This window comes from Artemia sp. Qi Xiang Cuo, unplaced genomic scaffold, assembly GCF_049724085.1.
Source record: "Artemia sp. Qi Xiang Cuo unplaced genomic scaffold, ASM4972408v1 HiC_scaffold_2954, whole genome shotgun sequence".
Lineage (NCBI taxonomy): Eukaryota > Metazoa > Arthropoda > Branchiopoda > Anostraca > Artemiidae > Artemia > Artemia sp. Qi Xiang Cuo.
Genome location: NW_028300808.1, coordinates 2521834 through 2810191, shown reverse-complemented (window position 1 = coordinate 2810191; position 288358 = coordinate 2521834). Strand labels below are relative to the sequence as shown.

Sequence of the window (288358 nt, the reverse complement as noted above, 5' to 3'; positions counted from 1 at the left end):
AAATGAGCCCCATCTGAAGTTTATGCGACTACCAATTCCATAAAAGCTTATATACCCCCAGGGCATGACATACAACCCCATCCCCAGGGCACTGGGGGGTTGCGTCAACCTAGAGGTATTGTTTTAGTTCTTTGGACGATTTGGTGCAAAATCGCTATCTCACAATTTTAATAAGATTATTTTGGTGAAGAGGGTTTGTCGGAAGAAGGAGGTAGCTAGCTGCCCTCCATCACTTTTGACTCTTAAAAGGGAACTAGAAATTCCGATTTTTAATCAAATGAGCCTCCTCTAAAGTTATTACAACCATGCCTTCCACAAAAACCTTAAACACCCCATAAGCATAACTTACAACCCTTGCCCCTAGACTCTGGGGTTTATTTCAACCCCAGAAGCCTTATTATATGATATTTAGACTGTTTTGAATAAAATGACTATCTCAAAATATCTATTAGATGCATTCCGGGACAATAAGACGTGTGTGTGCGTGTGGGGGGGGTAGCTTCCCTTCGATCCCTTTGACTCTTAAAAAGAGAACTAGAACTTCTGATTATCAATCCAATGAACCCCTCTGAAGTTTCTATGACAACGCTTTCTATAAAAAAAACTTATATACCCCCAGGGCATAACTCACAATCCTTGTCTTGAGGGCTGGGGGGGGGGATTTGTTATCCTCAAAGACATAATTTCCGGTCCTTTCAAATACGTATTTCAAAATTTTGATTGCAAGTGTTTGGGAAAAGGGTGGGCGTGGGAGGGGGGTAGTTGCTCTCTAATCACTTTCGACCATTGAAAAGGGCACTAGCCCTTTCAATTTCCAATCCAATGAGCCCTTTTTGAAGTTTCTACGACAACGGCCTTTCCAGACCTTTCAACTATGTTAAACAAAATGGCTATATCAAATTGTTGATCGGAATTGTTTGGGGAAATGATGGGCGGGAGGGGGGGCATTCGCCCTCCCATCACCTTCGACTATTAATAAGGGCACTAGTCCTCTAAATTTCCAATCCAGTGAGCCCTTTTGAAGTTTCTACAACAACACTTTCTATAAAAGCCTTATTTGCCCCCAGGCCATCACTTGCGGCCCTTGCCCTGAGGGCTCTAGGGGGATTTTCATCCTCAAAAACCTAATTTTCGGATCTTTCAACTACGTTGAACAAAATGGCTATCTGAAATTTTTGATTGAATTTGTTTGGGAAAATGGTGGGTGTCGGAGGGGTGTTAGTTTTTCCAATCCTTTCGACTGTTAAAAAGGGCACTAGCCCTTTCAACTTCCAATCGAATGAGTACTTTTTGAAGTTTCTAAAACAACTACTTCGATACGAAGTGGATGTCTTAACAAATAAATAACACATTGTGCCAACATCGTTCTTTGCTTAGGCAGCGCTATTGCGCTGCCTATAATTTAGGTTTCATTGAAGATAGATACGTGGGCAAAAGCTGCTGAGACTAGTAAATCAAGAATCATTGCCTAAGTATTATCTCAAATGTTGAAATAATATTGTATCTCTCTTGTAATATGTGACAAAACTATTCCGCCGAGTCGTAGTTAGTATTTTATGAAATGTAAGAAATGTATGTTTCATTCATATAAGTTACGTCACATAATTTACGTGGTAACTAAGTCTTAATACAACTTTTTTTATCATCAGAATTTTAATACAATCCTTTTTTTGGTTCCTCTAGTTTTAATAATATTGTCTATTTTTTCTCGCTAACTAAATTTTAAGTTTATTTTTGTTCACAATGTTTTAATAAAGCTTTTTTTTAAATAATTAAATTTTAATATATCTTCTTTTTTCTTTGGTAACTAAATTTTAATAATTTTTTTTCTTAACTTAATTTTAAGGCTAGTTTTCTTATTGATATCTAAATGTTAAGATATTTTTTTAATACAAGGTATTTTCTTACTAACTTAATTTTAATACAACTTGTTTTGTTCCCTAATTAAATTCTATTACATGTTCCTTTTTTTGTTAAGTAAGTTTTACTGAAACTTTTTTTTTCGCTAACTAAATTTGTATACGACTTCTTGTGTTCTCTAGGTTTAACTATATTTTGTTAGTAACTAAATTTTAAAACAACTTTTTCCTTTTATTTCCTTTTATTATTTCCTTTTGTCTTTTTCCTTTTATTATTTGGATGGAGGAGGAGCGTGCTTAACTGTGTTGGCCTCAGGCGGCTTGGTGCTGCGGTGAGTTGTTAGTAGTAGTAGTAGTTTTTCTTTTACTATCCTCGGGGGTGATCGTATCGAACCAACGGTCCTATAATATCTTATCCTATATATCTTAACGAATCCATTGGTAAAATTATTAAAAAGGCTAAATTTACTAAATTTAATTTTTATTTATGTAGAAAAAGCATTTGACCTTGCTAATCACAATGTATTTGTTGAGAAATTTGTCAATGAATTTGATATTGAATTTATTCTGGTGAAATTAGTTGCCTCATTTCTTTATCAAATAGATCAAAAGTAGTCAAATATCTGGATCCTTATTTCAATCCTCCCCTTGTTCATGATTGAGTACCCCATGATACTCTCCTAAGTCCCCTCCCTTTTTCGGTTACGGTCAATAGGCTCACTAAAAACTTTTTCATTAGATATAACTTTGTTAAAAAGACCTTATGTGACGCTGAACCCCATGTTTGTGGCCAGAGAGCAAGAAAAATGCTACCAATAGGTTTGTTTTATCACTTGTTTTGGAGAGGTGACTCTCCACTCTCCAGCAGACAAACGACATTCAATATGTATGCCTCTATCTCTCTAAGGACAATCTCCAGTTTTTCTGGTTTGGCAAGCTGACGGGTATAATTTGCCAAAGTAAACAGCGCTTTTTATTGAGACGGAAAACCTGAGAGGATTTTTGCTTCAGATTGAGGTCATTCTAGGGCTAGGATCGTTGGCTGACATGAACGAGGTAACATGTAAAATTGCATCATCTATATCATGATCATCATTAAAACTATGCTGTATGTCGTTTACCCCAGACTTGGTGGTAGAAAGTCGCCCTAAACTGAGCCCTTTCTTCGTGATTTTAGTAATTTCTTGGGTGAACGAGTGCTGCTGGCAAGCCATTCCTCTCCACCACCTTACAGAGTCTGTTGTCAATGCTTCTAGATTTTCTGCTCTTCTTCAGTTTTCCCTCTATAGAAAATCCTCTCACAATGATGTTCTGCTGAACCATGCCATTTAGCCCATTACCTTGCAATGAGCACCATACAAACTAAGCAGATTCAGATTATATAAGCATGTTCTAAAATAGTTTATTTTTCAAAAGTCAAAAAGATCCTAAGGCGCTTTCTGTTTACACTCTAAAAAATTATGAATTGTTTTGTGTTTCCAGTAAAGTGCTAATTTTTGAAGTTCTATGAATTTAGAGAAATATCATGTATCCGTTTACATGAGGTGTTTTCTATATTCATCAGACTGCGAAGCGATAGGCTAATTTTTGTTACTTTTTGTGTTTTAAGTTTGCTCTTAATTTCCTTCAGAAAAACTGATGGAGATTGACTGGTTTTGTTTTGTGGCACAATACTTCAAAACTGTAAAACCTAACCACCAAAAAAAGAATAGGAAAAAAAAAAGAAAAGACAAAGAGAAATCGCTGATCATTTTAAGGGAAATTAGATAAGCTTAAGTCTCATAGCTAGTGTTTGTACATATCAGTTTCTTGTTTTTCAAATAAAACCGTAAAGCTTAAATAAGGTAGCCTAAAAGATAGCGAAAATGAGAATTAGTCTAAAAAAGACCTTAGAGTGAAAATAGGCTTCCAATATAACCTATCTCATAAAATGATACTCATTTCAGCTCTAGAAATGTTTGTCCAATTGTTTAAATCTGTTTTGTATATAGAAAATTCTGCTGTCGAAAAAGAGTGATATACTCTGTGGCGATTCCCCTTAAAGTGGCTGATTTCTACCACTGTTAAAGCATTTTTCAGTGTAATGATCCTCCAGAAAACTGGCTGGAAAAAGCTTATGAAACCACTGAGCTCTCAAAATTAAGAAGTAACATATATCATGTAAAGCCTGACACACTTTACCTAAAGCACACTTTACAGAAGGTTTGTTAAAACTTTGAACAAACTAAAAACTAAACTGAACAACTCCGTGAATAGGTTGACACTGAGCTTAACCTTAAAGGGCTATGGAATTGCGTGTCCAGTAAAAATCTCGAGATACAAGTAGTTCTTAGAGAAAAATGAGGAGTCAGAGGTGAAAAATTCTTTTAATCTTGCCAAAGTTCTCTATTCCCAATTTTCATCTGTTCTTACAACATGACCGGTCGACGCTTTTGCACCTCTACCCGTTTACGCTGTTGAAAAGTCCTCGGCAAAAATAAGGATATCCCATTAAATTTTTTCAAAGGGACTTGAGAGATTAAATATAAATAAATTAGCCGACCCAGATCCCCTGCTACCCTAACTGCTTAACGAAGTTACTTCCCGCATAAGCCCCGGCCACTACAAAACGCATTGGTAGTCTTTTGACACAAAGTAACTATTTGAAGAGGAGAAAACCTTGTGAAATCCATAATAAGTAACTATAAGAAGGGGAAAAGCCGCATATCCATCAGCATCATCTTGAATGTTGCCAAACTGCTTGAACGTATTATTATAGGTATCTTGCTTACATATTATTCAGCCAACCAAATCTCATTATGAAACCAACTGGGATCGTACCCTTTCCGGCTAGGTTGAAAACAACCATTACGTGTCTTCACTCGACGAAGGGCTCTTAGTCGACCTTGTACTGATAGATCTTACCAAAAGATCCCTCACAAGCGTCTTCAGCTGAAACTTATGGCAACTGGTTTGCATTCATTTTTTTTAAAGTGGGCTATGCACTTTGTGTGGACATGTTAGGGGCAGCTTTTTTCTCCTATACACAAACAGCACTGTCATATCCGTAAAAAAGATTATTGTATTTGTAGATGACGCTGATATGTTTGGTATTGCCAATGACCAAGCTTGGGTTTTGTGCAATTCAGTTTTGTCTAAAGAATGGCATCTCCCACTAAACGTTTTCAAATATTCAGTCCTACGTTTGTGCAGTACTGTTTATTTTTTTTATTCTTAACTGGAAACATCTCTTATAAAATGACACGATCAGATGAATGAAGGCACTCTGGCCATTGCCCCTGAGATGAGTGAAGGCAAACTGGAATGTCATTGCCTGTCAGCCGTTGCAATTTCTTGTGCCAACAGTTTTCGTGAGGTTCTGTCAAAGCCATAATGAATAAATCTCGTCAAATCTTTGTTGAGTTATATGAATTTCCTGTTCTTCCCATCCGGAATTTTGCTTACAGTGTTTGAGTCTCTTATATTCAAGGGCTAATTATAATCATGATGTGCAGAGACAAGCCACTAACCGTGTTACGACTTACGAAGCTCTATTATACTCCACAATGTAAAAGACTTACTGCTTTAAAGCATTCATAATTTTTCTAACGCCATAAACCTACCAATGAGCTTTTGTTCCAAAGATATACTAATGATTAGGATCCCAGCCACAGGTCCAGATGGGTGAACTCGTTTCCTTAGCTCGGATGGAGTTCACTTTTAAACTTTTCACTTGCATTTATACTAGTGTCTTGAGCAAAAGAGTATGAAAATAACAACCCACAACTCTGGTTTCAGCTAGGTCCTGTTGCAATGTATGCATCAAACGAGATTTCTTGCTCTTTATGTAGCTAGTGACTGGGATTAAATGCCAGACAGTGCAAGCAGTGCTAAATTCTGTCTTCAAGAACCGTCTGAACAAAGAACTGAACAACACGCTTCGCTTCAACGTAAATCTTGGTACTTCAACAGACATCTAGAAGATTCTCTCTCTTCCTCTTGTTAATATTTTTATTGTCGTTATGATTTTTGTGTGTGTGTTTTAATGTGTATATTTAGTGTTTACGTCAGTAATTTTGTACACTTGGTGTTGCGGTTTTTGGTGTCTCGATTGTCTGCCCTTTTATGTCCTTGACATTTAACCATAAGCGGGCCACTTTCAGTTTGTTTTTTTGTTTAATTTTTCTTTGTTGTTTATAATTTAGATTTAATTGAGTTTGAAGTTGAAGTTTCTATCAACAAGAGCATAAACATATCCTAAAAAGAACGTATTTGGTCTAAGACTTAATTAAGTAAATTAAGGTATCGTAAAGTGTTCTGGAACAAAAACATAAATAAACGTCTATAGTTTAAAAAGTAGACACCTCATATTGTACTAGTTTATATGCTCCTTTTGAAATTGAAGTTTAAATGCAGAGCCATTGCAGTACTCTTTTTTTGTAGCTAAATTCAAAAACATAAATAAACGTCTATAGTTTAAAAAGTAGACACCTCATATTGTACTAGTTTATATGCTCCTTTTGAAATTGAAGTGTAAATGCAGAGCCATTGCAGTACTCTTTTTTTGTAGCTAAATTCAAAAACATAAATAAACGTCTATAGTTTAAAAAGTAGACACCTCATATTGTACTAGTTTATATGCTCCTTTTGAAATTGAAGTTTAAATGCAGAGCCATTGCAGTACTCTTTTTTGTAGCTAAATTCAAAAACATAAATAAACGTCTATAGTTTAAAAAGTAGACACCTCATATTGTACTAGTTTATATGCTCCTTTTGAAATTGAAGTGTAAATGCAGAGCCATTGCAGTACTCTTTTTTTGTAGCTAAATTCAAAAACATAAATAAACGTCTATAGTTTAAAAAGTAGACACCTCATATTGTACTAGTTTATATGCTCCTTTTGAAATTGAAGTTTAAATGCAGAGCCATTGCAGTACTCTTTTTTTGTAGCTAAATTCAAAAACATAAATAAACGTCTATAGTTTAAAAAGTAGACACCTCATATTGTACTACTTTATATGCTCCTTTTGAAATTGAAGTTTAAATGCAGAGCCATTGCAGTACTCTTTTTTTGTAGCTAAATTCAAAAACATAAATAAACGTCTATAGTTTAAAAAGTAGACACCTCATATTGTACTACTTTATATGCTCCTTTTGAAATTGAAGTTTAAATGCAGAGCCATTGCAGTACTCTTTTTTTGTAGCTAAATTAAAAAACATAAATAAACGTCTATAGTTTAAAAAGTAGACACCTCATATTGTACTAGTTTATATGCTCCTTTTGAAATTGAAGTTTAAATGCAGAGCCATTGCAGTACTCTTTTTTTGTAGGTAAATTCAAAAACATAAATAAACGTCTATAGTTTAAAAAGTAGACACCTCATATTGTACTAGTTTATATGCTCCTTTTGAAATTGAAGTGTAAATGCAGAGCCATTGTAGTACTCTTTTTTTGTAGCTAAATTCAATTCTAGGGAAAATATTGAAAAATTGTCCTTGGGGCCATCTTAAATAATACTTTCGCAAGTTTTGAAGGAAAGAATATGCTTTGTAGGCAAAAAGGCAATTTGGACAAGTCAAGGTCTCTTTGAGTGATAAGTCCGGTGAGAATAAGGTCAGCACCTCATAAATGACTCTCTTCCAGCATTGTTTTATTATTCTCCTGGGAATTAGTAAATGATTGAAAACTGACAACAAGGAATATTGATCTTGACCAATAGAAAGTCTCTTACATTGTTACGCAAAAGATATATCTTAGCCCCCCCCCCCCCAAAAAAAAGAAACAAAAACAACAACATTGATTTGAACGTTGCGCTGTCCAATCGAAATAAGGTCACATTTGGAAGGGCCAAGAGGCAAATTATTATTGAGACAGATCGTTCGGATATGTGAAAGAGGGGAAAGGGGTGTAAAAGTTCCCAGTGTTTTCTCATAAATATAATGTTTTCTTCTCGATTTATGTGATCCTAAATTTCTATCTTTTTTGTTCACAATTTCAACTTTTTATCATACCATCAATAGTTGACTGAGGATACGTTTTCACCCAAATATGGCACGGATATGTCTCTGGTGAATGTATCTAATGGCTATGAATGATTGCTTTTGGTAGGTTGTCTTTAGATCTCAATTTTTGAATTCAGGTTTCATGTGAGGTACACTATTAACTAACTATTTCTTGGTTAAAAATTTCTCTAAGTGTCAACTGGACCAAAGGGTTTTTAATAATGTGGGAGTTTCTAGGTTCAGGTACTATAGAAGAGCAGCCACTTTTGTGTTAATTTAAATAAAATAGGCTCTATCTGATCTTTGCACTGTCATTCTATCACTGCCAGGTTTTTACTGAAAAAAGCCAGAAAGAAAATTGACAACAACCTGCAGCCTTCCTGGATCAGCTTGAGGCTAAAATTTAAAAACTTTGCTTTTTATTGTCGTATTGAAAATTTTAGTTTTGGTTTCTTAAATAATTCATTTTGTACGAGCTAATGTCAGTTTACTCTTATTATGATTTAAGTAAAAAGGCTTCAATATATTTAACTGAACAAGGCCTCTCATGAGGTAAGCCGAGACCTGTTCAAGGCTCAAACTGTTTTGGATGGTTTTTCCATAACTGTGTCTATTCGTTATTCAAGAACTTTTTCAAACATATTTTATCTCCCAAATTTTGTTCATCCATTCACAATCTGAGATAGAAAGAAGATATACTGGCAAGCTTATAATGTTAATCTTCCCCTTTTTTTCTCTTTTTTTCAATGATGATTCAATAAGGCAATGAACCTGAAATTAATGAATTTAAAAGGGAACATCTCCTTTTGAATACAGAATCTCGGGGCTTTAACTTGGCAAGGTTGAACAAATTTTGGCTCCTGAAATATTTAAATTATGTTCCAAGTTTTGACAGTTACATTCAGCCAACTTTTTTTTTAAGGTGAACGTCCTCATATCTTTTCTTAACCTCATAGTATAAGGACAGTGAAGTATACTCTTTCAGTGGGGATTGCTCTTGCTTGTCATTTTAAATATTAACTTTGATTCAAAATAATGAAACTCTTTTGGCAAAAATAGCCTATGAAACCATAAAGAATAAACGACATATTACCATAGGATAGGTTAGTAAAAACACGTTTTTAGATATAATAAAAAAATGTACAGTTTTTTCATAGAAAATAAAGAGTGAGATTAAAACTTAAAAGGAGCAAAAATTGTCCTGTATTTGATGGGACTGTTGTGCTATAGTTTGACTAGGCCTTTTAGTGAAAGCATGTGATATTTGCCGCAATTTGGCGGGTTGGTAATTCGAGTTTTTTATATGCCAGTTTTCTTTCAAAACATTTTAAATGAGAATTTTATTGCTTAAAATCAACTCGAATAAACAAGCCCTTTGGTACTTGAGGCATTGTAATAAGGAAATAAGACTTTTCATCACATTGCTCATGAGATAGATGTTTTGTTTTTGAAGCATTGGAAAAATAACTCAAACCTTAGCGTAAAGACCAAGGTGCTGAAAGGGTAATAGTTTCCTTCATTTTGGTTCATTTTCTTTAGTGTCGCTTTTTATCTCCATTGAAAAAAAATTTCATTTAATTTTTGTTCGTTTTTAATATCACAGTCAAGGATCTTCTAAATATAAACAAGGTAACTAGGCCCCTTCATCCCTTCACTCATTATTACCCAAATAATTTTTTTTTTTAAATGCTCTGAAAAAGAGAGTTAATTTAAGTCTATTTGATTTTAAATTCAATTGTATTTTTTCTAATTAAGAGTATAACTGTTTCCCTTATTAAATTAATTTTTTTTATCACTACGCTTATATATTTAAAAATCAATGTTCTAAGACAAGAGAGGGCAGTTGCTCCCTCAGTACCAATTTTGCAGCTTTGCCCGAGTATATTCACCCAAATGAAGGAAAGTCAAGGCAAGAACGGCATCCACATTTTGTCTTAAGCACCTCTCAAAAGTAATTTGAAATTTTGCCTAGTAGTGTACTTTTGAGGATTTAGATACCCCTTCTCTATTGAATTATCCAGTATCCCCTAGTTAAGTTGGTGTTCTACTATGTAATATCTGCATTAGTCCCAGACCTGCACTGGTGGGTCCTATCATTTTTCTTGAAGATCCAACAATTTTGATGAATTAAATAATAAGAAAACACTACTTGGAATGTTGCAACATTGAAAAACAACTATTCTATTGACATTTTGACTGACGAAGTCAGGAGTTTCAAAAACTCATTTCTCAGGATTTGGAAACATGAAATAAGGCGGTATAGAATTTAATTATTCAGGAGGAAAGCAGGGTTGGAGTAGAGTTCATGATGAATATGGAAGCTTTTACATATTGCTTTGGCTGGGAAAGGATTACTAATAGAATTCTAGTTACTCATTTTATGACCAAAAAGTTTCAGGTAAAAGTCATAGTGGTATATGCCCCTGTAGGACCGTCTGATGAGATAGTAATGACTCAGATGGATTTTGCATGCATCTGCAGGAACAAATATAATTGGTCTTGGGTAGAAATATGGTATTTTTACTTGGGTATTTTAATGCCCAGGCTTGTAGAAATAGGGATAGATTGTATCCTAGCCTGGTTAAATTTGGTACAGCAAAGGAAAACATCAACTCTTATAGACTGCTGCAATTTTTGTAGGCATAAAAATTTAGTTACAACCAATATGATATTTCGTCATAAAATGGCTCATAAGTAACATGACCCTCAAATAATGGTAAGATTACCGACTTATTGATTATGCTATTATAAATCAAAGACCGGCAAGTTCGATACAAGAATATAAGACTGCCGTAATTGATGTTAAAAATAATGATCACCGTCTAGTAACGTCGAGAGTTAATTTAAAGCTGAAATTTAGCAAGGGTAGCTGCCTCCCGAGATGCTATGACGTTGATAGACTCCAGCATGAGAATTTGAGAGGAACTTTCCAGAAAAAGTTGAACGTGAATTTGGAATGTTTAAAATTTGACAGTGTAAAAGAATAATGAAGTAATTTTAGGAAAATAGTTTGTGAAGTAGCAGAAAGTGTCTTAGGGAGGAAAGTTAGAAACACAGCTGGGAATATTAACGAAAACACTTTAAGATTGGTAGAAAAGAGGAGGGGTTTATACAAAAAGCTTTTGAATGGTAAATCATATGACAGAAAGAGGAGGGAAGTAAAGGTGGTATTAAAGAATGAATTGAAGAGGCGTGAAATAGAGTTATGGGTACAATTGCCTGGGATCTGGAAGGTGCAGCCAGACGGTATAATAGTAAAATTTTGTAATGGGATGTTAAGAAACTGAGAGGAAATATTCACTCTGGACTTGTTTCAGTTAAAGATAGGAACAGGGTCTCAATTATTAATAAAGAAAGTGTTAAAGAGAGATAGGCAGAACATTTTTTGAATGTTTTAAACGGTAATAAAATTGTAGGAAGTGACATAGAAACAAATGAAAAAAATCCGTGGTGATCTGGAAGAGAAGGAAGATTTCAGAGGCAACGCTGTAGCGTTGCCTATAGTAAAGGTCATACGGCTCCAATGTTTTATTATTATTTATTGTTATTTTTTCCCAGAGGCACTTCATATGGAAGGGGTCATTGTATAAACTTCAAAGGGGGCTCATTCGATTGGAAATCGAGAGTTCTAGTGCCCTTTTTGATAGTCAAAAATGATTGGAGGGCAACAAGCCCCCCCCCACGCCCATCATTCCCCCAAACACATCCAATCAAAATTTTGCGATAGCCATTTTGTTCAGCGTATTTGTTTTCCAGACACAAAATATATTTTTGAGGAGGACACTCCCCCAAAACCCTCAGGGCCAGGGTTTTAAGTTATGCCCTAGGGGCGTATATGGTTTTTATAGAAGGCGTTGCCGTAGAAACTTCAAAACAAGCTCAATCGATTGGAAATTAAAGGGCTACTGCCCTGTTTAAGAGTTGAAAGTGATTGGAGTGTAACTAGCCCCCCTCCCCCTCCCCACGTCAATCATTTCCCCAAACACAACTCCAAGCAAAATTTTCAGATAGCCATTTTGTTCAGTGTAGTGGATTTCCATATAGAAAATGTATTTTTGAGGAGGACACTCCCCCATAACCCTCAGGGCAAGGGTGTTAATTTCTGCCTCGGGGGAAGATAAGGTTTTTATAGAGGGCGTTGTCGTGGAAACTTCAAAACATGCACATTCGATTGGAAATTAACGGGCGAGGGCCCTGGTCAATATTTGACAGTGATCGGAGGGCAACTAGCCCCCCCCAAGCCCCTCATTCCCTCAAACACATCCAATCAAAATTTTGAGACAGCCATTTTGTTCAGCGTAGTTGATTTCCAGATAGAAAATATATTTTTGAGGAGGATACTCCCCCACAACTCTCAGGGCAAGAGTTTTAAGTTATGCCCTGGGGGCATATAAGGTTTTTATAGAAGGCGTTGTCGTAGAAACTTCAAATCAGTCTCCTTAGTGGAAATTCAAAGGACTTGCGTACTTTTTAACAGTCGAAAGTAACTTGGGGGCAATTAACCCTCCTCTCACGCCCACATAGCCCCTAAACATATCCAAACAAAATTTTGATATACCCATTTTCTTAAGGTGAGTGTTTAGTTTTAGACGTTTGGTCCTGAAAGATGACAACTCTCCAAGAACCGCCAGGGCATGTATTGTAATTTAAGGATTCTCCGAATCCTTCATCTTATTTCTTATGGAAGGGATGCTCGTATAAACTTTAGAGAGGGCTCATTTGATTGAAAATTGACAGTTCTTGTTCACTTTTTAAGAGTTAAAAGAGATTGAAGGGCAACTAGCCCCTCTCCCTCCTCCACGCCCTAAATGCATCAGATAAAAATTTTGAGATAGACATTTTGTTAAAATAGTTCAAAGTTCCAAAAAACTCCGGTGTCGACACAGCCCACCAGGGCCCAGGGTTAGGTGTTGTGAGTTATGCCCTGGGGTATAACTTATTAAGGGGGGTTTATAAATTATGGGAAGGGTTTTTGTATGGGAAGAACACATAGGAAATCTATTATAATTATCCAATTATAAGGTTAAAATACATATTCTGGTATAGATGCAAAATTGCTTTGGCACACAAATTCCTATTAAGGTCAATTCCAAACAGTCGTGATCCCTTTGTTTCAGCAAGTGAAATGGTCTAAACCCCCTTATTGGAGCTATTTTTTAATCCATTCATTGTTGTCAATCGCTGTCCACAAGTTATGCAAGCTGTCTATTGTTCATATATAAGTGTTATTTATCAAAGAGGTAATCGTATAGACTTTGAAAAAAGCCTAAATAAGCGATACCCAAACTCTTGTTTGTAGTTATTTTTATTCGATTCAAACTTTATTTGCATATTCAATTTAAATTTCACTCGTTTTAAGATTTATTTATTCATTTACATTAATATATATTGAATGTTTGTTCGCATTAATTGTTATTTAATTTCTGTTCGTTTTAAGTTTCATTTATACTCTAATAGCAAAATATTTGTTTTCGTTTTAAGCTTGATTTTCATATTCAATCTAAGCATTACTCGCTTTAAGATCTATTTATTCATTTATATTATTACTTGTTGTATGTTTTTTGCTATGATTGTTTATTTAATTTCTGTTCGTTTTGGGTTTCATTTATTCTTTAATAGTAATTTCTGGTCGTTTTGAGTTTGAATTTTAACAGGTATTTGTATCTCCTGAACTTACGTTTAAAATTGCCTTTACTTTTCTTTGAAAAAATCATTCTTCGGAAAGTTTTTTTAATTAATATTTTACAAAGAGCAGTTAGAGACAGTACTTATAGGCAACTAATAATAAACAAAAAGGTCTCATATGCTGTTAGAGCGTTAAATGAGCTTCTAAAATGTTGTGATCGTGAAGTTAGAGATAAATTACTTAAGGTTATGAATGTAATTTTAGAAAACGATTACCGTCGTAATGATTCCAGGAAGAGTTTAATTAAAACCTTTTATAAAAAAAAGGTGATAAAAGTGAGTGCTTAATTAAAGAATTAATGTAATTACGATACTTATCAAACAAATCGTGGTAACGAGCTGTAAGTAAGGAGCGATCCGGCTCAATAGTAACCGAAACTTTAAAAAACGGAATTTTGATACCAACAGATACGTCAAAAGAATTGGATTTTTATGCTGATTTTAAATGTATAAGTTCTATCGAGTTTAGTCCAACCTATCAAAAGTTACGAACCTGAGAAAATTTGCCTTATTTTCGAAAAAGAGGGATACCTAAAAGCCATAGAATCTTAATGAAAATCGCACCATCAGATTCAGCGTATCAGAGTATCACACTGTAGACGTTTCAAGCTCCTGTCTGCAAGCTCCTTACATGGGAGGATCTTTTGATGGATAAATTTTTTATTGGGGAAGATAATTCCATGAAGGGGGTGCTGGATTTCTCAGCATAACCTGCATTAATTCAAAAAAATTCAGAAATTAAATAAAAAAATAAGTTTTTTTTTAACTGGAAGTAAGGAGCGACGTTAAAACTTAAAACGAACAGAAATTATTCTGTATATGAAAGGGGCTGTCTCCTCCACAACACCCCGCTCTTTACGCTAAAGTTTGACTCTTTCTCACAACTCTACTTTTTAAAACAATAAAAATTTTAGCGTAACGAGTGGGGTGTTGAGGAGGGGACAGCCCCTTACATATACGGAATAATTTCTGTTTATTTTAAGTTTTAACGTCGCTCCTTACTTTCAGTTAAAAAAATAATTTTTTTTTTATTTAATCAGACAAAGCGATGCAATGGACAAAGTTTTAAGAAAAGAACAGCGTGGTTTTAGAAAGGGGAGAGGATGCACTGACTAAATTTCCACTTTCAGATCAATAATTGAGAAGTGCCTGAATAAACAAACCCCTTTAGTCCTCAATTTTGCGGATTACAAACAGAAATTTGATTCAGGCAATAGAAGAGCTTTTGTAAAGGTCATATCCTTGAAGCGCACTAAAGTGATTAGTTCTATGTGCGGGAACAATATTAGTGCATTTAGGAAGTGAGGTTAGACGCTGATTTGTCGGCGAATCAGGTGTTAAGCAGTGTTGTGTCCTACACCCGTTTATATGGATTATTTTAGTGGACTTTCCTAAGGAAGGCAATGAGAGAGCATGGAATAAAATAAAAAAAGTAGTACTATCCTAGATTTTTTTTTTTTGCAGATGATTTGAGTATCCTAGGTAAAAATTATTTAGCATGATAATACTTATTAAACTATTAGATACTATAGATAAAGTTTCAAGGAGAGATCAGTGTGGTTTTTTCAAGGGGAGAGGATGCGTTGATCAAATATCCACTAGTAGATTATTAATTGAGAAGGGTCTGAATTATCATCATCAGACCCTTTTAGTCTTTTTTTTTTTATAGATTATGAACAGGCATTTGATTCAGCCGATAGAAGAGCTTTAGTTAAGGATTTTTTAATTGTAAGGTATACCAGAAAAACCAATTAAAGTGATTAGTAACATTTGTGAGGACAATATTGCTGCGGTTAAGCTAGGAAGTGAGGTTAGTAGCTGATTTGGTGTCGAATCAGAAGTTAAGCAGGGTCGTGTCCCATCCCCGTTCATATGGATTATTTGATGAGCTGTGTCTGCAGGAACACGGTAAAGGCTTTGGGAGAGCACGGAATTAAATGGAAAAATAATACTCTCCTAGACTTAATTTTGCAGATGATTTGAGTATCTTAGATAAAAATATTAGCAAAATGATTGAATTTTCGGAGATTTTATGAGTTCTGTGTGCAAAAAAAGGTTTAAAAATTAATGTTAAGAAGACTAAGTCACTAAGACTAGGAATAAATCAAAGTGAAGAAGCGTAAGACCGATCGACTGGATAGCCTCATTTACCCGGGTACTACTATTAATAAAGACGTGGATGCAGACGATGTAAAAATAGAATATTCAGGATTTTCCCCCCAGTTAAAACAAGTTTGCAAGAACAAAAAGACGAGTCTCCGAACCAAGACTAGAATATTGGAAGCTAAAATGGCGCCAGTGGTCGAGCATGGCTCTAAAACGTAGGCGCTTTGGATGAAAGAGTAAGATTTGTTAGATATTTTCCAGAGGAATTGTCTACGGATATGTTTAGGTACCCGCTTTACTTACCGTATAACAAATAACAAGTTTTACGAACAATATGATTCTATCCCAATTTATAAGGCTATGATGAAAGACAGGCTTAGATAGCTAGGAAACATTTTATTAGCCCAAGATGGCAGGCTCTCAAAGATTTTTCTTTTGAACCATCCATATGGGGCCAAACGAAAAGCAGGCGCCCCCCAATAGGGTGAAAAGAGGACATAAGACGGCTTCAAAGGAAATTGGAACTTCTTGGGAGGAGCAAAGGGTGAATCTTTGAAGATTTTTGAGATGGGGTCAAACGAAAAGCAGGTCGTCCCCCAATAGGGTGAAAAGAGGATATAGGACGGCTTTAAATGAAATTGGAACTTTTTGGGAGGGGCAACGGGTGAATCTTTTAAGAGATTTAGATTGAGGGGAGCGTGTGCAGCTGTTTTGGTTTCTGGTGGCTTGGTGGTGCAGTGAGTTGTTAGTAGTAGTGGTATGCGATACTGTATGACCGTAAATATTGCTGGATAAACGGTCTTTAATAACAGTTGGGTTTTATGGGCAGCATACACGTTTGATTACAGATGTGCTGACGTGAATCAGCATATCTGCTTTTCTTTCGCCCAATTATTTTCGCCCAATTCGAACAAAATATGCTGTTTTACGGCGCAAAATGGCTGGAATCAATTATTTTTATTGTGGCTTGACCTTTACTGTTGTCTAAAGGGGTACTAAAACTTTACATTCCCATTTGAATATGCTCTCATCCACTATTCTTCTGCCTTACATGTGCAACCACCGGTTAAAGCCAATCATGCAGGAATAATTGTGAATGCCTGGATGAATGAATAAGCGTTGTTTCTAGTTTATTTGTGTAGCTCTATTTGCAAAGATAAAAGACATTATCAAAGGTAATTTATGCCTATAATGAAGGGCTTTGTTGTTTTGAGACATCTTGAAATAAAGTACCCCATCTACTTTACCTAATAATAGATGCTTTTACAATAGATATTTACTGCAAGTAGTGAAATAATTTTTTCCCCCATATTTTCTGCAATATGATCGATAAGCTGGTTTTCAGCCCGATTTTAAATTTTGTAAAGAGATCGATTACTGATGTTCTGAAAATGGAAATAATAGTAAAAATAGCGGGTGCTTACAATAATCGAAGCGTAATTTTGTAAGCTAAAATCTACTAAATGCTGAACTGAATATTTCAAGCCGCCTGGTAGCACGCTTGAAAGATGAGGACAATATATTTGACATGTGCAAAACTTTGCGTAGATTCGAAGCAAAATGTTCCCATTCCTAAATTTGTTTAAAGTTTTGACCCTAGGAGAGGGTGTGTACGCTGCGGCTGAATCCAAAGTGAAAGAGCTGTCGCGGAAGCTCGACAGCGTTATTGGAAATTTCTATTTTACTTCTAAACTGCATCAAGCCGAACCGCAAGAACAGTCAAATCAGTCAAATTCTGCCACCAAAGTGTCTTATGTGGTGGTTCTCAAGAACCTTTCCAAATATTTGAAATCCATCAGAGAGAAAAACCTTTATCGGTAGTTTGTGTCCCAGTGCTGATGGAGGGATAAGTGAACTCTACCGAAGAAAAGTGGGATGGAAGCTTGTCGTATCTAATAAACACATTGATTGTTGATTTAGGGTTCTGAACTCTCTCATGAGGTATCAGTTAGAAATTAATTAAACCGTTTTATGAAAAAGGTGATAAAAGTGAGTGTGTATTTATAGAAGTATGTAATCAGGATGCGTATTAGACAGAAAAGTGCTATAGGTAAAGTTTTAAGATATAGAACTTTTATGACCTTTGGCAAATTCCTACGTGTAGGTGATCACTGCACCTACCTGAACAGGAGAATTTCTGTCTTTGTTGCAGCTGCTAAGCAGGTTCCAGACCATCTGGACGACTCCAAACTTAAAGAACTTGCACTAAATTGCATCAATATCATAGGCAGCGCAATCGTGTTGCTTAAGCAAAGAACGAAGTTGCCACGATGTGTTATTTTTTTTCCTTTAGACCAGGGCACTTCGTATCAAAGGAGTTGCCATAGAAACTTGGAAAAGGGCTCATTCGATTGGATATTGGAATGGCTAGTTCCGTTTTTAATAGTCGAATGTGATTGGAAGGCAACTAACACCCCTTCCACGCCCATCATTTCCCCAAACACATCCAATAAAAATTTTCAGATAGCCATTTTCTTCAGCGTAGCTGATTTCCAGATAGAAATTATGTTTTTGAATAGGACACTCCCCCACAGCCCTCAGGGAAAGGGTTGTAAGTTATATCCTGGGGGCATATAAGGTTTTTATAGAAAGCTTTTCCGTAGAAACTTCAAAAATGGCTCATTCGATTGGAAATTCAAAGGGCTGGTGCCCTTTTTAATAGTCGAAAGTGATTCGAGGGCAACTAACCCCCCTCTCACTCCCACCTTTTTCCCAAGCACATCCAATCAACATTTTCAGATAGCCATTTTGTTCAGCGTAGTTGAAATTTCTGTAAATTAGGTCTTTGAGGATGATCACCCCCCCCCCACAGGCCTCAGGGAAAGGGTTGTAAGCTATGCCCTGGGGTTATATAAGGTTATTATAGAAAGCGTTGTCGTAGAAACTTCAAAAAGGGCTCATTTGATTGTAAATAGAAATGGCTAGTGCCCTTTTTAATAGTCAAACGTGATTGGAAGGCAACTAACACCCCTTCCAAGCCCACCATTTATCCAGACACAACAAATCAAAATTTTGAGAAAGCCATTTTGTTCAAAGTAGTTGAAAGGTCCGGAAATTATATCTTTGAGGATGAAACCCCCCACAGCCCTCAGGGGAAGGGTTTTAAGTTATGCCCTCGGGGAATATAAGGTTGTGTTGAAAGCTTTGTCGTAGAAATTTGAAAAGGGCTCATTTGATTGGAAATACAAATGGCTAGTGCTCTATCTGATAGTTGAAAGTGATTGGAAGGAAACTAACACCCCTTCTACGCCCACCATTTCTCCAGACACATCCAATCAAAATTTTGAGATAGCATTTTGTTCGACGTATTTGAAAGGTTGGGAAATTATATCTTTGAGGATGACACCCCCCACATCCCTCAGGGGAAGGGTTGTCAGTTATACCCTGGGGGCATATGTGGTTTTTATTGGAAGCTTTGTCGTAGAAACTTGAAAAGGGCTCATTTGATTGGAAATTCAAAGGGCTAGTGCCCTTTTTAATAGTTAAAAGTAATTGGAGGGCAACTAACCCCCCTCTCATGCCGACCTTTTTCCCCAACACATATCAAGAGTTGTCCTAGGAACTTCAAAAAGGGCTCATTCGATTGAAAATAGAAAGGACTAATGCCCTTTTTAATATTCGAAAGTGATTGAAGGGCAAATAATTCCCCTCCCTCGCTCACCCTCCCATCCACCCATTATGTTTAAAAACTAAATGTTGCCTTAAGATTAAATCAAAATGTTGCCTTAAAAGGCTGTATGTGTTAAAAATTGCTGAAAATTTTTCTCCAGCGTGCAAATAGCAGGCCAAACTATAAAGCTTTAAAAAAACGAAAATATTTAAAGAACTATTTTCTTTTTCCCTGAGAAGGCTGTCAATATAAAACGAACAGAAATTAATTTAAAAAACTTTTTCCACAAAATAAGTTTTTCAAAGAAAAGTAAAGAACTCCACTAATCAAAAAATGAGCAAAAATAAAATCAAATAATCTACCGACCGTTGAAACTACCACAAATTAGCATCGATAGATAAATGAAACCCAAAACGAACAGAAATTACAATAAATAACCGAGTCAGATTTAAAACGAGCAGAAATTAACCTGAGTAGGGCTCAAAACCCCCAAGCTTTCCCAAGGCCAGAACATAATTTGCACTTTACTGAAAAAATTACAAATGAATGTGTATTATCAGTTTAATATACATATACTGATATTTAGTAATCAAAATGTTAATATTAGTTGATTTAGTAAAGTTAGAAAAGTAAAAACATTTATATTTTTTCAGTAAAGTGCAAATTTTGTTCTGGTTTTGGGAAGGCATAGGGGTTTTGAGCCCTACTCATGTTAAGTTCTGTTCGTTTTCGGTTTCATTTATTTATCGATGCTGATTTGTGGTAGTTTCACGCTTGGTAGATTATTTTATTTTATTTTTGCTCATTTTTGGTTCAATGGAGTTCTTTACTTTTCTTTGAAAACATTATTTTGTGTAAAATTTTTTTTTTTTAAATTAATTTGTTTAAAGAACCAAATTGCACCAAAACAGTGCAGTGTGAAAAATAACGAGCATTGAAGGTCTACTTCCAATCTTGAAATGAGCTTGTCAGATCCCTAAAGGATAATCGAAGTTGGATACGAGCACCTTCCTGTACCAGACTTTTCTCGCTGGTGCTTTAATTACCATATTAATGACTAAGTACCTATGAACTGTACGAAGCCTATCTTATGTTCAAAGTATAGATTGGGTGACCACAAGTCGACCTCCGGTCACCCGTGCAAGAAAACTGCAACTTGTGTTAATTGTAAAATGGAGGGTCATGCGTGCTTAAGTGTTAACGGCCCCGAAAATTGTAAACCGCTAAAAGTGAGATCATGATACTGAGCTTTTTGTTTTGGAATATTATTGGAGCCTTTTTGTGTGAACTACCAGTGCTAAGTGACCTTATTTCTAGTTATTCACATTATTTTTATTTAAGAGCATTTTATTACTAAGCTTAGTGTGAATTTACTTAAGTTAAAAGGTGCTTAACCATTCTGTGTACCCACCAGACTTTTCTCGCTGGTGCTTTAATTACCATATTAATGACTAAGTGCCTGTGAACTGTACGAAGCCTATCTTATGTTCAAAGTATAGATTGGGTGACCACAAGTCGACCTCCGGTCACCCGTGCAAGAAAACTGCAACTTGTGTTAATTGTAAAATGGAGGGTCATGCGTGCTTAAGTGTTAACGGCCCCGAAAATTGTAAACCGCTAAAAGTGAGATCATGATACTGAGCTTTTTGTTTTGGAATATTATTGGAGCCTTTTTGTGTGAACTACCAGTGCTAAGTGACCTTATTTCTAGTTATTCACATTATTTTTATTCAAGAGCATTTTATTACTAAGCTTAGTGTGAATTTACTTAAGTTAAAAGGTGCTTAACCATTCTGTGTACCCTCTAGTTAAGTAAGTTAGGTAGGCCATCGGCAGATCTAGCATCATTCGTACTTTCCGACGTTCTTTCTAGTTCATTTGAAACAAATGATTGTTTTCTTGCAACTTGGGTTGTGAATCGTACTTTATTAATGTGTATCTACCAACAGATTACGGCAATGACCAATCTGATCAATTATTCGCACTTGCTGTTCAAAAGCTTGGTTCATATTTTGATAAAGTAAAGTGAATAGGTTTGCCCTGCGTAATTGCTGGTGATTTTAATTGTAACCTGTAGAAAATTGAGATTCATCAATCAGCTCGTACGTCAATAATGTTAGTGTTCTTGCCAAGAATGGGTATTTTACATTTATACACAATTTTGATCGGAATTCTAAACTAGAGCAAGCCGCTGTGTCCCACAATCTCTCTGCTGAACTAGTGAAGGTTATCTATGACATTCTGACTACCAATTATCTGACCATCTGCCTATTACATTCGCTTTCCAACTCCACGGTTTCAAAGAACAGAATAATTATCCGATTCCTCCTAGGTTAAAAACACGTCGTGATTGGGCTAGAATCAATTCTGATTTGTTTGTTTGTTGCATACGTTTTATTCTGAGTAAAGTTTGAACTCCTTTCCAGCTTTGCAAAGATTAACCAAATTGCCAAAATATGACGCGAGACTTTGCCTGGATATGTATGTAGCCAAAATCAGTCATGCTCTTCGTTTTGCTGAAAAAAAGCTCTCCCGATTCGGAAAATCCGTAAGGGTATCATTCCAGGCTGGTCTTTGAACCCTGGTAGTAGAGTCTTAGGTTCCATTTTGCTTGCCCCAATAGCAATTCCCATGCTATTTGCTTGCCCCTATAGGAAAAACATTTCCAGAGTATGTACCTATGGATTCAGCATGAGCATGTTCCTTCCTGTGCTATTTGGGGCCTTTACGTTCCTTCCTGTGCTATTCTGGGCCTTTACGTTCCTTCCTGTGCTATTTGGGGCCTTTACGTTTCTTCCTGTGCTATTCTGGGCCTTTATGTTCCTTCCTGTGCTATTTGGGGCCTTTACGTTCCTTAGCACCTTTCCAAGGCAGATTACCAGACTGGTTATTGCTATTGTTGTCAACTGCACATGGAATTACACTTCAGCTTCACGTGCACATTTTTTTTTTTTTTTTTTTTTTTTTTTTTTAAGTTGGCAAGGTATAATGTGGTCAAACATGTTTTGAGAGTCATGTTTACTAACATGTTTACTTCTTCGATGTGTTCCATATAATACATAAGTGGTGTGGTGATGGCAGAAGGATCTCCAATTACGAGCAGGGATTCCCCGCTGGTTCCTGAATTGCCTTACGTTTCTTGGTACCTTTCCAGAGCATGTACTTGACGATGGAGAAAAAGGGCTAAAGTGATTAGCAATTACGAGCGGGGATTCCCCGCTGGTTCCTGAATTGCCTTACGTTCCTTGGTACCTTTCCAGAGCATGTACTTGACGATGGCGAAAAAGGGTTAAAGTGATTAGCAATTATGAGCGGGGATTCCCCGCTGGTTCCTGAATTGCCTTATGTTCCTTGACACCTTTCCAAAGTATGTACTTGACGATGGAGAAAAAGGGCTAAAGTGATTAGCAATTACGAGCGGGGATTCCCCGCTGGTTCCTCAATTGCCTTACGTTCCTTGGTACCTTTCCAGAGCATGTACTTGACGATGGAGAAAAAGGGTTAAAGTGATTAGCAGTTATGAGCGGGAATTCCCCACTGGTTTCTGAATTGCCTTATGTTCCTTGGTACCTTTCCAGAGCATGTACTTGACGATAGAGAAAAAGGGTTAAAGTGATTAGCAGTTAAGGTAACCTCAATGGTGTTTGAACAGTGTTGTCAATTTAAAATAGAGTTTAACATTATAGTATACTAAAAACTTGATACTAAGAGAGATGTAGATGACAAGAAAAGAATTTTAATAATGTTTAGCTTTACTTCTTCGATGTGTTCTGTATAATACACAAGTGGCGTTTGAACAGTGTTGTCAGTTTAAAATATGGTCTAACGTTATAGTATACTAAAAAGTTGATACTAAGAGAGATATATATGGCAAGAAAAGAATTTTAGTAAAGAAATTCAGAACAATCCTTAGAAATCCTTACAGATCAAGTAGTGAGGTATACATGAGTATGAACCATCATGGATCATAAGCACCAACGACCCTAACCATCAGGGACTTCAACCCTCCATAGGTCCCCTATCCCCAAACTCGGAGGGCACCCCCCTCCCTCTAACTTTTTGGCCCCCCCTCCCCTCCTCATTTTTTTTTTGGTTTTTTTTTAACATGATATATTTTTTTCAACTTTTTTTTTTTACATGTCTTCGAATGAGATGAAACATACTTAAATTCAGTAGTGTTTTGTCGTGGTTTACCTTGTCACAGTTACATTCTCTTGATTTTTCAAAGTTCATTTTGGATTTCTTTCCTTGAAATTCAAGAGTTGGAATATTTCAGTAGTGTTTTGTCGTGGTTTACCATGTCACAGTTACATTCTCCTGATTTTTCAAAGTACATTTTGAATTTATTTCGTGAAATGCAAGAGTTGGAATATTTCAATAGTGTTTTGTCGTGGTTTATCTTGTCACTGTTACATTCTCTTAATTTTTCACAGTTCACTTTGGATTTGTTTCCTTGAAATGCAAGAGTTGGAATATTTCAATAGTTTTTTGTGATTGTTTACCTTGTCACAGTTAAATTCTTTTAATTTTTAGAATTTCATTTTTGATTTCTTTCCTTGAAATGCAAGAGTTAGAATATTTCAATAGTGTTTTGTCGTGGTTTACCTTGTCACAGTTACATTCTCTTGATTTTTTAAAAGTTAATTTTTTGGATTTCTTTCGTTGAAATGCATGAGTTGGAATATTTCAGTAGTGTTTTGTTATGGTTTACCTTTTCACAGTTACATTCTCTTGATGTTTCAAAGTTCATTTTGGATTTCTTTCCTTACAACTTTACAAAAATCGAAAAAAGATTACTAGAAGCTTCAGATGTGTTGCAATTTTTTAATGTCAGACAGAAAAGAAAAACTGAATAAAGGTGTATTTTATTTTTTCACTTAGTTTTTTTTTTTTTTGGGGGGGGGGTATCCCAACTTGTGGTAATTTATGTTCGTTTGTTTCTACGTTTTGTTACAATTTCTGTAAGGTGTATATCTCATTTTTTTTTACTCAGAGTAATTTCCACCTCTTTTTAAATATACATTTTATATGAGCAAGTTTCTGGTCGTTTTAAGCTTCAATTTTGCTCTTTACTGTCTATAAAATTACTTCTTTTTTTTTATTACTGTTCATTTTTCAATTAACTTGATTTTTGTATAAATCATTAGCAGCTATGTTGGATAGTTAAACAGTTCGTGATAACGAACAGTAAGTAAATAGCGACGCGGCTCAATAGTAGCCGAAACTCTAAAAAACGGAATTTTGATATCAATAGATATAAAAAAAGAGTTGACTATTATGATGATTCCAAATTTATAAGATTCATTAAGCTTAGTCTTAACCATCAAAAGCTACGAGCCTGAGAAAATTTGTCACATTTTTGGAAAAAGGGAGAGAGACCCCATAAAAGTCATTGAATTTTAATGAAAATCACACCATCAGATTCAGCGTATCAACGAACCCTATTTTAAAGGTTTCAAGCTCCTATGTGCAAAAATGTGGAATTTTGTAATTTTTGCCCGAAGAAAGATCACGGATGCATGTTTATTTATTTATTTTTTTCCCAGCGGTGATCGTATTAACCCGGTGGGCCTAGAACTTCGGGAAAGGCTCATTATAACAAAAATGAAAAGTTCTAGTGCTCTTTTTAAATGACCAAAGAACTGGAGGGCAACTAGGCTCCCACCGACGCCATTTTATCCCAAAATCGTCCGATCAAAATTTTGAGATAGCTATTTTTTTTCAGCATAGTGGAAAGGCACAATAACTATGTCTTTGGAGATAACATGATCCCCCAGAGCCCCTGGAGAAATGTCTAAGCTATAAAAATTGCCCATTGTTTGCGTATAGTATTTGTTGTTGGGAAGTATGCATACATTTTTTCGGGTGGGGAGGGGAAGACGAATGTGTGTGTGTGTGTGTGTGTGTGTGTGTGTGGTGTGTTTGTGTTTGTGGTTTATTTGGGTTGTGTTTTTGTGTCTGTTTTTGTGTGTGTTGGTGTGTGGTTGTGTTTTTGTGTGTGTATATGTGTGTTTGTGTGTGTGTATGTGTGTGTGTGTGTGTGTGTTTGTGTGTGTTTGTGTCTCTGTGTGTGTTTGTTTGTCTGTTTGCTTTTGGGTGTGTGTTTGTGTTTTTGTTTTTGTTTCTGTGTTATTGAGTGAAAGTGTGAGTGAGTGTCAGTGTCTGTCTCTATGTGTATCTCTCTGAGTGTGTATTTGTGTCTCTCTCAGTCTGTGTGTCTGTGTGTGTGTGTGTGTGTGTGTGTGTGTGTTTGTGTGTGTATCTGTGTTTACCCTAATCCATTCTTTTTTTTACTAAGATTCACTAAGCCTAGAGACTTTTAGATATAAGTTTAGATTGGTTTGAAAAAAAAAAGTTTTTTTTGTCCTTTTCCATGCCCTTTTTTCGGGCGACTTAGAATTGTTTTCGATGCCTTTTTTATGCGTCAATTTTTTCTTCGTCCAAGGCCGCAACTGCCTTGATGCAATGATTATAGGTAGATAATTTCGGAGACCACACTGCCTTTCCATGACGATAAAATAAAAGTTCAAAATAGGGATAAAATCCTTTTTAATAGACAGTGTATAGAAAATTCACAAAAAATACCAGATATTTTGGTCACATATACAGTGACCGTATATGTGACCGAAATATCTGGTATTTTTTGTGAATTTTCTATACACTGTCTATTGAAAAGGATTTTATCCCTATTTTGAACTTTTATTTTGTGATTATAGGTTCTTATGTTCTTTCTTATTTTTTTTTCGGAAAATATGTAACTAACCGTAGTCATCATGAAAAGCCATTGAAAAAAAAAGAAAAAAAAAGAAGCAAATGATAATTCTACTTTTTGGTGTGTCTGGATAGTCAGCAAGTGAAACAAAGCTATTTTCTTTATTTCACTCAGTTTGTCAGGCGAGACTAGCATTATAATCTCACCTGAGATTAACACTGTCAAGCGTTAAGCTTGACGGCGTCAATATATCCTAATCGTCCTTTTAGCAAAAGAGTGGCTTCTACAAGAAAATGCTACCGATTTATTAAAAACACCTGGTTTTTGTTCCAAACCTATTGTTTTTTTTGGTGAAATCAACCATCTGTTAGACAACTTCAGTTAATGGCTTTTTAGTCCCCCCAAATGCGATCCTACATGTTTTCCTTTCGAAGCAGGAATATCTTGACACAGTCCTTATTCAAAGTGTGTTCATTTGCAAATGAATATAATTAATCAAGTTTTAATCAGATAAGATGCTTTTAGCTGTCATTAATGCTATTAAACACAAGGGAAGTAGATTCAATATGAAAGCAAGGGGGCCTATAGAACGTTCTGGAAGATTGTTGTTCGAAAATTTCATTTTTCTCTTTTGCAAAAACTTATTATTTGAAAGTTTAATTTTTTTTTCTTTGAAATGTATATTTTTCAAATTACCTTTATTATAGTTAACGAGCGTAAATAATTTTCTTTGTATTAGGTTTTCAGATATATTGTTCAACCTCTGTATGCCATTGAGTGATTCAAAATTAATGAATATTTTCTGTATTAAAAGTCCTATGAAGTGAAGGATCAATTTTGTTGTTGTTACAGTATCGGTAAAACTATAAAATTCTGTCAAGCTATCTTAGAGAGAGAGGGCCTTCCTCCTTTAATTAATATTGGAACGTAGAAACAACCCTTGGCATTCACATATATTTTGCTAATATAATAAGTAGTGGTGGGCCCTAGGAACTGTCTTAGGGGGATCTGGGTTTCCCCTTTTTTGTCTAGCTAAACATATTTTCTTGTTTGAGTTTATTTTTGTGTGTCGCTTCGTCTTTGATAAAACTTATTTTGATGCACTTTCAAGCTCATAAAACCCAAACTTTCCATTTTCAATTTAGATCATCAGAATTAGTAACAAAATTTTCCAATTAGTATAAATTTTCCAATATCCAAGAATTTCTCGTTTTTTTTGGGTAGAGTAATCCTCAAAACAACAAAACAACAATATTTCTATTAAAAATTAAAAAACAAAACAATGACAAAGTTTCAAATGTCTGGATACCTAAAAAAGAAGGCCTGCAACCCTGTACCCTGCGTACATGCCCTGCCGCGATTTTCTAATTCCAGTTCGAGTGAATGTGCACCTATATGTTCTGATTATATGTTGAGAGCCTAAACTTGACTTGATCACCTAGCTTTTCTTTTTTCCCTCACAACTTTCATCAAACAATATTAAAAGAGACAGTTATTCATCTACAACATCATCTGAAAAACACTTAGAAGGCAAATTAAATATCATTCGCTTTCCCTATATAAATCTTGATATCTATCAAATTGTAATTGAATTCACCATTATCATCGACACATTTAAGTACTGATCAGCACGACCAACCGTTTTGAGTGCGTCATACCATTATGCCTCTTGTGCTATATAGTACAGGCAAACTTGACAAAAATATGGGTCGACCCCCAACAAATTGCAACAGAAATCATTTTTATACCATATTGTAGAGAAAAAAAGCTTAACAACATATTCAAATTTGCACATTCTAGGTCGACGCAAAAATATTTTTTTTTTGCTTTTCGTGACAATTTTTCAGTTTTTTCTAAAAAACTGAACTGTCGGTAAATGCTCGTTTTGCTGTATATGAAGTACAATCCTAATGTAAAATGAAGAGCTGAGCCCGAAAAGAAAAGCAAATTTGATGTACAATGTACCAGAAAAAAGTTTCATAATAATAAATACAGGACATCACCCTTCTCATCGTTGGTACCTCTTTTTCACCATATTATCAGAAGGCAACTATTGAATAGTTGTCTGGGCTCAGGTTAATTAGGTTTTTGGGCTCAGCTGATCATTTTGTGTGAGAATAGTTACTATTCTAACACAAAATGATCAGCTGAGCCCAAAAACCTAATTAACCTGATGTAATGTCTACTAGAAAACCCGTTTCATATTCATCAATTTGCGCTTTTTTATTTCCAGTTAACGCTTAATATTAGAAGACCAGAAGGCAACTTCACCACTTTGATGACCTTCGTATGCAATAAATAATATCAAAGCTTCGTCCCACGCTTTGTCCAAGTGATTTCCCGGATAAAGCCGTAAGCTAAAAAGTCACGATTGAAAATTACCCCGAACAGTCATTTATTGAGTCACGTTAATGCCCGTGTTTGATATCTTGCCATATATAGATACAAAAGATTCGATGTATCTGACACCTAACAAGCTAAAAAGTTTCACTTTGAATGTTCTCCTTTCCCATTGACTTGATATTTAAAGGTAAGAGATCGTTTTTATTTGTGTCATCATTTCAACCAAAGATGTACAGTCTGAAATGGTAAACTAATGTATCTATCCGTACGTAGGAAAATTATCGGAAATTTATATTAAAGAACTGTTTTATCTTTTTCTTTTCTACTGAGAATATAATCGCGCCTTGAAAAGCATCTTGTGTTAACAGATGACCCTTAACGTTGCGACCCCTAGCATTGTCTCAAAACGGCTGGTGGCCTTACCGATGAAAGTGCTCTGCACTAAATCTTCTGATGGAGGGTATGGTAACTAAGAGACTGTAAAGACACCCAGATCGTCATCAATTTCCTAGAAAATGGATCACCATTTAATGGGGATCTTCATCTAAGAAACATCACCAACGGTCTGACAGCCTAAGTATCTGCCAACATTGATTCTGCTAGAGATTTAGGCCTAAAAATCATTTACTCCATGTCTGGAAAGCTGGTCGCTGATTTTGTTTTTCGACAAAAACAACAGGCAGTTCAAATAACTACAAAGCAGAATCCAGGTGAAGATTGCAAAAGACAGAACCCCACTCTCCATTTTCGGAGGTTTATCCCGCTACCAAAGAGGATCAATCTCACGGAATCTGAGTACTTTCAACACGAACTGTGTTCCTACCCAGCATCACTTTTTGACAGTTTTTGCATGCTCCGGTCTCCGAACAAGCCAGAGTTTGCCAAGGCTATAGCACAGGCTTGTAATCTTTTGGAGTACTTTAATCCCCTTCCCAAAGGCATTCGATATATCATCGACGGTGGAAGTCTTCTGCACAGAATTCCATAGGTGACAAACGTAACGGGCTACGTGACCCAAAAGAATCCATTTGCCACTTTTGTTTTCAACGGCTGCGATTGTGGAGCTACCATAAAGGATATGTTCCAGTCAAAGAGAAGTTTTATAATCGGCCGTGAGATCTTCTTCACATCAGATATGCAGCTGAAGATAAAAAAGGACGAGTTCTTGTCCAGCAAGAAAAACAAAGTCGGGTTTATCTGCGCGTTGGCTGTTTATCTCCGATCAAAGGGCTTCGTCGTAGTTCAGGCATGAAGTGATGCAGATGTCCCAATTGTGCAAGCTGCTGTTGATTCTTCCCGGTATTACGACACTGCCGTCATTGGAGATGATACTTATCATTTGGTTCTATTGTGTTATCATGGTGACCTATAAAGCAAGAAACTATTCTTTGCACCTGAGCCAAAGTCGAACAAAGCTCCCTGAATATGGGATATTCAAAAATTGAAAGAGAAGCTTGGCCAAGAGAAATGTCATCTGATTCTTTTTGCTCACGCCATCTTAGGCTATGACTCTACTTCACGGATTCACGGTGTGGGAAAAGGCCTTGCTCTGGAGAAGCTAATGGCAGATACCGATTTTCCTACATCAGCTGCAGTTTTCATGCTGAAGTCAGCTTCGAAGGAGAAAGTAAGGGTTGCTGGAGAAGACGCTCTGCTCATGATATATGGCTCATCAAAAGGGTGAAATCTGAATTAACTCCGCAGAGAAGTTTCTAAAAAGAAGGTGACTACTGCTAGCACGTTCGTCCACCCAGAACAGTTACCACCAACTTTTAATGCGGCTAAATTCCACAGTTACAGGGTTTTCCATCAAGTTCAGGCATGGAGTGAAGATCGTGATTCTGAACTTAAAGCCGAAGAATGGGGTTGGAAAAAAAAAGATGACTTCTTGTATCCATTGACTACTGATGTCCTACCAGCCCCTCGTCTGCTTCTGAGAATCGTGAAGTGCTCCTGTTAACTGGAATGTACCTCAACAAGATGTAGCTGCTTTAAAAATGGCTTAGCTTACACTACAGCGTGTAAAACGTGCAAAGGGACAGCATGTTCTAACTCTCCAAAGCTCGAAAGCTATAACGATGAGGAGACCGTCGAAGCTTAGATATCTGAATTAAAAGAATAAATTGTGAATACTAGTCGGAGTTTGATTCTGTCTTTCAAATGTTCATGAAGTTGATTCGATAATTTTATCGGTTGTGAAAACTGATCAGTGTGTTGATAATAGCTTATTCTAGGGGGGATTTTAAATGTCGGTTGCTGAAAACTATTTTCATAGATGATTTCCCTTTTCTAATATTTTAATAAACATCTTGCAATCACTTTTTTTAGGCCGACTCATCAGGTGATAGAGCCAGCGACGATCAGATTCAGGCTAACTAATTATTAGATCTCAAAACCAACATTTTAGCCAGCGAAAGATGGTCTGGTAAAAAAAAAAATGGGGGTCACGACAACGAGAAGTGTAAAAACCCATATTGATGATTATGAAACTTTTTTATACATCGTATACCAAATTTGACTCCATTTTCCCAATCATCGCATCTTTTTACATCGAAATAATAACTCAGTTCAAGACAAATGAACAATTGCCGGAATTTATTTTTTTTGGTTAGGAAAGTGAGAAAACTGACACGATACGCAAATAAAACTAGTTTGCGTCGACCTAGAATGTGCAACTTTGGATATGTCGTTCAATTTTTTCTTCTACAACAGGTGTAAAAATCATTTCTGTTGTAATTTGTTTTTACCAACAGTCGACGAATTGATGGGCAATAAGTGCTAAAAGGAACATGTCAAATGAAAATTAAAAAGAGCCTATCGATGAATATGAAGCTGGTTTTGTAGTAGACATTACATCAGCTTAATTTAATTTTTGGGCTCAGGTCATCATTTAATGTCAGAATAGTTGCCTTCTGATAGTATTGTGAGAAAGAGGTCACAACGATGAGAAGGGTAAAATCACATATTGATAATTATGAAACTTTTTTCTGGTACATTGTACATCAAATTTGCTTTCATTTTTGGCCTCAGCTCTTCGTTTTACAGCGGGATGATGCTTCATGAGGGCGTATTAGCAATAACTAAGGAACGGCAGAGGGTATTAACTTGAAAATTTCATGTGATGTTGAGGGAGATGTTGCAAACCTATTCCCCCCGGCAAATCCCCCGGTTAATATCCCCCGTAGAAAATCCCCCCCCCCCGCATGTATAATTGAGCAACCACAGAGAAAGTATGATAAATAAAAATAATAAAGAAAAGTAGGAGCTTTGGAATATTCTACCAATATTTCAAAATGTAGTCGTATAAATATAAGGTGTATATATCAAATTATACGGTGTATAATGGCATTCTTAGGGACTTATTAAAGCTGGAAGTTTTACTAAACACAGAATAGGAGAAGTTAAATGTTGTTTCCGAGATTCCTAGAAAATTGGGTGTCGGCTTTAAGTTTTCTGTCGTTCTTACGTATTCAGATATCTTATTCAAGCTTTACTGGAGTACGCAGATAAATGCTTTAAGCTTTTCACCGGAAACTCTTTTTGTTCAAAGATTTCCGTTAGAAAATTTTGTAAAACTAAATTTTGTAGCTGGATATCGTGATTACATCTTTTAATCACATATTCACTTACAACCATCTTGTAATTATTGCATCTTGTAATTACATCTTGCAATTTTTAGGTATAGGTATTGAAACAGTTTTTGTCCTCAATCCCTTTCCTCTTAAGTCGGTCTCTTTTACCTCTTATTAAATAGATACGCCTCTGCAGATACGCCATGTGGATAAGAAACATTACGCTTCCATAGGTCCTAATTTTTTTCAAACAAAAAAGTGAGATACGTGTTATGCACGTGCTATACTTTTTAGCCGTTCTGGCTAAGTGGACGCGCGCTGGGCTGAGAATCCGTGAATTCGGGTTCGATCCCTGGTGTGGTCAGTTTCTTAGTTTGGGACGCGGGTCAGTGGTGTGGTGTGACCCTCTAAGCTTAGCCAGAGTCAACCCAGCTCTAAATGGGTACCTGGAGAAATCTGGGGAAGGTAAAACAGGAAGGGTTTGCGAAAGCATAGGTTGGCTGGCCCCCAGCCCCCCATTGCACTTCCTGGCTGAAGGGCCACGAAACGGAGATCAGCACCGCCGGTTTGGACCTTAAGGGTCTAGTGCCGCATCCTTTACCTTTTTTTTACCTTTTATACTTTTTTGTGTTTTACATGATGATAAGTTAATGCAATGACGATATGTTCTCAACTGTACAGGAGATTTTGCCTATTGCGAACACCAAAGTTAGCGAAATATTTTTAAAAATTTTTAACACTTCCTTTCTTTTTCTGGATTTCCATTTGAATAGAAATAATGTGCACGAGGATTCTCCAAACAATTATTTTGTCACAAATCCGAGGGCTTTTCCAGTATTTAAGAACATCTGGAGAATCAGATATTATAGAGAAAGTCAATGAGATAATTTTGGAGAAACAAGTATTTTTCCAAGTTACCTCGAGACTTTTTGTAATTTATATAAAGCTATTAACTTTTGCTGAAAAATTAAAGCGTGTTTAGTAGATTTAAATTAACGATTTAATAGTAGATTTAATATACAATTTTGAAACAAAATTACTCCTAAAACACAGATAGGAAAACAAAATTAGTAACAAAAGACAGGGACGAATCTAGAGCAAAACCTCGGGGAAGGCCCAATGTGACAAGGGTGCCAATGAGCAAAATCTTGAGGGGGAGTACAAAATGACAAAGTTACCAATTATTGACAAATTGACAAATTTATTCTAAAAAAAGTGAAAAAAGAAAAAAAACAGGAAAAGAGGACGCTAGAAAAATCTTAGGGGTCCTGGACCCCTTCCCCTCCGGCCCCCTGGATCCGCTAGTGACAAAAGACCCACATATAAACAAAGCTTTATAGCAAGAACTGAAAAAAAATAGAATTTTGAAAAAAAACTGTCTTCATGGCAACATCATAAGCATATTGTTTTATGATTATTTAATATTAGTGTCATATTTCATACATTATAATTTAGACATATTGATTCAAATAATACATATACGAGCAACTTCTTCCACAACAAGGGAAAACGATATTCCGAAGAAAAGAATTGGAAAAACTCCACTGTAGAGCAAACACATATAAGCATATGCCACATTCAAAATGTATTTCTGGTATTTTGATTGAGACACGTACTGTAGATTTGAAACAATGGAAAATGCTGAAGATCTTTTCCACTTAGAAATTTCCTTTTAGGAATATTTGTAATCCTCTGTTCTCGTGAATCCCAGACAGAACAAATAAGTGGGCAGACAACCCCTTTTGATTACCTGAAAGAGTAAACGTCTAAGAAAGAGTGCACGGGAAATACGTTTGTTAGAGTGCATATTCATTTGGAATTGAATCCTTCGATGATATATCCTATCAACGCCATTTTCGATTCTCTTATTTGGAGATTCTTCGATTCACTCAGCTCGTTGTATAACTAGGTAAAGTAGCATCTGCATATCGAATACTTTATCGTTAACGTTTCTTGTGCTCCGAATCATGTTGTAGAAAAAATTAGTAGCTTACTGTTCTTAGACATAAGAACACTATTATAATTCTTTAGACATATTATTAAAATATTATTACAATTATACCTTCCCAGCCTAAACAAGGCTTAACACCTTCCTTATTCATCATGAACCCTACTCCTTGTCTATGTACTCCATCCTTCCTGCCTGAGTAAATTAATTCTATATCACCTATTTTCATGCTTCCAACCCCTGGGATATGAGTTTTCGAAACATTAATATGCACTCTTTTTGATATCTGACACACACCCCCCCCCCCCCGCCTACACAATGACCCACAGCCCCTCCACCTTTCTTCGTTCTTTATTTGTTTTAACTCCCCCTTGGCTGCTCAATTTTAAATATGGGGAGAATTTTACAGGGAAGAGATTGTCGGGGGAGAATTTCGCGGTGGGGGAATTTTTCGTGGGTGGATTTCTGCGGGAAGAAACTTCCAGGAGGAATAAGCCAAACCCCGTAAAAGTCACCTGAGGCTCTATCTTTGACAGCAAATATGTTTGGTTTGGAATGCTTTTGACGAAAAAATGAAGGGAGAAATATGGGGAAAGTATGTGATAAATTCAATGCCATCTGAGATTATGAAGATGAGCCCTCTGGCTGAATGCATAAATAATTCACCTAACTTACTTATTAGCTAATTACTACGTAACCCGTGGAAATTAAATTATCGGTTGAAATATTACTTTTTCTTATAAATATTATAGGTTGAATATAATTCCCTTGAAAAAACATAATTAAAATTAAGGGAAAGAATATTAGTTCATTAACATAGATTGTTAATGGCTTTAGTTCACTAAAATTTAGGTGGGGTGGGGATGGAAAAATTGATTCTTCAGAGCTTAGGTGGGGGGAGGGAGTTTTGTTTCTTTTTCAATTTCTTCAATGAAAATACAAAGCAGAATTATTTTTTAAATGAAAATACCCTCAGACAAGGATTTTTTGAAAATCTAGGTAGGGCAAAATCAAGGGGGCATTTGTCGCCACTTGATTGACGCCATTGTAGACTACGTAGTTCCACCATCCTCTCAATGCCATCCTCTTAACATAGTTCCACGATCCTCTAAACCACTATCCTCTTAAATTAGAGTGGACAAATCACCCTTGAAATTCTATTGACTTGACCTTTAATTTCGTCTTGTATATCCTAAAAACACGCTGAAATACAAATCTTTCAATACTTTGTTTTGTCGGCGTACCTTTATCGAGTTTTTCTATTTTCTTTCTAGCACATTCAAAGGGACTTGGTATGTTTACAGCAAATAGTGATTCACGTGCGTGCTACTTTACCTTCTTTTAAGCTCCCTCTTTCCTTGCTAGTATCGAGTACTATCTCGCTAGATATTCCCCTTATTTCTAAATCTTGCATTTCAACTACATCAAATAGCCCGAAATGGAGTTTCCTTGTCTATTATTATTCAGCCTGAGAGAAAATACTATTGTAGCTAGACAATGTTCCTTATAACTTGTTATTGCAATTTGGCAAACTACACAGCCCTTTACAGATAATGATAGTCTTCGATTTAATATAACATAAATTTATTACTTTCGCGTTTTCACATTTCTTTGGGGTCTGGAACATGGAAATGGGAAAAAGAATAGAGGTCAGATTCTTTGAAATTTTGCGGTCAGATCTCGCCGTCAACAGAGTCACGCCAATCTTTGCGATGGAGTCTTTAGAATGGAAAAACTGAACAAATAGCAGAAACTAGCGTGAATTTGACGTATTTTTCTTTTCTATCTCTATGGTGTCAAACCATCCTGTACATTCTCTTATGTCTAAGAAAAGTAGATTACTTTTTTCTAACACATGATTCGGAGTACAAGACACGTTAACGACGAAGTATTCGATGCGCAGATGCTGCTTTACCTAGTTATACAACAAGCTGAATAGATCGAAGAATCTCAAAATAAGAGAATCGAAATGGCGTTGATAGGATATATCTTAGGATTCATCTCCAAATGAATATGCACTCTAACAAACGTATTTCCCGTGCACTCTGTCTTAGATGTTTACTCTTTCAGGTAATCAAAAGGGGTTGTCTGCCCACTTATTTGTTCTGTCTGTGATTCACGAGAACAGAGGGTTACAAATATCCCTAAAAGGAAATTCTTAAGTGGAAAAGATCTTCAACATTTTCGATTGTTTCGAAATCTACAGTACGTGTCTCAATCAACATCCCAGAAATACATTTTGAATGTGACATATGCTTATATGTGTTTGCTCTACCAATTATATGTGTTGCTCTACGAGCTTTGTCAAATTGTTTTTTTTTTCAGAATATCATTTTCCTTTATGGTGTGAGGTAGTTGCTCGTGTATGTATTACTTGAATTAATATGTCTACTTCATGATACATGAAATATGACACTAATATTAAATAATCGTAAAATAACATGCCTATGGTATTGCCATGTCGACGGTTGTTTCAAACTGCTCTTTTCGTCACTTCTTGCTTAACTTTTGTCTGGATGTGAGTCTTTTGTCACTATTTTTTTTTTCTTGTCTGTGTTTTAATTTCCAGTCTGATAGGAGTGATTTTGTTTCAAAATTATTTATTTCATTTATTTATATATACTAAACTCGTTTTAGTTTTTCAGTAAAAGTTAATAATTTATATGAATTAAAAAAAAAGTCTCGAGGTAACTTGGAAAAAATACTTGTTTCTTCAAAATTATCACATTGACTTTCGCTATAATATCTAATTCTCCAGATGTTCTTAAATACTGGAAAAGCTCTCGGATATGTGACAAAATAGTTGTTTGGAGAATACTCGTGCGCATTATTTTTATTCAAATGGAAATCCAGAAAAAGAAAGGAAGTGTTAAGAATTGTTAAAAATATTTTGCTAACTTTGGTGTTCGCAATAGGCAAAATCTCCTGTACAGTTGAAAACATCGTCATTGCATTAACTTATCATCATGTAAAAAACAAAAAAAAGATAACACGTGCATAACACGTATCTCACTTTTTTTACTTGAAAAGGTTAGGACCTATGATTACGAGGTAAAATAGACCGACTTAAGAGGAAGAGGATTGGAGACAAAACTGTTTCAATACCTCGACCTAAAAAATTAAAAGATGTATTCTTATGCCATATACCCAAGAGGGATTCCCGATACCTTGCTATAAACTTTAGTTTGATAAAATTTTCTAACAGAAATTCTTGAAGAAAACGATGTTCCGGTGAAAAGCTTAAACTACTTATCTGCATACTCCTGTAAACTATATAATTATGAGATACCACCCTTTGGTTTTGGGTATTACAGCAGAGAAATGGAGAATTTAACTGTGAAAAGTATTTTGCTCAAAAACTCTATGTTTCTTTTATTTGCTTAAAATTTGATACAAAAGAACCAATCAGATTTTTTTTTCATTTTGTCGAAATTGGTTAGACTGGTGAGCAACAGGCAAATACAAAACGGCTAAATTTAGGCGATTGTTTGGCTTCACTTTCTGATATAAGGTTATGATCATATGATACATTAAAGGATCACCCTGTCTTGTCCATTCTAAAATTTTTCATTTTATGTGGCCAAACTATTTAGAATTAATTTTACGGTCTTGCCATGACTAGAAGATCTTGAATAAGATATCCGAATACGTAAACGACAGGAAACCTAAAGCCGACGCCTAGTTTTACGAGAAACTTGGAAAGAATATTTAAGTTCTCTCGATCTGGGCGGGAGGTAGAGATATTCAGTTTTAGTAAAGCTTACATATCGAAAAGTGCGGATCTTGTTTTTTCTATTAAATGGAGGAAAATTTTCTTTTTAAGGTTCAGGAAAGGATAGTCCCTTTAAATGTTTTAGCATACCTATTAGTAAACGCTAAAAATAAACTCGAAGCGGATATCCCCTGAGCAAGTTAGCAGCTTTGGGAGTATATCCCCTGAACGATTTAGCAACTTTGGGAGTTCCCTGTAGTGCTAGCAACTTTGATTGAGAAGCTTGACGACAAAAGGAATGAAAAATTTCATTGTCTTTTAAGACAATGTACGTAGTCAAACTTCAGACTCTCATAGGCTTTTGATGATGGCTAGTTCCCTGTGAGAATTTGACTTGTTAGTTACTTTTGCTGAAATGTTGTTATACACCCCTTGACAATCTACATGTATATAGTGTGTTTTTGTTCATTTCAACATCCTCCTCGAAATGTTCTAAAAGCTTCATCTTAATAATCGAAGTGTTTCTTAGATATAGATTATCTGCCATTTTGACTATCTGTATGTACATTCAAGTTTGGTATAGTTCAAAACCACCTCACCTTTCCCTGAAAGTTTCATCTAATACCCTTAGTATTAGCAATAGTTATAGTCGTAGTAGCAGCAGTAATGGTAGGAGCACTGGGAGCATCAGTAGTGATAGCAGTAGTAGTATTTATAGTATTAGCAACAATAGCATTCATATTGGGCCTATTTGGTCTAGTTCAATATCTGCTCCTCATGCCCTGATAGTTTCAACCTAATACATTAAGCTGTTTCTGAGATATTGCTGATGTGCCCTTTAGTAAACTTGTATGCACATAGTGTGCTTGGATTTAGTCCAAAATACTCCTTAGCAATCCTTCAGAGTTTCGCCTTAATGCCATTGGCCTTAGTAATAGAGTAGATTGTATCTATGGAATTCTACAAGACTATGTTCCTTGGCACCTTTCCAAGGCAGATTACCAGACTGGTTATTGCTATTGATATCAATTGCACAAGGAATTTCACATGGAATATGCAGTACAGTTTGACGTGCACATTGCAAAAAGCGAGCAAACCTATAAAGTGGTCGAACACGTTTTGAAACTATAGTCGAGATTGTATAACACAATCAGACTGGTTTTTTTGCTATTGATATCAATTTCACAAGAATATGCAGTACAGTTTCACGTGCACATTTTAAAAAGCTGGCAAACCTATAAAGTGGTCAACCAGGTTTTGGAAGTATAATTCCTTGTGTAATTGATATCAATAGCAATAACCAGTCTGGTTGTGTTATTTGTTGCCATTCATGGAGTTTGTATTTTTTTTCTTTTATCCATTAAGGTAAACCTATCAAAGTATTTAGTTTTGTATGGTTCAGTCACTTTGTGTGATTTTGACTTCAAGCTTTAATTGCTATGAGGTATGCCAATATGCTGTTGAATCATTTACCAAAAAAAAGGTTTAGCATTTGCGAATTGGACTCTATGAATGATATTAATTAATGTTTGAATAATAGGAGCGTGAATGATTCTAATTAGTGATTGGATCGTATGAAGATGGAGAAAAAGGGTTAAAGTGATTAGCAGTTAAGGTAACCCCGAAGAGCATGTTAACTCAGCTTATTTATTATAAATTTGGAACACTATCAATCTATGGAAATGGTTAACGATGATAAAATAGTCTTATGACTTGACCTAGCTTTACTTCTCCGATGTGTTCTGTATAATACACAAGTGGCGTTTGAACAGTGTTGTCAATTTAAAATAGAGTTTAACGTTATAGTATACTAAAAAGTTGATACTAAGAGAGATGTAGATTGCAATAACAGAGTTTTAATAATGCATATCTTTACTTTTTCGATGTGTTATGTATAATATATAAGTGGTGTTCGAACAGTGGTGTCAGTTTAAAATAGATTTTGACATTATAGTATACTAAAAAGCTGATACTAAGAGAGATGTAGATGGCAAGAAAAGAATTTTAATAATGGATAGCTTTACTTCTTCGATGTGTTCTGTATAATACACAAGTGGCGTTTGAACAGTGTTGTCAGTTTAAAATAGAGTCTAACGTTATAGTATACTAAAAAGTTGATACTAAGAGAGATATAGATGGCAAGAAAAGAATTTTAATAATGAAATCCAGAACAAACCTTAGAAATCCTTGCAAATCAATTAGTAAGGTGTATGTGAGTACGAACCATCAAGGATCATAAGCACCAACGACCCTAACCAGCAGATACATCAACCCTCCAAAGGTCCCCTACCCCCAAACTTGAAGGGCGCCCCTCCCCTCCAACTTTTTGGCCCCCTCACCCCATTTTTTTTTTTGATTTTTTTTTAATTTTTTTTATTATTTTTTTTAACATGACATATTTTTTCAACTTTTTTTTACATGTCTTCGAATGAGATGAAACACTTGAAACAAAAAAAATTACATTTAATATTTTCCAAACTCAAAATGAGAATGGGAAAGACATGTTAGTCATGACCTTTACTATTAGAAAGATAATGTTTGTAGTAACACTTTTTTATTGGACAAAATTTTTTTGGACTTCGAAATTATTCAACTTTTTTTTTACGTATTTTAAAATGACATGAAATATTCCTATAACTCTAACAATTGTACTCTATGCTTTCTCAGAGACATGATGCGGCTTTCCCACTGGTACTTTATGGCGGGTTATCGACACTACCTAGTTTATTGCATGTATTAAATTATTATTTTTCTACGCGATGGAACGATTAACACATAAGTCATATATTTAAAAAAAGTGAAGATGGAGCATTTTAATAAAGTGTGTTCACATGACAATGTTATCGTAGCATTGAATGCCGACAAGGAGAAGTATTTAAACTATGAAACAAGTACAAGTGGTAGCACTATTGGAAATGTATGTATGCATTGTCATGACAGTAAGGAATTAAATTTCTTTGGTGTACCGAAAAAATTCAACTCTTATGTTGGTGGATTGGATTTCTTTCATTGAAATGCAAGAGTTGGAATATTTCAGTAGTGATTTGTTTTGGTTTACCTTGTCACAGTTACATTCTCTTGATTTTTCAAAGTTCATTTTGGATTTCTTTCGTTGAAATGCAAGAGTTTGAATATTTCAATAGTGTTTTGTTATGGTTTACATTGTCACAGTTACATTCTATTGATTTTTCAAAGTTCATTTTTGAATTTCTTTCGTTGAAATACGAGAGTTGGAATATTTCAGTAGTGTTTTGTTATGGTTTACCTTGTCAGACTTATGTTCTTTTGATTTGTCAAAGTTCATTTTGGATTTCTTTCGTTGAAATGCAAGAGTTGGAATATTTCAGTAGTTTTTTTTGTCGTGGTTTACCTTGTCACATTTATATTTTCTTGATTTTTCAAAGTTCATTTTGGATTTCTTTTGTTGGAATGCAAGAGTTGGAATATTTCAGTAGTGTCTTGTTGTGCTATACCTTGTCACAGCTACATTTTCTTATTTTTTCAAAGTTCATTTTGGATTTAGTTTGTTGAAATGCTTGACTGGGAACAGTTAAGTAGAGTTTTGTCTTGATTTAACTTGTCCCAGTTACACTTTCTCGATTTTTCTATATTCATTTTGGAATTTCTTTTTTTCAATTGGATGAATTAGACTATATCATTAGTGTTTTGTTGTGGTTTACCTTATCAGAGTTACATTCTATTGATTTCTCGAAGTTCATTTTGGATTTCCTTCGTTGAAATGCAAGAGTTGGAAGCATCATTTGTCGGATATGTCGGACAAAATTTTTTATCAAGGAAATATCTGAATACGTTTAAGGTATAGTACGAATGGATGGCAAAAAACACTAAAATACTATCAGAATTAATAAATTCCTTATCAACATCCGTCGTTGGATATATTGTTATGAAAACAAATTGTAAGTAAGTAAGTAAGTAAGTAACAAACTCTTTCTTGAATTCACCTCTTGGATACACGATAAAGAAATTTAATTCAGGAAATTATGAAAGAAAAAATTGAACAAATTCTTTATTAACATTCATTATCGTTTGATGTCGCTTCCTAGACAGACAATACAGCAATTTCACAAAATCTAAGTATAGGAGTGATTAAATTCTATATTAACATCCATTTCTCGGATACATAGGAAAAAGTTGACAAAATCTAAGTGTTAGAGTGAATAATTTTATTTATCAACATGTTTTGTCAGACACATTGGATAAAATTGACAGAATCTAAGTGTCAGTGTGAATAACTTTTTTTATCAACATCCTTTGTCAGGTACATCAAATAAAATTGACCAAATCAAAATTTCACAATGAATAAATACTTTAACAACATCCGTTATAGGATATTTCGGATAAAATTGACAAAATCTAAGTATCAGAGTGACTAAATTCTATTTAGTCACTGAGTGACTAAAGTACAGAGTGACTAATTTATTCGATGCATCTGGCAAAGGATGTTCTTAAAAAAAAAATTATTCACTCTGATACTTAGATTTTGTCAATTTTATCTGGCATATCCGACAAAGGATGTTGAAAATGAATTTATTCACTCTCACACTTAGATTCTGTCAATTTTATCCTATGTATCCGTTAAAGGATGTTGATAAAAAAATTTATTCACTCTAACGCTTAGAATTTGTTAATTTTATCCTATGTATCTGAGAAAACGATGTTGATATAGCATTTAGTCACTCTGATACTTAGATTTTGTCAATTTTATCCGACATATCCGATAAAGGATGTTGTTAAAGTATTTATTCATTCTTAAATTTAGATTTTGTCAATTTTATTTGATGTATCTGACAAAGGATGTTGATAAAAAAAATTATTCACTCTGACACTTAGATTCTGTCAATTTTATCCGATGTATCTGACAAAAGATGTTGATAAAAAAAAAATTATTCACTCTAACACTTAGATTTTGTCAACATTTTCCTATGTATCCGAGAAATGGATGTTGATATAGAATTTAATCACTCCTATACTTAGATTTTGTGAAATTGCTGTATTGTCTGTCTAGGAAGCGACATCAATCGATAATGAATGTTAATAAAGAATTTGTTCAATTTTTTTTCATAATTTTCTGAATTAAATTTCTGTATTGTATATCCAAGAGGTGAATTCAAGAAAGAGTTTGTTACTTACTTACTTACTTACAATTTTTTCATATTGACATATCCAACAACGGATGCCGATGAAGAATTTATTCATTCTGATAATATTTTCGTGTTTTTTGCAAGCCATTCGTTCTTTACCTTAAACGCATTCAGATATTTCCTTGATAAAAAAAATTTTGTCCGACATATCCGACAAATGGTGTTTCCGACTCATGCATTTCAACGAAAGAAATCCAAAATGAACTTTGAAAAATTAATAGAATGTAACTGTGACAAGGTAAACCACGAAAAAACACTACTTAAATATTCCAACTCTTGCATTTTAACGAAAGAAATTCAAAAATGAACCTTTAAAATCAAGAGAATGTAACTGTGACAAGGTAAACCACGACAAACCACTACTGAAATATTCCAAATCATGCATTTCAACGAAAGAAATCCAAAATGAGCTTTGAAAAATCAAGAGAATGTAATTGTCATAAGGTAAACCACGACAAAACACTACTGAAATATTCCAACTCTTGCATTTCAACGAAAGAAATCCAAAATGAACTTTTAAAAATCAAGAGAATGTAAGTTTGACAAGGTTAACCATAACAAAACACTACTGAAATATTCAAACTCTCGCATTTCAACGAAAGAAATTCAAAAATGAACTTTGAAAAATCAATAGAATGTAACTGTGAAAATGTAAACCAAAACACTACTGAAATATTCAAACTCTTGCATTTCAACGAAAGAAATCCAAAATGAACTTTGAAAAATCAAGAGAATGTAACTGTGACAAGGTAAACCATAACAAAACACTACTGAAATATTCCAACTCTTGCATTTCAATGAAAGAAATCCAATTCACCAACATAAGAGTTGAATTTTTTCGGTACTCCAAAGAAATTTAATTCCTCACTGTCATGACAATGCATGCATACATTTCCAATAGTGCTACCACTTGTACTTGTTTCATAGTTTAAATACTTCTCCTTGTCGGTATTCAGTGCTACAATAACATTGTCATGTGAACACACTTCATTAAAATGCTCCATCTTCACTTTTTATTTTAAAAGATATGACTTATGTGTTTATCATTCCATCGCGTAGAAAAATAGTGATTTAATACATGCAATAAACTAGGTAGTGTCGATAACCCGCCATAAAGTACCAGTGGAAAAGCCGCATCGTGTCTCTGAGCAAGCATAGAGTAAAATTGGTAGAGCTATAAGAATGATTTATGTAATTTCAGGATACGTAAAATAAAAAGTTGAATAGTTTCAGTCAAAAAAAATTTTAGTCCAATAAAAAAAAAGTGCTACTACAAACATTATTTTTCTAATAGTAAAGGTCATGACTAACATGTCTATACCATTCTCATTTTCAGTTTGGAAAATATTAAATGTGATTTTTTTTGTTTCAAGTGTTTCATCTCATTCGAGGACATGTAAAAAAAAAAGTTGAAAAAATATATCATGTTAAAAAAAATACTAAAAAAAAAATTAAAAAGAAAATGAGGGGAGGGGACCAAAAAGTTGGAGGGGAGGGGGGCACCCTTCGAGTTTGGGGGTAGGGGACCTTTGGAGGGTTGATGTCTCTGCTGGTTAGGGTCGTTGGTGCTTATGATCCTTGATGGTTCGTACTCACATACACCTTACTACTTGATTTGCAAGGATTTCTAAGGTTTGTTCTGAATTTCATCATTAAAATTCTTTTCTTGCGATCTACATCTCTCTTAGTATCAACTTTTTAGTATACCATAACGTTAGACTGTATTTTAAACTGACAACACTGTTCAAACGCCACTTGTGTATTATACAGAACACATCGAAGAAGTAAAGCTATCCATTATTAAAATTCTTTTCTTGCCATCTACATGTCTCTTAGTATCAACTTTTAAGTATACTATAACGTTAGACTCTATTTTAAATTGACAACACTGTTCAAACGACACCTGTGTACTATACAGAGCATATCGAAGAAGTAAAGCTAGGTCATGTCACAAGACCATTTTATCCTCATTAATCATTTCCATAGATTGATAGTGTTCCAAATTTATAATAAATAAGCTGAGTTAACATGCTCTTCGGGGTTACCTTAACTGCTAATCACTTTAACCCTTTTTCTCCATCTTCATACAATCCAATCACTAATTAGAATCATTCACGCTCCTATTATTCAAACATTAATTAATATCATTCATAGAGTTCAATTCGCAAATGCTAAACCTTTTTTTTGCAAATAGAGTTATTTTTTTGGTAAATGATTATACAGCATATTGGCATACCTCATAGCAATTGACGCTTTAAGGCAAAATCACACAAAGTGACTGAACCATACAAAACTAAATAGTTTGATGGTTTACCTTAATGGATAAAAGAAAAAATACAAACTCCATAAATGGCAACAGATAACACAACCAGACTGGTTAATGCTATTGATATCAATTACACAAGGAATTATACTTCCAAAACCTGGTTGACCACTTTATAGGTTTGCCAGCTTTTTAAAATGTGCACGTGAAACTGTACTGCATATTCTTGTGAAATTGATATCAATAGCAAAAAACCAGTCTGACTGTGTTATACAATTTCGACTATACTCTCAAAACATGTTTGACCACTTTATAGGTTTGCACGCTTTTAGCAATTTGCACGTGAAACTGTAGTGTATTCCATGTGAAATTCCATGTGCCATTGATATCAATAGCAATAACCAGTCTGGTAATCTGCCTTGGAAAGGTGCCACGGAACATAGTCTTGTAGAATTCCATAGATACAATCTACTTAATAGTAATACTAATAGCAGTAGCAGTACTAGTACTACAAGTGCTATTAGTAGTACTAGTGTGCACATAGCATGTTTTTATTAGTTCAACATCCCCCCCCAACATGCCCTGAAAGTTTCAATCCAATACTTTAAGCCGTTCCTGAGATGTTTCTCATGCGGTATTTTGACAGCCTGCGTACACATAGCGTGTTTCAATTTGATTCAACGTCCTCCTCAACATTTCCCGTGAAATTTCTTTTTATTACCCTTAGCATTAATATCAGTATTAACAATAGCAGAAGAAGTAGTAGTAGTACCCTTTGATGGGTTCAACAACCCCCCTAAATTTAATAAATGTTTTAACTTAATGCTCAAAACTGTTCCTCCGATATAGCGCTTTTAATAACCTGCTTCGACATAGTGTGTTTTGATTCATTTCAACCTCCCCCTCAAAATGCTCTGAAAGCTTCATCTTAATCCTCTAAGTGTTTCTTAGATACTGCTGATGTGCCATTTTGACTACCAGCATTCACATTCTGTGTTTGTTTTAGTTCAAAACAGCCCTCACCTTTACGCCCTTTTGATAACCTGCATCGACATGGCGTGCTTTGGTTTAGTTCAACACTCCATTAAGCATTCCCTAAAAGTTTTACCTTAATACCCTTAGCTTCAGTAGTAGTAGTCGTTGTAGTAGTAGCAGTTGTAGTAGTAGGCTTAGTAGCTTTCGTAATGGCAGTAGTATGCATATAGTACCTTCGGTTTGTTAAACACCCCCCTTAACATGCCCTAAAAGCTTTAACCTTATACCCTAGGGCTTAGGTCATTCCTGGGATATTGCTGAAACGCCTTTTGATTACCTGCCTGAACATAATGTGTTTTGATTTAGTTCAAGATCCCCCTAAGCATTCCCTCAACGTTTCTTCTTAATACCCATATCCTCAGTAGTGGTGGTAGTAGCCATGGGTGCCCCTAAGCTGAATTCTTTTTTTGGGGGGGGGGATTACCTTGTCTAATCGGCACTTTCAATGTTGGATATCAACCCCGATGCCACGCTGGCGAATTCATCGAACGCCCCCAACGACAGGCCATGTTGACTGCCACCGATGAGTTGTAACGCAACCGGTGCACCGCCGGCACGCCATCACCAACGTGCCACCGTCGGCCGAAGCTGCGGCGTTCCGCTGACTTTGAATTAATTTGAGCCAATTCTTTATTGCGTCAACCGCAATGTTGGAGCTTTTCTTTTTTCGTGTGGTTAAGGATTTTGATTATCCTGCTTAGAAATCAAGTGCGGTTTGGAAATTAAACAAACAAGTGCGCGCACAAATAGTTTGCAAGAATTCCTTGTTTTATTCAGCACTAGTTCTTGTAGCACATCCATTGAATAGACAATTGTCTTTCAAAAAGACACCAGATTAAATTCCAGGTAAGAACTTGGGATTTAAGGACCTCTCTATTTCAAGACACCTTGGTATAGCAAAGAATCAATATTTCTTGAGTCCTTGCCATAGGCAGGTGCTTATAAATACTGAGGTTTTGATTCCGTGACATAGCAAGGCTACTTGAAACGGTAGGTTCTGAAAATTCTCTAGTTTCTACCTGTTAAATTCTGAATTTAACATCGAGGACAATTAATGTGTTTCCTTATTTGTCATAAAACCACTGGAGGTGTAATAATTAGGAGCAGACTAGGAGGTGTCTAATTACAGGACGGTGACCTATTTCAGACATCAACAGAAATGATTGGGAAGGAAACTACAAATGCAGGTCTCCCTAATCACCATCTCAATAGTTATCTTATATCTATTATACCAGCATGAAAATTAATTTTTCTCCTCTAAATCTGTCTAAATTTTCTTAATAAGTATTTCATTAGTTTGAATATTTCACCCATATGCAATAGTAACTATTTTAAATGCACAGACAGTTAATAGTAGAGACCTAGTTGCTATTGCAAATTTTTAGCTTGACTCTAATCATAGGCAGCGCAATAGCGCTGCCTAAGTAAACAACGATGTTAGCACAATTTATTATTTATTTTATTTTTTTCCTTTAGACCAGGGCCCTTCGTATCGAAGGAGTTGACGCAGAAACTTGAAAAAGGGATCATTCGATAGGAAATTGGAATGGCTAGTGCCCCTTCTAACAGTCGAAAGTGATTGGAAGGCAACTAACAACCCTTCCATGCTCACCATTTCCCCAAACACCCCCAATCAAAATTTTGAGATAGCCATTTTGTTCACCGTAGTTGATTTCTAGATAGAAAATATGTTTTTGGACACTCCCCCACAGGCCTCAGGGCAAGGGTTGTTATGCACTGGGGATATATAAGGTTTTTATAGAAAGCTTTGTCCTAGAAACTTGAGAAGGGCTCATTCGGTTGGAAAATCAAAGGGCTAGTGCCCTTTTTAATAGTCGAAACTGATTATTAATTTATTTTTTCCTTTAGACCAGGGCACTTCGTATCGAAGGAGTTGTCGCAGAAACTTGAAAGGGGGCTCATTGGATTGGAAATTGGAATGGCTAGTGCCCTTTTTAATAGTCGAAAGTGATTGGAAGGCAACTAACACCCCTTCTACGCTGACCATTTCTCCAAACACACCCTATCAAAATTTTGAGATAGCCATTTTGTTCACCGTAGTTGATTTCCAGATAGAAAATATGTTTTTGTACACTCCCCCACAGTCCTCAGGGCAAGGGTTAAGTTATGACCTGGGGGCATATAATGTTTTTATTGAAAGCGTTGTTGTAGAAACTTCAAAAATTGCTCATTCTATTGGAAATTGAAATGGCTAGTGACCTTTTTAAGAGTCGAAAGTGATTGGAAGGCAACTAACATCCCTTCCATGCCTACCATTTCCCCAAACACAACCAATCAAAATTGTAGATAGCCATTTTGTTCAACGCAGTTGAAAGTTTTGGAAATTATATCTTTGAGCAGGATACTCCCCCCACAGTCCTCAGGGCAAGGGTTGTAAGTTATGCCCTGGGGGTATACAAGGTTTTTATTGAAAGCTTTGTCGTAGAAGCTTAAAAAAGGGCTCATTCGATTGGAAATTCAAAGGGCTAGTGCCCCTTTTCCCCCAAACACATCCAATCACAATTTTTAGATGGCCATTTTGTTCAACGTAGTTGAAAGTTTTGTTAATTATGCCTTTAAGAATGACAACCCCACCCCCACATCCCTCAGGGCAGGGGTTGTAAGCTATGCTCTAGGGGCATATAAGGTTCTTATAGTAAGCGTTGTCGTAGAAAACTCATAAAGGGCTCATTCGATTGGAAATTGAAATGTCTAATGCCCTTTTTAATAATTGAAAATGATTGGAGGGCAACTAACCCCCTCTTACGCCCACCGTTTCCCCAAACACATACAATCAAAATTTTGAGATAGCCATTTATTTTCAACGTAGTTGAAAGTTCTTGAAATTATGTCTCTGAGGATTATACCCCCCCCCCACAGCCCTCAGGGCAAGGGGTTTAAGTTATGCCCTGGGGGCATATAAGGTTTTTATAGATAGTAATGTTGTAAAAACCTCAAAAAAGCCTCAGTCGATTGGAAATTGAAAGGGCTAGTGCCCTTTTTAATTATCGAAAGTGATCGAAGGGCAACTAACACCCTCTCACGCCCACCATTTCCCTAAACACATCCAATTAAGTTTTGAGATAACGCTTTTGTTCAACGTAGTTGAAAGTTCTGGAAATTATGTATTTGAGAATGACAAACCACCAAGAGCCCCCAGGGCAAAGGTTGTTAGTCATGCCCTGGGGGCATATAAGGTTTGTAAAGATAGTATTGTCGTACAAACTTCAAAAGTTGCTCATTCAGTTAGAAATTGAGAGAACTAATGCCCTTTTTATTGTCGAAAATAATTAGAAGGTAACTAACCCCCCTCTCACGCCTACCAACTATTTCCTAAAACACATCCAATTCAATTTTTGAAATAGCCATTTTGTTCAACGCAGTTGAAAGCTCTGGAAATTAGATCTTTGAGGATGACAACCCCCTACGGCCCTCAGGGCAAGTGTTTTAAGTTATTCCCTGGGGGCATATAAGGTTTTTTATTGAAACCGTTGTTGCAGAAACTTCAAAAAGTGCTCATTCGATTGGAAATTGAAATGGCTAGTGCCCTTTTTAATAGTCGAAAGTGATTGGAAGGCAACTAACACCCCTCCCACGCCCACCGTTTCCCGAAACACAACCAATCAAAATTGTAGATGGCCATTTTATTCAACGCAGTTGAAAGTTTTGGAAATTAAATCTTTGAGCAGGACACTCCTCCCACAGTCTTCAGGGCAAGGGTTATAAGTTATGCCCTTGGGTATATAAGGTTTTTATTGAAAGCTTTGGTAGAAGCTTAAAAAAGGGCTCACTCGATTGGAAATTCAAAGGGCTAGTGCCCCTTTTAATAGTCGAAAGTGATTGGAGGGCAGCTACCCCCCCCCCTCTCACGCCCACCTTTTCCCCAAACACATCCAATCAAAATTTTTAGATAGCTATTTTGTTCAACGTAGTTGAAAGTCTTGTTAATTATGCCTTTAAGGATGACAACCCAACCCCCCACATCCCTCAGGGCATGGGTTGTAAGCTATGCCCTGGGGGAATATAAGGTTCTTATAGAAAGCGTTTTCGTAGAAAACTCAAAGAGGGTTCATTCGATTGAAAGTTGAAATGGCTAGTGCCCTTTTCAATAGTTGAAAATGATCGGAGGGCAACCAACCCCCTCTTACACCCACCGTTTCCCCAAACACATACAATCAAACTTTTGAGATAGCCATTTTTTTAAACATAGTTGAAAGTTCTGAAATTTATGTCTTTGAGGATGAAACCCCCCCCCCCCCATACCAGCCCTCAGGGAAAGGGGTGTAAGTTATGGCCTTTGGGCATATAAGGTTTTTATAGAAAGCGATGTTGTAGAAACCTCAAAAAGGCCTGAATTGATTGGAAATTGAAAGGGCTAGTGCCCTTTTTAATAGTCGAAAGTGATTGGAAGGCAACTAACACCCCTGCCGCACGTACAATTTCCCTAAATACAAAAAATCAAAATTTGAGATATCCATTTTGTTCAACGCAGTTGAAAGTTTTGGAAGTTATATCTTTGAACAGGACACTCCCACCACAGACTTCAGGGCAAGGGTTATAAATTATGCCCTGGAGGCTTATAATGTTTTTTTTGAAAGCTTTCTCGTAGAAGCTTGAAAAAGGGCTTATTCGATTGGAAATTCAAAGGGCTTGTGCCCCTTGTAATAGTCGAAGGTGATCGGAGGGCAACTAACGCCCCTCTCACGCCAAAGTTTGCCCCAAACAAAGCCAACCAAAGTTTTAGATAGCCATTTTGCTCAACGTAGTTGAAAGTTTTTGAAATTATGTCTTTAAGGATGACACCCCCCCCCACAACCCTCAGGGCAAGGGTTGTAAATTATGCCATGGGGGCATATAAGGTTCTTATAGAAAGCGTTGTCGTGGAAACTTCAAAAAGTACTCATTCGATTGGAAATGGAAATGGCTAGTGCCTTTTTTAATAGTTGAAAATGATTGGAGGGCAACTAACCCCCTCTCACGCTCACCATTTCCCCAAACACATACAATCAAAGTTTTGAGATAGCGGTTTTTTTAACGTAGTTGAATGTTCTTGAAATTATGTCTTTGAGGATGACAAACGCCCGCCCCCCCCCAAGCCCTCAGGGCAAGGGTTGTAAGTTTTACCCTGGGGGCATATAAGGTTTTTATAGAATGCGTTGTTGTAAAGACTTCAGAAAGGCCTCATACGATTGGAAATTGAAAGGGCTAGTGCCTTTTTTAATAGTCGAAAGTGACTAAAGGGTATCTAACCCCCCTATTTCTCCCAACATGTCCCCAAACACCTTCAATCAAAGTTTTGAGATAGCCATTTTGTTCTACGTAGTTGAAAGTTCTGGAAATTATGAATTTGAGGATGACATACGGGCAAATGTTGTAAGTTATGCCCTGGGGCATATAAGGCATAGATAACGTTGTCGAAGAAACTTCAAAAGGGGCTCAATCAATTGGAAAGTGAGAGGGCTAGTGCCCTTTTTAATAGTCGAAAGTAATTGGAGGGTAACTAACCCCCCTCTCACGCCCACCACTTCCCCAAACACATCCAACCAAAATTTTGTGATAACCATTTTATTGAGCGTAGTTGAAAGTTCTGGAAATTAGGTTTTTGAGGATGGCAACCCCCCACGGCCCTCAGGGCTAAGATTTTAAGTTATGGCCTGGGGGCATATTATATTTTTATAGAAAGCGTTGTCGTAAAAGTTTCAAAAAAGGCTCATTCGATTGGAAATTGAAAGGGCTATTGCCATTTTTAATATTCGAAAGTATTTGGAGGGAAACCCCCCCCCCCCACGCCCATCATTTCCCCAAACATTTCCGATCAACATTTTGATATAGACATTTTGTTCGATATAGTTGAAAGGTCTGGAAATTATGTCTTTGAGGATGAAAATCCTCCCCCCATAGCCCCCAGGACAAGGGTCGTAAGTTATGCCCTTGGGGCATATAAAGTCTTATGGAAATTTTCTTCGTAGAAGCTTCAAAAAGGGCTCATTTGATTGGAAATTGAGAAGACTAGTGCCTTTTTTATTAGTAGAAAGTGATCAAAGGGCAAACCCCCCCCCCCAGGCCCAGGATTTCCCCAAACACTTCCCATAAAAATTTTGAGATTGCTATTTTTCAGCTTATCAGAACGAACTGGAAATTATGTCTTTGAGGATAACAAAACCCCCAGCCCTCAGGGTAAGGGTTATAAGTTATGCCCTGGGGACATAACAGATTTTATAGAAAGCATGGTCATATAAACTTTGGAGGGGGGCATTGGATTGGTAATCAGACCCTCTAATGTTCTTTTTAAGAGTCAGAGTGATCGGAGGGTATCCACCCCCCCCCTCCCACACACACACGCACACACACGTCGTATTGTCCCGAAATGCATCTAATAGAAATTTTGAGATAGCTATTCTGTCCAAAATAGTCTAAATATCATGTAACAAGGCCTTTGGGTATAAACAATCCCCAGAGATTAGGGGCAAGGGTTGTAAGCTATGCCCAGGGGGTATTTAAGGTTTTTATGGAAGGGATGTTTGTTTAACTTTACAAGAGGCTCAGTCTTTCTCCGTGAAAAAGACTATGTCAATATAAAACGAACAGAAATTAATTAAAAAAAAACCTTTTCAACAAAATAAGTTTTTACAAAAAATTAAAGAACTCCATTAAACCAAAATGAACAAAAATAGAATCAAATAATCTACCAAGAATACAACCACCACAAATCAGTATCAATTAATAAATGAAGCCCAAAACAAACAGAAATTAAAATAAATAAGAATCAAGCTCAAAACGAGCAGAAATTAATATGAGTAGGGTTCTAAACCCCGATCTTTCTAAAAGCCAGAATATAATTTGTACTTTACTGATAAAATGACTTTTGATGTTTTCACTTTTCTAACTTAAATACATCAAAATTCAAATAATATTCTAAGGAATAATTATCAGCATGTGTGTATAATAAACTGATAATATAAATTTTTTTCAGAAAATTCGTCTGAATTTTTTTGCAGTAACGTACAATTTATATTGTAGCTCTCATAAATCTTGGGGTTTAAAACCCTACTCGTATTAATTTCTGTTCGTTTTGAGTTTGACTCTTATTTATTTTAATTTCTATTTGTTTTGGGTTTCATTTATTTATTTATACTGATTTGTGGTAGTTGTATTATTGGTAGATTATTTGATTCTATTTTTGTTCATTTTAGTTTAATGGAGTTCTTTACTTTTTTTTAAGAACTTATTTTGTTGAAAAAGTTTTTTTTTTTATTAATCTTGGAAAATAGGAGTAGAGAGGGGTCAGGAGGTACAAACGGGACTCCTTATATGGGCATAGAATACTGACGGGATTCCATATATGGGCATAGCCTCCCTAGGGAGAAAGATTACGTAATGGGGTCAATGACCTGTTTTTCTAAGGTTGATTTATTTGATGTTTCTATGTGTAATAGCTCCGGGACGAAGGTTGCACATGCGCATTGAATTCTAACGGGAAACAGTGTTATTGATATAGGACTCGAAGGGGAAGTTAATTTCCGAGAACTTGATTGCGTAATAGAAGTGTGTCAAAAACAAAAACACCGACCTTGACATTCGCTGAGAGCGTGCACTTACAACAACATCGACCGTGGAACACCTGTGCAGTCGACCTCAATTCACCTATCGTGAATCAATAACTCCCCTTAGAAACAACAAATTAATTCCCATTTCTTGACAGATCAATCAATCAATGACATCATCTGTCAGACTTTAAAAATTTTCGCCCTAGAAACATTTCTCCAGGAATAGATCCAAGTCAATAATGTCTTTGCCTCGGGAACAACTCTTTTGGTCGAACTCCAAAGGATATTAATAGCCAAAGGCCATGGAAACAATTAGGCAAGAAACATCTTAGCAATGAATTGCTTTAGCGCGCGAAAAGGTTTCATATTAATTTGAAATGCGTTAGCGCAGAGATGCCAATAACAAAGGAACACGCTGAATTTACGTTTAGGGATTATTTGGGCGAAACCGTTTTAGACAGGCTATGGAACTATTTCGGCGAAACAGTTAGAGACATTTTGAAAGAAGATTTTAGGAAAGGTTTTAGAAGAGAATTTAATGGTGAAACTCTCTGGTCGTTATAATACACAAGTTTCATTTGAACAGTGTTGTGAGGTCCTCTACCCCAACCCCAAAGGGTTCCGATCCCCCTCCCCCCACCCCGAAGGCCGCCCCCGGGGCGCACAGGTGCCCCCAGCTCCCCCCGGGCCACCCGCGCCCCCCCACCCCCACCCCGACCCCCCCAGGCCCTCCCCGGGCCCCCCAAAGGCCCATCGAGCTCCCAAAGGACCACCGGCGCCCCAAAGGCCCACCCAAACCCCCAAAGGCCATCCCCGGGCCCCCCAAAGGCCCATCGAGCTCCCAAAGGACCAACGGGGTCCCAAAGGCCCTCCACCGGTCCCCAAATGTCCCCCAGGCACCCAAAGGCCCTCCCTGTGCCCCCAAAGGCCCTCCTCCGGGCCCCACAGGCCCATCGAGCTCCCAAAGGCCCACCACCGGTCCCCCAAATGTCCCTCCGGACCCCCAAAGGCCCTCCCTGTGCCCCAAAGGCCCTCCCTGTGCCCCAAATGCCCTCCCTGTGCCCCAAAGGCCCTCTCCCCGGGCCCCCCAAAGGCCCCTCGAGCTCCCAAAGGCCCAACGGGGTCCCAAAGGCCCTCCACCGGTCCCCAACAGCCCCCCAGGCACCCAAAGGCCCACCCTGTGCCCCCCACAGGTCCCCCCGAGCTCCCAAAGGACCACCGGCCCTCAAGGGACCCACAGACCCTCAAAGGCTCTCCCCGACCCCCCCGTCATTCGTTGATGTGTGTTGTCTGAAACCTATGATTTGGGATGTGTAGTTTGCTACTTCAGGCTTTTCTGAGCTAAGGTTTCCTAGTATTTCCTAGGTGAATGTTGTCTGAAACCAATAGTCTGGGATGAGTACTTTGCTTTTTCAGGCTTTTATGAGCTAGGTTTCTTAGCCTTTCGTTGGTGTGTGTTGAGTGAAACTTATGATTTGGAATATTTAGTTTGCTATTTTTGACTTTTCTGAGCTTGATTTCTTAGTCTTTCATAGGTTTTTGTTGTCTGAAACTTATGATTTGGGATGTGTAGTTTGCTATTTTAGACTTTTCTGAGCTAGGTTTCTTAGCCTTTCATAGGTATGCGTTGTCAGAAAATTATGATTTGGGATGTATAGTTTGCTATTTCAGGCTTTTCTGAGCTCTGAAACCTATAGTTTGGGATGACTAGTTTGCTATTTTTGACTTTTCTGAGCTAGATTTCTTAGCCGTTCATAGGTGAGTGTTGTCTGAAACCTTTGATTTGGGATAGGTAATTTGCTATTTCCGACTGTTCATAACCGGATTTCTTAGTCTTTCATAGGTGTGTGGTGTCTGAAACCTATGATTTGGGATGTGTGGGTTGCTATTTTTTGACTTTTCTGAACTGGATTTCTTAGCCATTCGTAGGTGTGTGTTGACTGAAACCTATGATTTGGGATGGTTAATTTGCTATTTTTGACTTTTCTGAGCTAGATTTCTTAGCCTATCATATGTGTGTCCTTTCAGAAAATTATGATTTGGGAGGTATAGTTTGCTTTTTGGTCTTTTCAGAGCTAGGATTCTTAGTCACTCATAGGTGTTTGTTGTCTGAAACTTCGAGTTTGGGATGAGTAGTTGGCTATTTCAGACTTTTCTGAGCTAAGGTTTCTTAGTATTATGTAGGTGAATGCTGTCTGAAACTTATGATTTGAGATATGTAAATTACTATTTCGGGCTTTTCTGAGTTGGATTTCTTAGTCTTTTCCTAGGTGTGTAGTGTCCGAAACCTATGATTTGGGGTGTGTAGTTTGCTAATTCTTGCATTTCTTAGCTCGGTTTCTTAGCATTTAATAGGTCTGTTATGTCAGAAAAATATGATTTGGGATGTGTAGTTTGCTATTTCAGGCTTTTCTGAGCTATGGTTTTCTAGTATTTCGTAGGTGAATGTTGTCTGAAACCAATAGTTTGGGATGAGTAGTTTGCTATTTTTGACTTTTTCTGAGCTAGGTTTCTTAGTCTTTCGTTGGTGTGTGTTGTCTGAAACCGATGATTTGGGATATGTAATTTGCTATTTTTGACTTTTCTGAGCTAGATTTCTTAGCCGTTCATAGATGTGGGTTGTATGAAACCTATGATTTGGGATGGGTGGATTATTACTTTTGACTTTTTTGAGCTGGATTTCTTAGCCTTTCATAGGTGTTTGTTGTCTGAAACATATAGTTTGGGATGACTAGTTTGCTATTTTTGACTTTTCTGACCTAGGTTTCTTAGCCATTCATAGGTGAGTGTTGTCTGAAACCTATGATTTGGGATATGTAATATGCTATTTCTGACTTTTCATAACCGGATTTCTTAGTCTTTTGTAGGTGTGTGATGTCTGAAACCTATGATTTGGAGGTGTGTGGGTTGCTATTTTTTTACTTTTCTGAGCAGGATTTCATAGCCATTCGTAGGTGTGTGTTGACTGAAACCTATGATTTGGGATGGTTAATTTGCTATTTTTGACTTTTCTGAGCTAGATTTCTTAGCCTTTCATAGGTGTGACCTTTCAGAAAATTATGATTTGGGAGGTGTAGTTTGCTTTTTGGACTTTTCAGATCTAGGATTCTTAGTCACTCATAGGTGTTTGTTGTCTGAAACTTCGAGTTTGGGATGAGTAGTTGGCTATTTCAGACTTTTCTGAGCTAAGGTTTCTTAGTATTTCGTAGGTGAATGCTGTCTGAAACTAATGATTTGGGATATAGTATTTCGTAGGTGAATGCTGTCTGAAACTTATGATATGGGATATGTAAATTACTATTTCAGGCTTTTCTGAGTTGGATTTCTTAGTCTTTCGTAGGTGTGTGATGTCTGAAACCTATGATTTGTGATGTGTAGTTTGCTATTTTCGACTTTTCTGAGCTAGTTTTCTTAGCCTTTCATAGGTATGTGTTGTCAGAAAATTATGATTTGGGATGTTTTTTTTGCTATTTCAGGCTTTTCTGAGCTAAAGTTTCCTAGTATTTCGTAGGTGAATGTTGTCTGAAACCAATAGTTTGGGATGAGTAGTTTGTTATTTTTGACTTTTCTGATCTAGGTTTCTTAGTCTTTCGTTGGTGTGTGTTGACTGAAACCTATGATTTGGGATATGTAATTTGTTATTTTTGACTTTTCTGAGCTGGATTTATTAGCCTTTAATAGGTGTGTGTTGACTGAAACCTATGATTGGGATGAGTGGTTTGCTATTTTTGTCTTTTCTGAGCTAGATTTCTTAGCCATTCATAGGTGTGTGTTGTCTGAAACTTATGATTTGGGATGTGTAGTTTGCTATTTGAACTTTTCAGAGCTAAGATTCCTAGTCCGTCATAGGCGTTTGTTGTCTGAAATTTCTAGTTTGGGATGAGTAGTTTTACTATTTCAGGCTTTTCTGAGCTAAGGTTTCTTAGTCTCTCATAGGTGAATGATGTCTGAAATCTATGATTTGGGATATGTAAATTACTATTTTGGGCTTTTCTGAGTGGGATTTCTTAGTCTTTCATAGGTGTTTGTTGTCTGAAACCTATGATTTGTGATGGGTGGATTGCTACTTTTTACTTTTCTGAGCTGGATTTCTTAGCCTGTCATAGGTGTTTGTTGTCTTAAACCTATAGTTTGGGATGACTAGTTTGGTATTTTTGACTTTTCTGAGATAGGTTTCTTAGCCGTTTATAGGTGAGTGTTGTCTGAAACCTATGATTTGTGATCTGTAAATTACTATTTCGGGCTTTTCTGAGTTGGATTTCTAAGTCTTTCCTAGGTGTGTGTTGTCTGAAAACTATGATTTGTGATGGATGGATGGCTAATTTTGACTTTTCTGAGCTGGATTTCTTAGCCTTTCATAGGTGTTTGTTGTCTGAAACCTATAGTTTGGGATGACTAGTTTGCTATTTTTGACTTTTCTGAGCTAGATTTCTTAGCCTTTCATAGGTGTGTCCTTTCAGAAAATTATTATTTGGGATATGTAAATTACTATTTCGAGCTGTTCTGAGTTGGATTTCTTAGTCTTTCATAGGTTTTTGTTGTCTGAAACCAGTGATTTGGATTAGGTGGTTGGCTGTTTTTTTACTTTTCCAAACTATATTTCTTAGCCGTTCATAGGTGAGTGTTGTCTGAAACCTTATGATTTGGGATGGTTAAATTTGCTATTTCAGGCTGTTATTAGCTAGGTTTCATAGACTTTCATAGGTGTATGTTGTCAGAAAATTACGATTTGGGATGTGTAGTTTGCTTTTTGAACTTTTCAGAGCTAGGATTCTTAGTCCATCATAGGTGTTTGTTGTCTTAAACCAATAGTTTGGGATGACTAGTTTGCTATTTCAGACTTTTCTGAGCTAGATTTCTTAGCTGCTCATAGGAGTGTGTTGTCTGAAACTTATGATTTGGGATATGTAAATTACGTTTTCGGGCTTTTCTGAGTTGGACACTTCTAAATTTTTCCACACACGAAAACTTACACACACACACGTCAAAACTAACACACACAAAAGCTTAGACACACAAAAACTTACACACACACACACACAAAAACTTACACCCACACGCAAAAACTTACACCCACACGAAAAAAACTTACATGCACACAAAAACTTACATGTACAGAAAAACTTACACACACACTAAAACTTACACACACGCACAAAAACTTACACACACACACAAAAACTTACACAAACACACACTCAAACTAACTCACACATACACACACACACACACATAAAAACAAAAAACTTACACATGCACACAAAAACTTACATTCACAAAAAAAAATAAATGCACAAACAAAATTACACAAACTCAGACAATCTGACACTCACACAAAAAAACTTACACACAGACACTAAAACTTACACACACACACTACAACTTACACAGACACACACAAAAACTTACACACACACACACACATGAAAACTTACAAACACACGCATGAAAACTCACACACACACACGCCAAAACTTACACACACAAAAACTTACACACACACTCAAAATCTTACACACACACACACAAAAAACTTACACACACACACACACACACAAAAAATCACACATGCACACGGAAACTTACCTGCACACAAAAACTTACATGCACACAAAAACTAACACACACACACACACACACATACACACACACACACACAAAACTCTCACACACACACACACACACAAAAACTAACAAACACACCCAAAAACTAACACAAACACACAAAAAAACACACACACACACACACACACACATACAAACACTAACATATTCACAAGAATAATAAAATTAAAAATAAAAATTTCATTCACAAAAAAAATTACACACACACACACACACAAAAACAACACAAACACACACACACACACACGCGAAAACTTACACACACACCCCAAAACTTACACACACAAAAACTTACGCACACACAAAAACACACACAAACAAAAAAAACTTACACATGAACACAACAAAAAACTCACACACACACGCACAAAAACTTACACACACACACACACACACACACACAAAAATCAAACACACACACACAAAAAATCACACACACACACAAAAACTTACACAAACAAAAAATAACACACACACACACACACACACAAACATAAACAAACAAAAAAAAAAAAAAACAAGACCAAAAAATCAAAATAAAAAAAAAACAAAAAAAAAAAAAAAAACACATAAAAAAAAACACAAAAAAACTTACTCACACACTCAAAAGCTAAGACAAACAAAAACTTACACAAACACACACACACAAACTTACACAAACATTCAAAAACTAACAATAACAAAAAATCTAAAAATAACACACAAACTTACAAACACACACAAAAAATAAAACACACGCAAAGAAAATTACACACACACAAAAACTTACACACACACAAACACTAACAAAAACAAATACACACACAAACACACATAAAAAAAAAAACAAAAAAAAACAAACAAACAAAACCAAACACAAAAACACACAAAAACACACCAACCAACAAAAACACACCAAAAAAAAAACAAAAACACACACACACACACACACACACACACACACACAAAAACAACCACACACACACACCCAAACACAACCAAAATAACAATCCAACAAAATAACAAACAAACACATAAAAAAAAAAACAAATAAACACTCACACTAAATATCAAAGTCACACAAAAAATTAAACACACACACACAAACACACACACACACACACTAGCAAACACATACATTAACGTAATAACTTACACACACACAAAAGATTATACACAAAAAAAATTACACACACACACACAAAAAAATACGACCACACTCGAAAACTTACATGCAAACAAAAACTTACATGCACACAAAAACTTACACACACAAAAACTTACACACACTTACCATATCACAGTTATATTGTCTTAATTTTTCAAATTTCATTTTGAATTTCTGTCGTGAAATGCAAGAGTTGGAATATTTCAGTAGTGACATGTTGTGCTTTACCTTCTCACAGTTACATTCTCTTGATTTTTCGAAGTTCATTTTGAATTTCTGTCATGAAATGCAAGATTTGGAAAATTGGGGTCTTAGTCCACCAACCCGAATGGTGGAAATCCACTAGCTCAGTATTGGGGTCCCAGTCCACCAGCCTGAACGGTGGAAATTCACTAGCTCAGAATTGGGGTCTTAGTCCACCAGCCTGAATGGTGGAAATCCACTAGCTCAATATTGGGGTCTCAGTCCACCAGTCTGAATGGTGGAAATTCACTGTTTAAGTTAGGTTAGGTTAACTTATCATGAGCGCTCATGATAAGTTAACCTAACCTTTTCCGGCGAGTATGGTTAGGTTAGGCTAGATTAAGTTAGGTTAGGTTAAGTTAGGTTAGGTTAGCCCATGTACGCTTCACATAGGTTAGCCTAGGTTAGGTGAGAGACAGGCAAAAAGTTAGGTGTATGATTAGGTTAGCATAGGTTAGATTAAGTTAGGTTAGGTTAAGTTAGGTTAGGCTAGGTTAGCCTACGTACGCGCGCATACGTAGAATTTGAATTTTTCAAATTCAAAATGAAATTTGAAAAATTAAGACAATGTAACTGATATGGTAAGTGTGTGTAAGTTTTTGTGTGTGTGTAAGTTTTTGTGTGCATGTAAGTTTTTGTGTGCATGTAAGTTTTTGCGTGTGGGTGTAAGTTTTTGTGTGTGTGTGTTTAAGTTTTTGTGTGTCTAATCTATTGTATGTGATATATATTTAGTGTGTGTATGTTAGTTTTCGTGTGTGTGTGTGTGTGTGTAAGTTTTTGTGTGAATGTTAGTTTTCGTGTGCATGTGTAAGTATTTTTGTGTGTTTGTTTTTGTTTGTGTGTGTTTAAGTTTTTGTGTGTGTGTGAGTTTTTGTGTGTGTGTAATTTTTTGTTTGTGTGTGCTAGTTTTGTGTGTGTGTAAGTTTTTGTGTGCATGTAAGTTTTTGTGTGCGTGTAAGTTTTTGCGTGTGGGTGTAAGTTTTTGTGTGTGTGTGTGTAAGTTTTTGTGTGTCTAAGCTTTTGTGTGTGTGTTTTAGTTTTTGTGTGTGTGTTTGTTAGTGTTTTTTTTGGTTTTTTTTTTTTTTTTGTTTTTTGAGTTTTTTTTGTTGTTTTAGTAATTTTGTGTGTGTTTGTTTGTGTTTTTTTGTTAGTTTTTGTGTGTGTATTTTTTTGCGTGTGTGTGTGATTTGTCGTGTTTTTGTGTTTAAGTTTTGTGTGTGTGTGTGTGTGTGTGTGTTTGTTTTTTTGTTTGTGTTTTTGTGTGAGTGTTGTTTTGTTTTTTTTTTTATGGTTTTTGTGTTTTTTTTTTTTTTTTTGTTTGTGTGTTTTGGTGAAAGTTTTTGTTATTTCATTTTTGTGCGTTAGTTTTTATTTGGTCGTGTGTGTGTGTGTGTGTGAGGTTTTTGGGTTTGTGTGTGTGTGTGCGTCTCATTTTTTGTGTGAATGTATTTTTGCGTTTGCTTTTTATTTTTCGTGTTCTTGTTTTATTTTTTGTGTGTGTTTGTTTGTGTGTGTGTGTAATTTTTTTTGTGTGTGTAATTTTTTTAGTGTTTTTGTAATTTATATTTTGCATTTTTTTTTTTTTTTTAGTTTTGTGTGTGTTTTTTTTTTTTTGTTTGTTATTTTTTGTGTTTTTTTTATTTTTTTTGTGATTTTTAGATTTAGTGTGAATGTGTTAGTTTGTGTGTGTGTGTGTGTGTGTAAGTTTTTGTGTGTGTAAGTTTTTGCGTGTGTGTGTTAGTTTTCGTGTGTGTGTGTGTAAGTTTTCAAGTGTTTGTGTGTGTAAGTTTTTGTGTGTGTGTGTGTGTAAGTTTTAGTGTGTGTGTGTAAGTTTTCGTGTGTGTGTGTAATTTTTTGTTTTTGCGTTTAAGTTTTTGTGAGTGTGTGTCAGTTTTTGGGTGCATTTGTTTTTATGTGCATGTAAGTTTTTGTGTGCATGTTTAAGTTTTGTGTTTGTATGTGTGTGTGTGTGTGTGTGTGTGCGTAAGTTTTCGTGTGTGTGTGTGTAAGTTTTTGTGTGTGTGTGTAATTTTTTGTGAGTGTGTGTAATTTTTTGTGTGTGTGTAAGTTTTTTTGTAAATGTAATTTTTTGTGTAAATGTTTTTTTGGTAATGTGTGTTTTTGTTTTTGCGGTCGGGTGGAAGTTTTTGTGTGTGTGTGTGTGTAAGTGTTTGTGTGTCGATTATCGTGTGTTCGTCTTACTTTACGTGTGTGTGTGTAAGTTTTCGTGTGTGGAAAAATATATGATTTTCCAAATCATAAAAGCCCGAAAACGTAATTTAGATATCCCAAATCATAAGTTTCAGACAACACACTCCTATGAGCAGCTAAGAAATCTAGCTCAGAAAAGTCTGAAATAGCAAACTAGTCATCCCAAACTATTGGTTTCAGACAACAAACAACTATGGTGGACTAAGAATCCTAGCTCAGAAAAGTTTAAAAAGCAAACTACACATCCCAAATCGTAATTTTCTGACAACATACACCTATGAAAGGCTATGAAACCTAGCTAATAAAAGCCGGAAATAGCAAATTAACCATCCCAAATCATATATTTCAGACAACACTCACCTATGAATGGATAAGAAATCTATCTCGGAAAAGTCAAAAAATAGCAACCCACACATCCCAAATCACAGGTTTCAGACAACACAGACCTATGAAAGACTAAGAAATCCAACTCAGAAGAGCTCGACATAGTAATTTACATATCCCAAATCATAGTTTTCTGACAGCACACACCTATGAAAGGCTAAGAAACCTAGCTCAGAAAAATCAAAAATAGCAAACTAGTCATCCCAAACTATAGGTTTCAGACAACAAACACCTATGAAAGGCTAAGAAATCCAGCTCAGAAAAGTCAAAAGTAGCAATCCATCCATCACAACTCTTATGTTTCAGACAACACACACCTACGAAAGACTAAGAAATCTAGCTTAGAAAAGCCCGAAATATTAATTTACATATCCCAAATAATAGGTTTCAGACAACACTCACCTATGAACGGATTAGAAACCTAGCTCAGAAAAGTCAAAAATAGAAAACTAGTCATCCCAAACTATAGGTTTCAGACAATAAACACCTATGAAAGGCTAAGAAATTCAGCTCAGAAAAGTCAAAAGTAGCAATCCACCCATCCCAAATCATAGGTTTCAGACAATACACACCTATGAAAGACTAAGAAATCCCACTCAGAAAAGCCCGAAATAGTAATTTACATATCCCAAATCATAGGTTTCAGACATCATTCACCTATGAAAGACTAAGAAACCTTAGCTCAGAAAAGCCTGAAATAGTGAAATTACTCATTCCCAAACTAGAAGTTTCAGACAACAAACGCCTATGACGGACTAAGAATCATAGCTCTTAAAAGTTCAAATAGCAGACTACACATCCCAAATCATATGTTTCAGACAACACATACCTATGAAAGGCTAAGAAATTTAGCTCATAAAAGACAAAATAGCAAACCAATCATCACAATCATATGTTTCATACAACAAACGCAAAAGAAAAGCTAAAAAATGATGCTCAGAACAGTCAAAAATTACAAACTAGATATTTCAAATCCTGGGTTTCAGTCGACACATAGCATTAATAGGCTAAGAAACAATGCTCAGACAGTTCATAAATAGCAAACTAAACATTCTAAACACTAGGTTTCAGACAACATTCACCTACGAAATACTAGGAAACCTTAGCTCAGAAAAGACTGAAATAGCAAACTACACATCCCAAATCATAATTTTCAGACAAAAAATACCTATGAAAGGCTAAGAAACCTAGCTCAGAAAAGTCTAAAATAGCAAACTAAACATCCCAAATCATAGGTTTCAGACATCACACACCTATGAAAGACTAAGAAATCCAACTCAGAAAAGCCCGAAAAAGAAATTTACATATCCCAAATCATAAGTTTCAGACAGCATTCACCTACGAAGTACTATATCCCAAATCATAAGTTTCAGACAGCATTCACCTAAGAAATACTAAGAAACCTTAGCTCAGAAAAGTCTGAAATAGCCAACTACTCATCCCAAACTAGAAGTTTCAGAAAACAAACACCTATGAGTGACTAAGAATCCTAGCTCTGAAAAGTCCAAAAAGCAAACTATACCTCCCAAATCATAATTTTCTGAAAGGACACACCTATGAAAGGCTAAGAAATCTAGCTCAGAAAAGTCAAAAATAGCAAATTAACCATCCCAAATCATAGGTTTCAGTCAACGCACACCTATGAACGGCTAAGAAACCCTGCTCAGAAAAGTAAAAAAATAGCAACCCACACACCTCCAAATCATAGGTTTCAGACATCACACACCTACGAAAGACTAAGAAATCCTTTTAATAAAATTCATAAATATATAAGTACATATCAAAAAAATTATTTTTATGAAATCTCACTAATAATATATGATAAAAAAAATAGATCAGAAAATAAAAAAATATACAAAGATAAATAACTAACTATCTGTTTCAGTAAAAGAACACCTAAGAATGTCTCAGAAATTCAGCTCAGAAAAGTGAAAAGTAGCAATCCACCCACCCCAAATCATAGGTTTCAGACAACACACACCTATGAAAGACTAAGAAATCCAGCTCAGATAAGTCAAAAATAGCAAACTACATATCCCAAATCACAGGTTTCAGTCAACACACACCAACGAAAGACTAAGAAACCTAGCTCAGAAAAGTCGAAATAGCAAACTACTCATCCCAAACTATTGGTTTCAGACAACATTCACCTACAAAATACTAGAAAACCTTAGCTCGGAAAAGCCTGAAATAGCAAACTACACATCCCAAATCATAATGTTCTGACAACACATACCTATGAAAGACTAAGAAACCTAGCTCAGAAAAGTCGAAAAGAGCAAACTACACATCCCAAATCATAGGTTTCAGACACTCCACACCTATCTAAGACTACGAAATCCAACTCAGAAAAGCCCGAAATAGTAATTTACATATCCCAAATCATAAGTTTCAGACAGCATTCACCTACAAAATACTAAGAAACCTTAGCTCAGAAAAGTCTGAAATAGCCAACTACTCATCCCAAACTCGAAGTTTCAGACAACAAACACCTATGAGTGACTAAGAATCCTAGCTCTGAAAAGACCAAAAAGCAAACTACACCTCCCAAATCATAATTTTCTGAAAGGACACACATATGATAGGCTAAGAAATATAGCTCAGAAAAGTCAAAAATAGCAAATTACCCATCCCAAATCATAGGTTTCAGTCAACACACACCTACGAAAGGCTAAGAAACCTAGCTCAGAAAAGTCAAAAAATAGCAACCCACCCATCCCAAATCATATGTTTCAGACACCACACACCTATGAAAGACTATGAAATCCAGTTATGAAAAGTCGGAAATAGCAAATTACATATCCCAAATCATAGGTTTCAGACAACACTCACCTATGAACGGCTATGAAACCTAGCTCAGAAAAGTCAAAAATAGCAAACTAGTCATCCCAAACTATAGGTTTCAGACAACGAACACCTATGAAAGTCTAAGAAATCCAGCTCAGAAAAGTCAAAAGTAGCAATCCACACATTCCAAATCATAGGTTTCAGACAACACACACCTATGAAAGACTAAGAAATCCAGCTCAGAAAAGTTAAAAATAGCAAACTACATATCCCAAATCATAGGTTTCAGTCTACACACACCAACGAAAGACTAAGAAACCTAGCTCAGAAACGTCAAAAATAGCAAACTACTCACCCCAAACTATTGGTTTCAGACAACATTCACCTACGAAATACTAGAAAACCTTAGCTCAGAAAAGCCTGAAATAGCAAACTATACATCCCAAATCATTATTTTCTGACAACGCATACCTATGAAAGGCTAAGAGATCTAGCTCAGAAAAGTCAAAAATAGCAAACTACACATCCCAAATAATAGGTTTCAGACACCACACACCTATGAAAGACTAAGAAATCCAACTCAGAAAAGTCAAAAATAATAAACTACGTATCCCAATACATAAGTTTCAGTCAACACACACCTACTATAGTATAATAAAACTTAGCTAATAAAAGCCAGAAAAATCAAACTACTAATCCCAAACTATTTGTTTCAGACAACATTCAACTAGGAAATACTAGGAAACCTTAGCTCAGAAAAGCCTGAAGTAGCAAACTACACATCCCAAATCATAGGTTTCAGACAACACACATCAACGAAAGACGGGGTGGTCGGGGAGAGCCTTTGAGGGTCTGTGGGTCCCTTGAGGGCCGGTGGTCCTTTGGGAGCTCGGGGGGACCTTTGGGGGCACAGGGAGGGCCTTTGGGTGCCTGGTGGGCTTTTGGGGACCGGTGGAGGGCCTTTGGGACCCCGTTGGTCCTTTGGGAGCTCGATGGGCCTTTGGGGGGCCCGGGGAGAGGGCCTTTTGGGCACAGGGAAGGCCTTTGGGGCACAGGGAGGGCCTTTGGGGGTCCGGAGGGACATTTGGGGACCGGTGGAGGTCCTGTGGGAGCTCGCTGGGCCTTTGGGGCCCGGAGGTGGACCTTTGGGGCACATGGAGGGCCTTTGGGTGCCTGGGGGACATTTGGGGACCGGTGAAGGGCCTTTGGGACCCCGTTGGTCCTTTGGGAGCTCGATGGGACTTTGGGGGGCCCGGGGATGGCCTGTGGGGGTCTGGGTGGGCCTTTGGGGCGCCGGTGGTCCTTTGGGAGCTCGATGGGCCTTTGGGGGGCCCGGGGATGGCATTTGGGGGGCTGGGTGGGCCTTTGGGGGGCCGGTGGCCCTTTGGGAGCTTGGGGGGCCTTTGAGTACCGGGGGCTTCCTTCGGGGTTGGGGTAGGAGGATTGGAACCCTTTGGGGTTGGGTTAGAGGACCTCACAACATTGTTCAAATGAAACTTGTGTATTATAACGACCACAGAGTTTCACCATTAAATTCTCTTCTAAAACCTTTCCTAAAATCTTCTTTCAAAATGTCTCTAACTGTTTCGCCGAAATAGTTCCATAGCCTGTCTAAAACGGTTTCGCCCAAATAATCCCTAAACGTAAATTCAGCGTGTTCCTTTGTTATTGGCATCTCTGCGCTAACGCATTTCAAATTAATAAGAAACCTTTTCGCGCGCTAAAGCAATTCATTGCTAAGATGTTTCTTGCCTAATTGTGTCCATGGCCTTTGGCTATTAATATCCTTTGGAGTTCGACCAAAAGAGTTGTTCCCGAGGCAAAGACATTATTGACTTGGATCTATTCCTGGAGAAATGTTTCTAGGGCGAAAATTTTTAAAGTCTGACAGATGATGTCATTGATTGATTGATCTGTCAAGAAATGGGAATTAATTTGTTGTTTCTAAGGGGAATTATTGATTCACGATAGGTGAATTGAGGTCGACAGCACAGGTGTTCCACGGTCGATGTTGTTGTAAGTGCACGCTCTCAGCGATTCAAGGTCGTTGTTGTTGTTGTTGACACACTTTGATTACGCAATCAAGTTCTCGGAAATTCACTTCCCCCTCGAGTCCTAGATCAATAACATTGTTTCCCGTTAGAATTCAATGCGCATGTGCAACCTTCGCCCCGGAGCTATTACACATAGAAACATCAAAGAAATTGACCTGGAAAAAAGAGGTCATTGACACCATTACGTAATCTTTCTCCCTAGGGAGGCTATGCCCTTATTTGGAGCCCCGTCAGTATTCTATGCCCATATAAGGAGTCCCGTTTGTACCTCCTGACCCCTCTCTACTAATAGGCTACTGCCCAATCTTGAACAAAGGATCTTAAAATTGAAGTATATCAATCATGGACAGATTCAATCACTGACATGTGTTGTGAAAACGAGTAATCATATTTAAATAGGCTTGGCTATAAGATTGTAGTCAGCCAATCCCAACTATCTGCATGTGGTCCAAGATTAAGAACCTGGTGTCCTTGTTTAGGGAAGATACATTTTAGTCAAAACATTTGTCAACATCACAGACCGTCCAAGTACTGGGGTTTTTCACCCAAAATTCTCTTTCATGTAGTAGATATGGTCTGGCTGTTCGAGCCACTTTCACACATTACTTCTCCCACCACTCATAGTCGTCACACTGGCCTTTGCAGTGTGTTCTACCTTCTCCCTAATGGCCCTCATGGATGACTTTTACAAAGTTGCCAACTATAACCCAAATCAAAACTAAGTTCACGTTCTTTTTCACTATCTTACCCAAGAGAACTGTCTGACAGTCACTGTCTGAACCTTTTCAGTTTCATTTTCACCCTCAGGGCTGTCTTCTCACCAAATCTCTTCGCACCCTGCTTCTAAGTTTTTCTTGATTTTGTTGCTTCAATTTTTTCTTTTCCACCTCTTCTTTGCCTTCCTTGTAGCAAAGGTAGCTTCAATCTTGGCTTTCACTGATGTACCAGTGAGCACTTTTGTTCTGGTCTCCTTTTTTCCTTGAATCATTTCGTTTTCTTGGTGGTGCTGGGATGTGGTTGTACTTGTTCAGGTGTCACTATCCTATTTCACAGTGGCTGCAAAATCACAGGGCTTATTGCAAGCATTGGGTGAGAGGATGGCAGTACAGGTAGAGATGGGGTCGAAGTTAGAACCTCTGATGAGCTTGGCAACTTACCACTAGCTTCATGGGCTAAAAAACATTTAGTTGGTCTGTATTTAAGAGCATAGATCTTCATTATCAAAACAATATGGAAATGAAAGGGGGTATTCCTTCCAAATTCCTTCTGGATGTTTGATCATGTGAAAGCTAAGGGGAAAGATTTTCCTTCCAACCCAGCTGTGATGTAAATGGTGAAAATTCTTATTGATGGTGACGGTTGCTCGATGAAAAAACAAACAAAAAAACACTGTTAATTTTGATAATTAATTCTGTTCGGAATACATAACTGTTATATATTTCAACTATTATGCAATGGCTGAAGCGTCAGAGCCATTTCGTTTCAACCAGATTTCTCCTTCTCTTGATGAATAACGAAGAAGACTAGCATCCAGCCAGCGACTCGCGAAGTTTCTAACTCGCGAATAGGCCCAAATCTGACAAAAATTAAAGCTGGGATTTGAGAAAGACTGATAAAAAAAAAAATGTTTTACGGTCAACAATAATCTGCCCAGCAGAACGCCCCTGCTACTATTTTTTACCCCCGCCGCCGCCGATCTTCGCTTATCGGCAGAACTAGCCACAAAGAACTAGCCCTTTCTTTTTTATTTAAATTGTTTTATTTTTCAGTCAATTTTTAAGAAATCACAGCAAGGCAACCTGTCTTAAATCCCCCTTTAGAAAATTTAAAATTGCCATCCTTTTTTGTAGTTGATTTGAATAATTTGGGTTTCTTATTTGGCCCGAAATCCCTTAATGTAAATTTAGAGGAAATCCAAAACTATGATTCAAATTTATCATGCTTGGACTGGCCCATCTGTTTGCAATTTAATTCTCTGCTAAGTTTCCCTCTATTTTCTTTATCTTATGCGATGTACAGAGAAAGATATCCGAAGGAAGATGTTGAAGGAACTTCGATGGAAAACTCTGTTGAAAGTATGCACTTATTGAGAAGAAAAATTTAATTTTGTGTGTTTCCACTAATGTCAGTAGTTTAACAAGGATTCCACTTTAAGATGGTCATATCCATGTTGGGGAGAGCTCTACCAATAACGAGTATTTATATTTAAAAGTACCTATTATTATGAGAATTTTCAAGCTTACATCGGCATTCATAGCCCCCCTTCTGGCTACGCCACCGAAGAACCGTTTCAAAACATTTTATCCTGTCACCAAAATACTCGAAAACCCTTTGCGGCTGTATGAAGGCAAGTACATACACAGGGGTGTTCCTTTGGTTTCATGATCCCCTCAAATCTCAACATTTTTATGATTCATCTTTGCCTTATTAATTTAAAAAATAAATCGGCAAAACAAGTTCTCCAAAGAAAAGTAAAGAGCCATATAAAACCAAAGACGAGTATAAGCAAGGTTATATAATAATCTAATATTAAAACGAATATGAGTTACAATCAATCAATAAATGAAAGTCTAAACGTCATAAATTAAAATATATAGTGACATCAAACATAAATACAGAATTTTCTGCTAAAAATAAATAAATGAATCTAAAACGAACAGAGATGAAAATGAATAATCCAGTCAAATTGAAAGTAAACAGAAATTACAGCAAATGGGAGTAGTGCTACCATCCCCTAGACCTTCTAAAGGTCATAGCATCATTTGCACTTTACTGAAAACCAATTATATTTAAATCTTTTGTCTTTCATAATTATAACTTTGAAAAATAAGGAATTGCTGAAAAAATAAGGAATTAATATCATTATTTACCAAACAATCAGTCTACTTTCATTAATTCTTTCCAATCATCCTGATTTTTATGGCGATTTTTCTTGATGTTCAATTAATAAAAGCGAAACTGCTCAAAAGGCAGTAAAAAAAAAAAAAGCTCAAATGACAATCAAGCTAATTATAGGGTTTGAGAGGGAGGGGTAGTAACAATACTCTAATAGATAAACCTTGATTGGACCTGTAATAATATTTCTTTGTTGTATAGTTGTTTATGTTATAACAAATAAAAAACATCTGACTCGAAATACAAATTATTTTCAAGATAAAGAATCTTTATTCCTGGAAAAATAAGAGAAAATATTTTGTAACAAGAGAGACATTATCATAGCAAAGTCACAAGTAAAGACACTTTGGAAAGCCAAGAGCCATTTTAAAACACAGTTGAAAGTGAAAGTTCATCTCAGTGCCCTTATCCGTTTCTGGGATATTGTAGATACGCCCTTTTGACAAACTGGATACACGTACTATTTCTTGATTTATTTCAACATTCCCTGGAACTTCCAATTCAATACCCTTAACTGTTCCTGAGATATTCCAGAAACGCCTTTCGACAACATGGATTTACGTAACGCCTTTTGATTTAGTTCAACATCCCTCTTAGTATTTTCTGAAAGCTTAATCTCGTGATTTATTTCAACATTTGCCTCAACATTCCCTGAAAATTCAAACTTAATACCTTTAGTCGTTCTGAGATATTGCAGATACGCCCTTATGAAGATCTGGAAGCACATAGTGCCTTTTGGTTTAGTTCAGACTCCCTCTCATTATTTTCTGATAGTTTCAATCCAATGCCTTAGCCGTTCCTGAGAGTGTAAACATACCTTTTCAGCGTCGTAGATGCACATAATGCCTTTTTATTTAGTTCAGCACTCCCCCCAATATTTCATGAAAGTTGAATCTCTTAAATTATATCAGTATTTCCTTCAATATATTCTGAAAATTCCAACTTATTACCTTCAACCGTTCCTGAGATACTGCAGATGCGCTCTTGTGAAAACCTGAATGCGGGTAATTTCTTTGTCTTTATTTTGTTGTCCCCCTCGTACCCATAGCATTTCCGTAAATTTTGCAGATAAACCTTTTTGGCATCCTGGTTGCACATAATGTCTTCTGACTAAGCTCAATATTTCCTGAAATCTTCAACCTAACACTCTTAGCCGTTCCTCAGACATTGCAGATAACCTCTTTGGACAACGTGGATATACGCAGTATTTTTTTTTATTATTTTGTTCAATATCCCAAACAACATTCCCTAAAATTTTCAACTTAATAACTTAGCCGTCCCTGAGATATTGAAGATACACCCTATTGACAACCTGGATGCACATAGAATCTGATTTAGGTCAATATCAGGTCAACCCCCTAACAATTCCTTAAGAATTTGAACTTAATATTTTTAACCATCCCTGAGATATAGCAAATACACCCTTTTGACAACCACGATGCACATAGAATTTTTCTGGTTTAATTTACCCCCCCCCCCCCCCCTAAATATTCCTTGAGAATTTAAACTTGATACTTTTAGCTGTTCCCGGGGCACACATGAACTACTACACCTAAATATAAGAATATTAATGCTACTACTACTGATACTATTAAACTAACTCAGAAAAGTTTAAGTGCATCCAGGTTGTTCAAATTGCATATATTAGATATATCATGAAAGATTAGGGTATTAGGTTAATGCTGTCATTGGAAGTTTATGGGGATAGTTAACTAAAATCAAAACGCACTATTTACTTGCTGGATGTCAGTAGGATGTATAAACAATATCTGAAGAAAGGCTGAGAGTATTAAGTTGAAAATTTCAGGGCTACTAATATTAGACTGCTACTACCCACTACCGCTGCAAATACTACATTCCCTCAAAGTTTCAAGTTATTACCCTTAGCTTTAGTAAGATATTGCAAATAAGCCCTTCTGACAACCTGGTTCCAAAGAGTGTTTTTTTTATTTAGTTCAACATCCCCCTGAGTATTCCCCGAAAGTTTCAACTTAATACCCTTAGCTTTTCTTGAGATATTGCACATATACCCTTTTGACAAACTCGCTGTATAGAGTGTCTTTTGAGTTAGCTCCACCTTCCCCTCAATATTCGCTGAAAGTTTCAGCTTATTACCTTTAGCCGTTCCTGGGATATTGCAGATATGCCTTTTTGACAGCCTGAATGAATATGGATAGAATGCAAGTGCCATATCCCAAATTTTGATTGAAAGTCTTAGGAGGTTATGGGAGGGGTAGCAAAAAGGGCAAGGGAGGGTATTGGTTTCCCTTCAAACACTTTTGTCTGTAAAAAAAAGGGCACTAGAGTTTCCAATTTCCAATCGAATGAGTGCCCTCCGAAGTTTCTTTCGCCACCCTTTCCAGGAGAAGTTTCCTAGGGGAAACTGCTTTTGGTATACTTTATGCCACCCCCCTTAAAAAATTCCTTTGCGACTTGCCTGTCTGGAGGTGATTGCAGACTCGCCAATAAGTTAAAATTGTTGATGTTTATGTTTTCCTCTCTAGGGCTTGACTCTTTATGGTAGGGCTTTTTCCATTCTTGAGAAGTTAAGAAGAACAACTTAACCTCAAATTAGCTCTTCTAATATCCAAAATAATTTGTATCAAATGATAAAAAACTATAGTAATGAACACCTAAAACGCAAAACCTCATAGCTCATCCGCATTTATCTTAAATCGCTGAACCTTTAGTAACCATCGAATATCTAACTAAAAGTGGCAGAAATGAAGATATGCACACAGGATGTGGCTGTTGTAAAGGAGGGAAACTATGAAGTTTCAATCCTTAATCGGTTTGAATATTACGACCAGCATTGTTGATGTAATTATTTCTACCAACATTGATTCAATAATTGACAACGCCGTTCTGGTCTTTGTGATAGTGGTGGCACACTGAAATCACATAATTATTATTGTGGTCCTATGTAATTAAAGAATTAAATGCATACTTTTTGCTGCTTTTGTAAATCTTAGTTCTAAATAAATACCTGCATATTACATTTCCACTGATCAAAATAAATGTCTGTCTATTTTTCCGATTTGATGCTTTACTTGCCTGGCTTTACTTGCCGTTGATTTTGAATTGAAGTTATCAAGTATTTTGCAATAGGTTGCATAGGTTGCATCAAGACGCTGGGTAATTTTAGACGGAGAAAAGTCAATACAGATAGTCCAAGTAATTGAAAAGCAAATGTTTAAATGGCTGGGGCACGGGTAAATGGCTGGAGTATGCATGACTCTCTTATTGGACACATACTTGTCAGGTTAGTTTTTGGAAAGGCATGCCTGCCTAGAGTCTTAGGCATGCTGATCAAGAATTCAAAAAGAGGCAAACAAGGTACACCCGCCTATGGTCTTAAGAAGGTTGACCAAGAATTTAAAATTTTGATTTTTCCAAACAATGATTACCTTCATTTACTTTTCTTTCTTCATGGGTAGTTTTCATCATATTATCATCGAATGCGTAAAAACTTAAGAAATTTTTTGGTACTTGTGTATTATCCAGAACACACTCAAGACGTGAAGTTAGGTTAATCATAATGAAATATACTAAAATATGGTGAAAATGTAAGACTTTAGTAACACAATTATAGAAATTATAAAAAAGAATTATGGAAAGCAGGCCGCCCAGAACGCATTATGTTAATTACCCAACCACCTCAATATATTAAATATTTTATTAAAATTGTACCTGCTTCATAGTTTTTGTCACTAAGACTAAGCTAATTATAACCGATTGCAGAAAATATGCCGGTTTTTCTAAGATCAAACAGAGCAAACTTTTTGAGTGTGTTCGGGATAATACACAACTACCAATTTTCCTTTAACTATAACAGGTGGATAAATTTCGAAAAACTTAATATACTCTAGGAAAAAGCCGTTTTAGATAACAAGAGTTTCTCGTGTCTGCAAAGACACGAGTAAACTTCCAGAAGCTGAAGATATCTTACAAGATGTCGTTTGAGATATCTTACAAGTATCATGGCATGAACTATTAATCTCCTAAAACGCAACGCGACCTGAACTTATTTTGCTTTTGATGTGCGTATATAGGTTGATCTAAAAGTTTAAAGAGGGTGATCACCCCAATGGTCATTAACTCAGGTGTATCGTGTTTCTTTGTCAAATGTTATCCAACTGCCAAACAGACAACAAGCCTCAATGTTCACTCCTGATCATTTACTTTCAAAGATATCTCTTTGAAGTAATGCGCAATAAATGGGGGATGGAAATGACATATATCTTGAAATATTGATTTTTATGGAACTTGTAGGCTAAGGTAGAACATTTTTCTTGAACCGCTGTTTTTACCTTTGTGATGAATACTAGTTTACAAAATCAAACGTTGGAATTGAGTTTGGAAATTTAAAAATTCGTATTATTTGTTTGCACAGATGGTAGATCACGTAAGAGAGACTGATAAAAGTGCTTTCTATTTTGTCTGGTTTCGCAAATAGACAAACATACACTTTCCATACTTTTCGCTAGGTCAAATTCTTTACTATAGAAGGCCGCATCCAGGATTTTTTCGGTGGAAAGTTTCTTGTTGGGGGGGGGGGGGTTAAAAAATTCAAAAAATGCTTCAAAATTTCTTATATACTTTTTGTTACTTTTCAAATGTCGGACACAAATTTCGAGGGGGGGGGGGGACCCCGTAACCCCTCTCCTGAATACGGCCTTGATTTTATCCTTGTTATATTTCTCAAGATCTGGGTTATAACTTAGATCCCGTTCCATATTTATTGTTTGGAGCCCCCTTGAACCTGAGACGTAGACTGAGATTAACTCGGCGTTAAATTGAGTTGAGTTAAAAGGGGATCCGAAAATAATTTCAAATAAAATATTTATTAAATTGGATACTTTAATTGATGCCAATAAGCCTTGGAGGAACGATTGAGTGTGTAATTACTGAAAAACTGCCCCGTATATATCCATCTACCCCATTCTCTTTAAGCTAAAGCCTCAATTTTTATATCAGCGATTCAATCTTGTTTGCTCTAACTTAAGGGCAATTGTGCACAGTTTTTGTCACAGTGCTTCTAGATGTATAGGGCTAATTTATTTGTATATTATTTAAACGATGAAATTTTCAGTCCAGACATCTAAAAAAGCAATCGGTGAATAGAGCATTTGTAATTGCCAAGATACTATATTTGCTGCAGCCTAACATGCTGTCGAAAAATCACTAAACGCACTTTAGTATTTTGAGCAAGGGTTTAAGGACGGCGGCAGGCTCACATAAAACACGATTTGCTGTTCGCTGTAAGATATAACGCTGCTTTTCACTTTGATTAAAAAATAGAAATGTTTTTTTTTAACATTGAAAAACATGTCAAATAAATACAATTTTAATCATTTGTGTAAAATCCCTATAAAGTTCTTTGGTTTGAGATAGTAATCAGCGGACTTTGATTGAATGTGAATTGAGATATCTAATAGTGAGATGAATTTGAAAAATCCAAATGTACAACATTTCATTTGGGCTCTTTGAGAGACCCTTATAGTAGCAAAGTTGTTGAAGAATATGAGTCTAATGCTCCTCTTCCCCATAGATTTTTGAACTGTATTTAAAAGAAAAGAAAAAAAAGAAGGGCAACTTACTTATGTGGACAAATTTATGAAAACTGTAAAAACAGAATTGAACGAATATCCAAAAAAGACGTCTTTCAAATGTAAGTTGATATCTTTCCGCTGAGCTTCTCTCATCCATACTTTTAGCTCATTGAACTATTTTACATTGAACAAGGCTTTCTAAATGTCATTTCAAGAAAATGTATTGCTTTCTCCCATTTATTATTCATGAGGTTTTTTACTCCGATATTACTTTTCGAAACAGATGAAATAGTCTTTTTGTATTTACACTGTCTTGTCGCTGCTACAGTCCATTTGAAAACTGTGTTGTTTCAGATAAATGGAAAATATACATCCATGCCAAAGATATACAGCTAGTACTTTTTTCAAGTTCAATATATATGAAATATTGCATTTCCAGTTTTTGTTGCTGCTTCTTAGAAGTTACAAAATATAAGCCGCTTTGGAGACGACCACTATAGATAAAGTGGTCTTTTTCCTGCTCTCGGTGTATGTTTGTGTTCACAATATATTCTTTGGGTTTGTTGGATTCCATGCTAGTTCTTTTAGCTTGTTTGTCTCCTTTGGACTTCCTTATACATTCTAAAAACTTCCTTTGGACAAGTCCAACAAACTTGACAGTTTGTTCTGAAATTTTAACTGAATTGAGTTCTATCTATGTATATTAGAAAGCCTGTTTCTCGTACAATAGTAATAAGGGGTATAGAGAAGATAAATTAGTTTAATAGCAATAAAGGCTACTGAGAAGATAAGTTTGGTTGCATCACCTGCTGTTCAAAATGTTGCAATTCTGTATATCTTACCGCAAATGTCTCACCTTTTTTATTTTGACTTTGTTGAATGTGGTGCGTGTGCATTAGAATGCATGGGCTTCTAAAAAGATTTTAGGAGTGATTTGAATTTAATATTAAACAGAGCAATTGTAGCGACACTGACGGGAGCTCCCAAACACCCTTTTGATACCTTTTTTCTCTGGGCACCCCAGATAAAATTTTAGGGAGAGACATTTTAACCAGAGCGGTCGAAAGATACAAAAGAAATGTGACTACAGAACAACTTTATGCGGGTAGCTCTTGGGGCAACGCCCCCAAATAGTCCATTAAGGAATAAATGCCTCATAGCTAAAGTTTAATAAGATAGCAAAAAGTAATACCAGCAGTAAGAATTAGAATTATGCCAAGATTTTGATGTACGTAAATGAAGCACCTAAAGCAGGTCCAGGGGTCTTGAAGGACGCTCTCAACTTTCAGTTATTATGAGGGGGACAGTAACACCATGTTGTATTTCATAAATTTGTGTCAAAAGTCAATTTTACCTCCTCCTTTAGTGTATTTTCTGGTCACTTAGGGGTTCCATTTCTTCTTTCATAGCCTCTTTTGTTCAAATTTTTCTTCTTATCAGACTTAATTTCTGATTGTCTTTGTATAAACATTGCTCTTTACCTTTTGCCGAAAAACCTAATCTTTTTTTTAGTAATTTAATCCTCTTAAAATAAGTAGTTATTAAAAACTGAGTTACTCAACTACTGTCAACTACTGAACGCACAATATCAAACAGTTGTGGGTAATAAATCATAAGTAGGGAGTGACTGAGCCCAAAAGTAACCAAAACTCTAGAAAGCACAACTTTGATAACAATAGATACAAAAGAATTGACTTTTTATGCTGATTCCAAATATTAAAATTTTTTAAGTTTAATGTTGCTTATCAAAAATACAAGCCTAAGATAAATTTGCCACATTTTCGAAAAAGGGGGAAAACAGAACCCCAAAAGTCAGACGGTTCTAACAAAAACTGCACCACCAGATTCAGTTTTAGAGAACTTTATTGTAGAGGTTTCAAGCCCCTATACATAAATATGGCTCCTATCCACGTGTTTATTTGTTTATTATTTGTCGTTTTTTTTTTCATGGTGACCATATCAAATCAATGGTCCTAAAAGATTGAGAGGGGGCTAATTTGAAAGCAAATAAAAGTTCTATTCCCTTTTTACGTGACCAAAAGGATTGGAGGGTAGCTAGCCCCGTTCCCACGCCGCTTTTTCCCTAAAGATGTTTGATCAAAATTTGAGAGACATTTGTTCAGTATAGTCGAAAGGTACAATAAAGAGTCGAAGAAACGCCTTCGGGCTGAAATAACCCCCCATACTCTTGGGAACCGGATGTAAATTACGTAGTTTGCCCATCGTTAAATATGGTATTTGTCATTGCGAAATATGAGGAAACTTTTTCGGGAGAATTTTATGAGGGGCGGGGGGATTTTCCACGGGAGGAATTTTTCGTGGGGCGGAAAACTTCTTCGGGGAAATTTCCACGGGAAAAATTTTTCAAGGGGAGAGGAAGATTTCTTGGCGTGACTTGAAAAACGATCAGAAACTAAAAAAAATAGTTATAAGTAAGGAAATTCCGTGTTGGAAGGGGCTGTCGCTTCGTCAGCCCTTGCTCTTTACGCTAAAGTTTGCCTTTTCGTCACAATTCTTTAAGAAAGATTGCCGTTGAATTTCAATGAGAAGTATTATTAAAGAACTTTAAGATTTTGATGTAAAGACCAAGGGTTGAGGAAGGAGCAGCCCCCCCTCATATATGAAATGATTTCTATTCATATTAAGTTTTAATTTTGCTCTCTACTTTCAGTTGACAGTTTAGTTTATTTTACTTTAGAAGCCAGTCTATCCTAAAACGTGCTAAACGAAAGGCTTTTTTTATTTAGAGGATTTCCCCCTCCAGAACAGATACTTTTTATAATCATTTTCGTTGTTTGTTTAACGGCACATTAATTCAGGTGTCTGAAAGAGGTAACATACTCATGGTCATGTAACATACGCTTTATGATGCATAATATAAGCCTTATAAGACTAATATTATTCTCTTGCTATGAAAGTTTTTTCCTATCGAAGACATAATATTTTTCTATTTTCAGCCGTATTTTGCCACAAGAAGACTCTACCCAGCCAGTTCACTTTCGCCACTGTCACTATTTAAATGTCAGCCAGTGTCACATAACTGAACATGAAGGCCGATTTGTTGTAAACATTTATAATCAGCTTTCAATGGAAGAATCTTTTTATATCCGTCTACCAATAAGGGGACAATCCTACGTAGTTCTAAATCAAGAAGGTAAGCTTTTAATGATTTTGGCAGGTTTATTCCTTCCTGGATGCAGTATGTAATTAGACTCCCAGAAGAGTGGGCAAATTTTCTTCTAAACATCGTCTCTCAATATAGGATAGAAATTTCCGGTGGAGCAGAGGATCAATTACGCCTGTTTTGTGTCATGGAGCAAAGAAAGAATAGATAGTTTAAAAATTAATGATTTCTTGGTACTTTTTAATGATCTGATGATGATTAAGTCTTTCTTTTCTGAAAGAGATTAATGGGCAAGGTAACTAACTTCTGCTTAATCATTACTGCTTCAAATGGCTTTAAAAAGTTGTGTTTCTTCTGCATCTTCTTCCTTGATGAGAGCAGATAGAAAAAGGGGTTTGTTCTGAAAGGAGACAGAGTTCTAATTAAAGCTTATTTTTGATGAGAATTTCAAATCTTGAAAACTCTTACACAAACATTGTAACATTCATAATCATTTAAATGCGGGGATTTTGTGCGGTCGATCCCCCTTGACAATAGAAATAATTATAATCCCTCGATCAGGTTTAAAAAGATTTGTGAGACCACTTGCCTCTTTTGTTTCTTTTTGTAGCACATAGCCCGATTATCCTTGTTCAAACGACTCAACAAGGATAGGCTGCATATGAAAGACTGGAACTAATCCATTGTTGTGAGATTATTTTAATCTTTAGTCTTCTATAATCTCCTTCCTCTGCCCCTTTCCTCTACCCCATTCCTCGGGAGGAAAACCTACCTTAAATTGTTCCAGTTTGGGGCCGGATGGATCTTCCAGGAGTTCTCCTAACTAGAACCCTAACTACATATAGTGTTGCAGGATGCACTCCCCTTGAGTAAATAACAGCATAGTTAGGAAAATCATTGTAATTAGATGGTTCTTCTAGTTTTTCTTGTATAGGTGGGCATTTTGGGCTACATAACTTCTGTCGGATTGCTTGTGCTGAACGTAAAATCTTGTTGATATGAGTTCATCCCTAAGTGTTGAAAACCATAGGGTGACTGGAAGTGAACTGGGTTTTCTTGGATTGTTGTCAATTTCTAAGGCAGATTGAGCACTTTTTGTAGACTTAAAAAGGAGCTATTGGTCTTTGGCCTGCACTGGTCGGACCCATGGCTTTTTTTGACGCCATCCGGTTTCAATGATTATGGAACAGAACAATTTTGAAAGACAACTGTTTTGTATTGACATTTTGACTGAAGATTTCAAGCGTTTTGAAATTGACATGCTATTTGTTTCGGAAAATCGCCTCCAAGGGTGAGAAAACATAAGTTTGGTTATATTGAGTTAATTTATTCAGGTTGAAAGGATGGGATAGGCCTATATAGGCAAAAAGTAGGATTCATGATGAACAAGTATGCATCCAAGTCTTATTTATGTTGGGACGGTGTTAATAATAGAATTCTAGGTGAGAACTTTACGAAGAAAAAGTGCAAGGTATGTGTCATGGTAGTATGACACCGACCGATGGAGGTACTAACGACTAAGATGAGTTTTACACACATTTACATGAGCAAACAGACAAGGTCCCAGGTGAAAATTTTGCTAGGGCCCTTTAATGCAAAGGTTTGTTCAAATAGTGGTTGATGGCATCCAAGCTTAGGTAATTTTTGGAAAATGACCCATAAGGTAACATGGTACTCATGTATCTAGTAGTAGTATATAAATGATGGTTGCAGCAGTAGCTGCCACTTGGTAAAGAGCGAACCACAGCCCATCGTAACCAAAAGTTACGTTTTGTTTTGTATTGACATATTGACTGAAGAATTCAAGTGTTTTGAAATTGACATGGTATTTGTTTCGGAAACCCACCTCCAAGGGTGAGAAAACATAAACCTGCAGACAACAAAACAAAAGAGAAAATAAAACATAAATATACCAGCTTGAAATCCAAAATAACAAAGCGAAATAAAGTGTATATCCACCAGGGCTTCCACTCTCGAAAATTAAAATTCGGGGAAGAGTCTTAAAAATTCAGGGACAAGTCTTAAAAATTCGGGGAGTTTTCGGGGATACGTCTTCAAGATTCGGGGATTTTTCGGGGAAAAAGCAAAATGGAATTTCGTTGCGAAAATTTGGGAGCCAAAATTGGCTTTAGCCTCGTTTTCAGGCTCAAGTAGGGCTCGTACCTGCGTAGTAAATCAAGCCTTTTACAAAATAGGTTTTAGAGCCAGAGACCGGGATTGGAACCCATAGCTGAAAAAACTTTTTGCTGATATTTCGGCAAAAACTTCAAAATTGTTAAAAAAAAAAAAAAAAAAAAAATAGTGAACAAATGTGAACTTTAAATACCAGTAGCAATTTTTTATTAATTAATTAATCTCAGAAATTCATTATGATATTTAAATAAAAAAACAAATATTGTTTGCGGTTTCTAGATAAGTAAATTAAATAGACAAATTCAACCTATAAGTACGGGGTAATATTAAAACTTTAAAAAAAAAACAAGAACTAAACTAAACAAGCAAATTTAAACTTAAATTAAAAAGGGAATTTTGACGACAATTGAGACATTATTGGTTTTTCATGCTGCTTCTAGGACTTAGGTGTTTGCCCCCCCCCCCCCAAAAAAAATGTCCTCCCCAGGAAAAACGGAAAATATCCCCCCCTCCTCACAAAAATATACCCCACAGGAAATGCTCCCTTGCTGAAAATACTCCCCACGGAAAGTACCCCTGTGGAAAATATCCCCCGCAAAAAATACCCTCGGAAAATACCCACCCCCGTGCGGAAAATAACCCTTCGGAACATACATTTTTTTCATTGTTTGTCTCTACTATGCTTTTCTTTCTTTTGGTTACCTCATAATTACTATACAGTCACCGATTAACCCTCAACCCTCCCACCAACCCTGTGCCCATCCATATTCCAAATATAATACTTATTGCAGTCTCATTTTTATATCAGCCCATCTAATGCCTGGACATGATAGCTGTAGGCTACAAATCATATAAAATTTATTAATTCTTTTACTTCGTACTAACATTATTTGGCATTATTAACCAACTGTTCGTGATAAATAAGTCCAAAAATATTTAAAACTTGACAAGAAAACAATATGAGCCCAATACCCAAATTTTTACTTTAAGCTGTATTGTAAATTTTCTTATGGATAATATTTTTGGGGTTACTTCCGTTTGAATCCTCTATTCCTCGACCATTTACACAGTCTCTAGCTAAATTTTGCCTCATTAGGAGGGGAGGGAGTTGTGCATTTTTTATGGTAAGAAGATCGTATCTAGGGATAGTTCTTAGGAAGAAATGAATTATACCACATTTTCTTTTACAAATTTTTTTTCTCAGAATTAGCCTTCATACAGGGTTATTAATTGTTAAAGCATTAGAAGTTGTAAAGGTAGGCCTTAGATATTTAAACAAATTTACTTGGCTATCCCAAATTTGAGCAGAATATATTTTGTGCAAAATTTCCTTTGCCTAACTAACAGGTTTGGAAGATTGTAAAAAGATCCTAAAACTGCAGTTTAAAATATTACGCCCACTGAAAATATTACACGGGTGAAGGGACCAGAATAATAATTTTGAGGGAGTACTGGGTGAATACGTTTCAGGATAAAGGGTGGTATGATAAATACAATTCTCAGATAAAAAGAAAAGAACTTAAGTTTTGCACACCGAATAAAACAAAAATTTAAATGGTAAGAATTCCTGTCAAAAAGATCAATTTCTTCAATATATTATGCGTTCAATTATTAAGTATTAAACATTAATACAGTATGTCCAAAACCGAAAATAGCAAAAGAAAACCAAATTTAAACTTATGATTCGGTTTTCAAAACAATTCTCTTTCTTTAGAAGTTCAATTTCAAAATCCAGAATCTAACTGAGCGTTCCGTTAAACTACTTCAAGTATAATTCTTGGCTAATTTTGTCAAGATACTTGACCACGAATGATGTAAATGTAAGAATCTTATAGAATTTGGAATACCGCATTCGAAATTATTAAATCTAAATAAAAGAAAGTGATACTTTTGTGAACATAGAACGAACCGTCTATAATTAAATTGTATCGGTCTGGTTCTTATGCAAAGTAACACAGGAGACGAAAATTAACGAACAAAAGAGTAGTGAAAAAGTATGATATGTAAAGTAATGTTTGCTAGGGATAGTCACTAGGGGTTAAACCGTGGTTGAGTGATTTTCGGGGAAATTTCGGGGATTCGTGGAAAAACAATTTTTTTCGGGGAGACGCATAGATTTTCGGGGAAATCCCCGAAAATTCGGGGATAGTGGAAGCCCTGATATCCACCCTCAATGATATAGTTGAAATCTGATAGCCGCTTTGTACCCTTAAGCAGTTCTCTTGTTGAGAGCCAAAGAGAAGTTTTAAATTGTTGTAATGTAACAAACCGGATTTTATTATAGCCTTTGTCTACGTAGGATAAACAGATGGATGCAATTTACAAAAATTAAGTTTAATTAAAAACGGGCAAAGATTAAGTTTTTCTGAGAGCAAAGTTGAAACTTAAACGAACAAAAATTATTACTTCACACCCTAAAAAACATAGGGAAATATCATCAGTAGAATCAAATAATCTACCAAGCATACAACTTGCACAAATCAGTATCAATAAATAAATGAAACCCAAATCAAACAGAAATTAAAATAATTAACATACTATCAAAAACGGCACTAGCCCTTTCAATTTTCAACCGAATGAGCCTTTTTTGAAGTTTCTACGATAACGCTTTCTATAAAAACCTTATATGCCCTCAGGGCATAACTTACAACCCTTGCCCTGAGGGCTGTGGGGGGAGTGTCATCCTCAAAGACATAATTTCCGGACCTTTCAACTAAGTTGAACAAAATGGCTATCTCAAAATGTTAATTGGATATGTTTGGTGAAATGGTGGGCGTGGGAGGGGAGTTAGTTTGCCTCCAATCACTTTCTACTATTAAAAAGGGCACTAGCCCTTTCACTTTCCAATCGAACGAGCCCTTTTGAAGTTTCTACGACAACACTTTCTATAAAAACCTTATATGCCCTCATGGCATAACTTACAACCCTTGCCCTGAGGGCAGCGAGGGAGTGCCATCCTCAGAGACATAATTTCCGGACCTTTCAACTACGTTGGACAAAAATATCAAAATTTTGATTGGATGTGTTTTTGGGAAATGATGGGAGTGTAGAGGGGTTACTTGCCCTTCAATCACTTTTGACTATTAAAAAGGGAAAGCACTTTCAATTTCTAATCGAATGGCATAACTTACAACCCTTGCTCTGAGAGCTGTGGGGGAAAGTCATCCTCAAATACATAATTTCCGGGCCTTTCAACTACGTCGAACAAAATGGCAAGCTCAAAATTTTGATTAGATTTGTTTGGCGAAATGGTGGGTGTGAGAGGGGTGTTAGTTTTCCTCCATTCACTTTCGACTATTAAAAAGGGCACAAGACCTTCCAATTTCCAACCGAAAGAGCCCTTTTCGAAGTTTCTACGACGTCTCCTTCGATATGAAGTGCCCTGGTCTAAACAAAAAAAAAACAAATAAATAATACATTGTGCCAACATCGTTCTTTACTTAGGCAGCGCTATTGCGCTGCCTATGATAGGGTGTGTAGCAATAACTTTTAGTCGTTTTAAGTTTCAACTTCACTCTTTAGTCCCCTCAGAAAAAACTTGTTGTTTTTTTAATTAATTTAATTGAAAGCTGGGATTTTTGAAGGGTAACTTACCTTCCGGGTAATTATGACGTTGAGAACTCCAGAATGAGAAATTGATAGCAACTATCGAAGAACAGTTTTGTATAGAAGTAAAGAGTGTAGAGTTTTTTATGTAACTAGTGAATAGATTCTAGGGAAATAGAATCATCCTTAGACAATTCCTTTAGAAAACATCTAACAAATCCTCCTTTGTCTTCCGAAGCGCTCACCTTTCAGAACTATACTTGACCACTGTCCTCGCTGTAGAATAGACTTCAGAGAAATAATTTTGTTAAGTAGGAAGAGTTTAATGTGTTTAGGAAATAAGGTTAGAAAAGTAGCTAGAAAAGCAAGCGAAAATGCTTGATGCTTGGTAGAAAAGACTGCATAATAGTAAAATGTTAAACGAGCACAAAATAAAATCGTAAAGTTTAGCTTAGTTTGCAGACGTATCTTCCTGTTCTTCCAAACTTTTTTCCTCGACGAAAAAATAAGCACCTGAGCCTTGGCCGTTCTACCTTTTACATGGTCACTCCATCTACTATCTTTGCTCATAACTTACTTACTAATATCTCAACTTACTAATATTACCCAGGTAAGTGAAACTATCCAATTTACTGATCTTCTTGATGCGTAACTTCTCTTCATCTGCATTGACTCCTATTCTAAGTGATTTAATCTTTGTAACATTAATTTTCAAATCTATTCTTACACTCTTAACTTTGAAAACTTCTAAAAATTCATCTTTTTTTCTAATATTTTTATCTAGGAAACCCTAATTATATGCATAATCTAACTCTAGGACAGTTCTACCTTCTTATTTGATTCTGTAGGCCTTCCCCGCAAAGGCCTATAGCCTTTCCCGTGTTCCCTTGGACAAAGTCCATCAAAATGATAATATAATTGCGGTTAGAACACTACACTGCTGAACTCCTGATTTAATACCAAATCAGCCAAGCTCATTTTCTACCTCAGCCATAGAATTGTTCTCGCACATAGCACTAATCATTTTAAGGTATTTATCTGGTATACCATACGTGGATTAGTCCTTCACTAAATCTCTTCCGTCAGCTGATCAAACGATTGTTCCGAATGTATAAAAGTGAGCATTAAAGGAGAGTCTGATGATCCACGTACGTCTCAACTTATTAATGTTTGAGCGAAAACTCCGTCGACGCATCCTCTCCTCTTTCTAAAACTAGGCCGTTTTTCTCGTAAAACGTTACCTACAGCGTCTCTAAGTTTAAAAAGTATCATCATGCTCGTTAATTTGCATCCTAAGGAAACAAAGTAAATTGATAAAGCTTATTATTTAAATTTTTGAAAAAGAGGAAGTAAAAAGTGAATTGAGGAAAACTTTAACTAAACTGCCTTATAAAAGGTTGTAGGAATTGCATGGTCTCAGAATCCTTCGTTCTTTGACCGCAAGATTATGAACTCCTTGGCCGGTTACGTTAGGGAGATAAAGTCCCCTCCCTTTGACAGTCCTTTTTAAACTGCTAGCTATTGCAGTATTTACCTTGGTCGACTTTTGCACGTTGAGTTTCAATATCTTTTTTAACTAAGAAATTAAACTATAAATTATGTTCTACTGAGCATGGTCACAAATTCAATGTCTATACCCTTCAAAGACAAACCGGTACGAGTATTAGTAATTCAGATGTCACTTCAAGCGTAATCCTTTCACAATTAAGTGGAGGAATTCTCGTGATATTTCTGGGAAATTTTCAAATTGTTTTGACGTTAAGAGCTAAACTTCACGGAGCCTGGAATCTTTCGTGACTTGAATCCCTGTTTTTGCTTCTACTTAACTAGTTTCTTTCGGGAGTCTTCGAATTTTCAAATGAACACTTTGCCGCTAGCACTTCTTGCCTCAAAACGTTGAGCAGCTTGTCCTAAATCTGCAAGTCATGATAATAGACACGCCATTTGGAGATTTAGAAAGAGTGTATTATTCTTGCTGAAGATTTTATGTCAGGAAAATGTATGAAATATATAGTCAAGTAAATCTTACTTGACCTTTTCTTCATATTTATCGTGTATGTTAAAAAAGTATATTAAAAGAAAAAAAAATAGAAGTATGTCTTCGATTATTTAATATCTTACTCAAAATGTACTGTATTTTTTTTTAGTAATTATGATACAAAATTAATCAAAATCCGAAAAATTCTTAATTAATCAAATATTAATCTGGATAAAAACTGTCTTGAATCTGCAAGTCAAGATAACAGACACGCCATTTGGAAATTTGGAAAGGCTGTATTATCCTTGTTGAACATTTGATGTCAGGAAATATGCAAATATATTGTCCAGTACATCTTAATTTAATTTTGGTGTCATCTACTATCAATATAGAAAAAAAAATGAAAATATTTTCATCATTATTTAAAATGTTACTGAACTTACTTTGATCCAATACTACCGATAATCGTAAAAGAAACATAAAAACAAGTTGCCATGCAAAGAATCGGTGACACCGTTCAAAAAAGGGTATAAAGTAAGCTTTGCTTTAAGATTGACTCTTTATTTTACACAGCCTTATTGTAAGGATTTCAGGTCGTTCTTGGAAATCAAGGTAGGTACATGACTCTTTTGACCCAATAAACTACTATTTCTGTTAAAATTGTTGTAGTTAGATGCTTACTTTGAAGATAGGGCTTAAATAGTTCTTGCTGAGGAAACCTATTCTCTGAATTAAAAAAAATATTTTCACGTTACCGTCTACCAAAGAAATCACATCAAAATTGTATCGTTAACCTTTTTTTTTTGTTTTTTTGGTTTTATTGTTTCCAAAAATAACCCCATAAGAAACATAAGGAAGTTTTAAAATCCCCTCTTTTCATCACTTTAATAAAGAATTCCATTTTACTAATGGACGAATATTGATGAGGCAACCCAAACTTGGGATTGGGAATTACCAGGTATTGGTGCCAGGTTATGGTAATTTTTTTATTTTTATCTTTTGAAATTCTGGTTTTTGGCCACTTTTTTAAATCTAAATACCCGAAATAAAAAAAGTATATACCATTATTCGGCCTGGCTGTTTAGAATTAGGTTATCTAATTATTATCTTTATTATTATTTTGTGTTTGGTTGCTATCGAATTATAACAATCAGACCAATTTGCCGTCAATGATCACTAGCTAAGAATCCTTTTCTAGCATATTTGTGACTATGTCTGAAAGACAGAACATAGCATAAGATCTATTTCTTTATTGAATTGTTGTTACTTCTCTTTGGGGATTAAATTGTAAAAACAAGTTTCTTTTTTCAAAGGAAAGTAAAGAGTGAAATTAAAGTTTGAAACTGACAGAAACTATCTTTTAAACATAATTTTATGTCTCAAACATAGTCTTATGTCTGCCCCCCCCAATCTCCCACTTCTTACGGTAAAGTTAAACTAGTGCTTGATTGAAAGCATTTTAGAATGCAAAAACCAGTTGGAGCTAGCAAAGGTTTTAATTACTGAATAGACAAACACTTCTGATCTCGAGACATTGTAAACAAAAAAAGAAGAACTTTCTATTACATTATAAAGTGTTTTCTTTCTTGAAGTGTTGGTAAACAAATTCAAACTTTGGCGTGTACAGTGAGCGTAAAAATTCAAATGAATTTACTGAAAAAAATGTGTATTGTCAGTTTAATATACATATGCTGATATTCATTCCTTAAAATCTTAATTAATTTTGATTTTTAAAGTTATAAAAGTGAAAACACTTAAAATAATTTTGTTGTCAGTGAAGTACAAATTATATTCTGGCGCTTAGAAATCATAGGGTTTAGAAGCCTACTCAGATTAGTTTCTGCTCGTTTTGAGTTTGACTTATTTTAATTTCTGCTTGTTTTGGGTTTCATTTATTTATTGATACTGATTTGTGGTAGTTGCATGTTTGGTAGATTATTTAATTATATTTTTGTTCATTTTTGGTTTAATGGAGTTCTTTTCTTTTTTTTGAAAAACCTAGTTTGTTGCAAAAAGTTTTTTGATTAATTTCTGTTCGTTTTATGTTGACCTAGTCTTTTTCAGGGAGAAAGAGTGAGCCTCTTATGAAGTTAAACAACCATCCCTTCCATAAAAACCTTAAATACCCCCTGGGCATAACTTACAACCCTTGCCCCTAATCTCTGTGGTTTGTTTTAACCCCAAAAGCCTTGTTATATGATCTCCGATCACTTCGACTCTTAAAAAGAGCACTAGAGCGTCTGATTGCCAATCCAATGAGCCCCCCTTTGAAGTTTATATGACCACACTTTCTATAAAAACCCTATATGTCCCCGGGGCAAAACTTACAACCCTTGCCCTCAGGGCTGGGGGAATTTGTTCTCCTCAAAGACATAATTTCCAGACCTTTCTGGTAGGTTTAACAAAATGGCTATATCAAAATTTTGATTTGAAGTGTTTGAGGAAATGATAGGCGTGGAGGGAGACATTTGCCATCTGAATACTTTCGACTAATAAAAAAGGCGCTAGTCCTCTTAATTTCCAATCAAATGAGTTCTTTTGAAGCTTCTACGACAAAAATTTCTATAAAAACGTTAAATGCCCCAAAGGCATAACTCGCGACCCTTGTCTAAAGGATTATGGGGGGATGGTTGTCATCCCCAAATACATAATTTCCAGACCTTTCAACTACGTTGAACAAAATATCTATCTGAAAATTTTGATTGGATGTGTTTGGGGAAATGGTGAACGTGAGAGAGTGGTTAGTTACCCTCCAATCACTTTCGACTATTAAAAAGGGCACCAGCCCTCTCAATTTTCAATTGAATAAGCCCCTTTTAATGTTTCTATGACAACGCTATCTATACAAACCTTATATGCCCCCCCAGGGCATAACTTACAACCTTTTCCCTGGGGGCTCTCGGGGGTTTGTCATCCTCGAATACATATTTTCCAGAACTTTCAACTACGTTGAACAAAATGGCTATCTCAAAACTTTGATTGAATGTGTTTGGGGAAATGGTGGGCGTGAGAGGGGGGTTATTTGCTCTCTATTTACTTTCGACTATTAAAAAGGGCACTAGCCCTTTCAATTTGCAACCAAATGAGCCCTTTTTGAAGTTTATATGACAAAACTTTCTATAAAAACAATATATGACCCCAGGGCATAACTGACAACCCTTGCCCTGAGGGTGGGGGGGGGGGGGTGGTTGTCATCCTTAAAGACCTTATTTGCAGAGCTTTCAACTACGTTGAAGAAAATGAATATCTCAAAATTTCGATTAGATGTGTTTGGGGAAATGGTGGGCGTGAGAAGGGGGTTAGTTGTTCTTCAATCCCCTTAGACTATCAAAAAGGGCTCTAGCCTTTTCAATTTCCAACTGAATGAGCCCTTTTTGAAGTTTCTACGATAACTCCTTCTATAAAGACTTCATATGCCCCCAGGGCATAACTTACAACCCTTGATCTAAGGGTTGTGGGGGGGGGGGTTAACCCTCAAATACCTAACTTCCAGAACTTTCAACTACGTTGAAAAAAATGACTATCTTAAAATTTTTATTCTATGTGTTTGGTGAAATGGTGGGCGTGAGAGGGGGGTAGTTGCCCTATAATTACTTTCGACTAATAAAAAGGGCACTAGCCATTTCAATTTCCAATCGAATAAGCCATTTTTGAAGTTTCTACGACAACGCTTTCTATAAAAAACCTGATATGCCCCCAGGGCATAACTTACAACCCTAACCCTGAGGGCTGTGGGGGGGGGGGGGGTGTCATCTTTAAAGACCTAATTTCTGAAACTTTCAACTACGTTGAACAAAATGGCTATCTCAAAATTTGATTGGATGTGTTTGGGGAAAAGGTGGACACGAGAGGGGGATTAGTTGCTCTCCAATCACTTTCGACTATTAAAAAGGACACTAGCCCTTTGAATTTCCATTGGAATGAGCCCTTTTTGAAGTTTCTACGACAAAGCTTTCAATAAAAACTTCATTTGCCCCCAGGGCATAACTTACAACCCTTGCCCAAAAGACTTTGGGGGGTCCTACTCAAAGATATATTTCCCAAAACATTCAACTACACTGAACAAAATGGCTTTCTCAAAATTTTGATTGGTTGTCTTTGGGGAAATGGTGGGCATGGAAGGGGTGTTAGTTGCCTTCCAATCACTTTCGACTATTAAAAAGCACTAGCCATTTCCAATCACTTTCGACTATAAAAATGGCACTAGCCATTTCAATTTCCAATCGAATCAGCCCATTTTGAAGTTTCTACGACAACGCTTTTTATGAAACCTTATATGTCCCCAGGGCATAACTTATAAGCCTTTGCCCTGAGGGCTGTGCGGGGGTTGTCCCACTCAAAGAACTAATGTCCAAAACTTTCAGCTACGTTGGACTAATTGGCTGAATGAAAATTTTGATTGAATGTGTTTGGGAGAAAGGTGGTCGTGAGAGGGGGGTTAATTTCTTTTCAATCACTTTCGACTATTAAAATGGGCACTAGCCCTTTGAATTTCCAATCGAATGAGCTCTTTTTGAAGTTTCTACGACAATGCTTTCTAAAAAAATCTTATGTGCCCCCAGGGCATAACTTACAACCCTTGCCCTGAGGGTTGTGGGGGAATATCTTCCACAAAAACATAATTTCTATCTGGAAATCAACTACACTGAACAAAATGGCTATCTCAAAATTTTGGTTGGATATGTTTGGGGAAATGGTGGGTGTAGAAGAGGTATTAGTTGCCTTCCAATCACTTTCGACTATTAAAAAGGGCACAAGCCACTCCAATTTCCAATCGAATGAGCCCTTTTTGAAGTTTCTACAACAACTCCTTCGATACGAAGTGCCCTGGTCTAAAGGAAAAAAAAAATAATACAGTGCCAACATCGTTCTTTACTGAAGCAGCGCTATTGCGCTGCCTATGATTACGATGTTTCTAGATAAATTTACTACCTTGAAATTTGACACGACGTCATGTTTTGCTAAGATGGTCCCCAGGGTGAATTAGGGCGTGGAGAGGTCCTAGTTATCCTCTAAATATTGTAAGAATAAATAAGAACGTACAAACTCTTTCATTCCACTATACATCTTTCATGTAATGGGCCAATACTTAAAGGAAGGAAGGTTTTGGACTGAATAATGCTGTTCCGGAAGCAGTTTTATATTGACATGCTGTAAGAAACAGTACTGTTTTTCAGTACCCTTTCCTAGGTGTTGACTTACGCCTCCAAATATGGAAAATGGTTGTTTCATATGTGTAAAAGTTATTAAATTAAGTTATTCAGCCAAATTTATTAATATTCTAAAATAATGTTTGGACTACAAAAACAGAGGCGTGAAAAGAATTTGTCCCTTGTCTTCCCTTTAGCTGGAGAAAAGGCAGGTACTCACGTATAAGCCAGAAAACACGCGAAAAGTTAGGTTTGGTTAATGCTAATGAAATAAAACAAAATATGATAAAAATATCATAGTTTAGAAACAAATCTGGGCTATTTATTTACACATTAGGGGGTGGGGGTAAAGCATAGCATGTATTAAATACATAACCTAACCTAACCTAGGTACCTTTTTTCCCCATAACCCCAAAAAAAACAAAGTTTAAATATTGTTCACGGTGTGATAAAACCCCTGTTTGCCTAGCGCGCCGAAGGAATTCTCTTGATAAAAAAGCTGCTTGACTAGTTTCTTGTATCATGTTCGCTATACAATTTCTCGCGTGTTTTCTGGCTAATACGTAAGTACCAAAAATCATTCGGACTAGGCTTGCAATGCGAATTTTGAGAGACGGTAGCTCCGTTCTTATCGAGAAAATGTTTGGAATGTAAAATGAAAGATTACTTTCACTTTGTCTTTAGTTGATTTTTTGCACCAAACAATCCTCCGTCGGCATCACACACACAAATCACACACACATCTCACACAAATCACACACACACACATATCACACAATCCTCCGTTGGCGACAACCCACAAAAAGTTGCAAATCCATCACGTTGAATATACAAATGCCTAAAAAATGGGGCAATATAAAGCAGTGGCGGATCCAGGGAAGGGACAAGGGGCTGCGCGCCCCTCCTAACATAGTCTAAAGTAGTGTAATTTGCCTTAACGCAAATTTGCGTTAATTACACTTGCTCCAAACGCAAGTTTATCGGATCAACCTGTTTTGCCCCCCGCCCCCCGAAAAAATCCTTGATCCACCCCTGATATAAAGGATCAGGAATTCTATTCCATTTACATCTTTTTGTTGAACATAAAAGGATACATTTCTGTTCGAAGGTACATCCTTTTCCATCTCTCTTTTTTTGGTTCCATGGGGATAGCTTCCCTCATAATCGTGTAAAGAATCTTGGGACAAATCTACCGAATATATTAGTGAATAATTGGTGAAAACCAGAGCAGGTTTCCAGGATAATCTTCTGGGCCGTGACAAAAAGAAAAATTATTCCTTCATTTCAAGGGAAAAGGAAATGGAATGTCTTAAGTAAATTCCTTTTGCACATTATACTTAAAGTAAAATTCCATACAAAGCCTAATCTCTTACTCTGGATTCACCAAGCACGTTTGACAAATCCAATTATGGTTGGTCATTTCAAAAAAAAATTAGCAATAGGGGCTAAATAGCCGAATAGTGAAGATTAATCTACTTTTTTTTATTTACATATAATTTAAATAAAGAATTTCATAATAATTCACTTTAAATGATAAACTGGCCAACAAATAAAAGAACTGCTGCCCCCTCCTTCCCAAGAATGATTGTATAGCCTCTTTTCTTCTTTGGAAAAAACTCTGGTGGAACCCGTGGTAAGAGATACGATATAAATTGTTAAGGTCTTTAGACATGTAATTTACTTCAAGGGCTATGTAGAAGGAAAAACACATCATAAATACTAAAACTTTTTTATGTTGTGGGTAAAAGAGGTCCAGAAATACCGATCTAAGCACTTACGTATAGTAGTTAGTAAGGTAGAAAACTGTTGCATATTTAATATTTGTGGCTTGATCAACTAAGTGGGCGAGGTGATAAGAGGTGGGTGCACGTTCAAAGTTGCCGAATTGCCTCTTTTAAATATTAGGGATGTAACGGACGGGCTCGAGAATTTAACGCTATCCAAATCTTAGACAAGTCTTCTCTTTGACAAAATTTGCTCTTTTCTAACAGAAAAAATTAAAATTATATATGTTTCGGAAATAGTTCGTATGAATTGGAACCATCAGAACCTCTATACTTCTAACTAAATCAACTATGACAAAATCAATACATATCAGCTAGGCTATAGAGCCGACTCCGTGCGCTTTGGCTGGGTAATTTCGCGAAAATGCGACCTTTGTCTGTCCAAATAATTTTCATACCAAACATTATTCAAATTCAACTTTCTAATCAATCAAATTATAACCCAAAAGGTAACGCTTCAATCTACTCTTGAGCTCGCTTACATTATCAGCTTGTCTAATAGCATCCGGGAGGGAATTCCGCACCCCCCGTCCCGCAAAACGAGGCAGAAACGCAGCACGTTGAGTATTCCGAAGCTCAGATGCAAGGTCATTCGTATTTCTAGTCTCATAACAGTGATAAGATGAGTTAGCTTTAAAACTTTCCCAAAATACCTCCGGTGAACACTTATTCAAACATTGATAAATAAAAATTACTAACTGGTAATCCTGTAACTGATAAATATTTAAAATTTTAAACTTGTAAAGCAATTCAACGTGCTATTTTCAAACTGAATATAATTACCTAAAATACGAACTATTTTATTCTGTAAAATTTGGACCTTTCTAAAACTTGAAATAAAACTACTAGTCCATAGCATGCAACCATACGATAAATATGGGCTAACAATAGAATAATATAGTCAATGTAAAAAATTTAACAGTTTTTGATTTTTCAGTCTTTTCATCACGCTCAACTGTCTTGAAATCTTAGTTGCAAAAAAATCATAAAATGATATAGACTTTAACCTAAAATCGAGACTAAACCTCAAGCATGAAACAGTATTTACATTCCTCAGAGAATCACCGCCCAATATAACTTTATTAGCTGAGACACATGAAACTTCACTATCTCTAAAAAATGTCACGAAATTTGTTTTTGAAATCTTCATTATAAAGAAACTGGAATTTGTAAAACTTCTCAATTCAGCAATGGCCTTATTTGTCACCTCAATTAACTGGTTCAGACAAGTAGCTGTAATCGTAAACACCGTGTCATCAGCAAAAGACATTATCAGTGCATCTGATATATAAAAACGCATGGTATAACGTAAATTAGATAAAGAAGTGGGCCAAGCACGGAACCCTGAGGCATACCAGAATTAACGATAAAAGCTTTTGAAATAGAATTTAAAATAGAGACTCGAGTAATCTGCTGGTTAAGATAAGATTCAAACCATTTCAGAATAACCCCTTGGATCCCTAAACGACTTACCCTACGCAATAAAATTTTATGAACCACCGTGTCAAAAGCCCTTCTAAAGTCTATAAATACTGAAAGTTACATATTCAGCAAACATTCGTTGTTAGCATATTTCAAAGATTTAATCAGAAGAAACATCTTAAAAAAACAGAAATTATTTTGTTAATAGACATGAACCTAGTCAAACAGTTCGTGGTAATGAACCCGTAAGTAAAAAGCGACCCGGCTCAATAGTAACCGAAACTCTAAAAAACGGAATTTTAATACCAATAGATACATCAGAAGAATCAGCTTTTTATGCTGATTTCAAATATATAAGTTATGCCCATTAAAAGTTATGCGCCTGAGAAAATTTGACTTATTTTCGAAAAAGGGGCACCCTACTGTAGAAGTTTCAAACTCCTATCTGCAAAAAATGTGGAATTTTGTATTTTTTGTCAGAAGAAAGTTCACGGATGCGTGTTTATTTTCTTTTTTTATTTCCCCAGGGGTGATCGTATCAATGCAGTAGTCCTAGTATATCGTAAGAGGGTTCATTTGAACAGAAATTAAAAGTTCTAATGCCCTTTTTAAGTGACCAAAAAAATTGGAGGGCAACTTGGCCCCCTCCCGCGCTCAATTTTTTCCGAAGTTACCCAATTAAAATCTTGAGATAGCCATTTTGTTCAGCACAGCCAAAAATCTAATAAATATGTCTTTTAGGATGACATAATCCCCCACAGTTCACAGTTGAAGTGCTGCAAGTTATGAACTTTGCCCATTGTTTACATATAGTATTGGTTATTGGGAAGTATACAGACATTTTTAGGAAGGATTTTTTTTCTGGTGGGGGGGGGGGGGGCTGGTGGAAGGGGTTACTCGGGAGAATATTTCCGTGGAGGATGTTTCCTTGGGGTAAGGGACATTTCTATGAAGGGGGTGCTGGATTTCCCAGCATTATTTAAAAAACGATCAGAAATTAAATTAGAAAAAAAACAAGTTTCTTCAACTGAAAGTAAGAAGCAACATTAGAACTTAAAACGAACAGAAATTATTACGTATATGAGGGTGTTTGCCCCCAAGTCAATACCTCGCTCTTTACGCTACAGTTTTTTTTTAAGTGCTTTCAAAAAAGCTATCTATTCTAATTAAACGGCCTTTGTGATTCAGGGGTTTGTGATTTAAACAAAATTTTAACTTTAGCGAGGTATTGACTAGGGAGCAAACTCCCTAATATACGTAATAAAAATATACGAATATAGAAGTTCGTAACGTAAGTTAATTCGTAAGTTACGTCAGAACAAAATTTCGAGAAAGCCAATTAGCCAAAAAAAAGGAAAATTAATATGCAAATTTTTTTTTAATTATTCATGTACGGTGAGCCAAAATCAAAGCTGCATTAATTCAAAAACGTTCAGAAATTAGCTAAAAAAAAACAAGTTTTTTTTAAAACTGAAAGTAAGGAGCAAAATTAAAACTCAAAACGAACAGAAATTATTCCATATATGAAGGGGGCTGTCCACTCCTCAACGCCTCGCTCTTTACGCTAAAGTTTTTTATTGTTTTAAAAAATAAAGTTGTGAGACAGATCAAAATTTAGCGTAAAGAGCGAGGCGTTGAGGACGGGACAGCCCCTTTCATATACGGAGTAATTTCTGTTCGTTTTAAGTTTTAATATCGCTCCTTACTTTCAGTTACAAAAACTTGTTTTTCTTAGTTAATTTTTCACTTAAAGATTGTACTCAAGGGCTTTAGAATACAGGGTTAAGACCACTGTAGTCCGAAAAAACAGAGAGTCATACAGATTAGCAATCAGTTTTGTTTAAACTTTTTATCTTCGTCCATACACATTTTTACATTCTAAATCGGCTTTAAAAATTATTCCACAAATGACTGAACTATGACTGAACAAAAGTTTTGAAAAATTGAAGACAATTTTGCGCTAAAAGGTTAGTTAGTAGAGTCCTAAGTTATACTTCTATCGCGCCCCTAGGAATTCCCATGTTATTCTACGACCGCCATAGGACCATGCTATTCTACAAACGCCATAGGACCATGTTATTCTACCACCGCCATAGGACCATGTTATTCTACAACCGCCATAGGACCATGCTATTCTACGACCGCTCTAGGAATTCCCATGTTATTCTACAACCGCCATAGGACCATGCTATTCTACGACCGCAATAGGACCATGCTATTTGTCGACCGTCATAGGACCATGCTATTCTACGACCACATGTTTTGAGAGTATGATCGAAATTATATAACTTAAGCAGACTGGTTATTGCTATTGATATCAATTGCACATGGAATTAACAGTTTGATTTGTTTGGGGAGATTAGGTTCCTTGTCACCTTTTCAGAGCAGATTACCAGACTGGTTATTGCTATTGATATCAATTGCACATGGAATTAACAGTTTGACGTGTTTGGGGAGATTACGTTCCTTGACACCTTTCCAGAGCATGTACTTGACGATGGAGAAAAAGGGTTAAAGTGATTAGCAATTCCGAGCGGGGATTCCCCACTGGTTCCTGAATTGCATTATGTTCCTTGGTACCTTTCCAGAGCATTTACTTGACGATAGAGAAAAAGGGTTAAAGGTATCAGCAGTTAAGGTAACCTCAATGGCGTTTGAACAGTGTTGTCAGTTTAAAATAGGGTCCAACGTTATAGTATACTAAAAAGTTGATACTAAGAGAGATGTAGATGGCAAGAAAATAATATTAATAAAGAAATTCAGAACAAACCATAGAAATCCTTGCAAATCAAGTAGTAAGGTGTATGTGAGTACGAACCATCAAGGATCATAAGCACCAATGACCCTAATCAGCAGAGACGTCAACCTTCCATAAGTCCCCTATCCCCAAACTCGAAGGTTGCCCCCGCCCTCCAACTTTTTCGGCCCCCTCCCCCATTTTTTTTTTTTGGCAATTGACATTTTTTCTGATAACAAGTATCATTCATTACGATCGTAGCTTTCAAATGTGAAACTTAAGTCCATTTTTAGATTGAAAAATAAACTATTTCTGTAAAATCTGAGCTAATAAGGGTTTTTGACCGTAAACTCTAGTTTTTTGCAAGAAAATTATGGAAAATACAATTCTCTGGATCAAATGTGAAAGTTAAGTACATTTTTGGATCGAAAAAATAAACTATTTCTGTAAAATCTGAGCTAATAAGGGTTTTTGACTTTAAACTCTAGTTTGTTGTAAGAAAATTATGGAAAATACAATTCTCTGGTTCAAATGTGAAACTTAAATTCATTTTATGATCAAAAATAAAACTTTTTCTTTAGAATTTGATCTAATAAGGGTTTTTGACCGTAAAAACTAGTTTTTTGTAAGAAAATTGTTGAAAATACAGTTCTCCGGTTCAAATGTGAAACTTAAGTCCCTTTTTGGATCGAAAAATTAACTATTTCTGTAAAATCTGAGCTAATAAGGGTTTTTGACCGTAAACTCTAGTTTTTTGTAAGAAAATTATTGAAAATACAATTCTCTGGTTCAAATGTGAAACTTAAGTCCCTTTTTGGATCGAAAAATAAAACAATTTCTGTAGAATTTGAGCTAATAAGGGTTTTTTGACCGTAAACTCTAGTTTTTTGTAAGAAAATTATGGAAAATACAATTCTCTGATTCAAATGTGAATCTTAAGTCCCTTTTTCGATCGAAAAAATAAATTATTTCTTTAAAATCTGAGCTAATAAGGGTTTATGACCGTAAACTCTAGTTTTTTGTAAGAAAATTATGGAAAATACAATTCTCTGGTTCAAATGTGAAACTTAAGTCCCCTTTTGGATCGAAAAATAAAACTATTTCTGAAAAATCTGAGCTAATAAGAGTTTTTGATCGTAAACTCTAGTTTGCTGCTAGATAATTGGGAAAAATACAATTCTTTAGTTAAAATTTGAGACTTACGTTCATTTAAGGATCAAAAGAATAAACTATTTCTGTAAAAATGTAACTGAATAAGGGTTTTTGACTATAAACTATAGTTTTTGCAAGAAAATTATGGAAAATACAATTCCCTGGTTCATAGGTAAAACTCAAGTCCAGGTATGCATCGAAAAATAAACTATTTCTGTAGAATCTGAGCTAATAAGGGTTTTGAACCATAAACTCTAGTTTCCTGTAAGAAAAATATGGAAAATACAATTCTCTGGTTCAAATGTGAAACTTAAGTCCTTTTTAGGATCGAAAAATAAAACTCTTTCTGTAAAATCTGAGCTAATAAGGGTTTTTGACCGTAAACTCTAGTTTTTTGTAAAAAAATTATGGAAAATAGAATTCTCTGGTTTAGGCGTAAGACTTAAGCCTGTTTTTGGATTAAAAAATAAAGCTATATCCGTAAAATCTGAACTAATAATTCAATATTTTTTTTTCATAAAAACAAACTTTTTTTTAAACTTCGAAAATTTTCAACTTTATTTATTTTTTTCTTTTTGTACATATCTTAAAATGTCAAAATATGCTCACGGTTCTAACAATTCTGCTCTATGATTGGTCAGAGACACGATGTGGCTTTCCCACTGGTATTCTATGACCGGTTATTGACACTACTTAGTCTATTGCATGTATTAAATCAGTATTTTTTACGCATTGGAACGATAAACACATGTCATATCTTAAAACAAAAAGTGAAGATGGAACATTTTAATAGAGTGTGTTCACATAACAAGGTTATTGTAGCATTGAATGCCGACAAGGAGAAGTATTTAAACTATGAAACAAGTACAAATGGTAGCACTATTGGAAATGTATGCATGCATTGTCATGACAGTAAGGAATTAAATTTCTTTGGAATACCGAAAACATTCAACTCTTATGATGGTGGTTATGCGAGATTGAGATCTCCAGAGATGCTTGCACTCAAAGAGAATGCTAACATAAAAAAATCGTTGATGATAGAGGACAACTCCTTGCTACTGTTGCTGGTAACACATTACCTACTGATACATCCTATCGTCAGCTTTCGGGTAATAACATTCAACGGAAGGCTAATAAAAGAAAGGCCTACTCTGCTACTAATATCGTAAACCATATCTTGTTTAAGTGCCGAAACTGTTACCTGTGTAAAAATAATGTGTTAATAGACAGTGAAATCGCCAGAAAAATAAAAATGGCATTGTCAGAAAATATCACTGTGGAATATAAAGATTAAACGATGAAAAACAAAGCACCAGCAAACGTTACTGGCATTGATCAAACAGTCAATGAATCAAATAATACCAAAGACGAAAAGCATATTGAGCCTGTTCATGAGACACCAGTAAAAATTGTGTATGATTCAAAATGGAATAATGATTATTCTACTGATTACGAACTAAGAGAAGACAATAACTGCAATATCAAGAGATAACATGGTGAACTATTTTATGGAACAGATTCAAAATGTCCAAATTTAATCATTGATATTAATAATGTATCATAATATATTTTGTATTAATATTCTACATAGCATTATTTCATTAAAAATATTACATTGTTATGTGTTTATTATTCTTTAGAGTAAGCTAGCATATCTAGCGTTTAGAATGTCCATTAAAACATCGGAGATGTAAGAAAAGGAAATTGCGTACACACTATTTTACACACAAATATGCAAAGTGGACATAGCTTTATTTCATTTTTTAGGGTTAATTTAGACGAGGTTACGTGCGCGCACGTAAACTCGTCTAAATTAACCTTAAAAAATGAAATAAAGTTATGTTGACTTTGCATATTTTATTCAACATATCCGACAATTGATGCTGAAAAAGCATAGTTTGTTACTTACTTACTTACATTTTTTTTCATAATTTCTTGAATTAAATTTCTGTATTGTGCATCCAAATGGTGAAATCAAGAAAGAGTTTGTTACTTACTTGCGATTTTTTCATAATTTCTTGAATGAAGTATCTGTATTGTGTATCCAAGAGGTGACTTCAGGACAGAGTGTGTTACTTACTTACAAATATTTCCATATTTTCTTGAATGAAATATCTTTTTTGTGTATCCAAGAGATGAATTCAAGAAAGAGTTTGTTACTTACTTACTTACTTACCTACTTCCTACTTACTTACAATTTTTTTCATAATGGCATAATGATATATCCAACAACGGATGTTGATAAAGAATTTATTCATTCTGATACCTAGATTTTGTCAATGTTACCTCATGTGTCTGACAATAGATGTATGCAAATTCCTTTTCTTTTTTCATAATTTCTTGAATTAAATTTCTGTATTGTGCATCCAAATGGCGAAATCAAGAAAGTGTTTGTTACTTACTTGTGATTTTTTCATAATTTCTTGAATGAAGTATCTGTATTGTGTATCCAAGAGGTGACTTCAAGAAAGAGTGTGTTACTTACTTACAAATATTTTCTATTTTCTTGAATGAAATGTCTTTTTTTGTGTATCCAAGAGATGAATTCAAGAAAGAGTTTGTTACTTACTTACTTACTTACCTACTTCCTACTTACTTACAATTTTTTCATAATGACACAATGACATATCCAACAACGGATGTTGATAAAGAATTTATTCATTCTGATACCTAGATTTTGTCAATGTTACCTCATGTGTCTGACAATAGATGTATTCAAATTCCTTTTCTAACATCTCCGATGTTTTAATAGACATTCTAAACTTTTGATATGCTAGCTTACTCTAAAAATAATGAACACATAACAATGTAATGCATAATATATTTTTAATGAAATAATGCTATGTAGAATATTAATACAAAATCATATTATGACACATAGTCATACACATGTTCACTCTTAAACATCCAGAAACGATGGTCCCATGATATAGAATAGTTTTTACCATGTCTAATGCATTTATCACGATCAGGTATGTCCTTAGGTATCCAGTGCGCGAAGAACCTGATCTCGTCTTCAGGACGATGATAAACCCCTTCAAATTTAGGACATTTAAATTCTTCTAGATTGAAAAGTGGAATTCTAGGATCACACTTTTGAATTAAAACTTTATCTGTTGGTACATTACCCTTTACATAGAGTGCTTCAATCCCGAAAAAGCTACAAATTTCACTGACTTCCTCCTGGACATTTCTCAGTTCCTGACCGCTATTATTAAGAGGTGTAATCACTCTATCGTAGAATCCCAGTCTGTTTATACGATGTAATGTAGTACTCCACAAGCTTTTATCATGCTAAAACATGTTATAGTTCACTAACCAATGATAGTAGTGAATTTCTTTAAGTTCCTTCAACAATAATACAAATACACATACAAATACAATTCAACAAGATAATTTTTTCAAACCAATAAATTCCATTCCATAGAGTCCTATCATCTTGGAAGCTATTAATGTAGTTGTTAAGAAAAGAAATACATCATCAAACTTTTATACCTTCCCTCAAGGTTGAATGAAGTTATGGCTAGGGGGATTACTCCTGAAAACAGCTGAATTCATTTTAGAGAGGAGTTATAAAACACTTAGAATTCAGTCTAGGTGGCAGTCATAGTACTCTTCGTATCTTCTGCAAGCAAATGAAGTCGTGATATAACATTTTTTTTTATAATTTCTGTATTGTGTATCCAAAAGGTGAATCCAAGAAAGATATTTTGTCATTTTAAGATACGTACAAAAAAAGATAAAAAATAAATAAAGTTGAACAATTTCAAAGTTTAAAAAAAAAATATATATATTGATTTAGAACCATCAGTCCTCATCATAATAAATGTCCAAAACTGGATTTAAATTTCACATTTCAACTAGAGAATAGTATTTTCCAGAATTTTCTTAAAAGAAACTAGAGTTTACGGTCAAAAACCCTTATTAGCTCAGATTTTACGGAAATAGTCTTATTTGTCGATCCAAAAATAGACCTAAGTTTCACATTTGAATCAGAGAATTGTATTTTCCATAATTTTCTTACAAAAAAAACTAGAGTTTACGGTCAAAAACCCTTATTAGCTCAGATTTTACGAAAATAGTGTGTCTGACAATAGATGTACGCAAATTCCTTTTCTTACATCTCCGATGTTTTAATGGACATTCTAAACCTTGATATGCTAGCTTACTCTAAAAAATAATGAACACATAACAATTTAATATTTTTAATGAAATGATGCTATGTAGAATAGTAATAGAAAAATATATTATGATACATTATTAATATCTATGATTAACTTTGGAAATTTTGAATCTTTTCAGTGAAATGTTTCACCAAGCTCTTTTTTGTCGATGGAGTATTCATCTTCTTTTAGTTCGTAATGTGTGGAATAATCTTTATTTCATTTTGATCTATGAACAATTTTTAACGGTGTCTCTTAACCAAGTTGAATTTGTTTTTCGTCTCCGGCCTTATTTGATTCATTGACTGTTTGATCAATGTCAGTAACGTTTACTGGTGCTTTGTTTTTCATCGTTACATCTATATATTCCATAGTGATTTTTTCTGACAATGCCATTTTTATTTTTCTGGCAATTTCACTGTGTATTAACACATTATTTTTACACAGGTAACAGTTTCGGCACGTAAACAAGATATGGTTTACGATATTAGTAGCAGAGTAGGTCTTTCTTTTATTAGCCTTCCGTTGAATGCTAATACCCGAAAGCTGATGATTGGATGTATCCGTAGGTAATGTGTTACCTGCAGCAGTAGTAAGGAGGTGTCCTCTATCATCAACAATTATTTTTATTTTAGCATTCTCTTTGAGTGCAATCATCTCTGGAGATCTCAATCTCGCATAACCTCCATCATAAGAGTTGAATGTTTTCGGTATTCCAAAGAAATTTAATTCCTTACTGTCATGACAATGCATGCATACATTTCCAATAGTATTACCACTTGTACTTGTTTCATAGATTAAATACTTCTCCTTTTTGGTATTAAAAGCTACAATAGCCTTGTTATTTAAAAACAATTTATTAAAATGTTCCATCATCACTTTTTGTTTTAAAGATATGACTGATTTGTGTATCGTTCCACTGCGTAAAAATACTGATTTAATACATGCAATAGACTAGGTAGTGTCGATAACCGGTCATAGAATACCAGTGGGTTAGCCAAATCGTGTCTCTGACCAATCATAGAGCACAATTGTTATAGCCGTAAGCACATTTTGAAGTTTTAATAAATTTACAAAAAGATAAAAAATAAATAAAGTTGAAAAATTTCGAAGTTAAAAAAAAAAGTTTGTTTTTATGAAAAAAAAATATTGAATTATTACTTCAGATATTACGGATTGGGCTTTATTGTTCAATCCAAAAATAAAGTTAAGTTTCACACCTGTACCAGAGAACTGTATTTTCCATAATTTTCTTACAAAAAACTATAGTTTACGGTCAAAAACCCTTATTAGCTCAGATTTTACAGAAATAGTTTTATTTTTCGATCCTAAAAAGGACTTAAGTTTCACATTTGAAACAGATAATTGTATTTTCCCTAATTTTCTTACAGGAAACTAGAGTTTATGGTCAAAAACCCTTATTAGCTCAGATTCTACAGAAATAGTTTATTTTTCGATACATACCTTGACTTAAGTTTCACCTATGAACCAGAAAATTGTATTTTCCATAATTTTCTTACATAAAACTAGAGTTTACAGTCAAAAACCCTTATTAGCTTAAATTTTACGGAAATAGTTTTATTTTTTCGATCCTAAAAAGGACTTTAGTTTCGCATTTGAACCAGAGAATTGTATTTTCCATAATTTTCTTGAAAAAAACTAGAGTTTACGGTCAAAAACCCTTATTAGCTCAGATTTTACGGAAATAGTTTTATTTTTCGATCCAAAAATGGACTTAAGTTTCACATTTGAACCAGTATTGTATTTTCCATAATTTTCTTACAAAAAACTAGAGTTTACGGGAAAAATACCCTTATTAGCTCAGATTCTACAGAAATTGTTTTATTTTTCGATCCAAAAAGGGACTTAAGTTTCACATTTGAACCAGAGAATTGTATTCTCCATAATTTTCTTACAAAAAACTAGAGTGTACGGTCAAAAACCCTTATTAACTCAGATTTTAAAGAAATACTTTATTTTTTCAATCCAAATGGACTTAAGATTCGGATTTGAGCCAGATAACCGTATTTTTTATAGTTTACTTACAAAAAACTAGAGTTTACAGTCAAAAACCCTTATTAGCTCAGAATCTACAGAAATAGTTTTATTTTTCGATCCTAAAAAGGACTTAAGTTTCACATTTGAACTAGAGAATTGTATTTTTCATAATTTTCTTACAACAAACTAAAGTTTATAGTCAAAAACCCTTATTAGCTCAGATTTTACAGAACTAGTTTATTTTTCGATCCAAAAATGGACTTAAGTTTCACATTTGAACCAGAGAATTGTATTTTCCATAATTTTCTTACAAAAAACTATAGTTTACGGTCAAAAACCCTTATTAGCTCAGATTTTACGGAAATAGTTTTTTTTTCGATCCAAAAATGGACTTAAGTTTCTCATTTGAACCAGAGAACTTTATTTTCCATAATTTTATTGCAAAAAAAACTAGAATTTTCGGTCAAAAACTCATATTAACTCCGATTTTACCGAAATAGTTTATTTTTCGATCCAAAAATTTAATTTAGTTTCACATTTGAAAAATACTATCGTAATTAATGATACTTTTTATCATAAAAAATGTCGATTGCCAAAAAAAAATAACAAAAAAATAATAAAAAAAATGGGGGGCGGGGGCCAAAAAAGTTGGAGGGAGGGGGCGCCCTTCGAGTTTGGGGATAGGGGACCTATGGAGGGTTGATGTCTCTGCTGGTTAGGGTCATTGTTACTTATGATCCTTGATGGTTCGTACTCTCATACACCTTACTACTTGATTTGCAAGGATTTCTATGGTTTGTTCTGAATTTCTTTATTAAAATTATTTTCTTGCCATCTACATCTCTCTTAGTATCAACTTTTTAGCATACTATAACGTTAGATTCTATTTCAAACTGACAACACTGTTCAAACGCCATTGAGGTTACCTTAACTGCTAATCACTTTAACCCTTTTTCTCTATTGTCAAGTACATACCCTGGAAACGTACCAAGGAACATAATGCAATTCAGGAACGGGTGGGGAATCCCCGCTCGTAACTGCTAATCACTTTAATCCTTTTTCTCCATCGTCTAATACTTGCTCTGGAAAGGTACCAAGGAACATAATGCAGTTAAGGAGCCAGAGGGGAATCCCCGCTCATAATTGCTAATCACTTTAACCCCTTTTCTCCATCGTCAAGTACATGCTCTGGAAAGGTGTCAAGGAACGTAAGGCAATTCAGGAACCAGTGGGGAAACCCGCTCGTAATTGCTAATCACTTTAACCCTTTTTCTCCATCGTCAAGTACATGCTCTGGAAAAGTGTCAAGGAACGTAATCTCCCCAAACACGTCAAACTGTTAATTCCATGTGTAATTGATATCAATAGCAATAACCAGTCTGGTAATCTGCTCTGAAAAGGTGCCAAGGAACGTAATCTCCCCAAACACGTCAAACTGTTAATTCCATGTGCAATTGATATCAATAGCAATAACCAGTCTGCTTAAGTTATATAATTTTGATCATACTCTCAAAACATGTGGTCGTAGAATAGCATGGTCCTATAACGGTTGGCAAATAGCATGGTCCTATTGCGGTCGTAGAATAGCATGGTCCTATGGCGGTTGTAGAATAACATGGGAATTCCTAGAGCGGTCGTAGAATAGCATGGTCCTATTGCGGTCGTAGAATAACATGGTCCTATGGCGGTCGTAGAATAACATGGTCCTATGGCGGTTGTAGAATAACATGGTCCTATGGCGGTCGTAGAATAACATGGGAATTCCTAGGGGCGCGATAGAAGTATAACTTAGGACTCTACTTTAGTTGCAATCCAAGGTTTCAGCTGTTAAGCAGAGAACTTAAAAAAACAAAATACAAATTTTCTGTAATTAAGTTGGAACTAAGAATACACTGCCTGTACGTGATGAATGAAAAAATTTTGATGTTGCTCCTTACTTTCAGTTGAAAAAACTTGTTTTTTTTATTTAATTTCTGATCGTTTTTTTAAATAATGCTGGGAAATCCAGCATCCCCTTCATGGCAATTTCCCTTCTCCCATGAAAGCTTCCTCCCTGGAAAGTTACTTACATGTAACCCCGGACCCCTCCCCCACTGATAAAAATACCCCTGTAAACGTATGTATACTTCCCAATAACCAATAGTTATGTAACCATTGGGCAAAGTTCATAACTAGCAGCCCTTACCTCAGTGATTGTGGGGGATTAAGTCATCCTCAAAGACATAGTTATTATATTTTTCGACCATGCTGTACAAAATGGCTATCTCAAATTTTGATCGGAAGGCTTCGGAAAACCATGAGCGTGGGACGGGGCCAAGTTGTCCTCTATTATTTTGGTCAGTTAAAAAGGGCACTAGAACTTATAATTTCCGTTCGAATGAGCCCTCCCACGTTATTATAGGACCACTGGGTTGATACGATTACCCCTGGGAAAATATAACACCAACAACAACAAAAAGGCAAATAAACACGTATCCATGATCTTTCTTCTGGCAAAAAAAAAAAAATACAAAATTCCACATTTTGTAGATAGGAGCTTGAAACATCAACATTAAGGTTCTCTGTTACGCTGGATCTGATGTTGTGATTTTCGTTAAGGTTCTATAACTTTTAGGGGGTGATTTCCCCTTTTTTCGAAAATACAGCAAATTTTCTCAGGCTCGTGAATTTTGAATCGTAAGATTAAACTTCATGAAGATTAAATATTTGAAACCAGCATACAAATCGAATTCTTTTGATGTATATATTGATATCAAAATTCTGTTTTTTAGAGTTTCGGTTACTATTGAGCCGGGTCCCTCCTTAATTACAGTTCGCTACCACGAACTGTATGAAAATGAAACTCGTACAGTTTCAGAAATCTCGATAAAGCGGATTTGGAACGAAATTTAACAAAATATCATTACTGTAAACTGTATATAAAATAAAAAACAAATCATTCTAAATACACAATTTAAAAAATATCAGGAGTTAGTACTCCACTTTGACGTAGATCATAAGAAGAGACCATTATTTAAAAAAAGGAAATAATTAAATAAATCAACCCCCCCCCCCTTAAAACAGAGACCGCAATAATTGGGTTTGCACAACATCGTCAAATGTATTTGAGAGACCCGAAGTGCCATGATGGACCTCATAGTTTTACTCATATCGACAAACCTTTTAAAATTGTGGCCAGAGATCAGTGACCATCAGCAAGAACGATTTCGCTGTGGAAATATAGCTCATTTTCTCCGTTTTAGCCACACTAGTTAGTGACGGCAATAGAATATAGTCAAGCAACGCTATTGTCGAAAAAAACTGTCAACGCCATCTAGCGTCTGGTGACACTTAGACTTTTTTTCGAGTGTAATAATAAAAATAATTAATTTAGTTAGTGTACTTGGTAAAATTAGGATAGTATTAATTATCTGATCTCAGTTCTGGACAAAAAACGATTACGAAGCTTGAAAAGGTGCCAAGTGTCGTTAAGCGCTAGTTGGCGTTGATAGTTTTTTTTCGACGCTAGTGCCAGTTTTCACTCTTATAAGTTACCCATCCTCTTTGGTCAAGTACTTTACCAAAACTACAAGCGAAGATCCTGGGCCCGTATAAATTGCATTCTTGTGGGTCCTTTCCACGTTTTAGAATCGAACAATCTGACCCACAGAAAAGCTATTCGGTACTGATGACGTGCCACAAACTTGAAAGAGAAGCTGTGGATGGTACAAGAGCTCCTTTGGATCCATGTTCAAATATTCTGCTGAAACACCATTGATATATATTGAGCTGAACTTCAGGTTTTTAATTACTTCGCTATCATACTACTACTACTAACAACTCAGCGCAGCACCAAGCCGCCTAAGGCCAACACAGTACGAATGCTCCTCCCCCATCCCAATCTATTCAAAGCTTGCCTCTTTACACCCTCCAAGGAAGTTCCCATTTTCACTATCATGACAGGAATAAATTTAGCCAGAATGAGCTTCTGCTGGAGTGCATTGTCTACCAGTTGCTTAAAAAATAGAGTGAATTTATAGTTCATCTTAGCAAAAACAGAATAGTAATGAGACACCCATTTAACTGAAAGAATGTTACAACAAGGTTTGGTGCTTCTTATTCTTGCACCATTTATACAATTTTTTTCATTCGTACTTAACTTGCGGAAACCAAGAGCGCTATATCGACTCTGGCGAAGCCACTTCTTGAAGGGCAATTTCATTCAACTACTAAGGCTATGATAACAAATATTCATCACCACTTTATCGTTACACTCAACTATAGTAGATAGAGAAAACTTCCAACCCCGACAGTAGAAATGCAAGGATTGCTCCAGGGAAAAAGCCTACCTTAGACATTCTTCCGCCTGTCGAGCAGCCAATAATTGTTTTTGATAGTGGAAGATGGTTAATGTCACTAGCATCCTTATCCACAAGAACTCGTCGAGCACTAACTCCAGGGTCAATCATACGGTGATCAATATAATCGTGCGTTCTAGAAGAAGAACGGTGAATATAAATAAAAGGGAATCTTTCGGTAAAATTTGGAACGAATTTGATAGCGCGGTTAAGAAAGTTTTGCTACGGGGAAAGGCTCTTGCTATTCTTGTGATGTGGTGTTAGACATGTAAATTTAAACTGCAATATAAGTTATGGAGTTTGAGGGTGTGGTAGCCCTCCTCATATTTAGAATGACTCTGGAAATGGTAGTGAAAACAGTGCATTCAGAAATAAATTTTTTCCCAGAAGGAAAAAAAAATTCTAATGAAAGAAAAGAGGATAGTAAAAGTTTAAATGTATTAAATAGAGGACTAAAAAAATTTACTGTCATTATTTAGTCTCTTTTGAAGAAAAGTAGTTTTGAATTCAACTCGCAAAGCAGTCAATTTAGCTTTAAGTAAATCACACAGAAATGAACTGAAACAGTATATATTTTTAAATTTTTTTTTGTCACAACGTTCAACGAGGTATGAAAACATACTCAAAAAATTTATCGGCATTACAGAAAACAAAAAATAAATTCTTAGACCAAATACATTTATGATAGATAGATAGATAGATAGATCTATTTTCCATATACCAGTAAAATAATTACATAACAATCTACAAATCCCCACAAAGGCTCCATGGCCTGTAGGAGGGGGATTATGAAAAGATCAAATAAACATTAAACATTTAAACGCTTAAGATTTAAAAAATATAAAAATAACAATAATATTTAAAAATATAAACATAAGAATTTTAAATTTTAACATTTAAAGATTTTGCTTAATAAAACGAAAAAAAAAAAAAAAAAAAAAAAATAAGGATAATTAACTAAATAAGCTTTATAAAACTACATTGAATCACAAAATCTATATAAAAATAGGAGAGTTCACTAAATAAGCTTTATCAAACTACAGTGAATAACAACATCTAGAAAAAAAGAAAAAAAAAAAAAAGAAAAAAAAACAAATAATTAAATGAAAAAAAACTATTGGCAGCAGGCAAAAGTAAAGAAAATAAATCACATGAAAACAAATATTTTTATACTAATCTTTTGAAGGTGCCAAACGAGTGGCATTCTCGAGCCGAATCGGGAAGGGTGTTCCATGTCAAATCATACGCAACAAGAGGATTAAAATCGGATCTTATTGTTGGTGTATGTGGAATTTTGATATTTAGAGAACGACAGAGTTGATAATTTGACCGATCAGATACAAAAGAAGACTTAAACCTAAGGGACCTAGTAATATAACCATGGAGCCGAAGAAAAGTAAAAGACGCTCAGGAAAGAATATAAAGTTTTTCAATATGAAGTAATTGTTTAGTTGCCAAACGATTTTCATCATGGATAAGATTCATAGCTTTATCGTAAATATTCAAAAGCGGTTTGAGAAAAGAAGGGAAAGTAGACATCCATATGCCTGAACAATAGGCAGAATAAAAATGAACTAAGCTATAAAATATGATTCGTAGAATAAGTTCTGGAAAAATATGTTTTAGTTTTCTTAGAATACAGAGGTTTCTTTATACCTTCATTTTAATCAAATCAATATGGTGTTTAAAAGATAAATTTTCATCTAGGAGGATACCTAGGAAACGGACCTGGCCATCCTTTGGTCTACTAATAAAGCCTTTGGATATATGAATTTCAGATAATTGAGGGCAAGCCTGGGATATACGAGAAAAAACTATAAAACTAGTTTTAGAAACATTTAAGGCAAGAGAGTTAGCATCAAACCAAATTGAAACTTTCTCAAAGAGGTCCACTAACTTTGTACGAACCTCATCCTCTGTTCTCCCAGAAGTAATAAGGGTGGTATCATCGGCAAAAGTAACAAGCGAATCCGAGGTATGCAAACTATAGTTATGGGTAAGGGAGACTGTTGGATGACATAGACGACAGCAATAAAGAGGATTTTTATTTCTAACTGCAAAAATTAGGTCATTTATATAAATTAAAAACAGTGCCGGCCCTAAAACTGACCTTTGAGGGACCCCCTGGTCAACACTTGATGGTGAGTGAAAAAGTGGATCAACAGAAATTATTCTACCGGACAAGAAAGACTTGAACCAATAAAACGCACTACCTCTTACGCCAAAATGAGAAAGTTTAAATAGAAGAACACTGTGGGTTAAAGAATCAAAGGCTTACGAACATCCAGAAACAAAGCAGCAGGAATCAAATGGGAGTCTATGGCAGAGTGAAGATAATTCAGTAAAACTGCACAAGCATGCTCAGTCGAATGATTTGCTCGAAAACCAAATTGAAAATCGTGAAAAAAATCTTTAGAAGTGAGAAAATTATTAAGACGAGAAGGCATTGTCTTCTCAAAAATTTTGCTAAACACAGACAACAAAGAAATTGGCCGATAGTTGGCTGGATCATTTCGTGTCCCCCCCTTATATAATATGATGACTCGAGCACGCTTGAGACTACTCGGGAAAATACCATGCTGAAAGGAGAGGTTAATAAGTTTTGTTAAGGGATAAATAATGGAAGGAAGTATGAACTTAATTACTTTAGTAGGAATATTATCAGGGCCAGACGACAAACAATTTTTCAATCCCATAACAATTTTAGCTATTTCTTTCTCCGTCGCTGGTTCCAAAAACATTGAATTCATACAAGGTGGCCCAAGATAAGACCTGAAGTTGGATCCTGAAGGAGAAGAACCAACAGCCGAAGCGGTCCTTTTACCAATATTTGCAAAATATGAAGTAAATGCATCTTGAACATTTAGTTCACCTTCGATGATTTTGCCATCAAGATCCAAAAAGAAGGGGCTGATGGAGACTGAAAAGAGGGCCCAAGCACAGAATTTATAACCTGCCAAGTTTTTCGTATATCTTTACTACAATCTGAAAATCAATTAAAATAATACTGGGACTTGGCCTTTCGACACACAGAATTATAAATATTCCTATAAATTCTAAATCGCTGAAAGCAAATAGCTTTCATTGAAGGGGTAGCAGACTTAAAGGCCCTCCAGAGATTATTTTTTCTCCTACAACTCCTAAGGAGACCAGGGGTCATCCAAGGATTTAGAGGAAAAGCATTCTTAAACTTACGATTAGAAGGTGAAACAGAACAAATATCAAGAACAGCGTCTTTAATAGACTCATAAAAAGTATCAAATAAATTACAAAAATCAGAATCACTCTCAAAACCACCCCAAGAAATTTCTGCCAATCTTGACCTAAGAAGCATCAAGTCCACTTCACCAAACCTAAAAGGCCTCTTACCAGACTCACTAGTCCTCTCAATAGTCAGTTTATCAAAACAGTATCTAGAGTCAACAGGGAAATGATCGGAAATGTCGCTCACTAAAACATAATTTTGGATCAAGGTAGCCGTACAGGAAATATTGTCAATCAGAGATGGCGTACTCTCTGTTATGCGAGATGGGATACATAAAGAAGTTGAAGTACCTGCGGCAAGCATGGACGACAAAAAATACAAATATACAGAAGATTTTATATCCATCAAATTTATATTAAAATCTCCCATAATAATTAATTCAGTCGACTGTTTTAGGATGGTATCCAGTTGATCATTTAGGGTATGTAGAAACAGTGGAATAGAGCCACTAGGAGATCGATAAATAATACCAACAATTAAATCCTTACCTCCACATTTAATATCTACGAAAAGTGACTCAAAGACACCATCGATATTTCTGGATATATCCATTCTAAGAGAATATGGTGGACTATTAGAGAAATACAAAGCGAGACCGTCCTTCGCAAACTTTTGTTGATTCATTCGTTTTATTTTATAACCAGGGTAATTCAAAAGTATATCATTTTTATAATCTAAAAAAAGTCTCGCATAAACCAACAACGTCAGGTAGCCCACCAGAAACAATCTGTTTTAGATGGTCAATTGAAGAACAAAGACCCTGGATATTCAACTGGAGCGCTGAAAAATATCCATCCCGCTTGACAGCCTCCCTCAGACTAGAAACATATTTACTTATTACTGTGCGGTTCACTGTGGTCAAATCACTGTTGACATGTCCGATAGAATTATTGATAATGCTTAAAACATCTAACGGATTATTTTCAAGCTCAAAAAGTCGTCCTACAACTGGGGGCGTTTCTAATTTGCCAGTAAAAAAAAGACAATAGATTTTACATATGGCATTAAATCAAAAAATTTACATGCACAAAAAAAAAAAAAAAAAAAAAAAAAAAAATATATATATATATATCTAAGCACAATCAGCGAATGATCGAATCTTTCGTATCATTGATTGACCAGGTGGTTTGGCCAAAATTTGCCCGCCATCAGTCCATACATTAAATTTACCGAAGCAATCTCTTGCCGCATTTAAAATTTCACGACGCTTTTTTGTTAGCGATTCTGATAAAAAATATTCCACTCTTTGCTAGTTTAGTCTTTTCTTTGAAAACAAATCGAGCTAATTCCACATTTTTGAAGCGTATTAGCACTGGAGACACTTTAGATTGGTCGTTTGAGTCATTCAAACTAAATCGATAAACATTTACAATATTATTAACTTCAAAACCAGGGACCAGTATCTTGTCTTTAATGATAACCGATACTTCTTTCTTTAGATCATTTCCAGGCCTCTGCCTTACTCCATTCATCACTAAGAAATCCAACATCTTTTCTTGTTCAAAATCATCCACTTTCCATTCCAATGACAAAATCCTACTTTCCGAGCTTTTAACCATTGCAAATAGTCCTTTGAGTGATTTTTCTATTTCTTGGAATTTTGGGTTGTAATCAATGGAAATAGCATCATGACTTTTTTTTACTATAGTATCAATTGCTTCATTTGCTGTATCAGGGTCTGATAGTTTAGCCTTAACTTGACGGGAAATATCAGCTGTAAGATTCGCTTGTTTCCGATTTAATTCATCCTGGGTAAAAGCTATTTTTGCACGATTAGGCTAGGGGCCAGTGAATCTTCTGCAATAACCGTCGCTGGGTTTAATGATAGATAAATTGGTGATGACGATTTATAAATGTCTGGAAACGAATCTAATTCGGTAAATGCTTTACCAACATCTTTTTCCGTTCTTTTGCGAGCACTAGGGTTATCCGAAAGTAATTTCAAATTAGACTCTGCCAGTTGATGCTCAGAATGATCGCCGTAGCAAAAACTGTATATCTCCATAATCCTTTAGCACCACTTTTTGACTGCAAAACAATTGCTGGGCAAGGGAGGTAACTTTTGAAACTAGCGAGAACAATGTCAAAAGGCTTGAATTTCGACATGAGCGTAGTAATGAAAATAAATAATTACTTATCTTTGAGTGGGCCAAGTAATCTAGTAATTTGCAAATAATTTCAAGAAAATTGCGAGCAGTCCAAGTATTTCGATGCGCGATTCGGATTATAATAGTGCTGAATACTAATCCAAAGCCACGATCCATAAATAATCCTTAAGCCGTAATCACATGCAAGTCACTTGTGTAATCAGATTTTAGCTTAATAATTTCTTTTTACGCAAAATCAATTGGCTCCGTACCTAGGTTTATCCACAAGTAAAAAATTAATCCATGAAATGTACTTTTTGTTTTTAAGATGTGAACTGGTCAGAAACTGAATGAGTACTCGATTAATTTAGTTTTACTACTTTAAAAGGGAATTCTTTTTTATTTATTGTTCTATTAAATCTATTTGAATCAAAAGCTTAGAATTTTAATAGTATTGAAACTTTTAAAATGTAAACACAATTTTTTCCATCAATATGTTCATTGTTCAAGTCCTAATGACGCCTGTGCTTGTAGAGATTTTCAGGGGGGAAGACCCTCTAGTATTCCCGTTGTGTCGATTCAAAGAAATGACCAAACTTTTGCAAAATTAGAAAAAAATTTGGGCAAAAGCTATACGTTCTTCACTGTTTTTCTTTTGGCTCTTTATTCAAACTGTTACACCATCTTTTAAGAAATTAATTTTAAATCCATTGAAGTCAAAAGCTCGGAGTTTTAATGGTATTGAAACTTTTAAAATGTAAACACTCAATTTTCATCAATATGTCTATTTTTCAGCAAGTCCCAAATCACGCTTGTGCTTTTAGAGATTTCCTGAGGGGCAGCTCGCCTGGTTTTCCCGTAAGATCGATTTAAAGAAATGACCAAACTTTTGCAAAATTTGAAAAATTTTTCGGCCAAAAGCTATATCTTCGTCACTGTTTTTCATTTGGTTCCTTATTTAAACTGTTACACCATCTCTTAAGAAATTCATTTTTACCTTTGAAAGAAAAATCCGAGGGTTTAGACCATACAATCCTTTCTGTTTAAGCATAGAAGCCATTATAAGCATAACCCTTAGAAATATGAATCGTTTTCTAAGTTATGTCTTATAATGGGCTTCTGTCAATCCTTTTTGTATTCATTGCTTTTGGAATTTGGTTATCTATTGCATTCCTCCAGAGCTTTGGTCTCTCCTTATGAACGGAAGATATACAGCCGAAATCTAATCAGAAAGTTTTGATTTGTTGGAAGCACATACCTGCTGGAAATTCATCACCATGAATATGGATCGGGGAAAACAATGCATTAGTTCTCATCGTGAACACTTCGGTGCATTTTAGCAGTAACTCATCATTGTGGCATGAATAAACGATCGAACTAAAGCTATGTGAAGTTAATATTGGTTGCATTTTAATAAATCGATAAGTCTAGCGATGTTAACTATGTTTGTTATGAAGGATGTAATGTCTCTTTTATTCAAATAAAGTTTTACAAAAGAGAAATTTAAAGATTTTCAATTCTAAAAAAAAAAAAAAAAAAAAACAGGAATGATTGGCTTAACTTGCATTTGTGGGAGTTCTATGTTGCCAAAAAGTTGAATATGAAATAATAACATGTTCAGGCTTTGGAGTTTATTTTTAACCTGAATTCTCTTTTGTTTGTTCTCTAGACCTCCTCCTTAGTAAAAAGGATTACTTTAGTTAGTATAAGGAGCTCGTAGATCTTGACGTTGCACCCATGCCTTTTTTCAGCAGAAAAAAAGTTACACTGGGATATTTTTGTTCTCATTGACAAAGTAGGAGTAATTGTAAATAGACCCTTACCATGTGCTTTTTTGATTACTCTCACCTACTCTCCATGCGGTGATTTGATAACCATTCTACTTAAATTTTCTTTAGCTTTAATGTCACCTACATTATATTGAAATATTCTGCTGTATTTTTCAACTTTGGGTAGCCAGAGATAATTGAATGAAACAAGTTATATTACATCAAATATCCAAACCGCAAGAATAACCTTCTCGGTTTTGCAGGGTGTACTTCCGTCATAAGATACCCCTTCCACCGTGGAAATACATTAACTATACATGCACAAATTAATTCTGTAAAATGTTGTTCTAGCTTTCTTCTTTCTTTTTTTTGTACTATTTCCAATTATCTTATTGGGTAACCCACCGTTTGGGGGATATTGAATCAGGTCTCTTAATCGTCATTTAGTCCAGTAAATCTACGAAACTCTGGGACAAAATTACAATATCAAATATTTTTACACCACCTTATAGAAAAAAAAAGTTCTGTACAACTTATCAAAAGTCCCCAAAAATTCCCTTAGCGGAACAGGTAAAAAACAGGGGGAAAAGGGGGAAAATTGGAAAAATTCAGGGGCAGATTTATTGTGCGCTTGAATTTCACGTCTGCTCTTGTTCTGCGAGAAGAACTCGAAAAAAGAAAGTTATATTGTTTTATGGCTGGACTTGGTTCGATTTCCCTCTTTAGTGGGGATGGGGGAGGGGGAAAACAGTAACCTCGAGAGTTGTGCGATATGGCTGGTCAAAATGTCCCCCCCCAAGGTTTTTGACTCGATGATTTCAAAAAACATGATATTAGATTCGTATCTTGCTTTCCTGCAGTGTTTTCACCGTAGGAGAGACAATGCATCGGGTCTTTGGAGTACGTGGGCAGATTTACTTCGACAATGTAATGGAAACATAAGACAAAACTAAATGTAAAAAATGAAACAAATTAGGTAAACTTCGGTAATCACAACAAAAGATAATTACGGTTTTTATTGAACTAAAAAGGATAAGATCAAGGATTTGTACTAAACATCGTCTTCTTCATCGTTATCATCAAAAATATCTTTATTGGAACAGGCCGTCCGTTGGCAGTCTTTGCAAGCAAGTGTGCAAGGCAATCCATTTTTTGGCCACTAAAGCGTGAATTATCACAGTTAGAACGTATGCATTGGCAACTAATCACATTTACCAGATGATGCAGAGCATGTCTAATGTCTGTCGCAATTGAAGTGAGGCGCACGTCTGATAATCGCCAACCCCAGTACTTCAGGTCAAGTTCTGACACAGCATTACGCCATTCCATTACCTGATAGAAGAATGAAATAATAAATGAAATTTATATAATAATTATATAAGAATGAAATTTCACACCCGATGGAGTTGGTGGAAGTCTCTCTGGACTCACAAAAGTTGATGTCTTTGAGCTGTTCAGTTTCTTAATAAAAACCTTGTACCTAGCTTTGCTGAGACCCTCCCCTTTCTTAGCCTTGTAGAAACACAGCAAAATATTTTCACCGGCTTGCTGGTCTTCTTCCTTCGTAGAGCGCGGACCAAGGAATACTTCACAATTATTCCTAAATTCTTCATGGCTTTTCAGGAATGGCAGGACAGCCTGCTTTCCTACCCCAAATATACGGGACGTCGTGTTGCAACCAAGAAAAGCGTAGTGAACAAGAATAGAGTGACAAACATGTTCCAGCGATCTTTTGATAAAGTTGATCTGCCAGTATCTAGTTGACAGCGCTCTTGAGTTGGTACTAGTTTCGAAGTAGAGGGCTTCCGGAGGCAGATGATGGAGGAGAAGGATCAATAAATCAGTGTCTTTTCCGGTGGGCGTGTAACTTAACCCCCCTGTAACTGAACCCCAAGCAACTGAACCCCTGTAACTGAACCCCCGTGTAACTGAACCACCGTGTAACTGAACCACCGTGTATTTGAACCCCCGTATAACCGAACCACTGTGCAACTGAACCCCCGTATAACCGAAACCCCGTGAAACTGAACCCCCGTGCAACTGCACCCTCGTACTGCTGAACCCTCGTGCAACTGAACCCCCTTTAACTGAACCTCGTGCAACTCAACCCCCGTGCAACTCAACCCTATTTAGCTAAACCCCCGTGTAACTGAACCCCCATGTAACTGAACCCCCGTGCAAATGAACCCCCGTATAACCGAACCCCCGTGCAACTGAATCCCCGTGCAACTGAACCCCCGTGCAACTGAACCCTTGTGCTACTGAACCCTCGTGCAACTCAACCACCGTACTTACGTTGGTTGAAACATAATAGGGTTATAAACAATAGTTATTTAACTATGGTATAGTTATTTAACCTTTAAACTGTTTTAAATAAAATGGCAGTCCCAAAATTTAGATCGGATGTATTTGGGGAAAAATAGGGTGGGGTGGAAGCCCTCCGATCACTTTTAACTCTGAAAAAGTGCACTTTAAATTTTGATTTCCACTCGAATGAGCCCCCCCCCCCCCAAAGTTCATACACATTTTTTTAAACAAAAACCTTATGTGTTAGCAATGAGCAACTAGATTAACTTACAGCCCATGCCCCAGATGCTGCTGGTGGGGTTGTTAACCCCAAAGGTATGGTTATTTGATCTTTAGACTATTTTGAAGCAAATGTTTATTTTTATTTTGATCGGATGTATTTATTTGGGGGGGATGTCGGTTAAGATGGAAAGGCTGATTGTCCTGTGATTACCTTTGATTCTTCGAAATTGAACTTGAACTTTCAATTTCCAATCGAATGAGCCTCCTTCAAAGTTTTTATGACCATACCTTCTATAAAAACCTTAAATTTTAACAATTGGTAACTTAAAATAACATACAGATTGCTGATACAGGTGTATCAGCAATTTTTTTTGGAGCAGCTTCGCGTATCAAGATGAAACTTCTGGGGCATCTACCTGCTACTACTGCTATTAATACTGCTACTACTACTACTAATTCAACACTATTATTACGTCTACTGCTCCTACTACGACCTCTGTTACTATTAAACTAGCACTATTAAGGCTACGCATATCAAGTTGAAAATTTGACAGAATGAGGTATTTCAGGTGGAACTTGAACTAAGTCAAAAGACACTATGTGCATGCAAATTTTCAAAATAGCATATATCAAAAAGGGATTTTTGTATTAAGTTGTAACTTTTAGAGAGTGCTTAAAGGGAAAGTCAATTCACCAGAAGGAAATATGTGCACGCTCAGGCCTGGATTTACCACTAGGTCCCTAGGCCTGGACTAGAAGCACAGAATCCTAGCGGGAGTAATAAATTATCTTTGTATATTATTTTACAGACAAAATCTAGACTGATGTGATTTATCGTCGCCAGATGGACTCTGCCGTTACGCTGACTATTCAAAGGAAAAGGACTTTAAAACAACACAGAAATTTGATTATCACTCTTAAACCGTCAAATGTCTCCAAAGAATTATAGCTGAGAGTTCGGTATTACCCCTCTCTTTCATCACTTTTCGCTCATCAGTTGTGTTCTGTTAACACACAGTTAAATGGTTACATGGTTACACACAGTTACGGTTGCATGGGGGTTCAGTTACACGGGGTTTTAGTTAAATGGGGTTGACTTGCACGGGGGTTGAGTTGCACGAGGGTTCGGTCAAAGGGAGTTCAGTTGCATGAGGGTTCAGTAGCACGAGGGTTCAGTTGCACGGGTGTTCAGTTGCACGGGTGTTCAGTTGCACGGGGGTTCGGTTATACGGGAGTTCAGTTGTACGGGGGTTCAGTTAAAGGGGGTTCAGTTGCATGAGGGTTCAGTAGCACGAGGGTGCAGTAGCACAAGGGTTCAGTTGCACGGGGGTTCAGTTGCACGGGGGCTCATTTGCACGGGGGTTTGGTTATACGGGGGTTCAGTTGCACGGGGGTTCAGTTGCACGGGGGTTCGTTTATACGGGGGTTCAGTTACAGGGGTTTAGTTGCTTGGGGTTCAGTTAGACGGGAGTTCAGTTACAATGGAACCGTCTTTTCCGACTACTGCGGCTACCCTTTCCTTGGCCGCCTTAACACCGGTTAATGCAATCAGAACGTCCGCATCTCTGCGTGAAGGTCAGCGAGTCCGGCTTGGACAAGCTTCTTACCAGTAGCTCCAATAATGTTCTGCTTATTGTTGGGATTCCGCAAGAAGTCCTCCTTCTTTCTTTTCAGCTTCATACTCAGTGTGAAATCGACGGTCAGATACTGGATACCTTTCGCTCGTCTAACTTAGGTGCCATCTTTGGTAGACGGACCTGAAGTATAACCATCAAAGACAATGGAAGCATTTGAATACTTCTGTATCACCAATGAAGCTTAACCATGGTAAATCTGTTCGAAAGTGTTTCCTGTTTTCCATGAAATATGCTGGAGCGGCCATCCACCATCTATCACGTATTTTTCCGGCTCTTTTGATAGGACGTTCACAATTTTGCCTTTGCTAATTTCCAAATAGTTTTTGCTAGCTCCGCTTTATCTGGCTGTCGCGGCAGACTTGACGATTCGAAAAGAGCAGTAAGATAGCTGGAGAGTTGGAACCTGAGAGTTTTTTCCATATCCCCTCTGGCTGTTGTTGCCGCTGCTGCAACACGTTGGAACAGAAGACTTGCGTCAATTTTTATGTCTTCATCGTCAGCTTCGGAAATGTTGCCTTGGTAGGCCATCGTAATCACTTTGCTTTTGCGCTTGAAGATGTAGCTATCGGCATTGGCGTCATCCATTGACTTCAGAAGTTCTTTTGCTATCGCCTTGCTGCATCCGCGTTGAAATCCCTTGCTGCTGTCTACCATTCGATATATTGTGCAATTGAGTGCAGTTGTCGCACTTACAGGACTGCGCAAAGAAGCTACTAAAGCCTTTATGTCCTTTCTATCTCTTTCTATCCGAGCTGGTCTTCCGGAAACGTGCTGGTCAGATGACAAGTACTCGACGCAGGTGAGTGACTGCATAAGCTCATTAATTTCAGCTCACTGGCGTTGACATTGTTTAGGTTAACATTTGCGTCTCACTCATTCTATTTCCTCTCTTGAGTCTCGTGCTTGTTTTCAGCAACCTCACTAGTACTTGCTCAATTACTAAGTCGGGAGATAGCCAAACCCCAAATCCATCGCTTCTTCGAATGACAAACATCCCATCCGCAACGTGTTAATACAGCTTCTGGTTTCTTTCTTTCAGCTCTTCCATTTGCTGAAGAAATATTCTCACCGATTTCGTATACAGGTTGTGGCCTGCAGCTGCAAAGTAAGGCAGCATCTCAGAGAGTGCTTGAAGATACTGCACCCAGTTTCCAGTCCGTTCTGCCCTGATGGCCCTCTTAAGCACTCCGAACATTTCTGAATACTGAAGTCATACTTGTGCAGTCCTCTTAATCCGAAGCGTGTCTTGAAACTCCATCATTCGCGTTTCGATTTGACGCAATACGTCTGCGTTGGATGCGTCTTCAAGGGTTACTTCCTCATTCAGTAGAGCTATACATATTGATGAAGCTTCTGCAAAGTCTTGATGACTCGCACGTATGTCATCTATGCAGTTGAAACCATACGATTTGCAAATCTGAGTGATCTGCAATGCTGAATCTATAAGCTCGTGCGCTCCCATGGCTCTTGAAACAGCCTTACCGCTAATGATGTGCTTAATGGTATTGACGGCATATAGGCATTCGAGCACTTCATATATTCCTATTTCCGTCATCAAGTGACCAATCGCTCCAAGAAAGCTCGTACGGCAATGGAGACCACCGATCATTGGACCTGCTGCCTTGAGATGAATATTAGCAGGCTCAGTATTGATGATGTTCACCGCTTTCATGTACAAAGGTTGGTCAAAAGTCACAATTGGTACCATTGAATGCTGGCGTGCTTTATCGAAGATAAACGTAAGGTCATGTATACACATGAAAGATCAGAGACATTATAGTCGATCATAGGCTCAAAAACAATCGACGAATCACCTTTGTATGACCCGTGATGAATTGCTTGCATAAATCCACTCCATCTGACTCGTTTCGTGTCATGTATCCGGCTTGCATGTTACAGTAGGTCAATGCCATCGATCTTGTCGTCGAAGGTGATGGTCAGGATGGGTTTGTACACAAGACTGTTCTCCTTTCGGATTCTGTTGTAAAAGAAGAAAGGCACTTGGCTAACCTGCTGGAGTACTTCAAGGTTTACAACTGCTCTTGGGATTATGATTGGAAATTTGGGTAGCCTTGGTGTGGCAGCAGCTAGCATGCTAATTCCATGGAAAGTACCTTTTTGGTCAATAGTGCAAATGTTGTGGTCGACATTGTCGCCAATGAACTGCATGAAAGTTTTAGAAGTCATCTGTGGAAATTCTGCACCTTGAGTTACTGCGGCAGAACGCTCGATTCGATGTACTTCAGTGTAAGAAGTAGAAAGACCTAGCATATTCAGGTGGTCGATGAGAAAACGTAAACCAGATAGCTCGTGCAGCTGGACTCCAAGATATGCTCATAAAGCAGCGAGCAAAGATTGGGCATGGCAAGCCTGCATTATTAATTGACCTATTGAACCTACCGGTAGGTAGTGAATCTCCAGCAAACAGGAAAAGAGAAGCACAAGGGAATAGGATATAAAATTCTCGTCAATACGGTGTTAGAGGGTTTTGAAAACCGAGTTGATAGACCTTTATCTCCTCTCCAAATTCGAGGGCCGTCTGAATATCTTTTCCCTTTAGAGGATATCTTGATTTCCCCCTCTTTTTCCCTACTAACTGGAAAATGGGGAAAAAGCTAATGACAGAGCAATAAAAGTAAATATTCAGTAGTAGGAGGGACCCAATAGATACAGGGCGAACCCACTGCTGCCATCTATAATCGAGTCTAAGAGGATAGGGTCAGTGACACCATTTTCAAGGTCAATCATGGGATGTTTCTAAGCCTATTGACTCCGGGATGAAGTTTGCACATGCGCACTGAATTCTAACGGTACAATGTTATTGATCCACGAAGGGGACTAGATTTCTGGGAAATTGATTACATAATCGACGGGGAATTTTATATTCTAACGGGACAGGATCACGTGTCTCTTTCTAGGTCAATGGAATTACGTAAGGTTTCATTGATCTACGAAGGGGACAAGATCAGACTAGATTTCTGGGAAATTGATTTACATAATCGTGAATGTTGAAAATCTGAAGGGGAATTCTAATGTACTCCACGAAGGGGATTAAGAAACAATACGGCTTCTCTTCTTTAGTGTCAGAGATAAATTAATATTCTATTTTTAAATATGGCTTCTCTGGTCTTTAGTGTCAGAGATAAATTAATATTCTATCGAAGCCATAATAGTGTAACTGGGAAGACTTTAGATATTTTCAGAAATTCAAACGAGATCAAAACAGATTGAATATATTTTACGCGGGAAATGGTTTCTTGGGAATTTTAAAAGTAACATCTCAAAAGGATGCCGAAACAAAAGGAAGACGCATAAATTACTTTTAGGGGATTATTTGGGCGAAATAGCCTAATCTGACATTTTAGGGATTATTTGGGTGAAACAATTTGAGAAATTTTTGAGGATGATTTGGGGTGAAATTCTGTGGTTGTTATAATACACAAGTTCCATTTGAACAGTGTTGTATGGTCCCCTAACCCAACCCCCAACGCCCCCCCCTCCACACAACTTTGTGCCCCCCCCCCCTATTTTTTAATAAATTTTTCGCGCGCTTGAGACACAGAAGGCCCCCCACCCAACGTTTTAGGCCCCTCTCCCCAACTTTTAGGTACCTCCCCCCGTTTTTTTTACTTTTTTAAAGTTCTTTTTATCTTTTTATTATTTTTTAGAATGATATATTTTTCGTCTTTTTTTAGTTTATAGTTATAGTTTAGTTATAGTTAAGAGTTTTAGAGTTTTGAGTTTTAGCTTAGTCTTAGCTTAGAGTTTTAGTTAGAGTTATAGTTTAGTTTAATTTTAGTTAATAGTTTTAGTTTAGAGTTTTAGTTTAGTTTTAGTTAAGAGTTTTAGTTTAGAGTTGTAGTTTAGTTTTAGTTAAGAGTTTTAGTTTGAAGTTTAGAGGTTTAGCTTAGAGTCATATCTTAGAGTTTTAGTTCGAGTTATAGTTTAGTTTAGTTTTAGTTAGAGTTTCTTTTAGAGTTGTTGTTTAGTTTTAGATATGAGTTTTAGTTTAGAGTTTTAGTTTGGTATTAGCTTACAGTTTTATAGTTTAATTGTAGCCCAGTGTCTAGAGTTTCAAGTTAGAGTCTCAGCACTTAGAGTTTTAGTTAGAGTTATATTTTATTTTAGTTTTAGTTAAGTGTTTTTTGGACTTGTAGTTTAGTTTTAGCTAAGAGTTTTAATTTAGAGTTTTAGCCTAGAGTCTTAGCTTAGAGTTTTTCATTGCATTTTTAGTTTAGTTTAGTATTAGTTATGAGTCTTAGCTTAGAGTTTTTCGTTGCACTCTTAGTTTAGTTTGGTATTAGTTAAGAGTTTTAGTTTAGAGTTAAAGTTTAGTTTTAGTTAAGAGTTTTAGTTTAGAGTTGTAGGTTAGTTTTAGTTAAGAGTTTTAGTTTAGAGTTTAGAGTTTTAGCTTAGAGGCATATCTTAGAGTTTTAGTTAGAGTTATAGTTTAGTTTAGTTTTAGTTAAGAGTTTTAGTTTAGAGTTGTAGCTCAGTTTTAGTTAAGAGTTTTAATTTAGAGTTTAGAGTTTTAGTTTAGGGTTTTAGCTCGGAGTTTTAGTTAGAGCTAGAGTATTAGTTAGAGCTATAGTTTAGTTAATTTTAGTTTAGAGTTATAGTTTAGTTTTAGTTAAGAGTTTAGTTTAGAGTTTAGAGTTTTAGTTTAGAGTCTTAGCTTAGAGCTGTTAGTTAAAGTTATAGTTTAGTTTAGAGATTTAGTTTAGAATTGTTTTTTTGTTTTAGATATGGGTTTTAGTTTAGAGTTTTTGTTTGCTATTAGTTTACAGTTTTAGTTAGAGTTATAGCAGTTAAGAGTTTTAGTTTAGAGTTTAGAGTTTTAGTTTGGTATTAGCTTACAGTTTTAGTTAGAGTTATAGTAGAGTCATAGTTATAGTTTAATTTAGTTTTAGTTAAGAGTTTTTGTTTAGAGTTTTAGTTTAGAGTTTTAGTTTAGAGTCTTAGCTTAGAGTTTTAGTCAGTTATAGATTAGTTTAGTTTTAACACAGATTCTTAACTTGTATTTTGTTGTTGCACTTTTAGTTTATTTTAGTGTTAATTTAGTTTTAGTTAAAAGTTTAAGTTAAGAGTTATAGTTTTGTTTTAAGTAACAGCTTTAGTTTAGAGTTTAGAGTTTTAGCTTAGAGTCATAACTTAGAGTTTTAGTTAGAGTTATATTGTAGTATAATTTTAGCTGAGAGTTTTAGTTTAGAGTTTAGAGTTTTAGTTTAGTGTTTTAGCTTAGAATTTTAATTGGAGCTATTGAGAAGTTAATTTTAATTTAGAGTTGTCGTTTAGTTTTAGTTAAGAGTTATAGTTTAGAGTTTAGAGTTTTAGTTTAGAGTCTTAGATAAGGTTTATAGTTAAATTTATAGTTTAGTTTAGTTTTAGTCAAGAGTTTTAGCATAGAGTCTTAGCTTAGAGTTTTAGCTTATAGTTATAGTTTAGTTTAGTTTTAGTTAAGAGTTTTAGTTTAGAGTTATAGTTTAGTTTTAGTTTAGTGTTATAGTTTAGTTTTAGGTAAGAATTTTAGTTTAGAGGTTAGAGTTTTAGCTTAGAGGCTTATCGTAGAGTTTTAGTTAGAGTTATAGTTTAGTTTTAGTTAAGAGTTTTAGTTTAGACTTGTAGTTTAGTTTTAGTTAAGAGTTTTAGTTTAGATGTTAGAGTTTTTGTTTAGGGTTTTAGCTTAGAGTTTTGGTTAGAGCTATAGTTTAGTTAATTTTAGTTTAGAGTTATAGTTTAGTTTCAGTTAAGAGTTTTAGTTTAGAGTTTTAGTTTAGAGTCTAAGCTTATAACTTTTAGTTAGAGTTATAGTTTAGTTTAGAGCTTTAGTTTGGAGTTGTTGTTTAGTTTTAGTTTAGAGTTTTTGTTTAGAGTTTTAGTTTGCTATTAGTTTACAGTTTTAGTTAGAGTTATAGTAGTTGAGAGTTTTAGTTTAGAGTCTTGAGTTTTAGTTTTGAGGTGTTGTTTAGTTTTAGATAAGAGTTTTAGTTTAGAGTTTAGAGTTTTAGTTTAGACTTGTAGTTTAGTTTTAGTTAAGAGTTTTAGTTTAGATGTTAGAGTTTTTGTTTAGGGTTTTAGCTTAGAGTTTTGGTTAGAGCTATAGTTTAGTTAATTTTAGTTGAGAGTTATAGTTTAGTTTCAGTTAAGAGTTTTAGTTTAGAGTTTTAGTTTAGAGTCTAAGCTTATAACTTTTAGTTAGAGTTATAGTTTAGTTTAGAGCTTTAGTTTGGAGTTGTTGTTTAGTTTTAGTTTAGAGTTTTTGTTTAGAGTTTTAGTTTGCTATTAGTTTAAAGTTTTAGTTAGAGTTATAGTAGTTAAGAGTTTTAGTTTAGAGTCTTGAGTTTTAGTTTAGATACTTAGCTTAGAGTTTTAGTTGGAGTTTTTGTTTAGAGTTTTAGTTTTAGTTTAGAGTCTTAGCTTAGAGTTTTAGTTAGTTATAGATTAGTTTAGTTTTAGTTAAGAGTTTAGTTAGAGTTATAGTTTAGTTTAGTTTATGTAAGAGTTTTAGTTTTGAGTTGTTGTTTAGTTTTAGATAAGAGTTTTAGTTTATAGTTTAGAGTTTTAGTTTGGAGTCTTAGCCTACAGTTTTTGTTAGAAGTATAGTTTAGTTTAGTTTTAGTTTGGAGTGTTAAGTTTCAGGTTAGATTCTTAGCTTAGAGTTTTAGTTATAGTTTATAATTTTAGTTTACAGTCTTAGCTTATAGTTTTAGTTATATTTATAGTTTAGTTTAGTTTTAGTTGAGAATTTGGAGTTTTAGTTTAGAGTCTTAGCTTAGAGTTTTACTTAGAGTTATAATTTAGTTTAGTTTTGGGTAGGATCTTTAGTTTAGATCTCTAGTTTAGTTTTACTTAGAAATTTTAGTTTAGAGTTTATTGTTTTAGTTTACAGTTTTACTTTAAATTTTTAGTTAGAGTTATAGTTTAAGTTTAGTTTTTAGTTAACAGTTTTAGTTTAGATATTGGAGTTTTATTTTTGAGTCTTAGCTTAGATTTTTAGTTAGAGTTATAGTTTAGTTTAGTTTTAGTTAAGAGTTTCAGTTTAGACTTATAGTTTAGTTTTAGTTAAGAGTTTTATTTTAGAGTTTTAATTTAGTTTTAGTTAAGAGTATTAGTTTACAGTTTAGAGTATTAGCTTAGAATACTAGCTTAGAGTTTTAGTTAGAGTTATAGTTTAGTTTAGTTTCTGTTAAGAGTTTTAGTTTAGACTTGTAGTTTAGTTTTAGTTTTAGTTAAGAGTTGTAGTTTAGAGTTTAGAGTTTTATTTTAGGGTTTTAGCTTAGAGTTTTAGTTAGAGTTATAGTTTAGTTTAGTTTTGGTTTAGAGTTGTTGTTTAGTTAAGAGTTTTAGTTTAGAGTTTTAGTTAGAGCCATAGTTTAGTTTAGTTCTAGTTAAGAGTTTTAGTTTAGGGTTTTAGGTTACAGTTTAGAGTTTTAGTTTAGAGTCTTAGCTTAGAGTTTCAGTTAGAGTTATAGTTTTAGTTAAGAGTTTTAGTTTAGAGTTATAGTTTAGTTAAGAGCTAGGTTACGCACGCGTGCGTAATCTAGCCTAAATTAACCTTAAAATGAATAAAAATCACTCTAAGTTAAGACGCTAAACTAAAACTCTAAGCTCGTAACTAAAACTCTTAACAAAACTATAACTCTAAACTACAACTCCTAATTAAAACTAAACTAAAACTATAACTCTGACTAAAACTCTAAGCTGAAACCCTAAACTAAAACTCTTGACTAAAACTAAACTACAACTCTAAACTAAAACTCTTAACTAAAACAAAACTACAAGTCTAAACTAAAACTCTTAACGAAAACTAAACTAAACTGTAACTGCATTAAAACTAAAACTCTTAACTAAACTATAACTCTAAACTATAACTCTTAACTAAAACTAAACTAAAACTATAACTCTAACTAAAATTCTAAGTTAAGAAACTAAACTAAAATTCTAAACTCTAAGCTAAAACCCTAAACTAAAACTCTTAACTAGAACTAAACTAAACTATACCTCTAACTAAAACTCTAAGCTAAGACTCTAAACTAACACTCTTATCTAAAAGTAAACAACCACTCTAAACTAAAACTCTAAACTAAAACTAAACTAAATATATAACTCTAACTAAAACTCTAAGCTAAAACTCTAAGCTAATACTCTAAACTCTAAACTAAAACTCTTAACTGAAACTAAATTATAACTCTAAACTAAAACTCCTAACTAAAACTATACTAAACTATGGCTCTAACTAAAACTCTAAAAGAAAACTCTTAACTAAACTACAACTCTAAACTAAACTAAACTATAACTCTAACTAAAACTTTAAGCTAAACCCCTAAACTAAAACTATAAACTCTAAACTAAAACTCTTAACTGAAACTGAAACTAAACTACAAGTCTAAACATAAACTCTTAACTGAAACTAAACTAAACTATAACTCTAACTTAAACTCTAAAGTAAAACTGAAAAAATAAAACTATAAATTCTAAACTAAAGCTCTTAAGTAAAACTAAGCTAGAGATCTAAACTAAAGCTCCTAACTAAAACTAAACTAAACCATAACTCTAACTAAAACTCTAAGCTAAGACTCTAAACTAAAACTCTAAATTCTCAACTAAAACTAAACTAAACTATAACTATAACTAAAACTCTAAGCTAAGACTCTAAACTAAAACTCTAAACTGTAACTAAAACTCAACGGTAAGACTCTAACTTAAAACTCTAGAATCCAAACTAAAACTAAACTAAACTATAACTCTAACAAAAACTGTAGGCTATGACTCCAAACTAAAACTCTAAACTCTAAACTAAAACTCTAATCTAAAACTAAACAACAACTCAAAACTAAAACTCTTAACTAAAACTAAACTAAACTATAACTCTAACTAAACTCTTAACTAAAACCAAACTAATCTATAACTAACAATAACTCGAAGCTAAGACTCTAAACTAAAACTAAAACTCTAAACAAAAGTTATAACTAAAACTCTAAGCTAAGACTCTAAACTAAAACTCTAAAATCTAAACTAAAACTCTTAAGTACTATAACTCTAACTAAAACTGTAAACTAATAGCAAACTAAAACTCTAAACTAAAACCCTTATATACAACTAAACAACAACTCTAAACTAAAGCTCTAAAATAAACTATAACTCTAACTAAAAGCTCTAAGCTAAGACTCTAAACTAAAACTCTTTAACTAAAACTAAACTACAACTCTAAACTAAAATTAACTAAACTATATCTCTAACTAAAACTCTAAGCTAAAACCCTAAACAAAAACTCTAAACTCTAAACTAAAACTCTTAACTAAAACTAAACTAAACTATAACTCTAACTAAAACTCTACGATAAGCCTCTAAGCTAAAACTCTAACCTCTAAGCTAAAACTCATAACTAAAACTAAAATAAAACAATAACCTAAAATTAAACTATAACTCTAAACTAAAATTTTTAGCAAAAACTAAACTAAACTAAACTATAACTCTAACTAGTACTCAAAGATATGACTCTAAGCTAAAACTCTAAATTCTAAAACTAAAACTCTTAACTACAACTAAAGTATAACTCTAAACTAAAACTTTTAAATAAAACTAAATTAACACTAAACTAAACTAAAAGTGTAACAAAAACTCTAAGCTAAGACTCTAGGCTAAAACTAAACTAATCTATAACGAACTGAAACTTTAAGCTAAGACTCTAAATTAAAACTCTAAGCTCTAAACTAAAACTCTAAACTCTGAACAAATACTCTTAACTAAAACTAAACTAAACTATAACTCTAACTAAAACTCTAAGCTAAGATGTTAAACTAAAACTCTAAACTATAACTCTTAACTACTATAACTCTAACTAAAACTGTAAGCTAATACAAAACTAAAACTCTAGAATCTTAAATAAAACTCTTAACTTATATAACTCTAACTAAAATTTTAAAATAATACAAAAATAAAACTCTAAAATAAAACCCATATCTAAAACAAAAAAACAACTCTAAACTAAAACTAAACTAAATATATAACTCTAACTAAAAGCTCTAAGCTAAGACTCTAAGCTAAAACTCTAAACTATAAACTAAAACTCTTAACTAAAACTAAGCTATAACTCTAGTCTAAAATTAACTAAACTATAGCTCTAACTAAAACTCTAAGATATAATTCTATAATAAAACTCTAAACTATAACTCTTAACTAAAACTAAACTACAACTCTAAACTAAAACTCTTAACTAAAACTAAACTAAACTATAACTCTAACTAAAACTCTACGCTAGAACTCTAAGCTAAAACTCTTAACTTAAACTAAACTAAACTATAACCCTAACTAAAAGTATACAATATGAATTAAAACTAAAGCTACTAAATATACATTAAAATCAATACTAATAACTAACCTATAACTCTAACAAAAAACTAAATTGCAACTTTAAACTAAAACACTCATATGTAACTTGACTGAACAATAAGTAGTTAAAACTCTAAGCTAAGATCCTATGCTAAAACTCTAAACTAAAACTCTTACCTAAAAATAAACTAAAATATAGCTCTAACTAAAAATCTAAGCTAAGACTCTAAACTAAAACTCTACACTAAAACTCTTAACTACTATAACTCTAACTAAAACTGTAAGCTAATACCAAACTAAAACTCTAAACTCTAAACTAAAACTCTTAACTGCTATAACTCTAACTAAAACTGTAAACTAATAGCAAACTAAAACTCTAAACTAAAACCCATATCTAAAACTAAACAACAACTCTAAACTAAAGGTCTAAACTAAAACTAAACTAAACTATATCTCTAACTAACCTCTTAACTAAAACTAAATTAAGCTATAACTAACTAAAACTCTAACGAAAACTAAACTAAACTATAACTGAATTAAAACTAAAACTCTTAACTAAACTATAACTCTTAACTAAAACTAAACTAAAACTATAACTCTAACTAAAACTCTAAGTTAAGAAACTAAACTAAAATTCTAAACTCTAAGCTAAAACCCTAAACTAAAACTCTTAACTAGAACTAAACTAAACTATACCTCTGACTAAAACTCTAAGCTAAAACTCTAAACTAACACTCTAAACTAAAACTCTTATCTAAAACTAAACAACCACTCTAAACTAAAACTCTAAACTAAAACTAAACTAAATATATAACTCTAACTAAAACTCTAAGCTAAAATTCTAAGCTAATACTCTGAACTCTAAACTAAAACTCTTAACTGAAACTAAACTATAACTCTAAACTAAAACTCCTAACTAAAACTATACTAAACTATGGCTCTAACTAAAACTCTAAACGAAAACTCTTAACTAAACTACAACTCTAAACTAAAACTAAACTAAACTATAACTCTAACTAAAACTTTAAGCTAAACCCCTAAACTAAAACTATAAACTCTAAACTAAAACTCTTAATTGTAACTAAAAATACACTACAAGTCTAAACTAAAACTCTTAACTGAAACTAAACTAAATTATAACTCTAAGTAAAACTCTAAGCTAATATTATTAGCTAAATCTCTAAACTGTAAACTAAAACTCTTAACTAAAACTAAACTGCGACTCTAAACAAAAACTCTTAACTAAAACTAAACTATAAGGCTAAACTGAAACTCTTAACTAAAACTAAACTAAACTATAACTCTAGCTAAAACTCTAAGCTAACACTCTAAGTTAAAACTCTATTCTCTAAACTAAAACTAAACTAAACTCTAACTCTAACTAAAACTAAAACTCTAAACTAAAACTCTTATCTAAAACTAAACAACACCTCTAAACTATAATTCTTAACTAAAACTGAACGAAATTATAACTCTAACTAAAACTCTAAGCTAAGACTCTAAACTAAAACTCTGAATTAAAACCAAACTATACTATAACTCTAACTAAAACTCTAAGCTAAGACTCAAAACTAAAATTTCAATATCTAAACTAAAACTCTTAACTAAAATTAAACTAAAACTATAACTCTAACTAAAACTCTAAAGTAAAACTGTAAACTAAAACTTTAAACTCTTAACTAAAACTCTTAAGTAAAACTAAACTAGAGATTTAAACTAAAGCTCCTAACTAAAACTAAATTATAACTCTAACTAAAACTCTAAGCTCAGACTCTAGCTTAAAACTCTAGACTCCAAACTAAAACTAAACTAAACTATAACTCTAACAAAACTGTAGGCTAAGACTCCAAACTAACACTCTAAACTCTAAACTAAAACTCTAATCTAAAACTAAACAACAACTCAAAACTAAAACTCTTAACTAAAACTAAACTATAAATTCAACTAAACTCTTAACTAAAACTAAACTAATCTATAACTAACTAAAACTCTAAGCTAAGACTCTAACCTAAAACTAAAACTCTAAACAAAAACTCTAACTAAAACTCTAAGCTAAGACTCTAAACTAAAACTCTAAACTCTAAACAACTCTTAACTACTATAACTCTAACTAAAACTGTAAACTAATAGCAAACTAAAACTCTAAACTAAAACCCTTAAATAAAACTAAACAAAAATTCTAAACTAAAGCTCTAAGCTAAACTATAACTGTAACTGAAACTCTAAGCTAAGACTCTAAACTAAAACTCTAAACTCTAAACTAAAACTTTTAACTAAAAAAAACTATAACTCTAAACTAAAATTAACTAAACTATAGCTCTAACCAAAACTCTAAGCTAAAACCCTAAACAAAAACTCTAACATCTAAACTAAAACTCTTAACTAAAACTAAACTACAAGTCTAAACTAAAACTCTTAACTAAAACTAAACTATAACTCTAACTAAAACTCTACGATAACACTCTAAGATAAAACTCTAACCTCTAAACTAAAATTCTTACCTAAAACTAAACAATAACACTAAACTAAAACTAAACTATAACTCTAAACTAAAACTAAACTAAACTATAAATCTAACTATTACTCTAAGATATGACTCTAAGCTAAAACTCTAAACTAAAACTCTTAACTAAAACTAAACTACAACTCTAAACTGGAAATCTTAACTAAAACTAAATTAACACTGAACTAAACTAAAAGTGTAACAAAAAACTATAAGCTAAGACTCTAGGCTAAAACTAAACTAATCTATAACTAACTAAAAGTCTAAGCTAAGACTCTAAACTAAAACTCTAAACTCTAAACTAAAACTCTAAACTTTCAACAAAAACTCTTAACTAAAACTAAACGAAGCTATAACTCTAACTAAAACTCTAAGCTAAGACTCTAAACTAAAACTCTAAACTCTACACTAAAACTTTTATCTACTATAACTCTAACTCGAACTATAAGCTAATAACAAACTAAAAACTCTAAACTCTAAACTAAAATTATTAACTACTATAACTCTAACTAAAACTGTAAAATAATAGCAAACTAAAACTCTAAACTAAAATCCTAATGTAAAACTAAACAACGACTCTTAACTAAAGCTCTAAACTAAACTATAACTCTAACTAAAATCTCTAAGCTAAGACTCTAAACTAAAACTATAAACTCTAAACTAAAACTCTTAACTAAAACTAAACTATAACTCTAAACTAAAATTAACTAAACTATAGCTCTAACTAATACTCTAGCTCTAACTAAAACTCTAAGCTAAAACCCTAAACTAAAACTCTAAATTCTAAACTACAAATCTTAAATAAAACTAAACTACAACTCTAAACTAAAACTCTTAACTAAAACTAAACTAAACCATAACTCTAACTAAGACTCTACACTACAACTCTAAACTAAAACTCTTAACTAAAACTAAAGTAAATTATAACTCTAAATAAAACTATACGATAAGACCCTAAGCTAAAACTCTAACCTCAAAACTAAAACTCTTGCCTAAAACTAAACTATAACTCTAAACTAAAACTCTAACCTCGAAACTAAAACTCTTGCCTAGAACTAAACTATAACTCTAAACTAAAACTCTTAATAAAACTAAACTGAACTATAACTCTAACTGAAACTCTAAGCTAAGACTCTATGCTAAAACTCTAAACTGAAACCCTTATTTAAAACTAAACTACAACTCTAAGCTAAAACTATTAACTAAAACTAAACTAAACTATAACTCTAACTAAAAACCTTAGGTAAGACTCTAAACTAAAACTCTAAACTATAAACTATAACTCTTAACTAAAACTAAACTACAACTCTAAACTAAAATTAACTTAACTAAAACTCTAAGCTATAACCCTAAACTAAAACTCTAAACTCAAAACTAAAACTCTTAACTAAAACTAAACTATAACTCTAAACTAAAACTCTTTGCTAAAAGTAAACTAAACTATAACCCTAACTAAAACTCTAAGATACGACTCTAAGCTAAAACTCTAAACTCTAAAACTATAACACTAAACTAAAACTAAACTATAAATCTAAACTGAAACTCTTAACTAAATCTAAACTAAACTATAACTCTAACTAAAACTCTAAGCTACTACTCTAAACTAAAACTCTCAACTAAAACTAAACTAAACTATAACTCTAACTAAAACTCTATGATATGACTCTAAGCTAAAACTCTAAACTAAAACTCTTAACTAAAACTAAACTACAACTCTAAACTGAAACTCTTAACTAAAACTAAAAATCTTATGTAAGACTCTAAAATAAAACTCCAAACTCTAAAATATAACACTAAACTAAACGACAACTCTAAACTAAAACTAACTACACAATAGCTCCAATCAAAACTCTAAGCCTAAACACTAAACTAAAACTATAAACTCTAAAGTACAACTCTTAAATAAAACTAAACTAAACTATAACTCTAACTAAGACTCTAAGATATGACTCTTAGCTAAAACTCTAAACTTAAACTCTTAACTAAAACTAAACTACAACTCTAAACTGAAACTCTTAACTAAAACTAAACTAACACTAAACTAAACTAAAAGTGTAACGAAAAACTATAAGTTAAGACTCTATGCTAAAACTAAACTAATCTATAACTAACATAAACTCTAATCTAAGACACTAAACTAATACTCTAAACTAAAACGATAAACTCTAAACTAAAACTATTAAATAAAAATAAACTAAACTATAACTCAAACTAAAACACTAAGCTAAGACTCTAACCTAAAACTCTAAACTCTAAACTAAAACGCTTAACTATTCTAACTATAACTAAAACTTAAGGCTTATACAAAACTAAAACTTTAAACTAAAACTCGTAACTAAAACGTCGATTATGTAATCAATTTCCCAGAAATTTAGACCCATTCGTGTATCAATATAGATTTCCCCGCCGATTATGTAATCAATATCCCAGAAATCTAGTCCCCTTCCTGGATCAATAACATTGTACCGTTAGAATTCAGTGCGCATGTGCAAACTTCGTCCTGGAGTTAATAGGCTTAGAAACATCCCATGACTGACCTTGAAAATGGTGTCATTGACCCTGTCCCCTTAGACTCGATTATAGATGGCAGCAGTGTGTTAGCCCTGTATCTATTGGGTCCCTCCTACTTTTATTCTTCTCGCACTGGGAAACCCCAGAAAACAAGTTTGGCAGACTGCTGTACAGGATTTCTTTTTACCCCCTCTTTTCCCACTGGAAGTGGGGAAACGGGGGAACGACTTATTACACAGCAATAAAAAAAATGTATATTCGATCTTTTTGTACCCAAGAGCGTCAGGAATGCCATTCTAAGGATCAAAAACTACCGGTCTTAGATTTTCGAGTTTTCCCCTGGATTTTCCCCTTTTTCCCCGTTTTTCACCCTGTTCCGCTAAGGGGATTCTTGGGGTACAGAATTTTTTCTCTACAAAATGGTGTAAAAATGATTTATATTGCAATTTTGTCCCAGATCGTCAATTTTTTCTGTAGATTTACTGGACTAATTATGTCAAAACCAGCTTTGAACAAATCGTTGAATTTGCAGCGATTATTTTCTCATCGTACTAGCATGTATACAGGCTTTCGTTTTCGGTTGGGTGCACCTTAAAAAAATGCGAGCATTGATGAAGTATATGGGAATTAGAGAAAAATATAGGAAAATTTGAATCGAGAACAAATTGGAAAGTAGAATATATAGCTTTGTTGCGATACTCCGTACCTTAAAATTAAGGTAAGATATATTCAAAAACACAAAACTAAAATCAGACAACAAATACAAGGCACTGATCCCTACAAAGGCCCCGTCGCTCGAAAGATTGGGCAAGGTACACATACTATTAAATAACAAAATCATAACAAAACAAGAAGAGAGGTAGTGACAGAGAAAAATATATAAGGAATTTATAAGAATTTACTCTGATCGCTCAACAAAAATGTGTAATAGTAAGAAACGAAAACATCACAGAGAAACCTAGACCGATAACAAAATAATAAAAAGAGTTAGAACCCCCTGTGTCATTATCAAAGAAAAGGTATTAAATTTAAATGAATAAATAAAAAAATATCCAATACTGCCTAGGAGACATGAGAGTTTTCAAAAAAAAGGAAGTGTCCCATTTGGCATCCATTTAGCATAATAAAATTAAGGAGTCTTGATGTCATTATCAAAGAAAAGATGTGGATTTTAGAAAAAAAAAATTCCCAGGGCTTCCTAGGAGGTAAAATTTTCAAGAACATCATAAGTCTTTCATTTGGCAGCCACGAGAATATTTCTAAAAGCGCTTACTTTTCAATTCAGCCTTTAAGACGCGCTGACTTCTGGCGCTCTCTCCCAAGTGATGCAATTTTCACGGAGTCTTCAATTGACCTATTTGGTAGGAACTTCAATTTATGATCAGCGGGAATATAGGTATCAGCAACTCTCCAGTTTATAACTATTGCCAACAAGACTTGCACTAGTCTCCTTAAAGCCTTTGGTTCCGCAGCCAAGTTTGAAAAAAAGGCAAGAACTAACAGATTGAAGGGTATGCAAATAAAATTTAGTGATAATAGTGATATATTGTGAATTTTGAGTGGAATGGGCCAGAACCAAAGGCTTTCTTTCCCATACATACGTCTCGACCTTGTAGAATTTAAAACAAGAAAAATCCTAAAAATGATAAAAATATGGTACACATGAAATGTAGCTAAGACACATAATGAGGACAAAACACTTCTCCAAATTTCTCTTTTTGTACGTTCTATGGAGTATAATAAATGTTAAATATGCACCTTTTCTATAGATTTGAAATGACTTTTTTTTTAAATTAATTAAAAAAACTTTTTCCACAAAATAACTTTTTCAAAGAAAAGTAAAGAACTTCATTAAACAAAAAATGATCAAAAATAAAATCAAATAATCTACCAAGCGTCAAACTACCACAAATCACTATTGATAAATAAATGAAACCCAAAACGAACAGAAATTAAAATAAATAATCGAGTCAAAATCGAAACGAGCAGAAATTAACATTAGTAGGGCTCGAAACCCCTATGCCTTCCCAAGTCCAGAACATAATTTGCACTTTACTGAAAAAATATGAATGTTTTTACTTTCATAACTTTAATAAATCAAATAATATTAACATTTTGATTTCTAAATATCAGTATATGTAAATTAAACTGATAATGCACATTCATTTGTATTTTTTTCAGTAAAGTGCTTATGTTCTGGCCTTGGGGAGGCATAGGGGTTTAGAGCCCAACTTATGTTAATTTCTGCTCGTTTTGAGTTTGACTCGGTTATTTATTGTAATTTCTGTTCGTTTTTTTGTTTAATGGAGTTCTTTACTTTTCTTTAAAAAACTTATTTTCTGAAAAAGTTTTTAAATCATTTCTCTTCATTTTATATTGACACATTGTTTTCAGAGAAAAAGAAAATAATTCTTTAAATCTTTCCGTTTTATTTTAAACTTTATAGTTTGACCTGCTATTTGTATGTTGGAGAAAAATTTTCAGCAATTTAGAGATGCCTTATTGGGAATTAGCATTAACACAGTGCATTTTGATTTTATTCTTAATGCAACATTTAGTTTTTAAACATAATGGCCAAATGGAAGGGTGGGCGTAGTAGGGGTATTAGTTGCCCTCCAATCACTTTTGACTATTTAAAAGGGCATCAGCCCTTTCTATTTTCAATTGAATGGGCCCTTTTCGAAGTTCCTACGACAACTCCTTCGATACGAAGTGCCCTAGTCTGAACAACAACAACAACAAAAAAATAATAATAATAATACATTATACCCACACCGATCTGTACTATAAATATATCAAGCCTTCCAATCACTTTCGACTATTAAAAAGGGCACTAGGCCTTTCGATTTCCAATCGAATGAGCCCTTTTTGAGTTTCTACGATATCACTTTCTGTAAACACCTTATATGCCCCCAGGGCATAACTTACAACCCTTACCCTCAGGGCTGTGAGGGTGGTTGTCATCCTCTAAGACCTAATTTCCAGAACTTTCAACTACGTTACACAAAATGGCTATCTCAAAATTTTGATTGGATGTGTTTGGGGAAATGGTGGGCGTGAGAGGGGCTTTAGTCGCTCTCCAATCCCTTTTAATTATTAAAAAAGGCAATAGCCCTTTCAATTTACAATCAAATGGGCCCTTTTTCAAGTTTCTACGACAAAGATTTCAATAAAAGCTTATATTCCCCCAGGGTATAAATTATAAACCTTGCCCTGAAGACTGTGGGGGGAGTGTCTTGCTCAAAGTTATCATTTGCTGAGATTTAAACTGCGTGGAACAAAATGGCTATCTAAAAATGTTGATTGGGGAAATGTTTGGGGAAATGGATGTGTTTGGGGAAATGGTGGGCGTGGAAGGGGGGTTAATTGCCTTCCAATCACTTTCGACTATTAAAAATGGCACTAGCCATTTCAATTTCCATTCGAATGAGCCCTTTTTAAAGTTTTTATGACAAAACTTTCTATAAAAACCTTTTATCCCCCAAGGGTCTCACTTGAAACCCTTGCCGAGACGGCTATGGGGGGTTTTTATATTCAAAAACATCTTTCCCAGAACTTTCAACCACGTTGAACAAAATGGCTATCTTAAAATTTTGATTGGATGTGTTTGGGAGAAGGTGGGCGTGAGAGGGGTGTTAGTTCCCCTCCAATCAATTTCGACTATTAAAAAGGGCACTATCCCTTTCAATTTATAATTGAGTAAGGCCTTTTTGAAATTTCTACGACAACGTTTTCTATAAAAACCATTTATACCCCCAGAGCATAACTTTCAACACTTACTCTGAGGGCTTAGGGGGAGTGTCATCCTCAAAAACATAATTTCTATCTGGAAATCAACTACGCTGAACAAAATGGCTAACTCAAAATTTTCATTGGATGTGTTTCAGGAAATGGTGGTGTGGAAGTGGTGTTAGTTGCCTTTCAATCACTTTCGACTATTAAAAAGGGCACAAGCCACTCCAATTTCTAATTGAATGAGCCCTTTTCAAAGTTTCTACGACAACCTCTTCGATACGAAGTGCTCTGGTCTAAGGAAAAAAAAATAATAAATAATACATTGTGCCAACATCGTTCTTATATGCCCCTAGGGCACAACTTAAAACCCTTGCCGTAAGGGTTGTGGGGGATTGTCCTCCTCATAAACATATTTTCTATCTGGAAATCAACTACGTTGAACAAAATGGCTATCTCAAAATTTTGATTGGTTATTATTGGGGAGATGGTGGGCGTGGAAGGGGTGTTAGTTGCCTTTCAATCACTTTCGACTATTAAAAAGGGCACAAGCCACTCCAAATTCCAATCGAATGAGCGCTTTTCGAAGTTTCTACGACAACTACTTCCATACGGAGTGCCCTGGTTTGGAAAAAAAATAATACATTGTGCCAACATCGTTCTTTACTTGGGCAGCGCGATTGCGCTGCCTATGATTCTGGTTTGACCTTTTAGGTCAGAACTTTTATTGAAGTTAATTCTCGATTTGCTTCTTAATGAAATTATGGATATCAACATTGACTTTTTCTAGTCAAATTCCGTGAAAGACCCTAAAATTAGGCATTTAGATTTGCATCATGGGAAGTTAATATTTTCATAAATTGAACCTTGTTTTCTCCAAAATATACGAAATACTTTTAATTTGAGATTTAGAAGCTTTTAATTATTGGATCTATAGCAAGGATACTGTTTTCTAGAAGACATTCTTGGAAAAATAGTTTTAATACAAAGAAAATAATTTAGTGGCTGATAAATAGAAATTAAAACACATTGTTTATATTGGACTAACGAGAAAATGTGTAGTCTTAACATAGTTGAAAGATCAGATTCATTTTTGTTTCCTTATGCATTTTTCATTGTTTATTTCTAGAATAGAAGGTGAAAAGTGAATGTTTTCATGAGAAAATGAAATTTCAACGAAAAAAAAAAAACAAAAATAGAAAAAAAAACCCAGTTTCAACTCCAAACGCGCTAAACTATGAAAGCAACTGTTCTTTTCTACTACGCCAGAATCAAAATTCTTAAAACTAAAACCGTGGGTGGTTTTGATATAAAATTAGGTCCTTGAATAGTTTTAAATTAAATCATAAATGCTTTAGTTTAAAAAAAGATTTATTTTTCCATTTAGCGGGGAAGCAAATTATTCTTAGCAGGAAAGGGTAACAACTAAGGCTTAAAGGTTTACTGTTTAGTGTATACATTTAACTATAAAGCGTAATGTTATGACAGCAATTTCCCAATGGGAGATTAAAAGAAAAGAAAAAAAAATGACTGAACCTTCGACACAAAACTCGTACTTTGAATACGAAAATATTTTCCTGCGTTTCTTTTTGATAATTATTCCTTAACTGCGAAAGATGCCTGTTATTTTTAATAGGAAAAATCGGTTTTCTTCTCCGAATTTATTTTGATTGCACTGGCTGCCGTGAACAAAAAAACTTGCGAATTTTGTGTCCCTTGCAGGGTAATACTGAATTCTCGCCTTCATTACGAAATCTCCACACCGAAAGTAGTATGGTAATAGGCACCACTGAATACACATGCACTTTCACAAGCCTGAGGCATGGATATGTGTGTGTATTTTCAATTAATTGGGTTACCAGGGCCATTTGCCTATTACAATGAACCCTACATGGGTTGGCAGACGGGTTTTCTATTATGACATTCATTTTTTGGAGGTCAAACTCATGGATACATGTTTATTTTTTTTTTATTTTTTTAAACTGGTATTTTTTCAATGAAGCCCATAGCACTTTGCAGAAACCCGTGAATGTAGGACTGAAAGTCCATTCGTACTATATCTGAATCCAATTACTAATCAAGTTAGTGTGACCGCCATTTTTTTTGATCTGGTTAAGTGAGTATAATCTGGTTTGGTTTGTTATTGCGAGAGGCTTACTCAATTTACATCTTAGTGTTAACTGGGCGATCTAATTGCGTAGGTACTAAAGGAACATTTGAAGGTGGAGAAAAAAGGGGTAATTAGTGATTGGATAATTTTAACACGAAGTGACCGAACAGTGTTTCAGAGGAGTTGGAATGAATATGTATTAAATAATACACAAGTAATTATTTGTACAATGTTTTCAATTATAAATAGTTTATAAGAAAAAAAAATAAACATGACATGGCCAAAAAGTAGTTTGAGAGGGTTGAGTTGCACGAGGGTTGACTTGCACGAGTGTTCAGTTACATGCGGATTCAGTTACACGGGGATTAGTTAAATGGGGTCGAGTAGCACGGAGGTTCAGTTGTACGGGGTTTCGGTTATACAGGTGTTCAGTTACATGGGGGGGTTCAGCGGGAGAGGGGGAAGGGTTTTACGAGTTTCCACTAGGAGCATAAATTCTATTATACTTGACTTATTGTATCGGAATACTATCACCCTAATTCTCTGTATTTAGAGGTACAGCCAGGCAATAATCCTAGCGCGGGGAGGGGGAAGGGCTTTACGAGCTTCCACTAGGAGCATAAATTCTATTATGCTTGAATTATTGTATTGGAATACTATCACCTTCCCCCCCTCCCCAGCCCGCGGAAAAGTGGGAACGAAGGGTCTCTGAGCCTTCCCCTTGATGCAGATGTTTTCCCTCCAAAATTGACCCCTCCCTGCCCTCAGAAATGGGGGAACGAAGGGAACGTTAGATCCTATTTTAAATTGACAATACTTATCAAACATCACTAGTGTATTATACAGATCACATATCTCATTACCCCTTTTTAAATGTTAATCAAATAATTCTGATTATAGTGTCCAATTTTTTGTCTGCTTTTCAAAATGTTCGTATTTGTTTAGAATGAAGTGTTTTTTATAGCAGATCGGCCGCGTGCAACTGAACCCCCCCATGTAACTGAACCCCTGTATAACCGAAACCCTTACAACTGAACCTCCGTGCTACTCGACCCCATTTAACTAATCCCCGTGTAACTGAATCCGCATGTAACTGAACCCTCGTGCAAGTCAACCCTCGTGCAACTCAACTCCCTCAAAACACTTTTCAGCCATTTCTTGTTAATTTTTTTTATTTCTAAACTATTTAAAATTGACAACACTGTACAAATCATCACTTGTGTATTATACAGTACACATTCATTCCATCTCCTCCAAAACACTTTTCAGTCATTTCTTGTTAAAATTATCCAATCACTAATTACCCCTTTTTTTCTCCACCTTCAAATGTTCCTTTAGTACCTACGCAATTAGATCGCCCAGTTAACACTAAGATGTAAATTGAGTAAGCCTCTCGCAATAACGAACCAAACCAGATTATACCCACTTAACCAGATCAAAAAATGGCGGTCACACTAACTTGATTAGTAATTGGATTCAGATATAGTACGAATAGACTTTCAGTCCTGCATTCACGTGTTTCTGCAAAGTGCTATGGGCTTCATTGAAAAAAATACCAGTTTAAAAAAATAAATAAAAAATAAACATGTATCCATGAGTTTGACCTCCAAAAAATGAATGTCATAATAGAAAACCTGTCTGCCAATCCATGTAGAGTTCATTGTAATAGGTAAATGGCCCTGGTAACTCAATTAATTGAAAATATACAGGCATAATAATGCCTCAGGCTTGTGAAAGTGCATGTGTATTCAGTGGTGCCTATTACCATACTACTACCGAAACAGTTTTCCAAATGTCATCCGTTAGACCTTGCCTACCCCGATTGGCTTAAACTAAAATCGCAAGCTTTCCTCAGTTTTCCTCAGTCAGAGTGACAGGTATGAAAACTCTTTCTCTGATTTTCCATTATATTTTAACTATATTAACTTCGTGCAAGACAAACAAGTTTCTTCGGTATTTCGAGGCTTCTAGAAACTTTTGGTAATTAAATAGCTGTGAATTCGAAAGATTTTCTTGTTCTGGAAACCATACAAGGGAAAAAGGAATGATCAGAAAGCTCTTTTCCGTGTATATCAATTTGTTTCTGACAAATTTATGATCAGAACACCTTGGATAATCATGTCATTTAGTAAAAATAAAGAAACCATTAACATATCATCAGAAAAAAAAGGATAAATATTAATCGCCACTTATCAAATTGAAAGACTGTAAGTGACCAGAATCCAACTGAAATAATATAACGAAACTATTAACGTATCATCAGAAAACAAAGTATAAAAATCAATCGAAGCTTAATAAACTGAAAGACTTTAACTGACCAGTATTAAACTGAAAAAATTTATTACATTTGAGCCCTATCTAATAGCAACCGTCACTAATAACATATATCAAACAGTTCGTGGTAACGAACTGTAAGTAAGGAGCGGCCTGGCTCAATGGTAACCAAAACTCAAGAAAACGTGTTTTTGATACCAATAGATACATCAACGCAATAGAATTTCAATGCTGATTTCAAATATAAAATATGTAGTCAGTTTATTTATCACAGTCGAATTTTAATCGCCTTATACAATTCGCATAATTTTCAAAAAAAAAAGAACACACCCTCTAAAAGCTAAAAAAACTTGATGAAAATCACACCATCATATTCCGCGTATGAGAGAACCCTACTATAGAGGTCAAGCTCCTATCTACAATAATGTGGAATTTTACATTTTTTGCCAAAAGAAAGATCACGGATGCGTGTTTATTTGTTTGTTTTTTTGTTTTTTTTTCCCAGGGGTGATCGTATCGACCCAGTAGTCCTAGAATATCGTGGGAGGGCTCATTCGAACTGAAATTAAAAGTTCTAGTGCCCTTTTTAAGTAACCAAAAAAAATGGAGGGCAACTAGGCCCCCTCCCACGCTTATTTTTTTCCCAAAGTCACCCGATCAAAATTTTGAGATAGCCATTTTGTTCAGCATGGTCGAAAATATGATAAATGTGTCTTTTAGGATGACTTAATCCCCTGAAGTTCCCAGAGGGAGGGCTAAAAGTTATGAACTTTACCCAATGTTAACATATAGTATTGGTTATTGGGAAGTATACAGAAGTTTTCAGGAGGTTTTTTTTCAGGTAGTGGGAGGGAAGGGTGGGTCGGTGGTTAGTTTGGAGGATCTGTTAATGAAGGAAGTTTTCATGGGGTAAGGGAAATTTCCATGAAGGGGGCGCCGGACTTTCCAGCAGTATTTATTTGTTATTGGGAAGTATACAACCATTTTCAGGAAGGATTTTTTCTGGAGGGGGGGGGGGGCTAGTGGAGGGGGTTACTCTGGAGAATATTTCCGTGGAGGATGTTTCTTTGGGGTAAGGGACATTTCTATGAAGGGGGCGCCGGATTTCCAAGCATTATTTAAAAAACGAGCAGAAATTAAATAAAAAAAAAAAAGTTTTTTCAACTGAAATGTAAGAAGGAATATTAGAACTTAAAACGAACAGAAATTATAACGTATGTGAGGGGGTTCTCCCCCAAGTCAATACCTCGCTCTTTACGCTACAATTTTTTTTTTAGTGCTTTCAAAAGAGCTATCTATTCTAATTAAACGGCCTTTGTGATTCAGGGGTTTTTTAATAAAATTTTTTTTTTACTTTTAACTTAAAGAGCGTGTTATTGACTAAGGGGAGAACCCCTTCATATACGTAATAACATATACGTAATAAAAAAAACAATAAGAAAACAAGCGATACGGCTCAATAGTAATCGAAACTTTTAAAAACGGAATTTTGATGTCAATAAATGTATCAAAAAAATGTGTTTATAATGCTGATCCTAAATATATAAATTTTATTAAGTTTAGTGTTACTCATCAAAGGCTACGAGCCTGAGAAAATTTGCTCGATTTTTTAAAGAGGGGGAAACATCCCCTACAAGTGAAAGAATTTTAATGAAAATCACACCGTCAGATTCAGCGTATCAGAAAACCCTATTACATAGGTTTCAAGCTCATATCTGAAAAAATCTGCAACTCTGTATTTTTTGCCAGAAGAAAAATATACGAATATAGAAGTTAGTTACGTAAGTTTATTTGTAAAGACATACATTTAGCAAAAGAAAAGTAAAATTTTTATGCAAATAAAAGCTGCATTAACTAAAAAACGATCAGAAATTAAATAAAAAATACAAGTTTTTTAAACTGAAAGTAAGGAGCGACATTAAAACTTAAAATGAACAGAACTTATTCCGTATATGAAAGGGGCTGTCCCCTCCTCAACGCCTCGCTCTTTACGCTAAAGTTTGACTCTGTCTCACAACTTTATTTTTTAAAACAATAAAAAACTTTAGCGTAAAGAGCGAGGCGTTGAGGAGGGGACAGCCCCTTTCATATACGGAATAATTTCTGTTCGTTTTAAGTTTTAATGTCGCTCCTTACTTTCAGTTTAAAAAACTTGTTTTTTTTATTTAATAACTAAAAAAAGGAACTTTTCTTTGCAAATAGAAGTCGTTTTAATATAGTAGATAAACTTTAATAAAAAAAAATAATAAAAAAATTAAAATTAAAAATCTCATATCGAGTATCTCAGTCATAGAAAACATATAGCCATTCTCGACTTTTTGAAGTTTAAATTAAAAAAAATAAAAAAAATAAAATTTAGGTAGTCTGCATTTAACACAATATAATTTTTTTAGTGTGTCTTATGTTAAGATTAAATAGAAAAAGAACTGAAACTTTTTCAACTGAAACTAAGAACAATATTAAAACTTAAAACGAACAGAAATTATTACGTATATAAGGGGGATTGCCTAATCCTCAATACCCCGGTTTTTACGCTGAAGTTTGACTTTTGATCCCAATTCTTCAAGAACGACTCTTGAAAAACAAGGGTCATTTAATTAGAACAATAAGAAGCAATTTTAAAAGTAATAAAAAAAACTTTAGCGCGAATAACGAGGTATTTAGGAGAGGGCAATCCCCCTAATATACGTAATAATTTCTGATCGTTTTAGGTCCAATGTTGCTCCTTACTTTCAGCTGAAAAAACTTGTCTTTTTTTTATTTAATCTTAACATAGCACGCACTAAGGAAAAAAAAATATCAGGTTTCATTTTCTCAGATACCGTATTCAATACATCTCCTTATTATATTTATTTTTATACATGCATAAATAAAATGATTAATTTACTTACCCTCTTGTCTGTACGGGCGTACTGTAAAAATCTAGGGTTTTTAAGATGTATATGCCCACCAGAAGTGTTTGGTGTTTTTTTTTTTAAGTGTTCCAGCATAAGACGAAAATTTAATACCATTTACTGAGTTACCCATTTACCGAATTACATTTTTGAATATGCAAAAACTTTTCAGATCATTGAAAACATGCAAAAACAGGGAAATTTTCCTTTTTTCCAGCGAGTTTTGATAATTCTCTAAGAGAAAGCAACATCAGTAATATCAAAATTATGGCTGGATGAATGGACAGATCTAAAACTAATGAATTCAATGATATGACTATATTTTCCTCTCGATGCACGTTGCAGCTGTAGGGTTATCGCAGCATCACACGTTTTCACAGGGAGAGTAAACCTTAGCATATTTTCAGATACTCCTAAATGGCAAACATAGATGACACTACCATAATAAGGGATGCCATATCCGGTGCTAGAGACCACCAAAAACGGCTGCGTTAACCCATCCGTTCCCTTTTTATACTTGACATTCTTATAACTAGCGTTTTGCTTTAATTTTCTTTTCGGTTTGGCTGCACTCGGAAAAACACAGTCCAATTAAGTTTCTTTGACATTTCACCAACTGTTTAGTCTAGAAACAACCACCTAACGATTTGGCTGTTTAGATAGAAAATAAAAGTAGTTTAATTGCCCCTTTCTTTTAGGCGAAGAGGTTCTTTCCCAGATCGTTCCCCTTGGTCCTGGTGTCAGGTTCATTCCCGGGAGAAACAGTACAGCCACTTCAGACCTTGTTTTTCTTGCGAAGCGTCTCCCTGCCTTGGGCTTTAGATCCTATTACATAATGGAATCAAAGACAGTACTAAGGAAAAACAAAGCTGGGGCTCAAAAAAGCTCGTCTAAATTCACACGAGTTGGAAAATATTCCGAAGATGTATCGATAAACAATGAGGTAATACTTTACTTGCCAATACTATTTCAGTTTGGTGCTTTGTTTGAAAGTCAGTAAATAAAAAACAAAAACTAATTAGTTTTTTTGCATGAAATGTCTTGGAAGTAATTAAATAAAAAAAATCATGTTTTTCAACTGAAAGTCAGGAGCAACATTAAAATTTAAAACGAATAGAAACTATTACCTATACGAGGGGGTTCGCCCCCTCGTCAATACCTCGCTCTTTACGGTAAAGTTCGAATTTTGTTGTAATTCTTTTAAGAATTACCCCTGAATCACAAAGGGTCTAGTTAGAATAAATAGCTCTTTTGTAAGTGCTACAAAAACTTTAGCGTAAAGAGCGAGGTATTGACGAGGAGGCGAACCCCCTCATATACATAAGAATTTGTGTTCGTTTTTAGTTTTAATGTTACTCCTTACTTCCAGTAGGAAAAACTTGTTTTGTTTATTGAATTTCTGATCGATTTTTAAATAATACTAGGAAATCCGACGCCCCCTTCATGGAAAATTCCCTTCCTCAAAGAAAAATTCCTCCATGGAAAGATCCTCCCATGTAATCTTCTCCCTCCCCCTCCACCAGAAAAATCCCCCCTGAAAACGTCGGTATACTTTCCAATAACCAATACTAGGCGAATATGTAAACAATGGGCAAAGTTCACAACTTGCTGCGCTTCCCCCGGGGACTGTGGGGGGTTAAGTAATGCTTAAAGGCATAGTTATTAGATTTCTCGACTATGCTGAACAAAATAGCTATCTCAAAATTTTTATCGGGTGACTTTAGGAAAAATGAGCGTGGGAGGGGGCCTAGTTGCCCTCCAGTTTTTTGATCGCTCAAAAAGGGCACTAAAACTCTTCATTTCTGCTTGAATGAGCCCTCTCGCGACATTCTATTACCACTGGGTCGATACGATCATCCCTGGGAAGAAAAAAAAAAACAACAAAAAAAAACAAATAAACACGCATCCGTGATCTTTCTTCTGGCAAAAAATACAAAATTCCACATTTTTGCAGATAGGAGCTTGAAACCTCTAAAGTATGGTTTTCTGATATGCTAAATCTGATGGTGTGATTTTGTTAAGATTCTAAGAAATTTAGGGGGTGTTTCCCTTTCTTTCGAAAATAAGGCAAATGTTCTTAGGGTTACAACTTTTGATGGGTAAGACAAAACTTGATGAAGATTATGCATTTGAAACCAGCATAAAAATCCAATTCTTTTGATATATCTACTGGTTCAAAATCTCGTTTTTTAGAGTTTCGGTTATTATTGAGCCGGGTCGCTCCCTACTTACAGTTCGTTACCACGAACTGTATGATAAGAACGAAAAGCTTTGAGTCACAACGTTTTTTGCTAGTAAATTCTTTATGTCTCATTTGTTACACCGAGGAACTATGGTGCAGAAGATTGACTGTTAAAAATATGTTTTACAATCTTAGATGCAAATTCTGTGCTCAAAAAAAGCAAAAATAGATGTCGGTGACAGGCTTTGTTGATATTAAATAAAAAAAAACAAGTTCTTTAAACAGAAAGTAAGGAGCGACATTAAAACTTAAAACGAACAGAAATTATTCTGTATATGAAGGGGGTTGTCTCCTCCTCAACACCTCACTCTTGACGCTAAAGATTTTTTTAGTACTTTTGAAAAAAGATTCTAATTGTTCCAATTAGACGAACATAGTGTTTCAGAAGTCATTCTTAAAGAATTGGGAGAAAATTTAAATTTTAGCGTAAAGAGCAAGGTGTTGAGGAGGAGGCAACCCCCTTCGTATACGGAATAATTTCTGTTCGTTTTAAGTTTTAATGTCACTCCTTACTTTCTGTTACAAAAAACCTTGTTTTTTTTAATTTAATCTCTGAACGTTTTTGAATTAACTTTTGAATTGAACGGTTTTGAAATTGGCTAACCGTATATGAATAATTAAAAATAAATTTGCATATTAATTTTATTTTTTTTTGGCTAAATGGCTTTCTAAAAATTTTGATCGTACGAATTTGAGAAAAAAAGGGCTGGAGAAAAAAAGGGTGCCTAGTTGCCCTCCAATTTTTTGGGTTTCTTAATAAGGGCACTAGAACCTTTGATTTTATTTAAGAACGTTTTTATTATTAATAAATATACGTTACTTACGAATTTTCTCCCAATTCTTTAAGAACGACTTCTGAAACATTATCTTCGTTTAATTGGATCAATGGGAAGCTTTTTTCATTATAATGCTGAATCAGAATTATAAGCCCACTCTTTTTAAATATGTTTATTGACATCAAAATTTTGTTTTTTAAAGTTTCGATTACTATTGAGTCGTGTGGTTTTTTTTTTTTTTTTTTTATTTAACTTACGTAACGAACTTTCTATATTCACATATTTTTAATACGTACATTAGGGGGTTCAACCCCTAGTCAAAACCTCGCTCTTTACGCTAAAGTTCGAATTTTGCTCCAATTCTTTAAAGTAACCGCTTAATCACAAAGGCCGTTAATTAGAATAGATAGCTCTTATGAAAGTACTAAAAAATATTTAGTGCTAAAATATTTAGTACGAAAGTACTAAAAATACTAGGAGGCAAACCCAATCATATAGGTAATAATTTCTGTTCGTTTCAAGTTTGATGTTGCTCCTTACTTTCAGTTGAAAAACTTGTTTTTTTTAAATTTAATTTCTGATCGTTTTTATAAAAAATGCTGGGAAAGCCGGCAACCCGTTCATAGCAATTTCTCTTCCGCCATGAAAAATTCCTCCATGGAAAGATCCTCTGTAGATTGCTAATAATGAATTTGCTGGCCTCCATAGGAATTACCATGCTATTTGCTTGCCTCTATAGGAAAAAACATTTCCAGAGCATGTACTTATGGATTTGCTTGCCTTATGTTCCTTGGCACCTTTCCAAGGCATGTACTTGACGATGGAGAAAAAGGGTTAAAGTGATTAGCAGTTACGAGCGGCGATTCCCCGCTGGTTCCTGAATTGCCTTATGTTCCTTGGTAGCTTTCCAGAGCATGTACTTGACAATGGAGAAAAGGGGTTAAAGTGATTAGCAATTACGAGCGGGGATTCCCCAGTGGCTCCTGAATTGCCTTAGGTTCCTAGGTACCTTTCCAGAGCATGTTCTTGACGATAGAGAAAAAGGGTTAAAGTGATTAGCAGTTAAGGTAACCTCAATGGCGTTTGAACAGTGTTGTCAGTTTAAAATAGAGTCTAACGTTATAGTATACTAGAAAGTTGATACTAAGAGAGATGTAGATGGCAAGAAAAGAATTTTAATAATGGATAGCTTTATTTTTTCGATGTGTTCTGTATAATACACAAGTGGCGTTTTTGAACAGTGTTGTCAATTTAAAATAGAGTTTAACATTATATTATACTAAAAAGTTGATACTAAGAGAGATGTAGATGGCAAGAAAAGAATTTTAATAATGGATAGCTTTACTTCTTCGATGTTTTCTATGTAATACACAAGTGACGTTTGAACAGTATTGTCAGTTTAAAGTATGGTATAACATTATAGTATACTAAAAAGTTTAAACTACGAGAGATATATATGGCAAGAAAAGAATTTTAATAAATAAACTAGGGACAATTCTCAGAAATCATTACATATAATGTAGTGAGTGATACTTGAGTATGAACAATCATGGATAACAAGCACCAACGACCCTAACTATCAGGGGACTTAAACCCTTTCTAAGTGTCCTATCCCCAAACTCGAAGTGAACCCCCTCCCTCCAACTTTTTTGCCCCCCCCCCCTTCCCCATTTTTTTTTTATTTTTTTTTAACGTGATATATTTTTTTCAACTTTTTTTTTACATGTCTTCGAATGAGATGAAACATAGTTAAATTCAGTAGTGTTTTGTCGTGGTTTACCTTGTCAAATTGACATTCTCTAGATTTTTCAAAGTTTATTTTGGATGTCTTTCATTGAAATGCAAGAATTGAAATATTTCAGTAGTGTTTTGCTATGCTTTACCTTGTCACAGTTACATTCTCTAGATTTTTCAAAGTTGATTTTTGATTTATTTCCTTGAAATACAAGAGTTGGAATATTTCAGTAGTGTTTTGTCGTGGTTTACCTTGTCACAGTTACATTCTCTTGATTTTTCAAAGTTCATTTTGGATTTTTACATTCTCTTGATTTTTCAAAGTTCATTTTGAATTTCTTTCATTGAAATGCACTCTTACATTTCAAGGAAAGAAATCCAAAATGAACTTTGAAAAATCAAGAGAATGTAAAAATCCAAAATGAACTTTGAAAAATCAAGAGGATGTAAGTGTGACAAGGTAAACCAAGACAAAACATTACTGAAATATTCCAACTCTTGCATTTCAATGAAAGAAATCCAAAATTAACTTTGAAAAATCAAGAGAATGTAACTGTGACAAGGTAAACCATGACAAAACACTACTGAAATATTCCAACTCTTGCATTTCAAGGAAATAAATCAAAAATTAACTTTTAAAAATAAATAGAATTTAACTTTTGCATGTTACACCACTGCAACCTACTACTGAAATGTTTTAAATATTGCACTTCATGAAAGAAATTCAAAATGAAATTTGAAAAATTTAAAAAATGTGACAGTGACACGGTAAACCATGACAAAACACTACTGAAATATTCCAACTCTTGCATTTCATGACAGAAATTCAAAATGAACTTTGAAAAATAAAGATAATTTAAAAATCCAATAAAAACATCTAAAAATCGATAGAATGTTGCTATGACAAGTTAAACCATTACAAAAAAAGACTTAAATATTAAAATTCATTATTTTCAAGGGAAAAAATCCAAAATAAAAAGAGAAATATAAGTAGACTGTAAATTTAACTATGTACACAATGAAAAAAAAGTATTGACATATTCCAGCTCCTGAATTTCAACAACTGAAATCCAAAAATGAACTTTGAAAAATCAAGAGAATGTAACTGTGACAAGGTAAACCACGACAAAACACTATTGAAATATTCAAACTCTTGCATTTCTAGGAAAAAAATCCAAAATGAACTTTGAAAAATCAAGAGAATGTAACTTTGACAAGGTAAACATTTACAAAACACTACTGAAATATTCCAACTCTTGCATTACAAGGAAATATAAACTTTGAAAAATCAAGAATATGTAACTGGGAAAAGGTAAACCACGATAAAACACCACTGATATTTTCCAACTCTTGCATTTCATGAAAGAAATTCAAAATTAACTTTGAAAAATCAAGAGAATGTAACTGTGACATGGTAAACCACGACAAAACACTACTGAAATATTCAAGAGACTACTGAAAAATCAAGAGAATGTAACTGTGACATGGTAAACCACGACAAAACACTACTGAATTTAAGTATGTTTCATCTCATTCGAAGACATGTAAAAAAAAAGTTGAAAAAAATATATCACGTTAAAAAAAAGGGTTCTACAGTAGGGTTCTCTGATACGCCGAATGTTATGGTGGAATTTTCATTAGTGTTCTATAACTTTTAAGGGGTGTTTCCCCCTTTTTTCAAAAATCATTCAAATTTTCTCAGGTGCGTAACTCTCTCAGGCGCCGAACTTTGATGGGTCAGACTAAACTTGATGGGGCATATATATTTGAAATCAGTATTAAAATCTGGTTCTTTTGATGTATCTATTGGTATCAAAATTCCGTTTTTTAAAGTTTTGGTTACTATTGAACCGGGTCGCTCCTTGCGTACAGTTCGTTACCACGAACTGTTTGACAATGGGCAAAGTTCATCACTTGCAACCCTTCCCCAGGGAACTTTGGGGGATTAAGTCATCTTTAAAGACATATTTATTAGATTTTCGACTATGCTGAACAAAATGGCTATCTCAAAATTTTGATCAGGTGACTTTGGGAAAAAAATGAGCGTGAGAGGGGGCCTAGTTGTCCTCCATTTTTTCCTGGTCACTTAAAAAGGGCCCTAGAACTTTTTTTTTCGTTCGAATGAGCCCTCTCCCAATATTCTAGGAATACTGGATCGATACGTTCACCCCTTAAAAAAAAACAAAAAAAACACGCATCCGTGATGTTTCTTCTGGCAAAAAATAATACAAAATTCCACATTTTTGCAGATAGGAGCTTGAAAAATCTATAGTAGGGTTTTCTGTCAAAATTTTGTTTTTTAGAGTTTCGGTTATTATTGAGCCGGGTTGCCCCCTACTTACAGTTCGTTGCCACGAACTGTATGATAAGAACGAAAATCTTTTAGTCACAACTTTTTTTGCAAGTAAACTCTCCATGTCTCATTTGTTACACCGAGGAATTTATGGTGCAGAAGATTGACTGTTAAAAATATGTTTTGCAATCTTAGATGCTAATTCTGTTCTCAAAAAAGCACAAATAGGAGTCGGTGACAGGCTTTGTTGATATTTAGAGATTTAGGTGTTATATTTATAAAATATTTGCTGTAGTCAACTGCTAAAAATATATTTAACAATGTCAGACGCAAATTCTGTGCTCAATTAAGCACAAATAGAAGTTTGTAACGGGATGTGTCGTTTATCTAGAGATATGAGGGATGTATCAATAAAATATTTGTTGTGGTCGGCCGTTAAAAATATATATGACAATTTTATATGCAAGTTCTCTGCTCAAATCAACGTAGCCTAACCCTAACCTAACCCCAATCACCACCCCTAACATGCAAATATATCGCCAAAATTAAACAAGTCCATGACATTCTGTCTAAGTCCAAGGCATTGTATCATCCATCGCTTGTTTTTGTAGCTATGAAACCGGTTTTCTAAGATATAACAGCGTAATTCTTGAATGTGTTTCCAATAACTGACAAGTATCTATTTTGTTTGATATTTGAGCGAGGAGTCTCTTAGACCTAGCCCCCGCAAAGGCTAGAAGTTGAATCACTTTATGATATTTTCGGTTTCAGGTACACTTTTAGTACACAATTAGAGCTTTGAATAAAATAAAATATGGCTGTTCTTTGTTTGATAACATTTTAGAAGGGTTGAGAGCTTAATAATGTAGACCTGAATTACCAGAATATTCGATAATGGAAATAATGTTCCCGAATCTTAATTCTGACATATATTGCTCGTGCTTGCTAGTGCATATAGAGATAGGGGGTATTAATGCTTAGGGTTATCACTAGATCTATAAATTCCCTGACGTAGAAAACTATGTAGTAACCTGCTCTGCGCAACATACCCACGAAATCTGACTTCCACCTGAGCTGTTCTTAAGAATATGGATGTTTGTCAGGCCATTGGTGTAAAAATATTGGAGAAATATTGGAGAGTTTTTGAAATATTGTTGAAATATTGGAGAATTTTTGAAATATTGTAGAAATATTGGAGAATTTTTGTAATATTGTAGGAATATTGGAGAATTTTCGCAAAAATTGTAGAAATATTGGAGAATTTTGAAATATTGTAGAAATATTGGAGAATTTTTCACAACCACGTCTGATTCACAGGTTCTGTAGATTCGCAAGAATGGTTCCAAAAATATGTAATAATGGAGAAAAATACCAACGAACGTTTTTCTGTTAATAGTTTCATCATTATCTTTGAAGTCAATTCCCTTTTGATTTAAGTATTATGTGGTATAGCAGGTGTGTCCATATTTGTTTGTGAGTTACTTTTTGCGAATGAAGTGTTTTAACGTTTAGCTTTATATTCAAATTTAGCTTATAGATGCTATTTTTAGTTTTATTTGTTTTCTTTATACACGCTTTCTGTCTCTTGTTTATTTTGTTTGTCTTGGTTCTTTATTGTTTATTTATTGTAGTGAAATATTCATTTTGTGAGTTTAGTTGCTCAACAAATCCATTCAGGGATGTAATGGAACTCCTGGAATTCCTGGAACTCCTGGAAGACTTGTTCCACAACAAATGTTTGTTGCAGTAAAATCAAAATTGGCAATGAATCTTTTTTTTATCTTAGCTTTGTCTCCTGTTCGTTTTACGGACTTCGTTTTACGGCCTCTCAATTTTGGTGGAAAAATTATGGCGAATGGTAAAGGCTTGCTGTTTGAAATTGTTTTAAAAAGATGGACAAACTTTTGATGATACCAATATTGTGATATTATTTTTCATTCTGGAAAGGCTAGTTATACCCCATAAACTTAATTTATTGCAGTTATTTAAATAAAAAAAAATTCTTCTGGTTGTACTTTTATTTCCGGTAAAAATCTTTCTAAAAAAGTTGGGATTAACTATTCAGTTGTCAGGAAGTTAATAAAAAATGTACACTCTTTTTTACTTTAGTTCAATGCAAGCCTTTTTTCAAGTGTAAATCTGAAATAAAATATATAAGAAAACAATTAATTAAAGATAAATTTCGAGGCTATAAATATAACAAGTGGCTAAATATGCGACGGATGCACATATGATAAGCTATCTTTTTTTCAAAATTTAGAAATCTTTTAACTCAAAAATGGAGAAGAATTGCTTTATTGTCAGAAATGTGAGGTTTGGTTTTGGTTTTGGTTGTTTGTTGTTGTTCGGTTGTTTGTTCGGTTGGTTGTTGTTCGGTTGTTTGTTGTTTGTGTTTTGGTTGTTTGTGTTTAATTTATGTTTAATTTGGTTGTTTGTGTGTTTAATTGTGTTTAATTCGGAGAAATGGAGAAGATTTGACACCCTGCTCTCACCCCCTAAGTCTTATTTCTTAAAATAGTTTAAAGAATTTACTTTGCCACACTTATTCAATTAGTTTTTTTTTTATATTTGATTTACAATAAGTTATTATACTACTACTAAAAATCTAAGAGTGAAATAGAACTACAAACACAAAAAAGAAATTATCCGCCTTTTTTTTAACATTTATCCTTAATCTCTTTAATGGGTTTAAGTTTACTTTAGAATTCTCCTATAAAAGAGTTTTTCTAATTCAATTTCTTAAAAGCCCAAAGAGGTACTGGAACCGACACGTAATCATTAATGAATTAAAAGTTCTTTCTTTAAATGCTCGTCCTTTTTCTAGAAAAGGGAAAGAGAGATTAGGCCTTTTAAATCAAACCGCATACGACCTGTATTCAATAGTTTGTATCAGTAGTTAATTAAATCACTAATCAGTCGAAAGACTGAAAAAAGCTGTATTCCAGGTTGCAAACCATAGTAATTTATTTTGACTATAGAAACTACTAGAATTACATCCACCGGCAACGGTTGTGAAGTAACTACTGGCTTATTAGGTTTTTGAAGGTATAGTCTTCATGAATTTCAATTTTATTCATTACTCCTTCAATATAATTTAGTCTAATAATACTTTTAATATATTTCAAACTGAAATTTTCACTAAAGATACTCACTAAAGATACTCTTTAATTGTCTTTAGTAAAAGTTACTAAGTAAATTTAAAGCTACTTTTCTGTTCTTCCAGCTACTACGAAACGTCAGCTGGAACGAAAAAGTTACTTTTCCGTAACTCTTAGTTACTTTTTGTTGAACCTGGAATGTGGCTTAAATCATTGAAACTATTTTGTTTCTTTTTCTTCTTTGTTTGCGCAAAGAGACATAAATAATTGAAATACTGTGTTAAAACATCTTGAAATACTTCTAAAACGCGTTCAATAAAGTAGTTGTTCGATCAACAAAACAATTCTGTGAATAATAAACTTCATCAAAAGTTTCAGAAATTACTATATATAAAAAAATGCAGATATTTAGAATATTTCAGAACCGAATATTAATAAAATTTCCAATAATGTAGCTAAGATTTTGCTTGATTACTTGATTTGCTTGATAAGATATTGTAAGATTACTTCGATTTTTCTGATCAAGTGTCAGTTTACATGCTAAATATTTTCTTTTCATGAGATCCATTTTGGGTTTCATATCCTTACCGCTTATGCTATTTATTTTCTTGATACGGAAGGTGGTTTTAGTGGGGCGCAGAGGATGCATTTGCCCTGGTCACAGAAATTTTAAGGGTTTAAAATTTTAAATAAAATAATCTAACGGCTTTGATCGTTTTGTAATTTTGAAACTTTATTTGTATTAAATAAAGAAGAGGGTAAGTTGACAGTAAGTATAAGCAAATTGAATCCGAAATTTGCAATTTTCCCTTATCCCTTCAAAATAAAGTTGATCGAATTTGATTAATTTTAGAATGCAAAGAATCAGACCCTATCCATTGGGACAAGTTAAGAAAACAAAAACTAAAGTAAGAAAAGTCATATTCAATTAAACGGACAATTTTGTTAATTTATGAAAATTTGGTCATTAAGTAAATTTTTTTTAAATTTGGCATAAAAATATTTGGGAGACAGGGAGGGGGAGGCGCTAATCAAGATTTTGCTCCAGGCGCAATAGAGGTCAGAACCGTCGCTGGCGAAATATCCGTCGCTTTTTCTTTCCTTCAACTGGCCGTTCACCCCGTTTTGCTATTCTTCTTGAGATTTTTCTATCTTCGTTTTGTCAAGGCTGGCCAAATTGGCTTTATAACTTTTATTTGAAAGTATGAATAAATCGAGGAAACTATTTTTTTTTTAATGATAAGTAGAAAATTAGCCGAAGCAAAGATAATCAAGACGCAAACAGATTCAAAACTAAACTATTTTTTTTGGTTCTTTTAGACCAGGGCACTTCGCATTGAAGGAGTTGTCGTAGAAACTTTGAAAAGGGCTCATTCGATTGAAGGGATGCCCTTTTTAATAGTCGGAAGTGATTTGAGGGCAATTAACACCCCATCCACGCCCACCATTTCCTCAAACACATCGAATCAAAATTTTGAGATAGCCATGCTGTTCAACATAGTTGAAAGATCCGGAAATTATGTCTTTGAGGATGACACTCCCCCCACAGCCCTCAGGGCAAGGGTTGTAAGCCATGCCCTTTGGCATATGAGGTCTTTATAGAAAGCACTGTCGTAGAAACTTCAAAAAGGGCTCATTCGACTGAAAATTGAAAGGGCTAGGGCCATTTTTAATAGTCCAAAGTAATTGGAGGGCAAATAAACCCCCTCTCACGCCCACCATTTCTCCAAACACATCGAATCAAAATTTTGGGATAGACATTTTGCTCAACGTAGTTGAAAGGTCCAGAAATTATATCTTTGAGGATGACACTTCCCCCACAGCCCTCAGGGCAAGGGTTGTAAGTATGCCGTGGGGGCATAATTGTCATAGAAACTTCAAAAAGGGCTCATTCGATTGAAAATTGAAAGAACTAGTGCCAATTTTAGTAGTTGAAAATGATTAGAGGGCAACTAACCCCCCTATCAGGCCCACCATTTCCCCAAACACATCCAATCAGAATTTTAGATAGCTCTTTTGTTCAACGTATTTAAATTTTACAAATTAGGTCTTTAAGGATGACAACCCGCCCCCACACACCCCTCAGGGCAAGAGTTGTAATATATGCCCTGGGGCATGTAAGTTTTTTTTTTTTTTTTTTTATAGAAAGCAGTACCGTAGAAACTTCAAAAGGGTTCTTTAGATTGTAAATTAAAAGGGCCAGTGCCCTTTTTAATAGTCAAAAGTGATTGGAAGGCAACTAACACCCCTCCCACGCCCACCATTTTCCGAAACACATCCAATCATAATTTTGAGATAACCATTTTGTTTAAAATAATTGAAATGTCCGTAAATTATGTTTTGAAGATGACAACCCCCCCCCCAACCCTTCAGGGCAAGGGTTATAAGTCATGCCCTTGGGCATATGAGGTTTTTATAAAAAGCGTTGTTGTAGAACCGTCAAAAAGGGCTCATTCGATTGGAAATTGAAAGAGTCAGTGCCATTTTTAATAGTCGAAAGTGATTAGAGGGCAAATAACCCCCCCCCCCATCACGCCTGCCGTTTCCCCAAACACATCCAATCAAAATTTTGAGATAGCCATTTTGTTCAGCGTAGTTGAAAGGTCCGGAAACTATGTCTTTGGGGATGACACTCCCCCACAGCCCTCAGGACAAGGGTGTAGGTTATTCCCTTGGGCATATAAGGTTTTTATAGAAAGCGTTGTCGTAGAAATTTCAAAAAAGGCTCATTCAATTTGAAATCAAAAGGACTAGTACCCCTTTTAATAGTCAAAAGTGATTGGAGGGCAAGTAACACCCCCCCCCCCTAACGCCCACCATTTCCCCGAACACACCCAATCAAAATTTTGAGATAGCCTTTTTTTGTAATGTAGTTGAAATTTTTAGAAATTAGGTCTTTGTGGATGACAACCCCCCTCCCCACGCCCCTCAGGGCAAGGGTTGTAAATGATGCCCAGGTGGCATATAATGTTTTTTTTATTGAAAGCGTTGTCCTAGAAACTTCAAAAAGGGCTCATTCGATTGAAAATGGAAAGGGCTAGTGCCCATTTTAATAGTCGAAAGTGATTGGAAGGCAACTAACACCCCTTTAACTCCCATCATTTTCCCAAACACATCCAATCAAAATTTTCAGATAGCAATTTTGTTCTAAGTAGTTGATAGGTGCGGAAATTATGTTTTTCAGGATGACAACACCCCTTCCCCCAAAGCTCTCAGGGCAAGGTTTGTAAGTTATGCCCTGGGGGCATATAAGGTTTATATAGAAAGGGTGATAGTATAAAATTCGGAGGGGGCTATCCTTTTTAATATTCAAAGTGATCGGAGGGTGAATACCCCCCCCCCCCCACACACACACACCTCTTATTTTCCAGAAATTCAACTTATAGAAATTTTGAAATGGCCATTTGAAGTCGCAGAACATTTGAAAAAGGCTCATTCGATTCGAAATTGAAGGGACTAGTACCCCTTTTAATAGTCATCAAAAGTGATGACTCGCACGCCCACCATTTCCCCAAACATATCCAATCAAAATTTTGAGATAGCTATTTTGTTCAGCGTAGTTAAAAAATCTGGAAATTATGTTTTTGATAATGACCCCCCCCCCCCTCCGCAATGGGGGCAAGGGTTGTAAGTTGTGCGCTGGGGTCATATAAGGTTTTTGTAGAAAGAGTGGTCGGATAAACTTCGGAGGGGCTCATTGGATTGTTAATCAGAAGTTCTAATACCCTTTGTGATCGAAGGGCGGATACCACCCCCTCCCTACATCTTGTATATTCCCAAATTGCATCTGATAGAAATTTTGAGATGGCCATTTGCTGTCGTAGAAATTCAAAACGGCAAAAATTAACAAAAGTAGGGCTGATATCCTCCATGCCTTCTCAAGACTAGAACAAAATTTGCGCTTTACTGAAAACAAAACACGTTTGAATTGTTTTCACTTTTCGTACTTTCATAAATAAAAAATTATCAAAACTTTAATGAATAAATATCAGTATATGTCAATTAAACTGACAATTCACGATCTTTTTTTTTTTTTTTTTTTTTTTTTTTTTTTTTTTTTTTTTTTTTTTAGTAAGGCCAAATTGTGTTCTAGTCTTGACAAGGGGTCATCACCCAAGTCTTGGGGGTTATTTTACCTACTTTTGTTAATTTTTGCTCGTTTTGAGTTTCACTCGGCTTTTTATTGTAATTTCTGTTCGTTTTGAGTTTCATTTATTTACTAATAGTGATTTGAGGTAGTTTTACGCTTGGAAGATTGTTTTTCTTTATTTATTCTCATTCTTGGCTTAATGGAGATCTTTACTTTTCTTTGAAAAATTTGTTTTGTGGAAAAAGCTTTTTAAATTAATTATATGCAAAGATTTGACCCTTTAAAGAAAGGATATCAAATATTCCGATTGTAGAATTAACGCGATATGAAATGGAATAGGAAAGAACTTTTCTGACATTTTATGAACATTTTCTGGTATTAGAGAACAAAGCAGAGTAAAACCACTTGAATAAAAGAGAAAGAATGTTAAGTTAAAAGAACGTTCAATGACCTTATAGACGCTCACGCTTAGCAAACGTGGCGATAGCCCTCAAAAGGGTCGGGAGGCTGTGATTAACTGTGCTTATATAATAGCTGATTACAAGAAGCAATATGCTTTTCATTTTTATACCGTTATGTGTAAATAATTTCTTAGACCACACTGCCATGCCTTTTACAGAATTTAACAAATGAAAATCAAGAGAAAATGAGTATAATATTTTAAAACAAAGCAGTGGACAACACAAAAAAGCAACATACACTAAATAATAAAGAAATCCAAATATTTCAACTTCAAGCCCAGAACCCTTATCAGAGAAAAAAAAACTAAAAACTAAAAAAATGATTTAAGCTAAATAAAACAAAACATATAAAGAAAACGAAAACAAATACAATAAACAAAACTCACGTCTTAATAACTTCCAATGTACCATGGAAATAGCACGAATACATACAACAGACTGATAAATTAGGTTGTCTGTGGTACAGTTGGAGTTTGAAATACCTTAATAACTTCCAATATCACCATGCAAACAGCATAAATACGCACAGCAGAATGGCAAGTTAGGTTGTCTCTTGTAGAGTTTATGTTTGGTAATGAAATCTAGCAAAATGAAATTTTTGCTAGATTGAATATTTATAATAAATAAATAAATATTTATAATAATATTTATAATAAATATTTATTATAATAAATAAATGAATATTTATTTAAAAAGTGTACATATACCTTAAGTCTTGGTTCAAACACTTGTACTTAAATAAAGGTTAACCAGCCTATTTATTAAAAAAAAAATATTACATTTGACCTATGATTGAATTTAACAGGTTAAGATATAATAATAACAGAGGAAATCTAAGATTATAAATGAATTCAGGTCAAGAAAACTTATGTGATATATATTGAATGCATTTTTATTTGCTAATCTAGCTGAGGTACGTTGACTATTTCCAATATTGATTTCATTCTGACTTTTGCTTTTAAGGTTGGCACTTGTTTGGAGACCATAATGCAACATGTTAATGTTTAAGTTATTTGAAATTTTGACCTATCCTCTATTTAAGTTATTGTAAATCGGATTTAATCTATATTGCCCTTCATCTTTATTAATATTAATTAAAAAAACTGTTTCCACAAAAGTTTTTCAAAGAAAAGTAAAGAACTCCATTAAACCAAAAATGTGAAAAAATCAAGTAAAATAATATACCAAGCATAAAACTACCACAAATCACCATTGATAATTCAATGAAACCCAAAACAAACAAAAATTACAATAAATAACCGAGTCAAACTCAAAACGAGCAGAAATTAACATGAGTAGGGCTCAAAACCCCTATGCCTTCCCAAGGCCAGAACATAATATGCAGTTTACTGAAAAAATACAAATGAGTGTGAATTTTCAGTTTAATGTATGTATACTGATATTTAGTAATCAAAATGTTAATATTATTTGATTTATTAAAGTTATAAAAGTAAAAACTTTGGGATTGTCATCCTCAAAGACCTAATTTCCAGAACTTTCAACTACGTTAAACAAAATGGCTATCTAAAAATTTTGATTGGATATGTTTGGGGAAACAGTGGGCGTGAGAGGGGTTTTAGTTACTCTCCAATCACTTTCAACTATTAAAAAAGGCACTAGCTCTTTCAATTTCCAATCGAATGAGCCCTTTTGAAGTTTTTACGACAACGCTTTCAATAAGAACCTTATATGACCCCAGAGCATAACTTACAACCCCTGAGGGCTTGGGGGGGTTCATCCTCAAAGACCTAATTTCCGGAACTTTCAACTATGTTGAAGAAAATTGCTATCTCAAAATTTTGATTGGATGTGTTTGGGGAAATGGTGGGCGTAAGAGGGGGATTAGTTGTAGAACCCTTTCAATTTCCAATCGAATGAGCCATTTTTGGAAGTTTCTATGACAGCGCTTTTTATAAAAACCATATGTGCCCCCAGGGCATAACTTACAACCCTTGACCTATGGGCTGTGAGGGGGTTGTCATCCTCAAAGACATAATTTACGGACCTTTCAACTACGTTGAACATAATGGCTAACTCAAAATTTTGATTGGATGTGTCTGGGAAAATGGTGGGCGTGAGAGGGGGGTTACTTGCCATCCTATCATTTTTGACTACTAAAAAGGGCACTATCCATTTCAATTTCCTATCGAATCTACGACTACGCTTTCTATAAAAAAAATCTTATATGCCCCCAGGGCGTAACTTACAACCCTTGCCCTGAGGGCTGTGGGGGGAGTTTCATACTCAAAAACATAATTTCCAGACTTTTTAACTAAGTGGAACAAAGTGGCTATCTCAAAATTTTGATTGGATGTGTTTGGAGAAATGGTGGATGTGAGAGGGGTGTTAGTTATCCTCCAATTACTTTCAACTATTAAAAAGGGCACACTCCCTTCTAACTTCCAATTGAATGAGCCCTTTTTGAAGCTTCTACAACCTCAATATCTATAAGAACCTTATATGCCCCCAGGGCATAACTTACAACCCTTGCCCCGAGGGCTCTGAGGGGGTTATCATCCTCAAAACCCTAATTTCTAAAACTTTTAATTACGTTGAACAAAATTGCTATCTAAAAATTTTGATAGGATCTGTTTGAGGAAAAGGTGGGCGTGAGAGGAGGGTTAGTTGCCCTCAAATCACTTTCGACTATTAAAAAGGGCACCAGCCCTTTGAATTTCCAATCGAATAAGCCCTTTATGAACTTTCTACGACAACGATTTCTATAAAAAAAAACTTAAATTCCCCCAGGGCATTACTTACAACCTTTGCCCTGAGGACTGTGGGTTGTCTTCCTCGAAGACCTAATTTCCAGAACTTTCAACTACGTTGAACAAAATGGCTATCTCAAAATTTTGATTGGATGTGTTTGGGGGAAATAGTGGGCGTGAGAGCCTCCGATCACTTTCAACTATTAAAAGGGCACTAACCCTTTGAATTTCCAATCGAATGAACCTTTTTTGAAGTTTCTACGACAACGCTTTCTATAAAAACCTTATATGCCCCCAAGGCATAACTTACAACCCTTGCCCTGAGGGCTGTGGGAGAGTGTCCTCCTCAAAAACATAATTTCTATTTGGAAATCAACTACGCTGAACAGAATGGCTATCTCAAAATTTTGATTGGATGTGATTGGGGAAATGGTGGGCGTAGAAGGGGTGTTTCTAGCCCTTTTCGAAATTTCTACGACAACTCCTTCGATACGAAGTGCCCTGGTCTAAAACTAAGAAAAAATAACAATAATAATACATTGTGCCAAAATCGTTCTTTACTTAGGCAGCGCTATTGCGCTGCTAATGCTGATTCAAAAGTTTTTTTTATACCCTATTTAAACGGACAATCTATTACATTTTTATGCTAATGCTAATAAATCTATTTCCTAAATTTTTATGTGTCCCTCCCACATACAATTTACCACAAGAACGTGGTATTTTGTATACTCCGCTTTTTACATTTTTCGGAATCTTATTTTTCCCACTATTCATAAAAGAGCCTATAGCTGGTTGGGATTTAAAAGCTGTTTTCATATTATGCTTTTTAAAATTATTATCGTAATTTTTGTAATAAAAGCGTAACACACGATGAATGTAATTGGTGCTTTGTAATGTATTTCTTTCTATTTTCTATTATTTGAGACATCATTTTTTTTGGATATCGATTCCCAATTAAAAATAATCTTTAATGCAAATGAGTTCCTATTTATGTATTTGGGTGATATTAATTTCAATACCCTATTAATACCCTTTTAACTATTCAAGTTAAAAGGGGAGTAATTATTTCTTTAGTTTCCTATTCAAGTTAAGAGGGGAGTAATCATTTCCTTAGTCTCCAATTCAAGTTGAAAGCGGAGTAATCATTTCTTTATTCTCCAATTCAAGTTGAGAGGGGAGTAATTATTTCTTTAGTCGATAGCTTGATATAAGCTTGAGCCAAGGGCATACGTAAATTTTCAAAATAAATATATTATTTCATTTTTCCTAGATTCTATTACCAAATTCCAACTGTACCTAACTTCGCATAATGTCATTCCGTACTGCGTATTCGTGCTATTTGTATGGTGATATTGGAAATTTTTAAGATTTTCCTTTTCTTTATATGTTTTGTGTACTTTACCTTCCGGACGGTGAAATATTCGGATTTCTTTATTATTTAAAAGCTGTTCCTACTTTTAAAATTTCTTGTTTTTTTTACTGCTTTGTTTTAAAATATCAAGCTCGTTTCCTCTATATTTTCTTATTAAATTCTGTTATGTGTAAACGCGTTCAATCCACTTTTTCTGATTTTGTAGTAGAGAAAATACATTTTAGAGCAGCCAATAGATGTGCAGTATCACATCGCACAGACCTAAACAAAACAAATCTCGATAAGTGCCTCCCATCTCCCTGTCTCCCAAATATTTCTATGCCAAATTTTAACAAAATCTTTACTTACTGACAAAATCATCATAAATTAACCAAATTTTTCGTTTACTTAAATATGACTTTTCTTACTTTAGCTTTTCTTTCTTAGCTTGTCCGAATTGATTGCTTCTGATTCTTTGACTTCTAGAATTAATTAAATTCGATCAACTTTGGTTTACAAAGAATGGTGCTGAAGATAAGGAAAAAATGAAAATTTCGGATTCAATTTGCTTATACTTATTGCCAACTGCACCGTCTTCTTTATTTAATAAAGATAAAGTTTAAAAATTACAAAAAGATTGTAGCCGTTAGATTAATTTATTCGAAATTTTACGCCACTAAAATTTCTGTGCCCAGGGCAAGTGCCTCCTTCGCACCTCACTAAAACCGCCTCCGTATCGAGAAAATAAACAGCATTAGCGGTAAGAATACGAAACCCAAACTGACTGTCATGAAAAAAATAGCATGTAAACTCCAAGTAATCTTACTTAACAAGTAAAAGCTTAGCTACATTATTCGAAATTTTATGAATATTTGTTTCTGAAATATTCTAAATATCTACATTTTTTTTATGTATGGTATTCTGAAAGTTTTGATGACGTTTATTACTCACAGAAGTATTTCAAGATTTTTTAACACAATATTTCAATTATTTATGTCTCTTTGCGCAAATAAAGAAGAAACAGAAACAAAATAGTTTCCTTTATTTAAGCTGTATTCCAGGTTCAACAAAAAGTAACTAAAAGTTACGAAAAAGTAACTTTTTCGTTCCAGCTGACTTTTCGTAGTAGCTGGAACAAAAGAAAAGTAACACTTTGTTTACTTTTATAGGTGACTTTTACTAAAGACAATTAACGAGTATCTTTAGTGAAGTAACCGTGCATCATTATCATCATTGCTATTAATTTCAGTTTTAAACATATGAAAATTATGTTTAGACTAAAATATACTGAAAGAGTAATGAATACAATTGAAATTCGTGAAGATTATACCTTTACGACAGTGCTTCCATTCCACTAATTTGAGAATAAAGTATTTAAGTGCGAAAAAAAGAGTAGAATTATAGTAGGACACAATCCGGAAGTAAGTATGTTATCGTCCTTACTATTTGAACAGGAACGTTAACAAAATTGATTCTTACGCTATATTACGAGTGTTTCTACTCAAATTTTTTGAATCACTTAAAGGCTGGTGGAAAATCTCTAAAAATCCCTATTTTCAATACCAAAATCCCTCAAAGTTTCCCCATTTTCTGAATTCTTTCCAAGTTAAAAGTAAAGACTGACTTTTAATAGCTTTTGTTCAAGAAGACTTATTTTGCAACTCAAGACCTTTTACGTATACCAAGATATCTTTTTTTTGACGTTTAAAATAATTCTTTGTATTTATCAACTAGTTAAGTTCGGTTTTGATTTATAGATTCCGGGTCCAGATCTCAAATACTGGACCATAGGAATATATATTTTTCTTTTTTTCTTTGGCATTATTTTTTTTCTTCTCTATTACTACTTTTGCAGCACCCTCGTTTTTATTTGAATTGATACGAAGGATTGGCATGAAGGATATTCAACCAGTCGCTTTTTCACGCGCATTATTTTTTTTTTTATTTTCTTATATTGAGTGGTTAATTTGGAGCAGAGTATAGTAGCAAAAATGAATCACACAAAGCTTGATCTAAGGACAGCTTTGATCTTTTGAATTATTCGGTCTTAACTAGTGTAGACTGCTACCTGCCTCCCAGTTTTCCAGAAAATGCCGAATGTAGACGCACTTTAATTTGTATTCAGGAAAAGTTAATGAGAATTATCAAACAATAAGATTTAAGAGAAGACACCCAATGCTAAGATTAATCCCCCGAGTCAGCGTTGTCGTCGCCATACCCATCGTCTTTCCCAATGCCTAAAAAAGCGACGCATTCGGACGCAGTAACATCGGATTTTATGGACTTCATTTTTTTCTTTAAACTCTCAGTGAACGTAGGGGGGGGGGCTTTACGCTTCATCTCATACTTGACAGAAATCTTCGCAGCCAAAGTTACGTTTTTAAGCCCATTCCTCTTTTCATTTTTTACTGTTTTCAGAACGCTGAAAACTCTTTCCATAACGATATTTGAGCAGGGAAGTCCAAAAATAAACCGAATGACATGAAGAACGCTGGTGAAATTTAGCACTCCACTTGGCGTCTTGATGGATGCCACCCGATTCGAAAAATCAAACCTTCAGTCCTTCCCCGTTGGTTATTTTGTTTCAAATTTCGTGGGTCTATCCAAGTCCGACAAAAACTAGAGCGTTTATCAATCGCTTTTGCCGAAATCCCGCCGTTGTATCCAGAATTCCTATTTCCGTACAAAAATCCCTAGGCTTGGCAAGGAAAAAATGGGAAAATCCAAACTTAAAGTAGAAATAAATTACTAAAGTAGGTCTAAAATATTAGAGGAGAAACATTCAAAATAAAGTAGTCTACTCTAAAATATAGTAGAAATGGAAGCACTGCTTTACAAACCTAATAAGCCATTAGTTACATCACAACCGTTACCGGTGGATGTCGCTTCAAGTGACTTCTATAGTTAAAGTAAAATTACTGCGGTTCGCAACCTGGAATACAGCCATAGTCAGTCTTTCGACTGATTAGTGATTTAATTAACTACTGCTACAAGTGTCCCGGGAGTAAAACACGATATATTTGAAATACCAAAGTAAAGTTCCTTCTTTGATTCGTACTCCTATAATTAAGCTCAATCTAGTTTCAAAAATGAAAAAGTCTTTAATCAGCAAAGAAAAGAAATTGCAATCTTTGGATTTCGCTAAGACAGTGAGCAATAAGAAAAGTGCTACGCACAATATTTTTAAGGACGTTTAAACGATAAGAACCGTGTGAACGCCTAAATCATCAAAAATATTTATGATGTCTTATTGGACGAGGGTTCGCGTCCTTGGGGCCCGTGAGCCAATGGCAGGCAGTCCCTAGAGCGCAGGACGAAAGACCTGCGTTTGGGAGTGGGGTAAATGTGTTTTTTAATTTTAATAGGAGGTGAGATCTGAAACGTTTAGTACGAAGTTATTTTGGTCACCATTATTATTGTCTTTGAAGTGACCCATTGCTGTACAACTAAGCATGTAAGTTTAATAAATCTATTATCTTTTTATATGTGTTTGTTTCTCTTATATGTCTGAGTCTAGTCCGATAATAGGTAACTAGTTCGCCAGTCCCCAAGGTAAATGCTCCCAAAGGAATCTGATCTCCAAGTGGCGCTATAGAAGAAATCTCTATCGCCACGAGCAAACCCTTTCTATTACCGCGATTAACCATTCACTGGTACACATGGCGCGTGTCGGACCTTAGAGGACAACTGCGAACTAGTTAGGCTATTTAAACTTTGTAATTCAAATTTAATTTTCGGAGAGATACAGACATATAAGAAAATTGATTAGGCCTATAACCGCTAGGCTACTATAGTAATCCCATTATATATAATAGTATATAATCGCCTACCCAAAAATAGTTTAATAAGATTTAAATATAATTTTATAAAACCGCAAAAAAAAAAAAACAAGAAAATATTGAAGGTAAAAATTAATTAATATTATTTCAAAAGTTATTAGCAAAAAATAAATAAATTGCAAAATATATCCCGGAATAAAAAGGTCAAACAGATATTGACGAATTTAATATCCAATTGACCCAGTTTGTACAATTAACAAAAACAGACGTTTGAGCGTTAAGAGACATGCTCCTTTTACGATTAAGAGGCCAGGCCTTAACCTTTCTAAAATAGGTCGAGCATACCATAGGAAATAACGCCAACTTGCCAATAAATACGGTTGATGACTTGTTAAAAGCATTCAAAGAGAGATTTATAGAAACCAGTACTATAAACAAATTAAAACATGGAGTAGTGAACTTTGATTTTTCAAAAAATATAAGGGATTATCTGGATAACATACGCATTTCTGTAGAAGCAAAATACGGAAGTGGTTCGGGGCAACTGTATGAAAAAGTCATACTAAATACCTTTTTGCAAGGGCTACCCCCAAAACTATATCGAGTAGTAATATCCAAGAACATTCAGACGTTGTATGTTGCGGTCCAAGAGGTAGAACGACTAATTGAAGTTGATAAAATGGTTGCTCATCATAGTAATACAAAAATAAGCAACCTAGATGACTCACACGCAAACCTAATTTTCAAGGGCGATCAGCCCTCCCCCAATTTCTTTTCAAGGGATAACTCCCCAGTAACACAAAGAAACAAAACGCCAGACCCCGCTAGGCAGAAAACAGTACGTTTTTAGCCCATCAACCCTACAATACTAAGGGACTATAACTGCAATCGTGTCAGCCACATAGCAAGAGAGTGCCACTACGTCACCAATCCCCTACCAAGACCTGCTGTCAGTATCGCTCAAGATGACGGCAACGATTTGTTCAGAAGAACAGATTTTAGTACTGGTCGTGCAATAAGCTATAGCCCAGGGGGATTGCGCCACTCAATACCTTACAATACGTCCCAACCTAATTTTATCACCTTCACACCACCCGGCACATTAATTACCGGTTTGAAAACCCGAATACTCGCCAAGGCCAATATAATGCGAGAATGCAATATAAAAATAATGAAAATTTCCCGATGAGAAATGAAAATTTTACAAGCCAACAGCACTGGCTAACATTGCCAGCAAACGGCACTGACACGAGACATCCACGTTACCATAATAATACATGGCGAAGACACGCAGACGTAAATCATTTAAATATGCCTACGGAGCCTAATACGTCTGAATATCTATTACAGGCACCGAGAAATGAAATAAATTCTCAGGGAAACGCTTCAGGCCCCTCAGAAACATCAGTTGGACCCCGAGGGTGCCAGGGATATTTAATAGGTCCAGAACAATACTAGTGCCTTCTTGTAGTGATATTATTAACAAGTTACCCATATTTAGTAATTTTTTTGTAGAAAACGTTTACTTTACGGCCTTAATTGACAGTGGAGCTACTGTAAATATCATAAACTCTTGCGTATTTAATACGTTGCCTCTGCACATTAGGCGACAAAAGAACCCAAGTAATCCCTATTTAACAATTATTACAGACCATAAATTAAATGCAAAAGGGTCAATTTGCCTACACGTAAAAAGAGACAATAGAAAATTCATGACAAATTTTATTATATGTGATAGTCTCAAATATGAAGCTATTATAGTTGAATAATCTCTAATTTAGAATAATTTTATCTTTGTAGTAGACATATAGACTTTGTTAGACCAATCTTAGGTTTGTGACAATTTTTATAAATGAAGAAATATTAAAATACGTTAAGAATATAAAATAACAGTAAAAAAAAAGTCTCATGGTATACTTTCAACTTACTTCGAACCTCATATCTCGCAAAGACATGGCATAATTGGAAATTTATTCAATTATCCTGAAAGATATCGCAGAAATGAAGTAAATTTAAATAATAACAGTATGGAATCTGCTAAAATAAAAATAGGAGATATGCGACAGTACAGATCAAATGAAATTAAGAAAATAGTGGAATTGTGGAAAATCATAATAAAACCCAACGTGACGCCACAGGACGCCGCAATGGCGCAGCATAGCGCCAGCATGAATCTAAAAAACAATGAAAATGAAGAGAAATATTACGGATTTGCGATAAGGAAAACAAAAGTCCCTCCCAAACCGATGCAAAAAATTCAAATATCACAAATGATCGAGCCAATAATTAGCAAATCAGAAATATGGTGTGCGACACCGTCTGAAATACCCGAAAATCTGTTATGCGAGGAACAGATTATATATTATGACAAAGGAGAAGGTTTTATTTGGGTAACCAATAACCATGAAAACGATACAATTACAATTAAAAAGGGGACTTGTTTAGTCCAAATCCAGGTTTTAACGGAAAATGATTTAAATAAATGGGAAAATTCTAAAAGAAACCTAGTTAACGGTATTAAAACTTCAAATAACGAATATCCTTTGACTAAATCGCAATTTTTAAACAAATTTAAAATGGATCATATTACGGATATGTAACTTAATAAACAATTATGATATTTATTATGTATTTTTATGTATTTATTTTATGAATCTTAAAATTAAATCTGTATTATCCAATTTTACCCGCATTCAATTTTAACGACTGGTAATCCCGTAGCAAAACAGCCATATCGCGTGCCATATAAGCACAAAGAGTGGTTAAAAAATAAAATCCATGAATTAGAAAGGAACGAGATTATACGCCCAAGTATAAGTCCGTATAGTGCACCACGAATCTTAGTACCAAAAAAGAATGGAGATTTTAGGCTCGTTATAGATTATAGGGCTCTCAACAAACAAGTAGTGAGCGATAAATTTCCTCTACCAAGAATAGACAAAATTCTTGACTCAATTTCAAGCAAAAACCAAATTTTTACCTCTTTAGACCTCACCCAAGGCTAACACCAAGTGAAAATAGCCGAAAAAGATGTCCATAAAACTGCATTTTCAGCATCTGAATATGGTTCTTATGAATACTTGAGAGTACCATTTGGGCTTAAAACAAGTTCAAGCGCGTTATGTAGACCCCTGTTGCACCTGTTAAGAGGATTAAAGAATATAATTCATTTTTTTGATGATATTATTTGCGTGGGTGAAAACAATGAGAAACACTTGGCAACTTTAGCTAAGGTTTTCGAGAATTTCAGGCTAGGCAATTTAAAATGCCGGCCTGAGAAAGTAAATTTATTTCAATCCAAAATTAAATTTTTAGGAGTAGTAGTGACCCAGGGAGAGATATCCCCAGACCCTTATAAAATTAAATGTGTTGAAAACCTCAAGCCCCCCAGAACTATGAAAGAATTAAGGGGAATTTTAGGACTTACTGGCTACTTTAGAAAATTCGTACGCAATTATTCCCAAATTGCGAAACCCCTCACAGAATTAACGAAAGGAAACTCCCATAATGTTACCTGGACCCAGGAAGCTCAAACTTCCCTAGACCAACTCAAAAAGGCGCTCACTTCTGAACCAATTTTATCACTCCCTGATTTCGAAAACGGAAAATTCATCGTTACCACCGATGCTAGCTCAAAGGGCATAGGCGCTATCTTTTCTCACATAATCCCAGTAGAAAACCATAACCCTCTACAGGGAACACCTAAACAAGTAGAAAAAGTTATATGCTATTCGAGTAAAACTTTGTCAAAGGGCGAAAGCAGTTATTCCGCCACTAACTTAGAATTACTATCTATTATCTACCACTTGGACAAGTTTAGACATTATTTAATCGGTAGAAAAATCATACTACGATCAAAACATAAAAGCTTGCAGTACCTGCACACATTTAAAAACCCCACGGGCATTCTAGCTAGATGGATTATGAAAATCCAAGACCTAGATTATGAATTTGAACATTTAAAGGGAAAACAAAACGCATCTTGCGACTTTTTGAGTAGATATCCAGAAAATGACCCGTCGGAAACTGAAAACAATGAAGTTAATGCTATCAATGCTAAAGGCAAACATGGAGATAAGAAAAACAAAGTCAAAGACCCAGTAAAAGCAAATAAGATTAACTATTGTCCCTTGTCTTTTGAAAATATAAAAATAAAGCAAAAAAAGGACGAAATGTGTGTAGCACTAATTGATTATTTTACGAATGATGTGGCGTTACCGTATAAATTCAAAACTCTTAGAAAAGAGATAGATAATTTTTACTACGACCTTGATGAAGAAATACTGTGTAGGATCGTGACTGCTGAGACAAATAGACACCAAACCTTGATAATACCTGTATTACCACAAAGCTTGATAGGGCCTGCATTTGAATATTTTCATTCGGACACAGGTGGACATTCAGGAGTTATGAAAACGTTCCATAAGTTAAAACAATACTTTTACGTACAATCGGCACTGACAAAACTTAAAGAATTTGTAAGTACATGCGAAGCATGTAATTTGAGAAAAACCCCCCCAGTTTATCCAAATCCCCCAATGGGAAGGGTCCCAGTAGCAAAGTACCACTTCGATATTATCTCATTTGACCTATACGGGACAAATGGAGGCTTACCTGTTTCTAGCAGAGGCCATACGTGTATTCCTTCGGTTGTAGATCACTTTTCCGGATTTACTTTTGCAAAAGCATTAAAAAATCAAGGTGCTTATGCCACAAGTAAGGAATTAGCAAAATTATTTTTACAATTTGGCATTCCTAATAAAATTTTGAGCGACAACGGGAGCAATTTTGTTGCAAAAGTAACAAAAGATTTAATGAGTTTCCTTAATATAGATAAATTGGTGACAGCACCTTACCGTCCATAAGACAATGGCAAAATAGAAAACATAAATAAAATATTCTCTAATGTTCTAAGTATTTATACGAAAGACAATAGAAGCGACTGGTATAAATTCTTACCTTACTTAACCAACGTAATCAACACTGATTATTCCGAAACAACCAGAGACAATCAATTTTTTTTACTTTTTGGTCGATATTTTATAATCCGTTTTGTTTATATTTTTTAATATCGGAAATATTAACACGACTCAGAAGATTATAAACAAGAATTCATAAATAGGATGAGGAAAACTTTTAAGATAGTTAAGCAAGAGTTGGAAAAATGTAAAATAAACCAAGAGCTAAGAAACCAACCCAAAATAAAGGGGACCATAAATTTCAAAGTAGAAGACTTCGTTTACCTAAGGAACGAGGCGAAAACGGAAGGAAAAAAACTTTACAACAAATATTCTGGGCCGCACATACTAGTCAAAAAGTACGATACTGAATATACCTTTAAAATGGAGAACCCCGATAGCGGAAAAACTTACAAGGCGCATGTTAGCCGAATGAAAACAGCCAAATTTCCAGAGAGATGGGTATCCCATCCCTCTTCGACTGATTCGTCAGATTCGGAAAATGAGCCCCCTAGGTCAAGATTGGCAGATCTAAAACCCTTTAATTTTAAACAAGATTATTTTGAATCTGAAAGCGATGAACAAAAATTTGAAGAATTTTTAGCAATAGAAAATCTAGTTGTTCCTTAGAAAAAATCCCTAATACCAGGATTTTTTCATGAAATAAAAACGCCAAAAAGTCCAAAAAGTTATTCATCGGCAAGCGCGGGAGATTTAGATTATACAATATCTCCAAAAACCCAAATTGTCCCCGATAGAATCTCGACCCCATGTCCCCCCACAAGATGTCCAGACGATATGGTTTCCCCTGCAACACCAATAGAAAGGCCCCTGTCCTTACAGGAGGAATTAAACAGAGCTGTAGAAACCCCCGGTATTACTTTGAACAAAATTCCCCCCAAAGATTTAAATAAAAAAAGCCTGCGAGAAGCTATGGATTTAATAAATTTTCCCATAAGAACGAGTCAAAGTACATTGCTCGAGAATAAAACTCCAAAGTATGACAAGCAATGTCGATATCATGATATAACTGTGTCCAAGGTCAAACCTAAACAAGACTGGACATGGACTTCACGGAGGGAATCCCAATTGCAAAGAATGCCCCATCCCCCTGAAGACATGGCCTTCAAACAATGGAAGAACCCCGGAAAAACTATTGATTCCTCCCAAAAATCTCAAGAATCTTTCAAATCCCCCGAGTTGAGAACTCAAGGCGAGGACTTAGAGAATAAACCTTCTACTTCCAGAGGAGACGAAATTTACGAAGGAAGGGCAGGTGACACCTCAAAAAGTGCCACCTCTAAAAGTTCTAATCCGGATTCGTCGGAAACCAGTTCTGAAGAGTCTGATGGTGAATCAGACCAAATAGTAGCTAAAGAAATATGAAAATCTAAGCCGACCTCAGCAGCTGCACACGGGAAACAAACTAAATTAAAAGGGCAAGAGTTTTTGAAAAAGAAATACAAAAAATTTGACCTTATTTCGCTAGACAACCCGAAAAATAAAAAACCACAATAAACAGAGTAGAAAAAAACGACACAGTCAGGTAGAACGGTTAAAAAACCTGACAGATGGAAATATCCCTAATTAACGTAAAGACAAATTTCAAAGATATTAAATTTAACACCATAAAAAATTTAACAGTGTGCATTTAGAGTTAACCAAGTAAGGATTTGATTAAGTTTTGAATGTCTTATTTCTGTTAGTTTTATTTCTATGCCCTTTCAAAGGATAATAGAATGGTTTTAACATAAAATAACAAAAGGTAGTACGATTGGGTAATACTTATACCCAAAACTCGCTTTGGACCAGTACTGGGGGTACTCCCGGGGAGTACATCAAGGCCAATTTGTTTTGTCTGTAATTTTTGTAATCTCGACCGTAGAACGGGATATTTTTCAATCCTTCACGTGTAAAAAATTAGTATTTTTATGCCAATCAGGGCCAATCAAGACAATACTCAAAGGTTGAATATAAACTTCCGTGAGCTAGTTAAGTTTTCGTTTTTGAATCAGAATGCTTTGAAAGAGAAACAGAGAGTTTACTTTCTTATAGCTCCGAGAAAAAAAAAAAAGCGTTTTAATTTCATTATATTATATCTATGACGTATTCTGTCCTACAGCTGTGTTAAACATTAGTTTCAAAGAGAAACAAAGGCATTTATGTCTTTAGCTCCTTGACGAAAAAATTTAATTTAATTAGTTTATGTCTATGACGCATGCAATAACAGAGAGATCACCGTTCTATAGTTTTATGACAAAAATATCCTTTAATTTCAATGGTTTAACTGTGAAATATTTTTTGCTCTAATTTTTGTGGTAGATTTTCTCAAGTCAGTCAGGTTGTACCTTAACTACACTGACTCAGGCCCCCCCGGATTTTCTATGAAAATTCGACCCAGGTCCAAACAAAAATTGATTTCATCAAAAACAAAACAAAAATTTTTTTACTTATCGTTTAATTTCTACCAATAAGAAGACTGCAAGGTGATGACGGTGATATCTTTACTAATGGTTTTATATATGGATTAAGTCGAGGCGAAATCTCCTCTCTACAACGAGCATAATAGTTTTCTAAGATGTATAATCCCTGCTGAAATTTCCTACCACTTTAAGATTGAAAAAAAAAATTTAATAAAAAATAAATCACATATGCCTAACTTGACTTAAAAATTAGATAATCTGACAATATTAATAGATATAGATTTATCTGAATCGGGTTTCGCTCTATTTTTAAGTTTTTAGTGTTTAATCTTCCTTTTTACTTGCCGTTTTGTTCATTTTTCTTGCTTAAAATATCAGTCAATTTCTTATTTAAATATTCTAATAATCAATCCGTACTCAATTTTTAATTTAATTATTTATTAAAATATGATTTCTCAATAAGTTATTAATTAAAATTTAATTATCTCAATAAATTATTTAGAACCTGATAATTTATTTAAGTTAGACTAAGGTTTATGTTTAACTTGAAAAGACTGTGCTTCATTTAGTGAAAAACGTTTATTTTTGTAAAAAATTTTTTTTCCTGTTTCCCCCTTTTTTAGTTCATGCGAAATTTATTTGAGCAACATGTATATTAAATTATCCAATTCTGATATAGTGAATACTAAAAAGATTTCCTCTTGAAACCTATATTTCTTCACCACCATTATACCCGTACAAATCTCAGCCAGTTTTCAGTATATTTTGATAGAGCGAATTTGTTTTTATTAGCTGAAGTAAACACGACTAATTCGGAGCGTCTGGTATTTTGAAAAGAAGTTTAGTTTTTAAACTATGAAATTCAGTAGGCTATACCCTTATATCTGGCAGCTTTATAAAAATCAAAAAAACAAAAAAAACTATCAGTACAGAAGCGTCTAATTATATGAAATATTTTATCTTAGTGCAGATTATAATTATTTTAGGCCGACCAGTGTAATTATGCGCCGCAAGTTTGCTTATTCATGTGTTTCTTACTCGAGAAATACAATATTTCTTACTCGAGTAATATATGTATAAATAGCCAACTATTGGTAACTATAACCAAACAACCTATGGTACTTTTATTTGTAGAATTTCATGGCAGATGTGAAATTATATCTCAAATACAATATGGAAAATTTTAAAACCATTTAATTAGTTACGATATGTGGATTGAAACCCTGTGTATGTACAATGGCGACTAAGTAAAACCCACAAGGAATTCCCTATTAATGTGAAGGTGTTTCTCGCTTAACGGATTCTAATAAGACTTTAATATAATATTTATTTATTTAGTGCTGAAGGATTTGCTCAAACAATAGCCTTCTAAAAAGATATTGATGTCAGTTCTTCATTATGCTTATATTCTTTGCCAAGCATGAGCTGGAATCTACGGAGGCAAGCTTGAAAATCCTGCATCTAATGACCTTATTCGAAAAGCGAATATGAGGCACCAATGTTGACTTGTAATTACGGAAAAATCCTGAGACTAAGAACACCTCTGCATTTCAGCCGTTAAACCCGGAGCCACATGAGAACGTCTAAGCCAAGAAATAGGGAAGACATCAGAAAACTAGTGGGTATAGAGGTCTCCACTAGTCCTTGTTATGTCTTGTTCCCTCATTGTAGTATCGTTTGCGTAAAACCGTGTGGTTATGACGCTGCACATGCGTTTCTTATACAGCACGGACATGCGTGAACAATGCAGGCATGAAAAAAAAATATTGTATAAACAGACATCAAACTTAATACTGTAGGGTAAATTATGTTCATCTGATATCGATATTTTCGTTATCAAAACAAATTTGAAGACATTTCTGTTTTAGATTTTCATTGTGAGTACCAATATGAGTGTATTTATTTAATTCTGTCTCATAGCTAAGAAGTTATAACACAATTAATGCGTGAATTATTGTATGTGTATTTACTTAAAAGAACACGTGATTCTGCCGCGTTGTCTTTATTACAGGAAAGTAAATGGACATTTTGGTCATTGAGTATTACAATAAGCTGCCCAGTACAGATACGACCGAGTAACATCTATTTTCATCATATCACAACCAACGAAGAGTACTCACCATGACTCCAGGCAACTTCATCCCAGCTTCGTCTACGACAACAACAGTTACCTTCGATCGTCGTTTCTCCGACTATGAACCATATTATGTATCAGGTAAAACTATATTTGAACCTCAGTATCAAGTGGTTTAACGAACTATATAATCACATAAAAGCTGAGAAACCCATCAGCCAGTACAAGATATAAATGCGTAGATATCGCTGTTGATACTCACTATGGACCCCATAATAATTTAACAGTATAGTGATGATATTTAAATCTAAACGATATTAAACAATATTTGAAGTTAAAAGACACTTAAAGACATTTGAAGATATTTTAAGAAGAAGTTAAAGACTATTTGAAGTTTAATTCTGAGAACTCCATCGAGAAGCACATTATAGAATTTATTTCAAGTTAAATGATACTTAAATACATCTGAATATATTCGAAAAAGAAGTTAAATACTATTAGAAGTCTAACCCTGAGAAAACCATAGATCAGCACACGATATAAGATATTCGAAGTTGAAAGACACTTAATGACATTTGAAGATAGTTGAAACTGAAATTAAATACAATTTGAAGTTTAACTCTGAGAACACCATCGAGAAGTACAAGACAAACGATATTTAACGATATTCGAAGTTAAAAGATACTTAAAGACATTTGAAGATATTTGAAGCAGAAATTAAAGACAATTTGAACTTTAACTCTGAGAACACCATCGAGGTGTACAAGATAAACGATATTTAACGACATTTGAAGTTAAATGATAGTTGAAGATGTTTGAAGTTGAATTTAAAGACAATATATTAAAAGAGTCACTATAGTATGACGACAACCCATTTCTAAAGGCACAAATGAACAAATTTACGCGAGAATACATTCTTTATGTGCCTCAAAAATCCTAAAAATAATATGCCGAGAAGAAAAACACCAACACCTGTAGTGGGAAGAATCATTTCCCAGTTGACTATTAGAACGATATTTAACGGTCATTTCCCAGTTGACTATTAGTGAAAACTTACCGTGTAAAGACAACTAGACTCGAACTGTTCCATGAAGAAACCATAACGTAAGTGCTTCGAAATTTTTGCCAAGACAAAAGGAGTGAAGGAGAGTAATTTACAACAAAAGTGTGTAGTACACTAAGGACACGAAAGGTGATGAATAGATGTGAAGCTACATGTGTTACTTCCTAACAGCTTTGACAATGCAAAAATCTAAATAGTGAAAGTGTTTTAATGTCATCTGTTAATATGTTGAACCAAATATTGTACTTTATAAATCATTTATGTATGTACCACAAATATAATTATGTATAATATTATTATTTTATTCATTTAACGTTTTTTATATAGTATTTATTAATTAATATATAAATAAAAAAAAAAAAAGAGAACTAACGTAAAAGTAGAATAGTCCCAACCTTATTTTAAAATTAAAATTAATAATTTTTAGATATAGAAAAAGAAAAAAAAAAAAATCCTGATTATATGATATTACATAGAACCAAAAAAAATATTAGTCCGTCAGATGAATTTTATATAGGGATTTAGAATAAAATACGAAAAATAATTGAAAAATTTTAAAAATCATGATGGGCAGTAACTAATGACGGGACGTCATTATTTCATGGGAAGGGTGATATGTACCGGGAGTAAAACACGATATATTTGAAATACCAAAATAAAGTTCCTTCTTTAATTCGGACTCCTATAATTAAGATAAATCTAGTTTCAAAAATGAAAAAGTATTTAATCAGCAAAGAAAAGAAATTGCAATCTTTGGATTTCGCTAAGACAGTGAGCAAGAAGAAAAGTGATACGCACAATATTTTTAAGGACGTTTAAACGAAAAGAACCGTGTGAACGCCTAAATCATCAAAAATATTTAAGATGTTTTATTGGACGATGGTTCGCGTCCTTGGGGCACATGAGCCAATGGCAGGCATTCCCTAGAGCGCAGGAAGAAAGAACTGCGTTTGGGAGTAGGATAAATGTGTTTTTTAATTTTAATATGAGGTGAGCTCTGAATCGTTTAGTACGAAGCTATTTCGGTCAACATTTATTGTCTTCGAAGTGACACATTGCTGTACAACTAAGCATGTAAGTTTAATAAATCTATTATCTTTTTATATGTATTTGTTTCTCTTGTATGTCTGAGTCTAGTCCGATAATGGGTAACTAGTTCGCCAGTCCCCATGGTAAATGCTCCCAAAGGAATCTGATCTCCAAGTGGCGCTAGAGGAGAAATCTCTATCGCCACGAGCAAACCCTTTCTATTACTACATCAAATCTTCAATGGTACACAAGCTATTGAATACAGGTCGTATGCGGTTTGATTTAAAAGGCACTGAAAGGCATAATCTCAATTTTTTCTTTCTAGAACAAAGATGAACATTTAAAGAAAGCATTTAAAGAAAACTTTTAATTCATTAATGAGTTCGTGTCGGTTCCAGTACCTCTCTGGGCTTTTAAAAAATTGAATTAGAAAAACTCTTTTATAGGAGAATTCTAAAGTAAACTTAAACCAATTAAAGAGATTAGGGTTGATTTAAAAAAAAAAACAGATAATTCCTTTTTTGTGTTTTTAGTTCTTTTTCACCTTATATTTTTAGTAGTAGTATAAAACTTATTATAAATCAAATATAAAAAAATATAATTGAATAAATTTGACAAAATAAATTCTTTAAACTATTTTAAGAAATAGGACTTAGGGGATGAGACTAGGGTGTCAGAGCTTGTACCGAATTAAACACAATCAACTAAAAAAAAAAAAAAACCCTCAGATTTCTGACAGTAGAGCAATTTTTCTTCATTTTTCGAATTAAAAGATTTCTAGGGTTTAACTTTAAAACGCTTAATTCACAAAAAGAAATTCACAAACAAATTAGGGCACGCCTGTTATACGATATAATATTTAAATCAAAGGGGAATAGGATTCCATGATAATGATCAATCTTTTGACAGAAAAACTTTTGTTGATATTTTTCTCTATTGTTACATGCTTTCGGAACTATCCTTGTGAATCTAAAGAACCTGTGAATCAGACGTGATTGTGAAAAATGCTCTAGATAGGAATTCCACCGCATTTTTACACCAATGGCCTAATAAACACACATATTCTTAAGAACAACTCTGGTAGATTTTGTGGGTGTATTGCACAAAGCTGGTCACTACTTATTTTTTTACGTCCGGGGATTTATTTGTGAGATCCCTAAGGAATACCACCCATCTCTATATGCACTAACGAGCACGTGCAAGGATATGCACTAAAATTGGAATTAAGGTTCAGGAATGTTGTTTTCATTACCAGATATTCTGGTACTCTAGGTGTACATTATTAAGCTCTCAACCGTTTTAAAATATTATCAAACAAAGAACAGTCATATTTTATCTTATTCACAGCTCTGTTTGTGTACTAAAGCTTTGCCTGAAACCGTAAAATATCACACCGTGACTCAACTTCTAGCCTATGCGGGACCTAGGTCTAAGCGAATCCTCGCTCATATATCAAACAAAATATATGTCAAATACAGGTTAGCATCACATAAAATATATTATTGATAATCTCTCAAATCTCTAAATATCAACAGAGCTTGTCACCAACTCCTATTAGTGATTATTTGAGCGCAAAATTTCCATCTAAAACTGAATAACATTAAGCTAGCAAAGAATTTTCCGCTCATGAGTTTTACCGTCCATGAGTAAACGATAAAATTACCCTGTATAATCAGCAAAACTTCCTAACTCAAGGATTTTTGTGTTTAAAGGAATAAGCAACGTAGATGGCGGAATCTGACATAAATGGCAGAATATAGGTGGCAAAAATCTGGCATGTATGCTAGAATTTCTTTTTCTGATAGGGAGGGGGAATTTTAAGATTCTTACCAAAATAACTAGCAAATTTATGAATCATCTGAATACCATATTCAAAAATTTGTTAAACCATAGTTATTTGAGGGAACAGGACCCCAAATTATCACGGGATAAGGTCGGTTTGGCAAATGAATCCAACTATATGAGAGCATCCAACCGAAAAAAAATAAAAATCAATGAGCTAGACTAGTCTCACATAAAAGACCAACTTCAGTTATACAGAAAATATACAACCTATACATGCTTTGTTAAGCTTAATTTTTTTTTTCCAGAAAAAAATTAAGCCGTATATATTATCATCTAATAATGAAGCGTGAAGCTGGGAAGCAGAATAAATCATCTTTGCTACTGAAATGGCAACACCCCTAATCTACTCTTTCTTGAAGATATGTTAACTGTTCCCTATACAATGCTAACGAATTAAATCCCTAGGAACACAATTGTGATTCATTAGGGGATTTACATTGAATGCTTCAATAATCACCCAAACAGTAAAATAAATGTGGCGAAGGGGATACTGTCATGTGGAACTGTCAATGTTTAAACTTGAGGCCAGTTTGTTTCTCCTATTTCTTTCTTGGAGAGCCATTTTTTTTTAATTAGCTGCTTGTTTGTCCCTGGATGGACAGCTGTCACTGAGTGAGGAAATCTACTGAAGTGATAGATGAAGTTTTTTTTGTCTCTGGTAATGTAGTTCCATATATCTTAGAAAATATAAAATATTTTTTATATTTTCTAATTTATTAGCTGCTTCCCTCTTTGCTCATTTTCATTTGATCTTTTTTTGATCATTTAAAGTGAAGAATTTGATCATTTAAAGTGATTACCTGGATCAGAAACGTACGCAGGAATTCCTTTCGGGAGGGGGGGGCACGGACAAAAAACATTTTATTTGATAATTTGAATTTGATTTTCCCAAGACATTTGGAAAATTTTAGAATTTCAGGTGGGGGGCCTGGCCAACCCTCCCCCTCCTGCATGCGTGCAGGATCTGGGTATAGTGCTTCCATTAACCTAAATTTTTGATCTTTTTCTTGAATTTTCCTAAAATGAAATAGAGTTGTCCAAAATCTCTCCGAAAATTAACTTTAAAAAAAATTAACGATTTATATTTGTGTTAGCGTTCGTAAATTTACGGATGTTAGTTTTTGGTGACATTTCGGAGAGCTCAATTGTTTTTTGGGGAAGTTTGGAGAGACCCCAAAAATTTATAGATATTAGAATCACTTCTGTGATGTGATGCCTTAGATTGCAAAAACTTTAACGAGTATCTTAAAAACAAATGGAAAAGCAAAATGATAAAAGAACCGTGTAATTAATTTTTTATTGAGCGTTTGCCATATGATGTGCCTTTTCTTGCTGACGCTTAATTCGTTTGTTTTTTTTACTGTTGCCAGAGACTATGAAAGAAACAAAGTTTAGTCTTTCTATTCCATAAGAACAAAATGATGGAAGAAAGAGCAGCTTTCAAATAGATTGTTTGTAAAGTTTGTTTATCATGTTGATAAGACTGGACATTTTACTGGGAATCTAGAAAATGGTCTAGTACAAACTTTAACTTTCGTGATACTTAAAAAAAAGAAAGCCAAATCATCTATAAGCTCGGGAAAACTCGGCAGGGAAAACGTTATATTATATAAGTAATATTAAGACCCATAATAAGGAAAATAGGGTTTCTTGTTTTACGTAACTACTTTTCTCAAAACATCAGAGATGTTCGGCTAAATTTGAGTACTATGAAGAATACATTTTTGCTCTAAAGCTTTTTTAAGAATATACTGTAAAAATGGTAAAAAAAAACACCCATGTTTGAGATTGTTTTATAATTTGAAAACGGAATGAGTAAAGATAGCAATTTTTTGCTTGCATTAAAGTAAAAACAACGTTCTAATTAAAACTGAAAAGAATTTACCTTAATATTTCGGCAGAATTCAGTCGTTGCAGTGTTACTATTTTACAAGACCCTTTATTTTAATAAATGTTCTCTTGCTTTTAAATCCGTTTATTGTAGCGTGTAGGATTATTGATATCTAAGCAAAACTTTCATAAATTACAATTAGCATGATTTCAGGCAATCCATAAGTACAAACGACACACTTGACTATTGGGGGTTTGTACTGGACGTCAGAGTCAATAGTGTTTGTAGTAGCTCTTATGATTTAAGTTCAACTTCATTTTTTAATTTATTTTTGGTTGTTTCATGAGTTCCCTCCAAAATTGTAAGATTCAGATCTGCAACTGTATCTGAGCTACCAAATTCACAAATTCTGATATAGAGTTGGTAAACGATGTGGTAGCAAAGTGGTTAACGCTTGGTAATCTAAATTTCCAAGGCTCAGTGCAATCTAAAGTACTATATACACCGTCAAATGATTTGCAAAGTTAAAAAAGGCCATGTATGATTTATTTTTACCAGTCACGTCTTTAAAACTAAAAATGTGCTGTAAAGCAACAATTGTGCTGTAGTCTTTGTTGCTTCCTTCCTTCCCTTAACTTGTTTCCTAGGCTACTCTAACATCACCACTGAGATCCAACCTTGCTTTGAATAGGTACTAGAGATATTGAATAATTACATCCGTTTTTGAAAATTTTTAAGATTAAAGGAGTTTTCTAAAAAAAAAGGTCATTTACCACTAGACACGATAGAAAAGTTGTGAAAAGAATTGGTAAAAATAATTAATGAGATCTGTTCAATAGCTTTGTTGGCATTCAATCCACTCTCAGAGCTGAGCGTTTAGTCATTGAATTTAAGCTAGCTCCAAACTGTTCGGTTGAAGCGGGGGCACAAAGATTATAATCATAATCTCGTATTGGGTCCTGACTTCCCTTGTAAAAAGGCTAATTCTTGGCTATATTACTTAGGCTTAAGTAAAGTACCATTCTTTTAAGAACCCAAAAATAAGCTGGACTTGTTTCAATGTCGGAAATTTTTGTCTTTTTATTAATTTTGTAACTTTTCCAGAATGTTTTATAGTCTATTTCCTTTTTAAGTTTGCGTGAACTTTATTTTTAAGCTAATTTCTCATACTAGTCTAATTACTGAAAGGTGTTTCTGAAAGTAAAATGAATTGTTGAAAGGAAAACTAGAAAATATGTTTAAGCTTATTCACTACTATGGAAAATTCAGGTAGGTATTTTTCAATCAAGCATATTTCGAGCGGTCCTTTGCTATGTAATCGACATGATTTTTAATAGTTAAAGTCTCTTTCAAACCGTTCGTGGTAACGAACTGTAAGTAAGGAGCGACCCAGCTCAATGGTAACCGAAACTCTAGAAAACAGGTTTTTGATACCGATAGATACATCAAAAGAATCAGATTTAAATTCTGAATTCAAATATATAACTTTCATCAAGTTTAGTCCTACCCATCAAAAGTTATGCGCCTGAGAAAATTTGGTTGATTTTCGAAAAAAGGCGGAAATACCCCCTAAAAGTTATAGAACCTTAATGAAAATCACACCATCATATTCACCGTATCAGAGAACCCTACTGTAGTGGTTTCAAGCTCCTATCTACAAAAATGTGGAATTTTGTATTTTTTGCCAGAAGAAAAATCACGGGTATTTATTTATTTTTTTTTCCCCAGGGGTGATCGTATCGACCCAGTGGTCCTAGAATATCGTGGGAGGACTCATTGGAACGGTAATTAAAAGTTCTAGTGCCCTTTTTAAGTGAACAAAAAATGGAGGGCAACTAGGCCCCCTCCCACGCTCATTTTTTTCCCAAAGTCACCTGATCAAAATTTTGAGATAGCCATTTTGTTCACCTGGGTTGAAAATATGATAACTATGTCCTTTAGGATAACTTAATCCCCCGAAGTCCCCGGGGGCACAGGGGTGAAAGTTATGAACAACTTTACCCAATGTTAACATATTGTATTGGTTACTAGGAAGTATACAGACGTTTTCAGGGGGGATTTTTTCTGGTAGTAGGGGGGTGGGTGGGTTGGGGGTTATGTGGGAAGATCTTTCCATGAAGGGAGTTTTCATGGGGAAGGGATATTGCTATGAAGGGGGCGCCGGATTTTCCAGCATTATTTAAAAAAAAGATCAGAAATTAAATATAAAAAAAACAAGTTTTCAAACTGAAAATAAGGAGTAACATCATAACTTAAAACGAACAGAAAATATTACGTGTATGATTGGGTTCACCCCCTAGTCAATACCTCGCTCTTTAAGCCAAAGATTTCTTAGTACTTTCATAAGAGCTATTTATTATAAATAACGGCCTTTGTGATTATGGGTAATTTTTAAATAATTGTAAAAAAATTCGAACTTTAGATTAAAGAGCGAGGTATTGACTTGGGGGCGAGCCCCCTAATATACGTATTAAAAATATATGAATATAGAAGTTCGTTACGTAAGCTAATTCGTAAGTTATGTATATTTATTACTAATAAAAACGTTCGTAAATAAAATTAAACAAGTTTCGAGAAAGACATTTAACCAAATAAAAGTAAAATTAATATGCAACTTTTGTTTTAATTATTCATGTACGGTAAGCCAAAATCAAAACCTGCATTAATTCAAAAACGTTCAAAAAGTAAATAAAAAAAACAAGTTTTTTTTAACTCAAAGTAAGGAGCGACTTTAAAACTTAAAAAGAACATAAATTATTCCGTATATGAAAGGGACTGGCCCGACCACACCGCCTCGCTCTTTACGATGAAGTTTGACTTACACACAACTCTTATTTTTTTTAAACAACAAAAAACTTTAGCTGAACGAGCGAGGCGTTGAGGAGGGGACAGCACCCTTTCATATGCGGAATAATTTCTGTACGTTTTAAGTTTTAACGCCGTTCCTTACTTTCAGTTAAAAAAACTTGTTTTTTTTTATTTAATCATAGATAAAGATCATGATGCATGACGATGCAAGGACTAGTCGAAACATTGCTCAATTGAAGAATTGATGTCTGAATATCCACAGCAGCAGGTGATCTTAAACATCTTCTTCTAATTAATTCAATTTACGCTCCCTCTTAAGTTTTCCTTTTCTTTTTCATGAATGAACGCTTATAGTTCCTTCTTAGATCTTCGTAATGATCCACAAAACTTGGTAGTTGTTCATCATCTGGTTCCTTTCTAAGATCCAATTCTTTTAAGAGCTTTTTTTTTTAAATTCAATATATTCTGTGGGAAAGAAGTTACTTAGATTTAATTCTGTTTTGTTTCCAAAATGGATTCTGCCACCATCGTGAATCAAGGATCATCAGTTAGGACATAATGATTTTGCTGATCCTTAACCGTTTCCTCATGTTCTGAAAGATTGTTCTAACACAAGAGAACTGCGATAAAAAGTTTAACTTTTGTTAAACTGCTACAATTACCACTGTAGCGAACACTAAGCAATATATTAATGAGCAGCCAAGCTGTTTTAAAGTTACAATGAGCATTGCTGAGCACTGTTACAGTGTCTTAAGAATGGAAGGAATTACTTATCTGTTCTCGCTTTAAAACTTTCAGGTTAAATGTTTTCACAGATAATAGTTGAAGGAAATACTTACAATCACCAAGCGGCAGTCGCAAAAGGTGCCATTTTGTTTGTTGCAGTCTAAAAGGCCTTCAGTATTTCAGCGGTCAAACTTAGCCTAGAGAGCGCGAGATCTATAGGACCATCAGCTCACAGGCAGAGAAATTGCAGTTTTATTTATGTTTTACTATCGCTCTTTACTTTCATTTGAGAATATTTTATATGAAGAATCATTGATGGGAAGCACTAGATTGCCCTCAGTGAAGTAGTTATATGATAATGAAGAGTCATGGACAAAGCAAAACCACGAGAATGTCCTAATATAAAAAACGGTGTATTTTTATGCAAATGATGGGGAAAACGTGATTGAGGTGAAAAACTTCAAAATGTTATGGAAAAATATTAGAAAGTTAGAATCTTCTTGACTTTATACCTGAAGCAGTGTTGTTACTTCATCTAGAAATCGCATGAAAACGTACCTTCGGTTCCATCCCTCCCCTCAAAATCACATGATTAGTACGATTTTCCCCAGGGTCCTATTTGTTCTTCAGGTAATTAATCTCTTTTTTTTCGTTTTTTTTCGATTCGGCACCCAACGGCTTAAATGTATCAACTAAATGTAGACTAGAAAATAGAAGAAGCCACATATTGGAAAATATAAATATCTCCCATTTATGCTCGTTTCGCTTTTGACACTAATATCCTTTTATAAGACAATTTAATTCAACCATTTCATGTAGCACGTCAAAAAGGGGAAGTCTGATCGATTAAAAGTAAAAAACCATATTTCACAACAGTTGTTTCTCTTTTTGTTAACTCCGACTACTATTCTCTATAGAAAGAAAGGAACAGCAGAATGTATTCATTCTATAAAGGAGATTAAATAAAAAAGAAAAGCTTTTTTTTCAAGTAAAAGTAAAGAGATACAGCCAAACTTAGAACTAACATTATTATGTATATGAACTGGGGGGGGGGGGGGGTCCTCAACCCCGCTCTTTATTAGGCTGATTCTTTTCTTTTGAAAGTATTTATGGGTGCATTTATTTTTTTGTGGGCAAATGCTAGTGTTTTATTTACCTATTGCCTCGTAATCCGTAAAACATATAAACTGGTAATTCGATCTTTAATGCAAATGTGCATCAAAGAGCTCTGCCACTCTTGAGGCATTCTGAAAAATACTTTTTATCTGATTCCAACTAGCCTTGCGTTTGAACAGTCGTTATTAAAGCATTGGGGACAAAGAGTCAGACTTCAGCATAAAGAGTGGTGGGGTAGGAGGGGGTGAGGAGGGGACTAGTCCCCAGGATAAGTTGTGTTTGTTTAAATCTTTAAAATTGCTCTTTATTATCACTCGAAAAAAATTGTTTAAAAAATGGAATTTCCGTTCGCTTAGAATACCATACCTAGGCTTGTCCTGAACATGAGAAGGGCTACAATCCCCTCAAACACTACTACTTATATCAAAGCTTTACTTGTGCGGGATAGTGGCTCGAGATAAAGGGCTCATTTGATGTAGTTGCTTTTCGAAATAAAGTATAATTTCCCATAATGTACTATCGTCTCCACTATAAGAGGGGAGTTTTTGCCCCATCAGCAACCATACTGTATGCTACATCCAATATTTATACACACACACACATATATATATATATATATATATATATATATATATATATATATATATATATATATATATATATATATATATATATATATATATATATATATATATATATATATATATATATATATATATATATATATATATATATATATATATATATATATATATATATATATATATATATATATATATATATATATATATATATATATATATATATATATATATATATATATATATATATATATATATATATATATATATATATATATATATATATATATATATATATATATATATATATATATATATATATATATATATATTTATTTATTTATTTATTCATCCAAACTAAAGGGGCTCAGAGGTGAAATCTATAATCATCAATATATTTACTTTGAAGCAGCTCTCATTAAACGTCCGAAAAAATGGCCTAAACCACTTTTTTGTGACCTTAGTTATCCCCGCCTATCCCCTTCTCATAACAGAATCCAGTGGCCAGCACTCTAATAGACGGTGTACAGCTATGCTATGCTCTACAGCTATTAGTTCTATTAAATAAACGGTCTATAGTCACTTCTAATCTTTTATGAATTGTTTTTTTTACTCTAGTTTATTATATTCCCTTATTAAAATAAATGTTTTTTTTTTTAAATACGTGAAAATATTTATGCCAATGCAGTTATGATATTCAAAACATTTGAATGCATTGAAAAAGGTAGGAAGTGAGGCTAGTAGTTGATTTGGAGCGAAATCATGAATTAAGCAGAGCTGTGTCCTATCCCCGCTTGTACGGATTATTTTGATTGACTTTGTTCTTAGGACCCTAGTAATGGCTATTGAAGAGCATGGTGTCACATTGTAAGATAAAACTGTCGTAGACTTTGATTACATGTTTTGATTCGAGTGTCCTAAATAAAAATACTAGTGAAACGAATGAAATATTGTGGTTTTGGAGTGTTTACCTTTACAAGAATAGGTTTGAAAATTAGCTTTAAGAAAACTAAGAATAAAAGAGCTTCAAGAGATGATGTTAGGTAACGAGAATACTGACCAGGTGATTAGATTTAATTTTCCAGGTAGCATTGTCAGTAAAGATGGTGGATCCAGTACAGATGTAAAAAGAAGAGTAGCCACTGTCTAGGGTGTTTTTTCTCAGTCGAAAGAAGTTTGAAAGAATAGAAGATTAGTCTTCGAACTAACATTAGAATATTAGAAACCATGATAATGACAATAGTCAAGTATAGCTATGAAACCTGGACGTTTCAAAAGGTTGAGGAAGAGATGCTAGATGTTTCCATTGGGGTTTTTCATTGGGGTTCCAGTGAGGTTATCATTTTCCATTGGGGTTGTCTAAGTACAGTTTAAGGATTGTCTAAGGATAGTTTTTAGGTGGCGTAAACCTAAGCTGTACAAATAATTTGATTCCATCCCTAATTCTAGGTTTATAATGAATGAAAGATTAAGATGGTTAGGCCCCGTTTTACTGATGAAGGATAGATTTCTAAAAACTGGGCCTCTTGAACATCCATCTGGAGTAAAATGGAAAGCAGCTTGTCCCCGAATGGACTGGAAAGAGATCATTAGAAAGGATTTAAAGAAAATTACAGCTTTATGGAAGGGGGTGAATGGTAATGCTTTGAGTATATTGGGGTGGAGCAGGAGCTTGTGCAGCTTAGCTAACCTCAGACGGTTTGGCGCTGTAATGAGTTACTAGAAGTACTATGAGTTACTAGATTAGTACTAAATAAACTGTATTTCATTTTTCGGGTGGGGGGTGGTTGATTTTTGAAAAATGAAAGTGCAAAAAAGGGTATAACTTGTACCAGGCCGCTAAAAGATTGGCTGGTTAGAAGTTAAGCGACCGATATTCTGCAGAGATTAATGCTCCATTGGCTGTTATCACCTGGTCGATATTTTCTATGCTTCATAGGGGGGGGGGGATTAGAAGTTGGAACCATCTTGATCAGAATATTAGAAATATTAGTGGCATTTTTTTTTTGTTTAAGAGAGCAATTAAAGATATCCTTTTTAGTAAGTATGAATTTTAATTTTCTTTTCTTTTTCCTTTTTTTTTGGGGGGGGGGGGGATTGGGGTGCAATTAATCAATTGAAATATAATTAGCCTCTATAGGTATGGTTATAATAGTGAGGTTGAAATTTTTGGGTTGTAATATTTGTGGTGCCGATTAGGATGTATAATTTGCATTAGTTATTTTATTATTTATTTTGTCCTGTATTATTTTAGCGTATTTTGCAACCCCCTCGGACTTGGGGTGGGTGTTAAAACTGAGGTTGTTGTTTACTTCTTAGAAATAAGGAAAGATGGAGGTGGCACGGTTGTGGAACAGCTTATTAATAGTTTTAGCTGCAGAGATGCTTTTCTTTAATGCCTAGTTATGTAGTAAGTCATTTCAAAGAACTTTGTCTTTGGACTTGTTAATCTCAAATGATAACTGCTGTCAAGTTTTATGTAGTTCTGGGATTTCCTATGCTCTAAACAAATTCACCCTTGCTTGAAAACTGCTTAATTTCTTTCAATTTTGAACTGCTGAGGGGTTTCTCAAACTTTTTTGACAAAATCTTTCGTTAAAATAATAAAGATGTAGATTTAGAAAACCTTATAAGGAGTATTTTTTCGTGGGTTCGAAAGTCTCGCCATCTATTTTTTTTCATTCCAACATTTCTGTTTGTTATTTTTGTTCTGATTGTTAATTGTTATAGCTGTCGAAATAGCATTATTAGCATTTAATAAAGTGTTGTACTATATAGCCATAGAATTTTCCTTTTGATTTCTTAAATGAAAAGGTCTATCCAGTTTGTGTAGTCCTGAGGTTTCGTGTATTCTAAACAAGTTCAGTCTTCCTTGAAAACTGCTCAATTTCATTAGGCTTTGAACTTCTAAGGGGAATTCCAAGCCGCATTTGATGTTCCTAAGTGCACTGTTCTAGTGATTTCACCGAACTTGCATATAGATTTCTGTTTTCGCTTAGAATCCTGGAGAAATAGATCAGGAGAACTGTTTTGAATTTATCAACAGTTACAAAGTACCAAGAATTATCTATGCCTTCCCAACTTCTATACCTTCCCAAGGCCAAAACAAAATTTGCACTTTACTGACAAAAATAAGAATGTTTTTACTTTTATAACTTTAATAAATCAAATAATTTTAACGTTTTGATTACTAAATATCAGTATATGTATATTAAACTGACAATGCACATTCGTTTGTATTTTTTCAGTAAAGTGCAAATTTTGTTCTGGCCTTGGGAAGGCATAGGGGTTTTGCGCCTAAACTTATATTAATTTCTGCTCGTTTTGAGTTGACTCGGTTATTTATTGTAATTTCTGTTCGTTTTGGGTTTCATTTATTTACCGATACTGATTTGTGGTAGTTTCACGCTTGGTCGATTATTTGATTTTATTTTCGCTCATTTTTTGTTTAATGGAGTTCTTTACTTTTCTTTGAAAAACTTATTTTGTGGAAAGAGGTTTTTAAATTAATTTCTTCTGAAAAGGAGACAAGACGTACCATCCCAGTATGGAATACTAAAAAACAAAAAAACAAAGACATTGTTTTCTCAGGGGACGTTATTAAAAATATAGAGAATTACAGATAGGCTGACTCCAGAAAATATATGTTTGTGAAATTTCAAATGAAGATTGCCCTTTGATATTTTGTATCGTTTTCCATGATGCTGTTTAGTTGTTCGTGTCTTAGGAAATTATTTGAGATTTGAAAATAGCACTTTAAGTTGCTTCACTTACAATGAAAATTCTAAATGTTTAAGTGAGGAGATTATCAACTAGTTATTTTTGTTTATCAATGTTTGAGTCGTTATTCCCTGGAGTGCTTTTGGGAAAGTTTTTAGTCTAACTCGTTTTATCATTGTAATAAAATTAGGCATTCTTCAGGGATAGTCTTTGAGGCTTGGAGTACTCAACAAGCATTTTTATTTCCACGTTTTGCAAGGTCACAGCTGTGGAATTCCCTCCCGGAGGGTATCAAGGTGGCAGATAATGTTAGTCACTTCAAGCGTAGGTTGAAACGTAACCTTTTGGGAAGCTGTTAATGATTTAAGTGTGTTTTTTTTCGTGATTTTCGATGTATACGTGAAGTTTGAATATATATTAGTAGATTATAAGGATGGAAACAACCATCATGTACAACCCGATGGGTTAGGATACCCCTCATGATTGTTGAAAAATTATGTAATCGTTATTTTTGTTAATAAATTATTTCTCTCCCTCTCTCTCTCTCATTTTGTCTAACAACGATTTTTACCACAACTAAAGCTGTTCAGGGGTTATTGTTTGTATTGAAAGTTGGGGCCATTGGGCCATTGCTCTTAAATAAATCAAGTTGGACTGTCTAAAGAATTTCAGATTTGCAGTGTAATGAAGGATAGGGTTAGCTGAAGCGCACTTCTTATATGACAGATTACGAAAATCGTTAGGCCTATAAACCACTGTTGTACTTGAGGCTCACGTATAAACTTTGAAAGCACTTATTTTTAAAATTTAATCCACGCTGGTGTATATGTTTTTTTTTTGTGTAAAGGTTTTCTAAATTTTAATATATATTTCTAAGCTACAGTATTAAGTAAAAAGAATAATTTTTAAAATGAATAATTTTTCAGCGGATATCTGTCAAATTTGATGGAGAAACTGGAAAACTCCATGAAATAGTTATCGATGGTGTTGCGGTAACGTTATCCCAAAGTTTTCTTTATTATAAAGGAATGAGTGGGAACAACTCTCGGTTCAAATTCCGAGCTTCTGGTGCCTACATTTTTCGGCCAAACGGAACAGATGCTGATCAAATATCGGAAGTTGTGAAATTGAACGTTTATACAGGTAATCCTTCAACAGTTCATTGTTATATTGTAAATTACCCGACCTTTCCAAAATTCTTTATTATTGTGGAAAATCCTTTTACTATATAGTCCTTCCACTCTAGAAACGTCTATACTAGTTTTTAATTGTTTATAAATTGTGGTAAATTTTATGAGAAATAATGCATCTAAGCAGCGACAATTGTGAACCAAAGTATACTATTGTTTTCGATGGCTTGTAGACTCAATGGCGTCAATTCATGAAAATATTGGGGGGGGGGGGCAAAGTGTATTTTCAATATCTTGGGGGGAGGGGCAAATTTGTGGTTTTTCAATTTTTTAATAAAAACACAAAAAATGGTATTTTTCAATGAAAATACCCCGAAAAAAAGTATTATTCAAAGTCTTTGGAAGGGGAGGCGGAAAAAGCTAGAGGGGGGAAACTAGTGGTATAGGATTCTTTGATGACGCCTCGGATCCTTTGATGAGCAGTATTAAAAAAATTAAATAATTTTCTCCCGGATACTAAATAAATTCCCCATACACATAACCTAACTAAATGTTATTTCCACTAGTAATTTATTTGCCAGTACTTAATTCAAGCCGCAATTCGGTTGAATTGCGGCTTTTTTTAAATAGCTTTTTAAAAGCTTTTTTTTAATATGAACCATTTTTTAAAGATATTATTAACCTTGGTACCTATGCTAAAAATGGTTTTCTTCAGTTTTCAAGGCTAAATGAGTGTAGGTTACCCTACAGTCAAGGGATTTTGGCCATGTTTGGCTATATGAAAAATTACTCTTTGTGGCATTTACTTTTTATTGGAGTCAAAATTATTGTTTTGGGGCGCGAAATGGCAAAAAGTAGCAATTTATCATGCTACGGTCTATTTCGTGGCACACAAAGGGCTCGAGAATAATTTTATTTCTGTTCATATAAGCACTATCGCGATATCAAACAGTTCGTGGTAACGAACTGTAAGTAAGGAGGGACCCGGCTCAATGGTAACCGAAACTCTACAAAACGGAATTTTGATATTAATACATACATCAAGAGAATCAGATTTTAATTCTGATTTCAAATATATAAGTTTCATCAAGTTTAATCTTACCCACCAAAAGTTACGCGCCTGAGAAAATTTGGCTGATTTTCGAAAAAAGGGGGGAAAGACCCCCTAAAAATTATAGAACCTTAATGAAAATCACACCATCATATTGAGCGTATCAGAGAACTCTACTTTAGAGGTTTCAAGCTCCTATCTACAAAAATGTGGAATTTTGCATTTTTTGCCAGAAGAAAGATCACGGATGCGTGTTTAATTATTTTTTTATTTTTTTTCCCCCAGGGGTGATTGTATCGACCCAGTGGTCCTAGAATATCGTGGAAGGGCTCATTCGAATGGAAATTAAAAGTTCTAGTGGCCTAGAACTTTTATTGTTTTAAAAAATAAAGTTGTGAGACAGAGTCAAACTTTAGCGTAAAGAGCGAGGCGTCGAGGAGGGGACAGCCCCTTTCATATACGGATTAATTTCTGTTCGTTTTAAATTTTAATGTCGCTCCTTACTTTCAGTTTCAAAAACTTGTTTTTTTTATTTAATTCTTGTAAGATCGGTTAAAAAACGGCCAACTGCAGATGACCCATTTAAAATTGTGATTTTTCTGGCTTTTCAACGGGGTCCAGTGTATTCCCCTGCAATATCCCCCTGAAAAACTTCTCCCGTGAAAAATGTCCCCTGGAAAATTCACCTTTGTGGAAAATTGCCCGCTCCGGAAAATTCCCTCCGACAACTCCCCTTGAGAAATTTTCGCCACATGTAGAATCAAGCAGCCAAAGGGAAACTAATAGGATAAAAAGAATAAAGGAAGGAAGAGATTCTGGAATATTTTACCTTTATTCCAAAGCACATGTAGAATATATGGTATGGAATAAACAGTTCTTTTTAACGAACTGAAAGTAAGGAGTGAATCGGGCCAATAGCAACCAAAACTTTAGAGTTTTGGTTGATATTGGCCCGAGAAAAAAAAAATCTGATAAAAATTAATGCATCAAAAGAACTGCTTTTTTAGGCTGATTCCAAAAATATAAAGTTTATCATGTTCAATGCTATACATCAAACGCTACGAGCCTTTGAAATTTTGTCTGATTTTTGGAAAGGGGGGGGGGGGGAACACCCCCCAAAAAACAAGTGATCTCAATGAAAAACACATTACATTCAGTATACTAGAGAATTCTACTGTAGAGGTTTCAAGCTCCTGTCTACAAAATGTAGAATTTTCCATTTTTTTTTTGAAGAAAGATCATGGATACGTTTTTATTTATTCTTTTCCAAATAAGCAGTCATATCAAATCAATGCTCCTAGAAGATCAGTAGAGATCTTTCAAAAGGAAATTAAAAGTTCAAGAGCCCTTATAAAATGACCGAAAAGATTTACCACGGAGAAGTTGCGTTTTCTGCCATTTATTTACACCAAACTCCGATTTTGTCTGATGGAGGACTGCGAATTAAAAATTCTTAGTTTGCCAATCGGTTTAAAAGTATCAAAAACTATCATTATAAAACAAAATGCTTCCCAGTAAGGCCGCATGGTTGCGCATTTGTTGCGCATTTGTCCCTGAAAAGTCACGTATTCGATAGAAGTTAAGGTTCTTCTGACGGGGAAACCTTCTGATATACAGCTTGTGGACTCAATACTTTTTTTGTGAGCAGGACCTGGTGAATTTTTGAAAACCGTCTCTACTTAAACCGTTGTTTGCTTATTTGGAATAAAGAGCTCTGTCAATTTTACACTGGGTAAAAAAAATATCAGGGGCAATGGGCTGATGGAATATATGACCTAAAATCAATGAAAGAAGATCAGTCTCGGCCGGTAAAGAACAAAAAATTAAATAATTTTAATAGTAATATCACCCGAATATTTTAAATACTGTAGAATATTCTTCACCATACATTCTGCCATTATTTTCGAATATATTTATTTAGGTTATTTGGAATATTTCGAAGTTCTTTCTTTTCTGTGTTATTTTTATTTTAACGTACTCTATCTTTTACTGCTCAATTTTTTCACGAGGGGTTTAACGAGGAGGCTTACTATAGGTTACGCTATAGCGTTGCCTATAGTAAGGAGCCATTAGGCTTCATCGTTTTTTCGGTTTTTTTTCCTGACGCACATCATATGAAAGGATTGGTCGTATGAGCTTCGGACGGGACTTATTTGATTTGGGATCAAAAATTCTAGTTCTCTTTTTAAGAGTCAAAAGTGATCGGAATACAACCAGCCTCCCCCCCCCCTCCCCATCCGCTCCTTTTTTCTCCAATTGCTTTTGATCAAAATTTTGAAATAGTCATTTTGTTCAAAATAGTCCGAAATCCAAATTTCTATGGTTCCAGGCTTGATAGGCCCTCTCAGCCTCCGGGGCAAGGGCTATAAGTTATGATAGTTGCCTATTGTTAACGACCAATCCTTTTATATGATGTGCACCTGAAAAAAAAACAATAAAAAACGTTGAAGCTGTATGGCTCCTTACTATAGGTAACGCTATAGCGTTGCCTTTTATAACGTTAAAGCAAAAAAGGTTGAAAGAAGAAGAAAATAATCTGTTCCTAGATTACAGATGCACGAGGCAAAAAATATACAAAGGGAAAAAAACGTAGAGTATTCTCTTTTGTAGATCACAAAACATTTGCCCCCTTCCCTCCAACACAAAATCTGAACACGATTGTTTTCAGCGCTGAAAATTAGTTATTTGCTAGAAATTATTGACACAGGCAATTATATAGGTAGATAAGTGCCTTTTGCGTCGTTTTATCCAGCTATAAGTACAAAGGAAACGAAATTAGAAAGTAAATTCACCCATCATTAAGCTTCTAAGCAAGCAAGTTATATATGCCTTCTGAAGCCATGACAGTTTTTCATATGATTAATGTAAAAGTAGAAAAGAAGGGAATAAAAAAAGAAGAAAAGAAAAAAAGGCTGGTTATTCTTTTAGTGTCAATAATACCTGTAATTATAGTTCCTAAATTATGGAAGAACTAGGCAAAGAATAGACGACAGGCATACAAAAGGAAACAAAACGTAGAGTATACCCTTTTGTGAAGTACAAAAGATTTTGCCTCCTTGCCTCCAACACAAAGTTTAAGCACCATTGTTTACACTATTTGAACAATGGTTATATGCTAGAACTTCTCACATAGACAGTTATACAGACAAATAAATAGCATTTGCTTCATTTTGTCAAGAAATTAATTAAAAAAAAACAAGTTTTTTTTTTTACTGAAAGTAAGGAACGACGTTAAAACTTAAAACGAACAGAAATTATTCCGTATATGAAAGGGGCTGTCCCCTCCTCAACGCCTCGCTCTTTAAGCTAAAGTTTTTTATTGTTTAAAAAAAATAAGAGTTGTTAGAAAGTCAAACTTTAGCGTAAAGAGCGAGGCGTTGAGGAGGGGACAGCCCCTTTCATATACGGAATAATTTCTGTGCGTTTTAAGTTTTAACGTCGTTCCTTATTTCTTTCGTTCCTATTAACGTCGTTCCTATTAACGTCGTTCCTTATTTTTATTTAATTTTTGAACGTTTTTGAATTAATGCAGGTTTTGATTTTGCCTCACCGTACATGAATAATTAAAAAAAAAAAATTTTATATTAATTTTACTTTTATTTGGTTAAATGGCTTTCTCGAAACTTGTTTAATTTTATTTACGAGCGTTTTTATTAGTAATAAATATATGTAACTTACGAATTAACTTACGTAACGAACTTCTATATTCATATATTTTTAATACCTATATTAGGGGGTTCGCTTCCTTGCCAATACCTCACTCTTTACGCTAAAGTTCGAATTTTGTTCCAATTCTTTAAAAATGACCCCTTAATCACAAAGGCCGTTATTTAGAATAAATAGCTCTTATGGAAGTACTAAAAAATCTTTGGTTTAAAGAGCGAGGTATTGACTAGGGGGTGAACCCAATCATACACGTAATATCTTCTGTTCGTTTTAAGTTTTGATGTTACTTCTTATTTTCAGTTATCATAGATATCATATTTTCAACCATGCTGAACAAAATGGCTATCTAAAAATTTTGATCAGGTGACTTTGGGAAAAAATGAGCGTGGGAGGGGGCCTAGATGCCCTCCATTTTTTTGGTCCCTTAAAAAGGGCACTAGAAATTTTAATTTCCGTTCCAATGAGTCCTCCCACGATATTCTAGGACCACTGGGTCCTAGAATAAAATAAACATAACACGTATAGAATAAAATAAACACGCATCCGTGATCTTTCTTCTGGCAAAAAATGCAAAATTCCACATTTTTGTAGATAGGGGCTTGAAACCTCTACAGTAGGGTTCTCTGATACGCTGAATATGATGGCGTGATTCTCATTAAGATTCTATAACTTTTAGGGGGTCTATCCCCCTTTTTTCGAAAATCAACCAAATATTCTACCCATCACGTAACTTTTGATGGGTAGGACTAAACTTCATGAAAGTTATATATTTCAATTTAGCATTGAAATCTGATTCTTTTGATGTATATATTGGTATCAAAAACCCATTTTCTAGAGTTTCGGTTACCATTGAGCCGGGTCGCTCCTTGCTTACAGTTCGTTACCACGAACTGTTTGACATATGCAAAGGAAGCAAATTAGAAAGTAAATTTAGTCATCATTAAGCCTCTTAGCAAGTAAGTTGTAGATGTCTTCTGAAGTTAATTTTCAAGCCATGAATAATATAATTACATAAACTACACAGCCATGAATCTCATGAATAAGATAAAAATTGAAAAGAATGGTATCGAACAGTTCGTGGTAACGAACTGTAAGTAAGGAGCGACCCGGCTCAATGGTAACCAGAACTCTAGAAAATGGGTTTTTGATACCAATAGATACATCAAAAGAATCAGATTTCAAAGCTGAATTCAAATACATAACTTTCGGTTTCAAGTTTAGTCCTACCCATGAAAAGTTACGCACCTGAGGAAATTTGGCTGATTTTCGAAAAAAGGGAGAAAGACCCCCTAAAAGTTATGGAACCTTAATGAAAATCACACCATCATATTCAGCGTATCAGAGAACCCTACTGTAGAGGTTTCGAGCTCATATTTGCAAAAATGTGGAATTTTTCATTTTTTGCCAGAAGAAAGATCACGGATGCGTGTTTATTTTATTTATTTATTTTTTTTTCTAGGGGTGATCGTATCGACCCAGTGGTCCTAGAATATCGTGGTAGGACTTACTGGAACGAAAATTAAAAGTTCTAGTGCCCTTTGACAAAAAAAATGGAGGGCAACTAGGCCCCCTCCCACGCTCATTTTTTTTACCAAAGTCACCTGATCAAAATTTTGAGATAGCCATTTTGTTCAGCATGGTTGAAAATATAATAGCTATGTCCTTTAGGATGACTTAATCCCCCGAAGTCCCCAGGGGGAGGGATCAAAGTTATGAACTTTACCCAATGTTAACATATAGTATTGGTTATTAGGAAGTATACAGACGTTTTCAGGGGGGATTTTTTCTGGTAGTAGGGGGGTGGGTGGGTCGGGGGTTATGTGTGAAGATCTTTTCATGAAGGAAGTTTTCATGGGGGAAGGGACATTGCTATGAAGGGGGCGGCGGATTTCCAGCATTATTTAAAAAGAAGATAAGAAATTAAATATAAAAAAAACAAGTTTTCCAACTGAAAATAAGGAGTAACATCAAACTTAAAACGAACAGAAAATATTACGTGTATGATTGGGTTCACTCCGTAGTCAATACCTCGCTCTTTAAGCCAAAGATTTTTTAGTACTTTTATAAGAGCTATTTATTCTAAATAGCGGCTTTTGTGATAAAGGGTCATTTTTAAAGAATTGGAACAAAATTCGAACTTTAGCTTAAAGAGCGAGGTAATGACTAAGGGGCGAGCCCCCCAATACACGTATTAAAAATATATGAATGTAGAAGTTCGTTACGTAAGTTAATTCGTAAGTTACGTATATTTATTACTAATAAAAACGTTCATAAATAAAATTAAACAAGTTTCGAGAAAGCCATTTAACCAAATAAAAAGTAGTAGTCAAGGTACTATTTCTGGGGCGCCCCTGTACCAAACAGGTTTTTTCTGATAGATATTCTATTCTAGAGGTCATTACATCTTTCTTTGTCAAGAGATTTACGCAATTTCAAAGTTCAATGTCTTTTTTTAGTGATAAATCAAAACTAGCATGTCTTGTTTCGCTGTTATGCAATTATTTTTTGTATATATTCGGGTTTCAAATTAGATTCTTCAACAGTTTTGAATAGTTTATTCAACTTAACACTACTGACATTTTTTGTAAACATTTACATACAAAATTGATAATTCTAAGCAATTTCTGGTGAGAAAAATTTTCTCATTATTATAATAAAAAGAAATTGTCTTGTTATTAAGTTAAGGAAGAAATTCTTTCCTTACTTTCAATTTTAGTAAATATTCAAAAAAAGAGAGACATGTTCACTTTGATTTTGGTTCATTGTATATGAAAAATTAAAATAGAATGGTAGAAACAACCACTTTGCTAATGACTTAATCTTTTTGACTACTTAAGACAGACACTAGAACTAAGGGTACTTATGCACTTAGAAGCCTATTGTTTAGGAGCTGAAACCTCTACATAGTTCTCTTACAGGCTGAAATTTACGGTGCGATTTTTATCAAGATCAGTGGGCCTTTTTAGGGATGTTTTTGAAAAAGTGCTTAGCTTTCAATCGGTAATTTGGGATTAGAATAAAATGTTTATTCTTTTATTTTATTAATTGTTACAAAAGCTTCCATTTTTATCAATATCAATGGCCTTTTTTTTTAGTGGTGTTTTTGAAAATACTTCAAGGCCAGTCTGCATTGAAGAATCTCTTCATGAAATTTAATGCGTTCAAACCCTCACCCCCTCCCTCCCCCTAATTCATTAAAAATAAAATGTGTTACCTATAAACCTATTTAATAAATAAAATTTGTATCTTATCTATCCTTTTTATTTGATGGGCCTTATTATCTCATAGGGGATTGACTGAGCCATGTTAATTAAATTTTAAGCTTATTAAATTTCTATTTTTGTCTACATTTGATTTAAATGTGATTGTTTAAAGAGAAAAAAAGACTGTTATACCAAAGAGTTTAATATTTTCTGACCAAATTCGGGGGGGGGAGTAGCTTCCCCCTATACCTTCAAATTTGCATTAAATATGACTGAAAAAGCAGATGGTTGGAAAGGCAGTTTATAAAAAAGGTCCTTCCTCCCACTAACAAAACCCCATATTTTTAAATAAAGATGTTGTTTAAGCTGATGTATATTTATAAAATAAACTTAATTTTTTTCCAAACCCAAAATGCATTTTTTTTTTAATGCTAAATTTTTGCCTTTTTTTAAAGTAAGAAGATACGTGCTATAATGCCCCTCTGGAAAAGAAGGCGAGATGGAGCGAACCTGCATTAATGCAAGCCACAAGGGCATCTATTATCAAATATACCGGTAGAATAACACACGATCTGGGACAGCAAAGGGCCACAAAACTTTTAATGTCGGAGTCCCCTGACGCCGGTGTTAGCCCCACGCACGCTGGAGGGAATTTGAATAGGAACGGTGTTTCTTCGTATATTATCTCAACCACATCAAATCAATAGCGAGAGGCACACGCCCTTCTGGCCGTGCCAAGTACTTATTATGTACAGCCAGAACTTGTCAGTGTATATATTTTTTTCCTTATTTTTTCAAAAAAAATGAGACAAAATTTTCTCAGGCGCATAGCTTTTGATGAGTAAAACTTAAAATTTGTTTCTAAAAACTATTTCATTTTCTTTCATTAACCAAATTAGCGGTATATAAAGGAAAGCTTATAACGCTGAAATAGTTTATCACGCATTTCTATAAAAAAAAAAACAACATTACCTTGTAACTTCTAACCAAGACGCCTTCTAATGCAATAATTCCAATATTTCTTTTAAACAAAAATTAACTATTTGAAAAACAAAAACTTAACTATTCACTATTTCACAAATCGTTCTCAAACTGCCGTATTTTTTGTACTAAGCCGTCACGGACATCCGGGCTCTTATCAAATTACTCCATCGCCCACTTCCTCCGCTTTGAATTTTAATTAGGGGTTTCCTTGTAACAGGATGTCTTTTTGCGGCAAGAAGGTCTTTTTAATAATCTCCAATTATGTCTTTCACAATGATACGAAGAAAACAATATTTTGGACCAAACTCATGCAATTATTTTCGTTGAAAAAAAGATGCATTCGAGAGCAGAATTTGAGACTGTTTTATTTGAACTGGGTTTTGAAGGTCGAGTCCACCCCCGCGAAAAGTTTTCGATCTTCCTACCTGGGCGGCAACTCTAGATGCCCACGGATCCTCCCCGGGAGGGGTTGGGGGAGGGGGGGGGGCACGAAAAAGGACCAGCCAACTTTTTAATGGACCAAGTTTATTAACTATAAAAAAAAATTACTATTTTACATAAAAAATAAAAAACTTTTTTTTTATACAGATTAAAAATATATCACCACCAGCCACACCATTGAGTGATGAAGTGAAACACTTAGGTGTTTTCGAGAAAGAATTTGAGGCTGTTCTATTTGAACAGTGTTGTGAAGTCCGATACCCCCAACTCGAAAGTGCATCGATACTCCTACCTCGAAGGTAGCACTAGGTTCCCAAGGGTCCTACCCGGGAGGGGTTGGGGGAGGGGGGGGGGCTATAAAAAGGCCCATCCAACATTTAAATTGACAAAGTTTATTAACTATAAAAAAAAATGGTTATTTTACATAAAAAATAAAAAAACTTTTTTTTTCTACAGATTAAAAATATAGCACCACCAGTGACACCAGTGAGTGATGAAGCAAGTGTATTTACAGAACCAATTCTGTCACCACCAGCAGAGTTCAGGGATTTACCTTTACTGGCTCTAGAGAATTTGGAGTGGCATAGAAGGCTATTTAACGATTTTTTTTGGGAAATTGCTAGCCTGGAGGACTTAACAGGCGATATTGACATGCTTGAAGACACAGAGTAGGCAGATAATTTTAGACTCAAACATATAACTGATGTTACTAGTAAATCTGATCCTGGTCCTCATAGTAAAATTCCATCAGAGGACATTGCAGATTGGCTCAGCCAATTGTCCCAAAAAACCATATAGCATGTACTGGGGACCCTCATGCCACATCCCCCCACAGTAATTGAACAGACTGGGGATGGCACTAATAACCATTCCATGTCACCCTTATTAGTCAGTCCACAGCATGGCCTATATAGTAGTAGTAAAACATCAGCAGCTTGTTCCTCTAGGGATTTTTATCACAGCTACTTTACAATTAGTGGATTGAGTCCTGAAAAAACAGGGACGGAATATGAAAATAGTGCAACGTCCCTGGAATTGCCCGATTTTTATGTGTTAAAATCCGCTATAGATAATGTGAAAACATTACGTTTAAATTTTAGCGGTCCAGAGGAAATCGCGGACAGTATACTACCGTACAATTTTAATTTTACAAAGAGTTTTATCCACCGTAGTTAGTCAAGTATCGGTGGTCATACTCGATCATGATGAGGTCGAGAGTGACATAAATCATAATTGAGTCAAAAAGTGACCCGAAGACAGGGATCAGATAAAGACATTTTTTATTTCATATTTCCGTCAGTCCGCCCGAATATCTACACAGTGATAGACGATAGCTTATTAACCATTTCACAATTTGTAAAAACACAATATTACAATTCTGTTAAAATTAGTGAGAGAGGGAGTGGGCCCACCATTTTATACATTGAATGCTTGTATCTTAATCTCAGTTTATTTTAAAAAAACTTTTTTTTAATGGGAGGGAGGGTTAACAAAATAAAATGCCACCAAGATTTGTCAGCTACCAAAGGGGTTCAGGGCTTCAAATTGGACACTGGGCTTCAATGTTTTAAACATACATTTTTAGTGGCAGCCCATAAAACATTAAAAGATGAATCATCAATGAAAAATCTTGACAGACGGGCTCGTAACGGCGGGAAAATTTTTCATAAATTAATTTTCTAGTGTTTGGAGTTAAAGTATTCGGTGTCATATAAATAAGTACGATTTTTTGAGAAATAACTTGAAAATCTTGGGGTGGGGGTAGTTTTTCTCCAGTATGACACTGAATTTTTAGATGGGGGAAAAAAACCGAATAAAAAAGAGGTTTTGTATTCAGTAAAGATACCGATAGTGGAAAATGTTAAAAATTGTGTCTGGGTTATATACGAGACTCGCAAAGATATAAATTCTTATGGTCATTTTTTCCCTGTTACAGCGATAAGTCAACGCCACTGTCAAGCCACGACCCAAGGTGAATACGTTTATGGTACCATATTTCTTTTCCCATTCACATCGGAGCGAACGGTTTCAGATCAAATGGGGTCTTGTAAACTTCACGGAAATCAGAGACTAGAACTGCTGGCAGAAGGCAGAGACATTTAACAGTTTACAATTTTTCAAAATTCTCTTATGCAATCTGATAAAATGTCTTTAGACTGTAAAACAAGACTGGTTGTGGCATCAAACCAATAAAGGCTGAAGCGACTCAAGTAACGCTAGCTTCTCCCATGTTTCACCGAACACGACCATCACAACATTATCAATAAAATAATCTCGTAAGAGTTTTTTTTTTACTACGAACAATGACAGTCGTATGGACAAGCTCTTGGTTTCTTTAATAAAAACGGCAAACAAAGCTATTTCACGATTACGCCATACCAATTATCCAATGATAGTGTCGGATAAAGGGTCTCGGGTGTTGAAAAATGGAGAAATGTGCCGGTTATATATAGGTGCCCTTGCCCCAAAAGGTGCGGCGCATAATCATAACCCCTTTATACACCTTAATTCAACGGGGCAAAGGGACTTTCGTGGGTGGGATCACAATTTATGTAATTTAAAAATTAAACAACAACTTTTTATACCGGTTTTTATACATAACTCTAACTATGATCTAAAGTATGTGCTACCTGCATTGGCACATCTTCAAAGAAATGGAACAGTAGATGATGCATCGGTGATAGACAGCTTTACGTACAAAATCATACCTAAATCAGCGGAAAAGTTACTTGTTTTGGAATTAGTCTGAAAATGTAATGATGTCGACGTTGATTACACGACTAAAATTCGCTTTTGAGAGTTATACGGTTTTGCTACCAACAAACTTAGTGAATAAATTCATGTGCAGAAAAACGATAAAGGATGCACCGATGTCCAACAACTGGCGCGCAACTATCCAAATGGCTTATACGAGTTGTTAACAGTCACGTACATATCTTCTTATATCCTTCAGTTGTCCAAGGCGAGCGGTACTGAGTTAGCTGTTTCTTGTAGTGAATCGTTTTATGACAGTCGACATGACCTGGGGTTCACCCTCACGTCCTATAGATGAGCAAAAAAAGTGTGGGCAGCGGGAGGGTGTAAAAATGGATATGGCTATGGCAAGAAGTCGCTGACGAGTGACATGTTAGACCTCTTTTTTCTGATATGTGGAAATTGGGATAAAATATCTAGATAGTTAACTCGTTGGCCTGTCTATTATTATTCTTTGCCTCATCTAGTGATGGACCTCATCCTGAAAATTAGTGGAGAAAACATTGGGTTAATTTCTGACATTGATCAGCACCTGTTCATCGAGAGGTCAATGAGGGGGGGTTTTGTTTTTCACGGGGACCGTATCTTGGAAACCGATCCAACAGGAGAGAAGACGGGGACAAAATCGAATGCAGTTTTCCTCGATATGAATTCTCTCTACCCCTCAGCCATGTTCCATTATGCACTACCTTGCGGTGACTATAAATGGCTCAATGACCCTCAAGCTCCCCATTTCCCCAACATTAACAGTGTTGAGGAGAATGGGTTAGTAGGATGTTTTTTTTAAATTGACGGAGAGATACCAGTCAAGCTTCAAGATTCAGTAAAGGATTTTGTTTTCCCATGTATCAATTGCACCTTGACTATGTACTCTTTGAGCCACTGCTAGATGCGTTTAGACATGGGGGACGGTGTGCATTGGGTACCTTCAAAACAAAAACTTAGATACGACATACTTCCAAAAAAAAACTTATATTAAAACAAATAAGAGTTAAAATTTCATTTTAAAAATTTTTTATACTTAAAACGGGTTAACAGGGAAAACGATTTAGGAAAAAAAACATGTCTAAAAACGTTTGTTGATTCTTTTGTCGGCAAACGTTCTGCAGCACAGACGAAAGCCGAAAAAGAAATTTATAAACTCATTTTAAATTTGGCTTACGTCAAAATATGGGAGAGTGTTTGTAATAGGATTCTTTGTAACATTTTGACTAATCCAGAACAACGTGCTTAAACTATTATTTATCACAATTACACTTACTTTACAATCATTTGTTAGGAAATATTACTTTGAATAGGAAAAAAAAGGCGTATTGTCTGGAATAAAAATATTTTTGCAGGCAGTGCAGTCTTAGAAATCTAAAAAAAACTCAAGTTGGATTTCTACTATAGTGTTGCTAGGGTACGGTGGCCGGAAAAGAAGCCAGTAGAGGTCTGCTACGGTGACACGGATTCTCTACTGCTCAAAGTAAAAACACCAAATCTAATTGATGATTTGGCGCACGGTGAAATTATCAGTTCATGGATGGACTACACCAATGGGTGTGGTGGTATTTACCCTGAGATATTAAAACGTCGGGTACCCAATCAGATTTTATTTTTAAAATCTTAACCCGTAAGCGACCTGATTTCCCGTGGTATGTTTGTAGGTCCGAAGGTTTACTTTATACAGACACACGACGATGAAATCAAGAAACAATGCACAGTAGGACCCACGCGCTATGTGGACAAGAATATCGACATGAACATTTATAGGAATTGTATTGTTCAAAATGCAAGTCCACGAGCCAAATTGTTGGCAATTCGTTCATTGAACTACAGGAACTATACTGTAAATGTAGAAAAAATAGCCATGAGTACCATTTCCGACAAGGTCTATGTTTGTCAAGATGGTGTGACCACCCTCCCCCTGGGTCACTATTTAACTTCAGACCGGGTCGAATGTATTGCCCACAGGGAAAGTCTCGGTTTAAATAAAGTCCTGTAAATAATTTCCTAAAAACCTTTTGGGGGGGGCCTCGCGGCCTTTGGGGGGGGGGGGGCCTCGTGGCCCGGGGGGGGGCCGGCCGCCGCCAGCGCGGGGGGCGCTCCGTCACCAAAGTTATCTTTTTTTTGGACTTAGAGCAGATTTTTTTTTTCAAGTGCCATCTCTCTAATTTAATGTTTTTTTCTCTATAAATAAAAAAAAAATGTTTTTTTTGTCTGTGTGTGTGTGTAACTATGTAAATGTTGTTGTATTTTTTTTTTATTAAGAATAAATTTAATAAAGTGTATTTTTTTTTCTCTATAAATAAACAAAAAAAAAGTGTTTTTTCTCTGTATCCCCATGTAAATGTTGTATTTCTTATTATTAATAAATTTAAAAAATTTTTTTTTTTTTTCAATTTATTGTTACTTTTTTATGTGCATATAATAAAAGAAAAAATATGATTCTTTATTCGTCTTTGTCTTTGTCTTTGTCTTCTTCTTGAAGAACAGAGTAGTAGTAGTAGGGAAAAATTATTTAGTCATTAGACAATTGGGGTCTACAGTTAGTTGTCCAGGTGAACTGTTGAAAGGAACATGTATCAATTTAAAACACCATTCAGATCGTTTCTGTGTGGGCCCTTAATGTCGTGCAAAACAACACTCTTAACTAAAATAATTAAATATTGTGATAAAATGTTTGCGGAAAAGCTGAAAAAAATCTACTATTGCTATAGTATTTGGCAGGAGTCGTACAATAAAATAAAAGCAATTGCTGCTGCCATGGGATCGATGCAGATACAGTTCATAGAGGGACTTGATATTTTCAACATTATTGAACCAAACTCTTGGCTGATCATTGACGATCTGGCTGAATCTATTAAACAATGGTCCCCGCAAATGCTGCAATTTTTCACTGTTCCCTCTCATCATTAAAAGATTTCTATTACTCTGGTTCTCAACAATATCTTTGATCAGAGCAGATGTATGCAAACACTTGATTTGAACTGTACCTGTTAAATCATCTACAGGGTTGTTCGTGATTCTAGCTTGCTAATAACCCTCAATAAACAAATACATCCAGGTGCCCCAAAATTTCTGCTCTCAGCATACAATCATGCAACAAATAAACCCCACGGCTATATCCTATTGGATATTAATCAAAATACATCCGAGGATATGCTTGTAGTCATAAATATTTTTGACAATGAGATTACAATATATCTTCCAGTGAACACTAAAAATACCTATTATTTGCTATCATGGCATTGAAGAAACTACATCAAAATAGACATTTTTTTTCAGTTTTAAGCGCTTTAAAACCTCTACTTCGAAAAATAATGCTCAAACCTGGTATTGACACTGATTTTATTAATATAATATCTGAACTTTGTTTAAACTTTACCGAGGGTAATGTTCAACTGCCAGAAATATTTAGGCACCAGAAACAGCAACATCGTTCAATTGTACGTACATGTACCTTTAAAAATCAAGGAAAGAATTTTAAAAGGAAACGACTTCTTCAGGAGGGCTGTAGCTTTTTCACACTTTTAATGAAAATAATACCATGATTATTAAAAAGTTATCTCTAGATGGCAAAACCCTATGGATTGACTCCAATAGAACTCGTTCTCTCACCCGTCAAAAACTTAGAGAACAATTTGAATAAATTCCTGAACAGTAAAACTATTGAGGGTGATAAAAAGCTGATTTTACTTCAAGATTCACTTTGTCGAGCAGACTAACATTATCGATCGAAGACCAATGCAGCTGCTGATCCCAAAAAAGAATCATCTCCTCAAGAGTCTGCTGCTGCTGGAAAAAAATAAATTAAGTTTGAATTTGTTACTATTGTTTTTAATATTGTAATACTATTCCCCCTCACATATCGTGAACAAAGTACACGACTCCTAATCTATCTCTTGGAAAGTAATCAAATTCAAGTTGAGAGCAATGGGGAAAGGATTATAATTCAAGGCAAGATATATAATCTACTTGATTTAATGTATGACATTGTTAAAAATCTTAAATGACTATTATCAGTTGACAATAATATACAAAGCTTTCTACAGACCTAACAAGTACAAAGATGTCTATGCTGATATTTGCAAAGTCTAAAAAAAATTAGCCTCCCATGCATAGTCGAAATCAAAATTAATAGATTACTATGAAGAAGAAGAAGATTTTTATAAAGTGGCGTGCACTACTATAACGAAACTGATAGAGAGACAAAAGTAGATGAATATCAAATTAGCGTCCCCACCACCAGCAGCCCGAACAAACAAGGGTCGCTGCCATCACACAACGTGTTTACGTTCAAAATGGCTGAAGTTCTGAAAGGTGTTTATAAAAATATTGGCGAGGCGGGGAGTTTGAGTTCCCTCACCACTCTTCCCAAAGTCATGAGTATTCACACTAAAAGTGTGAAACACTATCAGCAAAATGAGCCAAGTTACACTCTGCATATAAATCAAAGACTTCGTGCCAATCAATATCAAAAAACTAAAGCCTTTTACCTATTGCAAATAATGCAAGCAGATCTCCTGACTATAGATGAGTTTCAAAGACGTCACAATACACCGTACAAGTACATTCTACATGTAATCAATTTTTTTAGTCGCTATGGATATGCAATTCCATTGTTATCAAAGAGAGGTGTTGAAGTTGCTCAGGCCATTTAAAGTATTCTCGAAAAGGATCCATATAAAAAAAATTCAAATGGATCGCGGTAGTGAATTTGTTAATCCTCATGTTGCAAAAATACTAGTCATGTATAATACGCTGCACCCCCGGCGGAATTTTCCTATACAGTCTGCAGGGGCCGGACGATAGATCAATAATATACGAAATTTGATTACAAGATATTGTACATTGAAAATTACATCATATGTGATTAATGGTCTGGAAAACTTCATGTTGATTTTTAATCAACGACATCATCACTCGTAGACAAACTCATAGACACTGGCCGTACATCATACGGAGAAAGATGAAACTGACACCTTTATTAAAAGCTTTTACCCAGAAACACTATCCAAGAAGAAGAAAATAGATTCAAGGTTGGTGATACTGTTCGAATTAATAGAACAACTAATGTTTTTTAAAAGGGGAATTACTTGTGGTCCACTGAACTTTTTAAAGTGTCAAAAATTCTAGACACTAAACCCATGACTTATCGCCTGATTGATACCAAGGATGAAGAGATTCTCGGTGGATTTTATGACTATGAATTGCAAAAAGTTAAATATTCTAGTGAAATATATCAAATTGAAAAGATATTAAAGACACGTACTCGCGGGGGTAAGAAACAGTTACTTGTTCGGTGGCTAGAGATACAACTCTGATTTTGATTCTTGGATCGGTGTTGAAGATATTGACAATGCCCCATGATTTCTATGTAACTTTCATGTCCAACGTTTCCGATCATCTCTACAATGACTTGAATATGACAAGTGATTTTTGGACAAAACTCTCACCCGCCGTCAAATTTGACGGTGAATATGAAGTGGCCCTTGTTGACTGTATCTTCAAAAATACCTATGACATCCTGAGAAATGATCGCGTGTATGATACAAAAGTTATACCCTTTGATAGCATTATGAATGGGTTGGGGTATGCCGACTATGAATCGGTTGAATCACTTAAATCTATTTACGCGCCACCTGACATAGAGTAATTTATTGACGATGCTAATATGAGGGATTTGAGACGCACTAAAATTGGAAAAATCACAGACCTAAGGACAGTTACGGACCGTTTTTATTAGTAGTTGGTCCATGACATTATTAGAATTAGAGGTACTGTTGACCAATACACTATTATTCAAAATTATACTCTGCAGGATGTTCTTGGCTGCCAGAAGAATACTATAAATTTGGCAAATGCTGTCGCTATTTACTGGATAGATAAAGTTCTTTTTGCTCATTATCCACCTGGTTTCGCCTCGGACTCTTGCCTATTTCTCTATGCATCCTTTGTGGAAACGTCGAGAGTTGGTAATTCAATTGTTCCCCTCCTACCTGTTCTCGAGCGAAAAACAACCCATGAAATTGTTCATCACTATAATATACAGCATCGTCAGTATATTCGCGTAAACGAGCCATATTTATAATTCTGCCAGTTAACGATCATAAGTTAATTGGGTGATCCTCTAGCAATAGAAAAAGGCTTAGCAGTGATTACATGTCATTTTCGACCCATTGTCAGTGACGACGGTACACTCGCCTAAAATAAACAATAGAAGAATTCAATTTATCTGTCCCGATATTGACTGTTATCTCGGTGCTTTGAGTCCACGTCAAATAGGCAATGGATTGGACTACTACAAGGGGCGTACTACAATATCTGGCTACGGTCTTGGTAGCTGGTTTGCTAGGCTATTTCGTTCTGCACTACCCCTTGCCAGAAAATATCTTGTACCTGCTGCATCAAATTTTGCTGCTTTCACAATACAGGACTGGGGGTCGGGCAAGAATTTCAAGAAGAGTGATAAGGAAAATATTAGATCTTCAGCAAGAATCGTTGGTTAACAATTAAAATCTCGACAAAATGGGGGGGGTCTGAAAAGGATGCATTCGCGTCATTCACTCATCAGTCTCCAGCCAGGCAGGAATCAAATGACATGAACAAGGGCTTTGAAACATAAAAAAACAAGGGTCAATAAGCAGCAGAAGAAGAAAAAGAAAAGATGGTTAGGTCAAATACGTATTTTTTATCTTAGGACGTAGTATCTCCCCACCAGGAATGATATCAATCAATCACTTATTCATTGAATAACTCCACTGCTCGAAAGGTAGATTTCAGCGTCAATTTTTTCGACTATTCAGAAGTACATCCTCAACAACTACTCGCGTGAAATATACACTTTCTATTTTGGCCAATGGAAGACTAGGTCATTGATTTGCCGTCTACATTCATTGTTCCAAAAGTCGCGGTGAAGAAAAAGACAGTTAATGCAATTCCAAATGCTGGTAATGGTCATACCTATGAAAACTGTATTCTGCACCACCAATTCAAGCACATTAAAGCATTCTCCACAGGGTCATCTTGAAGCACCCTCGCTTTAAGGTCAAACTATGCGAGCTGCATTAAATTTTGGCGGATGTAAAAGTTAGTGATCACATTTAAGGGTTGAGTATCTCTGCTCGATGAATTTTGAATTGGTGTTGGTTCTATTTGTGGGTTGACTCCAGCAGTGCGACAGGAATCTCTTCGATTTGTAAAATTACATATTTAGATATATAATATATCCCAATGGTTACCCCCCAATGTCAAGATCTACATAAAGTTACAGATGGCCCCATCGAATTTCATTTTGAGAAAAACACTTCCTGCAGCACCCGATGCAAATGTTAATATCACATCAGCAATTCTCCACGTCCAAAAACAACAAGTTATGAGCTCTGTTGCATTGGCAGTGGAGAAGGTAAGGGCCAATGGTAGCACCATTAAAGTTCTTGTCCCCCATAAAATCGCAACTCAATATCACCGTGAGAACGGTTCTCTCAGTTTCACTAATTTATCGTGGATCAACGATGAAACCCCATTAAAATTAGCTTTGGCGTGTGTGAAGAGCGTGAACGCCTGTGAATCCTGGACTGAATCCCCCCACGATTATAATTTTTTCGGTTTATCTAGCCTCGTGTGCAAAGTGAATGGTATTCCACTGTACACTCTATCATTTGACAAAAAATCCTATAGAACTCTGTACGAGTTGACCATGCAATCCCTAGATCATGACTCTCAACTATTTGAAAATGGAATAACCGATTCAAATTTATCAAAAAACCATGGGGTTATTGTTTTGGATTTGTCAGGCACACAGGATATGATCATAGTACGAACCGGGAATGTACGTTTAGATTTTAACTGTGCAGCTTCCCTGACTGAGAGTATTTCGCATATACCACGATGCCTATTTGTATCCTCGTGGGAAATCCCGCCAGACTGTTGTGTGCTGATTTATCGTATACAATGAGAACTACTAACAACATAGTTGTCTCTAGCACGGATCAAGACGAACTTCCGAAAAGCTAATAGTGTAGTCCTACGAAATACATTGAAAAAATTTCAAGTTTTAACAACCTCCTGCTCAGGTTTAAACGCAGTACGTTAACTTTGACGAACAGTAAGGGGATCAGTATAGATCCATCACAGAGGTTTCTTACTTTGTTTTATCCTCGTGGTTTATCTTATAAATTATTCGTTAAATACATCAGTAACTTTATTTAAAGCAGTTGGAAAACCATTATTCAAAATCAACAAAGAGTACAAGATTTAGCGACTATGACATTGGGCTTTCAGGCACTGCTCTTTTTCATGTTCAGATGTCGTAGGTATACCTACAAAAAGTTTCTCAACATCTACGTTGACCTACCTCAATTTAATGAATTTCGTTTTTATAATGTAATTTACCGTTTAGTTAACATGTATTTTATGGCAATGATAATTATTTTTTACAAATATGTTATTTTAATCGTTTATTAATAAAAAAAAAAATTATAAAAAATATAGAACGACTGTTCTACTCTTTAGATATAGTAAACTACTAGGTCTTTGTTTACAACAAATAGCGCAGGTAGATTATGTGAATTAACAATGTACTGATCATGATTTAGTGCAATGTCAGGGTCACTTTTTCGACCGCAGTGCATAACGTCTAAATCGTCGTATCATTGTTCGGATTCAAGGATACTAGTCTCGTTCAGTCTATAGATTACAAATGTTTCAATTCGTCTATTTGAAGCGCCTTCATTCAATGCGCCCTCAAGTGGCGACTCACCTTCCGTCACAGCCCAATAAAAATCAATTTACTTATAATCAAAACCTACTTTTCATTACAAGAGATTACGTTTTACAATTTGAATTTTGTTGGGAAAAATTTAGAATCTCTTGACCGGGAAATACTCACAGACAAAAAGACAAAAGCTTCTATAAAACTAACTTATCACTCAACACAGAGAACGGTGATGATAACTTACCATAATAACGGTATATGCTGTCTCAACTAGCTTGAATTTTTAGAAATGGCCCTTTGGTAATAGTCGGACTCTGAGATTAGAGTCACACACCTATTCAAGACAGTAATTAAAAACTTGAAGTTTTAGAGCCTATTATCTATGCAATTTATGTTTGTTGTATAAGATACACTTCTAATTATAATCCTAAACCATTGTGCTATTCTCACAGGATTACCAGCAGCACAGTGAGTATATACATAGAAGACATGTATAGAACATTTTGTCATGTGTTGACGCTCTCACTACCACAATAAAAATGATTTAGCAACAAAAAAAAAATTGTCTGAGAGAGAGAGAGAGGAGTAAATCATCCTTTAGCAACCAATTTATTATGAAAAAAAGTCCTAAATTTCTAGAAACTAATTTTTAATATCATATTAACAATAACGTGTTGTCGTGTCGTGATCAATATATCAAAAAATTGTGTAAATGCAATTGGACCACGATGTAGAAGCTTCATACAATAGCCTAATGATGGAGAATCAGTTTTCATTATATTGACAAGCATTCTTCGAGAAAATATCTTCCTTTGAATAGACAACTCTAGAAAATCATCATCTAGAATTAAACGTTTTTCCATAAGAACTAGATTCCTCATGACTCGCTCTTTCTCGAATCTATCCATTTTTATAGTCCTAACTCTCTCACAATCAACTTCAGACTAATCAGTATTTCTTTTTTCTACTCTAGAAAATATACGCTTGTCTACTATAGAAAGAAAAAAAATACCATTGATTTAGAAACATTTTTATTGATCATAATTACAATAATAATATTCACTGATGCATTTTGTTCTCATCAATATATTTCGATAGGACATCTAATGCTGACCGAAGTTTATTTATATGCAGAATATTTACTTTTCCAGGAAAACACAGCTGCTCCTCCTGCTTAAATTTGCTTAATGATATCACGTATCTAGCATACATAGTGTCCCATTCAAGACATAGTCTACAGCCAGCAGTTATTTCCACAGCTACATTAGGTACTCGTATATCGTTGCTGCTGTCGGTTCCATCATTAATTTCCAATAATGTAAATGCACCACTCATTTTTTTCTCCAGTAATATCCTTGCAAATAAAAACTATTCTGTTTGAATTCAATTCTCTTACTAATATGAATTGTAACGAAAACTATTCCCTTTATTCAAATCCTAATCACCAATCAAGTTATACTCGCTCCTGTTTGAAAGAGTGTAATGACCTTTAGAAATGTTTACCTATAGGGCCGGTAGCATACTATACCTATCAGAAAAACCTGTTTGGTACGGGGGCGCCCCAGAAATATAATGTTTATTACTACTTTTTCACAAGAAAATAGCTTGTCTTTATCAAACATAGCCAGATAGATATGACACTCATAAAGAATACATTAATTTTTATCCTACTCCTGTATTTTGTGAATATAAATTGACATAATTTTTTGAGTTTGTGTGTTTTCACAAGAAAAAGGATTGAATCTATAAATATACGCCATAGTTATTTGAAAATGTGCATAAATATCTTAACTTATAGTCTAATTGCGTAGGTACTAGAGGACCATTGAACATTTTTTTTTCTGATTTTGTGTGTTTTTGCAAGAAAAAAGCTTGTCTTGATCAAACATAGCCATTGCTATTCGAAACTCTGCAAAAATAGGGGAATTCTTTAACCACTATGGGTTAACGTGCCTTTTTATGGATGAGAATGTGGGATTCTTCTGCATTCTGAACCAGAAAGTGTGTTCCTTGACATACTGGATCTGAAAGTGTAATTTAAGAAAAATTCTTTAACCTTTTAGAGTCAACTTACCTTTTTATGGATGACTATTTAGGTTTCTCCAACTTGTTGAACTTGAATGTGTGTTCCCTGGCATTTTTAATTTTAAAGTCTAATTTTCGGGGCTAAGTAATATTATAAATAATAAAAACGTCTCAGGCTTAAGATAATTTCAGAAAAATTCTTTAACCTTTTAGAGTTAACTTACCTTTTTAGGGGTAACTATTTAGGGATTCTCCAAAATGCTGAACTTGAATGTGTGTTCCCTGGCATGTTGAATCTGAAAGTCTAATTTTCTTGGCGATGGACTATTCTAAAGAATAAAAACGTCTCAGGCTTAAGATAATTTCAGAAAAATTCTTTAACCTTTTAGGGTTAACTTACCTTTTTAGGGGTGACTATTTAGGGTTCTCCAACATGCTGAACTTGAAAGTGTGTTCCCTGACATGTTGAATCCGAAAGTATAATTTTCATGGTGATGGACTATTCTAAAGAATAAAAACGGTTGAGGCTTAAGATATTTATTGCTTAAACATATTTAAAAACATTTGAAAAAAATAATAATGACATATTTAAAAAAAAAAAGAAGCTTAATCCATTTGATATGAGGAGGATCAAGTTTAGGACTTTGGATATCTGATGCATTTTTCCATGTCAGGTATCTTTTCCGGTATCCATTGAGCGAAATATCTAACTTCATCTTCTGGGTCATGGACTGAATGCAGGTATTTCTCACATTTGAAGTCTTCTAAATTGAATAATGCTATGTTCTTATCACATTTTTCTAGTAAGAATTTATCAGTTGGCCTGTTTCCCTTAACATAAAGAGCTTGCACACCGAAAAAACAGAATATTTCCTGAATTTTCTCTTTTACATGTTTTATTTCATAGCCATTTTCATTATGTGGTTGCATGGTTTTAGCGTAAAAGCAATTTCGATTTATAAAATTTAGTGTTTGACTCCATCTGTTTTTCTCGTACTCATACATATTGTATCTGATGTTCCATTTAGAGCAATGAATTTCACGTCGTTGATTGTCTATGAGTAAGAAAGCTGCTTCGAAAATAATGCCAGTTGAGGAATATTTCAGACCAATATATTCTGTGTCAATCACACCAAACATTATTATATCTGAAAAAAAAAGTGCTTAAATTAAATTTCATTTCTATTTTGTCACTTTTAAAAGTGCTAACCCCCTCCCCAACAAAAATCATGGGTTCACGCCCCCTCCCCTAAATTTAGGAAAAGTGTTAAAGCTAAAATCGCTAAATTTCGAAGAGAAATGGTTAGACACTGAAGTAAGAAACAATTATCTTTTCATATCTATTTTGTCACTATTAAAAGTGCTAACCCTCTCCCCAACAAAAATCACGGATTCACGCCCCCTCCCCTAAATTTATGAAACTTGTTATAGCTAAAATCTCTTAATTTCGAATAGACATGGTTAGACAATTACGTAAGAAACACTTATCTTTTCATTTCTATTTTGTCACTATTAAAAGTGCTAACCCCCTCCACAACAAAAATCACGGATTCACTCCCCCTCCCCTAAATTTATTAAAATTTTTATATCTAAAATCGCTAAATTTATAATAGAAATTTTTAGACACTGAATTAATAAACAATTATCTTTTCATTTCTATTTTGTCACTATTGAAAGTGCTAACCCCCTCCCCAACAAAAATGACGTATTCACGCCCCCTCCCCTAAATTTAGGAAAATTGTAATAGCTAAAATCGCTAAATTTCGAAGAGAAATTGTTAGACGCTGAAGTAAGAAACAATTGTCTTTTCATTTCTATTTTGTCACTATTAAAAGTGCTAACCCACTCACCAAAAAAATTAAATGTTTAACGCCCACACCCCTAAATTTAGGAAAATTGTTATAGCTAAAATCGTTAAATTTCGAAGAGATATTGTTAGACACTGAAGTAAGAAACACTTATCTTTTCATTTCTATTTTGTCACTATTAAAAGTGCTAACCCCCTCCTCAACAAAAATCACGGATTCACGCCCCCTCTCCAAAATTTATGAATAGTGTTATAGCTAAAATCGCTAAATTTCGAAGAGAAATGGTTAGACACTGAAGTAAGAAACAATTATCTTTTCATTTATATTTTGTCACTATTAAAAGTGCTAACCCCCTCCTCACAAAAAATCCCGGATTCACGCCCCCGCCCCTAAATGTAGGAAAATTAACCCACCCGAGGTCTATCGCTAATTTGCAGACAAAATTAGATGACCGCTATTTTCAGACAAACACTGAATTACGTAAAAGCACTGAAAACCTCGATTGCCTATCTTTCTAGCCTTGCACAGTTTGTTTTAATTTTACACTGATGGCGGTAGAATTGATGGCATTGCCCCCTCCGTTTTACATAATTTACTTACAACGAAGCTGTTAGAAGTGAGGCGTTGCCCCCTCTTCTCCCTTTTACATAATTTACTTACAACGAAGCTGTTAGAAGTGAGGCGTTGCCCCCTCTCCCCCCTTTTACATAATGTCCTTAATATATTGTTAGACCTTTATTTGAAAATAATCCATTTCACTCCCCCAAAATAGAGCATCTCGTCTGTGCTTAATTATTGCATCATTGTGTTATAATTTTGACGGAAGAATAGTTCCTTTTGACTTTGACCGCCTCTTTCGTAAACACAAATGAAAAGGGGTGACTGCTAATTTTAACCACGCACTGGAGTCTTGTGTCAAAACAGAACGGCATTTTCATTAAAAATTGAGAGAAGTCAGTGGTCGCTTTAGCTGGAAATATAGAAGGAAGGAATGTAGCGAAATGAGAATTATTTCTTTTTGCGAGAATTTGGTTGTAAAACAATGGGGGGGGGTAGGTTTTGAGGGTAAAAGAATATATTTTACGTTTTCCATCGAGTATAAAGATTGCAAGGTGGTTAGGTTTGAGGGGGGGGGGGATTTACCTGAATAGACTGGGGGGTGACCGCGGAAAATAATTTTATTTTGAAAATAAAAACGGAGCTTACATGGTAAATTGAAGTTGACATGGCCTCTAATTCATCAAATTTATCCATTGTTGTTTCAATACTTTCTGATAATTGAATCACATTGCATGCCCGTTATACACGAAATCTCAAGGTCGAATTGTTATGTAAGCAAGCCCTCTGATTGGCTGAGAAGGAAACACGTGATCTAACGGTTTCCTGGAAACTCATAACATTTGGCTCGAGCAACAACATGAAGGAAGTGTCATTGACCTGCTCCCATTAGACTCAATAATCCATTAAAGTGAGAAAGTTCATGTTTTTTCATTCTCACTGACAAAAACCATAAACTGCTGTTGACATCCATGAAAAACATCAAATAAATCGACCAACACACATAACCATCCAAGAAAACAGACATAAATGTGACAAAATTCCTGTTTTTTCATTCTCACTGACAACAGACATAAATTATGTAAAAAAAAGTTGTAGGTGGCAGCAGGGGTGCGTGACACGATCAATAGGGGCATCTCTACTATTATTTATTTTCCAAATCACCGTTACTCTTCTTCGCTACATTTCCCCCCCACTAATCCCGTTATAAGGCTTAGTTTAACCTCCACTGGAAAATGATCTGACCCTATGATACATAGAACCTCAACGCACATTGTGTATTTCACAAGCTCGAGACCAACCAATATATAATCAATTATGCTTGGATTTTTTCCTGATAGACAGGTAAACTCACCCCCCTCTGCATCCTTACCAAATCGTCCGTTTCCAACCACAAGTGCACTATCAGAGCATAGCTCCAGAAGCCTCTTACCCCAACAATTAACCTTTCTTTTAAAGCTCTTGCTACTTCTAGGTGTCTTATAAATAACAGGTATCAAATATGCCGTTCCTACAAACAAGCTTCCTTCATTTCATTACACAACCCAATATAAGTGTTAAAATCCTTCACAACTAACAAGTAACCATTTTCATATCGACAAAGTAAATGTCTTATCTCTTCCTCAAGCAGATCCTATGTTGATTCATTACTATGTTAGCTATTCTGAGGAACTATATATACTACTCCAATCATCAATCTTTTGCCCTTTGTAAGAGGAATTCGAACCCATACAATGTTTTCTGAATGACTAGGAATACATAAATAATTTTGTGAATAACCTTGCTTAATTAACACTAAAACACCACCATAATATCTCATATTTCCAGCCGATCTTCTAGTAACTTTTTCTACTGATTAGCCTTTTAAAGTTAGCTCTGAATCTTCACAATACCACGTCTCAATTAAAGCAATCACATCCAAACCATGTAAATCTTATAACATATGGTCTACCTTATTTTTTACACCTTGGATATTCCATGTAACTAAGCGCAAAGGGTGGATATGACCGTAGTGTCCCTATTCACTTGGCAATAAAACATCTTTTACTGGTAGGACATACGGTGAGACGGGATCTTCTCTATGTGGGAACGAAATTCGATAGTAGTCACTAGTATATGCAGCATTAGGGCCCTTTGATGGACGTTTATAGTTACCTTCTCTTTTCACAACATTACGAATGTCACAACGGTTCTTGTCTTCTGAACTAATTATTTCACTTACTTTTCTAACTCTTTTTTCATTTTTATTCATAGCTTTAGAAGATTTCTACTTTTTTCAATAGACCTTGATGTGCTTTTGGAGCATTGAGGTAAAGGATCTTTTATATTGAGCTCCACCACCGTTTCGGTATTGCTCTCAGAATTTTTCTGATACCGACTCACAAGCCTCAAAAAATTCCATTTTTTCAGCCACTGATTCAACCGTATTATTTCCTTTCGCCGACTTTTCTCTATTCTACCAGTTTCGCTTATCGTTTTCCCCGATAGATACTACCTCTTTCGCACATTTGGAGGAAAAGTCGAAAATAAACATTTTGCCGTCTATAAACAATTTTTCTCTCCTCAGCCTTGCTTGATGGCGCTTAGAAAGGGCATCATTTAAGACCAATTTCAAATGCTTTGGCGCTTCTCTTTACCTTTGGGTGTAATCTAGGGCTGCCGATATCCCACTTCTCTTCAATAGAGGGTTAGATCTCAAAATAACGCCACAAATTTCAACTGAAATTAGTTTTAATACCACTGGACCAGAAGAATTCTATACACTTTCACGTCCCAGCGGAAAAGGCCTAAATTGGGTATGCAACGTAAATGTCTTAAGAATCTTCTTTCAGAGTATTCGCTGCCGTATTAATGGGAGGAAAGTTGGGAGGAAAATGGGAGGAGAGTACTATATTTGACCTACTAAGTTCTTCGTCTAAACAATCTGAGCGTTGACTAGCTGCGCTTAAATACTTTCTCAATACCTCGATTTCCCTTTTCAATTCTTCATTAGCTCGTACATTTCCTGCCAATTTCTCATTTATGGCAGCTAATTGGCTTTCAACTGAAGTAACTTTAGTTTAGAACTTCAGGAAGCGTCTTTTCCAGTAATAATAATAATTTATTTATAACCCGCAAATGAAAGTGCGGAGTAAATACAAAAGAAAAAAAAATAACAACATCAATACGAAAACAACAAAAAATAACAAACACGTAATTTAACCGATATCACGAAGAAAAAAGTAAACTAGGGGGGTTGGTGACAAAAACAACATTACAAGTATTCGTAATCATATTAGAAGCCACACTGACCAGTTGCGCGCAAGCATCAATGACACCATAACGGGATACAATATTTCTATTTCTGAAACGGCCGGGTAAATACATCAGATATTTACAGTATCTAAAGTTACCATTTCTAAGTCTCCATAAATCTTTTTTCCTCGGCAGGTGGTGGAATCCAGATAGGAAATTTAGTCCTGGAGAGCTAAAACTATTATAAAGCCGAGCTAGACCCTTACGGTTGTAACGCCCTCTATTTGGAGATATCTTGCCATAAGACACACGAATATTTCTTGATGCATTAGTAATCAACTCGGAGCAAGTTTCAGAAATAGACGGGCAAAACGGTATACCAAGCCACTTAATATTATCCAAACAAGGTAATGAAATCGAACCAAGTTTTAGTGGAGATACAGAGGTTCTACTATTAAAGCACATAAACTCACACTTTCTCATATTAACAGATAGGCCAATATCACTAAGTAGAGAAGTCAGCTTACGGAAATTCTGAGCCAACCCTGGACGAGAAAAACTAACTAAAAGGACATCGTCGGCATATGCAATATCACGAAAATACACAGTAGGAAATAGATGATTTAAACAAGTAGCGAGGACACATTTAAATATATAAGGAGGTAGAACAACCACCCTCTCTAACGCCTTTCCCAACAGCTACCGAACCATAAATATGTGACATCCACTTAATAGGCACATAAGAATTATCATACCAATATCGCAATACAGAAATTACTGGATAATTATCTCCGGAACAGGCAAGGCCTGGGCGTGAACAACATTGTCAAAGGCCCCGGAAATGTCTACTGTGCAGCAATACAATGAACAATTTTGTCCCAGTCAAGCAAAGCATTAGGTCAAACTTGAAATTAATTTCTTCTAAAAAACTGAGCGAGCGTCCTCCTTCAATGGACATTTCAAGGGAAAATTGGAAATATTTCAAGGGAGATGAATATTAGTAATAACCTTAAACAAATGACCGCCGTAGATTAGATCGTTTTTACTAATTCTCTTATAACTCCTTGCTTCCTCTTAATTCCAAATTTCAATCTTTATTATAAACTTCAATCAACAGCCACTATTGCAATCAAAGTCATTGCTAAAAGAAATATCAGCATAGTATCCAATAAGTACAAAATTGTTCACAAATAAGTCTTTTATCGTTATCCAATTAAAGCAGTAAGTTTTATCACCATGTATTTGACTTGTTTTGTAGACGATGTTTGTGACTTGTTTTGTGACCTGATGACTGCTGAATGAAAAACTGTCTTAGCTTATAAGTGGGTTCACTCGCCTAACGCTCAAGGCAGACCGGCACTTTCAGGTTTTGGACGCTTATTTCCCTCGCAATTGCCGGCAACTTGTTAGTTCAACTAATATTGAATTAAGTTTTTGTTAGTGCAAATGTCTGAGTTTATAAATTGGTTAACCTGCCTCCCCTGACGCAATAGGTAGTTGAGGCCCTCACTATTAGGCTTTAAACGCTTGTTTGTCTGTCATTCCAAGCAAATTAACAGTCCTGTGTCAATTCTAAATTCTTGGTCAACCTTCCTAAGACCATAGACGAGCGTGACTTGTTTGCCTCTCATTCCAGGCAATATAACGGTCCTACGTCAATTTAAAATTCCAAAAGCTGAAAAACATGATAAGCTACAGTTTTTGTTGTTAAAAAACTTATATGGCGAACAAAAACAAGCATATCTGAGTATGTCATTACATATGTGTATATCTTATGTGTGTATATCATTATGTTGTGTGTATTGTTTTGGTATAAGCTTACATGATAAACTGTGATTTCTGTTTTTTTTTTTAAACAAAACCGAAAATGGCAATCAAACAGTTCGTGGTAACGAAATGTAAGTAAGAAGCGACCTGGCTCAATAGTGACCAAAACTCTAAAAAACGGAATTTTGATAGCAATAGACAGATCAAAAGAATTGGATTTTTATGCTGATTTTAAATATGTAGGTTTTATTAATTTTAATTTACCCGTCAAATGTTACGACCCTGAGAAAATTGCCTGATTTTTCAAAAAGGGGGGAAATATCCCCTAAAATTTACAGGATCTTAATGGAAATCACACCATTCAGCGTACCAGAGAACCCTACTGCAGAGGTGTTAAGCTCCTATCTGCAAAAATGTGGATTTTTGTACTTTTTGCCAGAAGAGAGATCACGGATGAGTGTTTATTTTTTTTTCCCCAGGGGTGATCGTAACAACCCAGTGGGTCAAGAAAATCAGAAGGTGGCTCATTCTAACGAAAATTAAAAGCTCTAGTGTCCTTTTTAAGTGACCAAAAAAATCAGAAAGCAACTAGGCCACCTACCCCGCCATTTTTTTCCCAAAATCTTCAGACCAAAATTGTGAGATTGCTATGTTGTTCTGCATAGTTGAAAGGCATAATAACTATGTCTTTGGAGATAACAAGACCCTCCGACCCCCCCCCCCCCAGCCTTTGTAGAAAGGTATTTAAGTTATAAAATTTGACCGCTGTTTACGTATAGCATTTGTTATTGGGAAGTATACATACATTTTTCGGGTGGGGAGGAGAGGACGAATATTTGGCTGGGGAGGCTTATGATGGAGAGAATTCTCCATGCAGAGGGAATTTTCCAAGGGTGAACTATTCAGGGGAAGTTGTATACTGGGGAAATTTGCCAGAATTATTTTACATAATTTCTTATATGTCTTGCTTTCTGTTTACTGACTCAATTTTAAGCGTGGAGGTGCTAAGGGTAATAGTCCGGGGTACATTTTCACCAGGATATAACTTTTTAGAGGATATTTCCGTGGGGAGTGGGGATTTTTCTGTTGGAGGAGGAGCCAAATTTCAATCAGAAATTAAATAAAAAAAAATAAGTTTTTTCAACTGAAAGTAAGGAGCAAGATAAAAACTTAAAACAAACATAAATTATAACGTATATGAGAGGGTTGCCCCTCGTCAATATGTCGTTCTTTGCGCTAAAGTTAGAATTTTGTTCCAATTCTTTAAGAATGCCCTTGAATCGCAAAGGACGTTTAATTAGAATAAATAGCTCTTTTTAAAGTAGTAAAAAGCTTTGGCGTAAAGACGAGGGGGGCGAACACTCATATGTGTAATAATGGCAATATCAATTGACTCTGAAAAATCCCCCAATTTTTTAAGGTTTTTCGTGAAAATCGTAATTTTCCCCTCATATTTTGGAAATTTTGTAACTCCTATTACGTATATGATGGGGATTGCCTCCTCCTCAACACCTCGCTCTTCACGCTAAAGTTTTTCGACACTTTAAAAAAAGTTACATATTGTTTTAACTAAACAACCTTGTGTTTCAAAAGTCATTTTAAAAGAATTGGGGGGGGGGGCAACCCCCCCCCCTCATATACGTAATAGTTTCTATTCGTTTTAATTTTTAATTTTGCTCCTTAATTTCAGTTGGAAAAACTTTTATTTTATTTTATTTAATCATGTTCAGGGACGATGCAGGGAAACGCAGCTCTGCTACATTGAGTATTTCCAAGGTTAACTTCAGACATACCGTGTACCCACACAATACAATGTAGCAGTTTCCCTCCACCGAGTTTTTCTCTCGGAGGGGGGGGGGTAAAAAAACTTTAAAAACGCCTTAAATTTCGTTATTTTCATTGTTACGTTTTTTACGAGTCGGACAAACATTTCAGGGAGAGGGGGGGGTCAAACCCCTTAGCCCCCTCTCCTGGATCCGGCCTTTCCTGTATTGATCATTAGCTAGTAAAATATTCTATTTCAATGTGCATTACCGAATTTATTCATTTAGCCATAAGCTATCATTTTAATCAGTTGCCTGTTACTGTGTATATGAGTCCTTCATTAAAAAAAAGAAAAAAAAATGCGGAATAGCCTAATTCATACCTTAACTATTCTCAAATTAGTAAAATATTCTTTTTCGAAATGCATTGCTGAACATTTTTCAATAGCTATTTTACAAATAATTATTATTCGACAGGCTGTTCTTTTTCTTAAATGAGATACTGCCTGAGTCCTGTATTGTTCATGAGTTAGTAAAATATTCTACTGGAAGGTGCATTACCAAATGTATTAATATATCCATAAGCAGGCTCGTACGCAGGAATTTTTTTTTTGGGGGGGGATGCAAATCCTTCAAACCCGTTATTCTGTGAGAAAAATCAGAAAATTATGGGAAAATGATAAAAATCGTGAGATTTCGGGGGGGGGGGGCGGGCCCGGAGCCCCCCCCCGGCGTACGTCCCGGTCCATAATCTATCTTTTTAATCAGTTGTCCATGAATGTAGATAAATTCTTCTACATTCAAACACACACACACCGCATACACACACAAAAAAATAACTAGCCTAATTCATATCTTAACTGTTCACGAGTTAGTTAAATGCTCTTTTTCGGAATGCATTGGTGAGCATTTTATTATTCATTAAATTATCATTTTATAAATTTCCCAATATGTTTTTTCATTATCATCTTGATATATTCTTTTTCTGCTTAAAAACAGATTACCCTGAACCCTTTCTTTATTGTTAAACCATTAGTGAAATATTTTTTTGCGGTGTGTACTGTCCAATACATTAATAATAATAATAATAAAATAATTTATTATAAGCCAAAAAACAGGCCATACAGAACAGTATTCTTAATTACACTCCACAAGAAAAATAACATAAATATCAAGTTTCACTCATTGATGTCAACGCTTCATTTACACATTTACATAACTGCCTGATTGTCCTTTTTACAGTAGTGTTAAGGATCCCCGGGCACTCCAACTTACCACCCTCAAAAAACTTTTCCCTTAATAGAGAAAGTTGCTGGCACTCGGTGAGAATATGGGCCACATCCTCAATACCTAGGTTACATCTGGGGCAAGAGTAATCCGCATTTGCATCTGGGGCCACCCTATTTCTTTCAAATACTCTTTTTCTATTTTTTAGTGGCAGGCAATTCGCTCGGATCTGAAACCAAGTCCTCAATGTCTCCCCCGGTAATCCTAGTTTAAAATAATATTCAAATCCAAATATTTCTGTTACATGGGAATAAAACTTCAATGTTTCAGATGTTTTAACTGTCTTGGTCCACATTTGGACTTCCTGGTCTTTTATTCTTTCTACAATCATAGCCAAAAACGACTCACCCTGATCTGAGGGTCCTAGCCCCTCATTCCAAATATATGATAATCCTAATCCATCTAAAAAAATTTTATTTGATACGGCCACGATCTTTTACGTTTCGACCGTAGCATCTCCACATAAGCTGCTTTTGCTAACCTATCTTCTGACAGACTTAGAACATTTAGCCAGTACCAGATCATCTGTGCTAATCTACTCATTCTCAGTGAAAATATACCTAGGTCACCTTTTATCGCCTGATTGTGGGTCGTTACGCGAAGACCAATTAATCTCTTAATGTATTGCAGCTGAATTGATTCCAATTGTGGTGCCGGGTCATTCCCCCAGAGCTCAGCTCCGTAATGGATAGTAGGCAAAACTTTAGAATTAAAAACATATTTATGCATTTTTAGATCTTATATACTTGAAAGCCTTGAATTACGTAAAATAACAGCTGAAACTGCTTTCCCTCTCTTAATCATCTGTTTTACATGCTCTTTCCATCCTTCTTTTGCTGAAAGTGTTACTCCCAAATATTTAAAATTTTCGCTCTCTTTTACTTTTTCACCTTTATAATAAAATTCTACTTTTTGATCATCATTATTCACACGAATTCCTCTAAAAACCACAATCTCAGTCATTTTGATATTCAACACTAGTTTTTTTCTATCTAAATATTCTTCTAATATACTCAATAAGATTTGGAGCTCCTCTGGTGACTTGCCTATCAACACCGCATCCTCAGCAAGAAGCAACAGAGATAACGTCAGGTTCCCTAGTTACACCGTAGGGGCCCATACCTTTTTAAAATGGTCAACAATATCATTTATATACAACGTGAACAACCTAGGTGAAATACTACTGCCCTGTTTTACTCCTTTTCTAATTTCAAACGGTGACGATAATCCCTTCCCTAAAACTTTAACTATACCAAATGTGTTTCTATACATATCAGCTAGTATTTTAACAAAAAGTCTTGGTAAGCCTACCTTTAACAGTTTATTGTTTTAATAAATAATTGTCTTGTACCTATTTGAATAAATCTTTTATTTTAATTTCTGTTATTACTGAATATTTTATTTCACTTTGGCCTAGTTTTTCAAATAATTTGTTACAATTCACTATCACTACTTGAGTCGTAATTCGGTCTTTCTTTCTGCAAAGATTTATATGTGTACTTGGTTTGAACCAATCAACAATAAATATATGTTAAATCGACCTTTCTGACAACATTACGTGACCTTTTGTCAACAAACAGAATGAAAAGACCAATTATTATTCTACTTCATAACGTTTGCTTCGCTGACGTTAAATTAATCAATTTTCTAGGAAACTTGCCGAGTCAATCATTCTGTTGAGTAATTGAGCTTGCTTTGAACTATAATTAAATAAATAAAAAAACTAATTAAATAAAAAAAAAACGTGACCTTTTGACCAATTACGGAATGAAAAGACCAATTATTATTCTACTTCATAATGTTTGCTTCGCTGACGTTAAATTAATCAATTTTCTAGGAAACTTGCCGAGTCAACCATCCTGTTGAGTAATTGAGCTTGCTTTGGACTATAATTAAATAAATAAAAAAAAATAATTAAATAAAAAAACTAATTAAATAAAAAAAAAACGTGACCTTTTGACCAATTACGGAATGAAAAGACCAATTATTATCCTACTTTATAACGTTTGCTTCGCTGACGTTAAATTAACCAATTTTCTAGGAAACTTGCGGAGTCAACCACCCTGTTGAGTAATTGAGCTTGCTTTGAACTATAATTAAATAAATAAAGAAAAACTAATTAAATTAAAAAATAATTAAATAAAAAAAAACGTGACCTTTTGACCAATTACGGAATGAAAAGACCAATTATTATTCTTCTTCATAATGTTTGCTTCGCTGACATTAAATTAATCAATTTTCTAGGAAACTTGCGGAGTCAACCATCCTGTTGAGAGATTGAGCTTGGTTTGAACTATAAACTACAACAGAATTTATGTCTAGAATAGGGTATTAGGTCACAGTAATTATGAAAATCACCTTTATGTATGAACTTAAAACAAAAATTAAGTTTTTTAAAGTTGATGTTGATTTGAGGAGGTGAATTCGTTTTTACATATAAAGGAATATAGCAATTAAATTGATGTATAGAATAAGGTACTAGATCACGGTGATTACGAAAATCACCTTTATTGGAAAATAAAATTAAAAATTTCATTTAAATATTCCATTAGTGTTAAACCATGCTTAATATAAAAGAAAATGGTCTTAAAATGTAGAATGACAACTACAACCAGTTCAATGTTTTAACTAACGATTGAAACATTCTCGACGTTTTCAGTTATATAATATACAAATGTGAAGAAAAATCCAAATATCAATATTCATAGATCTTCGTGCTCTTTAAATCATCAACTCGAAGAAACTTAGCTGTAACCAGTTAGCACAACTTGTTCCCTTGCAAGGTCCACAGGCCCAGGTGCATTTCATGCCATTTCTTTTGCAAGTACATCGCATATTTGAGCAGTCGGTTTTGTGTTAAGTCAGTCTCTGTCCAATCTACCATCATATCCCTGGATATGGTGGTTCCAGGGATATGGGGACCTCCCTGGAACCTCCCCATAGTTCCAAGTCGTCTTTTAATCTCTATATAATATTCTTCTATTCTCCACCAGGTACTCCTGGTACTCCTTAACAGGTGTGAGCTATTTTACAGACAAGGAATTCTCAACATATTTTGTCTTCGGGACAGCGCAAAGTGAGACCATGAAACGTTTCGATGATGATCAATAATTCTTCTGATAAACTGAGCGAATCATTATACGGCTCTTGGAAATTTTGGTCCGTCTTCTATTTCAGTGATTGTACTGTACGCACTGGTGTTCAAACGAGTCCAATAATCTTGTCTCTTCTGCTGTGGCCAGTCACGTCTCAAAATGTAGAGTAGTGCAGCTCCAAAACTTGCTGGGTTGACTTACTTTTTATTTGACTGATTTCATTTCAGATCCATTGTCATTATATTTTTGGTTGATTAAATGCTCCCCAGGCCTTTGCTGTGTGGGCACTGAAACGTTTCAGCTTCATAGCCTGGCGATGCGAGTTCGGATGTATCTTCTTCATTTGCCGGAACATGTTGGAACATATATGACTTTTTATGTTTTCTGCTGACCGATCTTTTATACTAATTCATCAGGATCAGATGTGTGGAGAACAGTAAGCTTTGTCTGGAAATGCTGTTATTGTGCAGTATGAATGCAACAGTTGAACCTCACGAGGTTCAGTGTCTCTAGTACTTTACTCGTTTCTTATTAGTATCACAAAAAATGGTACCGGTCCCTTATGTAAGTCTCAATTGTCGTTCGATTACATTACACATTTTAATTGTTATTATTTTGGCTTAGTGATCTTGATGAACTTAAGGAATGATTCAGAATCATTCAGGTGCAAAATGAACAGCCAGGATAAAAATAACGACTGCTTAGGAGTCGGCATTAATTTAATTGCGGAGAAGAGCAATGACCCTTTTCATGATACAAACGTTAAAAAACACCGTCTTTAGCTGTTACAGAGCTAATTGTTAATACGATCCTTTTAGTTCATAATTGAGGTAAGTTCCTTTCCGATTAATAAAATAGCTGAACTGTAAAGTCTCTTTTGATCCCAGTCAAAATCTACCGAGTTTGTAGATATATTGACAAGTTTTTTGCAGATTAGAATGTGTTGCAGAGGTATGGCATTGCAGTGCGTTGATAAATCCTCTTAGTAAAACATTGAGGCTAGCTTCTTAGTCTGAAGCTCCTCGCGGATCCTCGTATATAAAAGTTCTTCATTGTACGACATTCCTCTCTGAATAAAAAAAACAGCTGAGCAGTACAATCTGTTTTGCAAATTAAAATGTCTTTCACAGGTCTTGCATATTCGTAAAATAACCATAAAAACAAAATAATGTATTGTGGAGCCGTCACAAGGGTAAGGCTTGCGGCAGTTGTCCTAGTTACCACTACCCTTGTAACCGTGGAAAAGATGACCAATCTCTGCTGTAGAAAGACGAGACAGATCGAGTATTTCCCCGATAAAACTCGATTTATGAAACCTAAGAAATCGAAGATCTTTTTTACATAAAACAAATATTTTTTTACGTGTATTAAAACAGCCTCCTCCCCACCCTACCCTCTAATATTGGTCTAAAGAAGCCTCTTTCCAATAAAACGTGTGCATAAATCCATTTATCCGTTGGATAAATTCAATATGGCCCACGTATACTAATGTCTGTTTATAAAATGGTGTTTTAACTCCAGAGTCCAAAATTCAAATGGTATATTATATGTGATTTTATCCCAAGGGGGTATCAACTTTCAGAAATCACAAAAACCCCGTGGCACGTGCCAAGTGTGGTGAAACTTTGTCAAGTGTTGCGGAAACCTGCCACGCATGATGAAACTATTCGTTACACGTGGCACTCAGAGAAATACACCAGGCGGATAAAATTTGTCAACCCCATGTTTTATCAATAAATATTATGACACAAGGTTACTAAAAAAAAATTCAGAGAAACTAATATTACATGAGAAAATGCTAATATTAGCTAAGGCTAAGAAATCCGAAACTTCCCTTTCAGAAATACCCCAGAAAAAAAGATGGTTTAGAGGTTGAGAGGTTTTCTGTATCTGTAGAATTTAACTTTTACTGTTTTTGGATTAGGATTCAGCATTGATGTGTAGGTTTAGCAATTTGAAGCATTAAAAGATTCAAGCTTTTTGATCTTTTTGTTTCTAATGCCAATCTCGGCGGGAGCCTTTGGACAATATAAAATAAATAACTACATAAATGAAATAAATAAAAAACAAATAAACTTTAAGCTGGCAATTTTTAAAACGTCCCTAACCAACATATTCCGCTGTTTGTATTGTTCCATATTTTATTGATTGTTACTGGTTGATTTTCTTACCGCTTTGTCTATAAAACCCCAAATGAAACCTGGGGTTAGTTTGATCTAGCCTCTCGGTCGACACAACAAACGATTTCGTCAAATAAGTTGATTTTCCTTAGTTGTTTGATTCATCAAATATTGACGTTATGTCAACTTTCTGTCTTTTTTTTTACGACAAAATAAGAAAGCTATTTGTTTGTCTTGTTGGTATGCTACTATTACTGCTAAAAATTCAGTGCAGCACCAAGCCGCTTGAGGCTAACATAGCTGCGCACGGTCCTCCTCCATTTCAGTTTATTCAAAGATTCCATCTTTACTCTCTCCAAAAAATTCCAATTGACTTTAAATCCCTTCTTATGACCTCTCTCCGACCCATTTGGGGATGACTTACTTTTCGTTTTGCCCTACATGGATGATAAAAAAAAAGGATGATCTTTGGTAATCTGTCATCCTTCATTCGAAAAACGTGTCCTAGGAACCTCAATGTTAATTTCTCAATCTGAAAAAAAGAGCCCTAAGAATAATTTTTAAAGAAGCTATGGGACCATATTCACTCCTTCTAAAAAAGGCCAAGCTGGAAACTCTTGAGCACAAGAGAGGAACGCTGTGCCTCCGGTTTGCAAAAAATGCAATAATAAACCCTCATACGGAAAAAAATTTCCCCAAAAGACACTCCTCATCCCTACACCGCCTGCCACGTACTGTTTTGAACTTTCTTACATTTGACACCTTTTTTTTTTTTTACTAATGAATGGCTTTGCCTTTCTTACATTGTTGTTTTTGGCATTGATTAGGCAGTTTTTTAGTTGTTATGCTATTTTTATAATTTTTTTGTGACTCCGAAATGCGAATTCGGCCCTTCGGGGCTTGTGATAGTCATTTTTTGAAATAATATTATATCTTATCTTAAACTGTTCTTTACAGCTGAGCCAAAGTCAAACAAAGCTCCCCTAATATGGGATATTCACAAACTGAAAGAAAAGCTGGGCCATGAGACATGCCATCTGTTTCTTTTTGCTCACGCCATCTTAGGCTGTGACTCTACTTCACGGATTTACAGAATGGGAAAAGACCTTGCCCTGAATAAGCTAATGGCACATGTCGATTTTTTTACATCAGCTGCAGTTTTCATGCTGAAGTCAGCTTCAAAGGAGGAAGAAAGGGTTTCAGGAGAAGGCGCTCTGCTCATGATATACGGCACATCACAAGGGGGAAATCTGAATGACTTCACGGGGAAGTTTTTAAAAAGAAGGTGACTACTGCTAGCACATTCGTCCACCCAGAACAGTTACCACCAACTTCTGATGCAGCTAAATTCCACAGTTACAGGGTTTTCTACCAAGTTCAGATATGGAGTGAAGATCCTTATTCTGAACTTAAAGCTGAGGATGGGGTTGGAAAAATAAAGATGACTTCTTGTATCCATTGACTACTGACGTCCCACCAGCCCCTCGTCTGCTCCTGAAAATCGTGAAGTGCTCCTGTCAACTGGAATGTAGCTCAACGAGATATAGCTGCCTTTAACCCTATAGAGGCAATTGTTGTAAAAAAACAACACTGTACTTTTTGAGCTTGGACTGCCATCTTGCTGTAAAAAAATACTGCTTTTATCAACATCTTTCGATGGGGCTGAAAGATGGCAGTCGATTGATACCTTTAGGGAGCTGCTGCGTGACATGTGGCCTAAGCAGTGAGTCACCAAACCAAGGGATAAAAAAAACAAATAAAAACGTTGGCATTTTCTAAGTTAGAAACTGGAAACAAAGCGAAAAGGTGGGAGATTCCGTGCATACCCTATGCGCATAAAATATATACCGCTTAGAATTACTGTAGTTGAAATTCACGAAATGTGCAAGAATTTGGATCAGTAGCAAGATAAACATCCTCCTGTTGTAAAAATACAACATCGGACGATCGTGGCTCAAAATTGTCAAACAAGTAACTAATTTTTGTTTTCTTTTTAGATGGCAGAATCTAATGGCAGACTAAGAAAACGAGCTCAAAATCGCCGAATTGACGCAGAAGAGGCGGCCAAGTATATTTTTGACATTCGAGAAGACATGTTTTCTGACTTGTCCGACGATGATGATGACGATGATCCAGACTTCCTGTCTCCAGAAGATCTTACCGATGATCCTGATGCTGACTTGTTGCCTCTACTGGACAATCTCCACTTCTTCTTCGAACAGGATGACGTGGAGGCTAACACTGAACCCAGTGACGATGACTCGGGGGAAACTCCACCCTCCAGTCAGCAACAGCAACCGGTAACAGCAAGTACTGGAAAATCAAAGAATAAATCGAAAGTCCAAGAAAAATTCGACTGGAGAAAAGTAAAGACAGAAAAAGTTGATCTGTCTTGGAGAGGAGAGCCTCGCCAAGTTCCGGGCATCTTGGAGACTCCACTGAAATACTTCCAAAAATTCTTTGACGATGAACTTCTTGAGCTGATAGTTGAACAAAGTAATGTCTTTGCACTTCGAACTGAGGGATGCAACCTCTGCCTCACTGCCGAAAAGCTAAAAGTTTTCATGAGCATTATTCTATTATTGGGAGTGATAAAAGTTCCCTATTATCGAATGCACTGGGAAGCAGCCACCAGATACCCTCAAATTGCCGACAAGATGGGCAAAGGTTTGACAAGATCAAACGTTTTCTCCATTTCAATGACAACAATAAAGCTAAGAAACCTTGAGAACAAGGATTTGACAAGCTATACAAGATTCGGCCCGTCCTGAGTTATGAGTAAAGCCATCATACGGGTGGCGTAGATTTAGCAGACATGCTGGTGAATATGTGCCAAAATCATCTTTGGACACAAAAAGGGTATATGAGAATCTTTTGGTGGCTTATTGACACAGCAGTCTGCAATAGCTGGCTTCTTTTCAGGTCAGACGTCAAAGCGCTGACTTCAAGGACAGACGAACCGATGATCTTGAGAGCCTTCAGGTCTGAAGTTGCTGCAGGGTTGTATGCCTCGGCGCGTGTGATGCCCCAACGTAAACGTGCTAGACCATCCGCAGATGTTGAAGCAAGTCCCAGCCCCATTCGAAGTCGCAATCGAGTCCGACCGGCACTATCTGCTCAAGCCGATGGACTTGATCACTGGCCAAAAAAGACTGAAAAGCAGAGCCGCTGCAAAGAGTGCAAATCGGGATATACCACTTTTGAATGCGAAAAATGTGACCTTCCACTGTGCCTCACTGACAAAAACAATTGTTTTAAAGCCTTCCACAACAAGTGAAAATGCCCCATTTTTATATACTCGAGAGGCTAATGTTGTATTTTTACAACATGGTCTAAAATTGACAATTTTGAATAAATCATGCAAAAAAAAAATATTTCGTCAATAGTCTGACCTAGAGATTACATGGGAAGCGTTGGATATTTTTCCTGGTATTCGAACCTATAGTGGCCTGTCAAGGGTTAAAACGGCTTAGCTTGCACTGCAGCGTGTAAAACATGCAAAGGAACAGCATGTTCTAACTCTCCAAGAATTGAAAGCTATAACGACGAGGAGAACGTCGAAGCTTAGATATGTGAATGAATCAAAAGAATAAGTTGTGAATAGTAGTCAGAGTTTTATTCTGTCTTTCAAATGTTTATGAAGTTGATTCGATAATTTCATCAGTTGTGAATATTAGTCAGTGTGTTCATAATAGTTTATTCTAAGGGGGATTTTGAATGTCGGCTGCTGAAAACTAGTTTCATATATGATTTTCCTTTTCTAGTATTTTTCATGTTTTAATAAACATCATGCAATCACTTTTTTTTAAGCCGACCCATCAGGTGATGAAGCCAGCAACAATCAGACTCAGGCTAACTAATCATTAGATCTCAAAACCGACAATTTAGCCAGCAAAAGATGGTCTGGTAAAAAAGAACGGGTGTCACAATGACGAGAAGCGTAAAAATCTCATATTGATGATTAAGAAACCTTTTTTTATACACCGTACACCAAATTTGACTCGATTTTCGCACTCATCTCGTCCTTTTACATCGGAGTAATAATTCAGTTCAAGAAAACCGAACAATTACCGGAACTTAATTTTTTTTTGTTAGGAAAGTGAAAAAAATGACACGATAGGCAAAAAAAAAACTAATTTTGTGTCGACCTAGAATGTGCAACTTTTGATATGTTGTTCAGCTTTTTTTGTCTACAACATGGTGTAAAAATTATTCCTGATGCAATTTGTTTGGGGTCAAACTCTAGTTTGTCTCAATGGAAGATCAAGGGGGGCGCACGTCCCCTAACGTAATCTAAAGTAGCATAATTTACTTAATTAACATAAGTTTGTGTTAATTAAACTTGCTCCTAACGCAAGTTTATCGGATCACCCTATTTTGCACCCCCCCCCCCCCCTAAGAAATCCTGGATCCGTTCCTGGTATGCCTGTACTATAAGCTAAAAGAAATTAACGAAAAAACTGGTTCTATAATGCATCAATGAATGAACAACTTGAGCGGTAGGATGTTTATCATACAAGTTCCAATATTTTTCAAACAAAAGTAAAGGTCATTTTAAACTTAAGGTCAACAGAAATAGAAATATATAATAATTCAAACTTAAAACGGCAAGAAATTACAATTAAAGAATAAATGAAACTCAAAACGAACAGATATTTAACTAAACAATCATAGCAAACAAAAATATAACAGGTATCATATAAATGAATCAATCAGTCTTTTTTTTTTATTAATTAAATCCCACCTCCTCTCCTCTCGGTGACATAATAATCTTTTTCACTTAATTTCAAACTTTAATGTCACCTACACTAATTTAAAAACAACTTTTATAATTTGAAATTTGAAAACACTAATTTAAAAACAAATTTTATTATTTGAAATTTGAATTTGGGTAGCCAAACATAATTGACAAAGAAAAGGTATACAACAAAAAAAAAAATTAAAAACCACAAAAAAAAGTACCATTCCCGGTTTAGCAGGGTGCCCTTCTGCCATAGGGCACCCCTTTCACCGTGGAAATACATTAATAATAGACAAATAATGAATAAATAAGTCTTAAAACAAGTAAAACTTAAAAGAACATGCAAATTAAGCTTAAAGCAAACGGAAATGACTACAAACAAGAGTTTGGCTACTACCCTTTCCCTAACAGTAAAAGTATACAGCCTATTCCGTCATTGGTACTTTACTGAAAAGGAATTATATTACACCTATTTTCTTTTGTACTCATTATAATAATGAAAATAAAGTAACTTTAACATAAGTACTTTATTTTAATAAAGTAACTTTGTCTTTTACTTTTGTTTGAAAAACTTTATTTTCGGTAAGTTTTCTAATTAATATCTGTTCGTTTTTTATTGCAAAATTTTAAAGTTTTCAAAATTCACTATTTCAAAATCAATTTTTTTAACATCAAATTCTCATCAAAGTATTGAAACTAATATCAAAGTAAAAATATCAAAGTAAAAAAGTATCAAAGTAAAGAAATTATCAAAATAAACACAGTAACAAAGTGAACAAAGTATCAAAATAACAATAAACAACTTGCATAACTTACACCCCTTGCAACGTAAATCAAAGTTTTAAATCAAAGTATCGGATCTGGTTGCCCTTCGGTCCCTTTTACCACTTCTAGCTCTTCTAAAAAAAAGTTATAGGTTCCAATTTCCAATTGAATGAATACCTTCGAAAGTAAATCCGGTCACCCCTTCCATAAAAACCTTATATATAATGGGCAACTTTCAAAAGATACAAACCTTGTCCCTGGGGCTATGGGGGATTTTCCAACTCCTTAGTTATAGCTATGTGAATTTTGAACTATTTTCAACCAAGTTTCTATTTCAAAATTTTAATCCGATGCATTTGACCAGAAATGCGTGCGAGGGGTGGGAAGGGGCTGGCCGCCCTTTGATCTTTGTTGACTTTGATCACTTTTTTAATGATAAAAGGCAAAAGGAATTTCGATTTCCAATCGTATGAACCTCCCCCAAAGGTCATACGACTACGCCTTCAATAACAACTTTATATTTTAAGGATGGGTAACTAGCATAATTCGTAACCCTTTCCCTGAGGGGGATTTCAAACCTATAAATCCACTATTTGACATTTGGACTATTTTTAGCCAAATGGCTCAAAATTTCGATCCGGTACATTTGGAAAAAGAAGCCATGGGGGGGGGGATAATTGCCCTCCAACTATTTCAGACTCTTAAAAGGGAACTAGAACTTTCAATTTTCGGTAAAATCTCGACCATTTTTGACTCTTTAAAAGGGAAATTTTCAACCAAATGAGCTTCTTCTAAAGTTTAAATGACCACTTTTTCCATAAAAACCTTATATACCCCAGGGATCTAACTTACAACCCTTGTCCCAAGGTTCAGAAGGTCGTATCAGCCCCAAAGGCATGGTTACATGAACACAATGGCTATCTCAAATTTTTGATTGGAAGTATTTGTGGAAAAAAGGGGGTTGGGGGCCTGTTGCCCTCTGATTCAGGGCCGTATCCAGGATTTTCGTTCGAGGGGGGGGGGAGTTTACCCGATTTTTTCACGTGGACTTTGTCTAACATCCTCGAGCAACATTACTTGCGAACGAAGACGCGTCCACTAGGCATACTTTCGGATCTTTTTTTTTTTTTTTTTTTTTTTTTTTTTTTTTTTTTTTTTTTAGCAACGAAAAAATAAGACAAGTATTTATATACAGTTAAATACTACAAGCTAATTTTTTTTTTTTTTGGAGACAGCAAAAACAGTTAACGCAAAAAGAAGCCAACTTCTTTCCGGAATAGCAGTGCTAACAGGTAACGTCACAAGAACAGCCAGAAGAAAAAAAACATTTGGAAAAAAGGTGGCGTCGCATGCCTGAAGCGAAGACACAGCACAAGTAGGCCTCTCTGATACCGGAACATTCTCCCACTTGATGCGCCATAGCTCAATTTCTTGCTTCAGACAGTCTGGCTCGGGAAGAATATCGCCATACAATTCAACCAAATGACTCCAGGTTTAATACCTTCAGATCAACAGAAACAATTTTGGCAGGAGAAAGGACGCAGAGTTTTGACAGCAGTTTCTGTTGAAGCACAAATCGTTGTTTCAGCTCGGAGGTGAAGTGGTCCAGGAAAGGAATAAAGAGCGAGGTTCTATAGTGGCTGAGAAGGTCTGGATCGTCTGCTTGCATACTCCCGCCACCTCTTGTCCTTCGACGAGTCATCTCCAGTCCTAAGTCGCTGGCAAAACGCTAAGCTTCGTCGAAAATAGACGTGAAAGCAGTAGCACCATTTCCTCGCATTTCCTTTGTTTTTGAAAGGACAGTTTTCACATGCCTGCATGCAGCTGCCAAATCACAGTCAACTGACTGAAGAGTTTTGCACAGTGGAAACGTAAGGCAGAAAAGCTCATTGACCACATGGAGACACACAACAAATTGCGACTGGTTCATCGTGTCCAGCAACTGCGCCACTTTTGCAGAAGTTTCTGCATTTTCGTTCACTTCAAGAGCTTCCAGGGATCGCAGGAGTGGTCGGTACAGCTCAAGAAAACGCACGACTGAATCGTCGCACTTCACCGATCTTGTTTCGCAGAGTCCTCGAATCCGGTAGTATGTCGTTGATCTTCTCTTTTAAATTCTTTGTCCTGAGTGGGACTGTATGGTAAAAACTGCAGACTTGTGACAAGACATCGAAGAAATGCTTAAACGCCAGAATAGAGCACACAGAAGAGATGACCAAGTTGAGACTGTGTGCACTACAATGGACGTAAAGCACCTTCGGATACTTTTCACGTATAACAGCCTTGACACCCCTAAGATGCCCACTCATCGCTGCTGCACCGTCATATCCCTGACCAACCATCTTTTTCAGATTAAGACCAAGGCTTTCGAGAAATCGCAAGATTGATGAAGCCAGATCTTGTCCAGTCAAATCAGAGACTGCGGTAAAACCAAGGAAGTTCTTATGCAGGTTCCCTTTGAAAGTTTAGCGGACGCGAACAGAAAGCTGCTCGGTATTCGAAACGTCCGCCGTTTCATCAGCAAGCACCGAAAAGCATGAACTTGCGTTTACTCTTTCCATAATAGACTGCTGAAGAAGCTCCCTGGATGCGGCGATAATACCATTCTGGATAATGGGAGAAAGATATGTGGCATTTCCAGCCGCAGAAAGAAGATGGTTCTTCAGAACATCGTCACCGTGTCTCACCCTCAGCCGCAGTAGTGCTCGGAAGTTGCCATCATTGTGGGAAGGTTCTGGATCCGAGACCGAAATGGGGCCAGAATTGTTGGTACCACGAAGGGAAATCTGTTGCCACCCACAAAATATCACCCTCTCAACAATTGGTAACAACCTCTGGTGATTTTCTTGAACCTGCACTTTCCTCCCCGCGTCTAGTTGGTGCACGATATTGTCCTGCCCTTTCTCCGAGACAGAAATGAAGTTTTCAGCCGATACGATGGAGTTTCTATGAAACTCTGCTTGTTGGTGAGCTGTGAAGCACTCTATCGCATACTTCCAGTTCCTGAATGGTTTGGTGATTAGATTCCCCAAGCGCTGGTGGCAGCCTTTGCCAGCTGTCTCTGAAGAGATCAGAACGCAAAATCTGCAAAAAGCAGCGCCCTCAGACGGAGAGTAGGACAACCAACTGAAACGAGCGAGCCAAGTAAACTGAAACTTCAGCTTACGTTTATCGGATACTGGAAAAGTGTAGGAGATATCTGGAGTCCAAGGGATCTTCAGCAAACGAAGTTTAGAATTTGCATCGAGACTGGATGATTTGTTGACAAAACGACCGATGTCATTTGCAAACGACGACAAAGACTGGGTTGGTTCCAGTTTGCGTGATTCAGAAGCTTCAGCGATGGCTCCAGTGCCGTTCAGATCCACAGGTGTAGATGAATGCTCTGTAGACGTCCCGCTAACGCCACTGTCAGAAACATCCCTGGTCCGCTTGGGCGCGAAAAACGACGTAATGTTTCACTTCCTCTTCATGTTGAAAATCGCTCTTCTCTTATCCAAGTCCGAAATTGAACTGAACTGAACTGACAATCTTGCACTCTCTTATAACATTTACCTCGAGCCCCCATTAATCCTAATTTACTATACAAGGTCTGACCTTGCATAATAAGGCGAACATGGGGTTACCTAATTGCGTAAGCTGATCACAACCGTTTACCCAAAAAATTGCAATAGGATTTTTGTATGCCACAAAATGCAATAGGATAATAGCACATATTAACCCCAATTTACTATGCAAGGTCAGGTGAACATGGGGTTACCTACGGTTACCTAATTGCTTAAGCTGATGAGAACCGTTTACCCACAAAATGCAATAGGATTTAGTGAGGGAGCATATTTTTTTTCTGGTAAGGTTTGTCTTTACAGGTATTTTTTAGACTAATTTTTGACTCGGTCAAAAATGTCGGGGGGGGGGCGTTCAAACCGGGTAGCCCCCCCTGGATACGGCCTTGCTCTGATCCCTTTTGACTCTTAAAATGGGGAACTAGAAGTTCAAATTCCAATCAAATAAGCGTTTTCAAAGTTTATACGACCACTCCTTTCCATAAAACCTTATATGCCCCCTGAGAGTAACTTACAGCTCTCGACCCCGGGCTTTGCGGGTCTGCGTCAGCCCCAAGGCCATTGTTATTTAATCCATGGACTTTTTTGAACAAAATTACTATCTGAAAATTTTGACCGAATTCATTTTGGGAAAAGGGGTCTGATTAGTTCTGATCACTATTGACTCTTAAAATGGAACTAGAATTTTCAATTTCTAATTGAATTAATCCCCTCCAAAGTTTATGTGACTACCCCTTCCATAAGAACCTCATATGCTACCAGGGCATAGCTTACAACCCTTGGCCCCGGGTTCTGGGGGGTAGTGTAAATCACGGAGTTTTTGTTCTATGATCTTTGGTCTATTTTGAACAAAATGACTATCTCAAAATTGGATCGAATGTATTTAGGGAAAAGAGGGCACGAAGGGGGGGAGGCTAATTGCCATCCGATCACTTTTGACCCCTAAAACGGAACTAGAACTTTCAATTTCTAATCAATTGATTCCCCTTCGAATTTTATACGATCAGCTTGTCCATAAGAACTTTATATCCCCCGGGGCATAACTTTTAACCCTTACTCCGGGCTTAGGGGGGCTTAGTTGACCTCGAAGTTTCGTTTTCTAATCATTGGACTATTTTATGGGGGAGGGGTACATGCCTCCCCTTCAATTTTGACTCTAAAAAAGGGAACTAGAACTTCCAATTTTCAATCAAATGAACCCTCTCTGAAGATTGTACAACCACTCCTTACATGAATATCATATATGTCCTCAGGACATAACTTACAACACTTGCCCCAGGCTCGGGGGTGGGGGGATTGTGTCGACCCCGGAGTTCTTGTTTTCTGATTTTGGAACTATTTTAAACAAAATGGCTATCTAAAATTTTCATAGGATGGATTTAGGGAAAAGGGGAACAAGCACGAGAAGACGAAGCGACTGGTGTGTTCCCTTTAATCCTATCTAAGTAATAAGAAAAAACCGCCAAGTTTTCCCACCCTTGCACCCTTTATAAAATAGATTACAAGATTTTTTCACACCATGAAAAATTGAGGTGGAATTTTTTGTTTTGAGGGCAACGATACCGCTGTTAAAAATTTATTTTGGTAATTGTCTGTGAAAGAGAAAGTATATATGCTATGTTGTCTTTAAGGATTAACAGAGGAAGAAACCAATATTGGCTTTTTTTCTAATGGAGTGTTTTCTACTGAAAGGTTATTCCTAAGAACTCAGCTATTAAGGAGATTTGAGGAGCTATTAAGGAGATTTGATACTTTAAAGACTCACTCTATCGCATTAAATAGAGGCCCAGCCTTTTTTACTTTGTATGGCCAAATTATTTAGAACTAATTGGGCGGTTTCGCTTTGAGCTCCTTGGCACACTCAACAGCAGCGAAGACGCCTGGAAGTATTTTAAATCGCAGACCAGCGAAGCTGCACAGCTGGTGCTTGGCAAGCGAAGTTTCCCGAAGAAATCATGGCTAACTGACGAAACACTGCAGGTCATAGAGCAAAGGTGGAGGGCAAGACTTCTTGGGGACATGACCACCTATCGAAGGCTCAATGGAGTGCGGAACAGACTTATTCACCGAGACCGAACACAGTTTGTTGCAAGGAAAGCCGATGAAATCGAACTAGCAGCAAAAAAGAAAGACATGGGTAGCCTGTTTAAGCACCTCCGTGATCTCACAGAAAATAAAACACCAGCATTGGGACCCGTCCTATCCAGGGATGGGACACTTCTCTCTGATGAGGGTTCTTGTCTCGAGTGGTGGAAGGATCACTTCTGCTCACTCCTGAACAACACTAGCCCGTCTATGCCTCCTACTGATAGTCCCAGCCAACCTGGCAGTCTAAGACCCGAAGCAGATACTCCTCCAGACGAGCCTTTCAGCCTCTCAGAAATTGGAAATGCAGTAAAAAGGCTCAAGAACAATAAAGCTGCTGGTATCTGCGGCCTGAGTTTTGAGCTGCTAATATTGGCAGATCGTGTTATGCTTCTTTTTCTTCACACCCAGTTTTATACGATCTGGTAAACTTAGATAATTTCCAAAGATTGGCAGAAGGTCGTCCTTATCCCTTTGTGGAAGAGGAAAGACTCTAGAAATGACTGCTCGAACTACCGTGGAATAACCCTACTTTCTGTCCCGAGAAAACTTTTCTCAATGGTCCTGCTAGATCGATGTCGAAATATCATTCGTAAAATCCGGCGACCGGAGCAAGCTGGTTTCATGTCGGACCGTTCAACCATCGAGCAAATTTTTACGATCCGACAAATCATAGAAAAAGCCACGGAGTTCCGACACAAAGCTTTTATTACCTTCGTCGACTTCCGTGCTGCGTTCGACTCAGTGGACCGAGAAGCTCTTTGGCGGATTCTAGAATCCACAGGCCTCTCTGAGAAATATTGCTGACTCTTCAAAGCTCTACACCATGGTACGGAGATCTGTGTTCAAGTCAACGGCCGGCGCAGCCCGTTCTTTCAAATCCCGACAGGATTGCGCCATGGATGTGCAGTAGCCCAAGAGCTCTTCAATGACATCATAGACTACGTTATGACAAGGACTACCTCACGTCTCTGCTTTGGACTCAAGTTTGGAGATCGTGTCATTACAGATGCTGATTTTGCCGATGACTTGGCCATTCTGGCGGACTCCATGGAGAAGTTGCTGGAAGCAATTCGAATCCTACGAGAAGAGGCTGCAAAAGTAGAACTGCAGATAAACTGGACTAAAACGAAAATTATGGCCATAGACCCATTCTCCCCTGCTGCCAATCCTTCCGTTAGCCTGGATAGCACCACTAGTATCGAAGTTGTCCAAAGGTTCACCTACCTGGACTCTATATTTTCTTCAGATGGCTCGCTTCTTTCTGAACTACAAGCGAGAATATCCAAAGCGTCTTCTGCCATGGGCAGACTGAACCGTCACCTCTGGCGAAAACCAAACATCAGTCGTACAACGAAGCTGCGGATTTTCAACGCCCTCGTCGGCGCTGTGATGCTCTATGGAGCTGAAACATGGCAAGCTTCAGCCGCAACCCTCAAGGCAATTGATGTCTTTCAGTCGAAGAGCCTGAGGAGGATCGAAGGTCTACGATGGCTCGACTTCGTCAGCACTGAGAAGCTGCTGCAGCTCACCAAGCAGTCTCGGTTTTCGACCCAAGCAGCCGAGTGAACATTATGATGGTTCGGACACCTACTTCGAATGCCTCCACACATACCTACGAAGACGATCCATGACTTCGACCCTGTCAAAGCCGGTTGGAAGTGACCTCACGGCCGACCGAAGAAACGATGGTCTGACAGCCTGTCCGAGTTCCTGACGATGGCAAGTATCGGGTTGAGCGATGTGCAAACGCTTGCCATGGACCGAAGTGGATGGAGGAGGCAGACGTCACTCTCTACGCCGAGCAGCGCCCGGCAGGAGACATAAGTCAAGTCAAGTCAATTGGGCGGTTTTGACATAGCTTATATGGCTCGGACAAGAAATCTGAACAAACGACAAAAGACTAAAAGCCAACATCTACTTCCTCGGAAATCTTAAAAAAAAACTTAGTATTTCTCTAAGTGCTGAATAGAGATGATTAGTTTTAACGAAACTTATAATATTAGAAAGAGTGATTTTTTTTTTAATTAAACGGAGCAGAGTTTTCTTTTTCAGTTTCAGGAAAGGACAGTCCATATAAATGTTCTAACATATCTGCTAGGAAAACGATAAAGTCAGCTCAAAAGACGTATAATTTGAGTGATTTGGCAGCTTTGATAGTTCCTTGTAGTGCTACCCGCTTTCATTGTGCCCCGCTTTCATGCATGTGCCCCGCTACCCGCTTTCATGTTTCATGTAGTGCTACCCGCATGTTCAGTCTTTTTCATAGCCAAACCATAGATTTTCAATAGCCTTCGATGATGGCTAGTCCTGTGGGCAAATTCACTTGAAGGGCCCTTTGTCTTTGAAACGGTTAGCCGACGCTGAGGCTAACAAAATGATTTTAAGGTATCGAATCCTCTTAAAACGAATACTGTTGTTTATACTGCCTCTAACATGTTATTTTGTCATGCTTCTTAATAACATGTCTATGCATACTTAAAAACAAAATTGTACCAATTTTTGTTTGCCTGTCTTAAATTTCCCATTCCGTTCAACATTGGTTTCAATTTCTCCAAGAAAGTATACCTTATTTAAAGAATAGTAATAAGTTTTCACAAATTAACCAAAATAAAAGCATCATGGCTATTTTTTTGAAAAATCGGATGTATTACACTGAAGTTTACACTGGATTTTGCGAAAAATGTGCTCCACCTAAGGGATAAGATACTTAAGTCATTGAATTCATTGGTCTCAGATCAACCGATTCGCTGAGCCGGAATTTTGTGTCACCTAAACTTTTTTTGGGGAAGGACCTAAACTTGCTTAAAATATAGGAACATAACAATTTTTTCTACGATTGGTCTACCGATTTTCAAGTAATTTTGATCTAAAAAACTGTGTAAAACCCAAATTTAAAAACAAATTTGGTGTATAAATAAAGTTGATGTGTGGAAGTTGCAGAAGAGCAGAAAAATAAATAACACAAATAGCAGATTTTTTAAATTTATACTAATTAATATAATATCTTAAAAGTATACATCTTATTTTTATCCCACCACTTAGCGTCATGTTCATAAAACCTATTTTGTTTAATTTTTTCTGAGCCATGTTTAAGCATTCCATTCTATTCGACACTGAATTCATTTTCATAAGATAGTATATTTTATTTATACAGTAGTAATAGATTTATAAAGTCACCTACTTTATACCGTGACTATATCTTGTTGTATATCAATAAAGAATGTTTGAGTTGCACGAAATCTGATTGATCAATAATAATTGCCAGGTTCAGTGAAAAAGTTGCGGCAGCTCAAGCTTAGTTTTATTTCTAGTTAGAAGAAGCGAAGTGAACTTCCCCGGAGAACATCTAACTGACATAGGACTTTTTATTTTGGCAAATTGATGTCAGGTAATTTCAATTTTATTGGATGAGGTAAATTAAAAAAGAGTTGTGACCGTAGGAGAGGGGTAAAAGCACTGCTTTAGAGATAGAGGATTCGAGATCCCCTTAGGTTAGTCACATTGTTTAATAAGACCGTCTTGTTGTTTACTATGATCGGTTTTGTGAGTGTACCTGTGGTGAAAAGTGGATGGATCTTTGCTTAGTTAGTACCATGGGACCCCAGTCTCAATTCCAACAGCCGCAGGGCCGACATAAGGACCTTTGTAAAGAAGCGTCGTAAATTCATCGATTAGACTAGAAAACTGAAAGTTAGTACACCCTTTGACAGACTAAAGAATGTGATATACGCCCTTTGTAATAGACGTGACCATACATTCTAGGGGTATATCAGGTAATTTTTGAGGAGGACGGTCTGGCAACCCCCAAAATATATTTCAAGCCCTCCATCCCAAAACAAATAGCACAGAGAAGGGATAATTGTGATTAGCCATAATGGAGACCTCTCCCACACATACACGTATTTTTAAGCTAAGACAAAGCCTTGTTCTCTAGTCTTTCCCCTCGTCTTAAACGTTTGCTATTTCCTATATTAAAATCTAAGTCCCAATAAAATTAATTATTTTAATTGAGTGGTCTCTGTAAGGCTAACCATCGTTATTTTTATCCAATGATATTCCTTCTATGCCAAGAAATCCCACATAACTGCTGTAAATTAAGTATTTAACTGGCCTTTCTTCTGATAAATACTGGGCAGAAAAAAGGAAAATGTTTACTTTAATTTTTGTATTTTCTTTTCATATTTTGAAAAAAAGTCAATTTTTGTGAGTCTTTTGAAAAAAAAACACATGGATGATGAAAGTAGATATTTTTTTTGTCAATTTGACCAGTATTTTGGGGAATAAAAAAAAATATGTTCTGGAATTGTTATACTTTTCTGTTTTATACTTATCTTCAATATTTTTCTTGCTAAAAGCTGTAGTAGACTTTACAGTAGAGACTTGATTTCCAGAAGAACCGAAGTATCTACAACATATAACTGTTACAATAAATCTAATTACTCGAACACGATTCGATTGAAAGTACAAGAAAAGAAAATCATTCTAAAAGATAATCCAGAAAATCACTTGATTGTAACTAAATTTTTCCACTGTTTTTCCACAAATTTTTCCCACTGTGTTGCGTCATTTCGTCGTTAATTAAGAAAGCAAGTTATCATTGCTATTTCTCACTCAAGAGTCAGGTTTTACAATCGCCGCGAGTTTAGAAAGCAGCGGCATCATTAGGATTCGGTTGATATCTGATGATCGATATAAATTGATCATCAGTACATTCATGATCGACCATTGCTTTGTAATTTCCCAAATCTTCAATCATAGCCTCCCACAATGTTGGATTTCTTTACACTGCCAGAGACGTGACAGATAGCGAAAATGGCAGCGTCCTATTTATAAATCAAACAGTTCGTGGTAAAGAACTGTAAGTAAGGAGCGACCCGGCTCAATGGTAACCAAAACTCTAAAAAACGAAATTTTGATACCAACAGATACATCAAAATTCTCAAATTTAAATTTTGATTTCAAAAATATAAGTTTCATCAAGTTTAGTTTTATCCATCAAAAGTTAAGCGCCGGAGAAAATTTGGCTGATTTTCGATAAAAGGGGGAATGACCCCCTAAAAGTTATAGAACCTTAATGAAAATCACACCATCATATTCAGTGTATCAGATAACCCTATTGCAGAGGTTTCAAGCTCCTATCTACAAAATTGTGGAATTTTCCATTTTTTGCCAGAAGAAAGATCACGGATGCGTGTTTATTTGTTTTTTTTTTTTTTTATTTTTCTTTTTCCCAGGGGTAATCGTATTGACCCAGGGGTCCTAGAATATAATAGGGGGGCTCATTTTAACGGAAATTAAAAGTTTTAGTGCCCTTTTTAAGTGACCAAAAAAATGGAGGGCAGCTAGGCCCCCTCCCACGCTAATTTTTTTTTATCAAAGTCACCCAATTAAAATTTTGAGATAGCCATTTTGTTCAACATAGTCGAAAATGCAATAAATATGTCTTTTAGGATGACTTAGTTCCCCAGAGTTCCCAGGGGAAGATCTGCAAGTTATGAACTTTGCCCGTTGCTTACATATTGTTTTGGTTATTGGGAAGTATACAGACGTTTTCAGGAAGCGATTTTTTTCTGGTGGGGGGGGGGGGGTGGTGGAGAGGGTTACTCGGGAGAATCTTCGTGGAGGATGTTTCTTTGGACTAAGGGACATTTCTATGAAGGGGGCGCATTATTTAAACAACGATCAGAAATTAAATAAAAAAAGAAACAAATTTTTTCAACTGAAAGTAAGAAGCAACATTAGAACTTAAAACGAACAGAAATTATTACGCATGTGAGGGGGTTCTTCCCCAAGTCAATACCTCGCTCTTTACGCTACAGTTTCTTTTTAGTGCTTTCAAAAGAGCTATCTATTCTAATTAAACGGCCTTTGTGATTCAGGGGTTTGTGAATTAATTTTTTTTTAACTTTTAACGTAAAGAGTGTGGTATTGACTAAGGAAAGATCCCCCTCATATACGTAATAACATATACGTAATAAAAAAAAAAACAATAAAAAAAACAAGCGATACGGCTCAATAGTAATCGAAACTTTTAAAAACGGTATTTCGATGTCAATAAATGTATCAAAAGAATGGGCTTATAATGCTGATTCTAAATATATAAATTTTATTAAGTTTAGTATTACTCATCAAAGGCTACGAGCCTGAAAAAATTTACCTGATTTTTTAAAGAGGGGGGGAAAGATTGGTTACATTGGTTTCAAGCTCATATCTGCAAAAATCTGCAGCTTTGTATTTTTTGCCAGAAGAAAAATATACGAATATAGAAGTTCTTTACGTAAGTTAATTTGTAAATTGCGTCAGAACCAAATTTAGAGACAGCCATTTAGCAAAAGAAAAGTAAAATTCTTATGCAAATTTTGTTTACATATTCAATGACGGTGAGCCAAAATAAAAGCTGCATTAATTAAAAAACGATCAGAAATTAAATAAAAAAAAACATGTTTTTTAAACTGAAAGTAAGGAGCGACATTAAAACTTAAAACGAACAGAAATTATTCCGTATATGAAAGGGGCCGTCTCCTCCTCAACACCTCGCTCTTTACGCTAAAGTTTGAGTCTGTCTCACAACTTTATTTTTTAAAACAATAAAAAACTTTACCGTGAACAGCGAGGCGTTGAGGAGGGGACAGCCCCTTTCATATACGGAATAATTTATGTTCGTTCTAAGTTTTAATGTCGCTCCTTACTTTCAGTTGAAAAAACTTGTTTTTTTATTTAATTAAATTAAAAAAAAATTTTTTTTAACTGAAACTAAGTAGCGACATTAAAACTTAAAACGAACAGAAATTATTCCGTGTGTGAAAGGGACTTTCTTCACCTCAACGACTCGCTCTCTATGCTCAAATTTTTATTGTTATAAAAAATAAAGTTGTGAGACAGAGTCAAACTTTAGCGTAAAGAGCGAGGCGTTGAGGAGGGGACAGCCCCTTTCATATAGGGAATAATTTCTGTTTGTTTTAAGTTTTAATGTCGCTCCTTACTTTCAGTTAAAAAAACTTGTTTTATTTAATTTCTGAAAGTTTTTGAATTAATGCAGCTTTGAATTTGGCTCACAGTACATGAACATTTAAACCAAATTTGCGTGTTAATTTTACTTTTTTTGGCTATAGGGCTTCCTCGAAATTTTGTTCTGACGTAACTTGCGAATTAACTTACGTAACGAACCTTTTATATTCGTATATTTTCATTGCGTATATTAGGGGGTTCCCCCCTAATCAATATCTCGCTCTTTTCGCAAAAGTTTAAATTTTGTTCTAATTCTTTAAGAATGACCCCTTAATCACAAATAAATAGCTCCGATAAAAATACAAAAAAAACTTTAGCGTAAAGAGCGAGGTAATGACCAGGGGGCAAACCCAATCATATAAATAACAATTTCTGTTCGTTTTAAGTTTTGATGTTGCTCCTTACTTTCAGTTGAAAAAATTGTTTTTTTTTATTTAATTTCTGATCATTTTTTAAATAATGCTGGGAAATCCAGTGCCCCCTTTATAGCTATATCCCTTCCCCCATGAGAACTTCCTCCATGGAAAGATCCTCCCACGTAACCCCCGATTCCCCCCAACTACTAGAAAAAATCCCCCTGAAAACTTCTGTATACTTCCCAATAACCTTGGGCAAAGCTTGGGCAAAAAACATTGGGCAAAGCTCATAGCTTGCAGACCTTTCCCCGGGGACTGAGGGGTATTATAACTATGTCATCCTCAAAGACATAGTTATTACATTTTTCGACCATGCTGAACAAAATGACTATCTCAAAATTTTGATCGGGTGACTTTGGGAAAAAGAGTGTGGAGGGGGGCCTAGCACTTAAAAAGGGCACTAGAATTTTTAATTTCCGTTCGAATGAGCCTTATCGTGATATTCTCGGACCACTGGGTTGATACGATCACCCCTGGGAAAAAAAAAAACAAATAAACACGTATCCGTGATCTTTCTTTTGGCGAAAAATACAAAATTCCAGATTTTTGCAGATGGGAGCTTAAAGCTTCTATAGCAGGGTTCTCTTATACGCTGAATCTGATGGTGCGATTTTCATTAAGGTTCCATAGCTTTTAGAGGGCGTTTTCCCATTTTTTGAAAATCAGGCAAATTTTCTCAGCCGCGTAACTTTTGACGGGTATGATTAAACTTGATGAAACTTATATATTTGAAATCAGCATAAAAATCTGATTCTTTAAATGTATCTATTGGTATCACAATTCCGTTTTTTGGAGTTTCGGTTACTATTGAGCCGGGTCGCTCCTTACTTACAGTTCGTTACCAAGAACTGTTTGATTTTGTCAAGTTTAGAAAGATAGTACAATTTTATCGTTTTTTTTTATATTTTAATATTTCAAGCGACTTACCACCTGCAGTGTTCAGGCTCCATGGTCTTCAGAATAAACGAAGTTGTATAATCCACCTTACTATTTATAAGCTGTATAGTAATACATAGATTGGAAACATACACAGTTTATATACCTTTTACAGGAGTTATATACCTTTTGAAATTATTTATATTGCTACTACTGCTACTGTTACTATTAACAAATCACTGTGTAACTAAGGAGGCCAACATAGCTTTATACAAACCTCCTCCTCCCCCACCACCTATTTAAAGATTCACTCTTCACCCTTCGCCGTGAACTTTCAATTTTGTTCCTGATAATATCTTTCCACTCCAACCGGGGACGACTTACATTTCATTTGGCCCAAATGAAATGATAGCCCAATTTTTGGCAAATATTTCATCCTTCGTCAATACTAGCCATCTTAAGCTTTCTTCGAATATAACCCTAGAAAGTGGGATGAGACCACTTTTCTCGTGTAGCTTATTTATTGTTTTGTATACGGTCACTCAAATGAGCATCCAAGATAATCAATCGATAATTCCTCTGGAAATCTAAGATGATCAATCGACAATTCCTCTGGAAAACATTTAACGAAACTCCTCAACCCTTCGAAGTGCCCACTTTTCAGAATATTAGTTGACAGAAACATTTTATAATTCTAAAGATTTTTATATTTCTTAGCGAGGTAGTTGAATTTATTGTATTTTTTTGTGTGTTTTGCTTTATCTGTTCATTCATCTGACCAGAATTAGTGGAATTTTTGGGTTTTGAAACATTACTTATGTGGTGAAAAACTTTTTTGTCAATGGTACTTGCTGATACTATCGAAGGATCTTCACTTCCGATGTAAAATGCTGATCATTATTCAATAGTAAGTCAATACTGAGTAGAAAATTCCATCAATAGCAAACATTGAGCAAAAAATTTCACCAGTAGCAAATATTGAACAGAAAATTCAACCAGAGCATGTTGCAAAACCAATATTAAATGAAGATTCCAAAACACAAACAACCAGCAGTCGCAAGTGCTACGTTTGGAAAAGCCAAAACCTACAATTAGAAAATTGCGTTTGCAACACAAACATACTTCTTTCATTAGGAAAGGATATGTTTGACTGAAAATGCTTATAAATACTAATGCTTATGAATACTAAAATGCTTATGAATACTAAGAATGATCGCACCCCTTCCTCTCTCTCCGAAAGCTTACCATAGTGGCTTTCTGCTCAATCTCAAAGAAGAAAAAACCATAAAACAGACGGAAAAGGTAAATAATACTAATTCACCCTTTGCCGTCAAGGTATGGGGGAATCCAAGCTTGATTTCTGACAGCAATTTTCTTCGAAGAATTGCACGATTAATCGAATGTAAAAGAATATTCATTTAAAGATACCCAATTCTTATAAATTCAAACCACCAATCACCGTATATACTATAGTTAGATTTACATTATTTATCAAAAATTATTTCCTATTAATAATTGATTACTAATTGTCATAATTATTATAACAAAATTATTAATTAAAAAATACTAGTTAATCATTTATTATAATAAACAATATGTAATTAGTTATTGATGTAGTTTATGCGATTATTGATTTATTTTATTTATTTACTAAAAAACCTGTCACATGAAAAGACATAACAAACAACAAAAGAAAAAAAAATAGCCACGAGAGAAACAAAACATTTAATGTGACAACACAAAATAAATGCCAAAAGAAAAAAAAACAAAAAGACAACTGCACTACAAGTGGGCCTAATTTGTGCCCGGCTACTTTAATAGCCCGACAGTTAGCTAATTCAGAGTCTTTAATTTTGCAGACCCCGACCAAAGTACGCATAAGATCAATCAACTAATCAAGTTATGGATGTAATTAAAGACGTTCTTGTTCTTAAGAGTTGCTAACAAGGGTTCTATTTGCTACTCAAGGGCAGCTTCAGCAAAGAAATTCTGAGCTGTATCCCAAGTAAAGTGATAGTACCAGTGATTCAGATACATACAATTTTTAGTATGGGACCAAAACGTACTTTTCAAAATCTGGGTGGGGGAAAGTCAATTTTTTGTCGATTTTTTTTCATGGAAATACCAAATTAATGGCGTTTTGTGATAAAAAAAAGAAAGTATTTTTCAAAATTTAGGGGTGTAAATGCCACCAGCACACTCCCAAAAGGGGAACTCGTCTTTGTTTATAATTAATTAAAAAAAGAAGCTTTTCAGATGGAAGTCGAGAGAGCGAAGCTAAAGAGAGCGAAGCGAAAATACATTTATAAAACTAGCTTAAGTAAAATAACAAAAAATTTATTTCCTTATATTTGTAAAATTTGGAAAAAACAAGTCCTTATTCAGCCCTCAGAAAACTAAATTATAAGACTCTTGATCATTCTCTAATAAAGAACTCCAGCAAAAATACACAGGCCAAAATTTAATTTCCACGGGCTTTTAAATCAGAATGCTGAAAACTCCCAACAAAGGGTTTTCAGCTATTTGAATTCCAATGGGGCACTTTTCGTTTTGATCTTTCGCCATTATCCAGGGTTTTCAAGCTCTTCTTAAAAATTTCCATATATTAGTTTTTGCAATAAAATTTTGTTATTAAGAATTAACCAAATTAATAGTTATCATTCTGAATCAACTTTAAAGGACAACTCTTTCTCACTAGATAGTTTATTTTCAAAACGTATTTTATTTTATTTATTTATTTACTAGGGGCCTTGGTTAGCTCTTTACTACTTTTTAGCTATTGCAGCACCCATGTTTTTGTGTGTATTTTCTTTTTTATACATATTAATTCTTATATACCGCACTGGTGTTTATCTAATTTTTGTATTATATGTCAAATAATTCTTTGCCTCTTTTCAGATTGATAGATTTAATATATATTCAAGTCATGAATCAGTTTCTAGAGGGGGAAAGTATTAATGGGAAATGGGCTGTAAATCGTCAAAAGTGAGAGCAATCGATATAAAACCAGACGAGGAACCATCAGAAATCAATGGAGCTAAAGGTAAACTTATAAGATAAATTTATCAACAAAACAATAGGACCGTTCTTTTGCACTAACATCTTACATCTAATTTCTCACATCTTTCTGCAAAGATTTTCGTTCTTTCAACTCATCTTTGTTCTAAGATCTTATAGTTCACTGACGTTAGCAACAAGTAGGAAGGACGCCATCTTTCTACCATATAGATCAATGATGAGAGAACTTTGATGATATGCTCATTATTGTTCTTAGACCGCTGATCAGAGTTGAATGATGAAAGATGTTTGCAAAAGAACGCTATAAGATAAGAACGCTTAAGCGTTCTTTGTCAAAAGATGTAAGATCTTAGCACAAAGATGAGTAAAAGAACGGAAATCTTTGCAGAAAGATGTGGGATCTTAGATGTAAGATCTTAGTGCAAAAGAACGGGCCTAAAGATGCTCGTTGAGTACTCCATGCTTCTTACTATCCCTGGAGAATTCCTAGCACAACCTGTATGCATGAATGTATTTATATAGTTATGCATGTTTGTTTCAGAAATGGGACACATCACAGCGCCACAAACAGACATGGTCAGCAGATTGAACGATTGATTTATTTTCTAATAGCATATCCAAGCACAGCAATATAAAATTGCCATTGCGCAGGTGCGGGCAAAGGATAAAAGCACTACACATGACGTATGCCAGAACTATTCAATGGAGAACATAGGAACGTGCATAACTTATATACATACCTAGGCTTTGATTCCTAATTTTCTAAGAATGATAAAAACGAGTTTGACCAAAATATTTCCGAAAAGCATTCAGGTGAATATCGTAAACATCGTAAACAAAAATAGCTGGTTAAACACTTTACTTCTGGTTGTTGGAGCAATACAAGTTGTGCGTGATCTATACACTTATAGTTTAATGTATTTTGAAAGCCCTGGGGCTATAAACACAAAACAAGGGAATCTCACCTCCCCCCCCCCAAAAAAAAAAACAACAGAAAACAGAGTAGAAATAAAAAATGCATAATCTAGAAACAAAATAACTTTATCGAATAAACTTTTACTTTTTCAAACATTTATTTATAGACACAGCAACTCCAGTTATTGTTGTTGGGTTTCTGCTTTGAAGAATGTTTGGAAGCAGTGAATTAATCCCTTGCCAATATTATTCCCTGAAATCAGAAAGGGGGTGAGTGAATAAATGACACGGTAGCATTTCCCTGTTCACAAGGTTGAGCAGGAGGGTGGCCGAAGTTTACCCCCCCCCCCGCCCCGGCGATTACCCCCCTAGAAAATACTACCCCGAAGAAACTACCCCCCGGAAAATATCCCCACGGAATATACCCCCCCCCGTGGAAAATACTCTCGGAAAAAACACCCCCACGGAAAATAACCCCCGTGGAAAATACCCCCCCCCCCCCGTGGAAAATAAGGCTTTCCAAATTTGAGAATTTTGTTTGAGTTTTATTTTTTTTTTATTTCCGTAGGGGGAAGGAATTTCGGTACTTGTGTATTATGTGCCACTCACTCAAGTTTACGCTGTGTAAAATTCGAGAACACACCGGTTTTTTCTTTACTTTCTTCGTTATTTTAGAAATGACTTTGGGCTATAGATTAGAAAATTAGGGGGAGGGGGGAGGTATAGCGGGTCTGCATGCAAAGTGTGTTGGTACAATTATTCTGCATATTAGATAGATAGATAAATAAGTTTATTTTAAAGCCAAATATACGGCCATGAACACACTAAAATAACATAAATGAAAGGCAAAAATAACATAAACTTTGATCAGCGATCATCATAACAAACTTAAATGAAACACTACATTAACCTTATAATAGTGCTTAATACTTGAAAAAAAGGTCATTGAAAAAAAATCACTTAACAATTGGAAAAAAATATTAAATGAAACATTACATCTACTTTATACTGGAATTTATTTTATTTTTTATTTTTTAGTTAACGAAATTTCCAGATACCTCGCTATTCTTCTGTAATTTTTTAGTGGCCATATACGTAAAGAAAATTGTTTTCTGACTTCAAACTGTTCAAATACTTTACCCTCCCCCCCTCCTTAGGTGCAAATATATAGCCCAAATTATATATTTCCCATTTATTCTGTGACTTATCTTTGTCTTATCTCGCGCTAAGCTGAAAAGAAAACTAACGAAGAAACCGGTTAGTTCTCAAGTTATACACGACGTAAACTTGAGTCAGTGGCGCATAATACACAAGTACCAAAATTCCTTACGGAAATTAAAAAGACAAAACTCAAATAAAATTCTCAAATTTGGAAAGCCTTATTTTCCACAGGGGGGAACGTATTTTCCGGTTGGGTATTTTCCACGGGGGGTATTTTCCAGGGGGGTATTTCCGGGGTATATTTTCCGGGGAGGGGGTATTTTGCGCGGGGGTATTTTCCGGGGGGGATAATCACCGGGAGGGGGGAAACGCCTAGAACCGAGCAGCAGGTTATACTTTCCAACAAAAATCAGTTGCAATTTTTACGTAGCTTTACGTCACACCCTGTGAGGGCTAGTGTTTTGTACTTTGGTTGGTTTTTACCATGATTTTTGAGGTTGATGACTGTGGTCCTCACAGTTGTACTTTAGGCGAGTTAACATGGCACATACATACCACAGAAAGTACACATGTCGTATCCTTACTGTTTCACTGAAATCAGCAAGGGCAGGTCACTTAGAATCCTTGGTGCAATAGCGTTGATTGTTGCACCGTAGTGTCAGAGGACTTAAATTAGTGATCTCAGGACTAACCCTTACATTCCATTGGATTTAGAAATATTGGGGGTATTATAATCCCCAAGACACTCTTCACCACTCGAAGACGATACCATACCCTAGCGGAGGCCAGTAGTGGCACTGGTGGCTCAGTGCCATATACGATGGCACCGGCAGAATTTAAAAACAATAAATTTACATCAACTAAAAAACCTTCAACCTTGACTCCCCTATACTGCTCCATTGCCAGAAAAGAACCGGGGAGGAAAAATACCTACAAAAGATGTGAACAAAATAAAAACCAAATCCCTACGCCTACCTCAAAATTCATTACAATAAAATTAGTCAGGGGGTTTTTCATGACCTAACTAACTCAAATGAGCATTAAAACCAATCCAGAAATATCATATCCAGGGAAAACCACAGTAGCCCTCATCAGCAGTTTGCCCGCTGAGTTTATCTGCTGATGACGGTAAATGTTTATAACACCCAAATATTAAGAGTTTTTGTCATTGTTTTTTACAATCTAATGAAAAGATTTATCCCTATTAAACGGTTATTTGTGCGTCATGAATAAGCAGTGTGGTCTTTGAAAATACCTACGAAGAATGGTTAATTTCCCGAATAATGGTCCTTTCATTACTATAAAATTTTGGAAGTAACTTCAGTGAGGAGGGAAAGGTTGACATCCAAATAACAGGAAAATATGAAATATAAGACTGAACTGGGCTGCAGAAAAGGTAATCTAAGAACTCACCTTGTAAATATGCGTTTGGCGTCACCTTACCTAAAATGTTGGTACATTCATTTACAAAAGCTTCTTCGATAACGTAATACGAAGATAGAGTTAAACATATCACAAAAATTTCTGCGTGCACCTTTCTACAACGATGAACTCGACTCACATGGTCAACTCAAGCTAGCTTCTATTTTGTGATTCACGTAGTTAGACGGGTTAACACTATCCAAGATGATTTCTTTGGATTAAACTCTGCGTATTGAATGTTTATGTAATGGAAAATGTCAGGTAATGCCAGGTATAGTTGCCAGGTAATCATTTGTATTTTAAGAGGATTTTCCCCCTGATTCACATTTAATGCGCTCAAAGCGCTTTAATGCGGTCAAAGCAGTATATTCGCCGAATAAGCTGCTATCCACTTTCTTGGAAGGTACCCAGAGAATGACTCATTTCAAATAAGAATTATTCTTTGTGACTAAGACTGTGTTCACCAATTTTTGGTGTCTACGGTAGGGTATTTTCCTTGACTACATTGAAGTCGGCTATAGTTCATTTCAAAATATTTGGACAAATTTGAGATAAAATTAACACATGCAAATTTCTAGCAAAATATTTTCGTTTAGCTACAAATATAATAAGATTTATTATTTAACTCATGATTTAGAGGCTCATTTAAGCAGCAAGTTTTCCTAACTTCATTTTAAGTATTTTGAAAAATTTAATGATAATATGTTTATTGATTCCATGATATTTTGTAATTACTTACAAGTGATGTAAGATCAGGTATGGATAAACTTCCGAAGTTACCAGTAGCGGATTAATTGAATTCTAAAGGCTGGCGACACTTTAGCAGTACAACTTGGGCTTTGACCAAAATATGTTTTTAAATGAAAATTAATTTAAAAAAAATTTTCCCACAAAATAAGTTTTTCAAAGAAAGTTAAAGAACTTCATTAAACCAAAAATGAGCAAAAATAAAGTCAAATAATCTACCAAGCGTGAAACTACCACAAATCAGCATCGATAAATAAATGAAACCCAAAACGAAAAGAATTTACAACAAATAACCGAATCAAACTCAAAACTAGCAGAAATTAACACGAGTAGGGCTCAAAATCCCTATGCCTTCCCAAGGCCAGAACAAAATTTGCACTTTACTGAAAAATATAAATGTTTTTATTTTTATAACTTTAATAAATCAAATAATATTAACATTTTGATTACAAAATATCAGCAGATGTATGTTAAACCGACAATGCACATTCGTTTGTATTTTTTTCAGTAAAGTGCAAATTATGTTCTGGCCTTGGGAAGGCACAGGGGTTTTGAGCCCTACTCGTGTTAATTTATGCTACCTTTGAGTTTGACTCGGTTATTTATTGTAAATTCTTTTCGTTTTGGGTTTCATTTATTTATCGATTCTGATTTGTGGTAGTTTTACGCTTTTACGCTTGATAGATTTTTTTACGCTTGATAGATAGTTTTACGCTTGATAGATTATTTGATTTTATTTCTGATCATTTTTGGTTTAATGGAGTTCTTTATGTTTCTTTGAAAAAATTATTTTGTGGAAAAAGTTTTTTTTAATTAATTTCTGTTCGTTTTATATTGACATAGACTTTTCAGGGAAAAAGAAAATAATACTTTAAATCTTTTATTTTTGTAAGACTTAATAGTTTGGCCTGCTATTTGTATGCTGGAAAATAATTTTCATAAAATAGTAGTGTTTAATTTAGTTTCATACCTCTTTCAGTTGACCTGAAATAGAAAAGTTGATACCATTCGCAAACAAATTTGTTTGCTTTCTTTGATAGCTTGGAAATACTTAAGCTATTTTGATTCTGTTATATTTTAAGAGCAGAAGTAGCCGCAAAAGTTTGAACATAATACCCTCAGTAGTTCTTGGGATACTGCTGAGATGCCTTATTGGGAATTAACATTAACACAGTGCATTTCGATTTAATCTTAAGGCAACAATTAGTTTCAAACAAAAGGGAAAATGGGAGGGTGGGTGTGGGAGGGGGATTAGTTGCCCTCCAATAACTTCAATCACTTTCGACTATAAAAAAGGACATTAGCCCTTTCTATTTTCAATCGAATGAGCACTTGTCGAAGTTCCTACGACAACTCCTTTGATACGAAGTTCCCTGGTCTAAAAAAAAAAAAAAAAAAAAAAAAAAAAAAAAATGTACTCATAATGATCTTAACTATAAAAATTTCAAGCCTTCCAATCACTTTCAACTATTAAAAAGGGCACTAGACCTTTAAATTTCGAATCAAATGAGCCCTTTTTGAGTTTCTACGACAATGCTTTCCATAAACACTTTATATACCCCCCCCCAGGGCATAAATTACAACCATTGCCCTGATGGCTGTTAGGGGGTTGTCATCCTCAAAGACCTAATTTTCAGAACTTTCAACTACGTTAAACAGAATGGCTATCTCAAAACTTTGATTGGATGTGTTTGGGGAAACGGTGTGAGGGGCATTAGTTGCTCTCCAATCACTTTCAACTAATAAAAACCACACTAGCCCTTTCAATTTCTAATCGAATGAGCCCTTTTGAAGTTTCTACGACAAAGCTTTCAATAAAAACCTTATATACCCCCAGGGCATAACTTACAACCCTTGCCCTGAGGGCTGGGGGGTTGTCATCCTCAAAGACCTAATTTCCAGAACTTTCAACTAAGTTGAACAAAGTTGCTATCCCAAAATTTTGATTGGATGTGTTTGGGGAAATGGTGGGTGTGAGAGGGGGAGGGGGTTAGTTGCCCTCCATGCACTTCTGACTATTAAAAAAGCACTAGCCCTTTTAATTTCCAATTGAATGAGCCCTTTTTGAAGTTTCTACGACAGCGATTTCAATAAAAACCTTATATGCCCCCATGGAACAACCTACAACACTTGCCCTGAGGGCTGGGGGGGTGTCATCCTCAAAGACCTAATTTCCAGAACTTTCAACTACGTTGAACAAAATTGCTATCTCAAAATTTTGATTGGATGTCTTTGGGGAAATGGTGGGCGTGAGAGGGGGGGGGGGTAATTATCCTCCAATTGCTTCCGAATATTAAAAAGGGCACTAGCCCTTTCAATTTCCAAGCAAAGTAACCCTTTTTGAAGTTTCTAAGACAACGATTCCTGTAAAAACCTTATATGGCCCAGGGGATAACTTACAACCCTTGTCCTGAGGGCTGTGAGGGGGTTGTCATCCTCAAAGACATAATTTCCAGACCTTTCAACTATGTTGAACATAATGGCTATCTCAAAATTTTGATTGGATGCCTTTGGGAAAATGGTGGGCATGAGAAGCGCGTTACTTGCCATCCAATCAGTTTCGACTATTAAAAAGGGCAACCGTTTCAATTTCCAATCGAATGATTCCTTTTTGAAGTTTCTACGGCAACGCTTTCTATAAAAAAAAAACCTTATACGCCCTCAGGGCATAACTTATAACCCTTACCATGAGTTCTGTGGGGGGAGTGTCATCGTGAAATACACAATTTCCGGACTTTTTAACTACGTTGAACAAAATGGCTATCTCAAAATTTTGATTGGATGTGTTTGGAGAAATGGTGGGGTTGAGAGGGGTGTTAATTATCCTCCAATCACTTTCGACTATTAAAGAGGGCACAAGCACTTCTAATAACCAATCGAATGAGCCCTTTTGAATCTTCTACATAATCACTATCCATAACAACCTTATATGCCCCCAGGGCATAGCTTACAACCCTTGTCCCGAGGGCAAAATACTTTTTACTACGTTGAACAAAATGGCTATCTAAAATTTTGATTTGATGTTTTTGGGGAAAAATCGGCGTGAGAGGGGGATTAGTTGCCCTCCAGTCACTTTCGACTATTAAAAAGGGCACTAGCCCTTTGAATTTCCAATCAAATGAGCCCTTTTTCAAGTTTCTACAAGAATGCTTTCAATAAAAACCTTATGTGCCCCTACGGCATAACTTACAACCCTTAACCTGAGGGCTGTGGGGGGGGGGGTAATCCTCAAAGATATAATTTCCAGACCTTTCAACCACTTTGAACAAAATGGCTATCTTAAAATTTTGATTGGATGTGTTTGGATAAATAGTGGGCGTAGAAAAGGTGCTAGTTGCCTTCCAATAACTTTCGACTATTAAATAGGGCAGTAGCTATGTTAATTTTCAATCAGATTGAAGTTACTGTGACAACGCTTTCTATAAGAACCTTATATGCCCCCAGGGCGTAAATTAAAAACCTTGCCGTGAGGATTGTGCGGGGGGGGGGATGTCATCCTGAGAGACCTAATTTCCAGAACCTTCAACTACGTTGAACAAAATCGCTATCTTAAAATTTTGATTGGATGTGTCTGGGGAAAAGGTGGGCGTGAGAGGGGGGTTAGTTACCCTCAAACAACTTTCGACTATTGAAAAGGACACTAGCTCTTTGAATTTCCAATCAAATGAGCTCTTTTTGAAGTTTCTACGACAAAGCTTTCTATAAAAACATTTTGTGCTCTCAGGGCATAAATTACAACCCTTGCCCTGAGGGCTGTGGGGGAGTGTCCTTCTCAAAAACATAATTTCTATGTGGAAATCAACGACGCTGAACAAAATGGCTATCTCAAAATTTTCATTGGATGTGTTTGGGGAAATGGTGGGCGTGGAAGGGGTCTTAGTTGCCTTCCAATCACTTTCGACTATTAAAAGGCGCACTAACCGCTCCAACTTCCAATCCAATGAGCTCCTTTCCAAGTTTCTACTACAACTCCTTTGATACGTAGTGCCCTGGTCAAAAGAAATAAATAATACAGTCTGCCAACATCGTTCTTTACTTAGGCAGTACGATTGCGCTGCCTATGATTTGAAAATGGCCATGTAGTAATGCTACTTCGTTACCCCATTTTTTCAAGGCGTTATAAGCGGTCAGAATTGGTGGTCGTCGCTCACGCAATTTTTTTTTTTTACTTCTTCCCTTAGAGTAAAGGTCCCAATTTTTTTGCCTTGATTCATATCCTTCTTAGAAATCCGTATCTGGCAACCCTGCTGGTATGTTCAAAAGCATGGAACAAAATATTACAGAGGGGAAATTTTTGTGTCTTATTTATAATTATTTGTCTTTTAATCGTTTGGGTTAAACCCAGTGTTTATGATATGGTATCATACTCATTACATGAGGTCATAACACGCTAGATGTAAATGCCGTCATTGCATAAGATTATAAACCCTTTTGCGTACAGACCGGAATTACATAAGGTTATAACACCATTGGATTTACAGGCTATGATTACATAAAGTCATAACACCTTGGGTGTGCAGGCCACATTGCATAAATTTATAACGCCTTGGGTGTACAGAACATCGTTACATAAGGTCAAAATACCTTGTACAGGTCGTCATTACATAAGGTGATAACGCATTGAGAGTACAGACCTACATTACATAAGGCCGTAACACCTTGGGTATAGAGGCCGTCATTACATAAGGTCATAACGCCTTGGGAGTACAGACCGTCATTAGATAAGGTCATAAAGCGTTGGGAATACAGGCCACCATTAAATAAGTTCACGATGCCTTTTACGTATAGACCCTCATTACATAGTGTCATAATGCTTACAGCGTTTGCCTATAGGTCTGTTCTGGCTTGAAGTAAGTTGTTCTGGTGATTGCAGCTGAATTTAGTTCTAGCGTCTAATTATAAATATTTTATAGTTGGATAAAAAGTATATACTTATAGCATTGAAGAACATGTCATTTCAAACCGGTACTTTCTTTGACCCTCTCAGCATCCTGCACCGAGTGAAAGCTTATAAATGTCACGACGCACCTTTAGCTTCACAGGCTCCATGTGTCAACAAAAAGTTCACTTTAGTGTTATTAACTGGACAAATAGAGAACAAAAAGTTCATATCAGTTGAAGGAAAGTCATTTCTGACCTTAGAGTCTTCTATACAAGTGGCTATGAGCATCCTATCATACAGTGACCTCAAGCCTCAAGTTAGGTAATTTCATAAGACTGTTAAAGGCAGAGAACGTCTTTCCTGACACTATCCCAAAACCGATAAAGTTTTTGGAATTTGTCAATAGATATCAGCAACATCTTTTAAATATTCTTCTAGAACGTACTCAAATTTGATGCTCATGAGAGGAGATGCTGTCTTGAAATGGATTTCTGACTTGGCTAATGAGACTAAGAATGAACTAATATCATTATCTCTGGAAAGGGAGTTCCTGTTTTTTGGCGGCTTTAAGGAGCTAACTCACAGAACAGGTGATGCAGAGTTGAAATTAGACAGTTTTCCAACCCTTCAATGGATTATTATAAGCGGCCAGTAAAGAGGGAATATGAACTGCAACAAGACTGTTGAAACTACCATGGCCCAATCCAAAAGAAACCAAGTTTTGAAGTAAAACAACCATTTTGTTCCTAGCAAGGGAGGGAAGGCTTTAATAAAAAAAAGAGAAAAAAGTCATACCTTCACTTCAGCCCGACACATTCGAGGGAGAAAAAGTCTAACACTCAATGATGTGTTCGTGGTATCATCTCAAAACCCTCTTCCTGAAAGAAATCGTTTTTCTCACTTTATAGGAAACTGGAAAAGCATAACAGACGACAAGTTCGTCCTCAACGTTATCAAAGAGGGCTACAGTCTGAACTTCAAAAAAAACAAAAACAGAAATAACACCCTACTCTAGTATGACGAATGAAATGTATAATATTTATCAAGTATAATGGATGAAATATCTCAAGCAATCAATTGCTAATTTTGGAATCAGATATTGACGTGGTGTTCGAGAAAAGTGTAATAAAAGAAGTCCAAACTCAGTCGTCTCCAAGAATTTACAGTCAGAATTTTCTGTTCCGAAAAAGCAAAACAAGGGTTGGCGTCCAGGAACAAATTTATCTTGCATAAAATAATTTCTTGAACGTGACAACTTTTAAAATGGTGAACGAGGCCACAATATTACCTGCATAGCGGAAACCAAACTAGACAGCGTCAATAGATCTTAAAGACGCCTACTAAGAAATCGGTATTAACAAGAGCCATTGGAAACACCTACGGTTCATCTTCAAAACCAAATCTATCAGATCAAAGTGCTCCTCTTTGGGCTAGCCGCATGTCCAGCCGTTTTCTGCCACGTAATTGGTTCCATCGTGAGCTATTGCCTTTTTCAAGCCATCTAACTGCATGCTTACATGGACTGCTGGCTTCGGCACATCTACCAAAAGTCGGTAGTACAGAACAATGTAAAGACCATTATGATTCTCCCACGCAGACTTGAGCTCTTGCTGAGTGAGTAATCAGAATTGCAACATATGTGGCAGATCCTATTTCTCGGGTTTCAGGTAGACCTGAAGGTCAAGAGTGTGTACCTAACCCATTAAAAACATCAGAACTTGATATATGCAATCAGGAAAGCCCTAGAAAAACCGCATAATTCAATAAGAAAACTGATGAGGCTGATTGGAATCCTCAATGGAGGCTCAAGAGCAATTCGTTTCAATAAACTGCATCTCAGGAAATGATAGTTGCTATTGCTCTGGTTGTGGGACAGGTTATGGAACAACAAACATTCAAACATCCTGATTACGACAAAGATGAAAGAAGCCTTTTCACCATAGCTGAACAAAGATTGATTTAGTTAAGGCTTTCCTCTCAAGCTCCTATCATTTCACAAACAATATTCACTGACAGCTCAACTTACGGTTGGGATGGGTATCTAAAGAACCCATATTGATACACTTCGGGGACTTGATCTCCAGAAGAGAAATCTCTTCATATATATTGCCTTGAAATGAGATCCATAACCAACACAATCAATGCCTTTGCAGAGGAACTAAGAAACGAGGTAGTCATGGTAGCGACAGATAACTCGACAAGAGTTAATTACAATCAAAAAGAGGGTGAAACCCATTCTTTCTCTCTAGAGCAGGAATCCGTAAAGCTTCTTGAGATTACGATGGTCCTGAACTTTTCAAATGCTGTCAACCAAAAAACGTGCTGAATTCAGTTGAGGGCAAGGCATATTACCTGGTAACTCAATGTAGTAGCCAACACACTGTCATGAGAAGGAAAAGATCTGTCCATGGAATGGAACCTCAACGAGAGTGTCTTCAGAGCCCTGTCAAAAGAATATGGATTGCCAGATGTTGATCTATTTGCGATTCGATTAAAATGGGAGATTGACGTGTATTTCTCACTAGTTTCAGATTCTCTGGCGATCAGCAGAGATGCGCTAGTCCACGATCGGTCGAACAAACATATCTATGCCTTTCCTCTATTCACCCTGATTCTAATTGTTTTGAAGAAGGTTCAATAGTCTTTGAACTGCCAAATAACACGAATTGCTCTGAGTTGGCCTCACCAATCATAGCACACGAACCTTATCAACCTGCAAATAGACTTTCTGTATCCCACGAGGATCAGACAAATCTTTTCTAGCAAGGTGGACTTTGCTACTCAACACTGAGCAACTGAAATTTACACGGCTAGGAGATATCAAGTTTGGACTCGAAATAAAGGGGATTTCTAAGAAATCTGCCGTGCAATTGCCTGGCCTCAGCGATATATCATTGACTTCTACAATGGAAAACGTCAAGGGTTTGTGGGTTGGTGTAGACAATAGCGGAATTCATGATATATCTAAAGAATAGTCGAAACCTTGCCTCATTAACAATAGAAGGATAGGAAGCAGCAATATGGGGAACACTAGTTCTAGCTACAGGGCAGGTATCAGTAAAGATACTTGTTTGACGAAAATTATACATAATTTTTGGCACGAGTCACCACGGACTCAACAGGATGCTCCTACCTGGGGTCTTGGCCTTGTCCTAAAGAATTTAAATCTTCACGATTTCTTGCCTTGCCAAGTATCAGTATTGAAAGATCTTACTCTTCAGGCGGTATTCATTACTGCCATAGCAGCCGGTCGTAAAAGAAGTAAAATTCATGCCTTTTCATTCCGCACAGCACAAGATTTGGATAATTTAGTAACTCTCAGATTTCTCACTTTGTTTAGACTCCCCCCCCCCCCCAAAAAAAAAACCCAACCCTGAAGCTTCATAAGATTTTTTTTCTTACCATTTTGCCCATGCTAGATGTAGATCCAGCCTTGGGCCCAGTAGAATAATATCGACCTACGCACAGCGAACACCTAACTTAGTGATCAGAAGTGGGTGAAAAAGGTTCTTTATTCCTTTTTCAAAAATAACACTACGAGAGGTGGCAGCAAGAACTATCTCTTCTTGAATATAACATGCCAGAACTATAACATATGATCTAGCCAAAGAAGATGTACACGACACAAGATCCATGGCGGCGTCATAGATGCTTTCAAAATGAGTGCCACTTGCTGATATAACGGATGCTACTGGCTGGTTTTCAGAGACTACTCCCAGACAGCATTACCTTCATGAATAGAAATTAGAACCGATGCTATAAATTCCGTCGTGGTTCAGACAGTTATCTAGTTTATGCATTTGAATATTTGACTTTGAATGTAAAATATATATTAGCTGATCTAGGAACCCGCCACCAAATCAGTTGGAGTCTAAGCTTTTGTAAATAAATATACCAACTTTTGAGGTAAGGCGATGCCAAAACCAAACTTTGAAATGAAAGTTCAGTTTGGCTAGACAATACTTACATGAACGTTGGTAGATAGAATCCCTCCCTCCTCCCCATTTATAGAGAGCTATGGGGTTTTAATAGATTTAGTTCTAAATAGAAACTGGCTTGATTTGACTGTATTAGTCGAGTTCATCGTTGTAAAAACTTTTTCACAGACATTTTTTAACTCCGCCTTCATATTACGAAACCAAAGAAGCTTTTGTAAATAATACCAACGTTTGAAGTAGGTATTGGCTAGCCAAACCGAACTTTTATTCGAAAGGTTGGTTTTTAGCTTTCTAAAGATTCCTTGACTCTTGGAAACTTTCATTTTAATCATGCCAATATGACACTTTAATGATATCTTCTCATCAAGCAAGGTGTCTAGGAATCGGACACAACAATCTCTATTGGGCAACTTAAAGAACCTCTTCTTAATGCATGTATTTTTTTAAGTAGGGACACGCCTTTGAGACTCTTGAGAAAATGAGAAAGCATGTCTTTCTAACATATAAAGCACGTTAATTTACATCGAGCCACTAGATGGTCTCAAAAGGTCGTCATCTTTGAACAAAGGTCAGGCTCAGTTATACTGGCTATGCCTAGAGGACTTTCATCAGCAATAGAAATAAGTGAATTTTTCAAACAGCTATTGTATTGAAATCTTATCTGTTAGTTAAAAAAGGATTGTATTCTTAAAATTAAAAAGCTTTAACAAGAAGTGAACCAGGAAAAAAAGGCCACATACGGGTGCTTTATCACTGGTAAGCAGGACATCAATAAGAAAGTGGCCAATAAAATCAAGATCCTGCAAATGAAAGATCTATTAAATTATATGCATTGAAAATTCTCTAAGGTCCCCTATCCCTTTATCTGACAGGTAAGTGTGTAAAAAGTGCCTTTTTGGTCTTTGTTTTTTCGCAATTAACATTGTTTCACCTTGTCAAAACACAAAATCATAGCAAACATAAGAAACAGGTGAATTACATGAAAATATTAGTAATTAGTAAAGAAATACTGGATGCTTTCCACCCTCTCCTGTGTTTATAGAAACAAATCTTTGGCTCTTCCTAGGTAATGAATCAGAAAACTCATACCTGGAAATAACAGGAAAAGGGCCTGAGATACCACTAAACAGTATAGGATATTTTCACCAAGGTCAGTGAAGAAAAATATTATAAGCAAAGAAGTAGCAATGTCAGTTTCACGAGTTGGATTACATTCAGAAGGCAATGTTCTACAAGCAAGCATAGCTGAAAGAAAATCAAAAGAAAAAGTTGATCACGGGTCATAAAAATTAAGTTTAAAGTCACTCATAGTAACACGTTCACAAGGATTACGCTAGATTGTTTCCATAACCTCAGGCTTTTTGATAACGTATTTCGTGTAAATGTCTTTTCCACATAAAATATTTTGCTGGAAGTATCCTTTAAGCTTCTGCTTCCTTTGGATTATTTTCTTCTTGTTTTGTAATAATAAAAGTAAAAGCCTTCAAACGGGTACAATTTTGAAAAAATTGCACCACCACCTTCAACAGGCCTTGAAAAGTCAGAGTGGAGGTTTCAGTGATCTCTCTGCAAAATCCGGAATTTTATATTTTTTTCCAAGAAAGGCAGAAGTTCTAGAGTCCTCTGTAGTAAAGCAGATTCAGCCGCAAGAAAGTGCCTTTTTCAGCTATTTTGTGTTGTAAGACAACAATTTTGACAACACATCTGAGATAGCAAATCGCCTTAAATTACCGAGAAAGAATGTAGAAGATACTGAGAAACAGACAGACTCCTTGCAAATATATTGTGACTCGAAGACTTTACTTTCTTTTACTGGCTTCAAACTCTACACAGAAAAACCAATCAGGTGAAACCTGACTTTTAGTTACTTCTACTGGCCTAATGTTTCACACAGGAGGACAGTAAAACCAGTTAGGGTTTAAAAAGGCAGGGTATGTCAGCTCACCTTTCTGACATACATTTAATGAATAGCGTGATTGACTTACGAAAATATATCACAGGAGGATACTAACAAAATTTTACCACACTTTATTCCACAAAATATTTTGCCAAGAAAGTATTCTCCTTTTTTCTCATTTTATCAGACCTCTAAGTTTCTGAAGACAGACATACTACCGAACTGCGGCACACTCATCCAAAACATGCAATTCATATATATAGTCTCTATGTATGGAGTTTCATACATACAGTTCATGCAAATGAGCAGTTATTGAAGACAATTACACTAAGATTCATTTGACTGAGTGATCCATGTAAGATATCATTCTTATATTGTAAACCAATTGTTAAACAGGTATGGTCAGTGTGTTTTTCTGGGTCTGGACGTGAAGGCTCAAAAGTACATTTTTAGACCCAAAATTTCCAACTCTGTGAATACCCTTCAAAATAGTAAGGAGGAGGACGTGGAAATTACCTTCCAGCCTTCGTTCATTTAAAGGAATAGATTTACATAGCTACACACAACATAAAAGGTAAATAATACAAATGTCGAACTGGCTTATCCTAATACAGAGTAAAAAGGTGATCAAGTGGAAAGTTTACCTTGAAGTCATTCATGATAATGCTGCTTTCTGTTGTGAGGCAGTGTTGCAGTGTTTGTTAAACGACCATTTGGTTCAAAGAATCATTTCGTGTGTATTAAACAATATTTATTAAACAGTCATAGAGTTAAAGCTGATAAGCGATCGCATGGAAATTCATACTTAATTCACATTCATTTTAAGTTATCTTGAATTTCTATTTACAATGATCAAATGTTCAGATTTGAACATTACCTTTAAGAGGTATACTTCATAAAACATTTTTGGAAGAAAAAGAAGAGAGACATGCACCAAATCTACCAGCCACCACGAAGTTACTCAGTTGGACATTTGTGTGCTATAGAGATCTGTGTAATATACCTTTTGTCTGTGATTTGGACTAATTGTTCAGTACAGATTCTGAGGGGCTGGTATCCAGTGCTAAAATCTCGTCAAAATCTTGGGGGGCAAAGTTGGAGCCAAATTTCCCAAATCAAGTGAAAATGACAGTGAAAGTTAAAAATGATCCATATATTACAATAAATGCAAAATATACTGAAGAAAACTGACCTCTTTCTCTGGATACTTGAATTATGCAGGGTTATCTTAGTTTTGAAAAGATTGTTTGTAGAAAGTAAATTTCAATTTCAGGGGGGAGGGAATTAAGGTCTGGGGGAAACTTGGGTTGGATGGGGAGTTGACCCCTCTACCTGATGGCAAAGTACGCCCATGCTGGTATCTTAGTCTTATTGTGCAAATAATTTGTCAAACGGGTGTCCCATCCCCCTTGGATATTCTATGTCAGTTCGAATATCGCTCATCTCTCTCTCTCTCTCTCTCTTTCTCTCTCTCTTTCTCTCTCTCTCTTTATCTATTTTTCTCTCTTTCTCTCTCTATCTCTCTCTATCTCTATCTATCTCTATCTATATCTATATCTCTATCTATAACTCTCTCTATCTATCTACTACTACTACTACTACTATATATATATATATATATATATATATATATATATATATATATATATATATATATATATATATATATATATATATATATATATATATATATATATATATATATATATATATATATATATATATATATATATATATATATATATATATATATATATATATATATATATATATATATATATATATATATATATATATATATATATATATATATATATATATATATATATATATATATATATATATATATATATATATATATATATATATATATATATATATATATATATATATATATATATATATATATATATATATATATATATATATATATCAAATACGAGCTTTTACCATCTATTTCTTTTTGTTCCAAACGTTGCAGCAATTCCTGTAAATTAATATGACTCTTTTTTTTGAAATTATAGCATTGCCAGAAAGTATAGCGTATGAAATAGATTTTGACGAAGAAACGACTGACAAAGAAAATAGTGAATCAGGAGCAAAATTTCAACCGCCTAAAAGACTTCAAAAGATTCTAACCCAAGACAAAGAAACTAATTTAACGCCAGAATCAATTGCAGAAAAACAAGCTGAAGCTGAGAAACGAAGACTGGAGGTAATTTTCTCAGCTTTGCAAAAAAAAATTATGTAAAAGTTATACTTTTAAATGGTCAAAATACTACTGGATAAAGGTTGTGAGCTTTCAAAAAGCGAGGATTCTTAAAATATCAAAAAAAAGAAGCAAAAACAGAAACGGAACTGTATAGAAAGCTTTCCCTCAGCCCTCCCCACAGTGAAAATACTGCAGAGTTTTGACCTATATTACGAAAAATACATGAAATGATCACGGTTTCCTTTTTTCTATTTTTCTGTGCTAAAAAAAAAAATAATCACCCAAAAATGAAAAAAACAAATGAATAGTAAAAAATATAAGACAGAAAGTACCTGTAGATTTCTAACTGCTGGTGGTGTGCGGAAGTGAGGAATTCAGTTGATATTTGAGTCCCAATTGAGCTTTCAGTCAATGTTTGCCCAATCTTTGTCAACCACAGCTTTGAATAAGTCAACAGTGGCTGTATTACAAAGCAACAATAGTGGCTAACAATCAGTTCCAAATTGCCCGAAATATATTTATAAGACCTTCTACTTTCTAAGAACATACTCTCAAGCTGTAGAAAAATTTTCCCCAAATCTACATAGATTCTGAATTTCATTAATAAATCTTAAGCTCAAATTAAAATTTACTAGACCAATTTCTGTGGACCTTTTTTCTGGGAGAGGGGCTGTAGCCCCTTCCTTCAGATAAATCCTCAATTAACCCCTGACTATGCCACCACAAGTTCTTCTATTGACATGGCTGGTCCATAAGCTTTAGTAAATACATAAGAAACAAGTTATTTAGCGTTTCAGAGTTTTAAAACCGAAAAATCTGGGTTTAAATCCACTTTTAAAACATAAGTTTTAAAAGGAATTAAAAACTGTTAAACAAGCTGACAGTATAGCGTTACCCAGTATAACCGGAAATAAAATAAAACCTTGATTTTATCCTAATTACATCAGAGTTACAGATCCCGTTCTGGTTCCCTTAAAAACTTTTGTCCCCTACATCACAAAAATTAGTTGTCATTCCAGCAGTTTCAATTTTAATTACTTTTTACACATTTCCATCGTTTAGCCACTCTTTGTAGTTCTGTTACTTGATTTAATTTCCTTACAAATTCTACCAGTTTTGATATTTTTTATTCTTTTTAACATGTCGACTTATGTATCTTTTTCTTCCTTTTTTTGACCGATAATACATCTTAAATTTTGAGTCTAAAATGTGAATTCAGCCAATTTGGGCCTTTTTTTTGCAACAGCAAATTATTTTGAAATTATCTGAAAGCTGACCCATTCTATTGCTCTTAATTCTGTTGTTTTTGTTGTCTTTTTTGTTCTTGTTTTTTTTTTCAGTGGTTGGGGTGGCTAACTGTTATAAGCAAAGGCCAGTCTTAGAAGAAAAACTACACAAATGTTCCTATTGTGCCATTTTGGCAAAAGTGGCTCTTAAATTTCGCTTTCCCTGCCCCATGTTTTGGTACGTTATTTACCCACCCTTCTACAGTTCAAATGTTTCAGCGTAAAACGACAACTTTGCTATTATTCTATTATTGAGATTCAGCTTGATCTATCTACGGATTACGTTTTTGAGTTTTTTTCTGTTATTTCTTATAGTGAAAACTGCGTTGAACATTGGTTGAAAATCGTAGAAAAAAGCAAAACTTCCCGTTTTTTAAAACAATTTTATATTGCTCATTAATGAAACTAAAACTAATGAATCCAAATGATATAATTATCTTGTTCTTTCGGTGAGGTTGTCACAAAATCAAATCTTTCAGAGGAAATATGAATCTTAAAAGCAAAATAAAGACGTTAAAGAAAATACAATTAAAATTTTCTTTGACGACATCATAGTCAGTACCAGACTTAGGACTTCGGGAAGGGAGGTAGGTGCTGATGGATAACAATGACGCTTATTTATTTGTATTCTTTTTTCTGCCTCGACAAATTCGTATGCTACTATTATAGTTTTCTTTCCTTTGTAGTATTTCTCTTTGTTTGACACAGTGACATCAAGTCAAAAAGTTCAGGGGTGGAACAAAATATGTGTTCAAGATCTAAGGGGGAGAGGGATAAATATGCTGATTGTGTTTCAATGAAAATTCCAAGAAAAGGCATTTTTAATGAAAATAACCGTCAAAAACTAAGGGGAGAAGAGGGGAGGGAATTCTTTTCAGCCCAGTTGACATGAATGACTTGACAGCTCCACGTAAATCTAAGTGAAAACTGCACAAACCTAGACCAAACTCAATCCAGTGGGGTTGCGCCCTGGATCCGTCACTGATTTTAGCTAGCTTTAGAATTAATCTTAGGTAGTGCTAGGTGGTGTTGGCTGTTTTGTCTTCAGAGACAAAGTGTCTCTGAATGAAGAAGATGATTATGAATTTTGTCTCAAATTGCCTCTCTTTTCAGTTCTTCATATTTTCGGGGCTGGTCCTGCATATCATTTAAACGATATGCCTCACAAGAATGTTGGTATTTTTCATAACGAGCTGTTTCGGCACTGGAAATATTTTCCAGTCATTTTGATTTTGTTTAAGATTTTGTTTTATATATGTCAATATTATACATATGGTTTGCCTGAACCTCCCCTTCTTCTTCGTCTGTGGCTGGTTAACGATTATTGTGTTTTTTTTATTATTGATAAGCCAGCGATAAAAGAGAGTAAGAAGTTATTACTGAAAATATACTTTTTGTATATACATAAAAAGTTATGTTATCACGCACAAAAAAATTAGTGTGACATCAAAAGTATCTTTTTTTGTAAATTGGGGAGACAGCAAGTGTTTTGAATCAGAATTTTGACATTTAAATAAGTAATAATCTTGGCAGCCCAGCTTCCCAGACTTTTGGTTGGTTCCGAATACTCTTTAAAACGATATGTTTTAAAAAGAATATTAACATTTTTCTAATGGACTGTTTCTGGTCACTGGAATATCTTATCTTACTGACATTGTTTTAGATTTGGATTTAGAAGTGTCAACATTTTGGTGACCATTTGCACTCGAAGCATTACTTTTTTTTCCAATGGACTGCTCTGACACCATAATTATTATCTGATCATTTTGGTTTTGTTTTAGATTTACAAATGTCAAAATTCCGAGTCTCACTTACCTGAATATACTCTCTCCTACGTTTGTAGCTAATCAACAACTAATAAGCCTTTTTTATTATTTGTAAACCAGAGTAAGCCAGTATTATCGAAATTCTGCTGAAAGATCTATGCCATGCCACAGAAAAAGAATTAAGGTAAAACAAAAAGCAGATTTTCATTAATATAAACTGAGATGAGACCAAAAAAAACCTTTTAGGACCAAAATTTCAACCCTAGTGAGTGAGGCTCTTGGCAACCCTGTTTCTAAAACTCTGGATTTGCTTTGTATGTTATTTTAAACCATATGCGCCACGAGAGTATTACGATTTCCCCAAATGGAATTTGAAATATTATTGGATTATTTTGATTTTGTTATTCATTTACGTTTTATCTAATGATTTCAACTTTTATATTTTTATTAAATCTTATTTCCTTCTCAAGGGTCAAGACAGACCTTTGTGTCTGAGCAGCTGCAAATCTCCTTTTTAGGGGGTATTAAAACATCAAAATAGACTTCAAGAGATTATATAACAAAAAATCAGACTAGTAGGGAATATTTCAGGTTTCGAGCGAGATTGGGACTTAAACTCCACTAACCACCCTTTGACAACCCCCTCTAATTTATTCATTTTTTCCCAATAGGCACTTCAGCAAAGAATTCAGAGCGCACGTAAAGCACAACTGCAAATCTTGAAGAACAAAAATAATGAAAACGGAAGTACAACGGTTCCAGGACAAGTTAGTTCACAAGAAGAAGGAGACGATAAACTAAACACCATTAACGAAATTCCTATTGAAGGATAATATTGATTAGCAGTGTTGACTAATGATATTTGACTGTCACTATCTGTGTATGCAAAAATGAATAGCACAAAGCAAATGCTTATTAAAGATTAATTAAAATATCTACTTTTTAAATGCATTGATTGAGTTTCAGATTAATTATTGAAGAAAGTGTTGTACCCTAAAAACATTTTTCTTATTTATTGACTATTTTAATTTGACTTAAAATTTATTTTTTTAAATCTTGTACTATATTATGGGCTGGCTTCAAGCAGTTTTGTTTCTGATTTAATACCTAATTTAAAAAAGTATGGGCAACTTAAAAAAGTGGAAACTAGCACGAGTGACAATAAAAAAAAAACTCAACGCCATCTAGCGATTGGTGACATGGAATTTCTTTCTGTCTAATAATAAGAATAATTAATATAGTTTGTCTAGTTGTTAAAATTCGTGTTGCCGAACACTAGACGGCGTTGATGGTTTTTTAGCCACCACTAGTGCCAGCTTTTACTTTTCTTAGTTACCCATACTGTTTACCCCAACTTAATGTTTAAAGACGGCTATTTTTACGATCTCTCTGTGTTAGTCACTATTTGAAATCACTTTATGAATAAAGCATGGTTTGAAGTTGATTTGAATATGAAGTTTATGTGATTAAAGTTAATACGAGATGATTATGAGTTAAGTTGATTGAATAAGAAGTTGAATTGATATGAAGTTGGTATGATTCTATGAATAAGTAGATTTAAATCAAATTGGCTTGGAATTTATTATCTTGTTTATGTTTAACGATATTTGTTCTATAAACGTTTTTGGTATGGACTGTTTTTTAATCAAAGTTTGAATTTCATAGAATTTTTTTTTTATGTCAATGCCTGTTTGTTTCAATTTTGTTTTATAAACAAAGTTACACCCGAAATATTTTTATCTGAGAACCGAAATTAATTAATATAGAATAAATACAACATCTTTTCAATAATTTTTTTGGAAGTCCTTTCATGCAAAATTAGAAGCAGATATCTATAAGCCTAATTCAGGACAACAAATTTGAGCTAGGATGTTATTATAAACTCATATAAATAAATACAGATAAAATTATAAAACCCATATAAATAAAAATAAATAATTATTCATAGTCTCATAATTTATTGAGTAAAAGAATGAATGCCAGATAAGTTAAGATACCTCCATTTTTTTTTTGCCAAAAAGGAAATTTTGCCGAAAAAATATAAGGCCTCACCCAAAATATAGACGAAGTCCTATATTATGATGTAATTTAAGTAAAGTATTGAACTTCCTCGTTCGGTGGAGTGGTTCGTGATAATTTGTCGCTTTTTATTATTTAGATAACACAATTCTGGTTCAATAGCTAGTTTTTCTGATTTTTCGCTGTTTAATTTTTTTTTTAAACAGATTCAAAGCTTCCTGTCCTATAGCACAAGATTTTTTCTTAGTATTAATTTTGGGAATAAGACATTTTCTAAGGCTACGGTGAAAAAAAAAATGGTTGAGATGGTTATGAAAAAATGCTAGTGTTGTGAAACATAGATGGCGTTGATAATTGAGACGGTTTCTTCTTTAAGGTAATAGAATGAAAATGCTAAAAGACGGTAAAACCCTTAGTAAAGTATTAAGCTGTGACATTTTTTATCATAAGATTAGTAATAAATCTTTCTGTTTTGCATCTGGAGGATTTTATCAGTGAGAAAGAAAATGAAAATAAACTCAAACGAGCTTAAACAAAGATCTGCATAGTTCATATAAAATGCACGATTAAAATAGACATTTATTTTAAAGCTTCATCTACTTAGCTTGTCCATTTGAGGTTTGATTATATTCTGTAGGTTGGTGTATAATCGCGTTTCAGGCATTATGGAGGATGACCAGTCAATCCTAATGCAATAAGGGGAAGGGGGTCGTGATTGAAACCTCAAAAGATAAGTAAAAGAAGCATGTTTTAGCCTTCAGATAAGTATAATGGGACCCAAGGAATCAGTGAGGTTCTTCACCTGTTCCCAAAAGTTTTATTTAACTAGCTAAATTTCTTTCCAAGAGAGTAAAGAGCATATGATCTAGAATTTAATCACCCCCTTCAACAAAATGTAAGCCCTCCCTCTTGCAAAATTTTTTTTCGTTATTATATATTCAAACAGCCTGTATAGTGAAAAGTTCGCAATATTATTTTGTACTTGTTTCTCATTACCAGTTGTTCATAACACTGAAAAAAAGAAGCTAAGTTTCGTTTGCAGCCTAGGACTAAAAGAAGCATTTTGAAGAAGGGGATTATACGCAGTTGAGCCGGAAGTGATTATGAAAATTTATCAAACTAGAACTCTGTGGAAAAACGGCTTCTGATTTAATGAAGTAACAATTTTAGTAGCATAGTGTTTTCCTCAGAGGGACATAGACTTCATCCTTATGCAAGTAGTGATGAAATGACTATGTTAGAATCTCTTTAAAAAAAAATAAAAATAGAAGATTCTAAGCTTTTTATTTACTATTACCTTCTTCTTTCTCACTTCAGATTATCCCTTCTGTGCGTACTTTTAGGATCTAAAAAAGGACTGTGAAATTGTATTGTTTTTTAAGCGTTACAATCAAAGATGTTAGAAGCTTAAACTGCTGTTCATATAAACACAAACTTTTTTGCGACTGAACCGAACTGTTGATAAAAAGTTTGCGGGAAAAATAGATTGATTTAAAAAGGACATAATACTTGAAACTACTACGGCTTCTATTGATAAAGTTGAAAAAAATTGCAAATGAAGATTTCTGGTGTGAGTCACCTTCCTATATAGGAAAGTCAATATCATGTTGTAAAGGCCATGTAAAGGTCAAGTATATTGTAAAGGTCATAAGGCTCCAATGTTTTAAACTGCCTCTCTGCTGCAGCACTTGAGTGTGGCAGTACCATCAGGATACCCATGAATTTCGGCAAGGTAGGAAAAAGAAAATCGCCTTCTGTATTCTTATATTCAGACAGAACTGACCAAAATTTTGCTGGACTGTCGCCAGTTTTGGAACGGATTGCATCGTCTGCGTTCCTCAGTGATCAAAACTCTCTGTCCAAATAATCAATGTCAAAGCTCAGGTGCTTTTCTTTCTTGATCTATGACAGCATATCAATGATACTGACAAGACTTCATGACAAGAAACTACAAGATGATTATCAAGATTTGAGCATAACCTTATGACCTAAGCAAGAAAATGGCCTAAAAGACTGCAAAATTACCAATATTTTCAAAATCAAGATATAGATGTCAGACGTCAAAGATCTAGACTAATGAACTGATAATAACTTATTGTCAATAAAGGGCTGGGCACACGTAGCTGATGATCAAGATTTGAGCATAATCTTATGACCTAAGCAAGAAATGGCCTAAAAGACTGCAAAATTACCAATATACTCAAAATCAAAATCAAGATGTCAGAGGTCAAAGATCTAGACTAATGAACTGATAATAACTATCGTCAATAAAGGGCTGGGCACACGTAGCTGATTTCGGGAACTGATTTCCAAATCAGCGCCGATTTTAAAAGAAATCGGTGTTGATTTGAGCTTGAAAAATTTTCTAGTTTTCGGCGCCGATTTACAAAATCAGCACCGATTTTCATCATGATCATCACAAAAAATAGATACAAATAAATAGTCAGCCAGAGGTATCTGTGGTGAAAGACCCCACTACTGAGCTGAGAACTAAACTGAGAACTAAGCTGAGATCAATCAAGCAACTATTAATAAACTCCAGGTGACTATATGTGTCCATGATTTTTGTTTTGAAAATTTTGCCCAATAAATTTTTCTTTCAACAAATTTTTCTTACCGCTATCGTTTGTCCACTGATGCTGAAATCGGTTCCTGAAATCAGCTACGTGTGCCTAGCCTGGTAATACCCCTTAGAAACTCCTCTGCTCTGAAGTAATATAAACCAGCCTGAAGTAATAGCTGACCGCTTAGAATCTTCTCTGTTCTGAAGTAATTGTATTGAAGTATTTTTAATAGTTCTTTAGGTTATACGAGGCAAAATTTAGCAACAATGTAATCAATTTGAAAGACCGAGCGATCGGTGAATGGTGTTTTCTTAAAAGTTTGTGCTAAGAAAAGACCTTTTACCTGTTCTGATTTTATTTAATATTGATCAAAGTTCGTTAATATTAAATTGCACTGACCAGGGTTACGCAAAGGATTTTCAAATAAAAGATCCCAAAATTTTATTAGAGGATCGTATCCAGGTCCCTGAACGACCTCCTTTACAGCATACAACAGTTTCGTCTTGATTTGTGTTGTGTTTGCACCGTCATGAGAGATTTTATTTAAAAACAAAATGTATCAGCCATGATTTTTTGTTGTTTTATCTTTGTTTTGTTTGGTATTTGTTTTTTTTTAATCTTCTTAGGTTAATTTCCAGGATACGTCAACTCTTTATTCTAATTTTCATTTCGGTACTTGTTTGTTATACCGACCATAGACAAGAAGTGAAGTTAGGTTAATCATAATGAAATATACCAAAATATGATGAAAATAGAAGGAGAAGGCTTCTTTCCAGCCTTCTCAGTGGCCTTGGTGACTTTGCCACCAGCAGTAGGTGGGTCCTTGAAGTTGAAAGACTCGATGACAAACGTCAACCGTAAGATAGAAGAAAAAGATGGATTCGATAGTTCTAGCATACCACATTGGTTAAAACTTTAGGTCATATTCCTATGCGGTATATAAATGGTGTTCGCGCATGGCGCAAAAACATCTAAGAAAAATCACCAAGCCGTTACCAAAGCTTACCAAAAAGTAAAGTACAAATTAAGAGCAGTCAAAAAAAAAGAAAATAAAGACATTTGGTTTTGATTTAGAAAAATTTCTAAAAAATGTCCTTTTTTTCTAAAAGCTGCCTTTTTTGACCCAATAGTGTCTCGGTGTCCCTCAGAGTGAAAAAGTCTCCAAAAGCCACTAAAAGTGTCCATTTGGTATCCCAGCCGGTATATACATTCCCTGTTTATTCAGAATGTCATTTCCCAATATTTGTCTGTTGTAGCGTAATTCTATTTTCGCACAGCAAAGAAACTGGAGGCATTTATATAAACTTGCATGAAAGAAGGATCATCCAGAATGCTCTCTAAAAAAACAATCTGGAATTTTTTTTAATTTTTAAATAGATTCAAACTATATTGCTAAAATGAAACGTGTAAGATTTTTAATAAAAAAAATATGTATATATGATTTTAAAAAAGTCATAACGCTTTGCTTTAAGATCAAGAAGCCTTTATCAATGGGAAAAAAACAAGAAAAAAAGCGAAGGTACTTGCCTATTACACCTACCACACTCAAGGTTTTGATCTGAGTAAAACCAGATTATCTGTCTGCATTCGAAGATAATTAGCTTAGTCTCAGTGAATAAAACTACTATACAGGTATATTGCAATTTAATATTCAATATATTTAGGTTAGGTATTTAATCTAATGCGTTCTGGGTGGCCTGCTTTCCAAGATTCTCTGTTGTAGTTTCTATGATTTTGTTATAAAAGTATTATATTTTCATCATATTTTGGTATATTTCATTATGATTAACCTAACTTCACTTCTTGTCTATGTTTGGTATAACAAACAAGTACCGAAATGAAAATTAGAATAAAGAGTTGACGTATCCTGGAAATTAACCTAAGAAGATTAAAAAAAAACAAATACCAAACAAAACAAAGATAAAACAACAAAAAATCATGGCTGATACATTTCGTTTTTAAATAAAATCTCTCATGACGGTGCAAACACAACACAAATCAAGACGAAACTGTTGTATGCTGTAAAGGAGGTCGTTCAGGGACCTGGATACGATCCTCTAATAAAATTTAGGAATCTTTTTATTTGAAAATCCTTTGCGTAACCCTGGTCAGTGCAATTTAATATTAACGAACTTTGATCAATATTAAACAAAATCAGAAAAGGTTTTCTTAGCACAAACTTTTAAGAAAACACCATTCACCGGTCGCCCGGTCTTTCAAATTGATTACATTGTTGCTAAATTTTGCCTCGTATAACCTAAAGAACTATTAAAAATACTTCAATACAATTAATTCAGAACAGAGAAGATTCTAAGCGGTCAGCTATTACTTCAGGCTGGTTTATATTACTTCAGAGCAGAGGAGTTTCTAAGGGGTATTACCAGACGGTTTCAGGCTTGTTTATAACCAGCCTGAAGTAAATAGCCCATCGCCCTGGCCATCGCTTTATGTTCAGTTCAGGCTGTTTATAAGGGATATTAAGTGTTTGTAAGTCATCAAAAGCATTTGTAAGAGATTAAGAGCATTTATGAACACTTATGAACACCAAAAGTGTTCATAAGTGATCTAAAACGTTTACAATTGATCCAAAGTGCTTATAACCGTTTTAAAGTATTTATAAGTGTTCACAAGCGTTCAAAGTGATCAACAAGTTTTTAAAATGATTTTGGCTGTTTGTAAGTAATCTAGAGTGTTTATAAAGATTCTATCTTTTAAAGATCGATCTCGAGCCTTTATAAAGATTTTTTAGTGAGTATAAGTGTTCGAAACGTTTATAAGTGTTCTAGAGCGTTTCTAAGTTATCTAAAGAGCTTATGAGTTATCTAAGGTTCTCTAAGGCAAATATTTGATTTAAAGTGCTTATAAATGATCGAAAGCGTTTATAAGCGACCGAAAATGAGCTTTTATGACTTATTAACGCTTTAGGCCACTTATAAACGGCTTAGATCTCTTTTAAATGTCAGGAAATGGACCAAACCTTGGGGTGCCCTATATGAAATTTTTCTTTCTTAAAGCACTTGTAAACGCTAAACATCAAATAAAAGCATATTAGAGCAGTATTGATGACTTAAAAACACTTTAGTTCCCTTACAAAATCTTTAAATCACTTATAAATTAGTTACATCAGCTACAAACACTTCAAATCACTTATTAACACTTTAAATCAGTTATTTGCTTTAGATTGCTTATAATCGCTTTAAATAACTCATAAATTCTTTACTTAGCATGTAAACGCTTTTGATCACGTATAAATGCTTTAGATCATTTGTAAACGCTTTAGACCACTTATAAACTCTTTGGATCACTTAAAAACATTTTCGGTCTCTTACAAATGCTTTAGATCATTAACACGCACTTTAGATGAATTAAAAGTTCGTTAGATCCCTTATAAAGGCTTTAGATCATTTATAAGCACTTTAAATAATTTATTTGCCTTGGAACATTTAAAAGCACATAAGCTAACTCATAAATTCTTTAGATAACTTCTAAACGCTTTGAATCACTTTTAAAGGCCTTTCATCACTTAAAAACGTTTTGGGCAGCTTATAAACGCTCTAGAACACTTATAAAGGCTTCGAACACTCATACACCCTAAAAAATCTTTATAAAGGCTCTAGATCGCTTTAAGTGCTTTAAAGCACTTGTAATCCAAAGGTGCATCTATAGCGTGAGATCACTTATAAACACTACGTTACTTACAAATAACCAAAATCATTTTAAACACTTTTAATCGCTTGTAAACGCTTATGAACACTTATAAATGCTTTAGAACGGTGATAAGCACTTTTGATTAATAGTAAACGTTTCAGATCACTTGTGAACACTTTAGATAACTTATAAACGCTTTAGATGAATTATAAAGGCTCTACATCAGTTACAAATGCTTTTGATGACTTAGAAACACTTTATATCTCTTATAGCCAGCCTGAACTGAACATGGGGCGATGTCCAGGGCGATGGGCTATTACTTCAGGCTGGTAAGTAAATAATCGTAACAGAAGTAGAGAGTCGAATGCATCTAATCAGGGACCCACGTTTCTTCATGTAAACGTTTTTTTCCGGCCGAATCACCTATCTTTTCGTATAAAGAAAACGGCTGGAAGAAAACGGACGCGAGGGTCTAGCCTGATTTGAGACCAGCATTGCGCTTACGGCAATTTCCGACTTCTTTAACGGTTATTTACTTCTGGTCAGAACCTAGCTTTACTGTTGGTTCACACAGATGCGATCTCACGGTTTTTGCATTTACTCATGGTTTCTCCATAAGGACAGAATATTCTAAATTTTTCTGATTTGCGAGATACGTTGAAATATTCCAGCCTACTCGAAGAACTATCACATGAAAAAAAAAAAAAATACAAACTGTGCACTTCCGCGTTGCATCTATATGAACGAAGATCTAATCGAAAAGCCGTGTCTACGAGCGACGCGAAGCGTCGCGAGTAGCTCGACAATTTTTTTCGTACCTTTGGCATCAGTGCTTGCCATGGATTTTTTCTTTGACTGGTGGAAACCCTGGGGGTGGGCTGCCAATGACTAGCCATGGATTTTTTCTATCGCTGGCCATGGATTTTTTTTCTTGAGCGGGTGGCAACCCTGGTTCGGGTTTTGTTGACAAGCTTTTGTGCTGCAGGATGCGTCACATAAAATATATAAAATATTAGAGGTTACAGCCAATATTTTGGTTTACGTTCAGTAATACATTAAACAGCTTAAAAGAGAGAAATATAATTGTACAGATATAAAAAAAACATAGGTAAATATTACTTTGAAAAGGATAAGTTGGGAAAGATAATAGGAAAGTTTTTTTTTTCAATATGAGTTATTTTTGTTATAGCTAAGACTATATCCAGGTATCAATGACGTAAATTTGAGAACGGGCTATCCCGCCTCGATTCTTTACCCCCTTAGATTTTGAAGGAAAATGCTTTCAGGGAAACTTCTATTGAAAAATTTTGTTTTGTATATTTTGCGAAAAAAATCAAATCTGCAATTTTGCCCCCCTCCCCTAAAACTTAAAAGGAATATTTTTTGCCCCCCCCCCTCTCTATATTTTCGTGATTTAACACCATTTGCAGCCATTATTGAGGGGAGGGGTAGTTAAACCGGAAGTGACTTTGAAAAATGTTCGATATGAAAATATAAAATAGGTTTTTAGTAAATAGAATAATGATAGCTTTTTAAGGTAGTTTCAGCAGAAAAAGGGTAAATTTTCTAAGCGATGCATGATTAAAAATTGTTTTTTATTGCAAGTTATTGGTTCAGAAAAAATAGCTTTGATAAGGATAACCGATAAACTTGTCCATAAATATTTCGAGAAAACTGCAAATTTTGACTGCGTTTACTGCTTCCAGTTTTCCCTTCCTTTTTCTTGAAATGGATAGTCTGAACGCGGTAATTCCACACTTGGCAATATTGAGTAGTTGAAAGTGGACATCCAGAGATAAGACGTTGTTGCTTTTAGTTAAATCCCATATAGGTTATCCTTTTCTCTCATACCAGAAGTCATTTGAGATAGTGCCAATTGCTAGATTATGAGGTGCTCACGAAAAACCGATTTTTTTATTCACACTTAGCGTGATACGTATTAAAAACAGATATATCTGCAGTGGCGAGACTACGTTGGGGCTAACATTTTAATGCAAGATACAGGTATTAAATTACGCCATCCTCTATTGCTTGAACAATGTCGTTTCCTGTGTTGTAGCGCAAATTTTTTGACTTGCACACGCTTTTAACAACTGGCACTCTTTTTTGGCCTTGATTTGCAGCTTTTTTTTTAACATCGGCAGTTGGCAACCCTGGTTGCAACCACTGGTGATTTATCACCAGATCTGGTGATATTTCATCCTCCTGGTGATTTTCTTGAATCTGGCGATTTGTTTTTTAATTTGGTGACTTTCATTCAATTTGGTGATTTTCAACAAAAGTGGTTGACATTTCATGCATGATTGGTTTCCACTGTCTTACTGAGGTGAAATAATCAATGACTTTCATGTTTTATGTCTTTTTTTTATTCGTTATTTCTAAAGAATAGCGTTATTTTGAGCTTTTCTGTACCCTTTTAGCTTGGCAATTGGCTTCCCGATAGTTACAAATTTTAATTTATAAATACATTTGGGCCACATGTGCTATAAACGGATTGAGGCTCAGAAACGGAAAAAAAAAATGATTTCTCAGGTAAAGAAAGCATAGTCCCACATGATCATAGATTCAGCAGCCTAGGATAGGATTTTTTTTCAAGGAACTTAACAGTCTCAGGGAAAGGGAAGAAAAAATACTAGTTTTTGAACGCCAGATATATTTTGTTTTTAGTGTCTTGAACACACTAAACAGAGAAATTTTTCTTTAGGCTTTTGTCAAACCTACTTGTTTATGATACATATAGAAACGTGCATAGTTCACCCTTACCAGGACTGAGATTAGGCTTAGCCTAACTAGGTTTCTGATTGGAATTTGTCCAGAAATTAATCTTTAGCATTAAAGTAAATGGACTCTTGAGGGAGAAGTTTGAAAGCTAAATTTTGATGTGATTTTCTTATGTGCAGACTGTTGATATGGGACAAGCCTCACTAGAAATGTTTCATAGTTAATGCTAAATTAATATTTTAAGTCTGATATTCCTGCTTTGGCCTATTATATTCGTACTATGGATTAGATTCAAATCATCCACATTCCCTGTGCCTGCTGGACTTCGGAATGAAGAAGTTTCAGTGTAGGTGTTCTGTTTTATTATTCCTACAGTTGGCAAGTAATCTTGAGACAAAGAGAGGATATATTCTTTATTCCTTTTTTTCAGCCCGTTTTTTATTGTTGTTTATGGCCAGTTATATTATATTGCCATTTTGTGCTTTGCTTTCAGCAGTTGCAGTCAGGAGTGTAAAATCAAGCAATTTACATGGCGGCCAAATAAATACTTTTATGTATGAATAAAGACAAATTGAAGTTAAGGGCTAGGCACACGTAGCTGATTTCAGGAACCGATTTCAGCATCAGTGGACAAACGATAGCAGTAAGAAAAATTTGTTGAAAGAAAAATTTATTGCGCAAAATTTTCAAAACAAAAAATCATGGGACACAAATAGTCAACTAGAGTTTATTAATAGTTGCTTGATTGTTCTCAGCTCAGTAGTGGGGTATTTCACCACAGATACATCTGGCTGACTTTTTATTTTTATTC

At 35.1% G+C, this 288358-nt stretch overlaps 2 protein-coding genes across 2 annotated transcripts; both read left to right on the top strand.

Moving 5' to 3' along the window:
• Nucleotides 1-79365: 79365 nt before the first annotated feature.
• Nucleotides 79366-235183, top strand: LOC148938375 (uncharacterized). Its single transcript, XM_089107839.1, has 5 exons — nt 79366-79588; nt 148300-148544; nt 195234-195450; nt 205883-205999; nt 234852-235183. Exons 1-5 carry the CDS (start codon nt 79522-79524, stop codon nt 235181-235183), a joined length of 978 nt encoding a protein of 325 aa, XP_088963965.1. The 5' UTR covers nt 79366-79521.
• Nucleotides 235184-248371: 13188 nt separating this feature from the next.
• LOC148938374 (uncharacterized) lies at nt 248372-278367 on the top strand. The gene is made up of 4 exons (XM_089107845.1): nt 248372-248439; nt 256250-256394; nt 273356-273546; nt 277267-278367. Exons 2-4 carry the CDS (start codon nt 256316-256318, stop codon nt 277426-277428), a joined length of 432 nt encoding a protein of 143 aa, XP_088963971.1. The 5' UTR covers nt 248372-248439; nt 256250-256315; the 3' UTR covers nt 277429-278367.
• Nucleotides 278368-288358: the final 9991 nt, after the last annotated feature.

What these genes read in the sequence shown, in the direction of transcription:
- LOC148938375 (XM_089107839.1), top strand. Translation starts at nt 79,522, where the DNA reads ATGGAAGAATCTTTTTATATCCGTCTACCAATAAGGGGACAATCCTAC. An exon ending in ATGTATCGATAAACAATGAG is followed by an intron (nt 148,545 to 195,233) that starts GTAATACTTTAC and finishes ATAATTTTTCAG; the next exon opens with CGGATATCTGTCAAATTTGA. An exon ending in CGATCATGATGAGGTCGAGA is followed by an intron (nt 206,000 to 234,851) that starts GTGACATAAATC and finishes TGTTCTTTACAG; the next exon opens with CTGAGCCAAAGTCAAACAAA.
- LOC148938374 (XM_089107845.1), top strand. Translation starts at nt 256,316, where the DNA reads ATGGGCTGTAAATCGTCAAAAGTGAGAGCAATCGATATAAAACCAGAC. An exon ending in AGAAATCAATGGAGCTAAAG is followed by an intron (nt 256,395 to 273,355) that starts GTAAACTTATAA and finishes TTGAAATTATAG; the next exon opens with CATTGCCAGAAAGTATAGCG. An exon ending in CTGAGAAACGAAGACTGGAG is followed by an intron (nt 273,547 to 277,266) that starts GTAATTTTCTCA and finishes TTTTCCCAATAG; the next exon opens with GCACTTCAGCAAAGAATTCA.